Source organism: Argopecten irradians, chromosome 11 (assembly GCF_041381155.1).
Source record: "Argopecten irradians isolate NY chromosome 11, Ai_NY, whole genome shotgun sequence".
Classification (NCBI taxonomy): domain Eukaryota; kingdom Metazoa; phylum Mollusca; class Bivalvia; order Pectinida; family Pectinidae; genus Argopecten; species Argopecten irradians.
The window spans coordinates 32,198,646-32,447,518 of NC_091144.1; the positions used below are offsets into that span (position 1 = coordinate 32,198,646).

The window sequence follows — 248,873 nt, forward strand, 5'->3', positions numbered from 1 at the left end:
ACAAAGACAGAGGGTTTGCCTATAAAGGGTAATTCTGAAATACATGAATACAGTGGACTCGTGATAATCTGGATCTGATTTAATTTGGAAAACCCACAACCAGGCCAGAAATGTCAGGGAATGAATTTTATTACTGACTAATTAACAGAATCTGGCCCTCTAAAAAATATATGGACACCCCGTTTGGGGGGGGGGGGGGGGGGGGGGGGGGGGGGGGGGGGGGGGGGTGGGGGACCTAAGTGTTCAGATTATCAAAAGTCTACTGTTAGTATTCAATTGATAATTTATATTAGAATTTTAGTTAACTAGAAAGAGACTTTAATGATTTGGTAGAATTAAATACATGCACTTTAAACCAAGGACGTATATGAGAAGGATAAGTCACACTTGATTTTGGGCAAGTACAGCGCAGGAGGTTTGTGCTCTGACCGTGACGTTGGGCGACGACTTTCTGAAGCGTGCTATCATTTCATGAGCTGCCATTTTTTTTAACGAAAATTTAAGACATTTCTTCTAAATCTTCCGTCCTTAAAGCAAGTACTAAACGTTGTGAAATTTAATTTACTTTACATTTTTGATTTTTTTGACTGGATAAGACAAGTATTTGTACAGAAAAATGGTTTTTATTCCTGGTTCATAGGCGTCTCGCGTGATGTTTAGTAATGTAAAGAGACAGCGACGAATCCTTCTCACTTATAAATCCTTGTTTAAGCTAACTTAATTATTGTCATAGATAATTAGATTTCATTGCTGGGGAAAAAAACCTGGGTCATTGCTGTGGGAAAAATTCTGACTTCATATATAGAACATTAATACTACAATAGAGCTTTTACTTGTAAATCATGGTATAAAATCATTGGGGAAAAGTTGTTAGGCATGAAAAGGTTAATCAAGTTGTCAAAAAAACAGTTGGCAATTACCTTGAAAAATATGAAAAATTATAGTAAAATAAGAGATCTAAATATAAAAGAAGAAAGATTGAAACAGTTGGATGCCATCTTATATTAGGCATCTATCAAGAGATCTACCATGCATTGCATATTGTGAATGGCTGAGACTGATTAGTCCAATTTCTGTTACGTATATTTATAAGAGTACTCTTGGTTTTTATTATCGCTACGTAATGTCTTACATATTAATGCTGAACGACCATTATATAATCTTAGATTTGATTGACAGGAATGGAGAAAGGGCTGTTGTACAAGTAAATCAAATTGACAGAAGTGGGGAATTCCATTATAGGATGGAGAAGGGCTTGTTTAAGTTACAGGGAATAGATTTGACGGGGAATGGAGAAGGGCTTGTATCTTGAGATGGATTATGAAGTCATGGAAAGGCTTATTGTATACAGATTATCCAATAATTTTGTTGCTGCATTAATTGTAACGGTTAAGCTTCCAAATGATGAAATTCAGATTTCATATTTTGATTTTTTTTTACAGGGCTGATGTAGTACTCTTGGTTTTTAGCGTTGTAAAGCCAAACTCGCTACGTAAAGGGCTGTTGTACTCCGGGTCCAAATGGCATACTGAAATAAAAAATGAGTGTTCAACGACGCCAATTGTTGTAGCCGGTACACATGCAACAAGACATGCGCTTCTTGTACAAGGACCAAGCGATACAGGGGAAGGGTATGGAGAAGGGGCTGGAGAAGGGTGTTGTACAAGTAATGTATAACAGGGAATGGAGAATGGTCTTGTTGTACAAGTAAGTATACAGGGAATGGAGAAGGGACTTGTTTACAAGTACCACGGGAAGTAGTGTACAAGTATACAGGGATGGTTGTACCAAGAATGGGTTTTGTTGTACAAGTAAGTATACAGGGAATGGAGAAGGGCTTGTTGTACAAGTAAGTATACAGGGAATAGAGAAGGGTTTGTTGTAACAAAGTAAGTGTAACAGGGAATGGAGAAGGGCTTGTTGTACAAGTAAGTATACACGGGATGGAGAAGGGCTTGTTGTAACAAGTAAGTGTACAGGGGATGGAGAAGGGCTTAAATTGTACAAGTAAGTATACAGGGAATAGAGAAGGGCTTGTTGTACAAGTAAGTATACACATGGAGATAGAAGGGCTTGTTGTATGGAGAAGGGAAAGGGTTTGTTGTACAAGTAAGTATACAGGGGATGGAGAAGGGTTTGTTGTACAGTAAGTAAATGGAGGTTGTTGTACAATTACAGAATGGAGAAGGGCTTTTGTACAAGTAAGTATACACGGGAATGGAGAAGGGCTTGTTGTACAAGTAAGTATACAGGGAATGTAAAGTAGTATACACGGGAAGGGGCTTGTTGTACAAGTAAGTATACACGGGATGGAGAAGGGCTTGTTGTAAAGTAAGTATACAGGGATATGGAGAACGGGTCTTGTTGTACAAGTAAGTTGGAGCAAGGGCTACACGGGAAGGAGAAGGGGCTTGTTGTACAAGTAAGTATACACGGGATGGAGAAGGGCTTGTTGTACAAGTAAGTATACAGGGTTGTAATGGTATACAGATGGGGAAAGGGCTTTGTTGTACAGTAGTAAGTATACAGGGAATAGAGGGAAGGGTTTGTTGTACAAGGGATGGAGAAGGCTTGTTGTACAAGTAAGTATACAGGGAATGGAGAAGGGTCGTTGTTGTACAAGTAAGTATACAGGGATGGAGAGGGCTTGTTGTACAGGGGAATGTCTAGTAAGTATACACGGGATGTCGTGAGAAGGCTTGTTGTACAAGTAAGTATACAGGGAATGGAGAAGGGCTTGTTGTAAATTCCCAAATTCGATTTACGTCGCTTTCGTCGCTTACATCGAGCGGGCGCGCCGAGCCGTGACGGCCGAGCACACGGCCTACACAGGTAAACTTTACCTTGTGAAACGAGACTTACAGTACGTACAGCCGCCAGCCGATTGTACCTGTAAAATAATTATGTTTACAATTCTCTTTTCCCCTTTAAAAATACATATATCCTCATTATCCTATTCTCCTATCTTGTGTTGTTTTCTTTCCCGCGTCTCGTCATTTGAGCTATGCATTTTGCACTTTTTTTCGGAAGAGTTCCGATACGAGCGGTAACAAATGAATAACTGTCTAGGTTATGTGTAAAATATGTGTATATACACGGGGATTAACTATGACAAACAAATTATGTGTTTGATTATGTGCAATTACATGTATGTATATTCTTCTCACAAAATTTGAATTGTTGACGATATTAAAATAAGATCGTTTTCCATAAAATAAATAAATATTTGTTATTTACAGACGTTTTGAAAGATATTTTGCTGTTGCCTTTAATTGTAAAATGCTGATTAAGTGTTATACATAATGATCTGCTTTTCAGGTTTGCTGAATTGATTTGATATACATAAAACGACTGATATCATATTCTGGTAATATTTTATGTACTTTGTTGCATGTAATTCCAGTATTTATTTATTTCTGCGTTTATATTCAATGTTTCTCCGTTTATATTCGATGTTTCTGCGTTTATATTAACACATTTCGTCGCTTACATCGAGCGGGGCGCGCCGAGCCGTGACGCAAGGTAAGCCTAGTACTATACATGTATACAGCATATATACGTATACGTTAGATCTACAATTTGAGTTTTTAGAGTAAATGGTTATTCTAGCTTGATGATGTAGATATTTTCAGTTTCAAAACATTCCATTTACACCACTTCAAAAATTCAAACAAGCATATATTTAACTTTAGATTAGATAATCAGTCCAATTTGATAGCGATATCAAAATGATGTTCGGATCAGTCTGGACTGAGATTTAGATAGCATATGATGTAAATTTCAGTGTAATAAAAAAAGTATAATGTAACACTGTCTTTTTACGAGTAAAATCCCAAAATTTAGCATGAATATATCTAGAATCCGTGTTTTTTATTTCATTCAAACTTCTGCTATAACGATATGATGCAAACACGGCACCGTTTTTGAGTAAAAATAAAATGTGGACGGTTATCAGTTATGTGATATTGGAGTTACAGTACCGAACTTATACCGAAAATAATATGTATATCTATATTGTTGCCTTTGAAACTTTATCCATAACGTTTACTAAAAAGCAGAAAATACATCAATGGTATTTCTGATATTTGTTCCTATATTACAGTTTAAGTGTCGATTTAAATTCATTATTTCAAAATTATACTAAATCCTTAATAGTATATTCATTGTCGACCGTTTTGTATATCATCATACCGAGATTTAATAGTATGATATATGAACATTTATCGTATAATCCAAAAAGTAACCACATACAGTGTTCAAATGAAAATTGAAATTATTCGTATACAGGCATTAAGAATAGATATAATATCTTGTACCTTTTTAAAAATATACTAAGTGATATTTAAATATAAGTATATTTAGTGTGATAATGTTGTAACCCTTCTTGTATGACTATACATGTACATTAAGATTCGAAACGGTGAAAATACATGCTTAGAATTTTTACTAATACCTTAGAAATTACTGGAGATTGCTATATGCCACGATTTCGTAATTACAGTCTAGACTGGGATAATTTTTAGGTTAAACCTTTAGTTGAACTAGTTCTTAGAACCATTTTTGTGTTTCTGAATAAGTCACCTTCCATTTTTTTGTTTTACCTGCGTACGACATATATATATGTAATATGTATTCCTAGGTATGATCAGGTATATTTTATTTCCATTTGCTTTTACATCTTCATTCTAAAAATGGAGGTGACAATAAAAAAACCTAGAGCATAGATGTACGGGGTTTCCATAATTCAAATCACAATCCAATTAACGGATGTCCTAACCTGATTGACAGTAAGACAATAGCAAATACCCGATATAGTCCACCGAATAGCAAATCGCCCCGCGGCCAGGTAATTACAGGTGAGTTCGATGAATGGCGTTGTGTACAGGTAAATAACATCCTGGTCAAGGTATTACATAACCATCAAACCAAAGGCATGGCTAATTATATATCTATAATGTCGGTGTATCTACTAGTATATCGATTAAAAATTGAAAGCGACAGCACGGTCTGAAAAAATAGTTTGTTTTGCTTAATATCTCAATATTTAGATCTTTTATAATATCGAAAGTAAATTCTTTCTACCACATGTTGAAACGTTTTACGGTATTGTAATAAATTTCGATTTATTCGGTTAGCAACACACAACACAATGTTTGTAATGATAAATCATCGGTGTGTACGTATGTCAAGCATCATATCCTTGATGCTTTAATCAAGAATTTCTTCAATTGTTACGTAAAATTTCATTCTACAGTCACAAACTTTGCAATTCACAATGTATCAAAGATACAGACTACAGGAAAATATTATTTAATTAAAGCGTATTCGTTGCTGAACTCGACAAAAAATCGGAAACTTTTATTTCTGTGTGGATTTTCTTTCATAATTACACGAAGATACCTGCTATTAGAGCACAAATTAGAGTATTTGAAACATCGAATTTCACTCTTTTAGTTATTTATATTCGAGACAAAGTTATTGTACGATTAACTTCACTCAAAAGTAATCATAAAAAAAAATCTTTGATCGGCTTTTCCTGTGACCGTCGATGTAAGTGATAGCACATAAGTTAAAGTACAGCAATAAGCCACGGACTATTGTGACGTCACAAGGTTTAGGGCTAGAAAAATATGCATAATCGGTGCGGTCAGAAAATTTGACCTCGATATCGGCGGTTTACAGCGGCACGGAGAGGTTTCTACACGGTCTAATAAAGCGTTTTCCAGCATAAACTGAAATTATCATTTTTGACTGCACAAATCCTTTAAATATATCATGGAATTATAAATGCTTATAAATCCTTGTATATATGTAATCGTGTTCCGTATTTTATTAACACTTTTTGAACTTGATTTAGGCCTAATAGTTATCGGACTAACGCACCATTTTATCATAATAAAAATGTAAATGTGTACAGATTACCGAGTACCCGGATGTACTGTTACGTGAATCTCCTAAAATTGCTGACTTGCAATATGGCGTGTGTGTCAATGATTATATATATAAAGTCAAGTGATATATTTTATATGACAATTTATAAATACTTGGTACTGAAACCACCCCCATTTTGTATCCCAACATCGTCAAAAGTATCATCAAGGATTTATAAGTGAGAACTGTCTCTTTACCCTACTAAACACCACGCGTAACGCTAGACGAACCGGGAAATCGAGTCCAACGAAACACCAATGTAAAGTTAATAAAATTTCACAACGTTTAGTACTTGCTTTAAGGACGGAAGATTTAGAAGATATGTCTTAAATTTTTGTTAAAAAATACGACAACTCATGAAATGACGCTTCAGAAAGTAAGACGGTAACCCTCGCACCCACAAGCTACATCAAAGGCTGCGCCGGCGGATATCAAAGGAAAATGAGTCGTCGGCCAACGTCACGGTCAGTACACAAACGCAAAAGCTCCTACGTCGTACTTGCCCAAAACCCAGCGTGACATTATTCACCTCACAAACGTCCTTGGTATCATCAAGGACGTATTTTAGACAAAAATCCTTAGTATCATATTATCATCTTATTATAAGCGACCGCGGTGTGAAAAAGTGCTCACAGAAATTAGACATACACTACATATGAAACTATATATACTATGGTCTCATTAAATTATTAGGTAGCTGTATGACTGTGTTTCTGGTGTAAAAAATCATACACATATGATCGCATTGAAAAAGTGTATACAACTATCGTCGGCCATTTTTCTCACTTCGAGCTCCCCAAAATGCATACGCATCCAATTCGTAACCCCGCAGGGTACCGCTAGCTAGCTCCTACCCGTGGTGTCAGGATGGCCCCAATAGGGCAAGCAATATAGCTAAATTTGTTCACGGCGTCCATTATCTGTGGAGTTAATTAGTCGGATGACACGTGTGCGGTACACAGTACACCTGAGAGGTGTATCTATGGCGACAACATATAAGTAAATGTACAGGTAATATAATTCACCTGACAGAGAGAGAAGAACATATACTGGCAATAAGGTTTTTTTTTTTGTAAAGTTCATTCTTTGTAAACCCCCATTAAAGTGTACTGGGTTAAAAGGGGTCTTCCCGAACTTCACTGACAATCTAGTCTCTGTCTTTCGTTGATTAGCATTTTGAGTATATAATTTTTTGACAAATGTATAGCACAGTGATCGTTCATATGATATTTTATGTTTATCATAGTGACGTTGTGTATCGATTACGTCACGCACTAAATATAGCCTTGAAAAAATTGCTAGCCGTTGTTCGGTTAGTGTTGACACAATATTCCATGTTAATGTGTATTTTATGGTGTAATAAATAACATGCCAGCTATGATAACTCCCAGTAACTGGGTTTCGAAAGGTGTGCTCTTAAACTGAAAATTGTATGAAAATTCTGTTATTATGTGGCCTTCTTATTAGTGCTTTATTCGATTCGTGCCATGACGGTTCATCAGGATATTTATTCAAATCAATATTATTTTCAATTTTGTGTCTCTTTTTTTAGAAATAAGATATGATGATTAATACAGACATCGGTATATCCGATGTCATTTCCTATAATCAGCCAATCCTTTATAAAAAAGCCATTTTCATGGCTACCCAAATATCACAAAAAGACCCACTCGAAAATACGCATTTATATATTACGAATTATATATCTTTAGCATGAATAAAAACAACTGAAAATTGACACGTGTATACTATTTATTATTATAAATAATTGACGAATACTTCTTAAAACTAAACATGTATTTAATCAGAAACATATATGTATAATTGTTTCTGACAATATGAATTAAATTTTATCGTATTAGTTCACCAGATAAGTTTGGCCTCTATACTGGCATTACGTGCAACAAAGTACATCAAATAATTACCAGAATATGATATCGGTCGTTTAAATGTATATCAAATCAATTCAGCAAACCTGAAAAGCAGATCAATATGTATAACACTTAATCAGCATTTTACAATTAAAGGCAACAGCAAAACGTCTGTAAATAACAAACATTTATTCATTTTATGGAAAACGATCTTATTTTAATATCGTCAACAATTCAAATTTGTGAGAAGAATATACATACATGTAATTGCACATAATCAAACACATAATTTGTTTGTCATAGTTAATCCCCGTGTACATTTGTTACCGCTCATATCGGAACTCTTCCGAAAAAAGATGCAAAATGCATAGCTCAAATGACGAGACGCGGGAAAGAAAACAACAAAATATACATGTAGGAGAATAGGATAATTAGGGTAGATGTATTTTTAAAGGGGAAAAGAGAATTGTAAACATAATTATTTTTCAGGTACAATCGGCTGGCGGCTGTACGTACTGCAAGTCTCGTTTCACAAGGTAAAGTTTACCCGTGTAAGCCGTGTGCTCGGCCGTCACGGCTCGGCGGCGCGCCCGCTCGATGTAAGCGACGAAATGTGTTAATATTAGCGCAGAAACATTGAATATAAACGCAGAAACATTGAATATAAACGCAGAAAACATTGAATATAAACGCAGAAATAAATAAATACTGGAATTACGTGCCACAAAGTACATCAAATATTACCAGAATATGATATCGGTCGTTTATTGTATATCAAATCAATTCAGCAAACCTGAAAAGCAGATCATTATGTATAACACTTAATCAGCATTTTACAATTAAAGGCAACAGCAAAATATCTTTCAAAACGTCTGTAAATAACAAATATTTATTTATTTTATGGAAAACGATCTTATTTTAATATCGTCAACAATTCAAATTTGTGAGAAGAATATACATACATGTAATTGCACATAATCAAACACATAATTTGTTTTGTCATAGTTAATCCCCGTGTATATACACATATTTTACACATAACCTAGACAGTTATTCATTTGTTACCGCTCGTATCGGAAATCTTCCGAAAAAAAAGTGCAAAATGCATAGCTCAAATGACGAGACGCGGGAAAGAAAACAACAAAAGATAGGAGAATAGGATAATGAGGATATATTTATTTTTTAAAGGGGAAAAGAGAATTGTAAACATAATTATTTTACAGGTACAATCGGCTGGCGGCTGTACGTACTGTAAGTCTCGTTTCACAAGGTAAAGTTTACCTGTGTAGGCCGTGTGCTCGGCCGTCACGGCTCGGCGCGCCCGCTCGATGTAAGCGACGAAATGTGTTAATATTAGCGCAGAAACATTGAATATAAACGCAGAAACACTGAATATAAACGCAGAAACTCTTAATTCTATCGCCGAATCTGTTAATTTCACCGTCGCATCGGAAAAGTTTGGCGATTCCCAACCTCCGACAATGTAGCAATAAATAGCCGTGCACGTAACGAAGTTGGGTAATTGTGACTGATACCCTCTGTTATTCGGCCGTCAGCCGTCACGACCCACGGCGGACAGAAAAATACTTAATTTTACGGCAGAAATACTTAATTTTATTAATCGAATTGGAATTCTGAGGAAAAGTCTTAATATAAAGGGTTAATACTGAATAAAAAAGCACATATGCTAATCCTGCCGAAACTTGTTAAAAATTAAGTATTCTGCCGTTATTCTAACAAGTTTCGGCAAGATTAACACATTTTGGGTTACCAGTGCTTGAAACCATAGCTACTACAAATGTAGTTAAGATTAAGTAACAGTAGATTCTTAGTAACAGATATACTCCCGAAATGGTGGCGAGCTCTGGTCTGATCTGATGATTCATCCAGTAGTACATGAGTCAAATACCCAACAGGTGGATTTAAGCAGTCAGGTATTGGATCGATATCATGGACCCACTGACCCGTATTTGGACTAAGACAATCCCAATAACACAAATCATGTATTCATATCATTACATTGACGTTGACTTATACTCCTTATCATATTAGGTTATTCAATTAATTCCGATTTCTTCGAAATAAATCCCAACATTTAACCGGAAGTAAACATCTGGGAGTGACACCGACAAGAAAATGGGCGGGTTGGCGACAAACAAGCAGAAATCTCAGTTTTGCATGGATTTGGGCCGCGCTTGAAATTAATCAAGCTTATTTATCAGATTCAAAATGATCAGTCTCACCAGTCCGTTTCCGACTTTTCATCCACAACTGCCCGATATGCCTTGATAAGTGCATCTTGGTTTTTCCTCATATCAAGCGCCATCCTGCTTTCAGCATGTGCTTGTGTACTACGTCATCAATTCGAGTGTAGTGTCACAGTTTGCTCCCTCAGGCATAATCGAGTGCGATTAATATCCAGAAAGGAAAGTTGGCTTGTTATGACCGTCGGACATCCTTTGGTCAAGATCAAGACACGCTTGACTGACTGCGGCTTAACCTGGTAATTATCACATTGCGTCATATTGAATGGTCAATCGGTAGGTTGTTTATAACGGTATACTTGCACCTTGCTGTCAGTCAGCTGTCAGTCACGGCGGCCAGGGTTTGTTTACAAACATACTCAGTGAAATATGAATGGCGCTACATAAATAGGCTACGTAAAAGCCATTTCAGGGCAATATTACGAAACTCTTTGTTTCAACCTCTTTACTGTACTGTTAATATTTATGACTTTTATCGACTCTGTCCTTGTATTAGAATTAAAATAAGAAAAATAATGTATTATTGTATTAATAAATACGATTTTTTCAGTAAAGATCTATATATAAATTATAGGCTTATGCAGTAGACTTATATTTCCTAAAAATAGAATATATGAAACTTATATTATGATTGACGCATGCCATCGATGCTAAATGTAGGGAATTTTGTTGAGGTCCTCAGGAATTCAGGCCAATTTGTACATGCAAATACCTACATTTGTATATATATATATATGCAGTATTGCAGTACAGATTGTATATATATATAATATTGTTTTATTTGAAAATGCCAGGAAAACGGAAAATGCATGAAATAGGTAAGCCATAACAATGTACCATACATGTATTTTAATTGATAATATATTAATAAAGAATAGATAGTAAATTAATTAATTTATATGGAAAAAGTAACTCAATTCTAAACATATATACATGGCATGTATATTACGAGCAATTGAATCATAATAATACTATATTATAATCATCCTGAATCTATTGAATGTTAACCGACATTATATTTTTGATATCGAGAAAAGTAGCTCAATATGAATCTATATATATATAATGGCATATCAATAATACAATCTACCAGGTGAATCAAATATATTTAAAGATATACTCCACCGACGACAGAGCATATATGCTATTCATCATTTGCACAATAAATGCTGTTTAATCATGCATAAATATGTCTAGTTAGCACAAAAAATAACATAAAATAATTTATTTTGGCTTTGGTGCATGCGTAATCAGTAATTCAGCATTTCCATATAGGATATAGTGCCACAGATTTTTTCCAGGATTCAATAAATTATTTTTCATATTTCTAACTTGAAGTGAAATAAGAAGCTCAAACTTTTCAAAAGTGGTAATGGTGTAAAGTAAGTATAACTTTTGTAACTGAAGAAAAATTTTAAATCGTCTGCTTCTGTTTTTGATAGTGAAAAAATACCATTTGTCAGAGGTGGTGCATCTTTAATATAAAACTGGAGTTTATAATTAACTTGGTCAATAAATATACATACCTATACATATATATACCCATTCTAGTTTCTGGCTGGATTAGTTTCTCTTTTATTTGTGATATAGAAATACAACTTTCAAAAAATTATTTGTTATAATTAAATGCATTGAGGAAAAGCATGATATATAATAGGCATATACTACATATTTTGAAAATATATGCCTGCATGATGATTAGTACATATGACTTAATAATATGTATAAGTCATTGACAGTGCTCAGCTAAAGTAAACATTCCCTTATTAATTCAAAATTCTATCTGAATATACAGTACTGATTTAATGAATATTTCTTTTTATGAATTAAGTAGAAAAATAATATTAATGAAGTTAAATACTAGCTGATATAAGATATTTATTTGTAGTGGCTTAATAAATATTTTACTTTTTATTCAAATAACTTTTGATAAATTGTTTAAGCTAATCATATCGATGAAGCTGAGACAAAGAAAAAAAGTACAACCTGTGAAGTACCTATATTATTTAAGTTTAACTTCAATATATATACATATTCTTGTACACAGGTTCAAACATGTTTTGATGAATTTGGTTTACGAATGTGTCCTTGTTAATTTAAAGGCTATCTGAACAAATAGGTAGTGTATGTCACTATGACACCTTCCATTGTAGTTCAAGTGTTATGTTACTTTATTGACTTTTAGATCCCAAAATCAGTCAGCTATGCATGAATGAACAAGTTGTTTACATGTAAGATCCGAGTCTATGAGAGACTAAATTTGACCAAGAAAGATCTACAAGATTAATGTACCAATAAAGTTCTCATTACAAATGCATGGTTTGCAGATATAAATACAAGCAACAGGCCACCAATGGCAGATAATTTTAAATAATCTCTATATGGAAATACCTGAAATATGAGAGCTCAATCAGCTAACTTATATAGTTATTGTGATTGAGACAATCGCAATACAGTACAATATGCCATGGAAGCTTAACAAACAAGGGGAATTTAAGGGGAGACAATTACTGGGAGTTGATTGGAAAATCTAAGGGAAGACAACTATAGACTATACTTGTAAACTCATTGAAAAATCTGAGGGGAACATGCATTTGTACATAATCACTATACATGGAAATTTATTAAAAAAATCTAAAGGGAGACTATTGCTTTACATGGGAGCTAATTCAGAAATCTAAGGGGAGACAATTACTATACGAGGGAATTCATTAAAAATGTAAGGGGAAATAAATACTACACAAGTAATAAGGTTATTGAAAAATTGAAGGGGAACATGTACACAATTACCATATGTAGATTATGTACCATATATAAGTGAAGACAATAACCATGCATTTGAACTCATTAAAAAATATAAGGGGAGACAACTACCATACATTGGAGCCAGTTAAAAATCAAAGAGGAGACAATAAACTTACACAGGAGCTCAATGAAAAATCTAAGGGGAGACAATTACTGTACATGGGAGCTCATTGAAAAATCTAAGGGGAAACAATTACTATACATGGGAGCTCATTGAAAAATCTAAGGGGGAACAATTACTATACATGGAAGCTCATTGAAAAATCTCGGGGAGACAATTACTATGCATGGGAGCTCATTAAAAAATCTCAGGGAGACAATTACTATACAAGGGAGCTCATTGAAAAATCTAAGGGGGAATAATTACTATACATGGGAGCTCATTGAAAAATCTAAGGGGGAACAATTACTATACATGGGAGCTCATTGAAAAATCTAAGGGGGAACAATTACTATACATGAGAGCTCATTGAAAAATCTCGGGGAGACAATTACTATGCATGGGAGCTCATTGAAAAATCTCAGGGAGACAATTACTATACAAGGGAGCTCATTGAAAAATCTAAGGGGGAATAATTACTATACTTGGGAGCTCATTGAAAAATCTAAGGGGGAATAATTACTATACATGGGAGCTCATTGAAAAATCTTAGGGGGAACAATTACTATACATGGGAGCTCGTTAAGAAATCTACGAGGTTAGACAATTACTATTCCGTCTTTGCATATTGCAGAGTTAGCTCCCTTGCGGGTAGGTATCGATTGTGACGTCATTATTTTGTGAGCGCAATTCATGTCGTTTTCTCCGAGAAGTATGTTGTTACACTCGTAAACACATGACATAACAATCCATACCTACCCTTAAGGGCAGATAACTCTGTAATATGCAAATAAAGAATAGAGAGCTAGTTCATAAAAAAAAAATTAAGGGGAGGCAATTACCATACATAGAAGGAACTCATTAAAGGATTATAAGGGGAGACAATTTGTATTAACATAAGGAACTCATTAAGGAATCTAAGGGGAGACAATTACCATACATATAAGGAACTCATTAAGGAATCTAGGGGAGGCTACTACTATACATATAGAAACTCATTAATGTATCTAAGGGGAGACAATTACTATACAGATAAGGAACACAATAAGGAATCTGAGGGGAGACAATTACCTTATAATATAAGGAACTCATAAAGGAATCTATGAGAGGCAATTACCATTCATATAAGGAACTCATTAAGGAATATAAGGGAGAAAATTACCATACATTTAAGGAACTCATTAAGGAATCTGAGGGGAGACAATTACCATACATTTAAGGAACTCATTAAGAAATCTAGGGGAGACAATTACCATACATATAAGGAACTCATTAAGGAATCTAGGGGAGACAATTACCATACATGTAAGGAACTCATTAAGGAATCTGATAGGAGACAATTACCATTTATTTAAGGGACTAATTAAGGAATCTAGGGGATATTATTACCATATATAAAAGGAACTCATTAAGGAATATAATTGAGACAGTAACTATACTTGGGAGCTCATTAAGAAATCTACGGAGTTAGACAATTACTATAGAGAGGTAGCTCATTAAAAAAGTTAAAGGGAGGCAATAACCATACATTTAAGGAACTAAGGAATTAAGGAGACTTAGACATAGAAATCTAGGGAGACAATTACCATACATTTAAGGAACTCATTAAGAAATCTAGGGGAGACAATTATCATACATTTAAGGAACTCATTAAGGAATATAATAGGAAACAATTACCATACATTTCAGGAACTCATTAAGGAATCTAGGGGAGATCATTACCATACATAAAAGGAACTCATTAAGGAATATAATTGAGACAGTAACTATACATGGGAGCTCATTAAGAAATCTACGGAGTTAGACAATTACTATAGAGAGCTAGCTCATTAAAAAAGTTAAAGGGAGGCAATAACCATACATTTAAGGAACTCATTAAGAAATCTAGGGGAGACAATTATCATACATTTAAGGAACTATTTAAGGAGTATAATTGTGAGATTTCTGTACATAAAAGGAACTCCCTTAAGGAATCTAAGGGGAGACAATTATCATACATATAAGGAACTATAATTAGGGAATCTAAGGGGAAACAATTACCATACATGTGAGTTCATTAAATATCTAAAGGGAGAAAACTACCATACATTGTCTGTTTTCGATGTTGTTTATGTGTCCCCTGCAATGCAAGAGAAACACTTAGGTATCACTATGTCCGCGTCGGGGTCGGTGTCAGTGTCAGGGTCGACGTCCGGGAAACGGTTTCCGTGCGATAACTTAAGGTTTTATTGTCCAATTTCAACCAAATTTGGTATGAAGCTTTATATTAATGAGATCTAAAATATATTAATGAGATCTAAAATGTGTTTGATAATGGTCAAAATTCGTCAATATTTGCAAGAGTTACGGGACTTTAAAATTGTCAAAACAGATAAATTCATGGTTTCCGCTCGATCACTTAAATATTTATCGTCCAATGTCAACCTAATTTCATGAAATGTTTTATATCAATGAGATCTTAGATGACTTTAATAATGGTCAAAATCCGTCAATATTTGCAAGAGTTATGGGACTTTAAAATCGTCAAAACAGATAATCCATGGTTTCTGCTCAATAACTTTAGTATTTATTGTCTGATTTCAACCAAATTTGGTGTTTTGCTTTATATCAATGAGATCACAGATGGGTTCGATATATATGTATATATATATATACTGCATAGTCAAAATCCGTCAATATTTGCAAGATTTACGGGACTTTAAAATCGTCGAAACAAACCAAATTTGGAATATTGCTTTATATCAATGACATCTTCAAAATCCATGAATATTTGCAAGAGTCACAGGACTTGATTACTTCACCTAATTAATTTATTATTAACAATATTTACAACTGTAAATAACTATTTTTTGTGATGATTTTGGAATTATTGTTTATTTGTACATTTCTGCTGTCACTTTGTAGGGTAGAGTTCGATCCATACAAGATATATAACAATATGTATATATATATATGCCATATCTATACAATAACAAATACATTGTATATATGTATGATATTTTCACAGGATAGAATTAATTAACTGACATACATGTATATTTATGCTAAATATGTATTTTCAGTTTGGTTGTTGACTTTCCGTTGTATAATTTCTGTGATCTTGCATCATTATGAAGAATTATATATATACCTATATTGTGATGTTGTTAATTCATCATGTGTTAATTATGTAAATTTCTCTCACGTACATGCAGTTAGCCTAAATTCCTCCGACATGACTGTATATATATATAAGTTAATGTTATTTCTCTGTAGTGACATGTTAAATGTATGACTGACAGAAGACTTAAGTTATATATATATATATATAAAGATGTGTTCATTCTATAGATTTATCTATCCAATCCACCTGAAGGCTGTCTGACTGTTAATATGTTCGTTTACTCCTAATTTTCATATGATGATATTACTTATAACCCGGTCGAGTTTCTCCTAATGCTTCAGCCAATACTGCACCCATTATGCACATAAACACAATTAAACTTACAGGCAGTGATACAGACCATGTGTGATCCTGGAGTAGTCATACTCATCCAAAATCATATGCTGCATATGTTTATTATAGAGCTGTGCAGTTGCTATCGATTGTTGCGGTAACAGCGCAATCCCATGTATATACATGTATATCCACCATGCTTTAAATCATGCTGCATAAGTACATGTAAACTGTATGCTGTGCAGTTGCTATTGTCACAGATATGTGGTTGCAGTATGATCCCAGTATATAGCTACCATGCTGTAAATCATGCTGTATACGTACTGTACATGTAAAAAGTATGCTGTGCAGTTGCTATTGTCACAGATATATGGTTGCAGTATGATCCAAGTATATAGCTACCATGCTGTAAATCATGCTGTATACGTACTGTACATGTAAACCGTATGTTGTGCAGTTGCTATTGTCACAGATATATGGTTGCAGTATGATCCCAGTATAGCTACCATGCTGTAAATAATGCTGCAGACATAAACAATGCTGTGCATGCAGTTGCTATATTGTCACATTATTTTGCAGCATGATCCCTGTATAGAGCGATCACGTTGTAAATCATGCTTCGTATATCCATAAACTACTAAATATGTGCTGTGCAGTCTTTGCATATTGCAGAGTAATTAGCTGCCTTGTTGATTAAGGTATCAATTAATTTTTACGTCATTATTTTGTGGGCAAAATTCACAAATTTTTTCTATGGCTTTCCTCCACAAACAAATTTAGTAATGCAGAAGTCCTGTGTTCGATCCCTGGCAGTCAGGCAGTGAATCATTGTGACCCCTGGAAACTGTCACAAAGATGAGTTAGTTCCTGGAGGGGGAGTATGTAACCCTGTTCAATACTAGCCGCAATATACCACTCGGCTATAGAGAACTTCGATTCCCTTTATTTATTAATTTAGCTGGATCGTGATCTGTGGCAGTGATTAAGTTTATTATAAATCCTGCACCCTGTTACAGTATATTTTCACCATGAACAGCTAGGCATCATATTTTGCTGATCAAGCAATAAGATTATGGTTTTTTTTGGGTACTTGATTTAAAAATTCTAAATAAAGTATATTAAGGGTGATATAATGTTTTTAAATCAGTGATGTATATTATTAGTAGGGTTCAGCCATGGTAAAGTGATATACATTATATATCAAGGGTAGGCTTTGCATAAGGATCAAGCAGACATTATGAATTAAGCCTTACGCTTGATTAAATAAGCGCTATAAAAGTGCGTAATAAGATTTCATGAATGATCGAGTGAATTTAATAAATAATTTCAGTCACGTACAACTGGGATTTGTATCAGAGTTAAACCTGATGAACTTATCTAGATACAACCACAATGGTCAGCAACACTGGTGGTCTCGAAATACACACATACCACATTTATTTTCGTTGTAATAAACACTCAAATGCTCTCTTGGTAGCAGAATTTTGTATTGGACTGACATAAACAGCTGTATTTTAGAATTTCAGCTGTGCCTCGATTCAACTGACATACATCTGATGTGAAACTTTGTTTAAAAGATAGGCATATTTGCAACATTGTTTGTATCTTTCAACTAAATCATGTACATGTACCGTATTCGACCCAATAAGCGCCCAGAGCATTTAAAAAAATTTGAAAAATATGAGAAGGTGCTTTTAAGACGAAATTATTGCAAATCTATACAGTTTTGTGTAGTTTGCCTCTTTATTTATGCCTGGGCAATTGATATTGAGACTTCAAAAAAGGGGAGGGGCACTTATAGGGACATGGGCACTTATTGAGTCGAATATGGTATGTTAATTTTTATTTGGAATGATGGATGTTGCTGAATAAAAAGTATACATGATCAGCATGGTAGAGATAGCAATAATAGAATCAATGCCTTTTCATTTTATTTATGTATATATAAAACAAATGATATCTCAAAAGCAACGATATAACAATGTTAGAAATTATTATGAACTATATCCTGGTAGTCATTTTTTGACTGAAAATCTCAAAATAAAATAAAACATCTATTCTGCTAGCCCGTGATGCCGACTAGAAGCTCAACCTTTAGTCTCTCACCATGGCATAATTAGTTTTTGCCTCGGCTAATTTCACCTGTTCTCTCATAAATTATTACTGATGTAGTTTGGACTAAGAACAATAAAGATTGTAATTGTTAGTGTCAGGGGAGTTGTTAATTTAATTAGGTCAGCAGGGTTACCGCTCATTATCACTATACCTGTAGGTCGGCATCAGGAACAATTTATTGGTATTTATAACATATTTTGCTGTAAAAGTTGCAATTTATTACCTAAATACTGCTGCCCTTCTGGTCCTGCTGCAGCACCACCAACATCCTCAGCCGAAGCCATCCCTAATATTATGTGTTTCGACTTCGTATTCAGCACACTCTCAGGATGGGGGGTCCACAGTGGTGAGTGTCCAGCTACTGTTGTCTTTCTTCATCCACACTCTGCATAAAGATCGTTCTGCTGCCTTAGCCATGCATTCTCTGCACCAAGTCAGGCGCACTGCTGCCCTTCTGGTCCTGCCCGACAACCCTGACTGTTTATTATTTATTCTTCAATATTCACATAGAAAACGCACAAAAAATCAGAAAATGAAAAAATTATTAAGGAATAATATAAAATCATGATTATATTCATGAAAATAGAGAAATCTCTTCTGAAACATCTTTATAACACGTAAAGCCAGCATGGCATTTACAATTGTATAACTGAAATGCTAGAGGAGGAATAAAAATATTCGGGGGCCACGGTGGCCTAGTGGTTAAGATGTCTCGACATATAACCACAAGCCCTTCCACCTCTGGGTCATGAGTTTGAATCCCATGTGGGTCAGTTCCCTGAGGTATGGACCGTTGGCTGGTGGTTTTTCTCCAAGTACTTTGGCTTTCTTCTGCCAACAAACCTGTCACAGCCTTTATATGACCCTGTCTGTTAATAGGATATTAAAATAATTAATAAAACCCTAAAACCCACCGGGATAAATCACAATCAATACTTATACGCAAGGGCAGATAACTCTGTGATATAACAAATATAGAATAGTTTAAGAAAGGAAATTGATGTTTGAATCATATGTCAGAATGGAAATGCAGGTAATTGTGGATTAGACAAGGGCCAGACAAAATTCTACTGTACGTGTATACAATCCTTCAGCTACACATATACTTATCATTAATTAATAAGCTTGTACACATTTCTTTTGTTTATGAACATATGCATCCAAAGTGTCTATGCATGGTCTAAATCTATATAAGAAATGTCTAATACTGTAAGTAGCAGTGTATAATTAAATTGTTCAGAAATTGTTGTAGGTGCATGTATGATGAATCTGACAAGGTGTCACGTTGTGTTTGTTTACATAACAATTGTTTTGGAATCAAGGTGAAGGACGTTACTGCACTGTCCTGAAGCTGTGAATCACATGTTAAATTAATGTTGCGTGTCAGTAAAATATGCTGGCTATACGTTTAAAGAATTAAGTAATGAATGACTGCAATTAATTAAGATTGTATATAGCTGTTGGTGTTTATGCAACTGATGTCAAAATTCTCATGAAATCACATAATTACCATCTTCTTGAAATTACGATAAAAACTTAACAATTACCGATAATTAATCACATAGAATTCGGTAACAGCATACAGTAAGCATGCATATACAATGTAGGCAATTCGGTCATTGTACAGGAGATATGAAATATATAACAGAGTTTATTCTATAATTACAAAGGTTTTGAGATCCTAAAAAAAATGTGGGTAAAGTACATTTTACTGTCGATTAGTCCCACCTCCAGTGTTTATGATGTCATAAAAATCATGCCAAATAATGACATCATAATAATTGGATGGTAGTACTTTTTGAAGAATAAATACAGGCCTCTGGGACTCTTGCAATAGCATGGTGTTTTACTGGTAGCTCTATATATTGCATGTGTTAAATTTATTTTTGTCTTTGCAACTCATGTGCATTATTTGACATTTAAGGACTTGAAACATCATGTCTTTTTCCCCTACATTCCAGATATGCCTACACCCGAAGGAGATATTTTGAATTGCTATCCTGGTTGTGTCCCGTAATATGGTAAACAAAGCACCCGTCGACATTAGTACAGGAAGTAGTCAGTACGAATATGTCAAGTGCGTGGTCGTCGGGGACTCTGGAGTCGGAAAGACATGTCTGGTTCGTGCCTGGGCCTGCGATACAAAGTACAGACTAGAACAACTGGTGAAGACTCATGTGTCCACTGTATGGGCTACTGACCACTACAGAAACGACAAGGAGGTCAGTAATGGTCAGTTAGGGACAGTGGTCAGTTGGGGAAATCATGTGCCCAACATTTCAGTCCATTATGTTTGCAAACATAACATAAAATTTTTCAAAAAAATATAGAAAGTTGTCGCATAAAATAAAGATGTCTTGAAAGTCAAGTTAATCATTCACCTGCAAGGGCTGATAACTCTGTAATATTTATGGATGAAATACATATTCCGGCTTTGCATATTACATTGTTACCTCCCTTGCGGTTTGGTATCCATTGTGACGTCTTTGTTTTGTGAACAAAACTCATTCGTTTTCAGTGAAAAGTATATGACATTGCATTCATAATCATATAATGTCACAGATCACTCTGTAATATGCAAAGACGAAATACATGTACGGTGAATTATCAAAAAAAGCAGTGAAGGCAAGTAGGGATCTATCACTCCTTGAATTCAGATAATTATATTTATTATAAGATAACTGTTGCAAGCAAAATCAAACAATACTTTTTGTACCGTACCCAGTAATGTAAAATGTAACACATGATATTTTCTTAGTTTTTATTTTTTCTTAGATGTGTAAAATATTGTTAAATGTTTTCTAATATAGTTTATTATCAGGGGCTTAAGCTCAAAAACTATCTGTCTATGCATATTGCAGAGTATTCTCCCTTGCGAGTATTCATCCATTGTGACATCATAGGTCATTATATGTTTTCAATGAAACTCACATTATTTTCTCTGAAAATTTATAAATGAGGATATTTACATGATATCACAATCAATGCACTGATGCCTAACCGCAAGGGCAGATAACTCTGTAATAAGCTTTATCGATCCACAAGGGTAGATAACTCTGTAATAAGCTTTACCAATCCACAAGGGCAGTTAACTATGTGAAGCAAAAACTGTGTGTACTTTTTGTGATCAAAATCTTCACTATAATATGGATGCCCATGTGATTTTGTTAATAGTTATCATTTTGACTTACCTATATTTTATTTTTTTGCAGATTCTAGATAGATCATGGTGCCATGTTGATGGTTGCAAAGTCTCTTTACGATTATGGGATACGTTTGGTTACCATGACAAAGACAGAGGGTTTGCCTATAAAGGGTAATTCTGAAATACATGAATACAGTGGACTCGTGATAATCTGGATCTGATTTAATTTGGAAAACCCACAACCAGGCCAGAAATGTCAGGGAATGAATTTTATTACTGACTAATTAACAGAATCTGGCCCTCTAAAAAATATGGACAGTTTGGGCTGGGGACCTAAGTGTTCAGATTATCAAAAGTCTACTGTTAGTATTCAATTGATAATTTATATTAGAATTTTAGTTAACTAGAAAGAGACTTTAATGATTTGGTAGAATTAAATACATGCACTTTAAACCAAGGACGTATATGAGAAGGATAAGTCACACTTGATTTTGGGCAAGTACAGCGCAGGAGGTTTGTGCTCTGACCGTGACGTTGGGCGACGACTTTCTGAAGCGTGCTATCATTTCATGAGCTGCCATTTTTTTTAACGAAAATTTAAGACATTTCTTCTAAATCTTCCGTCCTTAAAGCAAGTACTAAACGTTGTGAAATTTAATTTACTTTACATTTTTGATTTTTTTGACTGGATAAGACAAGTATTTGTACAGAAAAATGGTTTTTATTCCTGGTTCATAGGCGTCTCGCGTGATGTTTAGTAATGTAAAGAGACAGCGACGAATCCTTCTCACTTATAAATCCTTGTTTAAGCTAACTTAATTATTGTCATAGATAATTAGATTTCATTGTCATAGATAATTAGATTTCATTGCTGGGGAAAAAAACCTGGGTCATTGCTGTGGGAAAAATTCTGACTTCATATATAGAACATTAATACTACAATAGAGCTTTTACTTGTAAATCATGGTATAAAATCATTGGGGAAAAGTTGTTAGGCATGAAAAGGTTAATCAAGTTGTCAAAAAAACAGTTGGCAATTACCCTATGAAAAATTATAGTAAAATACAAATATAAAGAAGAAAGATTGAACAGTTGATGCCAGCTTATATAGGCCTATCAAGAGATCTACCATGCATGCATATTGTGAATGGCTGAGACTTTAGTCCATTTCTGTTACGTAATTTATAAGACTGCTTATTTCTTACATATTAATGCTGAATCCATTATATAATCTTTAGATTTGATTGACAGATAAATCAAATTGACAGATGAATTCCATTATAGGTTTTTAGATTTGACGGATTATCTTGAAATTATGAAAAGTGATTATCAATAATTTTGTTGCTGCATTAATTGTATTGCTTCCAATGATGAAATTCAGATTTCATATTTTGATTTTTTTTCAGGGCTGATGTAGTACTCTTGGTTTTTAGCGTTGTAAAGCCAAACTCGCTACGTAATGTCCTCTCCAAATGGCATACTGAAATAAAAAATGAGTGTTCAACGACGCCAATTGTTGTAGCCGGTACACATGCAGACATGCGCTTCTTGTACAAGGACCAGCGATACAGGGGAATGGAGAAGGGCTTGTTGTACAAGTAAGTATACAGGGAATGGAGAAGGGCTTGTTGTACAAGTAAGTATACAGGGAATGGAGAAGGGCTTGTTGTACAAGTAAGTATACAGGGAATGGAGAAGGGTTTGTTGTACAAGTAAGTATACAGGGAATGGAGAAGGGCTTGTTGTACAAGTAAGTATACAGGGAATAGAGAAGGGTTTGTTGTACAAGTAAGTATACAGGGAATGGAGAAGGGCTTGTTGTACAAGTAAGTATACAGGGAATGGAGAAGGGTTTGTTGTACAAGTAAGTATACAGGGAATGGAGAAGGGCTTGTTGTACAAGTAAGTATACAGGGAATGGAGAAGGGCTTGTTGTACAAGTAAGTATACAGGGGATGGAGAAGGGCTTGTTGTACAAGTAAGTATACAGGGAATGGAGAAGGGTTTGTTGTACAAGTAAGTATACAGGGAATGGAGAAGGGCTTGTTGTACAAGTAAGTATACAGGGAATGGAGAAGGGCTTGTTGTACAAGTAAGTATACAGGGAATGGAGAAGGGCTTGTTGTACAAGTAAGTATACAGGGAATGGAGAAGGGCTTGTTGTACAAGTAAGTATACACGGGATGGAGAAGGGCTTGTTGTACAAGTAAGTATACACGGGATGGAGAAGGGCTTGTTGTACAAGTAAGTATACAGGGAATGGAGAAGGGCTTGTTGTACAAGTAAGTATACAGGGAATGGAGAAGGGCTTGTTGTACAAGTAAGTATACAGGGATTGTCCGAGAAGGGCTTGTTGTACAAGTAAGTATACAGGGGATGGAGAAGGGCTTGTTGTACAAGTAAGTATACAGGGGATGGAGAAGGGCTTGTTGTACAAGTAAGTATACACGGGATGGAGAAGGGCTTGTTGTACAAGTAAGTATACAGGGAATGGAGAAGGGCTTGTTGTACAAGTAAGTATACAGGGAATGGAGAAGGGTTTGTTGTACAAGTAAGTATACACGGGATGGAGAAGGGCTTGTTGTACAAGTAATACAGGATGGAGAAGGGTTTTGTACAGTAAGGAATGGAGAAGGGCTTGTTGTACAAGTAAGTATACAGGGAATGGAGAAGGGGCTTGTTGTACAAGTAAGTATACACGGGATGGAGAAGGGCTTGTTGTACAAGTAAGTATACACGGGAATGGAGAAGGGCTTGTTGTACAAGTAAGTATACAGGGGATGGAGAAGGGCTTGTTGTACAAGTAAGTATACAGGGAATGGAGAAGGGCTTGTTGTACAAGTAAGTATACAGGGAATGGAGAAGGGCTTGTTGTACAAGTAAGTATACAGGGAATGGAGAAGGGCTTATTGTACAAGTAAGTATACAGGGGATGGAGAAGGGCTTGTTGTACAAGTAAGTATACAGGGAATGGAGAAGGGCTTGTTGTACAGGAAAGTAACAAAATAAGTTATACAGGGGATGGATGAGAAGGGCTTGTTGTACAAGTAAGTATACAGGGAATGGAGAAGGGCTTGTTGTACAAGTAAGTATACAGGGAATGGAGAAGGGCTTGTTGTACAAGTAAGTATACAGGGGATGGAGAAGGGCTTGTTGTACAAGTAAGTATACAGGGGATGGAGAAGGGCTTGTTGTACAAGTAAGTATACAGGGAATGGAGAAGGGCTTGTTGTACAAGTAAGTATACAGGGAATGGAGAAGGGCTTGTTGTACAAGTAAGTATACAGGGAATGGAGAAGGGCTTGTTGTACAAGTAAGTATACAGGGAATGGAGAAGGGCTTGTTGTACAAGTAAGTATACAGGGAATGGAGAAGGGCTTGTTGTACAAGTAAGTATACAGGGAATGGGAGAAGGGCTTGTTGTACAAGTAAGTATACACGGGATGGAGAAGGGCTTGTTGTACAAGTAAGTATACACGTACAATAAGTATACATGGGATGGAGAGGGCTTGTTGTACAAGTAAGTATACAGGGAATGGAGAAGGGCTTGTTGTACAAGTAAGTATACACGGGATGGAGAAGGGCTTGTTGTACAAGTAAGTATACAGGGAATGGAGAAGGGCTTGTTGTACAAGTAAGTATACAGGGAATGGAGAAGGGCTTGTTGTACAAGTAAGTATACAGGGAATGGAGAAGGGCTTGTTGTACAAGTAAGTATACAGGGGATGGAGAAGGGCTTGTTGTACAAGTAAGTATACAGGGAATAGAGAAGGGTTTGTTGTACAAGTAAGTATACAGGGAATGGAGAAGGGCTTGTTGTACAAGTAAGTATACAGGGAATGGAGAAGGGTTTGTTGTACAAGTAAGTATACAGGGAATGGAGAAGGCTTGTTGTACAAGTAAGTATAATGGACAGGGGGATGGAGAAGGGCTTGTTGTACAAGTAAGTATACAGGGGATGGAGAAGGGCTTGTTGTACAAGTAAGTATACAGGGAATGGAGAAGGGCTTGTTGTACAAGTAAGTTTACAGGGGATGGAGAAGGGCTTGTTGTACAAGTAAGTATACAGGGGATGGAGAAGGGCTTGTTGTACAAGTAAGTATACAGGGAATGGAGAAGGGTTTGTTGTACAAGTAAGTATACACGGGATGGAGAAGGGTTTGTTGTACAAGTAAGTATACACGGGATGGAGAAGGGCTTTTTGTACAAGTAAGTGTACAGGGGATGGAGAAGGGCTTATTGTACAAGTAAGTATACACGGGATGGAGAAGGGCTTGTTGTACAAGTAAGTATACAGGGGATGGAGAAGGGCTTGTTGTACAAGTAAGTATACAGGGGATGGAGAAGGGCTTGTTGTACAAGTAAGTATACAGGGGATGGAGAAGGGCTTGTTGTACAAGTAAGTATACAGGGAATAGAGAAGGGTTTGTTGTACAAGTAAGTATACACAGGGAATAGAGAAGGGCTTGTTGTACAAGTAAGTATACAGGGAATGGAGAAGGGCTTGTTGTACAAGTAAGTATACAGGGGATGGAGAAGGGCTTGTTGTACAAGTAAGTGTACAGGGGATGGAGAAGGGCTTGTTGTACAAGTAAGTATACAGGGAATGGAGAAGGGTTTGTTGTACAAGTAAGTGTACAGGGATTGTCCGAGAAGGGCTTGTTGTACAAGTAAGTATACAGGGAATGGAGAAGGGTTTGTTGTACAAGTAAGTGTACAGGGGATGTCCGAGAAGGGCTTGTTGTACAAGTAAGTATACAGGGGATGGAGAAGGGCTTGTTGTACAAGTAAGTGTACAGGGGATGGAGAAGGGCTTGTTGTACAAGTAAGTATACAGGGAATGGAGAAGGGCTTGTTGTACAAGTAAGTATACAGGGGATGGAGAAGGGCTTTGTTGTACAAAGTAAGTATACAGGGGATGGAGAAGGGCTTGTTGTACAAGTAAGTATACAGGGGATGGAGAAGGGCTTGTTGTACAAGTAAGTATACAGGGGATGGAGAAGGGCTTGTTGTACAAGTAAGTATACAGGGGATGGAGAAGGCTTGTTGTACAAGTAAGTGTACAGGGGGATGGGAAAGGGCTTGTTGTACAAGTAAGTATACCAGGGAATGGAGAAGGGCTTGTTGTACAAGTAAGTATACACGGGATGGAGAAGGGCTTGTTGTACAAGTAAGTATACAGGGAATGGAGAAGGGCTTGTTGTACAAGTAAGTATACAGGGAATGGAGAAGGGCTTGTTGTACAAGTAAGTATTACACGGGATGGAGAAGGGCTTGTTGTACAAGTAAGTGTACAGGGGATGGAGAAGGGCTTGTTGTACAAGTAAGTGTACAGGGATGGAGAAGGGCTTGTTGTACAAGTAAGTATACAGGGAATGGAGAAGGGCTTGTTGTACAAGTAAGTGTACAGGGGATGTCGAGAAGGGCTTGTTGTACAAGTAAGTATACACGGGATGGAGAAGGGCTTGTTGTACAAGTAAGTGTACACGGGATGGAGAAGGGTCTTGTTGTACAAGTAAGTATACAGGGGATGGAGAAGGGCTTGTTGTACAAGTAAGTAGTACAGGGGATGGAGAAGGGCTTGTTGTACAAGTAAGTATACAGGGAATGGAGAAGGGCTTGTTGTACAAGTAAGTATACAGGGGATGGAGAAGGGCTTGTTGTACAAGTAAGTATACAGGTATGAGAAGGGGATGGTAAGAATAGGGGATTTGTTGTACAAGTAAGTATACAGGGGATGGAGAAGGGCTTGTTGTACAAGTAAGTATACAGGGGATGGAGAAGGGCTTGTTGTACAAGTAAGTATACAGGGAATGGAGAAGGGCTTGTTGTACAAGTAAGTATACAGGGGATGGAGAAGGGTTTGTTGTACAAGTAAGTATACAGGGAATGGAGAAGGGCTTGTTGTACAAGTAAGTATACAGGGAATGGAGAAGGGCTTGTTGTACAAGTAAGTATACAGGGGATGGAGAAGGGCTTGTTGTACAAGTAAGTATACAGGGAATGGAGAAGGGCTTGTTGTACAAGTAAGTGTACAGGGGATGTCCGAGAAGGGCTTGTTGTACAAGTAAGTATACAGGGGATGGAGAAGGGCTTGTTGTACAAGTAAGTATACAGGGGATGGAGAAGGGCTTGTTGTACAAGTAAGTGTACAGGGGATGAGAGAAGGGCTTGTTGTACAAGTAAGTATACAGGGGATGGAGAAGGGCTTGTTGTACAAGTAAGTATACAGGGGATGGAGAAGGGCTTGTTGTACAAGTAAGTATACAGGGAATGGAGAAGGGCTTGTTGTACAAGTAAGTATACAGGGAATGGAGAAGGGCTTGTTGTACAAGTATAAGTAATACAGGGGATGGAGAAGGGCTTGTTGTACAAGTAAGTATACAGGGGATGGAGAAGGGCTTGTTGTACAAGTAAGTATACAGGGGATGGAGAAGGGCTTGTTGTACAAGTAAGTATACAGGGAATGGAGAAGGGCTTGTTGTGTACAAGTAAGTTGTACAGGGAGGGATGGAGAAGGGCTTGTTGTACAAGTAAGTATACACGGGATGGAGAAGGGCTTGTTGTACAAGTAAGTATACAGGGGATGGAGAAGGGCTTGTTGTACAAGTAAGTATACAGGGATGGAGAAGGGCTTGTTGTACAAGTAAGTATACAGGGAATGGAGAAGGGCTTGTTGTACAAGTAAGTATACAGGGGATGGAGAAGGGCTTGTTGTACAAGTAAGTATACAGGGATGGAGAAGGGCTTGTTGTACAAGTAAGTATACAGGGATGTCGAGAAGGGCTTGTTGTACAAGTAAGTATACAGGGAATGGAGAAGGGCTTGTTGTACAAGTAAGTATACAGGGAGTAAGTTACAGGGGATGGAGAAGGGCTTGTTGTACAAGTAAGTATACAGGGAATGGAGAAGGGCTTGTTGTACAAGTAAGTATACAGGGAATGGAGAAGGGCTTGTTGTACAAGTAAGTATACAGGGAATGGAGAAGGGCTTGTTGTACAAGTAAGTATACAGGGGATGGAGAAGGGCTTGTTGTACAAGTAAGTATACAGGGGATGAGAAGGGCTTGTTGTACAAGTAAGTATACAGGGATGGAGAAGGGCTTGTTGTACAAGTAAGTATACAGGGGAATGGAGAAGGGCTTGTTGTTGTACAAGTAAGTATACAGGGAATGGAGAAGGGCTTGTTGTACAAGTAAGTATACAGGGGATGGAGAAGGGCTTGTTGTACAAGTAAGTATACAGGGGAATGGAGAAGGGCTTGTTGTACAAGTAAGTATACAGGGAATGGAGAAGGGCTTGTTGTACAAGTAAGTATACAGGGAATCGAGAAGGGCTTTTGTTGTACAGGAAAGTAAGTAACAAAAAAATGGTGGAAAATTTGTTCTCTTGTCAACTAGGAATATTTCATCATGTAGAATCTTTCGTTATTTTTATGCAGAAACATTTGTTTTCCTAGATATATCGCTCGCGAAACATGCAAAATATAATCACATGCGAAAATAACTTGAAATACATTTAATTTAGTCTTGTTATACAAAAACAGTTTTTGTTTCCAGGGCGATCAGTAAAGGAGACATCATAACACCTGAACAGGGACGTGACGTTGCACTAGCCATCGGAGCACCGTACTATGAGACCAGTATTCTTTTCAAATATGGAATTGAGGATGTTTTCTTCAATGTTGTGCGAGCAGCGATGGTCGAGAGACGTAAAATAAAGTTTTGGAACACACAACTGCGGAGAATACAGTACCCTCTTATCCAGCCCCCTTTACCGGTCCCTCAACCTTCATTTCCAGCAGTTACCGTGACAACGTCAACATTTGACCATGACCTTGCACAGCTGCTAAAGAATCAAAATGATGGAGATGTAATCTTCAATGTTCAAGGAGTGTGTTTCCGAACACACAAGATCTGTTTGGTAGTCGCTTCAGATCTTTTTCGTGAAGTCCTCTTGATGGACACAAACGAACAGGAAGGTAGTAGTGTAACACATACAAATGGAAGGACGGAGAGGAAAAATAACAAAGAAGATGAACAGGTGCTTTTGGATAATGAGGTTATTTTGGAGGAATCCCCTGTCATTGATGCCAATTCAAACTGCCCGGAGAGTCGGTCGTTAGATTATGACGGTTGTGATATTATGAATACAAGGTTTCTGAATCAAGCAGCATTTGAAAAAATAGAAACAGTGAACTACAAGAATCGTACCGGAGGTAATGAAGTACGCACCATTGTGACAACTGCACAGGAAATTACCCCCTACGCGTTCCAGTGTGTCCTTGAGTATTTGTACTCAGGACGAGTACGGGAAGAATACACGAAGTTACTGGAAGTTCAACAAGCCGCAGAGCTTTTCAAATTATTCCCAATGTTGGTGGCTCTGTCCAATATACAGACACAGGAGGCTTTCCTCAACCTAGGTCTGGAGAAACGTTTTCTTACTGATAGAGTTGACAAGCTTCAAGAGTTGATTCTAGGAAAGGGCCTTCTAAACGGTGAGTCATCAGTCATCAGACTCGCTTCCTCAACAAGTCTTTTTCTCAACAAGTCACTTTCTCAGCAAGTGACTTTCTAAGTGAGTCAATTACTCAGTTTGGGGCCATAAGCTGAGTCACTTTTTCCAGTGAGTCATTTTCTCAGTGAATCAGTTACTATTAAACGTACATGTGACACCATAATTTAGGCAAGTTACAATTACTCAATATTGGGCCACAAGACAAGTCACTTTCTGATGATAAAGTGGGATTCCATATACATACTAAGTATAAATATGTATCAATTAGTTGGGCTAAAACAGCGAAGAGCACTCTCCAAGTAGGGCTTCTTAAATGCAAATCTCCTTCTCAGTAGAACTTCATATTGGAGAATTTCAAATGTGAGTCACTTTTAAAAGTTTAAATATAAATTTCCTCATAAGGACGTACTTCATGATTCAAGCTCTAAATATAGGCGATTCATTTTCTAATGTTAAGATTGAATTCAAGTGTGATTCAATTTATCTTATTAGGGAGTGTTTTAGCCTGTAAAGTCATAAAGGGGACATACAGTCAAACCTGCCTATGTGTTACCCTGTATATTAAATCACCCTGTCTAATGCGTCACATCCAAAGTCCTCTTGTGAGATATGTTTCACCTGTTTAATGTGTCAACCTGTTTAAGGAGTCTACATCATACATGTCTTGTACATATTTCCTATAACTGACCTGTATATTGCATCACTTAAATTTGACGATCCTATTGTGTCTCATTCTCAGGTTTGACTATTAAGTAATATTTTCTGCTGATAGATAAAACTGTCCATGGTAAACTAATTAATAATCTATTAATTGTTTTCACAGATATCCACTTTGAGGTTGACGATGGAATCATAGCTGCCCATAAACCACTCCTAATTGCTCGCTGTGAGATGATGTGTGCTATGTTTACCGACAACTTCCGTGAAGCATCGGCTAATGTGGTTTGTTTAAATTTTAAATCTCATATCAAATAACCTTCAAAATCACAAAACTTCACAATTTAATATGATTAATCTTCACCCTCTAAAACTTGTCGTCCATCTGCAATGCGTAAACTTTTCATTTAAGTGATTTCTTGTCAACGACTGAACATAAGAACTAGGGACCAGATATTTGGCCTACTGCATGATAAGATGAATGCATATGGCTACCACGTTTGTTAAAATGATTGACCTTGACCTTCATTTAAGTCATTTTGTGTCACAGGTTAAACAAATCCTTGTCAAAATGAAATGAAAATCGGTCCAGGTCATATTACGCTAGTGACATATGCAAAAATATTACACGGACGAAATCACTGGATATCAGGCGGCCGGATTATGTGATAAAAGATTATTGATAAGTAGGGGTTTGTGTTTCCAGATTCCTTTACCAGAACTGACATCTGAAGTATTCATTGTTCTACAAGAATATTTATACACGGATAAGATTCGGAGTCTGGAATCGGTGGACCAGCTGGCTCTTATCGCTGTGGCGAATCGTTTCTGTCTTCCAAGACTTATCTCCCTTGTGGAGGAGTATGTGGTGATGGAACTGAGTCGTGCAGCACATCGTGATGAGGATATTCTCGAGGAAGTTCTCATGTTGATTGAACCTGCACAGGTGAACATGATATTAATTTGTATTGATGTTTTCTTAAATAATCCATATTATAATTGCAAATCAAGTTACTTTTTATTCAGAAAATTCTGATATGAGAAATTCTATTTCTGATATCAGTTATTGGAAATAGTTATTAATTTCTTGTATCAGAAATTTTGTATTTCGGATATCAAATATTGCAATTGTGATATAAGAATTAATTTGAGTATAATGCTAAGTTGAATAACGTGTTAATGTTGGGTTTTTTTTAAACGAAATTTTTAAAACTGCTAATCACTCCAGTAATTAATTTGTGGAATATTTCTTTCATTAATATATTGCATTATAATGATATGCGCCCTCTATACTCACTTAACCACAAATTTGGTTTTATTAATATTTTACCCACAGTTCCACAATGCCCTGCAGTTAGCAGAGTGGTGCCAGCACTATGTGTGTGTCCATTTCCGTGAGGCTAACAAGAGGTTTTTCCGGAGAGTTGAGAGGATCTCCAGAAGAAAATTTAATGTGGATTGAGGAGAACCAGTGGCCACCTATCTGGTATGTGATCTTATATAATCAAAGACTCAAGTTATTTTATTTTTCCATTAAATAATAATTTTTTATATTGTTTTCATACTATCCGACTTTCTGATATGGCAATTTTTTTTCTTTAAAAAAACCCCAATTGAATGACAGGTAAACCCATCAAAAAGATTATCATTGACTGGCACAATAGAGATGTCAATGTTTCTTATTGATTTAGAAGATTTTATCCATTCGGGGAAATCAATGGAATTGTACATTTAAACATATATTGTATGTTATCATAGTAGTCTGAAAAAATCAAATTTTATATGTATAAGCATGAGGTCAGGATTTTATAACTTCATCTAGGGTGTGAAATAAATTTTGTTTGCTAATCTTTTGTGAGAATCTGCAACTCAGTTTCACAGGTGCTAAAATTCTAAAAGTTTTTGACCCCCGTTATGACTATAATCAACTTTTATAAATAAATAATTTTTCTTTGTTTCTCTTTCTGACTTGTCCTTTTCTTTTCTTGCATGGACGATGAAAAATTTGGCCAAAACATCCAGGAATGGGGGGAAGGGAAAACATCAACAATAGAAATATTTTAATGTTGCTATGACCCCTTGGGGGCAAAATGGGTAGCCCAAAAATCAATGGGTACATAATATATTTCATTTTATAAATATTCTGAATTCCTTCAGAATAAAAACAATGAAGTCAATACTTATTTAGGCACCTGGCCCGAAGGGCCGGGGAAAGAACTTATGTCATGGCGCTGACCGTTACAGGTCCGTCTGGGGCCTCGTTTTTAAAACGTAAATTTTTCAACTCGCTACTATCATAGAGTTCTGCATGGATTTAACCAATTTGGCCAAAAATCCTTGGGGGAAGGGGAACAGAACTTGATAAATTTTGGCTCTGACTCGCCGGGGGCAGGAGGGGCGGGGCCCAATAGGGGAAATAGAGGTTTCCATAAATCGCTACTTGTCCACTAGAGATTCTGCATGGATTGTAGTGTACCAAATTTTGACCACAAACATCCTTGGGGGAGGGGCACACAGATCTTGTAGAAGAGGTTTGGCTATGAACCCTCGGGAGGGTCAGGAGGGGCGGGGGAGCCCATTAGGGGAAATAGAGGTAAATCCTTTAAATCGATTCTTGTCCTAGAGTTCTGCATGGATTTTGGTAACCAAAATTAGCCACAAACATCCTTGGGGGCAAGGGGAAACAAAACTTGAATAAATTTTGGCTCTGACCCCACGGGTGGGGCAGGAGGGGTGGGGGCCAATAGGGGTAATAGAGGTAAATCCTTTAAATCGCTCTAGTCATAGAGTTCTTCATGAATTGTAACCAAATTTGGCCACAAACATCCTTGGGGGAAGGGGGAACAGAACTTGTATAAATTTTGGCTCTGATCCCAAGGGCATAGGGGCAGGAGGGGCGGGGCCAATAGGGGCTTATAGAGGTAATTCCTTTAAAATAGCTACTAGTCATAGAGTTCTGAATGGAATGTAACCAATATTTGGCCACAAACATCACTTTTGGGAAGGGGAACAGAACTTTTTTTAAATAAATTGGCTCTTGACCCCCGGGGGCAGGAGGGCGGGGCCCAATAGGGGAAATAGAGGTTAAATCCTTTATAAATCGCTACTAGTCATAGAGTTCTTTCATGATTTAGTAACCAAATTTGGCCACAAACATCCTTGGGGGAGGGGGGAACAGAACTTGTATAAATTTTGGCTCTGACCCCCACAGGGGGCAGGAGGAGGCGCTGGGCAATCAGGGGAATTAGAGGTAAATCCTTTAAATCGCTACTAGTCATGAGAGAGTTCTGAATGGAATGTAACCAAATTTGGCCACAAACAATCCTTGGAGGAAGGGGAACAGACACTTGTATAATTTTGGCTCTGGTCCCCGGGGGCAGGAGGGGCGGGGCACAATAGGGGTAATCTAGAGGTAAATCCTTTAAATCGCTACTTAGTCTAGTGAGTTCTGAATGGAATGTAAGACCAATTTGGCCACAAAAAACATCCTTTGGGGAGGGGAATATCAAAACTTGTATAAATTTGGCTCTGACCCCACGGGGACAGGCAGGGGTGGGGCCCAATAGGGGAAATAGAGGTAATCCTTTAAATCGCTACTAGTCATAGAGTTCTACATGAATTGTAAACCAAATTTGGCAGGAACAAGCATCCTTGGGCTGATCAGGGGGAACAGAAACTTGTATAAATTTTAACTACTGGGTACCCGGGGGGCAAGGAGGGGCGGGGCCCAATAGGGGAAATAGAGGTAAATCCTTTAAATTGCTACTTGTCTAGAGTTCTTCAGGGATTGTAACAAAATTTGGCTAAAACATCCTTGGGTGAAGGGGAAACAGAACTGGTATAAATTTTGGCTCTGATCTAAGGGCGCAGGAGGGGCCCCAATAGGGGAACTGATATTGGGCCTTTAGGCTGCTATGATAGGGCTATCAAAATTTGTTCAAAAATGACCTTGGGGGAAGGGGACAGAATCTTATTACACCCGGGGGGGGCACAGGGGTCATAAAAAATGGTAAATCCTTAAAAACTACTTCTCAAGAGTTCCAAAAGGAATGGTACCAATATTTGGGCCATGTAGCAAACTGGTTTGGAAGGGCTACCAAGTTTGTTCAAATGAATACCTTTTGACTCTTCACCAACCATCACAGGTGGTCCAATAGGGGTCAAAAGGCTAAGAAAATCCTTTAAAACAACTTTTCCTAGAGTTTTACTAAGAGGGCCTAGAGACCAATTGGGCCATAAACATGACCTTGGGGGATGAGGGGCTACCAAGTTTGTATAATTAAAAATTTTGTTTGCAAACTTTTGTGAGAATCCGCTACGCGGATTATCACAGTTTGCAAACCAAATTTATTTATGCTTAAATAATCATTACAATCTTGCTTTGATCTTAAAATAAGGATATGTACTTGTCTTTCATAAAAAAATCAAGAATTTAATACTCCTCAAAATGGATGTCTGTCGGAATGGTAGTATCCTTACGGGATGGTGACTCAAAATTATTACAAATGGTTGGAGTGACACCCTAGGGACTTGAAAGATGGGGTCAAAGGTCAATCTTTTCATATAAACAACTTCTTCTGAAAATAAGTATTTGATAACCCTTGATAGCATCCTTATGGGGTAGGGATTCAAAATTGTACAAATCGTCATGTTGGTCCCAAGGGGGCCTGAGGGATGGGGCCATCAACATCCAACTCCCTCCCTCTGAACAGTGGAGAGAGGGGCGCAGGGCAAAAGGGTCATTATGGCTATTTACATATGAACATCATCTCCTAAAGCACCATTGTTATGGGATGGGTGATACATATTATTATGTAATTACAAAATAAAACTGGGTAATTTAAGCAATACAACAGGCCCTATGGTGTTGCCCTAGAATGCTGCATGGGGCCGCCGTGGCTGAGTGGTTATTAAGATGGTACCGACATATTACCAACAAGCCCTTCCTCTGGGTCCCGAGATTCGAATCCCATTGTAGGGCAGTGTTACCAGGTACTGACCGCTGACCCGGTGGTTTTTCTCCGGGTACTCCGGCTTTCCTCCATCAATAAACCTGGCAACGTCCTTACATGACCCTGGCTGTTAATAGGACATTAAACTAATCAAACCAAAAAAGGAATGCTGGAATTTGTCACATTATTGATTTTTGGTTATAGTTTTGCATTCTTTTATAAAAATAGATAATGTTAGGTTTCAAGAAATGAAATAACATGATGACCGCCTCTGCTGGATTTTTTTGCCCACCATCATCATAATTCTCGTTTACCCGCAATTTCCTCGGAAATAGCTAAAGGGATCTTTTTCAAATTTCATGTGCAGGTTCCCTAGGGCCCTAGTTGTGCATATTGCATTTTGGGGACCAATCGGTCAACAAGATGGCCGCCATCTTGGATTTTGTCATTTGAAGTTTGTGACCCTTTTCTCAGAAAGTTTTGAAGGGATCTTTCTCAAATTTCATATGTTGGTTGCCCTAAAGACTTAGTTGTGCATATATTGCATTTTTGGACCGATCGGTCAACAAAGATGGCCGCCAGACAGCCGTCTTGGATTTTGACAACTTTGAAACTTATTACCGCTATTTCTCAGAAAGTACTGAAGCGATCTGTCTCAAATTTCATGTGCAGGTTCCCCTGCGTCCCTTGTTCATCAGTGCATATTGCATTTTTGGATCGATCGGTCAACGAGATGGCCGACTGACGCCATCTTGGGATTTTGACAATTGAAGTTTGTTACTCTATTTTCTCATGAAAGAAGTGAAGGAATTTGTCTTGTTACCGCTATTTCTCAGAAAGTACGGAAGGGATCTTTCTCAAATTTCATATGTAGGTTCCCCTAGGACCCTAGTTGTGCATATTGCATTTTGGGACCGATCAGTCAACAAGATGGTTGACAGGTGGCCATCTTGGATTTTGATAGTTAAAGTTTGTTACCGCAATTTCTCAAAAAGTGAAGAAGGGATCTTTCTCAAATTTTATATACAGGTTCCCCTAGGACCCTGGTTGTGCATATTACATTTTGGGACCGATCGGTGAACAAGATGGCCGACAGGCGGCCATCTTGGATTTTGATAGTCAAAGTTTGTTACCGCTATTTCGCAAAAAGAACTGAAGGGATCTTTCTCAAATTTCATATACAGGTTCCCCTAGGACCCTAGTTGTGCATATTGCATTTTGGGACCGATTGGTGATCAAGATGGCCGACAGGTGGCCATCTTGGATTTTGATAGTTAAAGTTTGTTACCGCTATTTCTCAAAAAGTACTGAAGGGATCTTTCTCAAATTTCATATATAGGTTCCCCTAGGGCCCTTGTTGTTCATGTTGCATTTTGGGACCGATTGGTGAACAAGATGGCCAACAGGTGGCCATCTTGGATTTTGATAGTTAAAGTTTGTTACTGCTATTTCTCAAAAGGTCCTGAAGGGATCTTCTCAAATTTCATATGTAGGTTCCCCTAGGACCCTAGTTGTGCATATTGCATTTTGGGACCGATCGGTCAACAAGATGGCCGACAGGGGACATCTTGGATTTTGATAGTTAAAGTTTGTTACCGCTATTTCTCAAAAAGTGCTAAAGGGATCTTTCTCAAATTTCATACACAGGTTCCCCTAGGACCCTAGTTGTGCATATTGTATTTATGGACCGATCGGTATACAAGATGACCGACCGACGGCCATCTTGCATTTTGATAGTTAAAGTTTGTTATCGCTATTTCTCAGAAAGTACTGAAGGGATCTTTCTCAAATTCCATGCATAGTTTCCCCTTGTACCCTAGTTGTGCATAGTACCTTTAAGGACTGATCCAAAATGCCTTTCGGGACTGATCAATAAACAAGATGGCCAACCGGCTGCCATCTTAGATTTCATTGTTGTAGTTTGTTACCACTATTTCTTAGAAAGTACTATAGCGATCTGTCTCAAATTTTAGATGTAGTGTGTTTGAAAAAGTTTGAAAAGCAGGGAAAAGATCCATCTTTCCATTGTCAGACGTTGATCATTCTTTGGTGGGCGCCGAGATCCCTCTGGGATCTCTTGTTGCAACATGTTTTGATATTGAGATTCTTCAAAGCGTTACTTGTTGTAGTTATGTACCAATGAACACTCCTTTAAGATCCTATATTAATTATTCTTTTTTTATTTTTGCTGTTTTTTAACCAGGTATATTAAGGAGAAAGACCGGTATGACCAGCTAATCGGTCAGAAGACACCGAGTCTACACATCCAACAGAAAGCACAGTTCTCACGCTGGCAGCAATGTAAAGGCTCATGTTTCTGCTTCTGTCGGCGCAGTAAGACCTTGGTCGAAGAGGATAACTACCACTTCCCAATGTGAAAACTGCTGAAAGGGGAGATAATTGGTAGGAGTACCCAATCTCATCCTTCATTGCAAAATAGTTCAAGGTGATTGGGAAGTTTTGAAAAATATTGTTGCAGTGAATAGGTTAAGTCTATTTTGTTTTTGATATCCCTCCGCATTGTTTCTTAAAGTTGTAGTGTAACGGTCCTGGATTGGGTAAAACGTTTAGAGGGTCCCGGGTTTGAATCCTGGTCTTGCCATGTATTTTTCCGTTCCCACTATACGCATTGTGTGATTTTGCTTGTCCTGAGGTGTATCGTCCTACCTTTTGGTATTTCAAGTTAAACTGAGGGTAAAATATTACTCTAACTAAAATCGCGACATATGTTAATCTGCATACATAGTAACAATCCAAATCAATGGTCATTCTATGCAGAATTAGGAATCAGTGCTAGAAAAATGAGTATATATATACCTCCTGCAACGTTTCATTGTATAGGGGGGACTGGAACTGGGTTTTCCTTCTGTCCGTCTGTAGATCTAGACACAACTTTGTCAGGCGATCTCCTTCTAAATTACTTGGGAGATTTTGAAAGATTTGGTACACAACCCTGGCATAAAGGGGAGTTGAGTAATTATTACTTAACTTGTGCAGCAGGGTTATTGGTTATTTAATCTGGCAACAGTTCTAGTTGAATTTAGATCAGAGTTATAAAAAAGTACTTCTGATTATAACTGTTAGTCTAAGAGTACTGTATAGATATACATTAATTATGCAAGTGCCAGTATAGATATACATTAATTATGCAAGTGCCAGTGAGAATGAATCCTTGAATTCTGTTCAGTACTGGAGAAGTGTTGAATTCTATTTTTGCAAAGATGAATACATTTTCTGATTAGTGCTAAGAATACCTTTCTCAGTCTAATTAGGAAAATCTTGAACTTGGGCAAATGCCTAAAAGATCTGTTCAGTGCTAAATATTTCACTCTATATTTGTTCAGTGCTTAGGACAACAGCTTACATATTTTTAAATATGGCCAGTACCAGAAATATGCTAGCAATAGTTGAGTAGTGCTTTTTGGCAAGTGCTAAAAATTAGATTGTGCTTGTAAGTGCTAAAATTGTGCTGGAAATTTACCTTCTATTTTAGAAAATTATACATGTATAAATAAAATATTATATCAATATATAAATGTGGAAGTTGTTTAATTTTCGGTTTGAAAACTTTTATTTATTAATTAAAAAATCATACAAAAAATATAATGCTGTGAAGTCGTTCATTGTGTGTCTTATAATACCTTTGTGATAAAATTTGTGAAGTTCATCAAATGATCATGTGAGCGTATATGACTTGTGATGATGTTCATCGTTGCCTCTCCTGATGTATTCCGTCGCGCCTTTTTGTGTTACCATGACAACCGACGTTTGTTCTTGTCTGTACCTCGTGATAATATAAATGATTGTCAATACGCACAAATTTGATGTCTGGATCTGGTATTATAATGCATTGTAATATTCTCTCAACAGTTTGGTCATGAGTTTTGAGACACACATGAACCAGTTATAGTTTTTGGTAGATTTATTCTGTATTAGCATATTACACAGTTATCTGTCCTTGGGTGTAGGTAATGATTGTAAATTTATGTGTTTGTGAGCATAATGTCATACTTTTTGCAGAAAACGACGTGAATGCATTAAATAATGACATCACAATGAATACCTACCCGCAAGGGAGGTAACTCTGTTTTATGAAAAGAAGGAATATTCATTCTTCACTAATATTGGCATTAATAGGATTGTAAATAAAAACAAAAACATATAGTTATATGAATAATTGCTAAAGAAAAAAAAGGACCCTCAGTGTGTTATAAGATAATAGGGACACCACGTTACTTGTACAAGGGAGCTAACTCTGTAATATGGAAAGACAGAATAAATAGGACTGAAAATAAAAATATATACTCATATGAATGGTAGCCCAGAGACCAATTAAGGGACTTAACTGTTATCATCTGTTAATCAGTGAAGTTTTACACTAAGGAGCTACTTAAACTTACTTTTACACTCATTTGAAAATATATTGATCTGTTATTAGAATGCATTATGTTACTGGACCCAGGCCATGTTGTTATAAATAAATGTCAACCATGAAATTAATATGTATAACAATGTTTATTGATAGATTTTCGTACATGTATATATATCCACGTAATACATATTTTGAAATTAGTGAGATTGTTTAAGTACTTAATTAACACAAAATAGATTAATATGCATGTGATTAATGCGCATGGCTATACGGTTTTAGCCAAGTTGTGTGAAAATACAAATGTAATGATGTGTACATTAATTTTTTAATCCTGATCGAATACAAAAAATTTGATTTATCGCAGTCGATAATGAATTGAATGTGTGAAGCTTGGTATAACTCATGTAGCTTAAAGAAAAAATGTTTAATATACATATAAATATATATTTAACCCCTGAGCAGATATACTCAAATTATATATTAGAAAATAAAAATGGTGGACGAGTATTATATATTTGATTTGTCCTTGGGTAGAATTCCATCTCTTGTATATGGCAGAGTTATCTTCTCCTGTTTTGTATGTCAGAGTTACCTGCCCTTGTTAGCAGGTACACATATATTTGCTATGTTATTTGAATTGGTGGGGAGAAGTGATCAGATAATTCTGCCATTATAAATATATGGAATCACTGATGTAGATATTATATGCTTGCCTGTGATAAAGTGTGACCTAGTAATATATATGTCATAATTGTAATCATGTACTTAATGACTAGTTATGTATATCAACTTTTCGTGTGTGATTTACTTTCTCCAATTTCGCGATCAAAGTGAATTTACAAAAGTGTTTCTCTGCAAATTAATATCTTCATTATCTATATTGATAGGAATTATAATTCAATTGTTAAATCTGAATAATTATCTTTATGGACTTGTTTTTAAATGGAAATCATGAACTTTAATAGCCGTTAAAGAAAGTTGCTTTACGGTATCTATATATATATAGTTTGTGGCCCCCACAGCACAATATCTGTAAACAAACTGATATTCGTGTGTGATTGATTTTCGCATATTTCACATGTATTTAAAAAATATATTTGCAAAATATTTCTAAATGCAATGTTCAATTATTATTAAAGATTTTTAATTAAAATCATGAACCAGTCAGGAATCTAAATTGCTGTGAAAAAAGTTGTTAGACATTAGATCTCGATTAACAGCAAGTTCTCGTGAAAACATAGCATATAGTGTATATATTAAGCCCTCGTCCTTATGCAGAGTTGTCTGCCCTTTGTCGAATCAAAAGTCAATTAAACATTAGCTATAGGTGTTCCATACTGAACCAAACAAGATATATGTGGGCCACAGAATAAGGGGATAACATCTCTTTTGTTTTTTTTCTTTATTTTATTGTTATCTGACATACCGTAATACCAAAAATTTAGGTAGTGACAATGAATAACTGTGTTCAGCTGTTGATGTTTCCATTCATTAATTCATTATATGTTTACAGCATTATTTATCAATGTCAAATACTTTGTTTGCATGAAAAAATTAAAAAGTCAGAGTATTAAATTATTTAATGAGTACAGTATAGATATTTATAGTATTTAGAAGAGTGATGTTCTGTACACTGCTGTTGACTAAGTATTATACCCCTGTACCCCTCTATAGAAGCTATACAAGGTTGCTTGTAGCTGAAAGGCGTAAAACAATCTGTCTGATATCTTTGATTCATTTTGGTTTCTAAGACAATGCATCAAATCAGCTGAGGAATTGATACGTTTGGTCATTATCTTGTGTCTGACAGAATTGAAATCAAGAAGATTATTCAGGTGAGAGAGGTTGGATATTAGACACGACTAGCCTACAAGATGAATCTGACAGGTTTTGCATTAGACAGGTCAGTCTGGGTTCAGTCTGTCAGGTTTTGTATTAGACAGGTCAGTCTGGGTTCAGTCTGTCAGGTTTTGTATTAGACAGGTCAGTCTGGGTTCAGTCTGTCAGGTTTTGTATTAGACAGGTCAGTCTGGGTTCAGTCTGACAGGTTTTGTATTAGACAGGTCAGTCTGGGTTCAGTCTGACAGGTTTTGTATTAGACAGGTCAGTCTGGGTTCAGTCTGTCAGGTTTTGTATTAGACAGGTCAGTCTGGGTTCAGTCTGTCAGGTTTTGTATTAGACAGGTCAGTCTGGGTTCAGTCTGACAGGTTTTGTATTAGACAGGTCAGTCTGGGTTCAGTCTGACAGGTTTTGTATTAGACAGGTCAGTCTGGGTTCAGTCTGTCAGGTTTTGTATTAGACAGGTCAGTCTGGGTTCAGTCTGACAGGTTTTGTATTAGACAGGTCAGTCTGGGTTCAGTCTGACAGGTTTTGTATTAGACAGGTCAGCTGGGTTCAGTCTGTCAGGTTTTGTATTAGACAGGTCAGCTGGGTTCAGTCTGACAGGTTTTGTATTAGACAGGTCAGCTGGGTTCAGTCTGACAGGTTTTGTATTAGACAGGTCAGTCTGGGTTCAGTCTGTCAGGTTTTGTATTAGACAGGTCAGTCTGGGTTCAGTCTGTCAGGTTTTGTATTAGACAGGTCAGCTGGGTTCAGTCTGACAGGTTTTGTATTAGACAGGTCAGTCTGGGTTCAGTCTGACAGGTTTTGTATTAGACAGGTCAGTCTGGGTTCAGTCTGACAGGTTTTGTATTAGACAGGTCAGTCTGGGTTCAGTCTGTCAGGTTTTGTATTAGACAGGTCAGTCTGGGTTCAGTCTGTCAGGTTTTGTATTAGACAGGTCAGTCTGGGTTCAGTCTGTCAGGTTTTGTATTAGACAGGTCAGTCTGGGTTCAGTCTGTCAGGTTTTGTATTAGACAGGTCAGTCTGGGTTCAGTCTGACAGGTTTTGTATTAGACAGGTCAGTCTGGGTTCAGTGTGACAGGTTTTGTATTAGACAGGTCAGTCTGGGTTCAGTGTGAAAGGTTTTGTATTAGACAGGTCAGTCTGGGTTCAGTCTGACAGGTTTTGTATTAGACAGGTCAGTCTGGGTTCAGTCTGACAGGTTTTGTATTAGACAGGTCAGTCTGGGTTCAGTCTGACAGGTTTTGTATTAGACAGGTCAGTCTGGGTTCAGTCTGTCAGGTTTTGTATTAGACAGGTCAGCTGGGTTCAGTCTGACAGGTTTTGTATTAGACAGGTCAGTCTGGGTTCAGTCTGTCAGGTTTTGTATTAGACAGGTCAGTCTGGGTTCAGTCTGTCAGGTTTTGTATTAGACAGGTCAGTCTGGGTTCAGTCTGTCAGGTTTTGTATTAGACAGGTCAGTCTGGGTTCAATCTGTCAGGTTTTGTAATAGACAGGTCAGCTGGGTTCAGTCTGTCAGGTTTTGTGTTAGACAGTTCAGTCTGGGTTCAGTTTGACAGGTTTTGCATTAGACAGGTCAGTCTGGGTTCAGTCTGACAGGTTTTGTATTAGACAGGTCAGTCTGGGTTCAGTGTGACAGTTTTGTATTAGACAGGTCAGTCTGGGTTCAGTCTGTCAGGTTTTGTATTAGACAGGTCAGCTGGGTTCAGTCTGTCAGGTTTTGTATTAGACTGGTCAGCTGGGTTCAGTCTGACAGGTTTTGTATTAGACAGGTCAGTCTGGGTTCAGTCTGACAGGTTTTGTATTAGACAGGTCAGCTGGGTTCAGTCTGACAGGTTTTGTATTAGACTGGTCAGCTGGGTTCAGTCTGACAGGTTTTGTATTAGACAGGTCAGCTGGGTTCAGTGTGACAGGTTTTGTATTAGACAGGTCAGTCTGGGTTCAGTTTGACAGGTTTTGTATTAGACAGGTCAGTCTGGGTTCAGTCTGTCAGGTTTTGTATTAGACTGGTCAGCTGGGTTCAGTCTGTCAGGTTTTGTATTAGACTGGTCAGTCTGGGTTCAATCTGTCAGGTTTTGTATTAGACAGGTCAGTCTGGGTTCAGTCTGACAGGTTTTGTATTAGACAGGTCAGTCTGGGTTCAGTCTGTCAAGTTTTTTATCAGACAGGTCAGTCTGGGTTCAGTCTGTCAGGTTTTGTATTAGACAGGTCAGTCTGGGTTCAGTCTGTCAGGTTTTGTATTAGACAGGTCAGTCTGGGTTCAGTCTGACAGGTTTTGTATTAGACAGGTCAGTCTGGGTTCAGTTTGACAGGTTTTGTATTAGACAGGTCAGTCTGGGTTCAGTCTGTCAGGTTTTGTATTAGACAGGTCAGTCTGGGTTCAGTCTGTCAGGTTTTGTATTAGACAGGTCAGTCTGGGTTCAGTCTGACAGGTTTTGTATTAGACAGGTCAGTCTGGGTTCAGTGTGACAGGTTTTGTATTAGACAGGTCAGTCTGGGTTCAGTCTGTCAGGTTTTGTATTAGACAGGTCAGTCTTGGTTCAGTCTGTCAGGTTTTTTTATCAGACAGGTCAGTCTGGGTTCAGTCTGACAGGTTCTGTATTAGACAGGTCAGTCTGGGTTCAGTCTGTCAGGTTTTGTGTTAGACAGGTCAGTCAGGGTTCAGTCTGTCAGGTTTTGTATTAGACAGGTCAGTCTGGGTTCAGTCTGACAGGTTTTGTGTTAGACAGGTCAGTCTGGGTTCAGTCCTGACAGGTTTTGTATTAGACAGGTCAGTCTGGGTTCAGTCTGTCAGGTTTTGTATTAGACAGGTCAGCTGGGTTCAGTCTGTCAGGTTTTGTATTAGACAGGTCAGTCTGGGTTCAATCTGTCAGGTTTTGTATTAGACAGGTCAGTCTGGGTTCAGTCTGTCAGGTTTTGTATTAGACAGGTCAGTCAGGGTTCAGTCTGACAGGTTTTGTATTAGACAGGTCAGTCTGGGTTCAGTCTGTCAGGTTTTGTATTAGACAGGTCAGTCTGGGTTCAGTCTGTCAGGTTTTGTATTAGACAGGTCAGTCTGGGTTCAGTCTGTCAGGTTTTGTATTAGACAGGTCAGTCTGGGTTCAGTCTGTCAGGTTTTGCATTAGACAGGTCAGTCTGGGTTCAGTCTGTCAGGTTTTGTATTAGACAGGTCAGTCTGGGTTCAGTCTGTCAGGTTTTGTATTAGACAGGTCAGTCTGGGTTCAGTCTGACAGGTTTTGTATTAGACAGGTCAGTCTGGGTTCAGTTTGACAGGTTTTGTATTAGACAGGTCAGCTGGGTTCAGTCTGACAGGTTTTGTATTAGACAGGTCAGCTGGGTTCAGTCTGACAGGTTTTGTATTAGACAGGTCAGCTGGGTTCAGTCTGTCAAGTTTTTTATCAGACAGGTCAGTCTGGGTTCAGTCTGTCAGGTTTTGTATTAGACAGGTCAGTCTGGGGTCAGTCTGTCAGGTTTTGTATTAGACAGGTCAGTCTGGGTTCAGTCTGTCAGGTTTTGTGTTAGACAGGTCAGTCTGGGTTCAGTTTGACAGGTTTTGTATTAGACAGGTCAGTCTGGGTTCAGTCTGTCAGGTTTTGTATTAGACAGGTCAGTCTGGGTTCAGTGTGACAGGTTTTGTATTAGACAGGTCAGTCTGGGTTCAGTCTGTCAGGTTTTGTATTAGACAGGTCAGTCTTGGTTCAGTCTGTCAGGTTTTTTTCAGACAGGTCAGTCTGGGTTCAGTCTGACAGGTTCTGTATTAGACAGGTCAGTCTGGGTTCAGTCTGTCAGGTTTTGTGTTAGACAGGTCAGTCAGGGTTCAGTCTGTCAGGTTTTGTATTAGACAGGTCAGTCTGGGTTCAGTCTGACAGGTTTTGTGTTAGACAGGTCAGTCTGGGTTCAGTCCTGACAGGTTTTGTATTAGACAGGTCAGTCTGGGTTCAGTCTGTCAAGTTTTTTATCAGACAGGTCAGTCTGGGTTCAGTCTGACAGGTTTTGTATTAGACAGGTCAGTCTGGGTTCAGTTTGTCAGGTTTTGTATTAGACAGGTCAGCTGGGTTCAATCTGACAGGTTTTGTATTAGACAGGTCAGTCTGGGTTCAATCTGTCAGGTTTTGTGTTAGACAAGTCAGTCTGGGTTCAGTCTGACAGGTTTTGTATTAGACAGGTCAGTCTGGGTTCAGTTTGACAGGTTTTGTATTAGACAGGTCAGTCTGGGTTCAGTCTGTCAGGTTTTGTATTAGACAGGTCAGTCTGGGTTCAGTCTGTCAGGTTTTGTATTAGACAGGTCAGTCTGGGTTCAGTCTGTCAGGTTTTGTATTAGACAGGTCAGTCAGGGTTCAGTCTGACAGGTTTTGTATTAGACAGGTCAGTCTGGGTTCAGTCTGTCAGGTTTTGTATTAGACAGGTCAGTCAGGGTTCAGTCTGACAGGTTTTGTATTAGACAGGTCAGTCAGGGTTCAGTCTGTCAAGTTTTGTATTAGACAGGTCAGTCTGGGTTCAGTCTGTCAGGTTTTGCATTAGACAGGTCAGTCTGGGTTCAGTCTGTCAGGTTTTGTATTAGACAGGTCAGTCTGGGTTCAGTCTGTCAGGTTTTGTATTAGACAGGTCAGTCTGGGTTCAGTCTGTCAGGTTTTGTATTAGACAGGTCAACTGGGTTCAGTGTGACAGGTTTTGTATTAGACAGGTCAGTCTGGGTTCAGTCTGTCAGGTTTTGTATTAGACAGGTCAGCTGGGTTCAGTCTGTCAGGTTTTGTATTAGACAGGTCAGTCTGGGTTCAGTCTGTCAGGTTTTGTATTAGACAGGTCAGCTGGGTTCAGTCTGTCAGGTTTTGTATTAGACAGGTCAGTCTGGGTTCAGTCTGTCAGGTTTTGTATTAGACAGGTCAGTCTGGGTTCAGTCTGTCAGGTTTTGTATTAGACAGGTCAGCTGGGTTCAGTCTGACAGGTTTTGTATTAGACAGGTCAGTCTGGGTTCAGTCTGACAGGTTTTGTATTAGACAGGTCAGTCTGGGTTCAGTGTGACAGGTTTTGTATTAGACAGGTCAGTCTGGGTTCAGTCTGTCAGGTTTTGCATTAGACAGGTCAGTCTGGGTTCAATCTGTCAGGTTTTGTATTAGACAGGTCAGCTGGGTTCAGTCTGACAGGTTTTGTATTAGACAGGTCAGTCTGGGTTCAGTCTGTCAGGTTTTGTATTAGACAGGTCAGTCTGGGTTCAGTCTGTCAGGTTTTGTATTAGACAGGTCAGCTGGGTTCAGTCTGACAGGTTTTGTATTAGACAGGTCAGCTGGGTTCAGTCTGTCAGGTTTTGTATTAGACAGGTCAGTCTGGGTTCAATCTGTCAGGTTTTGTATTAGACAGGTCAGTCTGGGTTCAGTCTGTCAGGTTTTGTATTAGACAGGTCAGTCTGGGTTCAGTCTGTCAGGTTTTGCATTAGACAGGTCAGTCTGGGTTCAGTCTGTCAGGTTTTGTATTAGACAGGTCAGTCTGGGTTCAGTCTGTCAGGTTTTGTATTAGACAGGTCAGTCTGGGTTCAGTCTGACAGGTTTTGTATTAGACAGGTCAGTCTGGGTTCAGTCTGTCAGGTTTTGTATTAGACAGGTCAGTCTGGGTTCAGTCTGACAGGTTTTGTATTAGACAGGTCAGTCTGGGTTCAGTCTGTCAGGTTTTGTATTAGACAGGTCAGTCTGGGTTCAGTCTGACAGGTTTTGTGCTGGACTGAGTACAGTCTGCATGTTGGAAACATTCAGGTTATTATAATAGTCGACATGAATATAATAATTGGACAGGTTTTCAAATAAAATAGGCTAATTTTATCAAACCGTTGTTAATGTTTCTTTGAATGATTAAATAATTAACATTGCTTTGCCTAGCTACAATATGTAAATGTTATAATGATAATTATGTAAACTGTATAAAGGGTATATTGTACAAATAAAATATATTGTTGTTGCCTGAATTTTGTTTTATAATTTATCGTGAGTAACAGAAACTATTGTTAACTAAAATCCTGTGTTCTATTGGTCGTAATGGTGCATCTTAAATTATCAGTTGCCTCACCTTAGCCGTATAAAAGACATTATGAAGAAATATGTGTCATTAGCATAACTCCCTAGAAACCAAGTAGTAATGTTTCAAAAGGAGTAAAGCTATTAATATATAACTGCGCATTATTTAAGAATACTAGTATGATAAGACAAAAAAAAAAAAAAAAAAAAACATGTCTGTTTAGGGTTACATTGGCAAAAAAAATAGGGTCGATAGGTCACAATTTTTTTTTTATCTCTTTCACTCTAAAGTAATGGCCAGAACCGGTGTCTGAGATCAAAATCCTGACTTTAATTTTTTAGCTCACCTGGCCCAAAGGGCCAGTGAGCTTATGTCATGGCGCGGCGTCCGTCGTCCGTCGTCCGTCTGTCCGTCAACATTTCCTTTAAATCGCTACTAGTCATAGAGTTCTGCATGGATTGTAACCAAATTTGGCCACAAGCATCCTTGGGGGAGGGGGAACAGAACTTGTATAAATTTTGGCTCTGGTCCCCCAGGGGCAGGAGGGACGGGGCCCAATAGGGGAAAGAGAGGTAAATCCTATAAATCGCTACTTGTCCTAGAGTTCTGCATGGATTGTAACCAAATTTGGCCACAAACATCCTTGGGGGAGGGGGAAACAGAACTTGTATAAATTTTGGCTCTGATCCCCCAGGGGCAGGAGGGGCGGGGCCCAATAGGGGAAATAGAGGTAAATCCTTTAAATCGCTACTAGTCATACAGTTCTGAATGGAAGGTAACCAAATTTGGCCACAAATATCCTTGGGGGAGGGGGAACAGAACTTGTATAAATTTTGGCTCTGATCCCCCAGGGGCAGGAGGGTCGAGGCCCAATAGGGGAAATAGAGGTAAATCCTTTAAATCGCTACTAGTCATAGAGTTCAACATGAATTGTAACCAAATTTGGCTACAAACATCCTTGGAGGAAGGGGAACACAACTTGTATAAAATTTTGGCTCTGGCCCCTGGGGGGTGGAGGGGTGGGGCCAAAAAGGGGAAATAGAGGTAAATCCTTTAAATCGCTACTAGTCATAGAGTTCTGCATGGAATGTAACCAAATTTGGCCAGAAATATTCTTGGGAGAATAAGAACTGAGTTTGTATAAATTATGACTCTGGTCCCAGGGGGCTGGAGGGGCGGGGCCCTATAGGGGAATTATAGGTAAATCCTATAAATCGGTACTTGTCCTAGAGTTCTACATGGATTGTAACCAAATTTGGCCATAAACATCCTTGGGGGTAGGAGAACAGAACTTGTACAAATTTTGGCTCTGACCCTCCGGGGGCAGGAGAGGGGGGGGGGGCACCCAATAGGGGAAATAGAGGTAAATGCTTTAAATCGCTACTAGTCATAGAGTTCTGCATGGAATGTAACCAAATTTGGCCAGAAACATCCTTGGGGGAAGGGGAACAGAACTTGTATAAATTTTGGCTCTGACCCCCCGGGGGCAGGAGGGGCGGGGCCCAATAGGGGAAATAGAGGTAAATCCCATAAATCACTACTTGTCCTAGAGTTCTACATAGTTTGTAACCAAATTTGTCCACAAACAGCCCTGGGGGAATGGGAACAGAACTGGTATAAATTTTGGCTCTGACCCCCCGGGGGCAGGAGGAGCGTGGCCCAATAGGGGTAATAGAGGTAAATCCTATAAATCATTACTTGTCCTAGAGTTCTACATGGATTGTAACCAAATTTGGCCACAAACACCCTTGGAGGAAGGGAAACAGAACTGTATAGATTTCGGCTCTGTATTCAGAACATGACTTGACATTACAAACCAGGTGAGCGATACAGGCCCTCTGGGCCTCTTGTTTAAGAATACTAGTATGATCAGACAAAAAAAAAAAAAAAAATGTCTGTTTAGGGTTACATTGGCAAAAAAAATAGGGTCGATAGGTCACAATTTTTTTTTATCTCTTTCACTCTAAAGTAATGTCCAGAACCGGAGTCTGAGATCAAAATCCTGACTTTAATTTTTTAGCTCACCTGGCCCGAAGGGCCGGTGAGCTTATGTCATGGCGCGGCGTCCGTCTGTCCGTCTGTCCGTCAACATTTCCTTAAAATCGCTACTTGTCCTAGAGTTCTGCATGGATTGTAACCAAATTTGGCCACAAACATCCTTGGGGGAGGGGGAACAGAACTTGTATAAATTTAGGCTCTGATCCCCCAGGGGCAGGAGGGGCGGGGCCCAATAGGGGTAATAGAGGTAAATCCTTTAAATCGCTACTAGTCATACAGTTCTGAATGGAAGGTAACCAAATTTGGCCACAAACATCCTTGGGGGAGGGGGAACAGAACTTGTATAAATTTTGGCTCTGATCCCCCAGGGGCAGGAGGGTCGAGGCCCAATAGGGGAAATAGAGGTAAATCCTTTAAATCGCTACTTGTCTTAGAGTTCAACATGAATTGTAACCAAATTTGGCTACAAACATCCTTGGAGGAAGGGGAACACAACTTGTATAAATTTTGGCTCTGGCCTTTGGGGGGTGGAGGGGTGGGGCCAAAAAGGGGAAATAGAGGTAAATCCTTTAAATCGCTACTAGTCATAGAGTTCTACATGGAATGTCACCAAATTTGGCCAGAAATATTCTTGGGAGAATAAGAACTGAGTTTGTATAAATTATGACTCTGGTCCCGGGGGGCTGGAGGGGCGGGGCCCTATAGGGGAATTATAGGTAAATCCTATAAATCGGTACTTGTCCTAGAGTTCTACATGGATTGTAACCAAATTTGGCCATAAACATCCTTGGGGGTAGGAGAACAGAACTTGTACAAATTTTGGCTCTGACCCTCCGGGGGCAGGAGAGGGGGGGGGGGCACCCAATAGGGGAAATAGAGGTAAATGCTTTAAATCGCTACTAGTCATAGAGTTCTGCATGGAATGTAACCAAATTTGGCCACAAACATTCTTAGGGGAAGAGGAACAGAACTTGTATAAATTTTGGCTCTGACCCCCCCCCCCCCCCCCCCCCAGAGCAGGAGGGGCGGGGCCCAATAGGGGAAATAGAGGTAAATCCTATAAATTGCTACTTGTCTTAGAGTTCTGCATGGATTGTAACCAAATTTGGCCACAAACATCCTTGGGGGAGGGGGAACAGAACTTGTATAAATTTTGGCTCTGACCCCCCGGGGGCAGGAGGGGCGGGGTCCAATAGGGGAAATAGAGGTTAATCCCATAAATCACTACTTGTCCTAGAGAACAGAACTGGTATAAACTTTGGCTTTGGCCCCCCGGGGCAGAACGGGTGGGGCCCAATAGGGGAAATAGAGGTAAATCCTATAAATTGCTACTTGTCCTAGTGTTTTGCTTGGATTTTGACCAAATTTGGCTATAAACATCCTTGGGGGAAGGGGAACAGAACTTGGATAAATTTTGGCTCTGACCCCCTGGGGGCAGGAGGGGTGGGGCCCAATAGGGGATTTAGATTAAAATTCCTTCAGGAAAGAAACAATGAAGCTGTATTCAGAACATTATTTGGCATTACAAACCAGGTGAGCGATACAGGCCCTCTGGGCCTCATGGGTTTTTTTTTGTAGAAAAGTTGGAAAAAAATGGGGATCGGGGGTAAAAAATTATGGTCAGTTGGGTAACCCTAAACAGACACATTATTTTTAGCTGACACCTTGCCCGAAGGGCCGGTGAGCTTATGTCATGGCGCGTCGTCCGTCCGTCCGTCCGTCATCATTTAATTTAAATCGCTACTAGTCATAGAGTTCCACATGGATTGTGACCAAATTTGGCAACAAACATCCTTGGGTGAAGGGGAACAGAACTTGTATAAATTTTGGCTCTGACCCCCCCAGGGGCAGGGCCCGATAGGGGTAATAGAGGTAAATCCTATAAATCGCTACTTGTCCTAGAGTTCTACATGGATTGTAACCAAATTTGGCCACAAACATCCTTGGGAGAAGGAGAACAGAACTGTATAAATTTTGGCTCTGACCTCCCGGGGGCAGGAGGGGCGGGGCCCAATAGGGGAAATAGAGGTAAATCCTATAAATCGCTACTTGTCTTAGAGTTCTGCATGGATTGTAACCAAATTTGGCCACAAACATTCTTAGGGGAAGAGGAACAGAACTTGTATAAATTTTGGCTCTAACCCCCCCCCCCCCCCCCCCCCCCCCCCCCAGAGCAGGAGGGGCGGGGCCCAATAGGGGAAATAGAGGTAAATCCTATAAATTGCTACTTGTCTTAGAGTTCTGCATGGATTGTAACCAAATTTGGCCACAAACATCCTTGGGGGAAGGGGAACAGAACTTGTATAAATTTTGGCTCTGACCCCCCGGGGGCAGGAGGGGCGGGGTCCAATAGGGGAAATAGAGGTTAATCCCATAAATCACTACTTGTCCTAGAGAACAGAACTGGTATAAACTTTGGCTTTGGCCCCCCGGGGGCAGGAGGGGCGGGGTCCAATAGGGGAAATAGAGGTTAATCCCATAAATCACTACTTGTCCTAGAGTTCTACATAGTTTGTAACCAAATTTGTCCACAAACAGCCCTGGGGGAATGGGAACAGAACTGGTATAAATTTTGGCTCTGACCCCCCGGGGGCAGGAGGGGCAGGGCCCAATAGGGGTAATAGAGGTAAATCCTATAAATCGCTACTTGTCCTAGAGTTCTATATGGATTGTAACCAAATTTGGCCACAAACATCTTTTGGGGAAGGGGAACAGAACTTGTATAAATTTTGGCTCTGACCCCCCAGGGGCAGGAGGAGCGTGGCCCAATAGGGGTAATAGAGGTAAATCCTATAAATCATTACTTGTCCTAGAGTTCTACATGGATTGTAACCAAATTTGGCCACAAACACCCTTGGAGGAAGGGAAACAGAACTGTATAGATTTCGGCTCTGTATTCAGAACATGACTTGACATTACAAACCAGGTGAGCGATACAGGCCCTCTGGGCCTCTTGTTTAAGAATACTAGTATGATCAGACAAAAAAAAAAAAAAATGTCTGTTTAGGGTTACATTGGCAAAAAAAATAGGGTCGATAGGTCACAATTTTTTTTTATCTCTTTCACTCTAAAGTAATGTCCAGAACCGGAGTCTGAGATCAAAATCCTGACTTTAATTTTTTAGCTCACCTGGCCCAAAGGGCCGGTGAGCTTATGTCATGGCGCGGCGTCCGTCTGTCCGTCTGTCCGTCAACATTTCCTTAAAATCGCTACTTGTCCTAGAGTTCTGCATGGATTGCAACCAAATTTGGCCACAAACATCCTTGGGGGAGGGGGAACAGAACTTGTATAAGGCCCAATAGGGGTAATAGAGGTAAATCCTATAAATCGTTACTTGTCCTAGAGTTCTGCATGGATTGTAACCAAATTTGGCCACAAACACCCTTGGGGGAAGGGAAACAGAACTGTATAGATTTCGGCTCTGACCCCCCGGGGGCAGGAGGGGCGGGGCCCTATAGGGGTAATAGAGGTAAATCCTATAAATCGGTACTTGTCCTAGAGTTCTACATGGATTGTAACCAAATTTGGCCACAAACATCCTTGGGAGAAGGGGAACAGAACTGTATAAATTTTGGCTCTGACCTCCCGGGGGCGGGAGGGACGGGGCCCAAATAGGGGAAATAGAGGTAAATCCTATAAAAAATCGCTACTTGTCCCAGAGTTCTGCATGGATTGTAACCAAATTTGGCCACAAATATCCTTGGGGGAAGGGGAACAGAACTCGTATAAATTTTGGCTCTGACCCCCCGGGGCAGGAGGGGCGGGGTCCAATAGGGAAAATAAAAGGTAAATATTAAAATTCCTTCAGAAAAGAAACAGTGAACCTGTATTCAGAACATGACTTGACATTACAATCCAGGTGAGCGATACAGGCCCTCTGGGCCTCTTGTTTTTGGCCTAATATAAAAAATCTTCAGCGAATAAATTGTCTGGTTCACTAAATTTTAATGAACACTTTTAAAATGGTACAAAGAAAATGAAACCAGGTGCTTCAGAAGGATAAGCACTCCATGCTTTATGGATGCCATGTCAAATATAGGTCAGGGTGGCACAGTATTTAACCTCATACATAAATCAAGCTGACATTGACACACGATATGTATAATCTCGTTCACAGTGACACACATTATGTATGATCTAGGTCACAGTGACACATGTATTATCTAGGTCACAGTGACACACATGTATTATCTAGGTCACAATGACACACATGTATAATCTAGGTCACAGTGACACACATGTATTATCTAGGTCACAATGACACATGTTATTTCAATCAATTGGTGGTTAAGATGTGCCATCATATCATCAGCCCTCTATCTCTTATTGTTAATTCTGAATCCCATGTGAGGAAGTTACCATGTACTGAATGGCCGGTGAGTTTTTTCTCCGGGTACTTCAGCTTTCCGCCACCAACTAACAAACCTGACACGTCCTTAAGTGACCTTGACTGTTTAAAAGGTGTTAAACTAATAAAACTGAATCATGTCTATCAAGGTCACAGTGTAACCCGTCATACCAATCTAGGTCACAGTGACACCGGTCATACTAATCTAGGTCACAGTGACACTGAATGATACCTATCAAGGTCACAGTGTTATCCGTCATACCAATCTAGGTCACAGTGTAACCCGTCATACCAATCTAGGTCACAGTGACACTCTTCATACCAATCTAGGTCACAGTAACACTCATCATACCAATCTAGGTCACAGTGTAACCCGTAATACAAATGTAGGTCACACTCACAGTCAATATACAAATCTAGGTGACCGTGTAACCCGTAATACAAATGTAGGTCACACTCACAGTCAATATACAAATCTAGGTGACCGTGTCATCCATCATACAATTACAGGTCACACCAATATAACGACTGCAAAAGCAAAATCACAATGAAAGATACAGTAAGTTATTTGGCAAATAAACTCATCCCTGATGTGAAGAATTGCCCGTAGAATTGACAATTATCAATAAATACTTATTATGAAAACGAAAAATAAACCCTAAAAAATTAGTAGAGGAGTCGTTTGTTATCATAAATATTGGATTTAAAACTACTTGGTTAATGTGTAAATTAATCCCATAAGATCTTCTAAAATCTCATTAATAACACATTATTTAGGTTACCATATCTGTCATTATTTAATCATTAAGTAAATTATCAATTTTATTTGACAGTATTCTTTTGAAAAAAAGCGTTTTAATAAAGAAATTGTAAATTATATTCGTATTACAAAAAAAAGGCTTACCTTTGACATTATCAACAAAATTGATATATATATATATATATATATATATATATGTGTGTGTGTATGTAAGAGACAGGCCGACCAGAATAAAGCGCACGTGCGATGCACTCTTCGACTTTAGTTTTCTAGCTGACACCACAGGGATCGGAGAATTAGTTACAGCTTATATCATTATGACCCATAGACCATTTTTAGACGTTTCATGGGTCAAGATAAAAAAAATAGGTAAAATTCACTGAATTTTTTATTCAGACCCCTAAAACGTCTACATAAATGTTATGTGGGCACTCTGGTTGGTCCATATTGATATAACTGTATCTCATTCTCAGATCCCTGTGTCTGACACGTGCACGTGTAAGTTATACCTAAGCGGACACTATATATAGACCATCTCCGACCGTCGGACGACTTGTGTAGAATTGACTGTAGGGACAGAAATTTCACACGAACATTTTGTACAAGTCCAGAAGGAGGATACCACTTCCAGCCAACATTAAAACGAAGAAATATGACAGACTCGAATATGGAGATCACTGCTTTATAAAGGATACAGGTAAGAATACATTATCAACATTTTAATAGCATTGCAATCAAAGTGCACATCATGGATTCATTTGATTTTAGTTTTGTTTTTATTTATGAAAACGAAAGGAATCGCTTCTAATGTTTGACTTTTCATAGATGCATTTTAATATTGCACTAGACAATACGCGTATTAATATATACGTAGTATACGATGTTTTATCCCCCACCCCCCGTGGGACCACGTGCACCCAATATACACAATACCACGTGCACCCAATACCACGTGCACCCAATACTACCCAATATACCCAATACCACCCAATTCTACCCAATTATACCCATGCTACCCAGTAGTACCCACTACATGTAGTACCCAATACTGCCAAAAAAAAAACACTCACCATTCCCCATACCACCCACTAGTGCCCAATACTACCTATAAAAATCTATTAATATACCACTTTCTGATTGATTTTTGATTCTTTTAGATTATGTTAAATTTAAATATACTTTACCTTATGCAATTAATTTTATGTGAAATTGTTTGTTTTGAGGCCAAATATTGCCCTAAATTGACCACACAACGAGTAAATGCCGAAAACTACCTATAAATAGCTAATCAACCATTGTTTTGCGACATAATCAATATAATTTATTTTGTAAACATATGTGTTTTGAAGATATCGCCCGGATATTATCCAATACTGGCCAGCACACCGAGTAAATGTTAAATACTCCCCCAACCTATAAAATTGTTTTAATATACCGATACATGCAAAAGCTGTGGTTATCCTGAACATTGTATTCGTCTGTCCTGCTAATTCCATAGAGCAAAGTCATTAGATAATGTAAAAAACAGTCTTTTACATTTTAATATATTATCTTATATTCAACATTTCAAATAATTCAGCAATTATAATTGTGATTCTACATGTATGTCCGTTATGTTTTACTTCTATTCAAACCGCGTGTTCATGTTTGATCTGAGTATCATTTTTCAATAATTCAACATTTCTACCACTAAGTTAGGCATACATTGTACATGGATTGACGCAATGTCAAGAACGTACATGTGCATTGTACGTATACTTGTAACATATGCTATGATTTTACATTTTTCACAAATCTCTCACTCACAAGATAGACCAGGGGCGTAGAAACCGGGGGGAGGGGGTGCAATTGCCCCTTCCCCATTTTCGCCGACTGAAATATTCAAAAAATGCACATTTGAAAGAAAAAGGGGTCCTCCTTCGCATTTTTCGTACTTCATTTTAGAAATTTTTCCGCTGCTCGGCTCATTTCCTAAAACGTTCAAGCACATAATGTTTAAACCTTTAATAATAAAAAAACAATACACATGAAGTAGACTAAAACTGCCCATCAATGGATTTTACTACATTTGTATTTCAAAAAATGTCTCTTAAAAGATTAATTTGTTTATATGTCTTAGCAAAACAATTAATTCATTATTATATTGAGTTACACAACAATGTGTCGATGGTGTGAAACCGGTATGTTCAGATCGGGTTGCATAATGATATGACGACATTCACAATTTTCATTTCTAACTGCAGGTAACTTTAAATGGAAAAAAATCCATGTTAAGAACGTTAAAAAATCATTAAAATACATCTTAAAACTCATCTCAGCCATTCTAAGTCGTAAATGAATTTTCAATTTGTTGTACAAAACTTTGGTACGATCACAACTAGATTACGCTAGCTCTGTGCGGGCTCCAGGCAAAAGACGTCGATAGATTGGAGGCAGTGCAATGGTTTACCAGGAATGAGTGGTCTATCACAGGCGTTTGGATCTATAGACATTTTCAAGGTCTATACAATGTAACTCGGCCGGCCATATAACACTACCAAATTTCAGAAAAAAAGTATGATTTTAACAAAATGTATAAGATATAACAATCGGAATACATTCAATCGACAGCCAGATAATTTATCTTTAATTTGGTTTATGATGCACTAGGTATCCAGAAACATCGGAAAACAGACAGATTTCAACTGGTCGGATACTCTGGTGTCCTCCGATAAACACACAAGGGCTCTAATGGGTAGCTCAAAAACCACTGCACGTCAAACACCAGCGTCATAAGATGAAAGTTAGGCAGAAAAGAAACTTACAGGTATGTTTGTGTACATCTGTATATACAATCCATTTGCTCAATAGAGCCCTTTGAAATTCCTACTTGAAAAAAATTGTTTTTCTAGCTGCCGTGTTAGTATCAACTTCGCTAGCCAAGGGTCGATCATCGGTGACCAGGTAGCTCAGTCGGTAGAGCACTCGGCTAGTATTCTGAGGGTCCCGGGTTCGAATCCCGGTCTGGCCGCTACATTTTCTCCTCTCCTGTTACAGAATTGGCGCCCAACTAAATAACCCACGGTGGTGGTGTTTGGAAGGGTCTCGTGTGTCTTCGAGGGCGAAGACTTCGAGAAAGGAGGGAGGAGTGTAGCGGGATTGGACTGGGTCGATCATCGGTGACCAGGTAGCTCAGTCGGTAGAAAAATTGTTTTTCTAGCTGCCGTGTTAGTATCAACTTCGCTAGCCAAGGGTATTAAGTCCGATTCTCTTCCTACTACGAGAAGCGGACTAATACCCTTGGCTAGCGAAGTTGTGTTAGTATGTGTGTAGTGCATTTGTTTTCTCGGCGTTGAAATGTCCCAATACAATCTTGCCATTCTTACTCCCATTGTAATGGTATGTAGGATGAAATAAAAAAAATATGGTGGATTGATAGTTAATTTAAAATGAACTTCAACGTGTCGCTTTTGGTTTACATAGGAGTATTATTAAAAAGGTATGAATAACTCTTTACTTCACAAAAGTTACAGTTGTATTAATTTAAAGTTTATAAAGTTATTAAAAAGTTATTAAAGTAAGTACAAATTATATGAACATTATTTTTTGTATCACTGCTGTCTTTATTTGAGTAATATTTTCAATATTTATGTGCCTGCGAAAGCTATCCATAGTTGCTATATATACAAGACGAATGACAACTCGCCCGGTTTGCGTAGGATTGCAACTAATATAATATAAATTGTTTTTATTTCGAATACATAATCATTATACGAATTAAAGAACATCGCCTTTAGGTCATTAATCACGTCAAATTATATCAATAGTACCTTCTTGTCAGAATAAGTAGCTTGTTAACAACAAAATCAGATTACTCGACACTATCCACGAAGCCTCGAAACACACAAACTTCAAAATCTTTATTTCGACGAATACTGAAAATCAGCAGTGCAAAGATAATTATCGCATTTTATAACGTTTCATGCAATATGGAAATGATTAAAAGTAAAGGAACTGCTAATGTTTAACAACTCTCGGAAGTCCAACAACAATGTCAGATTTTATTTAACCTTCTCTATGATGACAATAAAAGTTCTATTCTCTCTCGGGCATTGTTTTGATATTGTAATATATGCTTTACAGTAAGAGATTCTCTGTATGCCCTGATTGCTCTCTCAGTGTCTCCTACCATTTCATAACACACACCCAACATGTTGTGGACTATCCAGTTCTCACCACCTCCCTGTTTCTCATTGTACTTTACGGCTCTGAGATCTGTTAATGCTGCGTTGCGTCTCCTCATGTCGTCAAGTTCATGGTAACACAAGAAATTCAGGAACATGGCATATGGAAGTGGGGGTATATAGTGCGGATCATTTAGTTTTGTGAGCTTATATAATTGAGACGGAAAGAAGTCTGAAATTTCCTTCGAAATCCATATTGGTCTCATATATGAAGCCTGAAGTTTTTTGAGTAGGGTGTAGCCACGTCCGCAGTAGAGATGTTCATAGTTTTCTTGTTCATGTTCAGTTAGATAAAAATATATTTTATTTGAAGAGGTGATGTTCTCACATATGTCTAATGCTTTTGTGTAATTCCCGGTCTGATAGTAATATGTAGCTAGGACCAATGGTCCAGGACTTGAACATACTGATGCATCAGGTAACATCATTTCCTTGCATTTCCTTAAAGATTTGTATTTTTCTTTATTTCCTCTCAAACAATGAATGTCTCGGAATGTATTTTTCGCTACTGTTGAAAGGCCAGCAGATGTTCTGGTGTACGATAATAATTCATCACTATCCGACTTAGATTTAACCAGGAGTGTTATTGACATCTGTAATGATTCCTGAGTGTCTCCCGACTTTGACGTTTCCTGGAATAATTCAATATCACGTTCCCTCTCTGTTACTGAGGGTGGTCGTAGAAACAAAGGCCACAACCCCTTGCTATATATATCGACCAACTCGCCTATAGACGGCTTGATGAATGTTCCAACAGAAAGGCACCCCCATTTCATATCACGAAGACCAACGAGGAAATGAAGAAGTTTTCTTTGGTTTTCTCCGTGAACTTTTCCTAGAAACATATTGTTATTTTGAATGAAATAATTTGGGCAACGTCCCAACTTTATCCATGTTATCAAAATATTCAGACAAAGCATAAAACAGAAAAATATGTGTTTTTCTTGCCAAAAGGTGCCAGGTGTCATCTCCACAGCATGGAAAACAACCGTCTTCATTATATAAGATGAGAGTATATCCGTATCTCCCAGTAACCTGTTTAACTCCTCTGATATCTGCTTTAGGAAATACTTGAGAAGACCATACACTAAAAATTGAACGTGAGTAAGAGAATGAACGAGCTTCCTTTCAGCAGTGGCGAACGAAATTCTCCATTGTAGGAAGGTGTCGGCGGACGTTTTGTCTCCCACAGGGACCAGATAACAGCCACTACGTACGATCTCGTCCCTCAGTGCTTCATCTGGCCACCCATTGAGGCGTGGTCTAATCGTCCATTCCTTTGCCTCATGTGGCCAATTAGGACACTTGAATGAATAAACACAATCATAGTCAATACATTGATGACCATGTTCACCAAAAACATTTGCTGCAGGTCCGTGTGTTTGAAAGTTTAAATTTAAACGCTTACCGAACCCATCAATAATGAAATGTCGAAATACTTCACTAGATACGAAGAATTGTTCGCCTACTGGTACAATGGCTTTGGCCAATATTCTGGGACATTGTTGACCCAGACAAGCAAGCTTCAATGTTACATAACCAGGTCGACTATCAGCCGGTCTCATCCACAAAACTGATTTACCATTCCGGGTTGATGGCATACTGTTCATCTGTCCCGGACACAACACTACAACGGATTTGAAAATAAACATTATGTCATCGTCGGAGCCTTTCATTTTGAATCCTTCACTTATGCTTCCTGTCTTAAACCGGTGACATGATTTTTTATCTGCATTCCTTACAATACCCTGTCTTTGTTTTTCTGCGTTTCGTACTAACTCATCTATAACTATCGTTCTCCTTCTGATGTTCACCAATTCTTCGCTGCCTATAAAGCTGTCTAAGACATGGTACAGGTACCAAGACATCTGGTACTGCTCACCTTCGTCTGCCATCTGTGTTGTATCTAATTAATCCTGTAAAATTAGTGTTAGAGTGTTATACGAAACAGGTAATTAAGTATGGCCTGATTTACATGTATAATGTAAACTTTAATAATAAAAATGTGATTCCGATAGACATACGAGATTTGATTGATTTTTTTAGTAATTTCCTAAACATGTTATATACACATAACTTCAATATAGTTTATCATTGTTTGTATCTAAAATGATTTAGAAGTTTCAGATAGGATTGAAAATTTTCCACAACTGTGCTTTACTTTCATTATGTATTTGTTCTCTATTTTTTTCGGGTAATTCTATAAACTACATCCATAATTGTATAATTGCAAGGACACACTCACATATTCCGTCTTTGTATATTACAGAATTAGTTCCCTTGTGGGAAGGTATCGATTAAAATGTCATTTTTGAGCGAAACTCACTGGCGTTACACATGAGAAAATATGCCGTCAAAAGCAGTACGTTTGTTGTGCCTTTCCACAAGGAAAGTACCTTTGTAAAATGCGAATACATAATTGGTATACTTCATTAATATAACAATGGCAAACTATGGAAAACGTGGTCATTCATAGACGAATCTTCAAATTTTGTTAAGCAGCGAAACTTACCACAATGGTTTCTTTAGTACCAGGCGATCCATTTCTAGATGGTAAGATTTACCTTTACTTACAAAGACATTCATCACTGTGTCATTTAGCATTATGTTCCTTATCTTAATGTCAATTCAAGTTATTACTCCATGAACAATCCCTTTCCATACACCAACTACACAAGAATGGAAAATTCAGAAATGATACTTAAGACGTACTGCACATCATCGAAATGAATCGTGTGTTACATGATTAATGTAAGTACTTCATACTTCCGTTTCGCATAATGTGGCTCTCCATGCAGTTTTATTTCCTCGATGAAAGTGTTTACTTTAGAAGTAATCGTCGTGCATCAATAGCAGATACACAAATCAGGAAATAGGCCTCTTGACAGATATTCCTTACGTAATATTTCTCAACCTATTTGAATATTTTGCCTTCATTTGAGAATGAGCAGACGACCCAAAAATGCAAATTACAAAATCTGACGATCGTAAATCTAAACAATACCTTTTAAAATATTGAAAACGTTTTTGAATGTTCACGTCTTATAATGACAAGGTTCCTCGTTTTAATTAAAAACATTGACACATTTAAAATGATTTTTCCTGCATAACAAACAAATGTGAATGTCCTATTTTGGTTCGCATACCACCCTATTAAAACACGTACTAGTTCATGCATTTTGTGGCTATTTGTATAAACAGGCTCTGAATTTGGAAAGTAAATTTAAGTATTTTTTTTTATTTTCTTTTGAAGAAGTAGATATCTAAATGTATCAGTTTATTTTTTTAAATCTCCAAAATACTAATAATGAGTTTAGTGATAAGAGTTTTTGAAGGACTCGTCATTTGCTTCACAAAACCTGGCAAAAGGATGCCTAAACAGATTGAAAATACTTTAGTATGCTTTAACTGATTACTGAAGTGAAATCAGGAGACCGCAATGAACTCTGGGAAAATTGGTGTTATCTTCTTTGATGTTTTCTTTTACGGCAATATTTAGCTTTAGTATCAATGTATGCCAATTGGATATTCAGCCCCTCACGAAACATAACCGAGATAAAATTGAGTTTCTGAAAATAAGGTTAATAAAGAATGAACATTTAGCCCTCAGTATTGCTTGAGTTACTACATGTATTAGCACTGTCGCTATATCGACCCCTGGACTATGCAATAGGAAACATGATTAATAGATTAGACAGGAAGTTTTGTCCTTTGATTTAAATCAAAAGAATCTAATAACGGTAAACGGTATGGCATTGAAGTTTGGTTTCGTTCTTTGTAATCTTTAAATGAACATTACTGCAGGCCTGTGATTGGTCATTTTTTTTTTGGAATTGTCTTCAGTTTTTCCATGACATTGTCCAGAGGTGGATATAGTGGCAGTGATAGTAACCGCTGGAGTATCGAGGATGGTCCAGGGTTGGATATAAAGTCAGTAATAATAACCCCTGGAATATCGAGAATGGTCCAATGGGAAATATAAAGTCAGTGATAGTAACTCCGGGAGTATCGGGGATGGTCCAGTGGGGGATATAACGTCAGTCATAGTAACCCCTGGAGTATCGAGGATGGTCCAATGGGGATGTAAGGTCCGTGATAGTAACCCCTGGAGTATCGACGATGGTCCAGTGGGGTATATTACGTCAGTGATTGTCACTCCAGGAGTATTGGGGATGGTCTAGGGGTTGATATAACTTCAGTGACATCGAGCATGATATTAGTCATGAGGGTACTATTTATAAATGCATATTAAAAAAACTTATAATGTTAATATTTTTGTAGAAAACAGAAGTGAAAAGGGGTTAACGAATCAATATTCCTTGGATTACTATTAGCACTGTCGCTAGATCGACCCCTGAACTATATCATAGAAAACCTGATGATTCTATATATATGCGCTGTGTATGCGACACTATATTATACATGCAGTTTTGTCATTTGATGTACATGAAAAGAATTTAATAACGGTACACGTTATGGCTTTCAAGTTATGCTTTATTATTTGTAATCTTCAAATGAAAGTCACTGCAGCCTGTAGATGGTCAGTTTTTTTCTGCGTTGCCTTCAGTCTTACCATGGCATAGTCCATTAGTGGACATAACGTCAGTGATAGTAACTCCTGGAGTATGGAGGATGGTCTAGGCGTAGGTACAACGTCAGTGACCATAGTAACTCTTTTAATGATTCAGAGGTGGATATAATGACAGTGATAGTAACCCCTGGAGTATTAAGGGTGGTCCAGGGGTGGATATTACGACAGTGATAGTAACCCCAGGAGTATCGAGGGTGGTCCAGGGGTGGATATAACGACAGTGATAGTAACCCCGGATACAGTGATAGTAACCCCAGGAGTATCGAGGGTGGTCCAGGGGTGGATATAATGACAGTGATAGTAACCCCAGGAGTATCGAGGGTGGTCCAGGGTGGATATAATGACAATGATAGTATCCCCTGTAGTATCGAGGATGGTTCAAGGGTAGATATAATGAAAGTGACAGTGATATCAAGCATGACAACAGTAGTACGGGTACTATTAAATGTTTAATAAAAAAGAAACGTTCAAAAATTAATATTTTTTGCAGAAATCAAAGGAGAAAGGGGAGAAATTTCTCGAACCTATATCAATAAATAAGAACCCGTGACAATTTGGACGGCATCATCCATTTAATGTAGGACAATATAAAGTATACATGAAGTCAAAGTCTCTTAAATTTATAAAATCATTTTCATATGAAATCAAAGTAATTCATAGATTTGAACATTTTTTTCAAAATTGTGTGCATATTTATAATGTGTTTTTCACAGATAAAATGAAGACCTTTACCAAATCGGCCTACCAAGGTCTTTACGCCCATTAGACTCTCAGACTCTCAAATATGTACATTGTATTTATTGCTGTCTTTTAAAAATCAAGATCACGCTTCACTTGAAACACATAACAAGACTCAGTTCAGTTTAAATAATATTAAGATATACTGTTCTACAAGATTGGAAACAAGCAATATGCTTATACATTGATGTCAATATTAATGAAAACGCTTAAGTACGCTTGTGTAAAAAAGCACAAATCTAAAAATCTAATCTGAACGAGTAAATAAAGAAATAACCCAATCTGAAAGAGTTATATACAATGCATTTATTTTTCTGAGAGAATTATAATCTATATTGAAAGAATAATAAAAACTAAAAAATCTATTCTGAAAGAGTGATAAACAACAATATCTTCTGAAAATAAACAAAGCCAATACAGGCGTTGTGACTTCATTAACGTCATTAAGATAATGATAAGAATGTACATCAATTGTCTGCTGTGACCTTGAACTGCTATATACATGGTGTTAATAAGATTTAAAAAAACAATTTTGATAGCTACTGAAAACTGACCCTTTTTTAAATCAATTCTGAAAGAAAGCTACTTTAAGTTGTACAGTTTTTGTATGTGCCATAACAGGGTGAAGATTGATTCTTATCTAAATCTATTGAAAACCATAAGTTGTGATGAATGAAGCTGTGAAAATGATTAAAAGTCACTGACAAACATGTATTGAGCTTTATAAACATCGTACTAGCTCTTCATTTTAAAACATATCTTAAGAAGTAACGTTATAATTACTAATATAACCGTCAAAATGTCAAATAAAATGCTAGATGACAACTTGAGTTCTTGGTTTGACTGTGTGTAGTCATTTTACTGCACAGCAGATGTATACAACCAGGGAATTATAATGGAATACTGAGAAGTGATGAATGATAGTTTGTATAGAGAGGGTTTGATTTTGTGTGATCAACCAATAATGGCGGGTCGCCTCCATCTATTTCAATGTACTGATGTATCAATAGTTAACATTCTATCTCTGATGATGTTACATTCATATTTAATTTTATTGGCCTATTCATCAATGGTAAATAACAATTTTCTCCGTTAAAGTGACGTGGAAGTTTTATTTTTACTTTCGACAAAAAAGCAAAATCACAGTCTAAGCTCATAATCGGTGCGCGGATTTGTACGAGGACGTCAGGAGATGTGTCAGGTTTTAGATCCAGGCATTCCAGTATAGATAGAATTCTCTACTCCAATGACGATATACAACATTTCGTGTCTGATTGTGAGATTATCATCAGTGCTACATACTACACCGAGTATATTACTGAATACTGATAAGTACATCTATGATATCATCCCTCTATGATAATAGATAACATAATAATAAACAGGTATGGCGTCCAAATTGCAATTATTTGACTTATAAACTCCTTCCCAAGGTGTCTAACACGTAAAAGTGGCAAATATTATAAGACTCTTTCATATGTGGATATGAAGGATAGGGATATTCTACCCGAGGGTCACAAAATGTAGTAAAACCCGAGTCTTGCCGAGGGTTTTGCAACATTTTGTGACCCCGAGGGTAGAATATCCCTATCCTTCATATCCACTAATGAAAGAGTATTTTTCTTTCATACCTCGACGTTTTATTGAAATTTTACAACTAAAATATCCCACCATTTTGAAATAAATTCGATGAAATCCACGACTGGAAGTCGTTTTCCCATACAAGAAAAATTACATGATACTTTCAACACGAATTCCGTTGTTTGCATCTTTTAGAGTAAAATCAGTCATATTTGTGAAAAAAATGTTAAAATTTTACCGAGGAAATAGAGATTTTGTTGACGCCGTGACGTCACGAGGCTTTATTGCATGGGTAGCCATGCAATACAGCCTCAGGCGACATGAGTGTATTGCCCTGGACCAGCCAGTATTACACGTGTAGGTATGAAAGAATAATAAACATTTAAAATAATTTATCATCAACACAAACATCCTCAGAATGACATAGAAACTACAGAAGGAGTGTCAATTTGGGCCCTCTGGCGGCCATGACCGATAAGCAATATTTTTTGTTTACAGATATCCTGATATGAATGACATTCATAATGGTAATGGGGGGTTAAACAGGAGGGTCAATTTTTTTATTTTGTCCCGTTTTGTTGGAACCAATTGATATTTTTGAATGATTTTTCATGAATTATGATGCATTTATAAGTTGAAAGCAAAATATTTTGGAAAATATAACTTAATGATAAAGAATAGGTCACGGTGACCTAATTTTGTTAAATGTCAATTATTCAAGAATAAAGTTCATCTGGTGCCATAATATACCAGGGAAAATGTTATATACATTATATTAGATTGCATTGAACAATAAATTTGCATATTATAAACTTAGGCAAAAATATTTTGAATGAGATCGGATGGGGGAGGGGGGAGAAGGATTTTTATCTTTTAAACTTTAAAACAACACTATATGTATTTTCTTGTGTTCAGAGGGTGATATATTTGCTCAAATACTTTGCTATAAAATTTTGAAATGCAATAATGATTTTGTAAATGTTTTAGATAGGCATTGTATTATATATAATTACATTCTCTCAAATGCCATTCATTAGAGAAAAATAGTAATATTTGAGCCAGTTAACCTTTATTCTGAACATAACAATACATTTATAGGTGTTTTAAAGTTTAAAAAAAAATCCTCCCCCCCCACCTGCTCCCCCTCCCCAATCCCATCGCATCCACAATATTCTTTGCCTAAATCTATAATATGCAAATATATTGTTCAATGCGATCTAATATGATATATAACATTTTGTTTTTGGTATATTATGGCACCAGATGAACTTTATTCATTGACTTTTAACAAAACTAGGTCAATGTGACCTATATTTTGACACTAAGAATATGGAGGCCCCAAAAAGGGATACGAGAAAAATATAGATTTTTTTCTTAAAACATCTATGTCGCAGCATAAAATAAGCTATGCATGTAGCTTGCATTTATGATTCAATTAGTGTAATATGTTCGCATTCTTTTAAATTAATAGTAAAAATCTAATGCCATTTAAAGCCTAACAAGAGGCCCATGGGCCTTAACGGTCACCCGAGTTCAGATACAGAATGAAACAAAGACATGCATATAAACACTATATATTGGCCCATCAGGCCCTTGAAGTCAGTCAGTGATTTTATAAATTTGAATTTTTAATCTATGAAGATTATTTGGTTCCATCAAATCTGTGAATTCAGAAGAAAGATTTTTAAAATGTTATCCATTTTGAGTTTTTGACCCCTTTTGGCCCTACCCCTCTGGCCCCTGGGGGTCGGCCAGGACCAATATGGATATGATGTTAAAATGCTATCTCAGGCTAATAATTCTAACCAAGATTGACTAATTTCCTATGAAAACTAATCAAATAATGGTCCTATATGTGTTTTATCTTTATAAAATTTAGTAAATTTGACCCCCTCCCCAGGGTAAAATTGGAGATCCCGGGGTCATGAAATTCAATTTTTTTTGTAAAGGGCCTTATGTCATTCCAATCTATCAATCTATCTGGTTCCATCAAATCTGTGAATTCAAAAAGAAGATTTTTAGGTCACCTGAGACGAAGTCTCAAGTGACCTATTCTAATCGCCTTTTGTCCGTCGTCGTCCGTCGTCCGTCGTCCGTCGTGCGTCGTGCGTCGTGCGTCGTGCGTCGTATGTCCGTAAACAATTTACATTTTCGACTTCTTCTCCAGAACTGCTGAAGCAATTTCAATGAAATTTTGCACAAACCTTCTAAGGCATAAGGCCAATCAAAATTGTGAATTATATGGTCCCCACCCCCCAGGGGGCTGTGGGAGGGGCCAAAAGGGGTAAAATTGAGTAAAATTTCAAAAAATCTTCTTCTCTACTCACAGATGTGGTAGAATCAAATACTTTTCATAAATAGAAAGGTCTTAAGGTCCTTTACAAAAATTGTGAATTATATGACCCTGGGGTCTCACGTTTCCCCCTGGGGAGGGGGTCAAGTTTACTATAGTTTATATAGGGAAAACACATTTATGAGCATTTTTTGCTCAATTTTCATTGGAAACGAGTCAAACTTGGTTAAAATTTATGAGCCTGAGATAGTATTTTAATATCATATCCACTTTGGTTCTGGCCGACCCCCTGGGGGCAGAGGGGCGGGGCTAAAAAAGGGTCAAATAGGCTAAAACTTCAAAAATCTTCTTCTGAAATTCTGGAAATGGTAGAAACAAATACTTTTCATAAATAGAAAGGTCTTAAGGTCCTTTACAAAAATTGTGAATTATATGACCCTGGGGTCTCACATTTCCCCCTGGGGAGGGGGTCAAGTTTACTATAGTTTATATAGGGAAAACACATTTATGAGCTTTTTTTGTTCAATTTTCATTTGAAACGAGTCAAACTTGGTTAGAATTATTAGTCTGAGATAGCATTTTAATATCATATCCATATTGGTCCAGGCCGACCCCCTGGGGGCAGAGGGGCGGGGCCAAAAAAGGTCAAATAGGCTAAAACTTCAAAAATATTCTTTTTAAATTCTGAAAATGGTATAATCAAATACACTTTATAGATAAAAAGGTCTTAAAGTTTGTTTATAAAAATTGTAAATTATATGACCCTGGGATCTCCTGTTTCCCCTTGGGGAGGGGGTCAAGTTTACTATAGTTTATATAGGAAAAACACATTAATGGGCATTTTTTTGCTGAATTTTCATAGGAAATGAGTCAAACTTGGTTAGAATTATTAGTCTGAGATAGCATTTTAATATCATATCCACATTGGTCCTGGCCGACCCCCTGGGGGTAGAGGGGCGGGGCTAAAAAAGGGTCAAATAGGCTAAAACTTCAAAAATCTTCTAAAATTCTGGATATAGCAGAATCAAATAATTATAGATGGAAAGGTCTTCAGGTGTTTTATAAAAAATGTGAATTATATGACCTTGGGGTCTTACTTTACCCCCTGGGGAGGGGGTCAAGTTTACTTTAGTTTATATAGGAAAAAAATATTTGTGAACATTATTTGCCCAATTTTCGTAGGAAATTAGTCAAACTTGATTAGAATTATTAGCCTAAGATATAGCATTTTAACATCAATATCCGTCCTCGATGACCCCCTGGGGGACCAGAGGGGCAGGACCAAACAGGGTCAAATTGATTAAAATTTCAAAAAATACCTCTAAGTTCACAGGTTTGATGGAAGCAAATACTCTTCATAGTCTAAAAAGGTCAAATTTATAAATCACTGACCAACTTCAAGGCCCAGCAATAGAGCATATAGTGTTTTTATGTCTTTCATTTGTTTTATTATTTGTTTCATTATATATTCTAACTCAGGTGACCGTTAAGGCCCATGGGCCTCTTGTTGAAATTACCATTTTGACCCCTTTTGGCTCCGCCCCTCTGGCCCCTGGTGGGGGGGGGGTCGGCCATGACCAATATAGATATGATGTTAAAATGCTATTTCCGGCTAATAATTCTAACCCAGTTTGACTAATTTCCTATGAAAAATAGACAAATAATGTTCATAAATGTGTTTTTCCCATTTAAACTAAAGTAAACCTGACCCCCTCCCCAGGGGGAAACATGAGACCCCAGGGTCATATAATTCACAATTTTTGTAAAGGACTTTAAGATCTTTCCATCTATGTAGAGTATTTGATTCTACCAGTTCCAGAATTTCAGAAGAAGATTTTTGAAGTTTAAGCCTATTTGACCCGTTTTGGCCCCGCCCCTAAGGCCCCTGGGGATCAGCCATGGAAAATTTGTTAATAAGATTCAATGGCTAATTCTGACTACAATTGACCAGTTTCCTATTATAATGACTAAATAATGCTCAAAAATGTGTTTTCCCTATATAAACTATAGTAAACTTGACCACCTCCCCAGGGGGAAACTTGAGACCCCAGGGTCATATAATTCACAATTTTTGTAAAGGACCTCAAGACCTTTCCATCTATGAAGAGTATGTGATTCTACCATTTCCAGAATTTCAGAAGAAGATTTTTGTTATAGCCTATTTGACCATTTTTGACCCCGCCCCCAAGGCCCCTGGGGGTCAGTCATGGAAAATTGGTTAATAGGATTCAATGGCCATCTCATCCTGATAATTCTGACAATATTTGACTCATTTCCTATTACAAATGATCAAATAATACTCAAATATGTGTTTTCCCTATATAAACTATAGTAAACTTAACCCCCTCCCCAGGGGGAAACCTGAGACTCCAGGGTCATATAATTCACAATTTTTGTAAAGGACCTTAGGACCTTTCTATCTATGAAGAGTATTTAAATCCATCACATCTGTGAGTGGAGAAGACGATTTTTGAAATTTTAGTTAATTTTACCCCTTTTGGCCCCTTCCATAGCTCCCTGGGGGGACCATATAATTCACAATTTTGATTGGCCTGATGCCTTAGAAGGTTTGTGCAAAATTTCATTGAAATTGCTTCAGCAGTTTTGGAGAAGAAGTCGAAAATGTAAATTGTTTACGGACATACGACGGACGACGCACGACGCACGACGGACAAAAGGCGATTAGAAAAGGTCACTTGAGGTGACCTAAAAAAAAACTTCAAAGTAATTGAAGTGATCATGAAAACCTGTATTCGTTAGTATTAAATAAATGTTTTCATGTAATCATTATTTTATATCATTTCGTTGACAAATATATATGGTTTAATGTTCGATCCTAATGGTGGTATCTATAACACTGTCTACTTCTTATCACTGAATCTGTACACCTCGAGTGAAGTAGATTCCCTGTTAGAAGTAACCACGAACTCCTGTTTGGTTGGATGGACCACTATACACCACGGATTGGTGATACTGGACAGTTTGGGCAGTATTATCCTCCCACGTGACCCGTCAGGTGATATAAGGTAAACATTTCCGGACCTGTGACCACACACATACACATTATGGTCCTGGTCCAGTCCGATACCACAAGGATCTTTCAGACCAGGATCCCTGTATCTGTGGACTACTGCCTCGTTGTCTAGTCTTCTACACACCAGGTCATCCTTATCTCTGTGGTATATACTAGTGTTGGATGTAGATATGGCAAGGTATGTGATACCTATTGCCTTCTTTATAGAATTGATGACTTTCCCATCGACAGACAGGACCTTCAAACAATCCGTATTACTGACCAGGATGTTCTCTCCGTGAAATGCTATACCATATGTACCAAGTGGACCACTGATCTTGGTGATTACGAACAGCTGACCATTCCGTAGTATACATCTCATTATCGAGTTACGGTTTACACCTACAAATATCTCATCAGCTGAATGTCCACGTGCTATGTCTGTAGGTCTACCGTCTATTTTGTATTCCCTCAGGTAGGAATAATTACCATCAAACAGTAGGAGTCTGTCGTTACTGTAATCTGTGATAAGTAACTCATAGTTGTCAGTAAAGATACCTCCCGTCAACCAAGGGGTATCCTTTCATCCAAGTGTCCGGACGTTAACCGTATGAACACAGGGTACCGAGCCGGTCCATGCATCCACCACTGTCGTTACTGGTGCTGTCTGGAATGCCAGATGCTGAAGAGAACCCGTTAAGTCAGAAGTCGATGTCGTGTCCACAAAGTTAGTAGCTGAAGGTGTGGAACGTAAACTTTCGATCAAAGAACTTATTCGACCATTAGCTTTTTGTGTCACGGGTGAAAGCGACGAGGTGATTTCAATTTCTCCAACGGTTGTCATGTTTAGAATTGTATCAATTGTTTTATCTAGCTTCAATGTGACGTCGAACCTGTTTGGTTCAATCTTTGTGTGTTGATTCTTTCGACGATAATGTCTCCATATTTGATTTTTTGTATGTTCTCTCATGACAAACCGGTGATGGTCTGATAACTGTAGATTTGAATCCGACATCAACTGGTGTGAATTTTCCGCGTTGGTGCGAAATGCAATATTACAATTTTGTCGAGACAATAACGGTTCCCTAAGCTTTTTGAACTGATAAGCAACGTTAGATTGAAATGTTGCCTTTATGTTATCAAGTTTCTCTTTAGCTTCATCTATCTTTCCCGTCATCTTAGTCAAAACCTCGTTTTCTTTTGCGTTTAGCGCTACTATCCCCAAATCGTCTTCGCTTATCATCTTCTTGGTTTCCTCTGTCACCTCTTTCCATTCAGATTCAACGATATTCAGTTTATCCTTAGTCTTCTTGATAACATCCTTCATAGGTTTTACATTATTACATTGTCTGTGTGACACCGACACACAGATATTACAACACAAGGTGCTATGGTCTATACAGTAGAGTTCCAATGGTTTCACATCATGTTGATGGCAGATTTCATAAACTCTTACACCTGCAAGCTGTCCAAGATTCTCGAAGATGGAGGTGAGTTGATGTGAAGCTGATACCTTGCTCCTTTCATGGTGAGTCTTGCAGAGTTTACAGAGCAGTTCATTGCATTCAAGACATGAGACATCGGCAGGGTTGGATTCTTTTCCCTCGTAGACATGGATCACAATACTGGACACCAGACATCTGTGCTGTAGAAGAAGAAAGCAAATCATTTTTCGGTAGGTATGTCGCCCAGGTACTTACGTCCGCATTGACGTCATCGTTATACGTTGGTGTCTCGCATACTGGACACGGGAAATAGAGTTTGTCGTCTGCTGTGACGTATTCCGCGTTGATGTATGATGACAAACATCGACAACAGAATGTATGACCACAGAGCAGGAGTCTTGGATCAGTGTATGGCTCTATGCAGATCAAACATCTGTATTCATACATCGGTACAGCTTCTGCCATGGTTGTAAACAAAAGGAGATAGCCAGGTTTACCTGGAATATACAAATGAGTTTCTTGAACAGGAATGTGTATACATTTTTTAAAAAGAAAAACAATTCACTATATTTATAAATAATTACATTTCCGTTTATTCTTTGCTATATAACCTTACTACCTCGGAAATAGTTCACATTGGTGTAAACACAGTCGGTTGTCGTGCGGATATACATACACCGGAACACTGACTTCTGCAAGTCGTGTTAATGCACATCAGATTTGACCTTATTGTTTCTGTATATTTAATTATTCAAATAAACAGTTTGAATATAAAGGGTATCTTAAATTATGTATTCAGAAAATAAAATATTTGAGAAATATTGCATTAATGGAATGAAAAAGATAGCGTTATTGTGGAACAATATAGTTTTTAACGTTGAAAATTCGAATTTTTATTTTTATCAGAACATTGAACTTAAAAAGAAATAGTCGGTTGAAATATAAACATAACGAATGGTTTTTAAAAAAATGTTTGTTTTCTGGTGTGTAAAATGCATTTATTGGACAGATATTTCAACATCTCCTTAAGAGAATTATTTTAACATATACAACAGTACAGACCAAATTCCACCACTCCGCCGTGCATATGGCCCGTTGATGTTAAGCCCACAGTGGTCAGGGAAATAGTTTCATAATACATATTGGTATCTTATTTTCTATAGATCAACTCCATGAGATTGTTACGCTCATTCTTTTGATGGTAAAACGCAGAAATATATTTTGACTTATTCGCGATGCGTGCATTATATATAAAGTAAAACCCCTATAACTCGAACAACAGGGGACCATATCAATAGTTTGAGGAATACAGGGTACTCATCCGAGGTTGGTCACGATCGATCATCAAAAGTTAAAATGTCAAATCTCGAACTATGACAAACAATGCATGTCAATGCATTTTAAATACCGGGATTTTCAGCTTTTTTGTTCTTTTATGAAAGTGGTTTATGATAGCAATATGAATTTTTAAAAAATGATATTTAAAGCAGTAAAAAAGAATATCACAGATTTGCTTTTGCTCCTTGAAATTGAAAAAGCTATCGATTCTAGAATTTTATTTTATTTTCAAAACTGTCTTCTTTTATGGCTTTGGTTCCTCTTTTTTTTAATTGGATAAAAACGTTTAATAATGAAAGCTTATGTTTTGTGATAAATAATGGTCATTGTTCTGATATTAAAAAAAATAACTCGTGGAGTTATGCAGGGTGACCCCATAAGCCATTTTTTTCTATTCTTTGTGTTGAAAATTATGTGCAAGAATTAAGTTCCATCCTGATACACAAGGTATTACAACGAATCATTCTGAATAACGAATCAATCTGAATATCTAATTAATCAATTTGCTTATGACACTTCCTCCACATTATCAGACGATCCACACTCTATGAATATTGTTCTTGATATTTTACAGGATTTTGGTAATATATCAGGTCTTAAGATAAACATTAAAACCCAGGCAATATAGAGTGAGGCAAAAGCGGGTTGTGGTGAGGAATTACTTCCAGAAAGAAATTTAAGCTGAAATTATCTTGGGAAATTTGAATTGTTTGGCATTTCATACAATTTCCAATCTGAAAATGTATTTTGTGATAATTTCGTTAAAAAATTTAACCTAATTTCTAATAAAAGACTGGTCCGTTCGAAATCTTACATACATTGGTAAAGTGACTGTAATTAAAAAAAAATTAGCTCTGCCCAATTTTATCCAATTAATGACACTTTTACCTGAACAGCCTCCTGAAATTGTGCACGGAAGAAAAATAAAAGAAATAAAAACAATAACGACTGACTAGTTACGTTCAAGGACATATACATGTATATATATACAACTGTTTGAAATGGTAAACGGAAACCGGTCTCTTTGTGAACTGGTTACTATTATGCTCTTTGCTTTTTAAAACTTTGCTTTTCTATGTACATATACTTCGTTACGTCTGAATAACTCCGTGACATTATGAATAGTGGACAGCCAACTGAGGAAATATCATTTCCTAGTGTCCATTACTTAGCATTTAAATAGGTGAATGGGTTAGCTACCCGGACCAACAAACTACATGTATATTTATATTTAATTCATCTACATCAATCAGAGCGCGTTGAAATATCACAAAGGATATACATTTCTGATACACAACTATAAAATAATGATAAATATAAGAATTAAAAGGTATATATAAAAATTGATATTTATGTATAAGAAATATAGAAAAAAAGTGATACTACCATATAGCTATTACATAATAGCCTTGTAGTTGTGTCATTTCCATATAAACTGTAAATCAAGGTTAATATATAAGGTCGCATGATGTAACTGTTATAGTTAAAAATTCGAATTTGTCCAAATAAGTAGAACACAAATTTAAAATGAACGAGGTGATTATATAATTTACTATCTCGTGGTTGTTGGTAAATCCTTTGCTGTTCAGATTTAAATTTGTTCCTGTATGTACACATCTGTTATACCTCTACTTATTGTGCTTGTATTATATAAAACACAAGACCTGTCACACAAATGCTCTAGTCGAAGTATGACGTCACATATTGAGATAAATGTACATGCATAACATATATTCATTTTAAATTCATTTTTAAAATTATTATTTATAATGGAAATACTTAACTTGCTATCTAAATATGATTATCACTTTAATATATGATTTATATCACCTGAGAGTAACTGTGTCCCTGTAAGTGTTTAACACAACTGTCCTAATATTGAGAATTCATTAATGAGATCTCCAAGAACATAAAATTATTTAATTATTAACGGTGGTTGACTTATATAACTACTTCATTTGGAGTTGAAATGTCTGGTAATGGTGTCATGCATTAATTTGAATGGTAGTTGTAATAGGAACATGAATAGTACCATTCTTATAAAATGTGAGACAGTGATTTAATTTTAAAACTATTAATTCTTTACCTGAAGAATTATGTTCCTTGAAACAGCAGATATCAATATAAACTACGAATTCAATGACTACATATATTTAATATGTATAATTATATATCATACCTATATATATAAATATCATACAATTAATACAAATTTCTTCCTTCGTTTTAACTATATATGAATAAAGTACTACATTTTTAAATAAACGTATACAATAACAATTACAATCCACCATTATTTAAGTGATTATCTAGGGAAACTGACAACCAGCAAGGAATACATGCATACATGTACCGGTACGTCCACTTCAACTATAGTTTGAATCTGGTAGAACAAGTGAATCGAATTGGTCAAAATTAATCTCAGCTGAAAATTGGAGAATGTTGTACAAAGTGGTTTCAGGTTATAAGTTGATACTTATGTAATTACTTATATGCATGTTTTGGTAGTCATTTATGAGACTAAGTGTACTTGAAAGCATAAAATATTGGCAAATTTAGGCATAAAAAGATAAATGCATAATAATTGTAATATAAAGTAAAGGTATAATTAATACAAATTGTCCCCATGCTGCCTGTCACTGTCATCAAACCTTACCCATAAGTTTGCGCCAGTTTTCTATTTTTTTTTCAAATTTGTTGTTGCTAGTCTATATACTGCTATTGGTATATATGTACTTAAACAATTTTAATTCCTTCCTGTTCTGGAACATCGGAATACAGTTCTAGTGTATGTATAAATATAAAAGTAGGCTCGGCACTACATTTAGTAATTATTATCACCTAATTGCCAGCATATATAGCACTCCCAATGCTTACAATTTTCATACATGTAATATATATATATATATTATATATTATTAAGAAAGAACTAAATTGTTCCTAGTTATCGGACATGGGTATCTTAAGTTTCTATATGCCATATATACATAACTGCCTTAACAGATTTTTTTACACGGGAACCTTGTTTGTTATATTTAATTAGTGTATGGCTGACCTAGTATAATAACAGCTGTGTATGAGGTGACAAACGGGTGTACTGTAATATGTTTTATGTATATATAGCAGCTGCCCAAAAAGAGCGTGTTCCTCTGAAATCACTTTAATAGAAGCATATAGATAATAGATATAGCAACGTATTCCCGAACATTTGATGTACATGTAGACTCAATGGTAAAATTAGCATCCTAGAGTTACCTCCCTTCTTTTGAATGTTGTTACTTGTTAAATATTTTTACCCGTTATTTGCATCGATTTAAAGGTTGTTGGAATATTCCATGATAGTAATTCAATTACATTCCTATATAAGCATTATTTATAAAATATCATTGTATTGTTTATGTAAGATACTTCGCCCGGACCAGCGACAGCGTGATCCTTATTACATTTAAATCTCTGGCGTGATCAATCAAAATCACGATATTAAAGTGACTAGTCGGGCAAAGAAAACCAGTCCAAAAAGCGTTCATTGACCTTCCAAAAGTCCTCACATATCAAAACGACAGTCAAGTTCTGCTTACGTTGCCCAGTTCTGACCATTGAAATAATGGAAAAGTTCTAAAAATAACTCTTTGAAAGCGAGGCTCCGTGGAAATGTAACCACGGACATAGCTAGCCGGGAGGACGTTTTAGGATTCCCACAATTAAAATTCATTTCTTCGCATGCAGAGAGATGTTAACGAGATATTTTATTTTTCTATTTCATAAGAAATTATACTGGATACATTCACACCATTTTTACCAACTTTAGCCTTCCTTGCCCGACTATTCACTTTAAAGGATTTGTGCAGTCAAAAATGATAATTTCTGTATATGCTGGAAATGGCTTTATTAGCTCGTGAAGAAACCTCTCCGTGTCACGCGCGACCGGAATAACCTGTAAGCCATCGATATCTAGGTCAAATTTTCTGACCGCCCGATTATGCATATTTTCTAGCCATAAACCGGAAGTGACGTTATAATAGTCCGTGGCTTATAGCTGTACTATAACTGATGTGCTATCACTTATATCGACGGTCACAGAAAAAGCCGATTACCTTTTTTATGATTACTTTTGAGTGAAGTTAATCGTGCAATTACTTTTGCTCGCATGTAAATAACTAAAAGTGTGAAATTCGATGTTTCAAATACTCGAATTTATGTTCTAATTGCAATTATCTTCGTGTAATTAGGAAAGAAAATCCACACAAAAAGTTTCGGATTTTTTGTTGAGGAGTTCAGAAACGAATAATTTTAATAAGATAATATTTTCCTGTAGTCTGTATCTTTGATACGTTGTGAATTGCAATGTTTGTGACTGTAAAATAAAATTTTACGTAACAATTAAAGAAATCCTTGATTAAAGCATCAAGCACATGATGCTTGACGTACGCACACAACGATTGATCATTAAAAACATTGTGTTGTGTGTGATTATGATACCGTTATACGTTTCAACACGTGGTAGAAAGAATTTATTTTTGAAATTATAAACGATCAAAATATTGAGATATTAAACAAAGCAAATTAAGCAAACAAACTATTTTCAGAGACTTAGATATATACAGTATCTAATTATAAGTCTCCGCTATTTTGCAGACCGTGCGGTCGCTTTCAAATTTTTAATCGATATACGAGTAGATAAGAGTAATACCCTGGACCAGGATGCTGTTTACTTGTACCCAACGCCATTCATCGAACTCACCTGTGATTACCTGGCCGCGGGCGATTTGCTATTCGGTGGAATATATATATATAGATATTATTGAAGTCTGTAAGTCTATATTTTGGTCACATTATCAATTAACCAATTAACATTACCTATTGAATCGACTACCAACGATCATTGAGAAGTTGTATGTGGTGTATTTGCCACAGTAACTCACCGGACATCAATAACACAGCTAACAAGTATGGACGTCATGATAGAACTACTTTTATTGAGTCTTAGTATCATTGCGCAGGGCGCGTATATATTATATAATAGGGGTCCGGATGGGACTATTTCCGGAATATAAGATATTACAATTAGTTAGTAAATACACTACATCTCCTCCCTGTAACTATAAGAACAATTATCTTCACAGTATTTTTCATAAGACTAGATAGCAATAGCACCTAATGTATCGATTTTGATACATCTACTAAACCATGTCTCTGTTTAAATTGTCCTTCACAACTAAATAAACCTCTGAAGTTCTATATATACTTGTTTCATCTGATGACTAGCTTAATAACTGTTCAGAACAAAGCATCTATCTGATGTCTATAAAAATACAAAATTAACAATTGTCACAAATTGACACACGGGGATTATTATGCCCCTTTTCACAGTGTGTTCATATCAAAATAACTATAACTCATTTCACAGAACGCTTATGTTGTAACATAGTCTCTGAGTTTCTTCGGAGGATTGATGTTACGCCGTGGTCTTTGGGACATCATTGGCGTACTCACAGGTATCGGACACGACTCAATGACTGGGGATGGTGAACTGATGTCACTCGACGACTCTAGACGTACCTCAGATGGAACTGGTACCTTGTCATGGATTGGTCCCAATGCGTTACTGACTGCATTCTCCACGATAACTGATGCTGATATCTCTCCCCTAAGAGGAATATAAGATTCGGCTGGTTGCTCGACCTTAGTGTCACTGATTTGGTCAACATGCCTCCTCCAAAATACACCTGGAGCAATTTCAACTTTGTACGATACTGGTCCGGTCTTCTCCGCGATTTTTCCGTAGACCCATTTTCGTGAACCGCGATAATCACGTATCGATACTTGGTCTCCCAAAGTGAATGATCTACAAAAGGACCTGTCTTTGCGACTCCTGTTTCCAGCGTCGTTCGTCTACTCGGCGTCGTAGATCAGGTTTGATCAGATCTAGCCTTGATGGTAAGTTTCTCCCCATGAAGAGTTTAGCTGGACTCTCATTGGTTGTGGCATGTTTACTGTTTCGGTATGCCAACAGAAAATTTGCAAGCTTTTTTCTGTATAGTACCAGAGTCTTTCTTGCTTGTCTTCATTGCACTCTTGAAAGACTGAACGAAGCGTTCCGCAAGACCATTGGTACGGAGCCGATGTTGTGTGCTTGATTCCGTTTGATTTCACGAAATTTGCAAAATGACCAGACGTGAATTGGGGGCCATTATCGCTCACTACCTGAGCTGGAACTCCATTTCTGCAGAATATTTCGCGCATTACTTCTACGGTCTTCTCTGCTGTAGTTGTTTTTATTTCAACAACCTCAGGCCACTTTGAATGAGCATCTACTGCTACAAAGTACATCCTATCTTGGAAAGGTCCTGCAAAGTCCACATGTATTCGTTGCAAGGGAATGGATGGCCATTCCCATGGGTGAATGGATGCAGCAGGTGACGCATGTTTAATATCTTGACAGCCGACACAAGACTTACAGATGTTTTCAATATCGCTGTCAATACCTGACCACCATACGTAGCTTCTGGCTAGACCTTTCATGTAATTCTTTCAACACTCTTTCTCTGAGCGAGCTGGGAACAATAACATGTATTCCCCAAAACAGACAGTTCTGATGGATGGTTATCTCTGCACGTTTGTTGTAGAAAACACCGAGACTTTTGTCTTCTCCTTCTGTCCATCCTTGCTGTACTGTTGTGTACACTTTTGACATAGTTGTATCTCTCATAGTTTCCCGTGCAATTTCCTTGCTTGAAACTGGTAGAATGTCCATATGAGACACCAGAAAGGTTTCTACTGTGTCTCCTTCCGTTTCCCGCTTGGTGTCCAGAGGCAGTCTTGACAAACAATCCGCGTTAGCGTGTCTTACAATACTTTTGTATTTAATCTCATATTGCTATCGTGCCAAAAATAGAGCATAGCGTTGTAGTCTCGCGGCCGTTGTGATTTGTATATCCTTTTCTGGATGAAATATAGATGTCAGCGGCTGATGATCTGTCAATAATATGAATGAGCGTCCGTATATGTATTGGTAGAATTTCTTCACTCCCCACACTATTCCGAGAACCTCTTTATCTATCTGGGCGTAATTACGCTCGGATTTCGAGAGTGAACGTGACGCAAAGGCTATGGGCCTTTCAGATCCATCTTCCATCACGTGCGAAAGAACTGCTCCTAACCCATATGGTGAGGCATCGGTTGCTAGTTGTCCCTTTTCGAAGGGTCAAAATGTGTTAAGACTTGCTCTGATGCTACTGCTTCCTTGATACGTCGAAATGCGTCATCACACAGCTCGGTCCAAGCCCACTTCCGGTCAGCGTCTAGTAGTTTGTTCAGAGGGTATACTATGTATGATTGGTTCTATGAACTAGGCATAGTAGTTTACTAGTCCTAGAAATGACTTCAATCAACAAACATTTTGGACAAGGAAACTTAACCACAGCTTCTATCTTGCTCTGTGTTTTGTGTAGACCGTCCTTGTCAATCCTATGGCCACAAAACTCAATGGAATCTTTGAAGAACTCGCATTTCTCTTTGTTTACTCGTAAGCCGTATCTGTCCAAGCGCTGAAGAACAGTCTCCAAATTTTCCATGCGTTCTTCATCCGTTGCCCCCATGACAATCATGTCATCTAGGATACATTGTACTCGAGGCACGCCTTGTAGGACCTGGTCGATCGATCTCTGCCAGACTGCTGGAGCAGATGCTATACCAAACACTAGCCTATTATACTGGAATAAGCCCTGATGTGTATTGATGGTCAAATATGCTCGATCTTCTTCGCGCACTGTCATCTGCAGGTATGCATTTTTAGGTCTATTTTGGTGAAATTTCGGCCTCCTGCTAGCGTAGCAAAGATTGGGAAGCGGATACTGGTCCACATCAAGGACCGGATTTATGGTCACTTTAAAGTCACCACAGATACGAATACTACCGTCACACTTTGGAATAGGTACGATGGGCGCTGCATCAACCCTCTCCTTCATTGCAAAAGGAACTGTACGTGCTTTACAGAATTTTGGGTTTGCTCCTTCCTTGACCTTCATCCGTGCTGTAATGTCCTTGAGAGTACCTAACTCATCTCTGAAGACTTCTGGATATTTCTGGGTCAGTTGTGCTGTACTGAGACTTGGTTTCGAACCTCCTGAAACTTTAACGGCGTTTACCTCATGTCAATTAAGTTTAATTTCACGGAGCCAGTCTCTGCCAAACAATGGTGGACCTGCATGCTTCACCACGAGCAAATCTAAGTGCTTCAGTTGATTGTTAAGCTCTACCTGTACACTGAACACTCCTAGAGGACTCGACTTTTCCCCTGAATATGTTTTCGGAGTTACTGAAGTTTCTCTGAGATCTCTTTTCCTCTTTGAGAAATGTTTGTTGAAAGTAGCCTCACTGATAAAAGACACTGCTGATCCTGTGTCGAGCTCCATGCTTAACTCCATACTGTCTTATTTGGGGTGTAACCAAATAACATACGCGTTTCCCGACTTACTCAGTATGTTAAAAATCTCAAGTGAGCTGATCATTTCCGACTCTGATTCATTTTTATATTGGATTCGATGAGATGGAGCTCCTTGCTCCGTGGCTTTCCCGACAACCATGCCTTCTTTATATGGCCTTTTTTCCACACTTATGACAAATGGCATCTTTGAAATGGCAATCTTGGGGTCTGTGTGTCCCTGTACACCTATAACTACCCTTAATCCTCTCAAATTTCTTGGTAACTGGGATTTTCTTAGGAACTGGTTGTTTCTCTTTCCGTATTTTGTTTACAGGTGCCTTTACATGTTGCCTCTGCAATTCTACAGCATCCTTAGTTGCTGTTTTGATAGCTATCGCGACCTCTAACGCCTTCTGATATGTCAAATCAGGTTCCCTCAATAGTTTCTTCTGTATGTGTTCTGCTTTCAGTTCACAAACGAGTCGATCTCCTAATGTATCGTTGAGAAATTCTCCGAACGAACAATTTTCGCTGAGCTTTCTGAGAGCTGCGTTATAATCTCTAATAGATTCTCCCTCCCGCTGATCCCGCTTTTGGAAGCGGAAGCGTTCCGCTATCACCAATGGCTGCGGCGAGTAATGTTCCTGCAAAATCTTCTTCAAAACTGGGTATGTTTTGGTTGCGGGGAGGTCAGGTGCGGTCAAATCACGCAACAGCCCGTATGTCCTTCCACCAATCAGACTCAGGAGCGCTGGGACTTGTTTTTCCTCTTTTATCGTATTGACAATAAAATATTGATCTTAACGTTCTTTATAGGCGTCCCACCTTTCTATGCTTTCATCGAACGTATCGATTCTTCCCACTTTACCCGTCATACTGGCGTATTGAAGTTAGGCGATTCACAAAAATCCGGCACCGACACACGTGGTGCGAAAAACGAAATCTGCCCAGAACAGCAAATACCTCGTCGCCAATATGTGGTGTATTTGCCACAGTAACTCACCGGACTTCAATAACACAGCTAACAAGCATGGCCGTCATGATGGGACTACTTATATTGAGTCTTAGTATCATTGCGCAGGGCGCGTATAATAGGGTCCGGATGGGACTATTTCCGGAATGTATGATGTTACAATTATTTAGTACATACACTACATTGTAGACCTCATGGCCGAGGCTATTTCGAGGGTTTGGTGCTTTCACTCTGGCATCCAATTCTCGCCGTAAAAAGTGGTATGTGTCGTGGCTTGGCAGTCCTGTTGATGCTATGTTTTGCTGTGATATTCTTGGCATGATGAAACATCAACGACACGGATGTTTCGCCTTCGATGGAGACAGATTACATAGAAAAAATTTGCAGTGCCATAGACTATACAGATGGGCTCAAAAAGTGACGCTTAAGATAACCGTAATCTTATTAATAAAAGCTGTAACAATCAGAGTCAGTGAGATGCTTAAGTATATAAAATCTTAAAGGGAATTGATCTGTGGATATTAAGGACGCACCCCCGCTAATCTGGGACAGCTAATCGGCGATCAGCTGTCCCAGAGAATTGTTTATTTTAACTGGCATTTATCATTTATGATGGGATAAATGCATTTTTTCATCATTACCTCTCAGTCATTTATATCCATTCAAAAAAATTGATATTTTTATCTCAAATACGTCATTATTATAAAGAAATCCACCGTTAAGTCCTTAAACACGTCTAATTATATCAACATTACCTTGTGTTTGACTGCTGTCCTGATCTGTGTAATATTTTCAATATTTCTGTGCTTCAGAGTGATCACACTTGTTGGTATTATCTGCAGGCTACTATATACAAACGGCAACTTCTTTGATCTAATATACACAACTATATCGTCACTGAAGTGCAAGTATGAAAATGTATATCCGTACACCAACGGGTCTCTTAGGCCATGGGCTAGGAGGGTCCAACATGCACCCCCCCCCCCAAACCTCCGAACCAATATTTTTCTTAACCCTTATGACCCACTGATCACAAATCAAAATGTTAACATTGCATAAGTTGGGATGAACTTCCGGTTATGACGTCATCAAGATGGCCGCCATATCGAATTTCACTAAAAAATGAAAATTAGCCATAACATTGCCATTTTTCAACTGAAAAAGACAAATAAGATATCAAAATGATCACAATAGAACAAAAATATATATCAGGACCCAATAATCCAAATAAATTTAGCGATTTGTACGTAGGAAATGAAAAAAAAAAAATTTTAATCCCAAAAATGATAATTTTTCAGCAAATATTTCATATTTGTCTTCACGCAGCAAAAATGTTTCCCAACAATTTTCATTGATCGTAATCTCTTTTCAATTAGTAAAAACAACAACAAGAATATATAGGAATGCAAAAGACAATTATTGTTATACCCTCATTAGGTTTACAAAACATCACCAGGTGCGTATAATGGGCATATGCTATTTTTCGAACTCCAAACCAGCGTCTCAAAATAATTTTTACAGCACAACACCTACTGATACAGTAACAAATGTAACCTATGCATGTGATTCCGTTTATATCATTAACAGTTTCCAGAACGTTTGTGTCTTTGAAAATGAGAACCTTCATTGTTTATTTGCTATGCATAGCATAAGCAAAATAAAAAATGGTTACTACAGTGTCAGATAACCATTATCATTGTGCGTGCTTTCTCGCCTCGCTGCTCCATCCACTGAAGAGACTCAGCATGTTTGGTAGCTGGTAGATATCAGTATCAAATTCGTCGAAAGCCAGAGTGTCGTCTTCAATGTCGATGAGCTGATGTGACACTACATTACCAGTGCTGTTCTAGCCTGTCATCTTTCATGACCCATCCATGGTCAAAGTTCATATCAGGAACAACAGGAGATGTGGGATCTCCCTCAGATTCTAACATATCGTATATGCTGTTTCTGACTTCTCCGGCATAATGGAAACTACACCAGATCCACATTATTCGAATGGTGGAATTGGTTCTCCTTAGAACCATTCATCAATCTTGTTGACCCTGTGCGACCATAAATGGCACAGGTGATACCATCGAGGTCATTAATGAGGCCATAAATGTAAATGTTTTTCATTGATTTGACTTTTCCCACTCCTTTGAAGGTGCTGGTTGTGTCACATATGGTGTATGCGTAAAGAGACCTTTGAAGACTCTCCAGAAAAAAAGTTCTCTACAGTGCTTTCCAGACTTGGCAAATAGTGGAACTTCACTGCAGACCTCATTTATGACCTCAAAGAATCCACCTGTGTCATCTATGGTCACTGAAGGTTCATAAGAATGAGGAATTGTGCTTCATACGAATCCAGGAGAGCCAGCTCAACCCTTTGCAGAATGTGGATCTGGTGATCTGCAGGGGAAGTCTGGAACATCATATACGATATATGAATCACAAGGTTGGAAACAGAAAGAGCTCCCACATCCTGAAACCGATGTTTTTTATGTTAACTCTGGCCATGGACGGTTGACATGTTACAACCACGATGGCAACCCGGTAATGTAATATCACATCAGCTCATCAGCTCATCGCCATCGAAGACAAAGAACCAGTGAAAGAAATATTTGACACTGTTAAGTAGCCATCGGACATTTCCTTACGTTATACACAGGAAATAACACTGGATGTGCTCATTCTAAAAAGCACAAAACGTTTCGGAAAGTGTCATGGTATTTACGGAATGACAGAATTACCTCAGTTTTAATTTGATACCATATAGCTATTAGTTGGCGTTTTGCTGTAATAATTCAGTTTGAGACGCTATTAGTCTACAATATTTAAAACATAAAAATGAATTATTTTGAAGTCCCACTTAAATATTCAGCCAACTTTAAATTCAAATTTGTTAAGATATACATTTTCAATAGCCGATGTTATATTCAGGAAATTCTAAGACACCAGGAAACTGTAGTGTCGGCGGTTTGGAAAAAAATAACATTGATATGCCCATTATACGCACCTGGTGATGTTTTGTAAACCAAATGAGGTTATAACAATAATTGTCTTTTGCATTTCTATATATTCTTGTTGTTGTTTTTACTGATTGAAAAGAGATCAAATAACTGATTACGATCAATGAAAATTGTTGGGAATCATTTTTGCTGCGTGAAGACAAATATGAAAAAATTGTTGAAAAGTTATCATTTTTGAGCTTAAAATCTTAATTCTTTCATTTCCTACGTACAAATCGCTACATGTATTGGATTATTTGGTCCTGATGTGTATTTGTTGTTCTATAATGGTCATTTGATACCTCATTTGTCTACTTCAGTTGAAAAATGGCATGTTATGACTATTTTTCATTTTTTAGTGAAATTCGAGATGACGGCCATCTTGATGACGTCATAACGACACTTATACAATGTTAACTTTGTTTTTTTTGCTGTTGTTGTTTAAACTGATTCATAAGTAACAAAAAACTGTTTAGCAATAATAGTTTGCCGTTGGAAAACATTTTTGCTGCGTCAAGCAAAATATGAAAAATTTGCTGAAAAATCACTATTTTTGAGCTTATAATCCTATTTTTTCATTTCTTGCGTAAAAATCACTACATATATTGGATTATTTGGTCCTGATATGTATTTGTTGTTCTATTGTGGTCATTTTGATACCTCATTTGTCTACTTCGGTTGAAAAATGTCAATGTTATGACTATTTTTCATTTTTTAGTAAAATTCGAGATGGCGGCCATCTTGATGACGTCATAACCGGAAGTTCATCCCAACTTATGCAATGTTAACATTTTGATTTGTGATCAGTGGGTCATAAGGGTTAAGAAAAATATTGGTTCGGAGGTTTGGGGGGGGGGGGGTGCATGTGGGACCCTCCTAGCCCATGGCCTATCTGTAAAGTCACGACATTTCTGCTTCTTACGTTTTAAAAACGATGCCATCTTGTGGGTTGTTTTTTTTTTGAATTTGTATTAGCAGTATTAAAATACTCCTAACAAAAAACTATACTTCTGACTAAAGTCTCCCGTCTGAATAACGTTGTGACATTACGAATAATGGGATGCTATTAAAGGGAATATTATCTACTTATACAACATTGGTTACATTTAAACTCGATAATTATTAAATGAATTTCATATGCTTTGATGACCTACATAAACTATCGAAACAACAAAAGCAGCTTAATAACCACCAGAGTATTTAATACATTAAAATAACAGAAACATAACGAAGGAAGGGAGGCAGCTTATACAAAGACATTTTTTTATACTAATTGATATGATAAGAAACCCATTCTACTGAAACAATCATGCGATGTCATATTTATATTGTGACGCCAAAACTACATGTGACGTCATAACAGTGTTACTACACATGTGGCTTACGATATATATGACAGGGTCGTATGAAATGGATTGACGGGCCAGTTAAATGTATGTGAAAAAGTAACTTATGTCAACATACGCTTTTATAAATATTTTGGTTGATAATAATAAACAAAGTAGTTTTACTATCAATATTGGTATATATCTACATTTTGCCACTGCGACTTCCATTACTCTAATGATAATCTTGGTCTGCATTTTGAGCCAATAAATGCAGCCTAGACTTTGTGTAGTAATATCTACATAAATGGATGTGAGTCTTGTTTATTGACACCATGTTAGTCCGCGCGGGAAAATTGACATTGTAGTTGAATGAACCAGTTTGCTTATAAAACTCATAAAAATCTTTTAAATGTCTAGATAATTGAAAGTAAAATGAAAAACTATTGAAAAACATTGAAATTTTTTTATCTTCTCAATTTTTTGTAGTGACTATTTTTGATAACATTGAACTTGGCTGTTGAGGAAATTCAAATGTTTACTCGCATCTAAATTATGTTTTACTTTGAACTAGAAAGTAAAATGTAAATATAACAATTAAAGGATTGTTAGATTGCATTTATTGGAAATGTAAATGCAATCTGGGTGGCAGATATATGTATTCATAGCGCCGCGCTATTCTATTATATTATTATATTATATTATATTATTTATATCTATATATTTATAGAACGAAAACTATTCCTAAATGTTGCTTTTGTGAGTCACATACTACCTTCACGTTATAATATTGTTGCTTTTGTGAGTCACATACTACCTTCACGTTAGGCGGAGCTAGATTCCGATCACGCCATCCCCGTTGACGTAATCAAACGACGTTAGTATAGATCGGAAACTGTTGCCGAACACGTCGTCAAGTTTGTCTTGTAAGTGAGAGGTTTGTGAAAAATGTAATGGAGTCAGAGGACAATATCTTTAATATGTACATGTACGTACAGTTGTTATGTACATTGTAAAGCTACCTGTAAGTGGTTAACGTCTCGGAATTTCAATACATGTATATACAATTAGTATTATGCCTAGTGGTATGTTAAATGTTGAAATATTGAGAAATCACAGCGGAATCAAATTATAACCTGCGGTTTAAATAGAAGCAAAACAAAACCAAGATAATCTAGATCTATTACAATGTGAAATTCTCTCAATCCCTTATCACATTTTGAGTCTAAGCATAGCTTTTGTATGTGTCGGTTTATGAAAATAGTTAAAGTATGGGGTTGAGGGACATAGCAAGTTTCTGGTTTCCCTTCGAACTTGCCTATTTCTTTCGGCTCCGCCACGGTCTCGGGAAACCAGAAACTTGTTATATCCCTCATTCCAATACTTTAACTGTATATTGATGCTGACATCGTCTGTATACCACGGAGACAGCGAACACTAAAAGGTCTCTAAGACTTATATCTTCCTTGTCTGGTTTAAAGTTGCATAATATTTTTTTTCAGTTAGGACAAACGTAAAATCCACAATTTTTCAATATCTGTATTTAACTCGTATCCAGCGTACTCTTCCAATCCATACATTACAGGGACAATATATCCTACTGGCGGGGTGTAATATCCATGTACATTTTAAAAAGATAAACACTACATAATCTACTTCCAATTTATTATACATGCTCTAGCTGAACTACTCAAAACATAACGCCACCAATTAGTCAGTGTCTGACAATGAACATGCACGATCCCTTCACATAAACTTACGTTAAGATTATAGATTAAACGCTGGTTAAAATGTGACATGTTTGCAATGAGACAGCTCATTTTTTCATGCGTGCTGTAGAATGGTTAACCGACCTTAATACTAGGAAATGGAACTATTGATGTGGCGCGAAATTGACGTTAAATCTTTTGTGACGTCACAATTGCATGACGTCATTATGACGTTGCGTTAAGATCAAGACGTCAAGGAGGACAGGCTGATAACAGACTTCTGCGACAATTTTTATGTTGTACTTTTAATGTAAAAGAATGGTGTGGAAATGAAGAGCGTTGCGAGGTACACATGTCCCTTGACATGCTTCTGTTGCGATGATATAAAACGGGTCTGAAGTGAGGGTGATGTACTAAACCCATTTCGGCCTGATTGTCAGGGCACAAGTCCATACATCATCAATACTATGAGGCAATCGTGCCCTCTCAACCAGGCCATAATAGATAAACATCACTCGTTTATATAAACACTCATACACCACCATGACCATGGTTAACATATAGAGGAGCTTACGTGAGTGGCTATGTAATATGTTAAATTTATCAAACGAGTTCAATAATTTGGACGAGCCTGTAGGCGAGTGGCATATCAAATTGTTTAACGAGTTTTATAAATTTCATATTACATAGTCACTGGTGTAAGATTCTATTCATCACACAACTTTTATTAATAGAAAATAAGTGAAACTTTTTTTTTATTTTATCTCTATATAAAACAGTAGAAATCCGGCTCGGATGTGACTTTTCCGTCTTCTGAGACAATCATGCAACGTCATATTTAGATTTTGACGTTAAAACTACCCGTGAAGTCACAATAGTGTTATTACACATGCGTAGACAGCCAGTTATGTGATAAACCAAAATATCAAAATTGCCACACATGGAATGGACATTTTTAGATTAGTGAACTTTGGAAATACCAGTGAAATCTGCTGAAGCTTCTACTTTAATGAAAGACTTGAATGTAGATATAACTTTCTCAAAAGGAAAATCATCACAGAATTCATCAGAGTGTTATTATCAATAAGTTCCTACCGAATAACTTTCATTTGATCTGAAGCTTTACTAGGTATGCCTTGCAAATCAGTATTGGAAAGCAATAAAAACTATAAATTATTTATCGTAAGTAATATATGATTACGTACAGATTTCTTAGCTCAGCGCTGGAAGTTATCAGATATATACCCACGTATCCACTGGCGGGGTCACGTACGAGAAACACACATCTGTACTTTCTAAAGTCACGTGGTAGCTAACGTAGAGCTAACGTAGCAATGTTTGGCCAATCATAATATTTAACCTCAAGTCCGATCAAACGGGATTCTTCAGTATAATGTTTAAAATTTCAAAGTGGACCCATTTCATACCGTAACCGGGATCTGGATTTTATTCTCCAAATGTAGATTGGGATTTCAGATATCTTTGCATGATTTTCGTTCAACGTTGTAAAATGAAGATGTCGCATCTGAAGACCAGTATACCAGGAGGAGTAGTGTTGACTTTGCTGTTATTTGCAGCCATAAGAGGTTAGCAGGGCACCAATTAATCAAATATTTCTCTAGATGTCGCTTTTGTTGCTTTTGACAGACTTGTATTGTTGTGTTTGAATTGTCTTAATCAAAGATCTTTTGTGTTTTCTACATTCATGATATCATTAATAAATATATGTGTATTGTACTGTTTTCTTGTTATAAGAGGTGCTAAGAAGCTCCCAGAAGTCACACATATGTGTAGATTTCGCATTTTTGTTGTTTTTATCATTACTTGTATTGGAATTATATTAATCAAGGATATTTGCATTTGTGTTATTCCTACTCATTGGTATCATAAATATATCTGTATTTAACTTTCTTCTTGTTGTATACATTGCTAATAAGAACCCAGATAACCGAATACATACAAAATTAATATGTATAATTGAGAATTGAGAATAATTCGTACAACTGGAAAGTGGTACATATACATATAGGATCTTACATGAGTGTTCATTCCATATGAGATTTTATGAAACGAGTCTATGAAGTTTTTATTTTGCAAGCCTTGGCGAGCAAAAATTAATACTTCGAGACGAGTTTCATAAAATATCATATGAAAAAAAACACACAAAAAATACTTTTTATCACATAACTACAAATACCTACAAAATAAAGAATTTCACGTCAACATATATTCCGACAATCCAGCAAAGGCCGCCATTTTGTCCCTCGTAATCCTGACGTCACGTAATTTTTATTGGCGTCATTTTACTGTTTCTGTCTGACGTCACAATGAATTTCTAACGAATAAAAATCGCTCAAGGTCATTTTACACTAGTGATATACGCAAAAATATTACACGGGCGAAATCACTGGATATCAGGCGGATTATGTGATAAATAGTATTATTTTTTATTATATAATACAAATGTATGTATGCATATTTTCAGTAATTCAATCATGCGTTAACAATGTGATATTTTTTAATATGTGCTGTCCATTACAATGACATTGGGTTTAGATTGTCAAATGATTCACGAGTGAGAAAAATGTGTAAACATACAACAAAATACCAGCACCAAAAAGAACATAGACACATAAAAAGAACACACTAATATAAAAAAAGAACACACACAAAATAAAAAAAAAGAATATAAAAAAGAACACATACTCATGAAAAAGAAAACGATAATATAAAAGAGAACACACACAAATAAGAACACAAGAATATAAAAAAGAACATATACACATGAAAAAGAACACAAGAATATATAAAGAACACTCACATATAATAAAGAACAAACACATATGAAAAAAGGACACACGAACATATAAAACAATATATACATACAAATAAGATCGCATACATACTAAATACGTTAGCATACACACATGCTTTTACAGGCAGTTAAAGACTTATATTTTCTGAACGGTTTCAATAAATGTTAAATAGTCTCTTTCTAATACGTCCATACATCAAATTTCTCAATAAGTCATATTTGGTACATCTTAATCGAACTTTAAAAACGCATGTTTTTCCCCCGAATAAAGAAAAGAACTTCATAAAAAATGATAACATTGAAAGTGTTGCTGTTTCACAAAAGAGTATTATTTTAAATTCAAATTCAACACTACCAGGTATTAGTTTGCTTCATACTTTCTTCTTTCCATTTTTGAAAAATTAAAAAAAAAATATGTTCCTTGGTTTTCATTTCCGCATTACAGATATCACATATTTTATTTGCAGAAATAGTAATAATATTTAGGTAAAAGTTTATAGGAGGTATACGATGTTGTTGTCGGTGCATTGCTGTTTGAAAATATTTTTCAAGTCTATGTTTCTAAGGACATTTTGCAAATTTTATTTTCTGCTCTAATGTTAGCAAACGCATTTGTTGTTTCTCAATCGAACACGTCTTGACATCAGTTATAAATTTCCTGACATATTTCTTCCAGTGGTTGCTTACTCTTTTTAAGTTTTTAGGTTTTTTTGGTCCTTGTATGAGTCATTGGAGTACATATAGATCACTGTTGACAATGTCTATGTGGTTTATGATTTTGTAGTTCAACCATGTCCGCCCTTTATCTTCTGTTTTCTAGCCCCTTAATACCTTTCTTAAATCAGGGTCTTCAAACAACTTAGTAATATTCAAGGTGTGGCCTAAGTAAGGTCTTGTACAAGGTTGTAAATGTATCATTATCCAGGTAGGTAAATGTTCGAAATACGATGCCCACAATACTATATCTCTTTGTCATTGCTTTTTTAATATATTCTGTAAACTAAAGGGTATTGCCCACAGTGACTCCTGTAGGTCTTTCTTAGTTTAAATATTTTCTAATATAAATTCTTTTTTCCATCTTTAATGTTTTAATGACCATTTACTGGTTTGTTACCTATTTCCATGTGTTTTCATTTGTCTTTGTACAATTTCATAAGCATTAGATCTGTCCAATCTGATAAGAGCGAAGTGCTTTCGACGCGCTTATCGAAGCTCTGTTCAGGTAACATGTACGTAAGCAAAAGTACAAAAAATGTACATATTGAGATCAATGACCTGCATACATGGATGGCTAAATTTTGTTCGCACTTCCTGTTTAACCTGTTCCGGTTGTGCGTTGCTCCGGTACTGCTCTCCCCAGAAAATATATATTTAACTAATGCAAATGCAAAACAGGAATTTTTATTATTCTTTAAATAATAATATTAACATTTTGAAGATTAAAAGCTATGGAACGCAGTCAAAATATCCATCAAGCGAAGATGAGAACAAGGAATCATGACATCACATCAGGTCAACAAATGGCGCGAAATCATACGATTCGACAGAGAAATCCGAATCTTTGAGTTCATTTTCTTTGAATTTATGCTAGACAATTATTTTATCATATATTTCTGTAGTTTAAAGTACGTCCTTTTATTTCTAAATTATGTCTTCTACATGAAATAGAAAATAAAATATACAAGTAGAGCTTCGCTCTTCCCATGCCTTGCATGATTCATATTATTTTTCAATGCTATTTTGGAGTCTTCTGGAGATGTTATCGAATGTAATGTCTTTAGCGTATAGTTTTCGGAATACCGTTCACATAAATCAAAAATAGAATTAGTCCTTAGACACTCCCTTGTTGTACTCCACTCTTAATTTTTCTTGTTGTTGACTTGGCTCCATTTATGACTACTTTTTGGTTTAAAGCTAAAATTCTCGGATCCAGATTAATAGTTTACCTCTGGTTTCATAGGATTCCAATATGTATATGAGTAGCCTTTTCTGTGGGAACGCTTTGCAGAAGTCGAAGTAGTTACATCATTTTTTCTTCAATATCGCGAGTCTGGGTCCAATGTGCCATTTCTTCTAACAATTATGTAGTACATGATTTACCGAATATGAATCCCTGTAGGTCTGGAGAAAAAAAAGTTGGTTGGTATTCATGTGCTTTTCTGTGGGTTTTTCTCTCGGATTAATCTTTGCAATATTGTACACGAAACTGATAATAAGCCGATGGGATGAGAGTTGTTTCGATCTTTTGTGGAATATTTTTGTGTATGGGGCATAGTTTGCAATCGTCCATTGAATTTGAATACGTTCTGCATCCAATGACTTATTCAAGTCTTGATAAGGACTTGACAATGTTTATGCTTATGTTTGTTTTATCAGTTTTGGGTAAATCCCGTCCGGTCCAGGTGATTTCTTTGAATCTTGTTTTGACTTTCTTCAATGAGTTTCTGCTGTTTTCTAGTGGATTAACGACATCTCGTCTTGTCAGTGGGAATGTATTGGTATCGTTTTCCTCTACATACACATTTACAAAAAGTTGTTCATTACCTCAGCTCTATCTCCATTAGTTTCAGTTACACTATCACATGGTTCTGTGACTCTGTTTTGGGTTTTTGATCTGACGTAGTTCCAGAAAAGTGTTGGATTTTGTTTGGTGTTCTCTGCGACATATTATTAATATGATCATTGTGATCTAGGAGTAATTTGGTAGCACTGTTCCTGGTAATTCTGTATTGTTGAAAATTGTTTACGGTTTTACATTGAAGGGCCAAGTTTATGGATATTTTTCCGGACTGCATCATTAAATGAAGTTGTTCTCCCGATCGTATAAATCACAAATCTTTTCGAAACGTTTATCAAACTAACAGGGCATCGTTGACTCGACCCTTATTTTCTTAATATTGTATTGAATTCAGCGTTCTCGGTTTACGCTTTTCGTAAAAAGGTTAGCATACGTTTACTAAAAAGTCAATATATAAGAAACACGTGTGACGCTAGACTGACTATCGACTATCGCTATATAATTATGAATATGATTGTTTAAATACTGACATGATAACCAAATTCAGCAAGTAATTGGAGAAAAAGTTCTGTAAAATTTGTGAAAATTCGTAATATGAGAAATTATTTTCATCACGATTTGAAACTGTCGTTAAACTGTGAAGAACCTCATCACCTTTTTTAACAGCTGGGCCCTGAAGATTTGTGTTTATGCTGGTACAATAATCAGTATTCATGTTTTATTGCTAAATCGTTTTGGTATGACAGAACAATGGTGACAAGGCATTTTCTGTACATATTACAGAAATACCTTGCGGGTAGGTATCGATTTTGACGTCATTGTATCTAAGTGAAATTCATGTTGTTTTCTCTGCAAAGTATTACAGTACACTCGCAAACACTTAAATCAATACCTACCAGGAAGGGTAGATAACTATTTAATATGCAAATAAAGAATAAGAGAGATTAAAAAAACTTCTTCATTATTTTGCTGACGGCAGAGGGAACTCCAGTTAATAAATTTTTCCTTGTTTAACTATCTTTAAATATGACAATGCATGTTTACCAGCATGTATTTGAGATCGAGTGAAAGGAAGAATCTTATTTCAGAAATCATTTCTGAGACATTCTCCCTGGTTATAACGGTCCAAGAAAACATGTAGACATTTTTAATTACTGTTCTTGGGGACCAATACTCTGATCAATCCCTGTATAAACTGTCTAAATTTAACGTCCCATTATGCTTTCGTAATATTTTTAATCGTAAAAAAATACAAAATTTTGCCAAATGATAAAGTTGATAATTTTATGGCGATATTTCTTAATTAAAAATGCCGTTGTTAGTCAGGATTGTAGCAATTATGGGGGATACCAGGGGATTCCGTTATTTACGCTCTGTTGGTGCCACATCCCACACATGATGAACCGCTTTGTATAACCTTTGACCCCAGTTATTTTGTCAACAGTAGATATTGACAGATGTTGCTAATGCATTGTCATCTTATTTTTATCAATTTTATAAGTGAGAATCTATAAACATTAATTAAAATCTTCACATCATTTAAAAACTATTATCAGAGATTGTTTATATGAAAACAGTAAGGAAGTTAACCATGAAAAGTCAATTACTTGGAAATAAGCAAGTAATACCCGAACAAACAGTTTTGCACAAGACCATACAATGCACTATTCACAGGCAAGAGCGAAACGAGTACACGCGCTCGATTAAGAGGCAACTGGGGATAGTCTATACTTACACATTTACAAAAAGAAATACTTCGCCCTCTTGTAGTTTTTGCGTACAAGTGCGTGTTTAAAGTCGTCAGAATGGAGTATATAGTTTTACTGAAGTCGCGTGTTTTTATTTTTGAAAGAATAACCAGGTTGATGTAAAACATTGAATAAATCTAAACATGTTCTAAATTTCCCATTGGTGTCGCTGAGATTTACTTGCTGATCATCCGGGTTCGTATAGACACATAGGCTATTTTCAGATAACACATTTACATGTTATATTTATTTTTTATATGATTTTTTTGTCGAAACTGTACATATTTGAACAAAATTAAGTATAGATGAATTCATCGATGTGTAATTTGTAGAACATTCATAAAAACATAATGGGACTTTAACTGGCCTACACCTATATCTATTATATTTTGATAAAGATATCATACATATTCTCTCCTATAATGTATATCATAAGATGATCATTTACCATATAATAGCTCAGTAAAAAGGACCCCTGTTGACGTTCATGAGAAATTCGTCAGATATATCTATCATAACGTTTTTATTTCTTAACCCGAATGAAACATCTTACTTTTCAATATTTTTTCATTGGCCAGTTTATATCTGAAGATCTTCGGACAACATCACTGCATTTCCGTCTTAGCATAAGAACTTGAATAATAATAACTGTTATACTTATGCACTCTCCGGTCGGGAAAAAACAACCTTTTCAACCAATTTGTAATGTTTATATTTTCGCCATCCCTGGCATTAAACATCATACGATCCCTTTTTGTTTATACGATCTTCTATCTCCAGGGTTCCTATCACTGTTGTAATATCCACCCCTCACCTATGTCATAGTCATAGCATAAACAATATAGCAGATGTATTTACTAATGACCTTTTATTCTGTTAAGAAACGAAGCAAGAAGACATTGTTTCACGGAAATTCGGACTGGTCAGTGACGTAGAGATAGCCAGCAACATGGACAAATTGACGGTAGAGAAAACTTCCCGTACGAAGATGAGGTGTGCGTCACTCTGTGTAGAACTCGGATGTAATTGTACGTCATACGTCTATGACAGCTCCACTAAAACATGTTACATGTTTAACAAGGCTCTTATCTCCGGCAATGGGGACAAAGTAGCTTACAACAAACTTACAGGTAAGTAACGATTAATTAGGTTATATAATGGAAGGAGAGGGAGATGAAGGGTTGGGGGGCTTTACTGTAGGCGTCTTGAACATATGTTGTAAATATATGTATACTTTATGTAATTTACCATTGTTTCGTGGCCTCCGACCTATCCCAGGTGGCTGGGTTGGATCATATGATAATAATACGAAAAAAGTAATTCTCCATGTTAGACAGCATGACTTATCTCTTGCCGACGCTTGCCGACGGTTGATGGTCTAAATCTTTCATGAGATATCCCTGTCCACCTGAGAGGCCCATGTTTGATTCTTTTTCTCCCCTACTTTAACGAGAAATGGTGAAAATTCAGTTGATAATAACGTCGTTGTGCGTAAAAATGCACTCCGCATGTATTGATGACGCCACTGTTTTATGTGTGTGAACTGTCCTTTTCCTACCCTGGTAACAGACAGAGTTATCGTTTCGCTAGCAACCGCGGGAGAACCCTGTCAATTGTGGGAGAATTTGATACACAACCTCTGAATATTTCCTGTGGTACGTACGGTTTATACACTGTCGGACAAAGTGAAGGTGACAGTGAACACATCATACAAATAAAAGAAATGTAAACTATGAAATATTCATTGGCTGTGAAATCAATACCATTGCTTACAATATAGTTCATGTTATTTTAAAACAAGGGACCAAAGGCTACGAGGTAATCGGCAAGTATAACACTTCCCATTCATTCTCCATCGACTTTGCTTTGTTAAAAATGGATTACTGATTGATTTATTTGCCATACAAACCAAAAAATTGGAAACGTACTTATAATGTAACAGGCCTACAGGCCTAAGCGCCAATGATCCATAGATGAGATATTATTGCTACATTTATATGTGTTTTTATTAGTGTATGTTTCATGTTGATGTAAAAGTTCATTGAAATAACAGGATATACTATATTAAAAATATTTATTCTCCCCCGTTTTTGTTTTGTACATATTTTATTACTGATTTATTTATTTGCTATACAAACCAAATATTGGAAATGAACTTATAGGCCTTAACCCTCATAGATTCCCATACAATCCAAAGTTTTGTCAACTAGGTATCTTTGAGTGACAACAGCTAAAAAACAAGCACACGACCATATCTTTTTTTCTACCGTTTTCTTTCACGGTATGAACTCCTATTTTCGAAAATCTAGCGACCTCCAACTGGGTCAGCTGCAGATAACTAGCATTTATATAGATATGTTCAATCAGTTAATTTGGGCTAGAAATACAAAGTGCATTCTCCAAAAGTTGATGTGCACTAAGTCACACGTATTACTTGCAAAATGCACAAAATTTTACGCTTTATACTTTAACCAGAAAATCTGCCACAAAACACGACTTTTGATACCCAGTATATATGGCTATAGGTCCTGGGCTATCGCCGAGAGCAAATTACGAAATCAACATTATTTTATGTTATTTTGTAAGAGAATGTGCTACACCTAGACATATATCGAACGCCACATTGCAACAGTATACTGGCTGTAACGCTGAGTACCAATGTGACTTCGGTTACAAGACCTCCCCGCTGGATGCAACCAACGAGATCACGTGTCAAGCAGACGAGACTTGGGCACCGAGCATTTACACATGCGTCCTCATACGTAAGCAAATTCAAAATTATTTGATAATCAGAAGTGTGAATGAGTTATTGTGAGCAATATATTTTCTATTGCGCAGATTTCTAACAAATAAGAATCATGATCATCTTATAACAACTTAAGTCCTGTACACGATGTGTTATTGATTAACAGCCGAATTTAATTTGTTTCTGGGTTAGGTTACAACTCTAGATATAAAACAAATATAAATAAATATATCAAAAAAGAACGTGTCATCGATTGTTGAATATACCATGTACCATGTACTATGTACCATTTGTAGCCTGTACCTCCCCTCCTCCGCTCTCAAATGGAATCTCCCATGTGACGTCTCGATCTGTCGGAGGAACCACGACGTATGCATGCGACACCAACTACATCAATACTGGGGGAGGCTTAAACATGCGCACCTGTGTCCTAGGCGGCACATGGACAGGAGAAATCAACATGGACTGTAAGTACACATTTTTGTAAGTAAACGAACCAAACATGTGCAACATTGGTGCAGTTGTACGGACTATATTTCACACAAAACAATCAATTACATTTCGGGATTATCAAATCGAAATTACGTAAAGGTTCCATCCACAAATTTTGACAGGCTAGAATTAGGAAAAACAGAAATATATGTACAAACGAAAGCGAAAAAAATATATTCATCTTCGGTAGCCAAAGATTGCGATCTGCACGATCCGCAGGTGAGCTTTAGTGAAGATATAACAGATGACAAAGAATAGAGTGAATATGGATGTTTTGTATAAATATTTTATGTTTTTTTAATAAAATTAAAAAGTTTAAGTAAACAATTTTTCTTAACTGTGGAAAGGTACGCCTAAACCATGTAACCCACCGAACGCCATTGCTGATGGAAATGTTGAAGCGCCATTACTCTCCGTCGGAAGTGACGCAACTCACTCGTGTGATGTCAACTACATCAACACTGGTGGAACCGGGAATACTCAAATCTGTGTACTTGGAGGTATATGGTCGGGAAATCTCGAGATGGTCTGTAAGTAACAGCAACAAGAAAATGCATTTCATAAGATAGCATCATGTTCAAAAGCTGGAAATATTATAACAGGCTATTTTTATAGCACATAATCAACACTTTATTGTGGTTTTGGTCTGCTTGGCGTCTGTTCCTTGATCGAATTATGACGTCATTAATAGAGCGTTTTTGACATAGGAAAGTTTACACGCATAAATTCATTTAATATCAAATATTGTCACTTATATTTCAATGTTGTTTCTTTTTGCCACAATAAATTTGTGTACAAACGAAAGTTAAAACAGTATACTGTATACAAACATTTGTTGCGATTTATTTCCGAGAATTTCGCAATCAAGGTAAATTCGCGAAAGCTTATCGTTTATCTCCGCGAATTGACAACTTTCACTTCAATTCACATGAATTCTATGCTATTTTAAAACCCACGAAATTAATTCCGCAAACATGATTTGATATAGAAATCGCGAAATTTAGTCGTCGCGAAAAAAAAAGGTTCACAGTAACAGATGCCTTGAATATGAATGTTTTGTATTCGTGTTTTACATCTGTTGATAAAGGTACCCTCAAGCCATGCGAATCGCCGATCGCCATTACTAATGGAAATGTTGATGCACCATCTCTCTCCGTTGGGAGTGTAGCAACGTACGCGTGTGATTCCAGTTCGATCAACACAGGAGGAGACAGCAGTACCCTTACTTGTATACTTGGGGGCACGTGGTCGGGAAACATCGATATAAAGTATGTAATAAGTATTGTAAAACGAACGCACTGATAGTTTCATTGAGTTGTACATTAGAGTGATCTCCCTTGAAAACCATGCTTTCCGCCCAGCCATCTTGGTGGGCTGCTGTACGTTACTATGTTTGAAATAAACAACACATGAACCCACAGAGGCAATCATCGTTTATTACAATTGGCGACGAGGAAGTGGACGAGGTACACACTACACAGAACAGGATGGCGACTTTTGGGAAAATCGACGAGTTTAAAAGTGAAACGGAGGTTTGGAGCCAATACGTTGAACGGTTGGAACATTACTTCGCAGCCAACGAGATTACCGATGCAGGAAAACAAAGGTCAGTTTTGTTATCGGTATGTGGCGGCAAAACGTATAAACTGATTAGCAGTTTGGTAGCACCGGCTAAACCGGGCGATAAGACATTTGATGAACTGAAAACTCTCGTACAAAACCATCAACATCCGAAACCTTCAGAAATCGTACAAAGGTACAAATTCCATAATAGATTCCGACAAAATGGCGAATCAGTTGCTAACTATGTAGCAGAATTACGTCGCTTAACAGAAGACTGTAATTTTGGGGACACTCTTGAAAGTATGCTCAGAGATCGATTGGTATGTGGTGTAAACGATGACAGGATTCAGAGGCGTCTGTTATCAATGGGCCAATTGACATTCAAAATGGCACTGGACACAGCCACGGCAATGGAAATGGCTAGTAAGAATGTCGCAGATCTACAGCAAACCAAATCAGCGACCACCCAAATACATAAGATTAGTAACAGGTCTAAAGGCCAGCATGAACATGGTGCTAAAGTTGTCAAAAACATGGATCATAAATATGATTGCTCAGGGTGTGGGGGTAAACACCCAAGGGCTGAATGCAAATTCAAGGATGCGGAATGTTTTTCTTGTGGAAAGAAAGGACACATTGCCAAGAAATGTCGATCAGGGAAGCAAAAGACACAAAAGCATGTGAAACACAAAATGACACCGAACAGTTTCGGGGATAAGAAACGCTCAACTGGAACACACTACCTAAATGATAGTGATGATGACAACGAGGTTTATTCCATGTTTCGTCTATCCGAGGGTAAGAAAGACCCATACCTAGTGAACATGAACATTGAAGGTCGCTCAGTTCAAATGGAGGTCGATACAGGTGCATCTGCTACTATTTTAAGTCGTGCTACAGTGAGACAGCAGGGAATTCGCGTAGCATTTAGGAAGTCAGAGAAACGGCTTAAGACTTATACAGGTGAGGAAATTCCTATTTTGGGAGTTGGCAAAGTGAATGTATCATACAAAGGCCAAGCAGAACGACTACCACTAGTCGTAGTGGAAGGGAATGGCCCAAGCCTATTGGGTCGAGACTGGCTTAACAAAATAAAGCTGGATTGGACAGAGATAGTTCACACTATCAAATCAGAGCCTGAAGTGCCAGACAGCGTTGAAAATATCGTTCACGAGTTTAAAGAGGTTTTCACAGAGGAACTTGGTACAGTGAAAGGTGTGAAAGCACACATCTATATTGAGCCTGATGTCAGACCACGTTATTTCAAACCGAGACCAGTACCATACGCTCTACGAGAGAAGATAGAGTCAGAACTTGATCGGTTGGTCAAGGAGGGTACTATCAAGCCTGTTGAGTTTTCGGAATGGGCCGCACCTATTGTTCCTATTGTTAAGGAGGATAAGTCGGTACGAATTTGTGGCGATTACAAAATAACGGTCAACGAGGTGTCGAAGTTAGACAATTATCCGATTCCGAAAATCGATGACTTATACGCAACCTTAAGTGGTGGAAAGGAATTCACCAAACTTGATCTCAGCAATGCTTACCAGCAATTAGAGCTTGAAGAGGAATCGAAACCTTATGTGACGATAAACACTCACAAGGGGTTATATAGTTATAACCGCCTTCCATACAGAGTTGCTTCTGCTCCAGGGATCTTCCAAAGGACGATGGAGAACATCCTTCAAGGAATTCAAAGAGTCATCGTGCGTATCGATGACATCCTGGTTACAGGTGCAACCAGATCGGAGCATTTGTCAAATGTACGTGAAGTACTTAAAAGGTTGGCATCCAGAGGTTAAAACGGAAGAAATGTATTTTCCTAGCTAAAGAGGTTATTTATCTAGGACACAGGGTGTCGGAGGAGGGCATACATCCTATACCTGACAAGGTGAAGGCCATTCAGAGTATGCCTCCACCGAACAATGTAAAGGAACTACAGGCTTTCCTGGGAATGCTGAATTTTTACAACAGATTCCTACCTAACCTGTCGACAGTGTTGTCTCCCCTGCATGAATTATTATCACAGAACTGCAAATGGAAGTGGGAGAAACAGCAAGATAAGGCATTTAAAGCGGCTAAGGAGCTGTTGATGTCAGCAGAAGTGCTGGTGCACTACGACCCTGAAAAACCCATCATACTCTGTTGTGATGCGTCTCCTTATGGAATAGGAGCAGTGTTAGCGTTGAAGATGGAAGATGGTTCGGAACGACCTGTCGGTTATGCCTCTCGTACTCTTTCACCAGCTGAGAGGAACTACTCACACTTGGAAAAGGAAGGTCTAGCATTGGTGTTTGGAGTGAAGAAATTTCATCAATACCTGTACGGACAACCTTTCACACTTTATACAGACCACAAACCGCTGTTAGGTCTACTGAAAGAGGATAAGAGAGTGCCAGAACTTTCTGCAGCACGTATCCAACGTTGGGCATTAACGCTGGCAGCTTATGAGTATACCCTTGTCTATCGTGAAGGACAAAGGAATTATGCGGATGGATTGAGTCGCTTACCTATGTTAGAACTATCCAAAGAACCTCCAGTACCAGGGGAGGTAATCCTTGCTATGGAACAGATCGAGGACTCGCCCATTAACGCAACCCAGATTAGGCAGTGGACAGATCAAGACCCAGTCTTGTCCAGAGTGCGAAACTTGGTGCAATCAGGTTGGCCAGCTAAGAGTCCCGACCAATTAATCACACCCTATTTTAAGGTCAGGTCAGAGCTCAGTATTCAAGACGGATGTATACTCAGGGGGAGTAGAGTAATCATACCCCTGAAGGGTCAACCAACCATGCTCCAGAGTCTGCATGAGGGTCATCCTGGAGAGAACAGGATAAAAAATCTCGCCCGAGGATATGTGTGGTGGCCAGGACTAGATTCAGATTTAGAAGAGACAGTAAGGAGTTGTTCTGTTTGCCAATTACACAGGAAACCCCCGCCTGAGGCCCCATTACATCCCTGGGAATGGCCTAGTCGTCCATGGTCCAGACTACATATAGACTATGCGGGACCATTCATGAACAAGATGATCTTGGTGATCATAGACGCTCACTCGAAATGGATTGAGGCTCATGTTATGAACAGCTCTACGTCATCAGCGACAATAGAGAAACTCAGGGTGACATTCAGCACACATGGACTACCTGAGATGATCGTATCAGATAATGGCCCTAGCTTCACTAGTGATGAGTTCAAACACTTCATGAAGCAAAATGGTATTCAGCATGTCAGGAGTGCTCCTTATCATCCAGCATCAAATGGACTTGCTGAGCGAGCCGTGCAAACAATCAAGGATGGAATTCGCAAACAGTCCGAGGGGAATGTAGAACAGAAATTAGCTCGATTTCTGTTGACTTACAGAGTAACACCACAGACAACCACTGGAGTGGCTCCCTGTGAGTTACTGATGGGACGTCGGATTCGAACGAAACTCGATTTAGTACGGCCAGACTTAAAACTAATGGTTACAGAACGGCAGAGTAAACAAAAGATGTATCACGACAAGTCGTCGAAAGATCGAACATCTAGACTGCAACCTGGGGACAAGGTTTATGTTAAGAATTTCGCAAAAGGTCCTAAGTGGTTACCAGGGAAGATTGAGGCTAAAACAGGTCCAGTTTCTTATACAGTGACCATAAATGAAGGACACACGATCAGACGTCACATCGATCATGTGCGAAAACGAACAGACTACGGAGAGTGGAACACAAGCTCAGCCGAGACTCCAGAAGTGGATCATGAGTTCGAACCACCCATGGTTTCGAATGAACCTGAGGTCACACCGAGTATCGTAACACCTGCGACACCGGTCAAACAGAGTCAGACTCCACCTACTCCGGAGAAAGTGTCCAAACGGATAGACAGTCCCATATTAAACCGTCCAACCAGGGAACGCAAGTTGCCTAACCGGTTCAAAGACTTTGTTTGTAAATAGGCTAGCTAGCAGTATATGTAGTTAGAAGATTGTTGTGTTAAAGGGCAGAATAATCCCTAGCAATCTTCAGATTTCAAGGCAGTCTACCTTGATTTCTAGTAGTTTAGTTTAGTTCAATAGTTGAGTTATCCAGTTGAATTGAGTGTTTACTTTATGAACTATTCATGTGGACAATCATTATAATGATAATGTTCTAGTCAGTGAGAAATCTAGTCATCATTAATACTTAACTGTGGTGCTGAAAAGTGAATAGTGAAAATTACAAACATTGAATTCATTGGACTTGGTTGAAAGTAAGATTTAATTTGATTAAATTGGACATGGTAAAGAATAATCAGTTCATATAACTCATATAACAGATTATTGTGATATTGTATGAGATCTTAACCAAGGGGGAGAATTGTAATAAGTATTGTAAAACGAACGCACTGATAGTTTCATTGAGTTGTACATTAGAGTGATCTCCCTTGAAAACCATGCTTTCCGCCCAGCCATCTTGGTGGGCTGCTGTACGTTACTATGTTTGAAATAAACAACACATGAACCCACAGAGGCAATCATCGTTTATTACAATAGTCTGTAAGTAAAAGCTATGTAAAGTTTGGCTACCGACAAAATAATGATAATGGTATTCGTTGTATATAGTAATACAAAGTCACCATGCCCTGTCCATCATTATTCGACAGTGAAAATTTTTTGTCTATTTACCAGAAAGGCGCAAGTGTGAAATATTTGACCAACGAACACTTGATATGAAGCTTCTTGTTTTTCTTGAGAAACGCATTATCTTACTTTAATGTACGATTTGGATGTCAACGGCTGCAAATAAAATATCAATATCATACATTATTTATTTCCATTAGAATCACAATGCAAACAATGTAGTTTTTGTAAAAGGTGTAAACATTACCTCTGATCCTGTTGACATATTATTTTTTATCATTGAAACATGACTGGATAGCAATGATCACGTGACATTCGTATATGTTTACAAATGAAATTCCAATGACGGTGATCAGGTTTATTCACTTTGAAATAAACTTTAAAAATGAATTTCTGTCACTTTGTACCATATTTTAGTACTTTGTACCATATTTTATTTTATTTTCTTTGATGTCCACAAGAAAAGCGCATGGTATTAAATTTTCTGCGTTTATGTTTGAAAAAAGTCACTTATATCAGTGGAAATCTATCTTAAGCAAATCATAGGTCATCTGTATTTTTCGTTCAATAACTGGTTGTTTTCTTATAGCATGTAATATGTATTTCAATCTCTTTTACGCTAAATGTATGATGTGCTAATTCAAACAGCTGTACTTTTTCCTTGTTTGACCTGAATACCGTCTGGAACCAGTTGTACAAAATGTGATTAGAGTAATCACTTTTTAGTGATATTTTTATTTCATTATTTTTGTAGAACATGTTTTTTTAAAGAACAATGTAATATTTTCAATTTCGCATATTTTTGTGAAATTTGTGTTACAATAAATTATCTAAATATAATAAATATATCTATGTGGTTTTCTTTGCAGGTTCACCTACAAGATTGTACAAGTTTGAAATAGCAGTTACTATTGATCCGGCATCCGAGGTTTACATGGTTGTAAATGGTAACGACGGTTTTTTCGAATTTATTTTTCCATCTTCTGTGCTTCTACATATACCTGGTACAGTAGTTGTCTATGAGGTAATATGCAAAATATGCACAATGGTATATACTATTATCTCAAAATTAATATTATCTTATCTTTTGTACGAAAGCCGATTTGGCTCATTTTGGTAGAAGGAAAAAATGTTTTTTCGCGTAATTGCGTGACCGTACACATTAAAGGCCCACTACCTTTCTGAAACGGCTTTTAATTTTTAAAATGGGAATGTAAAACAAAATCGATATTTTTGTAGAGTCTTAAAAATTATTAACTTACCGTTAATACTACATTTGTCATTACCTTGTGAATGATTTGATTTAAATAAAATGTTTATTTTCATAACGCGGGTCGTATTATGTTTCCCGCCGTCGTCCTAAATACCGCGCGGAAGTTGACTATCCCTGCGCCAGACGGCAAAACAGCGAATTGACTCTCCACTGTTTTCATATATTACGCAGGAAATCTTTCATATGTTTGGTAACCTTATTTTAGGTCATCGGTATGTATTTTCTGATGTTATTAATGTTTTTTAAGAAACCTTTATATTCTGCTCCGGAAAAGTAATGGGCCTTTAACGTTAATCTAATAACGTTTGGGCTCAACAATATTATTGCGTTAATGCGATAAGTAATGCTTACAATTCAAGTCACATGTGTGAATGGCCTTGACAATTTAGGATATATTTTGTCCTTTAGTTTAACTGCAATATTATTTCCATCAATTGCATTACATTTCAGTGGTCACATTTGACAAGAAAATGAGTCATAAATCATCTTTCGAATACAACACATTCCATCACAATGCAACGGATTGTATACGGGGTAGGCCGTCCTGAAATGGCCCTATCTGTTAATATGACACTTAACAACACTGGTAAATGTATGAGCCTGGGCTGTCGCATCAAAACCGGGCAAATATATCAAGAAAACAATAATACGAACCTGCTATGGGGCTTGAAAACAAACAAACATACCCAGAAAACAATAATAAGAACCTACTATGGGGCTTGAAAACAAACAAATATACCCAGAAAACAATAATACGAACCTGCTATGGGGCTTGAAAACAAGCAAATATACCCAGAAAACAATAATACGAACCTGCTATGGGGCTTGAAAACAAAAGAATATAACCAGAAAACAATCATACGAACCTGCTATGGGGCTTGAAAACAAACAAATATACCCAGAAAACAATAATATAACCTGCTATGGGGCTTGAGACCAAACAAATATACCCAGAAAACAATAATACGAACCTGCTATGGGGCTTCGAAATCATCGATTCTTGCTTCCTAGAGACTCTACCAGTCATGTTCATAGTTTGGGTCGGGTTTACAAAAAAAAAACAACAATACGTATCAACGTCAGGACCCTCCTAGCCCATGGCCTATATACCACATACTAAAGTTTTCGCGTGATATTAAGCTCGCTTTTTGCCAAAACGCGGGCGCTTGCTTCATTGATTTTCCTTATTTGTTGCGTGAACAAACGTATCCACCAACACAAAATCAGGTTTTGACATTCTTTTAGTAGTTTTCGTTAGCTTCTTATCATTATCGAGATATGTTGTGATTGTGAATTCTATTATATGATTTAGTATTTTTCAATCTTCGATTTTTGTCAATTTTACATACATCTTATATTTCAAAACAAAGTCCATGATTATTACCATTCACTTTCGATGACCCGACTTTTACACCTTCACATTGTACATACACATGTACTACATATGTACATGTACGGGACAGGACAAACAAGCTTAATACTGAACACATCTATTTTCAGCTCATGTGAGGAAGGCTCTGGGTGACTTTATATATATTGTCTTTTTTAAATTTTTTACATTGTTCACGCATTTATCTGTTACATTGTTTCACGCAAAACAAAATAAGGGAAAAAATCAATCAAGCGAGCGCCCGTGGTTGGGCATGTACACCTACGCAAGATCTATGGACACGAATATTTGCATTGACACGTCGGACACTCCGTTACTCATCATTACTTTCGCCGCCTTTTTTGTGTACAGCCCCGATTTTGAAAAACGAGCGCCCGGCACATTTACCAGTGTGTTAACTTAATCAAACAATTAGCTAATAAAATACTGGATTCTTATCATTGCAGGAAACATTTCTCGGAGTTGGAGCTTTGACAAGATTCACCATTGGTATAACCGGTGGTTCCCCATTCGTTTTTCAGGTATGTTGTGTGTTTAATAGGACCAAATGTCCAGTTGTATGACGAATTATTCAGAAACATCTAGTAGTGCCCTTAAAATATGTTCCGTAATTTGTAATGATCTTTTTTTATCAAATGCAATTCTGTTCTGTTTAATTAGTTGTCTTTTTACACCGCCAGTTATCATTTCAAACACCTAAAACTTTGTCTTTCTCACTTAATGTTGCTTACTTTCTTACAGTTAAGTTGTTTTTGCCCCCATCCACCCCGAGCCCATCAAACTTACATTTAAAGATCTTATGGTATGGCGTTTCAAATATAACGTACATCTCTGACTCAAAACGGTCACAAACCATTATATTCTTGTTGTTTACCAGACGATAACCTGAGAATGGGCATAGTCGAGCATGTTCAGACTTGATATGGTCGTAATATATGGTGTAACGAATATTGGTATTGAAAATAGTGACTAAAAGATTCTAGATAATATACGAAAGGCCAATTAACTTTCCGAAACGGCTTTTCGTTTTTAAAATCGAAGATTGATAATTGTTAACAGTCGCAAACATCATAGATCTTCACTGTAACATAGATAACACAGAAAATCTTATATTTACATTAGACCATCGATTATTATTTCCTTATGTTGTTATTGTTTGTAAGTTTGTTTTTTTCGGATACATAGTGGCCACTGTTATGCGGGGACATTACTACTTTAGCGATATTTAGAGAATTCGTTTTTAATGCAAAAATATCCTATTTTTTGTATAATTTTAGGTTATGATCGTATCTATCACGGTTGACAGCGATAGATATATAATTAGCGATCTAGGAGATCATAAGTATGAGAACCTTCTGGATCGTAATGGAATGACATCAGATTTAATGTGAGTTCATGCATATTGTACACCTTCCCTTCCTGTCCTTTTCTGATATTGAATAAATCGTATTTGCTCTTACTGCAGTTTACTGGATTTCTCTGATAAACATCGAAACACTAATGTGGTTGCAAAAACGTATAATGTGTGGTCATCGGTTCATTCTTCCTTAGTTTGTATGTTTTAACGTATTTCGGAGACAAACACAACAATGCTAAGAGTATGACAGTCAAATTTATTTTGTTATATTCAACATTTCGTTTCAACTTCAAGAACTTATATCGGGCAACTATTTTTTTTTAATTAAATAGTGTTTTTTTCGTTTTTGCTTTGGTTATGATAGTTATTTTTAAAAGCGCATTTAAAGCACTCGCATGTAAAGATAAAACGCATGTATTATATATTGCATTATTAAGGTATACGTTTTGTGAATTGGATAATTATAACATTAATATCATAAATCATATGAATTACCAAAACAACATCAGCAACATAGTGTAGTAGACTGCGAATTGTTGCTTTATCATTGTTTATTATTACATGAATATCCTTTGAATTGTTTTTTTCAGACTCGTAAATTAAACAAACATCAACCCTTGATTAGACATTTCAAATGTACAGTTACATGGAATCTACTCATTCATGAAGGAAAGATCAACATATCACCAAAGAGATAAAATGTTAGAGATAATAATAACTAACTTAACGCGTACATCAAAAACAAATGACACTTTCATTTGTGACTAAGATTTTGTAACATCTCGATCACTTACAGGTAACAGATTTTATTAATCTACAAAGCCTAATTATCTTAATACAATTTTTTGTACATTTTTGAGATATATAAACTAATGCATTATTCGACAAAATGGTTGAAGCGGGATTTCTCAAATGTTAACTCGCATTTCAAATATGTTTAACTGTGAAATAGGAAATATAACAATATAAATATAAAAATTAAAGAATTGATAGATTGCATTGTTGGATATTTAACGATGACGGTGACAGTGACGTACTCGCCGCGCAACTTACGCAATACCTACTGTATTGCATACTGGGTTACATTACGATGCTAGACGCGAGTTGATTGGTTGGTGGGCGTGGTTTATATCTTTTGATATGTGTGACCCAATTCTAACCCTTATAACATTCATATTTTTATATTACATTATGTATAAACCCATTTTCTCCAATCTAATAATTAATTTATATGCATATGTTTTAATATACTCCCTCAGTATGGCTCTTTCTCTGAACATTCCTGACTAGGACCAGTACTCAGTGGTAACACTATGAACTTTATAGCACTGCCCTGTCACTAGGAATGGCTTGTGTGGGAGTGATATTGAGGGATCCAAATTCAAATTAAATTCAAATCAAAATCAACTTATTTAAATCAAGGAACTGTATATATTGAACTGATATGAATCCATTATAAATTTCAACTTATCATTATCTGGCTATACAGTATCCACATTTTAACTATAAACAAAAGCATAGGTATGCATATATACATGTATTTATATATACTTAACATGCTTTTTATACTTGCTAATTATTGGAGTGTTATCATAGTATTACTTACAAGTGTATCCTAAATATATATTTGATTTCAATATTGTCTGTAAAATTACATATATATATATGATTTTGAGATGTCCATGTAGGTATCCACAGGGAGAGGGCTTATATAGGCATAGTCTGCTGCCCAATTCCTATTAAATCTAACGATTTAATAAAAATATTTTGAAATGAAACCCACTTGTGATAGATTTATCCTGAACTCATTGGGTATTACAGTATTCATAGAACTGCAGGATGTGTCCATACTTTCTATTACCTGCAGTTTTTACAACAGACGTTTCTTCAAAGAAGTGCAATTGTTGTGACAAGTTCATACATTTAGTTCTGGCAATAAATGCGATAACGCGGTTTTCGTGAGCTGCTGTCCGTGTTTCAGCCCAGATAGACTGAAACGCTAGCATAATTCACGGTAGGGAATGTACGTCACAAACGTTACTGAGAGAACTACGTTAATTATTTTATGGCTGCCGTGAGGCCCGTCTGGCGGTAAGTTTACCTCTGTTTGTATCTTTATCAATCAACTTATTATATATCAATACCGTCTAAAGTACTTTTAATTCACTCCAGATTTATCAACTGTTAATCAAACGTACATCGTTCGCTCGTAGATCTAACGTTGTTATCGTTAGGAATTCTACGTGGAAATGCAGCCAATTCCCTTTAAATACCCTAATGGGCTATGGAACCGTTTGCGCCGTACGAACATTCCTCTCCAATAAACGGGTCATTATCTCATGACTGTTAATTGAAGGTTGCTTAACTTTCTCATATTCAATAAACTGAAAGACTTCGTCGGTAAATTGGCTTGGTTTCCGATGAACATGTGATTTGGTTAAATGTCCGCTTTTCAGTCACATTCTCAATTATCTTGTAACAACCTCCTCTCGTAACATCAGTTTTTTTACCAATATCATGAAAAGATAATCCTCTGTAATGAAGATCCTGTATTTCACGGCGAAGTTTACCGTCCGTCAGTACCCCGTTATTGAAAGATCTTCCACACGTCTTTCTTATCAGGCGCAACCATAATGCCTACCGAACTCTAGAACATTGTCAGAAAAAAACTTTTGTTATCGCCTGACGTCGAAAAAGCTATTTAAACTCCGCCCCTTACATTATTTATTTTGTTATGCATGACACTAAATACATGCATATATTTACACTTGTTAGGCTTGGTCACTATACGCTAATACTAGCCGATTTTGTTTATCATAACTGCATGGTAACATTGAACTTTGAGCTTGCGTATGAAAATGTTCTATGCAAAGTTAAAGGACTTCTTCTTTTAAAACAGAAACACATGGCTTTGTTTACATTTTGACGCAACATTACGTGTATATTGTTATTTTTCATAGAATTTTGGAAAAATGTAAACAATATATACATGTTTTATATTTATATTTGATTCAAACAATTTTTAAATAAACAATTGTATAAAGAAACGGAAAAATATCCCGACCGGGGCGACGTGCTTTCATTTTTGTTAAAAATGATGGGTGTCAAATGTAAACATTACCTCTGTGCCTATGTTCGTCCTACGATCGAGTCTTTGGGGTGGACGGCCGTGAGACCCTCTGATAGAGGTCAGTTATAAACATATCCTCTTGTCTTTGTTCTTTGAGAATTTAATCATGTGTATTATAAAACATGCACCGCTAGTAATCCACGTGTTGACAGTTACGCGTCACCACAAATACATTGTATCCATCGAACACAAGTGAATTTGTTTCATCTATCGATGGCGATGGATCTAAGCGTAGATTATATAATCACATGGCTCCCAAGGATGTAATATCGTCAAGTCAGACGACATCTCAAACACATTGAGCTACTTGAAAATCGGTGTTTTGACAACTTCGGCAAACTAAAGTGTGTAAGCGTGCGTCAGCTTCGCCTCGCTGCACAATAACGGTCACCGAGTTCACACATGTGGCCGTGTACAAATTCTTTATGATATTACGCTATATATTAACTTTTAGCAAAATTGAATATATATTCAATGATCTGATCTGATGAAATAAAATTTTCTCTGAAATTTAATGTGTTTGTCATGTTAATTTTAAAAATAAAATATTGAACTTTTTTTGTCGTCGCGGATGAATAATTCTACCTTACGTGAAGAGTCATCATTCGCTGTTCAATTGAGTAAGCTCCTCCCACTTTTGACCGACTTTTATTGAATAATTACGTCACATTCAAATGACGATTTTATTGCATAAAATATAAATAAAAAAAGTCGTTTGAGTGTAAATATAGGGATTGGATTGCGCTTTTATGTTAACCATGCTTGTATGGAGCAATTCCTCTAAGAATATATTCAATATGGGCGCGTTAGCGCCCCATAGAATATATTCTTAGAGGAATTAGCGCCCCATATTGAATATATTCTTAGAGGAATTGCTCCATACAAGCATGGTTAACATAAAAGCGCAATCCAATCCCTATGTTGTTATTAGATAAGGAAGATAACTCCTATGGCTATATTATCAATACATCCTATAAAGTTCATATCAATAATTTAGGTTGTAGAACTTTCTAAAATATTATCATGTGTAAACATACATGTTTGTAAACATGTTGATTATAAGTAGAGATCTAGAATGGTCTATTTCCAGAAAGTTCTGTGTGTTTATTTGTTTACTGTGTTTAGTTAGATATTTCTAGAAATGGAAGGTCCTCCAATATTCTTGAAATTAGGGTTTAGCTATATATAATCCAGCTGCCCAAGGAACTCAGAACTGTAATGAGACCTGTAATTAGAAATATCAAGAATTCTACAGCGCCATGTTATATTTTTGGGAGAGCTATTGTGACTTTATCTGTGGATTGTTACAATGCATTGTGTGGATTTATTCATGTTGCCTGGAACTTTACAATTTATCTGTGGACATAGATTTTCCTCATAGATTTTTGAACATTGTTAATTCGGAACCTGAACGGATTAAGGATTATACCAGGACATTAACATACAGATAAGCAACACTTTAAATTATTGTATTACTCTTGTACCACCACCAATTACTTTAGATATTCTAAACCATCTCTGTATAATATTCTAAATATAAATAAATTGTGTTTAGAATTTAGCTGCTGGTTTCTTATTTCTGTTATTCTTGCTTCTACCATAATGGGAAAAATTAAATTAATCAAGAAATTTTCAAAATTTGTGTACAAATTTTTAGTTAACATTTGAAACCAACAGCTAGAGAAATATGACTACTATGCATGTAGAACAGTTTGTTAAAGTGCCATCCCTGGCAAATTTGACTCTAGTGCATTAGATAGTATAGAGGAAACAGTCACTTCAGAAATCCTAATTAGACAAATGGAACTTGAACATGAAATGAAAATGAAACAAATAGAGAAAGAAAACCATCTCTAAATAATATTGTATATATAAATAAATTGTGTTTAGAATTTAGCTGCTGGTTTCTCATTTCTGTTATTCTTGCTTGTAACAATTTTGTCAACGGTTAGACCGACCTGACAGTAATTGTTAAATAAGGTGATAATAAAAAAAACGGAGTAAGAGAATATATTTATTATCAGAATATTGTGATGTATGCGTTTCATCAGATTTTATAAAATGCAAAATTGTAAGCAACCGGTTCTGTCGTTGTTATTGTTAAGGGCTATTGGACGACACTATCGCCATTTTGGAGGTTGTGAAACGTATTTTGTCAAACAAGCTATTAACTGCACGGAATATTCTGACGTTTTCCTCACTTTGTTTGAAATACATACATAAACGTTGAAACTCGACATTTATGAAAAAAATAACTTTGTAACAACAAAATTCTAACTTTTGTCGGCGTTAAGAACTGTTTGAAATTCATCATAATAATGCATATTTGTAAACAAAAACCCTTCCATACATGTTCAGTGCTATTGTGGTTACATGTATTTACCGAGTTTTGTTTACTTTTTCGATTGTGCAAGCTACACGTTAGTTTGATTTTTGGACACATTTGCCGTACACACAAGCAATGTGGGACGGAACACGTGGCTGGAAGTAAAAACCTAATACAACAGAAACTATGCCAATCTCGAACAAATCCTTTGCCAAATCAAAGGATGACGTTTTCCCGATAACAAATAACGTAAATACCTTGCAATCAACACATGCCGGCATCCACAATTACGTTTCTGTCGTCGGCATGCTTTTTACTTTCACTTTCTTCTCGCCATTTTGCCGTTTATGTCATTAAAAATACTAAGCCACGGCAAAGTCTTCGAAGGGAAATATCCAGTGAAACGACTAGTCACAGCAATATGTGTATTTGCTATGTTTTATCTATTTATACTTAACATTATTTTAGCATCAAATGTCAACCCGATATGAGTTTACCAATAAAACATAATCTTTTTTTTGCGATGACATATTGAGCAACCATTTCCGGTTTACGTACTTTCGGTTTTAAAATTTTATTCATTTGTATTTTTCGGTCTTACAGATTTAAATGGCGAGACATAATGTAACATGACAATTGACTTATAAGTATATGCTTGTCATGCATAGATTAAGCAAACAATCGCAAGCCATATTTCCCAACATTCAGCAGAAAATGTTAAGCTCGTCGTCAAAATGACAGAATTGTGACAGGTGCGTTGTTGACATTTCCAAGGGTGTACCACAGGTTATGATTGTGTGTTGAAGATGTAGGGAGCGGTATATTCGTGTTTTGCAATATATTAACCCAATAAATATATCAATACCATCATCGTTACTAGTTCAGAAAGTAGGATTATTGTTATTTGTTATAATTTCTTCACGCAATTTACCCTAAATGGCCTCATACGAACTATTCTTATGGAAACAACATGTCTGCCTCGTGAAGCCATTTTTGACAGATATTCGGCTCAAGTTTAGGTCTGTTATTTTAGTATATGGTGTTATCATTAAATTCTAAAAGTAAATACGCATAGATTGAAGATATGATAGGATAATTATTGATATTTTAGACCATAACATATAGTGGTGTCTTAGAATTTCATACACTTCTGGAATTTGATTTTAATTAAGTTAAATATTAAATTGGAATATATATTTATTTTTTGACAACACCATTGTGTTCTTTACTTGATTTTAGACATATGGTGTGCTAATAATTTGAATTCTTAAGTTAAAAGTCGTCTTTCAGATATTCTGCATATACCCGTATACAACTGACATAGTCAAGTCCAATAGCCCTTAAAGTCCCATTGTGTTTTCGTAATATTTTCAATTGTAAAAAATACCAAATTTTGCCAAATGATAGAGTTGATAACCTTACGGAGATATTTCTTAATAAAAAATTCCGTAGATAATAAGGATATATAGCAATGATTGGGGAATACCAGGAGATTCCGTTATTTACGCTCTGTTGGTGCCACAGTCCACGCGTGGGTTAAGCCACACGTGGGGGGCCGCTTTGTATAACGTTTGACCCCAGGTATGTTTTTCAACTGATAGATGTTGACAGACGACGCTAATGCATTGTCATCTTATTTTCGTCATTTTTATAAATGAGTCTCAATAAACATTAATAAAAAAACTAAAACTAAAATCTTCAAATCCTTTGAAAACTATTATCAGAGATTGGTCAAATGAAAACAGTAAGGGAGTTAACCATGGAAAGTCAATTACTTAGAAATAAGCAAGTATTAGCAAACAATTGAGTTTTACACGAGACCATACAATGTATTCTACACAGGTAAGAGCGAAGCGAGTACACGCGCTCTATTAAGACGCAACTGAGGGGTAATCTCTACATAGTAATACGAGCTCGTACTTGGCTCTTTTGTAGTTTTTGCGTACAACTGTTTGTTTAAAGTCTTCAAAATGGAGTATATAGTTCTACTGAAATAGTGTATTTTTATTTTGGAAAGAAGAACCAGTTTTATAAGGATGAACATTGTAAAACATTGAATATATATAAATATATTCTAAATAACCCCGTGGTGTTGCTGATATTTAATTGGTGATCATCCGGGTACGTAGAGGCACATGGGCTATTTTCAGAGAAAACAAATTACGTGTTCTATTTATATGTATTTTCAATATGTTTTTGTCGAAACTGTACATATTTGAACGAAAATAAGTAAAGATAAATTCATAAGGATAATCGATGTTTAGTTTTTATAACATTCATAAAAAAGACGTAGTGAGGGGAGGTCAAGGTCACGCGGACCTGTGCGGACACACACATTTTTGCTCTGACGAAGTTCGATTACATCCGAGTTTTTAGCAAATGACCACTCTCAATTTTTTGTCTGTGTGTGGACTACATACATGTGCTTCAAACCATTGCAAATTTTCGATGGTTCTACGTCTAAAAGTGTGTTTTATAGACATTGAAAATCTAACAATGGGCTACATGTAGCTCCTATACCGCGTGGCTCGTCCGCCTTTTATTTGCACGGACTTAGCCTGTGCATACGTGTTTACGTGTACGTGGAATCATTATATTATAAACTGTTGTGACTCTTTCACAATCATGCCACCACCCATTGGAAAACATTCGAAATCTTCTATTTCCATTGGAACCAGATCAACTGATGATCGGGTTGTGGAAATTAGTGCTCAGGTGGGGAATCTTATAACAAATCCAGAGATGGACAAGAGAATGACCAGATTTACAGAGAGATTGGATGAAAAGCTAAAAAATGACTTAAAGAGAGAAAACAGAGAGCTCATTGAGGTTTTAGAGTGACGGATTTTCGATCTTGAAACGGATAATATTTCTCTCCGGAAAACCGTGACATAGTTACAGGATCGCTTCACCGAACTACAGAAATCCCAACAGTGGTCTGAAGAGAAATATAACGACATAGAGCAGAATGGAAGGAAGAATTTTTGGCCTAGATGATACATCGCAGAAAGAGGCTGTTCAGGAATGCAAGGGAGAAAGTAGTATCTTGACTCCAAATTGAAGGTTGCATTACGAGGTGATGAAATAGACATAACGCATAGACTGGGGAAATTTGTGCACGGGGAAAAAACGAAATGTGATTGTAAAGTTTACCCATAGGACTAAAGAGCACGAAATCTTGAAAGCAAGGAAGATCGTGATGGGGACGCGAATTTCTGTATTTGAGGACCTCACCAAATATAACCAGGACAGACTGAAGGAAGCGTACCATGTCAACTGTGTACAAAACTCGTTCAGTATCGATGGGAAACTTTTCGTTATTCTCAAGGATGGTAGAAAACGTAGATTCTATATGACATGCCACTAACTGAGGAATTCTTACTCAGAGATGAAAACTTCACGCGAACGCGAGTTGGTTGAGTTATCCATTTCCGATATCGGTAGAGGACATTTCGGGGATCATTCCTGGACTACCGATCATATGTTAACTTTCATCTTTGTGGGGTTTTTTGTGTTAATAATTTGAAATCTTTTCATTTGTAATTTTATACGTAACTCTTATAATCAACTATATTGTTTTTAATGCAGATATAAAGATGTTACTGAAATAACAATTTCCCATATTTTTTTATATTAATGATATTTCAACCGACCTAATTTCACTATGTCGTCTCTTTGCTGACGACACCTCGTTATCATATTCTTCTATAGTGGCTGAATATATATTCCATAGAAATGATTTTGATTTTACTTTGAATTTATTTTGGCCTTTTATTTCGGATTATTAATATACTAGCTTTATACCGTTTTTCCTCATTATCATATTCTTCTAAACACTTAGAAGATAATACACGTGTTGTAAATACTGATTTTAAAACACTAGAAAAATGGTCAAATGATTAGTTTATGTCCTTCAACCACAAAAAGACAGAACTTATATTAGTATCTCTTTCAAATCTCCCTTACCAGCCACTTTTTACATTCAACAATACAGTAATAGAAATCACACACACAAACACAGACACTTAGGAGTAATTTTAAGTAGCGATGCTAAATGGTCTGAACACATAGATGAAATTATTAAGAAGGTTTTGAAATATATAGCAACACTTCGTAAATTGAAATTTCTACTAAACAGAAAAAATGTATCTAACGTATATAAGACCAATTTTAGAGTATGCATGTGAAGTTTGGGATAATTGTGGTGTCGCAAATTCTTATAATCTTGAAAATTTACAACTTGATGCCGTCCGTATTATTACAGGACTACCAATATATACCAAAACAGAGTTTATTTGTAAAGAAATTGGATGGCTTCCATTATCTAAACGGAGAGAGAGAGATAAGAAAATTAACCCTCTTTTATGATATTAAACACAACATAGCTCCCTCATATTTATGTGATATATTACCAGAAAACATCGGTGTCCTGACAAACTATGACCTAAGAAATTTCCAGGACGTGAGGCAACATCGTTATAGACTCCAACGCACATTAAACTCCTTTTTTCCTTCACTTTCTTCTCTTTGGAATAATTTAGATTTTTAGAAATTCCTTAAATACCTTCAAATCAAATTTAAGCAAATTTTTCCTTCCAGAAACCGTCTAAATTTTGGTACTAGACAGTTTAATGTTCTTCATTGTAGATTAAGAAATAGAGCAAGTACTTTAAATTACGATCTTTTCAGATCCAATCTTTTGCCTTCAGCACCTGTGAATGTGGATTCACATGCGAAGACTCTTATCAATTTTTCCTTACATGCCCAAAATATCACGTTATACGACAAACATTATTAAACTATCTTCATTGGTACCCTGGTGACATCACATTAGATACATTACTAAGAGGAGATGCAGATTTAGAAAATGATGCTAACCTTAATATTGCAAAGGCAGTCCAAATTTATATTGATAGTACTGGCAGGTTTTGACATTATGAGCATCCTACCCCATTTCCTATATCTACACCCCGTATCTTAGTTAATTACTAGATTACATATTATACATATTTCAACAGTATAAATCAGTTGTATCTGCTTGCTGGTGGAGTTGAAAGATTTTCAAGGAAAGGAATGGCTTCGAGTGGATCTCCAGTGCAATGTTTTCTATGGAATGTGTTTAATGGACAACGTTTTAAGGAAGTAACCGATCGGTGTTTCCCAGCCAGTCGGATAACTATGTAAACAATTATTACGTTTACAAATAATTATAAGTTAATAAATAACTATTCTCTCCTATACTCCTCTATCTTTCTCTTTTCTCCTTCATTCTTAAAATAGAAATTTTGATTTAAATTATATATATGTATTTTCTCCATTGCTGTCCATTATGTATATATTCATATTATGTATTCGGGAGAGGACGTTACTAACTTGTGTCCAATCCCTTTTGTCAATAATTTACGACAATAAAAATATGTTTAAAATCCAAATGGGAATATGAACTCTCAGGTAGGGTCCTCAATCACTTTACGTAAACATACACCATTATCTGTGCGAGTTCTGCGTTCTTTTTTGAAAACACGTTTATAGTTATTGGATTATTAATCACTGCTATTCAATATAACCATTTTAAAGGGTTGTCTTAGGGTTTCATTGCTAAGGGATATATACGTAAAGACAAAGGGCTACTGCGTTATACGATACAATTAAATCTTCTTTCGAACTTTCGTTCAGTTCAGTGATATGCGCGAAAAGTTTACAGAGCACGAGAAAAAAATAAACGCACTAAAATGTACAGCCCAAACAAAAGAAGAACTGTTTCTTCATAGTTTCCCGGCTCAGTGACGGTAGGCTATGCAAGCAATCTATAGAAGAACAGATAGACCTGAAAATGAAAATAAAATATTCAACCGATACTAATTTGTATACAACTTCAAGATAATTGCATCCATTAATATTCTATATCACTCATTCTTATATTTATACACTCACCATGGCCTTGATCAGCATACACATATTAACTCGACACCTGTTAGAATAGTGAACTGTTTTAATTACCAGTGAAGTCTATTGAAGCTTCTTCTTCAAGGTAAAGCTTCAAAGTACAAATAAAATTATCCGAAAGAAAGTATTACAAAAGCAAATCAAAATCCTCTGTCTAGGCGATTTCCCTTAACTTCGAAAATGCTTTCATATGGCGAGTTTTAAGTTACCGACTTCCCTTAAAGTTAAGGAACTTTGGTAGAACCGGAGCCTGAATCCCAGTCTGCCACAGATCCACAACTTATTTTTTATGAATCTTGCCCAATATTCCTTAGAGATTTATTATCAGTTAGTCCCTACTGGGGAACGTTAAAAGGTCTGCCTTGTAAATCAATATTGGAAAGCTATAAAAACTATAAATTATTCCTTAAATAATATATGATGAAGTTCTGTTTTACTAATTTATCGCTATAAATTATCGGATATATTCACGTTTCCAGATAGTACACATCCACTTGTAGTGCCACGTACGTCAAACATACATCTATACTTTCTAAAGTCACCCTATTAGCTAAAGTAGCATCGCGTTTAACTAATCAATATATTTAACTTCACATCAGATCAAACGGAAACCTTCAATATAATGTTTGATTTTTAAAGTCGACGCATTTCTTTTTATAACCGGGATCGGGATTTTATTCTCCAAATACAAATCGGGATTTCAGACATTTTTGAATGACTTTCGTTCTACATTGAAAAATGAAGATGTCGTACCTGAAGACCAGTATGCCAGGGGGTTTATTGTTGTTTCTGCTGTTATTTGGAGGCATAACAGGTTAGTAGGGCACTGATTACAACAAATCTATCTGTAGATGTAAAAATTCGTACTATGAGAAATTATTTTATCTTAATTTAAAAGCCGTTATTAAACGGTGATGAACTTCCATTACCTTTTGAACAACTGGGTCCTTAAGATTTGCGTCTACGTTGGAACCATAATCATTGGCAGTTCATGTTTTAGAGCTAAATCGTCTAGGTATGACAGAACAATGATGGCAGGGCTCTTATCTTCTTGTTATTGATCAATAGCGTTCACTACCTCATAAACTTCACTCCGTGGACTTGATTTTTCGTAAAAACAATGGAATTAATAACTCATAAAGAAAGGAATAATAAAACAGATCAATAGTCACAGCACCAACTCGCAATTATGAATGTTAAAAGCAGAGCCACATATTGAATCATGAGATCAGAAGCACACTTGTCATGTTCCGTCTTCGCATTTAACGTTTTGACCTCATTGTTTCTGAGTGAAATTCATGTCGTTTTCTCTGAAAAGTATTACAGTACACTCGCAAACCAATGACGTCGCAATCAATAACTATCCGGAAGGGTAGATTACTCTTTAATATGCAAATAAAGACTGTTTACCAGCATGCATTTGAGATCGAGTGAAATGAAGAATCATATTTCAGTAATCATTTATGAGCCATTTCCTAGCTATATCGTGTCCAAGGAAATGTGTAAATATTTTAATATGCTTTTCTTGGGTACCAATACCCTATCCCTGTGTACAGATCTCGTATGCTCATTCAAGATTCTTTTAGTCATAACTTTGTTTGATTCCTTAACCCGAATGAAGCATCGTACATCTAAATATTTTTCAATTGGCCAGTTTATGTCTGAAGTTCTTCGCAAAGAAGAATTACATGACTGCATTTTAGTCTTAGGATAAAAACTAAATAAAAATAACTGCATTATAATTATGCATCGTCCAGTCGAAAGATAATGACTTTTCAACTACTATGCTATGATTATGGTTTACCATCCCTGACAATATACATCATACGGATCATCTTCATTTATACTATATTCTATCTCGAGGGGTTACTATCACTGTCGTAATATCCACTCCTCGACAATGTTATAGCCTAACATGAACATCAATATAGCAGATATATTTACATTGAGCTTTTTCTTCTGTTTAGAAACAAAACAAGAAGACATTGTTTCACGGAAATTCGGAGCGGTCAGCGATGTAGAGATAGCAAGCAACATGGACAAGTTGACGGTAGAGAACATAACCCATAAGAAGATGAGGTGTGCGTCCCTCTGTGTAGAACTCGGATGTAGTTGTACGTCATACGTCTATAGCAGCTCCACTAAAACATGTTACATGTTTAACAAGGCTCTTACCTCCGGGAATGGGGACAAAGTAGCTTACAACAAACTTACAGGTAAGTAACGATAATAAGATTATATAATGAATGTGGAGGAGGTGGAAAGGTGAGACGGTGTTCGGGGCTTTACTGTAAGCGTCTTGAATACTTGTTCTAAATTTATGTATGTTTTTGAAATTTGCAATTGTTTCGTGCCCTCTAACCTATCCCAGGTGGCTGGGATGGACCATGTTATAACAAATGCGAAAAGAGTAATTCTTCAGGTTAGAAAATATGGTTTATGTAGTGAATATTTCGTACGACGTACGATGTGTACCCTTCCTTCGACAAGGTGAAGGTGACAGTGAACATTTCATACTAAGGCCACACCAAATAAATCAGTTGTTCTTTGAAAAATAATAACTAAACAACAATGTTATTAAAAAATAAAAACAAACAAACAAAGTTTAATGATTCAACTGAGCCCCTGTTCATATCAAATTTTAATCAAAATGGAAAAAAACCAGACGAGCTTAAATTACTGGTCTTAAATTATGACGATCCATGATTCGCAGGGCAGATCTAATTTCATCGATGAAGATGCCTGTATTTCAATTCCGTTATATCCTTATTCTTTTCAATATATCTGTTATTGGAAAAAAGATACTAGGCTTTACATTGAATTAAATTTCAACAGTTTAACATTTTTCACAATTATGTATAATGAAGCAATTTACTTAATTTTCATTTCATCATAGGTACTAATTTTAGAAAATATCATACCTGTTACATTATTAATAAATATGTAACTAATCTGAGAGAGAAAAAAAGTAAGAAGAAAAAGAAATTAAAATTTGATTGGTTTATATTTATTTACTATTATTAATTTTATCATTTTATCACCATTTAGTCTAAAACCTACATCAAAATTCCGGAAAAATAATCCCCTTTGAAAACACATGAACCGGATTCATTATTACAATTACCCAAAATGGCGGACATTACGATTACAAAGTTTGTGACGTTCATGGATAGATAGGCCTATTAAACATTAAAAACCTGAGTAAATTATTTACAGTTGTAAACAGTGTTTGTTTTTGAAGTAATACTCACTATAAGACTCAGTTGTAATACACCTAACGTTACACACGTGAATGTGGACTGACTGATAATATTAGGATTGCTGATGTTGTTCAGAGGGTGTTCACACCTCTTTGTTTACTTCATTATCAAACCATGGCCAGTGCTTCACGGCCTGGTTTGTAGATATGGCTAGGATTGGCGGATTTAACCGTATGGAAACATCTGAAAAAGATCTGGATTCGCCGATTTTTTTTAAGGTGCGCTGCAATTTTTTTTTTTTTTTTTTTCTCAACTTAGACATTTTAGGAGCGGTTTTCCCGACGAACAACTGATTAATTTGGTGTGGCCTAATGACTGAAATGTCACAAAAGAAAGATTTATTGGCTGTGAAACAAATATAATTGCTTAAAATATATTTCATGTTGATTAAAAAAAACCGAAATCAACATTATTCAAGTTATTTTGTAACAGAATGTGCTACACCTAGACACATATCGAACGCCACATTGCAACAGTATACTGGCTGTAACGCTGAGTACGAATGTGACTTCGGATACAAGACCTCCCCGCCGGATGCATCCAACGTGATCACGTGTCAAGCAGACGAGACTTGGGCACCGAGCATTTACGCATGCGTTCTCATACGTAAGCAAAATCAAAATTGTTTGATAATCATAAGACAACTAGTGTAAATATGCCATTATTGTGAACAATATGTTCTTGTGCAGATTTTTAAAGTGAAGGAATAATAACCATCTTATAACAACTTAAATCTTGTACACAATGTCCTTTGAATCGATGACTGATATCAAAGAAAACATTTGCAAATCTATGTTTTTATCAGATCGTTTAAGAAACCGTTTTAAAGGCCCATTACCGTTCCGAAACGGCTATCAATTTTAGATGGGAATGTAAAACGAGATGATAATTTTGTAGAGTCGCAAAAGTGATCAGCTTACCGTTAATACTACACGTATCATCACCTTCTGAACAATTTAATTAAAATAAATAAAATGGTAGTTTTCATAGTGCGGGTCGTCCTAAATACCGCGCGGTAGTTAACTATTACTGTGCTAGACGGTAAAACAGCGAAATTACTCTCCACTGTTATCATATATTACGCGGGAAATCTTGCATATGTTTTGTGTTGTAACCTCATCGAAGGCCATCAGAATATATTTTCTGATGTATTTAATATTTTTAAGAAACCTTTATTTTTTGCTCCGGAAAGGTAGTGGGCCTTTAAGAGGAAGGTTTTAAAATCTAATTAATTACAATTTCTTTCTCATTGTAACAGTTAATAGTGCCTACCTATAAATCTTTTATTAAATTCAAATCAATAAAGTATACTTCAAGTTTGAATTTTTTAACAGGTTTTAATCAGTTTCTTTTTACCAAAAATACATATTTATGTTATTGGACTAAATGTATTTTTATGATCATATTTGAACGTTTATGCAGCGGCAAATAAAAAAGTACAACAGAAATGTTATTATTTGTTATTGAGGAACAACCTAATTTATTTTTTGTCTTGCTAAGGTAAAACATGATTTCTTAAAATATTGAAAAAATATGTCATCGGATGTTGAATATACTCGCAAGTTAGGTAACATCTTCGTATTAATTGGATATATGTATCTCGTTGATCATGTTCGCCTGGTTTGACAGCAACAAATACAAATTACGACAGAATTGTTATTTTCCATTTTTTGTGGGTTAGGTAAAAACTTCTCACAAAATTTAAAAACAAAAATTACGAAACGAACATATTACCTATGGGTAAGGTAGCATTTTTTTTACATATACATGTATTTGATTAATTTGGTTGATAAGGTTTTCTGATACCATTTATAGCCTGTAACTCCCCTCCTCCACTCTCGAATGGAATCCCCCATGTGACGACACTATCTGTCGGAGGAACCACGACGTATGCGTGCGACACCCACTACATCAATACTGGGGGAGGCTTAAACACGCGCACCTGTGTCCTAGGCGGCACATGGGCAGGAGAAATCAACATGGACTGTAAGTACACATTTTTTTCAGTTAACAAACAAAAAAGGTACATCATTGGACGAATTCACCTAATGATAGATGAATTCATAAAGGATGCATTGTCATATATTTTTAAATGTTGTCCTTCCGAATATAAAGTCTTTCCTTGTAGTATTTTTGTATTTTCTTGTAGAATTATTAAGAGAAAGTTTCTAGAGTTAACCTAATTTTTGCTGGTCCTGAATTTCACGATTGATGTCTAATGGCTTTTTGACAGCAATCTTACATGTATTACGCAATTTCTGATCGCTTATAAAATACGCAAAAATAAATGGCATGCTAAAACGATTAGTTTATATAAGTAAGTTTTCTTTACTCTATTAACTGTTGAAAGGTTAATAGGGTAAAGAAAACTTAACTGTTGAAAGTTAACAATAATGTATATTCTTCAATTAATCAAGGGGGGGATTTATCGGAACGTATCAGTATAGAAAGAGGTTGTCGAGAAGGAGATCCAATAGCTCTTTACATTTTTATTATATGTGCAGAAGTGCTAGCTGCAATATTTAGAAATAATAATCATATTAAAGGCATTGATGTAGATAATGTACCAATTTTGAACGTGCAATATGCAGATGACACTGGTTTGATACTAGATGGGTCAGAGAGGTCTCTTAATGAGTCTATATCGGAGTTGAATAACTATGCAAAAATTTCAGGTTTAAATATCAATACTAGTAAAACATAAGTTAAATGGTTAGGGAGCTATAAATACAGTAATGTAACATATAGGCCAGATTTGAATTTACAGTGGGGGAAAACCAGATTTACATTTTTGGGGGTTGAATTTTCATTTGATTTAGATCAGATACCAAAAATGAATTTTGGCACCAAAAAAATTGTAAAAATCAAATCACTTCTTACTGCTTGGAAGAGGCGGAGCTTGACTCCAATTGGGAAAATCAATGTTATTAAATCTTTATTGATCTCGCAACTTATCTATCTTTATAACCTTACCAAACCCACCAGAAAAATATTTAGCTACAATAAATTCTTTATTATTCGATTTTTTGTGGAATGGTAAATGCCATAAGATCAAATCAGATGTTAAGATTCAAAATTATGCAAATGTTGGGCTTACGATGATTGACTGGTATGCTTTCATCCATTCATTAAAGTTAGGATGGGTTAGAAGATTATTCTCGTCTACAGGCAAATGGTATCTGATCCTCAAGTCAACTCTAGATTTAAATAAGATATATAATTGTGGGAAGGATTATGTAAAATTGTGTATATCCAGATGTCGTAATCAATTTTGGAAAGATGTCTTTAAAGCATGGGATAAATTAAATTATTCTGAAGATATGAGGCTAAAAGAGTGTAATCCTCAAAACACCTCTCTGGTACAACAATGATATTAAAGTTGATAATAAATTTGTTTTTTACCCCAATTGGTCTAGGTCAGGTATTTTAATTTTAAATGATCTGATGAAAAATTCTGACAATTTTACTTTTCTTTCTTTTGACGAATTTATACAAAAATTTGGAATTGATACTAATTTTTTACAATACCATGGACTTATATTGTCAATAAAGCGCTATTTAAGAAATCTCGAAATAAAACCAGAGAAACTTTCATACCCTTTTATACCACAACTATTAGAAATTTTCTTTAAAAGCAAAAAGGGTGTGAAAGACTTCTATAGGTTTATCATAACTCCATCAACAACTCCAACAGGTACTAAAAATGGTATTTGAGCTTTAGCTTTGATACAGAAATGTGGTTAAAAATATATACTCCTCCATTTAAGATAACAAAAAAAATTCAAATTGATATGGTTTCAAGTCTGAATTATTCATCATATATTAGTTACTAATACCTTCCTTCATAAGATAGGAATAAATCCTAGTGTACTTTATGTAATACAGAAAGGGAGAGAATTATACATTGCCTTTGGGAATGCAAAGAGGTGCAAACTCTGCTTCAAAATTTTGAAACTTTATTAGATTTATTGTTTATTCCCTTTGCATATAACAAAGATTCATTTCTTTTTGGAATAGTTTTACAAAATTGTATCTCTATTGACAATGAAATTTTGATAATTATGAAACATTACATTTATAAAACCAGATGTCTTAGCAACTCTTTAAATATCAATGCTCTTATTAATGTAATTAAGGATAATTTTTAGTTCAAAAATATATGTTTTTTAGTCAAAGTGACCATGTTAAAAGGCAATTTGAAATAGGCTGGAGGAAATGGAAACCTTTATTGGACCTTTAAGTATATACATGTACCTTTACCCTAGTCTTTCACTTAGTCTTTTACTACTGCTAACTTACTTTAATTTTCTTTTCTTTTTTATCTTTTGTTGGGGTTTATATAGCTGATCAGCACAACGATTCTTCAGAACAATTTTTTAATTATTTTTTTATTTAATATAATATATTTAAACTATAATATAGTGTATGTGTAACGGTATCTCCTCCCTCTTCTTTCTTCTTCCTTCTTATCTTTCTTCTTTAGTCTGTCTGTCTGTCTGTATGTATGTATGTGAATGTGTCTGTGTGTCTGTCTGACTGTCTGTCAGTCTGCACTGTCTGTCTGTATGTATGTGAGTGTGTGTGTGTGTGTGTGTGTGTGTGTGTGTGTGTGTGTGTGTGTGTGTGTGTGTGTTGTGTGTATGTGTGTGTGAGAGAGAAAGAGAGAGTGAGAGCATGCATATATGTGCGTTATGGTTTGCTATTAATGGCTAATATATGTTTTTATTGATGTTTCATAACGTACAACGTTTGATGTTTTTAAGTATTGTGAATGAGTGCATATGCAAGTGTTTGTGTGTTAGTGTCCATTTATATATACTGTGTAAAATGTTCGAAAATCAAAAATTAAAAAAAAAAACTGTTGAAAGGTACGCCAATACCATGTGACCCGCCTGTCGCCATTGCTAATGGATATGTTGATGCGCCATTACTCTCCGTCGGAAGTGTCGCAACTCATTCGTGTGATGTCAACTACGTCAACACAGGTGGAACCGGAAATACTCAAATCTGTGTACTTGGAGGTATATGGTCTGGGAACGTCGAGATGGTCTGTAAGTAACAGCAAAATGAAAATGCATGTCATAATATAGCATCGTGTTCAAAAACCGGAAATATTACAACTTGTTTAAATTATTACCACTTTAAAGTTTTCAGAATTGAGTCAGAAATATTCTCATTTTAAGTAAATTAGTTATTTTTTATGTTTGTTGACAATTGACGGAATGGAAAATGAACAAGAAAACAAACCATGAAGTAGTATTCACATTATAATATATTTTATAGCAAATAAACATCACTTTATGGGGGTTTGTTCTGCTTGACGGCTGTTCCTTGACATGACGTCTAGCGTTTTTGACGTAGGGAAATTCAAACGCACCAATTCATTTAATATCATATACTGTCACTTATATTTCAATTCTGTTTCTTTTTGTCACTATAAATATGTATACAAACAAATGTTAAAACAGTATTATGTATACCAACGTTTGTGGCGACTTATTTTCGCGAATTTTTCAATCAAGGTAAATTCGCGAAAGTTTATCTCCGCGAATTGATAACTTTCACAATTCGTGTGCAATTAAATTCACATGTATTCCGTGCTTTTTTTAATAAAGTCACGAAAGTTAATTTTTGCACACAAATTTTGAAACTGAAATCGTGAAATTTATTAGCCGCGAAAGATTATTGGTTGACAGTACAGTAACAGATGCCTGACACAATACTTGAGTATGAATGATTTGTATTCGTATTTTACATCTGTTGATAAAGGTACCCTTAAGCCATGCGAATTGCCGATCGCCATTACTAATGGAAATGTTGATGCACCATCTCTCTCCGTTGGGAGTGTAGCAACGTACGCGTGTGATTCCAGTTCGATCAACACAGGAGGAGACAGCAGTACTCGAATTTGTGTACTTGGGGGCACGTGGTCTGGAATCATCGATATGGTCTGTAAGTAAAAGCTATTTGATGATTAGCCGCCGACAAAATAATGTTATTCGTTTTATATAGTAATATAAAGTCTTCATGCCCTGTCCATGGTCAATCGTCATTGAAATGATTTCTTCTAATTACCTGAAAGTCCAAAGGGTCAAATATTTGACCAATGGACATCGGAGATGTTTTAAAATTCATCAAAAATGTAGAATAATACATTGATACTTAATATTTATTGCAGAATCAGGCTAAAAATGTCCCTTTAATGTACAGACTAATGCATCAATTGCCTCTATATCCGTTAACACAGGTGAATTATAAAGTATGAGTTAGTTAGTTTAACGTCTACATAACTGTCTTTAATGCTAGGTTTTGTATTTGAGCAGACACGTACATTGCATATCCATATATACAGTGTACTGGTACATTATTCAGATCTACTGTCTGAAATACATTTTTTAAGTATTTGATTTCCTAAATTACTAACAGAGTATGATTTTCTATGTTCTTTTTTTTCAAATAACATCCTGTGTCCTTTCACATTACTAGTGTAATTGGTGTATTTTTTATTACCCCTGTTGGCCTCTATACCAAGTAAAACATTTACATGATCATGGAATAGCCTTATAATTTGACCGGATTGTATTTACCTCAAATTAACACATTACGGTAAAATACGTAAGATATCCCGGTGAAATGTACAATTTATTTTCATTAGAATCACAATACCAATAATATATTACTTTTGTAAAATGTGTAAACATTACCTCTGACCCTTTTGATAGTATTTTCTCTCATTGAAATATACTTGGATAGCAATGATCACGTGATATTCGTAAATGTTTAAAAATGGAAGGCCAGTTGTTTTGATCCGATTTATTCGCTTTGAGATGCGCTTGAAGTAAATGAATGTCTATCCTGTAGTATTTTGTACCATTTTTATTTATTTTCGTTTGATATGTCCACAAGAAAATCACATGGTATTAAATTTTCCGCTTTCATGTTTGAAAAAAGCCACTTATGTCAGTGGGAATCTATCTTAAGCAAATCATAGATCATCTGAATTTTTCGATCAATAACCGGTTGTTTTCTTATAGCATGAAATATGTATTCCAATTACATATACGCTACATATATGATGTACTTCTTCAAACCACTGTATGTTTTTTTTTCTATTTTGAACTTATGCCATATTTATCCAATGGGAAACACTACCTAATCTATTTGAATATCGTCTGGGAGCAGTTGTACAAAATGTGGTCATAATAATAACTCTTTAGTGATATTCCTATTTCACAATTATTGCAGACCATATTATTTTCAAAAACAAGAACAATTCAATATTTTCAATTTTACATATTTTTGTTCAATTTGTGTAACAATAAACTATTTTGTAAATTGTCGTCAAACTTTAATTAGCTAATTATCATTTGAACAACTCGGCCCCGAATGGCTATGTCAGAATATATCTATGTGGTTTTTATTGCAGGTTCACCTACAAGATTGTACAAGTTTGAAATAACAGTTACCATTGATACTGCATCCGAGTTTTACATGGTTGTATATGGTGAAGACGGTTCTTTTGAATTTATTTTCCCATCTTCTGTGCCTCTACATACATCTGGTACAATTGTTGTCTATGAGGTAATCTGCAAAATATGTACAATGGTATGGACTATTATTTCAAAATTAATATTATCTTATCTTTTGTACATGATAGAAAATATGTTTTGGATTTTTGTTATCAATTACGTCTTTTGTCAACTTAATTTTTGCAGCACCGTATCTTTTGGCTCTTTGAGGGGATGTTGTTGTTTTTTTGTAATCCTACATTCATTTAAAGTATTCCGGATTTTGTCATCTCCAGTTCTAATACTGGTCAGTCCGTACACAACAAGATTAGAGGCCAATATTAGGCATTTCTGAAAAAAAATCTAACATTGCAACTTTTCAAAGATAAGAAATTAAGTATTTCAGGAACCGTTAATTACATCAAATTTTTAAAAATTTATACAATTGTTAACAAGGTGATGGTAAGTGTAGTATTAACGTTGTTCTAATAACTTTTGGGTTCAACAAAATTATAAATCTTGTTTTACCTATTAAAAATCAAGAAACCGTTTCGGAAAGTTAGTAGGCCTTTAAGGTATCTATGCATTAATGCTATAAGTTATGGTAACAGTCCAAGTCACATGAGTGAATGACCCCGACAATTTAGGAAATTGTTGCCTTTTCTTTTAACTGCAATATTATTTCCATCAATACCATTCCATTTCACTGGACACATTTGACAAGAAAATGAGTCATAAATCATCTTTCGAATACAAAACATTGCATCACAATTTAGCGCATTGCATACGGGGAAGGCCGTCCTGAAATGACCCTAGCTGTTAATATGACATTTACCCTAATCATTGCACTAATAAAGTACTGTTTCTTATCATTGCAGGAAACATTTCTCGGAGTTAGAGCTTTGACAAGATCCACCATTGGTATTACAGGTGGTTCCCCATTCGTTTTTGAGGCATGTAGTGTGTTTATTACAACCAAATGTCCAATTGTATGACGTAATGTTCAGATCTCTAGTAGTCTTCTTTAGTTTTGTTCTGTTTTATGTATTGATTTTTTTTATCAAATGTTATCCTGGTCTGTTAATTGACTGTCTTTTTACACCGCCAGTTCTCATTTCAAACACATGGGACGTATTTCTTTCTGACTTAATGATGCTTACTTTCTAACGGTTAAGGTCGAGTGCTTTTGCCCCAACCCACTCCGAGCCCATCAAACTTACATGCTAAATTATTATGGTATTTTGTTTGAAATATAAAAGTACAAGTACATCTTTGATTCAAAACGGTCACAAACCATAATATTCCTTTTGTTTTCCAGACTACAATAACTTGAGAATGGGATGGTCGATCATGTTCAGACTTGATATGGTCGTAATATATGGTGTAACACATGTTGGGATTGAAATTAGGGGCCAAAATATCCTAATTTAGACAATATATAAATGGACCATTACCTTTCCGTTTTTAATGTCTAACATCGAAGATTAATCATTGTAAACAGTCGTAAACATTATGGCTCTTCACTGTAACATAGATAACACAGGAAATCTTATAATTGTTATAATTTGTTTACAATATTCAAGATTATTATACCCCTACACAATCGTTTCTATATAAACTCTATTGACAAAAATGCCAATAAATGAACTGTTCCATCGCGCGGTCCAAAAAACTGTTAAAATCGATTGTTAAAATGTGCTGATGGACCGAAGTGACGTCATACCTACAATTCGTGACGTCAATGCATTGTTTTGAGTCAATGGGTATAACAAAACAGTTATCAACTGGGTTTTCGGGCAACAGATGGTTTGCTGGATCCTTCTGGTCCAACAAAGTTTGTCTTCTGGTCCAACAAATCATCTGTTGCCCCCAATCCAAGTCAATAGCTGTATACTGTTATGCAGGGACATTACTACTTTAGCGATACTTAGAGAATGTGTTTTAACCTATTTTTGTATATTGTTTAGGTGATGCTCGTCTCTATCACGGTTGACGGCGTTAGATACATAATTAACGATCAAGGAGATTCTAGGTATGAGAACCTTCCAGATCGTAATGGAATAACAACAGAGTTAAAGTGAGTTCATGCATATTGTACCCTTCAGTTCAATCTCTCTCCTCTGATATTGTGTAAATCGTATTTGCTCTAACAGCACCTTACTAGATACTCCGATAAATATCAAAATACTAATGTGGCTGCAAAAAAAATATAATATGTTGTCATCGGTTCATTCTTACTTAGTTTGGTGTTTTAACGTATTTCGGCAATAAAACACATAGTGGGGGAGGAGAAGTAGGTTCCCATGTACGAAAATGAGAAGACGTAACGTTATTATTATGATTTAATCGTATTCAGCATGATTCAATCACATTTAAAAATATGTTTATTTGCCTCTGTTGTTGTCTGGTTCTCTATCTATGCGCATATATGCGAATGTGTCATTTTGGCCATTTTTTGTGAATTTTTTAAAGGGGGATGGCGTCTCTCTCTTTTTCCGACCTCATTGATGCGATTTATGTTTTTATAGTACACATATGTTTACACAAGGGTTGGTTCAATTCGAAATGACTGTTACAAGGTGATTTGTCCATCATTTTTTTTACTTGTGATAAAAATTATGACATTTATCGATTTTTTAGGGAAAAAAAGCTAAAAATTTCATTGTTTTCCCGTCATTTCACAAAAATAAGAAGACGTAACGTCATTATTATGATTTAATCGTATTCAGCATGTTTCAATCATAGAAAAAAATGTGTTTATTTGTCTTTGAATGTTGTCTGGTTCTCTATCTATGCGCATATATGCGAATGTGTCATTTTGGTCATTTTTGATACCTGAAATCCAAGATGGCCGCCATATGACCCCCATGGGACATTAGTTGTCAATGGCAACAAGCATAAAATGAAACTAGACATCATAACGGTCCTAAAAAACCATGTTTCGAAAAACTGCCAGAGGGGTACATGGGAACCTACTTCTCCTCCCCCACTAACAAATGAATTTTGTTATATTCAACATTTCTTTTCAACTTCAAGAATTTCTATCGGGCAACTATTTTTTTATAAATTAAATAGGGCTTTTTCTGTTTCCGCTTTTGTTATGATAGTTATTATTAAAGGTGTTTTTTATATAAGTTTTGTGAATTTCATCATTGGATAATTATAACATTAATATATCATGAATATTATAAATTACCAAAACAACATCAGCAACAATGTGTATTAGACTGCAAATGGTTGCTTTACCATTGTTTACTATAACATGAATATCCTATGAATTATTTTTTGTAGACCCGAAAATTAAACAATCATCAACGCATGATCAGACATTGGAAACATACAGTTACATGGAATCTACTGATCCATGAAGAAGAGATCAACACAACCTAAAATTGATAGCGTGTGAGAGAAAACAGCTGACGAATTATAACTTAACACATCAAAACGAAGTGGCGATTTGACAAGTAACCGAATTAAAAATCAAATGAACGATTTCATTGATTCTAATGAATAGTATTTTTTTAGCGAAATCTTACCAAGCAACGGATAAAGAACAGGGTAGGATAGTGTATGTATTCTAAAGACAGGAAGTATTTAACGGGGGTATATGTTAATGACAAAGAACATTCTATCCTATCAGAGGTACTTTCGTCTATTTTACGTCCTCAGTAGTGACGGAGGGAATCAAAGGGAAGTAACTCTGGTACATCAGAATGATAACAATGATGGAATGTTATGGTATGATCTATTTTAGAAATATATTCTTAAAGAGAATGTCGTTTTTCATGAGGAAGGAGAAGACCCATTGTTACAAATGACATGCATTATTTTAGGACACAGATGTATGGTTTATTAAAAAAATGGACATATGAAGGAGAGACGGTATTATAAGGAATGCACATATATAATAAAGCATAAGGAAAAATGGACTTATTCGAAAGAAACAAATGATATATAGAAAAATGTACTGTAATACCAGAAATGTACTGAAGTAAATAACTAATTCTAAGCATCTGATCGACTTTGGAAACTTCCAGAACAATACAATGCAATTCAGGTTTATACAGTCAATAAAAGAAAGTGATGAAACGGATAACTTTTAGTACCGGCGTTCAAGCATGACACAGGTAAGTCACCACGTGCACAGAGACTGCACGGTGTTCTAGCGGACGACTATTTTGAACAACGACACAAGTTTATCGTATCAATATCAATATGATAAAAACACACTTTTATGTAACAAAGAACTTCAAAGTAATTTCACATTTAAAGTTCTGATGAAGTAAAGGAAAGTATTTATTACAATGCACAAAGGGCGTAAACCATCTCCTTGCAATAGTCCCAAGGATAATGAGCGAAAGTGCTACGTACACCTGTTGCAGAGGATGATTTCATAGCGGAAAAAACGTTTTGATTTAAACATAGTTTATTTGTAAATTCAGACACAAAAAGGATTGGGCACAAGTTCACAAACTTATATTAAGCCCGCTCCAATTATTATCTTTTGCCAATACAACCCCAAGTGGGGGCCGCGGTGGCCGAGTGGTTAAGATGTCCCGACATATTACCACAAGCCCTCCACCTCTGGGAAGCGGGTTCGAATCCCATGTGGGGCAGTTGCCAGGTACTGACCGTTGGCCTGTGGTTTTTCTCCGGGTACTCCGGCTTTCCTCCACCAACAAACCTGGCACGTCCTTACATGACCCTGGCTGTTAATAGGACGTAAAAATAAACAAACCAAAAAAGTATATAGAATCGACCAAGCGGATGACCTTAACTATATACAAATATATATACAGAGAGAGAGAGAGAGAGAGAGAGAGAGAGAGAGAGAGAGAGAGAGAGAGAGAGAGAGACTTATTAGCATATATATAACATATATATATATATTTAATAAAGTAGATGGTCGATCCCGGCTCAGGTGACAATCACCGGTGTTAAAACTATCTAGTGTCTATCACATACCGTGCCTTCGATGTCTTTCTCCTTTCCGTTCGCTGATCCTTCTATAAAATCTTATCACAAACATATTTGTCACCCGAGCCGGTAAAGACCAGAATGATGTAATATATTAAAACAAACAAAGCAATATTCTACTTAAATCTATTAGTATCTTTAATAAACTGCTGGGTGGATTGGCAAATAGTTTCGTTATCTTGCTTGGATAAAATAGAATTGCCGAATAGAAGTAGGTGCAGGTCTAACGGGATGAAATCATTTAGCTCACGAAATAACTTTAGGCGTTAATTAGTATAATTGTTGCATACGAAAAAGAAATGATGTGCATCTTCGATAGGATGTCCGCATTGACAGTGTTTGTAATTTAATTAAATTAGCTTGAAATAAGTCATTATTAAGAGTGCTGGATTTGTTTCTTAATCTGGCATGCAAAATGTTAGGTTTTCTATCACCAATGAGAAAGTAAATGGGTATTTGAGTATCTCTAAAACTACGAAGAGAATGTTGAAATGCCGAATATGATACACTTTGTCGAATTCCAAGGTCTAACTGGTTCCAAAGTTGGATTGTAGAGGGGGAAAAAGATGAATTTGTTTATTGTAAACGATAATTTGGTATAGAGAAATTATTGGCATTACGAAGGTTATATTGAGAATTTTCTGAGACTAAAGCTGGAAGAAAAAACGTTATGGTGACTCTCCATTTTGAATCGAAGTGGGAGACGACCGTATCACACAGTCTAGAAATTATCCTTCCGCAGCCATTCGGCGGACCATTTTTGCAATCATTTCTAAATCTATTGTAAATGTTTTATGTTTCATCTAGATAACATTGATAATAAATTTGTTTCTTTATAAATGTATGACAAATTGTAATATTTGCGCTATTTGTTTTTAATTAGTTGTATTCTAATGATGCACTATTTTCTTACGTCTTTCGTTGCAGACTTGCACAAGCCCAGAAACCCGCAATTTAAAAAAAAAAAAATCTACAAAAATCTAATACGATTGAATTGAAATATAAGGATGGAATCTTGCTTTGGTTTGGTCGATTTCATGGGGTGATGAATTGAGTCGCTCTTGAAACAAATTCAACATGAACTGCTTCGCAGTTCATTCAATTTGTTTCAAGAGCAACTCAATTCCTCACCCCATGAAAACGACCAAAGCAAGATTCAATCCTTAAATATATACTTAAAAATTAAAAAAAAAAATTTTATGTTATATCCATGTATATTATTATATTTTTAAGTTAGTTGAATGTATTTTGTGTTGTGTGGGTGTTTTTATCGTGGTATGTCGTTGTGTGGGTGTTTTTATCGTGGTATGTCGTTATGTACCCATGTCTATTTGTAAATGTGTGAACATCTAATGAAAATAATATATTTACATTTTGCTACAGAGATTCCATTACTCTAATGATAATCATCATCTGCATTATGAGTCAATAAATGCAGCTTAGTTTTGGTGTAGTAATACGTATGTACATAAATAGGAGTCCTGTTTATCGACACCAAGTTAGTCCGCGTAAGAAAATTGGCAATATCGTCAGATGAACCAGTTTAGCTATGAATTTATAGAAACAATCTTTCAGACGTCTAGATTATAAATGTGAAACCGAAAATTTAATAAAAAATGTTGAGTTTTAGTCGTCTGTTTAAATTCATTTTATGAACTATTTTCTAAGTCTAAGTTGTATAGTCTGTGACCTGCTACATCTTTGGCGCAGCAAAAGTATTACATGTATAAAGTGTTTTACATAGTTTTCCCCGCCTCTCTAAGCTTTCCATATTTGCCGACTTCTGTAAAGTTCGTATTCGCAAAGTTATTAAACAATTCGGTTTAAATATTTACTTTTAACGTGTACACGATTAAAATAGCTCAGAAATCTCCGAACCGTTGCTATCTACTCCCATCTGTATGGGTATTACCGGTGTTGGCCATGGGAGGTTCCTATATCTATACGGGTATCCAGGATGTCGGTTACATGATGCGCATCTCGGTTTTCGAACATTACTCAAAAGTTTGAAACGTGGCGTTGACTGTGGCGGTTCTTTCAAAACGTGTGATATTTCATGCGACATTAACCAATATGTCAATATTATATAAGTGATTTTATGGATCTCACTAATACTCACACATTGTATGTTTTATGACAATTTGTGTGAAAAACACAACTTTAATCTTGGCTGTTCAGGTAAAATGGTTTAAGCGGGATTTTCAAATAAATGGTCACTCGCATCTAGAATATATTTAACGATGAAATAAAAAAAAATATATAAATATAACAATTAAAGGATTATTAGATTGTAATTATTGGATATATAACGGGCTCTATTATATCAATCTGTCACAGAGATTGTATTTTTTGTATTTTTATTATCAGGATATCGTGATGTATGCGTTTCGTCATATTTTATTTAATACAACATTTTGTGCTTCTGGTTCGGTTATTGTTAACATTCACTCTTAATATCAGATATAAGTGCCTGGTTTTTCATTGACTTGGTAGGTGGTTCCGCTGCCATGGTAGAATTTAGAACGTGTGTTGTAGCAGCCATATTTAGTTATTTTCCTTTGTTTCACAGTTTGTATTTTCACCTGAAAAAATCTTGACCTGAAATTCACCTGAATTTACTTTATCGCACCTCGGACAGAAATTTGCCCAAATGATTGGCGGAGAGCCGTCACGTGGTGATGCATGACCCCCTAACACTTTATAGGGCGTCAGTAAATGTTGTTATGGTACAATATGGCGGATGTCGCCATCGCTTCAAAATTTAAACACATTCTCTTCAACTAGACATGTCATTTCATTGCCGTAAAAATGCACATTACTTAATTTTTTTGTGTAAAATTATTTTAAAATCGTTTTGATACTTGAAATTAAATTAGATGCATTTTCTAAAAATACGAGTTGCTTTCCCTACGCCAGTTTAAAAGTGACGTGTTAAAAGTAAAACATAACATTTCAAGCATGTTCTTGAGTGTGATTGTAAACAAAAGGATGGGTTCGTATCAAGGCCTATTGATCTATAAATCTTCACTCTACAATCAATATATCGGCATAATTTTAAATGATTTTATCAGCGAGAATGCAGAAATGATCATGGAGATTGCGTTTAAAATGTCGGATGGATGTTTGTGTCTACAGCGCTATTGTTGATTTATGAGTTATTCAGTAAAGAAATACATAAATAAGTATGTAGCCCTAGGCCAAATGTATTAAAAGCGGCAATTGTTTGTATCCTTCGCAAACATAATTCAGGTTTAATTTCAGATTCTTGACAAAACAATTAGGAAATAAAGACCTAATGGAACAAATCAATGGTCCTCGATACGATACATTTGTAATATAGTCAGTTACTGACCCCCTATAAAGACACAGAGTGTCAGTAACAAGTATAGGAGGCTCAGACTACTGTACACCCTCTATGCCTTATAGGGGGCCAGTTACTAACTTTATATTACTACAATGTAATAATATTAGTATGACTTCTTTAGAAATAACATTGTGTTTTAGCATTCCTTGTCTTTTGTAATGTAGGACCTGTTAAGTGATGGTAACCGGTCTCTGGACTGGTGTTTAGTATATACTAGTACATTATTAGTTATATAGTCAGTTACTGACCCCCTATAAAGGCATAGAGGGTCAGTAAGATTTATAGGGGGCGAGAGCGTAGCCCGAGCCTCCTATACTTCTTACTGACCCTCTATGCCTTTATAGGGGGTCAGTAACTGACTATATAACGAATTTATCGCATCGAGGACCATTTATTTGTTTTATTTATTCTTGTTTCCTATTTGTTTGGTCAAGAATCTGAAATCAAACTTAAATCATACTTGTGCGAATGATAACAAACAATCGACACTTTTAAAATAATTGGTCTAGGCTACATATTTATCTATGTATTTCTTTCAAGAATTTTCAAATATACTATATAAGGAACCTGCAGAATAATAATGAATAATTCATAAATGAACAATAATTTCGACATTCCTATGTGCACAGTAACAGTTATGCCTACCTCAATACGACACCAGACCGTCTGTATATTGAAAGCATCACAAACAAGAGTGACACAAACATCCATCTAACATTTTAAGCACAATCTCCTTGATCATCTGTGCATTCTCGCTGAGATAATCACTTAAAAGTTATGCCGATAAATTGATTGTAGAGTGAAGATTGATCTGTAGGTACGAACACCTCCATTTGTTTATAATCACAGTCTAGAAAACGCTTGAATTGTTACGTTTGACTTTCGCCGCGTCATCAACTTTCAAACTGGCGTAGGGGAAGCAACTCGTATTTAAAAAAATGCATTTCATGTAATTTGAAGAATTAAAACGATTAAAGTTATTTTTACACAAAAATTAACAATAAATATATAGTTTTACGGTAATGAAGTGGTATATTTATTTGAAGATAATGTGATTAAATTTTGAAGCGAGGGCGAGAGCCGCCATATTGCACCATAATAAAATTTACTGACCCCCTATAAAGTGATAGGGGGTCACCACGTGACGGCTCTCCGCCAATCATTCGGGGACATTTCTGTCCGAGGTGCGATAATTGTACCTGTTAAGTGATGGTAACCGGTCTCTGGACTGGTGACTTTGCTGTTATTTACAGGTATAAAGGTAAGAAGGACTAACCTAATCAAGTATTCTGATGATAATGCTCCACCCCCCACCCCACCCCCTCTTTATGTTGTTGCGTTTGACCGATTATTGTATTATCTTAATTTTATAAACATTTATGTTACATCCTTTGAATTCCATCGTATTATGAAAATGTTTGCAAAGTTACGAGATATGTGTATTTACACAGTTTTGTAAACAATTTTTATATGGATTGAACATGAATTGGGCAGCACTCTCCAATTGATTACATGTATGCATTTCTAATTCATATCTGTAAAAATATACAATTTAGATATATATGTAAGAAACATCAAATGCATAACTCTTCATGCAATACAGGCATCAGTTTATGCATTTGTTTTACATTAATGGACTGGAATACAAGCAGTTTTGTACTGGTGTTTGGGGTCCAGTGTCCCATACGCCAAATGAGTTATTTATATTTTTTATTTATATTGTTTCATTAACTTAAACATCATGGTTGATTGTTGTATAATAAAGTAATTTCGTGCTCTATAAAACTTCTGATTTTGGCATATTTGTTCCGTTTAAAAGAATTCTATAACTGGAACTTATGGTCAATGTACACGTGTGGCTCATTGCTCATATGTACCGTAAATTAAGATATTTTGGAACTGTTCATATGTTGGCTTATTTGACGTTTGCCACGAAGGCACCAATATATGACACACCAGAATATGACTTCGTATTTATTTTTGCTTGTATATTGAGGTCAAAGCATCCACACGCTATTGACTTCTAATGTGAATTTAAACGCTAATAGATGTTACTCAATCACGTTACGTAAATAAAAAGGTATATTCTGTCAGCAGAAAAAAACACCGTTACCTGTGCGAGTTTTTTTCTTTCTTTTGTGAAGACACGTTTATAAATCTTGGATTATTAATCGTATAACTAAAGATCAATATTTTAAAAAGTTATCTTCGATGTTCATTTTTAGTGATATATGCATATTCACTTAAAAATGATAATGAAAAAGAACTGTGTGGTAGGGGTTTGGAGTTAAGGGAGGAGGGGGAGGGAGCGGAAGAATTGGGAGATTACTTTGCGATATACAGTATCATTATCAGTATTAATAATTGAGCAAATCTCAAAGCAGAGATACGCCAAGATCTGGAAAATTTAAAACAAATAATTCTATAATAGTGTCTTTCTAATATAGCAAATAATTATACATGTGCATCATATTACAAATTAGAGTTATGTCAGAAAAAACAGTGACATCACAATACAGCAGTGTTATAACACGTGCGCCATACAAATATTTATGACATGGCCGTATGACCTGGCTTGACTAGCCTGTTATGTGGTGAAAGTGTTTTACCCACAGTCAGGAAGGCACTTACAACATTTTTACTAGATACGCCTTTGCGATTGAACGTCGCTTATTCCGCCTTTGCATAGTAGAATTAACGTCCTTGAGGATAGGTATTGATTGTAATATGATTTATTTTGCAAAATTCACGTCGTTTTCTCTGAAAATTATGACTTTATGCTCGCAAACACATGCCACATATCACAATCAATACCTACCTGCAAGGGCAGATAATTCTGGAATATGCAAATACGGAACGTACGAGTACATTATGTATGTGCAATTAAGTCTGGCGCAACACTCCAGGGGCTACTATCACTGGCGTTATGTTCAACCCTGCACTATCTAATAGTAAAAATGAAGGCAGTTTGTAGAAAAGTGATTTATTATAAGTCTTCCTTTAAAGATAACAAAGTGAGCGACGTCCAACTTCAAAGCAGCACAGTCAAACACAGTGTACCAGTATTCGATTATAATGATGAACATCAAATCACCAAATTGCCTTTGTCTTCTGTTGCCTTCAATTTTGCAATGGCATATTCCAGGAGCGGATATAACGGCAGTGGGAGTATCCCCTGAATTATCGAAGATGCCCTAATTTATACCCATATCCGAATTTTGGCCAAATATCATGATGTAATGATCGATGGACCAACAACAGAAGCAGGTGTCCAGCATTAACTACGGTACTGGTAGAGTACATGATATAGGTTGACAAAGCTTGTCATTTTGTCGATGCATGGTCACCTAATCTCGGAAACAGTTTGGAAATACTGCCGGTTCATAATTGAGAATCGTATAGCAGTCGGAAACATAGGTTCGACATTTCAGCTCTGTATTTACCTGTAATTTTATACACTCCTCACATATGTATACCTGACATCAGTCGACAACAGAAGGGCCGAACTGCAGTGATTGAATTCCGGAAATAGCGACCGCCGAAGCGAGAATTTCTGTTGAAGACATTGTATCCTAAGACCAATTTATGATAAAGATTGAAAAAAATGCCAGCAACAACGCTTATTAAGATATCAAAGTACATCGGCCCAGTGTAGTCATCTTGCTTTGATATTGGCTATGCTGCTCATTATAAACAATGGTGTTCTATCTCATGTATTTTCCATTTATTAAATTATTTCTTCATTCAAAACAAGTGTTAAAAGATAATAATGTTAGTCATGTATAGGTAGGGTTGGTCGTGATTTAAACAGCAGCCATGGACGTGCTACTGTATTGTTTATAGTTAATTCACTGTATGTTGATTTTGGATTTTTTTTCTTGTTGTTGTTGTTGATTTTTTAGAAGAAACTGATGGTGTGGCCAGAGTTCAATATACCTTTAAACCGTATGTTTCATTTTAGTTTGAAAAAGTAATACATTCAAATCTCACTATAATCTACCGGTTATTTAAATAAATAGAGAATACACGGTTAGTATCTGACAATACTAGGTTTATTTTGATGAGAGACTTAGGAAAGCCGAGATGACGAGGCTGTGCCGAGTCATCGCGGCTTTCCGTGTCGAGCACTAAAATAAACCTTATATTGATATTATCCTGCTAAAGATTAAAGTTACATACATGTTTACATTCAAATCAGTAAGGCTTCTTGGTCCATACCCCGAGCTTTGTTTGCTCAAAATTTTCATGAAATAAAGACTAAACAATAGGATGGCTCTTAAATCATGGCATACCCCTGATAAAAAGGGGAAGCCGTTTATTTTATTAGATTTATATTATAAGGAAATATGATTTTAAATTTCTTGAAAATTTTTAGCGAAGGTGAGCGAAAATAACGCCAAACTGGCCTTATAAGCATAAGGCCAGGCGCCACCCGAGAGGATATTAACCGTGTATTTTGTTTATCCTGCAACCATTATGACATTTAAAACGAAGCAAATCGCTAGTTATTTACTTGGTTTCGCTCGAAGCGCATGCGCAGGAAAAGATTCATTTACTGAACCGTAAGAGAGTGTACTCCTTTTTACTAACGTGGGAAATATATAAGCGCATTCGCAAACAGTACTAGTAATTCTTTTTCAGGGTGTAATATTACTAAAACAATGTGAAAATACTGAAAAACAATAATTACTCATCAAAGAGTTACTTTACATTACATACCTTTACCATGAGCCAAGAAAACGACGACATCGCCATACGAGATTTTCGGTATCGTAAAAATGACGTCAATCTGGTGAATGTGACGTCACCTTTTAGCGGGACTGAATTACTTTCACTCACAACAAGGTTAAAGTTCGGGGTAGGGTAAGAAAATGTTCCGTCAGATGTGGAACAAATTTACGGAATCGTTTCGACGGATAAAGCATTTCGTATTGACGGATAAAGCACAAGTTTATCCGGCAGTAGTTATCCCTCAGTATGTAGGGCAGTTGCAGGATAAAAGATATTTCAGCGCACATTTCAATCATCTTTTCATCTTTATGAGCCTGTAATACCTGCATTTCTACATATGATGTATAGCATGACTATATCCTGGAGTAAAAGAAGTTTGCATTTGCATCCAAACAACTTCTCTTTTTATTCACAAAAATTGTTAATGACACTCGAAATACACTTATAACTACTGTGTTCTGTTGTTTTATATCAGTAAAATGGTGGCAGATTCAACATCCATGAGGGAGGGGAGGGAGGGGATGGGAAGGAGGGGAGGGGTGTTGTATGGGAGAATGAGGGTAGTAGTTGGCAGGTACTGATCATTGGTCGGTGTGGTTTTTTTCTGCGGGTACTATAATAATGATAACAAGAGGCCCAAGAGGCCTTGACGGTCACCTGAGTGCTGCTACAGAAAGAGCATTGCAAAGTTGGTTCAAATCTGTAAAAAGTATTTACGAATCAGAATAAACTTTAAAGTTGAACCTTCGTATTAGAATTTTTATTTTTTGTTTTTCATTTTGATAGTTAGTGTATTATGTTACCAAACCTTATTGCTTAAAATTCCAATTTGCTTTGCCAACGTTAAACAACAAAACCAAACTAGAAGCCAGTCAGTATCAGTAATTTTATAAATTTCACTTTTTAATCTATGAAGATTACTTGGTTCCATCAAACCTGTGAATTCAGAAGCAGATTTTTGAAATTTTAGCCATTTTGACCCAATTTGGCCCCGCCCCTCTGGTCCCTGGGGGTCAGCCAGGACGAATATGGATGTGGTGTTAAAATGCTATTTCAGGCTAATACTTCTTACCCAGTTTGACTCATTTCCTATAAAAAATAAGCAAATAACATTCATAAATGTGTTTTTCCTATATAAACTTTAGTAAACTTGACCCCCTCCCCAGGGGGAAACATGAAACCCCAGGGTCCACATAATTCCCCATTTTCGTAAAGGACCTTAAGACCTCTCCATCTATGAAGAGTATTTGATTCTACCAGTTCCAGAATTTCGAAAAAAGATTTTTGAAGTTTTAATCTATTTGACCCCTTTTGGCCCCGCCCCTATGGCCCCTGGGAGACAGTTATGGAAAATTTGTTAATAGGATTCAATGGCCATTTCGTAGGGATAATTCTGACAATATTTAACAAATTCTACAATAAATGACCAAATAATGCTCCAAAATGTGTTTTCGCTATATAAACTATAATAAACTTAACCCCCTCCCCAGGGGGAAACCTGATACCCCAGGGTCATATAATTCACAACTTTGTAGAGGGCCTTGAGACCTTTCAATCTATGAAGACTATTTGATTATGCCATTTCTGGAATTTCAGAAGAAGATTTTTGAAGTTTTAGCCTATTTGATTTTATTTGATATTTGTTTTCTTCTTTATTTGAGGCATCTCCAAAATATCGTATTTATAAAAATGTTGTAAATAATATTACTTAGCATTTTTTTCACGAAATATATTCCAAAACAATAATCTTTGTCTTACAGCTCTTTAAATTTGTTTCAAGAGGAAGTGAATTCATCGCCGCATAAAATTGACCAGAGCAATATTCAAACCTTAATACATTTAGAAAAGAATATATATACAAGGATTCAAAATATAATTTTAACTATTTTACAATTAGAACAGAATATATATACATTATAAAAGGGTAACAAATACAATTTCAACTACTATACTATTAAATAAGAATATTTGTAGCAGAAAAAAACCCATTACAATTTTAATTATTATCTGATTAGAAAAAAAATATATATATAAGGATATAAAATATAATTTTAATTATTTTACTATTAAAAAGAATATATTTTTAAAGAATAATTTTTATTGTTTGTTGTTTACTGGTGTGTAAACCAGCGCGTCATGTTGAAATATCTTTACAAAAAAATGCAGTTAACACACCAGTAAACAACAAACAATAACAATCATTTCTTATATTTACATTTCGACCGACCATTTCATTAAGAATTAAGAGTTCAAATAAAATACAACTCAATGTTTTTTCAATGTTATACATTTGTTGGACAGCCGGTCAATTGATGAAATCCCGGAACAGTTGGCTTCAATTTGGCGGGAAATGTTGTCAAACTCAGAAAGTACACAAAATATAGTTCCACATTAACTTGTTCTTTTTTTCATCCTATTTATACAATATTTAACTTGCTGATATATACATAAGGTATTTGCTGATATATAATTTAAGATTTACATAACATTCATACATGCAGTATATTGAAGATTTGTCATACAGATACAATAGACCTAATCGGATGCGCATTCACACTTCTTGCGGAAGTCAGTGTTCCGGAGTGTATTCTTGCGCTGTAACCACTGCGTAAGGTTATATTGCAAAATAGCAAAGAGAAAACGGGAATGTAAATATTCAAGGATACCCTACTATTTAAAAATATATAAACAAGGATAAAAAAATAATCTGAACTATTATACTATTTGAAAAGAAGATATATAAACAAGGATAAAAAATACAAATTGTGGCTAATTCACAATTAGAACGATTCATAATGAATTAGGAAAACAGACATCAGTGGTATTGTCTTGATTTTAATTGTAATTAGTTTATAATTACTAACTGCAATATTAAATTACCTGGGTTAGATGTTAATCCATTCGTCGTTATAATGGTTTAACTTTTTATTAAAACCAAAACAATTTCCTTTCTTCAATCCAGTTGTTTGTAAAATAATATGTTATTTCTGTCTCCGTGTTTAGCCTATGCTTGATTAAAATCCAAATTATTTATAGTTGTTTTCGTTCACATATTTTGAACTGAGTGATGAGGTGTTCTCTAAAAAAGTTAATAAGATGTAACTCTCCATTTCTAATGGCTTGTAGATATGATGTAACTCTCCATTTGCAATGACTAGTAGATATGATGTAACTGTTCATTTCCAATGACTAGTAGATGTTTCTAACTGTCCATTCCAGTTATAAGTAGATGTGACGTTACTAATAATTTCAAAGATAAGAAGATATGATGTAACTGTCCATTTCAACGTAAGTAGATAAGATGTAACTGTCCATTTCAAAAATAAGTTGATAAGATGTAACTGTCCATTTCCAATGATTAGTAAAAATGATATTACTGTCAATTTCAAATGAATAGTAGATATGATGTAACAGTCCATTTCCAATAAGTAAATATGACGTAACTACTATTTCAGTGATTAGTAGATGTGATATAACTCTCCATTTCAAAGATAAGTAGATATGATGTAACTATCCATATCAACGATTTGTAGATTTGATGTAACTGTCCATTTCAACGTAAGTAGATATGATGTAACAGTACATTTTAAAGATAAGTTGATAAGATGTAACTGTCCATTTCCAATGATTAGTAAAAATGATGTAATCATCCATGTTAAATGAATAGTAGATTTGATGTAACTGTCCATTCCCAATTATTAGTAGATTCATGTATGACGTAACTGTCCATTTTATGTGACTAGTAGATATAATGAAAATGTCCATTTCCAATTTCTAGTAGATATGATGTAACTATCCATTCCCAATTATTAGTAGATTCATGTATGACGTAACTGTCCATTTCATGTGACTAGTAGATATGATGTAACTCTCCATTTCAAAGATAAGTAGATATGATGTAACTGTCCATTCCCAATTATTAGTAGATTCATGTATGACGTAACTGTCCATTTTCAATAAGTAAATATGACGTAACTAACTACTATTTCAGTGATAAGTAGATATGATATAACTCTCCATTTCAAAGAGTAGATACATGATATGATGTAACTGTCCATTTATCAACAATTGTAGATTTGATGTAACTGTGCATTTCAAAGTAAGTAGATATGATGTAACAGTACATTTTAAAGATAAGTTGATAAGATGTAACTGTCCATTTCCAATGATTAGTAAAAATGATATTACTGTCAATTTCAAATGATAGTAGATATGATGTAACAGTCCATTTCCAATAAGTAGATATGACGTAACAACTTTCAGTGATTAGTAGATGTGATATAACCTACTATATCAAAGATAAGTAGATATGATGTAACTATCCATATCAACAATTTGTAGATTTGACGTAACTGTCCATTTTCAATGTGACTAGTAAAATATAATGAAAATGTCCATTTCCAATTTCTAGTAGATATGATGTAACTATCCATTTCCCAATTATTAGTAGTTTCATGTATGACGTAACTGTCCATTTTATGTGACTAGTAGATATGATGTAACTCTCCATTTCAAAGATAAGTAGATATGATGTAACTGTCCATATCCCAATTATTAGTAGATTCGTGTATGACGTAACTGTCCATTTCAATAAGTAGATATGACGTAACTACTATTTCAGTAAAAAATGATGTGATATAACTCTCCATTTCAAAGATAAGTAGATATGATGTAACTATCCATTCCCAATTATTAGTAGATACATGTATGACGTAACTGTCCATTTTCATGTGACTAGTAGATATGATGAAAACTGTCCATTTCAAATTTAAGTAGATATGATGTAACTATCCATATCCAACGATTAGTAGATACATGTATGTAACTGTCCATTTCCAATAATTAGTAAAATGATGTAACTCTCCATTTCAAAGAAATAGTAGATTGATGTAACTGTCCATTCCCAATTATTAGTAGATACATGTATGACGTAACTGTCCATTTTCATGTGACTAGTAGATATGATGAAAATGTACTTCCATTTCAAGATAAGTAGAAAGATTGTAACTATCCATTCCCAATTATTAGCAGATACATGTATGACGTAACTGTCCATTTTATGTGACTAGTAGATATGATGTAACCTGTCCATGTTAAATGAATAGTAGATTTGATGTAACTGTCCATTCCCAATTATTAGTAGATTCATGTATGACGTAACTGTCCATTTCATGTGACTAGTAGATATGATGTAACTCTCCATTTCAAAGATAAGTAGATATGATGTAACTGTCCATTCCCAATTATTAGTTGATACATGTATGACGTAACTGTCCATTTCATGTGACTAGTAAATATGATGAAAATGTCCATTTCCAATTTCTTGTAGATATGATGTAACTGTCAGTTTTGCTGAGTTGAATGTTTAATTTATTTGTCTACAAAGAAATCAATAAAAGGTTATTTACGTTATATATAACAATCATAAAAAGCATTCATTCAACCTATCAAAAACACTTGTTTCTTATCTTTTTAAATCATATTACAACAGAAACCAAATATTAAGAAAATAAAAATGCAAAAAAGGACACACACAAAATCAAGTCGGGTGCGTTTTCTCTCTATGATAGATGTTGTGTTGTCTTATCACGTGATCAACTTCGGTAATTCATGTACAGATTGGAATAGATCGGAACAGCTTGGTATACTCCGAGCTATTTTAAAGGTGCACACGGGAAAGTAAATATCTAAATTTAATTATCTAATATACGTTGAGAATACGAAAATTAAAAAGTCGGTAAATTTCAAAGTTTAAAAAAGGGGCAGAGAAAAATCTGTAGAACACTTGAAAAGTTTTTTTTGTCTATTACCATAAGAGATCAAGTCATAGACTATATAACTTTAAACAGAATTTTTATCATGATAAATGAATAAGACTAACGGGAGATAAAATTACTTATGAAGTTACTTATATATCATCGACATGTATATACAAAATGTACATCGAAGCTTATGAAAGTAGTTCGGTATTCAAAATACGAATATTTTTACCTTTGAAAGATTTTAATGATAATGTAATTACACAATGAGACATAAATTGGTGTGATATTTTGTACTCACAATAAACGACTAGTAAACTCTTCACGTTGGCGATCACTTTTGTGGCTCAGAAGCTCGCCGAGGGCATAGGTTAACCCTTCTACGCTGATCATCATCTACAAATTATAAAAAAAAAACCAGACCCTTCATTTTATCATTGTCTTTGTTAAAGAAGAATGATAGTGTTTATGTATTAATCAGAGGAACAGATAAATTAATATTATTCCTTGCTATTCCCACGTTGAAATATCGTATTTTACTTCAATTTCAAAGTATTTCAAATATTTAATGACATCCCGAATGAGGTACCGATTGCAGAGACAACGAAAGTAAAACAAATGATTTGATATGATTTTTTGTGTTTATTAGACAATTAAGCAAAAAAAACACCGATCCTATGATGATACACCGTCGACGAAAGGTAATATACAGATATATATCATATATGCAAGATTAACTGCAATTATTGTCCAAATGAAAAATATTAATTATGTCCTGTCGGCGGTGGAGCATTTTAATGTAAGTCCAGACTGCTATATAATGGAATTTGAACATAATCCCTTTGTGCTATGTTAAGGTTGTGGCAATCATAGAGGGCGTTTAAAAGTTGTGCCATAGACAGTTAACAAAACAAATCACTAGAAGATGTTCCACCGCCGACGGATCATAAACGATACCCACCATTTGATCAATAAATAATAGTGTTTACATGTGTCTTATTAGCACAAAAATGCATATACAAATTAATCCATTCAATCAAGTCTTAAAGATGTTCCACCGCCGACAGAGCATAATAAACCGTGGCTCGTCATTGGAACAACATTTGGTATTAACTCATAACTAACTAACATAGAAACAATATGGAAATAACCTGTACTGATTTTGGTTGATGCTACATTTCATATAGGGCATAGTGTTATGGACATTTTCGAGACGCAATTTATTGTTTTTGATATTTTTACCTGAAAGTTAAATGAAGATCAATTTTTGCAATGGTCGTAGCGGTATAAATTAGTAACTTTTGTTAACTAACTAACTGCACCTGTTTTTGACAGTGAAATTGACATTCGTCAGCGATGTAGCATCTTTAAAATATTTAAAAGTTATATATTCAATAATACATATTACATAATATATCATAATACATATAAAGAGGAATCCATTCAACTATTCGGTAGATCGGAACACGATTTCAAATGATGAAATCCAATTGGTCAACACTGATATATATATTGTATTCTGTACTTGCATATTACAGAGTTATCTGCGGGTAGGTATTGATTGTCATGTGTGACGTCATGTGTTTGCAAGCGTTACGTCATATTTTTCAAGGAAAGCGACTTGAATTTCGCTCACAAAATAATGACGTCACAATGGATACCTACCCGCAAAGGAGACAACTCTGTAATCTGCAAAGACGGCATTGAACAGGAATCGTTGAAAACAAAAGGACACCGGGACAAATATATCAAGATAATACTCATACCGAATTTAATATGAACATGTCATATATTTCCTCTTTTATAAAACCAATGGTCAGTTTTGTCAAATCTCCAACATCGAGAAATGTTTCCTGAAATGATAAGAATCCGTTATAGATAATATTCCAATATATTCCGCCATATGAGGTGGATCTTACAATTCCCTAATGGATCGAATTTCTTCAGTCATATATCTGCATGGATATCCGCTTTTATGTCCGTTCTACTTATAGTGTTGTGCATTCAATGTACACCGGATAAGAGTATATTAGGCTATGAACGCCCATGTGACCAGATGGGCGTTCATAGTCTATCCCCATCTGGGGATACACATTTTATGTAAGTTTTCCTGTTACAATATAGCCTAAATGTTAATATTCTAGTTTTAAAATGAATAACAATGTTAAACCAATATATATTTAACTTAAAGTTATATGTGCCGTAACTGGACGAAAATTTTGACTTGTTGTTTTTTCTTCATTAATCTATTGAAAACCGTAAGGTTTGATGAATTAAGTCGTGAAAATCATTCAAATGGTTCCAGATGTCTGACTAACGTTAGTTGCAACACATAATTTAAGTAATTTAAAATCGTTGGTTTTTATGCCTTATATATGTTTTAATGGAAACATACCTGCAGATATCACTTTACAATGACTAATAACATTATAAAAATGCTAAATGAAATTGTAGACCACGATTTGGCTTTATGGTCCGACCGTATGTACTCATTTCACTTCACTATAGATGTACATATAATGATTTTTGGCAGTACTGCCAAAAATCATTTTCATCTCTTATATGTATTCGTAAAATTAAAACGTAAGATTTGAAAATACTGTAATTCTCAAAATGTTGGTAACGTTTGGTAATAAATAACATATAAAAAGCTCATCTTGATTCGTGAGTATGAAAAATACGGCACATATAACTTTAAAATAGCAACATAAGAGTGGTGGGATTATTCATATTGTTATTTTTAAAACTAACGAAATAATTTATTCATAATTTCAAACTTCAGAAAAAGATATTAATCAAATCACAGTGATTCAAATGCTTGAAGAGCTTGGGGCACGCTCATAACTATAGATGTAAATATCTATGAGAAAAATCCATAAGTGTCTCCCTTACCATGAGATTACATTCTTAAGGATGTATTCTTCTGAGGTTTCAGTCCCGTTGAAGTCTCGTTTCGACAAAAAACAAAGACGTTATGAGATTTTCAAATACAATTTATCAATATCTGTAGCAAGTTGCCAGTTGCAAATTTTGTCAAGAAATTATATTTCTATTCTCAGTAGATTTTTTTATACAGGGATTTAAAGAAATGGCCAATTTGGCGGCCATTTTGAAATTGTGTCTTTTTTCGCTTTGAGTAGAGCCACAGTTTTACCATTTTTTACTGAAATTGTTTTTACTTAAATCATCACTGCGCCAGCATTTTTTGGCTGTATCTAGCTAATTTTTGCTGTAAATCTTTACTAGGTTCGTGGTAATTAAAATAATGAGCATTAATGCGTGAAATAATACACTTTTGTCATTTTATTTTTACATTTAATGGTATTTTGAGTACTTTTATTTTTTACTCTAAAATATTGAAAAACAACAAATATTCAAATGGGGCAAAAAAGTAAGCACACGGACCCCCATTTTTTTTGCCTGGTTTTAGAAAGAACAACCCTTTCCCTATTGATATGCAAAATAATAACAAAACTTTAATACAAGAACTTTTTCTAATAAACGGTTAAATTTGGCAAAAATGCCTGAAAATGGTGCATTTTGTAGCTCAAAATTAAGGGGTAGGGGTAGCATATGTTGTTATTCTGTGAAAAAATATGAGTCTAATTAATCAAAACTGGTATAGTTTTAAAGAAGACAACTGTGAAATAAATTTTACAAACATCCATACATATCAAACACCTCATGAGGGAATTATGGCTTTAATCTCTTGTGTATGTGGTCAAAACGCCAAAATTCCCATAAAATCCAGTATTTTGTCAACAAGGTATCTTTGAGTGACAATAGCTCAAAAACGACCACACGGACATATGTTATTTCTTCCATTTTCTTTTATGGTATGAACTCATTTTTCCAAAACTCTATATGAGAAAAAAAGTTTAATACAAGAAAATTTTGACTTCTCAGAGGAGTACATCCTTAAGACGATTTTCCAATGTCTTCAAGTTTAATATTAAAACAAAAACAGAAAATTGGTATCAATTAATCATGGAATGAGTACACAAACCTTACAAATTACCTCATAAACAGTCTCACCAACCATATGTAGAGGCACAGAAGATGGGAATGTGAATTCAAAAAATCCCTCTTGTCCATAGACAATCATGTAAACCTGATCAGAAGCGATAGTATGTTTGACACTCATAACAAAATGGTACGTTCTTGTAGGTGAACCTGCGCGAACAAATATATACTATAATATAACAGCATCAAGAGTTACCATTCATATACTTATAAATCCAAATTAAAGTGACGTTTGTTCTATCAGGCTCGAAAATATTCTATTATTTCGTAATTGAATTGGGAAAACGATTGGCAGAGTATGTCCTATTTATATACAATCAATGATCATTCTTTTAGGTCAATGTCATTTATTTAAAAAAACAACTTGTAGATCTTCTGTCTTAGTACAATGTATAGCCATTAATCAAATGTCAAATCCTTGGAACTTTCGGATGAATAGAATAAACCATTTCAATGAAAGAAGACGAAGAAGAGGGCGAAGTGACTACAAAAGAAGTTTTTTACAATAAACATTTTGTTGGCCAAACTTCAAGTATCTTTTACTTACAGACCATAGCGATGGTTCCCGACCACGTGCCCCCCAGTATACAAGTTAGAGTACTGCTGTCTCCTCCAGTATTGATGAAGGTGGAATCACACGTGAAGGTTGCGACACTCCCCACGGAGAGAGATGATGCATCAACATTTCCATTAGTAATGGCGATCGGCGATTCGCATGGCTTAAGGGTACCTTTATCCACAAATACAAAATCATTTAGCAAACAAATTTTTCATAAGAATCAAAAACAAAATAGAAAGTTATATATAAATGACTATGTATGAATTTGACAATTTAAATTTCCCTATATCACAAATGCTATATGATCATGATGATGTCAACATTGGGACAATGACAAGCCGTCAAGCAGACCAAAATCGCCACCAATCACAATTCGCATTTGAAATTCATTAAAATACTGTTTAGTTCAGTTGTACTAAAGCTATTTTATAAGTGTGAATACACAGCTTAATTGTTTAATTGTTTGTGTTCTTGGTTTCTAAAATGAGAACATATCTTACTCATTTCTGATAACTTAACAGTGAAATTAATTCAAACAAGTTGTAATATTTCTGATCAGTTATAGGCTTTTTTAAGGCAGCAAATGATTCGAATAACGAATAACTGTCTAACTTTACTTTTGGCCGGTTTATGTAAATTAAGACGTTTATTCGTTATTCAAACATCACCTTGTTTTGACGGATGCAGCGAAATTAAATTAAGGTGGTTTTTTTAATTCTTTGGAATAACTATAATTTTTCGGAGTTTTCAAGTAAATAATCTGAGAGTTTAATTGTCTATAATAATTTGTTTTACTTATGCCAAATCTTCAGTTGCGCTCTAATTTATAAACTTTTATCTCCGATGCATAAGAAGTAAAAAATAAGAATTTGACACTTTTATAATTCATCTGAAGCATTATACTAACTAGGGGAACGAGCCCTGAGCTCCAGGTCAGAAATTGGATCCCCGGGTCAAATAACACATCTTATACACATTATCAGCCGTATATACGGTCACAGGCAGTGGGAAGACGTGCTCGTGCACGACTATTGAAGTTGGTGCCCATACAACATTCCCATGGGGCCAACAAACAAACATGCTATCGGCTGTAAAAAAAATTGAGGCATATATACGAAACGTTTTGGTAATTGTTGGTTTGCAATGACGACTGTTTCAAGATGGCAGGTATGTTTACAAGGCAATATTTGACCGTTCGATATCATAGGTGTATCTGCATGCAATAATGTCGTAATACACGTCTTTTATCTTTATTCTGGGACATTGGTTCAATGTTCGATCATTGTATGTTTGTGATTACAAAACAAATAACTGAAACGTATATTGGGCCTTTAAGACGATGTCATGTGTTTTCTTTTTGCTGAACTGTCAATAACTGCTCATTATTTTCGCGCGCAATTTGAGCTTGCGTACATCTCAGGCGATCAGAAATTGCGTAATACGTGTAAGATAACGTGTAAAGCCGTTAGATAAAAAACGGGAATTAATTCGAGAAAATTAGTTGGATTATAGAAACGTTCTCTTAACAAATATCACAAAGTACTAGTAGGAAAACTTATATCTGAGAGGACAACGTTTAAATAGTTTCGCTATTCTTACTTTTTTTATCTTCATCATTTTAATCACGTTCAAATATATTTAAAGAATATTTTTCATTTTTTGTTGTTGTTTACTGGTGTGTAAACTGCATTTGTTGGACAGATATTTTAAATGTCTGTCCAACAAATGCGGTTTACACACCAGTAAATAACAGAAAATAATAATCATTCCTTACATTTACATTTCAACCAACTATTTCTTTTAAATTTAATTTTCCGATTAAATAACACTGTGTATTTTCAACGATATACGATTGATGTACCAGCCGGTTAATTGATCGAATCAAATTCAAATTCTTTATCTGTTTTTCAACTTATTTGCTTTTTACAAAGAATAATATAAAAATTCAATTAGCATACATACAGGATATGTTTAGAATGGACAAAGCATTACATTAATGAATTTCTCAAAATAGTTGCATTATAAATATACTTACTAAGTAGATTTAATTCTTTTATATTTGCAGTACTCAAAAGTTTGGTTAATTTAAATACAGATGGTTTTTCTCAATAATGTCTTTTTCATAAATTTCTTTCTAATATCTTGGTAAATTGGACAAATTAGAATAAAATGATATTCGTCCTCAATATCACGATGAGGGTAACAAAACTTACAAACACGCTCGCTTCTATCTAAATTTGAAAAGACGTCCAGATTCAATACACAAGTTATGTGCCGATAACCTTATTTTTGTCAATACAATGCGATTTTTTGTTTGGGATATACTTTTTCAAATAAGTTTGTAAAACAACTTGATTCTCCAGGTGACGATATAAATAGCATTTAGAAGAGTTTTCTAATATAAATTACAACTCTTGAAAAGCTATATCATTAATTCTTTGTTTGATTATTGGTAAAATATTTGAAGGAACAACTTTATGCTGGTTTACCCAAAAATCACCAAAACCATGACTGTACAATATATCTTTAACAAATTCTACCCAATTAAATACATTGTTCGTTTTTGGTAAATTCAATGAAACATTATAGGCAGTTTTTCAAATACAGTTATTAGAATTTATAATTTTCAACCAGTATCTTATCATTCGATACTTTCTGCAATCCTCTTTATGTAACTTGCCACTTTTTTCTAAAAACCATTATTTTTGTTTTTTCTACAATCACAGTTAGATTCCACGTTTCACAATAATTATGTAGGTTGTCCAGCATGAATCCAGGAACAGCTGGCTCCAATTTGGTACAAAAAGTACACAAAATATAGTTCCACAATAAAACAATTATTTATTCCATTGTTGCAATATTTCTCAAATATTTTAGTTTCTGAAATATAATTTAAGATATTTATTACATTGAACTTGTTTAATTGAAGAATCAAAAATACAGAAACAGTATGGGCCAAATCTGATGCGCATTAACACTACTTGAGGAAGTCAGTGTTCCAGTGTATGTATTCTTGCGCGAAAGCCGACTGAGTTTACACAAGTGTAAACGATTTCACATTTCGAAAGTTATAAAATATGTATTATTAATTAATATTATTGAATACCTTTGTTTTTAAATTCTAATCGTATTAACGCAAAGTAAGTTGTTGACAGTACCAGATAAATCGATAGTAAAACGTCTTTTGTGACATTGGTAATTTTAAATTCATAGATATGTACTACTGCTAATTCCCTATTTATTACCTGTCAAAATTTGTGGATGGAACCTTTACGTTATATTCCGATTGTCCCGAAATATAGTTGATTTTTAGGTCGTTACAATTGCACCTCTGATATATATTTTCATGTTTATTAACTGAGAAAAATGTATACTTACATTCCATGTTGATTTCTCCTGCCCACGTGCCGCCTAGGACACAGGTGCGCGTGTTTAAGCCTCCCCCAGTATTGATGTAGTGGGTGTCGAACGCATACGTCGTGGTTCCTCCGACAGATAGTGACGTCACATGGGGGATTCCATTCGAGAGTGGAGGAGGGGAGGTACAGGCTACAAATGGTACCAGAAAACCTTATCAACTAAATTAATTAAATAGATCATCAAAGAATACCACAGAGGTATATTCGACAATGGATGACACGTTCTTTTCTGACATATTTTTTTGGATATTTTGAGAACAAGTTTTACCCTAACCCAGAAAAAATGAGAATAGGCTGTTGATCAATAACAAATAAAAACATGTCTGAAATTTTAGTTGTTAAGTTTTGTTTGCCGCTGCAAAAATAATCAAATATGATTACAAATAGATATTATATGTGTATTTTCGAAAAAAAAAGAAACTGACAGAATCTTAGTTAAAAACTAAATTCAAACTCAAACAGATACTTAATTGATTAAAACTAAATACAACATTGATTTATTATCGACAGGTACAATGAGAATAAAACCCAATTAAAAACCTGGGTTTTAAAACAGTTCTCTACTTATATAATTAAGCATAGATAGTTTTCTTTCAAAAGATTTACAAATGGCCTCTTTGATTTCGGTCATTGCTTCAAAAGGCAATGTGTACAAGACTTAAGTTGTTATCAGATGATTATAATTCATACACTGTAGAGATTTGTTCTTTTGAAAAAGACATATTGCTTACAATAATGGCATATTCACATTTCTCATTATCAAGCAATTTTGGTTTTGCTTACGTATGAGAACGCATGCGTAATTGATCGGTGCCCAAGTCTCGTCTGATTGACACGTGATCTCGTTTGGTGCATCCGGCGGGGAGGTCTTGTAGCCGAAGTCACATTCGTACTCAGCGTTACAGCCAGTATACTGTTGTAATGTGGCGTTCGATATGTGTCTAGGTGTAGCACATTCTGTTACAAAATAACTTACAAAAATGTTCATTTATCATAAAGAAAACAACATAAATTATCTTAAAATCTTTGTTTACAACCCGTTATTATTTCGATAACTAGTACGATGAGTGTGTACACTTTCATCTTCACCTTTTCTTACGAAGGTATCTGTGTACACATCAAAATTTACACATATTACATTATATCGTTAAGCAACTTTCTTACGCCTGCGATTTCTTTCGAGAATCTTGCTATTTAGTAGGTTAATAAGTGAAAGATTATCTCAGCGAGTTGGTCTTTCACATTTTTTGCACAAATAAATTCAAAGATACATGTATTTCCATTAAATTTGAAATCGCCGAAACCTAATTTCCTCAAAAAAAATCGCCAAAATTTAGTAATCATTACATAAAACATGTTTTCAAACATGAAGAATTGAGTTTCTGTTTCTACAATAGTTTGATGTTCATGGAAAAATAGTAATTCACAAAATTGTAAGAAATGGTTTCTAAATGTATTTATCTTCGTATCAGTTGAATTCACTAAGTTTTAACATTAACTTTTAATTGTATATTGAAAAAACTTGTGTCAGATCTATTAGGAACATTTATCGGTAATGTAAACCTTTTTTACATTTTTATAATTCAAACATGTTATTGCGTTTCTTTCATTTTTAATCTGATGTATTTAGATAAGTGTTCATCCATTTTTAAATTTAGTGAATTAAGCTATTTGTTGAGCAGATATAAATTAGATTAAAAAAATTGTTCACTACTTCATACAGTAAACAATTTGAAAAATATAATAATTACAGCCTTATAAAGATATATTTCATTTGTAATGACAAGTAGAATTTTTTTTAGAAATAAAACATGAAACATTCCACTGTAATGTAATTATGGGTCTTTATCCGGTTACACCAAATTTCAATTTGTAATTTTTCAATTCGATTCAGGGTTAATCACAATGAAACGAAAAATTTTCAAAAATTTCCTCCGTTAATAATTTTGATAATTTTACAGCATAAATCTTGAATTTCATAAATACATTACTTTGTTTAAATTTACTAAGTTGAAAAACAACTTTGCAGAAAATTAGTACTTAAAAGGTTTGGATTAAAATGAAACTTTGTCGGTCGATAGCTAAATAATGTCATGTATTAGGGCCCTAAACACATGATATTGACAAAATTAGGTATGAATGACATTTAAAGGTAATTCAGTCAAGAGGGTAATTAAAATATACACGGCAAAAAAGCGATGTATTCCCAGTTATGTTATCAAAATAAAGGAGACGTTCATTTTTTTTGTGAATGTGCGAAAAGCCTTTCATGTGTCAAAATGCAATGTATCATTTCGCTTTGTTTGGGAATTTTAAACGTTTGTGTTTTAAAACAACTTGTATGCACAATGTCCTTGAAATATTTAGTAATATAAAGATTGTCTAAATAGCTTGTGGTTTATCCCACAATTCTGACAAAACCAATTCCTAATTACAGTGGTTTTTATGTCCATCAAATTGAATTGCTAAAAAAATTTTATCTTTGGTTTACATCCGAAAGGTTAATTTAGTTCTTTGTTTACCCGGGAACATCACCAAAAAATGGGTACAATTTACATATTGTAACCTGCTTAACTCGTAATTGATCAACGATTTGTAATTACAACTGATAACATTAAAATACCAAATAATGACGTGGAATATGTCAATATTATGTCATATGTTTCAAAGAAATGTAGAACAATACTATTAATGTCAAATTATTATTTTGGCTTAGCTTTACAGAACATAAAAGATTTAGAGTCAATTGTCAACAATTACTTAAAAATGCTCCTTTAGGCCGACAGAGCAATATCAATGAATTACATTTTGGCAACACAATTGTGTTTAATCGTGTTTTATATATACACTGTATCTTCTTATGTAACACCCAAAATTCGTGAAAATCCATTTATTTTGCCTTTTGGTCTACATGCACAATTAGTAATGACCATTCCGATTAATGATGATTACCATCCTGAAACAATGTCATTCTTGTTTTGTTTAAAAAAATCAAAGAAAAGGATTTGTAGGTTAATTAGTGAAAGATTATCTCAGAAGTAAACATTTCCTGGAGATTTAGTTTAATGGTAACGTCAAAGAATGTAACAATTTCGTAACTGAAAAATAATTAAAGTAAAAGTCGTTTGCCTGATGTTTCTAACAAGTGAAACAATTCAATAATTGGAGAAAAAAAGCAAAGAAAAAAAAATGATATTCTGATCAAATTGTATGATTAATTAATATATTGGTTTTAATTTGTAAATTTCAATATTTCAAGGTTTTGAGTAATTCCACTAATTATTCGACTAACAAATCTTTTGTGGTAATTTAACATTTCGATTAACTTTTGCTTATTTCCCAATTTATCTTGTCAAAATTTGTGGAACCGTTTAATATTCCATTCAAATCATTTTAGGTCTATATCAAAGTTCAAGTTTGATTTTGTTTTTATTGAAAGTAAACATTCCATGTTGATTTCTCCTGCCCAACGTTAGGAATGCGCGTATTTAAGCCTCCCCCATTAGTACGCATATCTGGTTCCTCCGACAATAAGGGCCCTATTAGGAGGGGAGGTACAGGCATCAAATGTACTTATGCCAAGTTAATTAAATAGAACATCAAACAATAGCTAGGTATAATTGGATGAAATAAAATTTTCATATTGCTTGAGAACATGAAATAGGCTTTGGGGTCAATACACTGAATATTGATTTATGTTGAAATTTTTAGTCCATGCAATCAAATACACCAGACTAAAATCTTCATTATGTATTATTTAGGAAAAGAAAAGGTTAATATTTTATTGTTTCAACAATTATATGACAATTGAACGAAAAAAATTTTAAAATAATTGTTAAAGCATCTGATTATTCGTTTTTTACAAAATGGCTAGATTCTCAAATTTCAATGGGTATCTTCATAGGTTTTAAAGGCAATGTAATTTACTTACAGTTGTTTAATTTATAAAACGGTGTAACTGAGGTAAATTGAAAAAGAATATTGCTTAAAAACATATATCACATTTCCAAATAAGCAAAATATGTAAACGCAAAGTAAATTTCTTGGTTAATAAGTGAAAGATTATCTCAGCGAGTTGGTCTTTCACATTTTTTGCACAAATAAATTCAAAGATACATGTATTTCCATTAAATTTGAAATCGCCGAAACCTAATTTCCTCAAAAAAATCGCAAAATTTAGTAATCATTACATAAAACATGTTTTCAAACATGAAGAATTGAGTTTCTAATTCTACAATAGTTTGATGTTCATGGAAAAATAGTAATTCACAAAATCATGCATATTCACAACACGCGTACAGGACGTTTTCAGTAAAGACAATCAAACGAAACTAAACGAAACGTACCTGTAAGTTTGTTGTATGCTACTTTGTCACCATTCCCGGAGATAAGAGCCTTGTTAAACATGTAACATGTTTTAGCGGAGCTGTCATAGACGTATGACGTACAATTACATCCGAGTTCTACACAGAGTGACGCACACCTCATCTTCGTACGGGAAGTTTTCTCTTCTGTCAATGTGTCCATGTTGCTGGCTATCGATACGTCGCTGACCACTCCGAATTTCCGTGAAACAATGTCTTCTTGTTTTGTTTCTAAACAGAAGAAAAGGATTTGTAGTAGTATGATACAGTCCAGGGATGGATATCGTGGCTGTGATAGTAACCCCTGGAGAGTAAGGTAACGTCAGAGAATTTCGCTCAACAATAATTACGTTAAAATCGATACCTGCCCACAAAGAAGGAAACTCTCCAATAAGAAAAAAAGGAAGAAATGCTTCTGATCTCATGATTGAAAACATGGTTCTAATTTAATCATTCATCAAGGTGAGTAATTCCACTAATTATTGTTTTGTTCTAACATTTCGTTCTTTATGAGTAATGGGTTCCGCCTTCTTTAAGAAGGTTCAAGAAAGTTCATGGCGTGTGAAATGAGATTATCCTGTAATGAATGCTATTATAATAGTACGATAATAGGAAGATAAGGGCCCTGTCATCATTGTCCTATGACAAGTAGACGATTTAGCAATAAAACATGAACTTACACTGAATATTAATTATGGGTCCAGCATAAACACAAATCTTCAGGGCCCAGTTGTTCATAAGGTGATAGGGTTAATCACAATTGAACGAAAAATTTTCAAAAATTAAATAATTTCTGATTATTCGAATTTTACAAAATCTTAGATATTTCAGAATTCTGTTCTTTACTTACTTGTTGAATTTAGTAAAGATAGAAAAACAACATTTGCAGAAAATAAGAAATATGGGAAATAATTCTATGATGTCGGTCGATAGCTAACATGATGTAACATGCTTGTGTTAGGGCCCTATCACATATTGACGTTTTAGTAAGCGTATGATAACATTTAAAGATGCTCCACCGCCGACAGAGCATAAATGATATTCATCATTTGAACAATAATTAGTGTTTAATCGTGTATATATACACTGTATATGTCTTATTAACACAAAAAAATATTATAAAATCATTTATTTTGCCTTTGGTGCATGTGCAATTAGTACTTCATTCCATATAGGATATATAGTGCCACGCAATTTTTTGGGATGCAATTAATTATTTTTTATATTTTTAATTTGAAGTAAAATTAGAAGCTCAAACTTTCCAATGGTGGTAATGGTGAAAAGCAAGTAACTTTTGTAACTGAAAAAATACTAAATCGTTTGCTCCTGTTTTTAAAAGTGAAAAAATACCCTTTGTCCACGATGGAGCATCTTTAAAGAAAAGCATTTAGAGAGATTGCTGAACTACACTATTTTCGCATAGGCAATTCAATATTTCAATTTTGACCAGATAAATATATAAAAAAAAACCACTACAAATGTGGAATTTAAATTAGAATTAACATTTCTTAGTTATAGAGCAGCATTTTCCGTTCAATTGTATCATCATTTATATCAAGTTCAATATGTTTTCTGTATTGAAGTTGAAGTATATTTGTGTAATGGTGTTCATATTCTTATAGTTCTTAGTCCAAAGCAAATCAAACAAAAGGTGTTTTGTATCCCTAAATCAATGAAGTTTTTTACTCTGCGAATGATAAACTTTGCTAGCTTGTTTTGAAATGAAATCGCGAAAATAAATTTGCCGCAAAAGAGAGTTGATTTACAGTATGAAATAGGCCATGGGCTAGGAGGGTCCCACATGCACCTCCCCCCTCCCCCAAACCTCCGAACCAATATTTTTCTTAACCCTTATGACCCACTGATCACAAATCAAAATGTTAACATTGCATAAGTTGGGATGAACTTCCGGTTATGACGTCATCAAGATGGCCGCCATCTCAAATTTCACTAAAAATGACAAATATTCATAACATTGACATTTTACAACTGAAGTAGACAAACGAGGTATCAAAATGACCACAATAGAACACTAAAAACATATCAGGACCAAATAAGCAAATATATGTAGTGATTTTTACGCAGGAAGTGAAAAAATAGGATTTTAAGCTCAAAAATGGTAATTATTTAGTAAATTTTTCATATTTTGCTTGACGCATCAAAAACGTTTTCCAACCGCAAACTAGTATTTCTAATTAGTTTTTTGTCCACTTATAAATCTGTTTAAACAAAAACAAGCAAAAAAAACAATATTAACATTGTATAAGTTCCGGTTATGACATTATCAAGATGGCCGCCATCACGAATTTCATTAAAAATGAAAAATATTCATAACATTGACATTTTTCAACTGAAGTAGACAAATTAGGTATCAAAATGACCACAATAGAACAACAAATACATATCAGGACCAAATCATCCAATATCTTTAGCGATTTGTACGTAGGAAATGAAAAAATAAGATTTTAAGCTCAAAAATGATAATTTTTCAGCAAATTTTTCATATTTTGTCTTAATGCAGCAAAAATGTTTCCCAACAATTATTATTGATCGTAATCAGTTATTTGATCTATTGTCATTCAGTAAAAACAACAACAAAATATATAGAAATGCAAAAGAGAATTATTGTTATACCATCATTTGGTTTACAAAGCATCACCGTTTGCGCCGAGACGACAGTTTCCTGGTGTCTTAGAATTTCCTGAATATAATAGTGGCTATTGAAAATTTAAATCTTAACAAAGAATTTTAGGTTGGCTGAATATCTAAGTGGGACTTCAAAATAATTCACTTTCATGTTCGAAATGTTGTACACTAGTAGCGTCTCAAACTGAATTATTACAGCAAAATGCCAACTAATAGCTATATGGTATCAAATTAAAACTGAGGTAATTCTGTCATACCGTAAATACCATGACACTTTCTGAAACGTTTTGTGCCTTTTAGAATGAGCACATCAGTGTTATTTCCTGTGTATAACGTCAGGAAATATCAGATGGTTACTTAACAGTGTCACATATTTCTTTCACTAGTTCTTTGTCTTCGATAGCGATGAGCTGATGAGCTGATGTGACATGACATTACCAGGTTGCCATCGTGGTTATAGCTTGTCAATCGTCCATGGCCAGAGTTAACATAAGAAACATCAGTGTCAGGGTTGTAGGAGCTCTTCCTGTTTCCAACCTAGTGATTCAAATATCGTATATGATGTTCCAGACTATCAGATCCACATTCTGCGAAGGTTTGAGCTGGTTCTCCTTATTTCGTATGAAGCACAATTCCTCATTCTTGTGAACCTTCAGTGACAATAGATGGCACAGGTTGATTCTTTGAGGTCATAAATGAGGTCTGCAGTGAAGTTCCACTATTTGCCAAGTCTGAAAAGCACTGTAGAAAATTTTATTTCTGGAGAGTCTTCAGTGGTCTCTTTACGCATACACCAGATGTGACACAACCAGCACATTCAAGGGAGTGAGAAAAGTCAGACCAATGAAAAACATTTAACATTAATGGCCTCATTAATGACCTCGATGATATCACCTGTGCCATTTATGGGCGCACGAGGGTCCACTAGATTAATGAATGGTACTTCATACAAATTATGGAGCTATGTGCTAAGGAGAACCAATTCCACCATTCGAATAAGGTGGATCTGGTGTAAATTCCATTATGCCGAAGAAGTCTGGAACAGTATATACGATATGTTAGAATCTGAGGGAGATCCCACATCTCTGAACCTATTGTTCCTGATATGATCTCTGGCCAAGGATGGGTTATGAAAGATGATAGGCTAGAACAACACTGGTAATGCACTGTCACATCAGCTCATCGACATTGAAGACAACGCAATGGCTTTCGACGAATTTGATACTGATATCTCGATTATTCTGATAATTTGGACTACCAGCTACCAGACATGCCGAGTCTCTTCAGTGGATGGAGCAGTAAGGCGAGAAAGCACGTACAATGATAATGGTTATCATTAAGAACCAGTGAAAGAAATATGTGACACTGTAGTAACCATCTAACATTTTGCCTATGCTATACATAGGAAATAAACAATGAATGTTCTCATTTTCAAAGACACAAACGTTCTGGAAAATGATATAAACAAAAACACAGGCTTAGATTACATTTGTTACTCTATCAGTAGGTATTGTGCTGTAATAATTATTTTTGAGACGCTGGTCAGCGTCAGCGATATCGAGTTCGAAAAATAGCATATGCCCATTATACGCACCTGGTGATGTTTGTAAACCTTATGAGGGTATAACAATAATTATCTTTTGCATTTCTATAGATTTTAATTTTTGTTGGTGTTTTCATTGATTTATTGATTGATAAGAAATCAAATAACTGAATACGAATAATGATTTGTTTTTGGCGGCCATCTTGATGACGTCATAACCGGAACTTATACAATGTTAACATTGTTTTTTTTTCTTGTTTTTGTTTAAACTGATTTATGAGTGGACAAAAAACTAATTAGAAATAATAATTTGCGGTTGGAAAATGTTTTTGTTGGGTCAAGCGAAATATGAAAATTTTTCTAAAAAATTACCATTTTTGAGCTTAAAATCCTATTTTTTCACTTCCTGCGTAAAAATCACTACATATATTTGGTTATTTGGTCCTGATATGTTTTTAGTGTTCTATTGTGGTCATTTTGATACCTCATTTGTCTACTTCGGTTGAAAAATGTCAATGTTATGACCATTTGTCATTTTTTAGTGAAATTTGAGATGGCGGCCATATTGATGTCGTCATAACCGGAAGTTCATCCCAACTTATGCAATGTTAACATTTTGATTTGTGATCAGTGGGTCATAAGGGTTAAAAAAATGTTGGTTTGGAGGTTTGGGGGGGTGCATGTGGGACCCTTCTAGCCCATGGCCTATTTGTTCCCTGCACTTACAAACACTTACAAAATGTATATAAAGCTATGAACAGTTAATTTTAATCACAAAAGTACAATTTCCTTCGCAAGGATAACACACATTTAAAACAATCAGTATTTACTTAACGTATATAAGTCAAAGAAATAATATCAATAGGATTTTCCAGATGACACGGGATCCTATCAAACATAAGTCTGTAGAATACGAATTATTTCAAATGGTATATATGGGACAAAGAAGTATTTCCAACCGTTTGGACAACAAATGTCAAATTTTCGAGGCGATCTGCCCCTTATCGTATATATTCGTCCTTCTTGGATCTTGTTAGAAACAAGAAAACAAGTCAGTGAACATTTATATTTATATGATACCAAATCATATGGATGTTCCCTTGATTAAGATCATTCAAATACAACAATACAAATATGCTAAAAACAACAACAAAAATGACATCTACAGATATATTTGAATATTTGGTGCCCTGCTAACCTGTTATTGCTGCGAATAACAACAAAGTCAACACTACTCCCCCTGATATACTGATCTGCAGGTGCAATATCTTCATTTTACAACGTTGAACGAAAGTCCTTCAAAAATGTATGAAATCTCAACATGCCTTCGAAGAGTAAAAAATCCTTATCCTGATTTCGATTCTTCGACTTTGAAAGGCAACACATGACATTGATGATTACCGTCTGTTACGATGTTAGGTAAATATCTTGATTGGCGAAACACACTGCTACGTTTGCTACCAAGGTGACTTTAGACAGGTTTATTTTCCGTACATGCGCAGGTGGACGTGAACTAGCTGAATGCGTGGGTTGATCTGCTAACGTCTAATGAGGATTAAATAAAACAGAACAAGATCACAGATTACTTATGATAAATAATTTATAGTTTCCATCGCCAATGCTGATTTACAAGACAGCCCTCAGCTGGTTGTAACTAATTGACAATAACAATCGATGGATGAGGTAAAAACAAATAATGTATTGCATCCCGAAAACAATCCGTGGCACTATACCCTATTGTTATTGCGCATGCACCAAAGGCAAAATAAATTATTTTATATCATAATATTTGTGTTAATAAGACATAGATATACGCGATTACACACCAATTATTGTTCAAATGAAGAATATCATTTATGCTCCGTCGGCGGTGGGGCGTCTTATAATGTTAGCATACGCTTACTAAAACGTCAATATGTGAGAGGGCCCTAACACATGCATGTTACGTCATGTTGGCTATTGACCGACATCATAGAATTATTTCCCATTATTTCTTATTTTCTGCAAAACCTGTTTTTGCATCTTTACTTTTTAACAACGAGTAAGTCAAAAAAGAGTTCTGAAATATCTTACAAGATTTTGTTAAATTCGAATAATCAGAAATTATTTAATTTTTGAAAATTTTTCGTTCAACTGTGATTAACCCTATCACCTTATGAACAACTGGGCCCAAAGATTTGTGTTTATGCTATAACAATAATTAATATTCAGTGTAAGTTCATATTTTATTGCTAAATTGTCTAAGCATCAAAGGACAATGATGACAGGGCCCTTATTTTCTTATTATCGTACTATTATAATAGCATTCATTACAGGATAATCTAATTTCACACGCCATGAACTTTCTTTAGGAAGGCGGAACCAATAACTCATAAAGATGGAAATGTTAGAACAAAACAATAATTAATGGAATTACTCACCTCGATGAAAGATAAAATCAGAACCATGTGTTCAATTATGAGATCAGAAGCATATCTTCCTTCTTTACTTACTGAAGGGTTCCCTCCTATGTGGGCAGGTATCGATTGTAACGTAATTATTGTTGAGCGAAATTCTCTGACGTTACCTTACTCTCCAGGGGTTACTATCACTGCCATAAAATCCATCCCTGGAATGTATCATCATACTACTACAAATCCTTTTCTTCTGTAAAGAAACAAAACAGAAAGACATTGTTTCACGGAAATTCGGAGTGGTCAGCGACGTGTCGATAGCCAGCAACATGGACAAGTTGACGGTAGAGAACATAACCCATAAGAAGATGAGGTGTGCGTCACTCTGTGTAGAACTCGGATGTAGTTGTACGTCATACGTCTATGACAGCTCCACTAAAACATGTTACATGTTTAACAAGGCTCTTACCTCCGGGAATGGGGACAAACTAGCATACAACAAACTTACCGGTACGTTTCGTTTAGTTTTCGTTTGATGATCTTCACTGAAATCGCCCTGTACGTGAGTTGTGAATATGCATGACTTTGTGAATTGTGTTTTCCCATGAACTCCAAACTATTTGTTTACCTACTACATAGTAAGATACTCGAAAAAAATAAATCGCGGGCGTAAGAAAGTTGCTTAAAGGTATAATGTAATATGTAAAAAAAAATCATGTGTACACAGATACTTTCGCAAGACAATTAAGCAAAATCAAAATTGCTTTGCTTGATATGATGAGAAATGTGAATATGCCATTATTGTAAGCAATATTTTTATTTCCAATAGAAAAAATCTCTACATTTTGATTCGGAATAATCAGAAATTAATTTAATTTTTGAAAAAAGAAAATTTCGTTCAACTGTGCATTAACCCTATCACCTTATGGAACAACTGGGCCCTAAGATTTGTGTTTATGCTTTAACAATAATTAACAATAATTATGTTTTATATCTAAGCACCAGGACAAGGATGTCAAGTTCACTAAATATTTTGACTCATACTATTCATCACTCATACATACGCATTCAAATTTCAGGATAAATCTAATTTACACACCTTCGATGCACTACATGTCTTATCAGAGGATGGCGGACTCTCCGGAAAAACCAACCAAATATGGATATACTCAACCGAGGGGTGAAGTCCAATACCTCCTTTTAAGACGGCCGTAACTATAATGTAATCCTAAATAGCAAACAATTCCTATCTCTACGATCCCAATATATTAATGGAATATTACTTTTTACCTTGACTGACAGATTTATATTCAGAACCATGTGTTCTAATCCAAGAGATAAGAGCACATATATATTCCTGTGTCTCTTTTTTTTTATACAAGCACTATGCTTCAACTTCTATTTCTTGAATTGAAAGAATTTCCTCCTTTTTCACTCGTGGGCGCAGAGCCGAGGCCAGGCAGGCATGGCCCGGCATCGCAGGCAGTTCGATTTCCATTATGTTTGCTAAACCGTACATTACACATTATTGTTGAGCCGACGATAAAAAATGATCTGACGTTACCTTACTCTAAAGGAGCTCCTTTGTTGTACAATCACTGCCTATTCAATATCCATCCCCTGGTAGTTGTCGAGTTCTTCATATACTCTCCTTACAAAATCCTTTTATCCTCTGGTAAAGATGTACATAAGCTTAAGGGCAAATACGATTTGTTTTCAAACTGATGCAAATTCGGCAGTGAATTGTTATCGATTCACTTCCTTCCGGCACTAAGCCGTTCGTAGCTCAGTGTGTGGCGACGTTGTCGGATAGCAGCCAGGCAACATGGACAAGTGTTGACGTGTTAAGACGTTTAGGGGAGAACCCTAATACGAAGATCGAATGGTTGTGGCGTCATCTGTTGTTAGCTAGAGATATCGTGGATATTTTAAATTGTAGGACAAAACGTCTATAGCAGCTCCCACTTACAACATGTTACCATTTTTAACAAGGCTTCTTTACTCTTCCGGGTGACGAAAATGGGGACACAGTTCTTTATAACAAAACTCTACAGGTACGATTTCCGTTTATACTTTCTCGTTTGATGGTCCTTTACTAGATAATCGACCTGGTAAGCGAGTTGTGAATACACATAATTTTTGTGAATTGCTATTTTCCCAATGAACTCCAAACTATTTGTTTTACTACTAGATAGTAAGATACCTTAAAAAAATAAATCGCAGGTGTAAGAAAGTTGCTGAACGGTATAATGTAATAATATGTGTAAAATTTAATGTGTACACAGATACCTTCGCAAGACATCGCGAAGGTGAAAGTGTACACATTCAACGTACTAGTTTATAGAACGTCACACAATATATAATCACTGGCTGTAGACAAATATCTTTAGATAAATTATGTTTTATATGTTAAATGAACATTATTGTAATTTGTTTTGTAACAGAATGTGCTACACCTAGACACATATCGAACGCCACATTACAAGAGTATACTGGCTGTAACGCAGAGTACCAATGTGACTTCGGTTACAAGACCTCCCCGCCTGATGCATCCAACGTGATCGCGTGTCAAGTAGACGTGACTTGGGCACCATGCAACTACGCATGCGTCCTCATACGTAAGCAAAATCAAAATTGCTTGATGATGAGAAATGTGAATATGCCATTATTGTAAGCAATATTTTTTTCCAATAGAAAAAATCTCTACAGACGCCAAATTGCCCATAGTGGTACCGACTGCGGACCATATGGGCACAAGTCATGTCACAACCATCGAAATTCGAACATATAATGTACTTTTAAATACTTCCCCAGAATCAATCAGTTATTAGAAACCCCATTTATTTTGTATTCTTTTAATTTCTGAGAATGAGGCACACTATTTTATTTCATAGCGCTTCTGTAGTAAGTTAGTTTATGGCTGCAGAGATTCATTCAGAAATTAGACATTCTATGAAGAAATGAGGGATCGGTGTGTAACATCTGTGCCGCTTTATCATACTATGAAGAAATAGGGATCTGGTGTGTAATTTCTCATACCTACAGGTATAATGGAAAAAATACTGGCAGGTCTATTGCAATACACTCATGTCACCCGAGGCTGTATTACATGGCTACCCAAGCAATACAGTCTCGTGACGTCATCGGTAAAATTTCAACATTAATCCTCATAAACAAGGCAGCTTTTACTACAAAGGACTTGTGTTGAAAATATCACATATTTTTATGTATGGAGAATTGACTTGCAGTCGCGGTTTTCTTATTTCGAAATGCAGCATATCACAGTTGTAAAATTGCATTAAAACCTCGAAATATGAAAGAAAAATACTCTTTCATATATGGACATGGTGGCAAGCCTCGGGTTTAGAATACCCCTATCCTTCATATCCACATATTGAAGAGTTTTATAGTATATATTATATAAAACATATACTTCTACAGTCCCGTAAGGTGTATACGGTAGTGCTGAAATGGTTGTTGATGTAGCGGTCGACTTATTGTAGCTATTCGTTTTTTATGGTTAACTAACGACATTTTTATTACGCTCCACCGGAGAACTGGAGCGGAAAGAAGAAGGTCAAATTCTGGAGCTTCGTTAGGCATCTCGTGATATAGGGGTCGGAACAACTGAATCACATATACTGGGTGAGGTCATGTTTTTCTTTTAAATATCTGTGCATATATAACAATAATTAGTAAACAATAAACTATATTTATGTAATTTGAAAGTGAACAGAACGCTGAGTAAAAACTGCCTTTTTACAAAAGATGTAGCAAATATAGCCTTCGATCGTTGTATGCAATGCACACCCAGTGAAGTGTACGTCTTGTGTTGTGTGAGGAATTGTGTTTGTTGGTGCCTATTTCTTTGATCTTTGAATATACTCTGGTCATAGGGAGCCTAGAGATATAGATTTACTCTAAGTGTATTTAAAGTCATATAGACATAATGACCTGTGATTAAGGCACTATCAGATAACCACTGTTTTGATGTTCCATTCGCACACTGTGGGTTACCTCCCTTTGACGAGGTTATACTTTATAGGTTATACTTATACTTATAGAGAATTACAGTAGGAGATTTCAGAAAAGATGGCGATGACGTCACACAAAGGTACATCCGGGCGCTCAAAGGTACAACTCCGTATATCCACACATAAACATAGAGGGAAAACAGCCGCTTGCGATGATTGTTTACATTTTATTGTAATAAATAGTACGACAATCCGAGAACTATTGCGTTAATTTAATTATAAAAAGGGTAAATAAATATATTTAACAATAATATTTAGATATAAACATCTGGTATATTTATATATTTTACTCCGTTTATACTCCATTTTCTACCGCCACGAGAAAAAAAACACGGTCGCCATTAGACCTACGTATAAACATTGACAGAAGTTACAAAATTGACAACTGCAAATTAAATTCCAAGTTTCCCCAAAAAATATACTGATATTTTAATAAGCAATTACTGTTTTCTAAGTCTTACTTGGTAAAACACCTTACGATGTGTGATTACAAGGACGTATATTAGTAATGTAAAGAGACAGACACGAATCCTTCTCACTTATAAATCCTTGGTGATTATGACCAAATTAAATTTTGCCTTCGTAGAAACCCCAAGCGCACTGCAGCCATTACATACAGTACTGCCGAGATCCCGAAATTCGTCATTTTTTATAGTCACAAAATTATGTATTCTGGCAAGGACGTATATGAGACTCACTTATAAATCCTTGATTCTGGTGAACTTTTTCGTCAGAAATTTTGGAATTTAGTTTTATAACATTCAAATGAGTCATTGTATAGTTACTTTTTATCATATTTTTAAACAAAACTTCGAGTATTTTAGGATTCTCGAAGCCGTGCGCAATGTGTCCTGGTCGGCATTTATAGTAATTACGATCTACATTGTAGCTATATTCATAAATCTAAATGTAGTCTATCTAACATGTATTCAAATTATTTAAAAGTAATATCACCTCAATTTGGGACTTCACATAACGGCACATGGAATAAAAGTGATTAAAAATTAAAAAATAAATAAACTCATGAAATTGAACGATTTCACTATTTTTATTTTTCGAGATATCGGCAGCCATACTGATCTTCATTTATGTGTAACGGTGGTTTATACCATTCATTTAAAATAATATATACGTGGGAAATAACGAAATATATATCTTTTAAAAGTACTTATTGAGATATGTGTTGGTAATTACATATAAATATTATTAATTTCCCAACTATCGGCTGTTACCCGAGGTGATCTACCAGCGAAGCCATGCACGAGCGGCCGTGGTCTGGCCAGGTGGTTCACATTTCGTTATATTTATATTAATAGTGTTATGAACAGATTTTTCGTGTATAACAAAAATATGATACATTGAAATCATTTATCTATTCATAACTTTTTCACAACATGGATTTCTACGTGTGAACAAAAAGCGGGTACGTGTGACGGCCCGGCACCGCTTCGCAAGCTGGCTTCAACACTAAATCTAAACAAATATATTTAGCAATAAACAATTGTAAATATAAATGTCTGTAACCTCTGAAACAATAAGAAACTATTTTGAAATCAAAATTTGCAAGTATGAAAGTGTATACTTTTGTCAAAGTATCGATTGTGTAGCAGGGATGTACGTATCTGTTATTGTTTTTGTTAGTCGCCATACCGTGTTTGTACCTTTGAGGACCCGGATGTAAACTTTCTGTGACGTCACGCCATCTTTTCTGAAATCTCCTGTTGAGAACACACTATATACTTGCTGGGTTAAATTTCAACTGGCAAAAAAACTGATATAATTAATTTATGAATTTAATTGTTTGTTTAATGTAACTATCATCAGATTATCGTCAGCAGAAATAAGTACATGACTAGTAGTAGTACGAAAGGGCTACATTATTTGCATTAAAGGGAAAATTCAGCCTAAGAGTACTGTACATTAAAATTTGTGTAAATATCGGAAACAAACCAACTGTAATGAAAGTGAGATAAAAGTTTTCATGTATCGCGTTGTACGTCATTTGTCCCTTTGTTTGTTCACTATTTGATCGTAAAAGGCAACTAAATTTAGGACCTTATCTTTTCTCTTCTTCCTAACTGACTTTGTTCTTCCTAACGTCTCCCTTGACATCGCCTCACTTTTGACCTTTTGTTGAGCGTTCGCCCCTGTGACGTAGGCTCTGGGTTCTTTCCCCTGGCGGAGACACATCCAAGTGTATAAAAGTGGTAGTTTCTGCTCCCGCTTAGTGATCAGCATACAGGAAATAGGACGACTGGTTCGCCCGTTGTCAGTATAATGTGACCGGGTGGGGTGTGTTGCTTGGTGTCTTCGGCGGCATGCTTCAGTGATATAGCACTATAAAAAGGGCAACAGTTCCACTACAGCTGTAAGAGCGTTTTGAATTATAGTTCTAGACAAAAAATTCTGTACAACACAGGCAAGGGTCAGGGTTCGGCATACAAGGCTATGTATAATGGCGATTGAATATTTCACATACATTTGACTACAGTGTGTTTTTCTGACATATCACAGTAAAACCAACGAAACTAATTTCCATTAGAACTGGTTTGTTTTCGAAATATGTGTAAGTTTTAATCTCATAGACTGAATTGTCCCTTTAATGGGAAGTTACAATAATAAAAACAATAAAAAAATGTTCATTATTTATTAGTTCCATGTATTTGTATTTGTCAGAGTATACTGAAAGTACCGGAAATGGATTCCGAGGAATTGAAAGGTTGGCTGGATATGTGGGAAGGAAACTACTTACCATGGCAACTGAGCTTCGTACACCAAGCCATAGAGCAGCAAGCGGAGATACTGATGACGTCACCGGAAGCGAACAGCAAAATCTTCGTACCACTCTGCGGGAAGACTCTCGATATAAAATTTCTAGCAGACCTCGGGAACGACGTTGTCGGAGTGGAAGCATCAGAAATAGCAGTGAAGGATTTTTTCACGGAACATAACATTGAATACACCACCGAGGATGTCCCCTCTGTGAAAGGAAAACTTTTTCAATCAAATGATCACAAAATCAAAATTTACTGTTGTGATTTGTTTTTATTCTCCGCCGATATTGAATCCGGGTTTAGTGGAATATGGGATCGAGGCGCATATGACGCCATGTTGCCAGAAGATCGGGAACGATATACCAGGGTCATTAAAACGCTTGTTCATCCTGGGATTGGTTACCTCCTTGAAATGCCAGATCGAGATTTAGACAAAGGACCGCCATTTTGTGTTCCTGTCGATGTCGTCGAGAAAGATTTCGGGCCAGGATGTAGTGTGGTTAAACTGTTAGAAGTGACGAAAAATCCGCCAGACTTCAAAACCGTATCGGATTTGAAAGGAGTCAATGTGTTTAGACTCAGTTTTCAACAACGTCAAAGTCTTAATCAAACAAAAGTCTGAACTGTGTTAAAGTCTTCCAAGCTATCACCCTTTTCAGCGCCATTTTCTGACATTTTTCTTAAATGAATCAGTTTAGACTGAATTGCCCGCCGTAGATTTCAACAATCCGCTAGGCTTCGCTTATTATGTATGAGAGCAACCTAGCGGAGAAAATTGGCACTGAGGCAAGTAATTCAGTCTAGAATCAATTTCGTACTTTTTAGTACGTCATTTCCTGTGTATCAATATACGACAAAACATTTTAATGTTATCTTTAAAGAAAGTTAGTGATAATAATTACCGACGATATGACATTTTATTTTCATAACAGAACGTAAGAATTCCTGTAATTAGTGCAAAAGAATAATGCTAAGAATAGGGCGGCTATCGGCAATTTCTACATGCGCATACATCATAATCATTCGAGTTCTCGCACAAAATTGCATGTAATTTTTGATGAATCCCATGAGCTTCCATACTCGGTCCCAGGTGTTATTCGCACTATCGCTTACTAACCCCTGGGGACATAGGCCGCATATACCGTACATTCATGACTAATTCATTACCCAAATTCTGGTCATTTGATTGGTTCTACTCAAATCAGGCCTATGCAATCAAATTGCGTGTCTCAAAAAAAATCGTGTATAATTTGGTACACTTTCATCATATATTTCAAGGACGTAGATGATATAAGCAAAACATATACGTTCTTTATACTTTGTAATAAATCTAATACTGTTCGCAACTTCTGCATATTCAATTTTAAATGTGTGATTACTTTCAATTTTGTTAATTGTATTCATTGTTTAAGTTTGTTTATTATACATGTTTGATATGATATATTTGTTTCTCAGCTCAAAATAGTACAAATTGTAACAAACCTTATGGCTAATCCATGTATAAAAAGAAAGAAATTTGTTTGTCTTGTGTTCTTACTGGGTTAAAACCATTTAGAAATGAAATGATTTACGGATGGGGGAGGAACGAAGCAGTACGTAAATAGTTTTCCATTTGATACACAGGCTTTTGACTATTGAAATATGGAAGACCTCTATAGTTGTACCCAGTATTACACATATATCAACAGTGACAGTGTATGGCCGGTAACAATTACAGATATATCTTATTATTTATTTGATTAAAATACATAAATTCCCATAGGTGAATTGATTATAATTATACAAAGTTATATTTATTATTCGAAGTATCAATTAATTTAATTATTTAATGACTTGCGGGTTCGAATCCCATGTGGGGCAGTTGCCAGAACTGACCTACCGCCCCTAATTGTTTTGCCAATGTAACCTTTAACAGACATACTTTTTGGCCTTGTGAACGGTTATTTCAGCAATGCAAACTTCATTCTAGTCCTACAGTGTACATATACACATCCACGTTCAAACACTAATATATTGACTCTGTTTCATATAAATATTCGCAGCTTCAGAAATAAAATAACTCACCTCCAAACTATTACAGATGAATTCCACGTAGTATGCATCAACGAATCTCATTTAGACAACACTATTACAGATGACGATATATCAATCCCTGGTATTCTCGTGAAGCGGGTGTTGTCGTCTATGTGGTTGTATTTATTTCTGCCAAATGTCCGCTTGACGTAGAATTTCCATAAGTTGAAGCCGTATGGATTGAAAGTTTCTTTCATAATTCCTCATACCTCCTTTGCACAGTTTATACAGACCCAATGATAGTATAAATCCTTTTTGGGAACAATTTGAAAACTCCATAGAATCTACACTTGATGAAAATCGGTATGTAATAACAGTTGGAAACTTGAACGTTGATTTACTCTCAGAACCCGCCACAAACGTTCATATTCCCTTTTTAATGCCATTCACCAAACTACACGTGTCGCTTCGTTGCTACATGTAGATCTCGTGCTGGTCAGCGATGCGTGCAAAATAGAGCTTTCAGATATTATTGAGGTCACAGGGATCAGAGAATTAGTTACAGATTATATAATCATGGATCCACCAGACAAATGTACAAATTTCCACGTTTTCGATGCGTCTCTGGTGTGTAGTTGACGCTAAAGATAAACTACGATATATATACAACTGTAGGAATTATAAATACTTACTGGGTGACAATTAGAGATAGATGTAACCACAGGGACTTGTAACGTATGTTGTGAGAGTATACATGTGTATATAAAAGGACAAGGGTTCCGACCCCTGGAGAATCGAGGATGGGGAACCAACGGATCGCGTTGAAGAGGTTCACCTGCCCAGGGGCGTAGGAAGCGGGGTGGCGGGGAGGCAATTGTCCCCCGTTCCCGGGACGGAACCATATCTTTTTGCCCCCCCCCCCCCCACCCCCCCCGTTCAAGCAAGTAATATTCAAGCCTTTAATAATCATCAAAGTGCCAAGGCCACTCATAGATGCTGTGAATGAATGACTCAAACTAAGGAATAAAAAAAATGGTTTAATATATGTTAAATTTAGTTAACATGTTGTAGATCATTGTACTTATATAATGTACAATGTTGACTTTTGGAGTTAAACAAAAGATAGTTATTATTTTATTATAATTAAAGTTGATTAAACCACCATAACTTAATACATATGTAGGTTAATGACTGAAATATATTTTTATATATTAAAATTTCTTATTTCTGAAATAGGTAGATTTATTAAACCAATAAGTCTGGTAAAAATCTGAGTGCCACTTTCGTTTAATACATGTGAGTAATCTATATACACATATTATTTACTAAAATTATCAATTTCATCAATGTCTCTTTAAAAGAAAAGAAAATGAGTTAATTAATATTAATTTAATAACAACAGAAAATATTGCGATTTCCGGATTATATAGCGATTTCCTTGCAAGTGTATCACTTTGCTTTGCTGACTTTTGACTTATAAATCATGGCCAGACACTTCTGTCAAATAGAAAGTCATAATTTGGTTACCAATTACAACAATTCTTTATTGTTATGAAATATTGTTGCAAATATGTTGTGTACGTTTGTTTAAACATGGCTTGGACAAGTCGAACAGCAATAGCTATGCATTGCACTTTCACTACGGTAATACAGTATAGTAATGAAGTTTAAATGAGGCAACTCGAGCTTTCACATCTTCAACAGATATAGTTCGGTTTACTACGTAGCAGTGTTACGGCCATACATGTTTTCAGAAAAAAAGGAAGATGGAATTATTGTTGACTAGAGATTGACACCTCATGTATAATCCGTTAATGTATTTGTTTGATTTGATCTTAGTTAAATAATAAAAAGGTTGCTATAAATAATAAATCATGCAATGAAAGGCCAAAAAGCAATGACGTTGAAGGAAGGCAACTCGAGATTTCACATCTATATATGGAAGAGAGCGTAGTAATTTCAACAGATATAGTTCGCAACGTCAATCAAATAAAAGACTTTTGCAAACGCATTTAAACATAATTTGTTGTATAAATCATTAAAACAATTATAATTAATCATCATTAATAACGTCAATATTGTACCATTCAACTTGATAGATAAACTAATAAAATCTACTGCGGAGATTGTGTGTGATTTTCGGGAATACACAATCTCTGAACTAACATCAAAACGAAATAGTTCTAAGTAAACATCGGAAAACATCACTGATTGCGTAATTGTACACATCGATTATCGTTGTGACAATTATTGTACATGTGTGTTTTATTATTTTATACCTTCAATTAGGGTGTGAAAGTAACAACAGTATTCAATTTTCATCGCGGATTCTTATTGTTGTTTTGATGTGCTCAGGCTCGCTTAGCGAGCCTATGATTGTTGTTTCACAGCATCAAAAATTCAATACACACAAAATAGACTAAAAATGTCCGTAAAGGATTTATACAATTTCACAAAATGTCTCTCAAAAGATTAATTTGTTTATATGTCTTAGCAAAACAATTAATTCATCTAATTTATCTAATTTATCAAAATACATCGTAAAACTCATCTCAGTCATTCTAAATCGTAATATTTTTTTTCCAGAGGGAGACCCGAGGACCCCCGACATCCAAAATCGAGAGACTTCGGCGTTGTTGCGCTAATTTGTGTATTCATTAATTTCCAGTTAGATGTGTACAAGGATTATATGTTGATATATGAAAAAAAAGTTTCTTGGAGGGGATGGTGTGTTACAAAATATTGAGGACCATTGCCCCCCATTACGTTTCATCTTCCTACGCCACTGCCTGCCTCTACAAAAGTCAAACATGGATAAATATGTACCTACATGTATTTAATACCTATATATATATATAGAAAATCTCGCGGGAAGACTTTGGATGTGACGCAGACAGGGTGACTTAATATACAGGGTGACGCATAGGCAGGTTTGACTGTATTCTTAAATTTTCGACACGGATTTGTTTGTTTGTTTGTTTGATTAATTAACGTCCTGTTAACAGCTATGGTCATGTAAGGACGGGTCCCCAGTATGTTGCGTGTATGTCGTGCGAGGTGCGTGTTTTGGGAGACTGAGGTATATTCATGTTGTGTCTCCTTGTATAGTGAAACTGTCCTTTTCAAAGGAATAAACAAATTGGGTTTTCATCTAAATATTGAATTTAGTGTGCAGTGTTGAATTTTGGAGTTAAACAAAAAAAATTTACGGTATACTGTATTTATTTCATGATATTTAAAGTTGATTCAAGAACAATAAGTTGAATAATTCATTTTCCTGAAATAAATTTGATACTAGAAATATTTCTGAAATAACGATTTCAACACCAATAAAACCGGTCAGAATCCAAGTTTCATTTTTTATAATTCTTTATTAATTACTAAAATTATCAATTCATCATCTCTTCAAAGACAAAAAAAATCATAAGTTAACATAGCCGTATCATCATATCCATTTAACATTTAAGAATATTTTCGGAAAAATATAACATTAGAAATATTACGCTTTCCGGATATATTTTGGTTTCCTTTTCAGAAAATGACATGGGTTGCTTTGACGACTTTTGACTAATAAATCATGGCCAGATACTTTTGCAAAATAAAAGGTACATTATTTCGTTACGTATAAAATTCAGATTTATTTTAAATTCACAAGAACGTTAGTCGGTAACATTAAAAATGCTTCATGTAATGCATCGGACTTTAGCAAGTCTTCGTAAGAACTGTACTGGTTGGCGACATATTATCGTGATTTTTGCTTTCCAGGCTTTTGAATAATAATAAAACATGGCCAGATATTTTTGCCAAATAAAAGGTACATTATTTGGTTACTTATAACACTCAAATTTCTTTTGAATTTATAAGAACGATAACGTCAAGAAAACTTCATGCAATGCATCGGACTTTAGCAAGTCTTCGTAAGGCTACCGTACATTACACGCCAATATAAGTTCATTTGTCACTCTTAGTAGCTCGTATATATATAGATCTAAATTATCATTATATTTTGTAAGCTTATGTTGATAAACTTTGTACTTTTCCCTTTCAATATAACGCAGTTGTCGATAAACAAAAGGCACAACTAGCTCCAAGTGACAGAACAAAGGAGGAACCTCATAACCATTAACTTTTACTGCGCAATAATATCATCAGATATAGTTCGTCAATGCAACTGAAACAAAAACATCTATAACCGTTTTAAGAACTTTCTTTTGCAATTATCTTCCTAACATTTCATTACATTAATCGATCAGTAGCATGAGTTACGTAAAATTGAAATAAAAAACATACACAATCCAAAATCCACCGAAAGTCTGCCACGGAGGAAGACATCGAAGAAGGCGTTGTTCGTGATTTTTGGGTCCATACATGACGCGTAAGTTTACATAAATCATAGAGTCCCTACTGAACCCTTAAAACATACCGTCTATGGTGCATATGTATGTACAAATTCAATGTTTGTGTTTTTGAATACTGAGTTTCGATTTATTCATACTATCAAGTAATATGTAAAATGAACAAAACAACTTTTAATTTTCATTGCGGAGTGCTTTTATTGCTTACATGTGCACAGGCTCTCCGAGCGTACCTAAGAATGCTGTTTCACAGCATCAAAAACCGCGTTTCCATTGGTCTATTGAACCTAGTTACATCCAATCAGAATTTGAAAGCAAGAATTTCAATTCTGACACGAGATCCGCTAATTATATAAGGGTTTTCAGGGAGAGTATCCTACAGAATACCATAGGTTAGCGTAATAGACTCGTGTAAGTATTTTTTAACTCCTGTCTTTAGTATCATTTCTAAAATCTCACTCATGTATATTAAATTTCATATCAAACAACCATTCGTTGTATAACCTCTATGTATTACAAATGTAACAGGAGCGAGACAGGCCCAGTTTGTTAATAACAACAAACTACACCCGGCTCCCTACCTGTGTGTTTCAACCCAGGTTCGTAGGGTTTTGCTTGATTTTTGCCGGTGAAGGAAAACGAGACAAATACTTTTAACACGTAACAATATTTATTTATAATGACATTTTACATATTAAACGATGTTTTACACAAGACGTAGGGCCCAACAACGATGAGACTAACACATATATTTACAATATATCCCCCGTCAACCCCTCCATACCCCACCTACAACCCTACCACCCTATACCTATAAACATGCCCCCTTCCTGCTTCCTATTACCCACCTCTATCTAAAACCTATTAGGTTCAGGAACTCAATCCTTCAGTACACCGCAATGAAATGGATAGAACACCCCTTATATATACCCGACTATAACAATACATGCACGATCGACCAATACGAAGACGGAACACAACACAGGCGCTCGATACAATGACATATTGTGCACGACAGCTACACGTGTACAAGATACACACGCACTCTTACAACTAGCACAGGACCACGACACCATATATAACAATGAAAACAATGAAATGTTATAAATCTTATCAAAAATATAGTACAATGTAACATCATTAGGCAATAGCCAATGCTAATACATATATATATGGATATACTTATGGATATATATATATTCACAAGAGTACAAAAACAGTTCAACACGCCCAAACTTAACAGAGTTCATAGTTCATACCACAGTATTGTCCGTATTGGTTGCTCTCGCCACAATTATACACTATCGTTCACGTCCCGCGTCTCGCGTCAGTCTTCCATAAGGTCAAGGTAATCTTCATCTCCTGTATAGATTATTTCCTCCCCTCCGGTGGCTCCCCGTCCCCTGGCTGTTGTCGTGGCAATATACCTTCCCTCCCTCACTCGAAACCTCACCAACTCATCCCTGCACTGGTGTACGGGGGAAAGGTTGACCTCTGCAAGGCCAGCCACAGCAGCTTCTCGCCTCCTGCGAGCAACTCCCTCCCTATACGCTGCCAATCTCCCAGTAACTGGCCTTACAGGTATCAACATATCCCCCGAGGAAATGAACCTGGTGTTCGGTAGCCACTTCCCCTCAATCCTCTGAACCACCTCCTTCGCCTCCTCTGGCCTAAGTCTATGCCTCAACATATAATGTCTCGTCAGTTGATGGCGATAAATATGTATAGCACTGCAACTACCACACTGGTATTTCACCAGTTCCGGTGTATGTAGTTCAAACCAGTGGGACTTCATCTGCTTATACGTAGTATATACTCTGGCCCCACACTCCCGGACAGGACACGCCATGCCGCCCTCCTTCCATTTCACTCGTATATCACAATCGATATCCTCTCGCTCCTCCCTTCCAATGGTGGTGTCCAAAATATCCATCATAACCTGCAAATATAAAATAGGGTCGGAACAACATTATGCAATCATTGTGAAAAGTTCATTGTGGAGAAAATATCTTCTTTGGTTTTATCACCCTCCCTGCCCTCGTTCTCACGGGTGTCATTATCTCTTCTTCCTCCTGTAAAGCTTCCCTACTTATCTCTTTTCTCACATCCCCCTCCTCTCCCTCATCGGAAATCCCTGTGTCCTCGCCTAATGGGCCAGCTGTTATATCAGCTTCCGCCCAATCCCCTGGTATCTCCCTTCCCAAATAGGGTTTTATATGGTCCACATGAACTGTTACTGACCTATGCTGGGGGGTCTTCTGAATTTCATAGGTAACACTTGATAACTTCCCTATTACTTTAAAAGGTCCTGACCACCCCATACCAAGTTTGTTATTTAGTGCTGGCGGGTACCATCTCCAGACAAAGGTCCCTATCTCATATTTCCTAGCTTTCAGTCCCCTATCATAGTAATTCTTTTGCCGAGATGCGGACACTCCTAATTTTTCCCTAGCTAAACCAAATGCTTCTCTCAAGGCGTGTTGTAGCCAGTCCACGTACATATTGTAGCAACAGACTTCCGCTTCATTCTCCGGACCCCCCTACCATAATATCTAATGGCAAATTGATTTCCCTGCCTAGCATAAGAAGATTGGGGCTACAACCAGTGCTTACATGGGGACTGGCTCTATAGGCAGTAAATACATACGGGAGCTGTTCATCCCACAGGGGGCCAACTCAATGAAAATGGATATTGTCATACATTTTTTGTGTTTGGTGGATGGACTGATGAGTATATATGACAGTCATGTGAATTTTTTTTCGGAAAATATGGGATTTGAAAAATTATTAAAAAATCGGGATATTTACTATAAAACAGAGAAAGGGACGACAGTCGCCATATTGGATTTTTTACCCCCACCTCGATTAAAGTTAATTTTTTCACAACAGTATACCTTTTTTCCCAGAGTCATAGTCACGCATCAGTCCTCCGATAATACATGATCACACACAAACCATGCAAATGCATATAAACGATGTCTATATAGTCAAACGCAATATTTTAATCCAAAATTACCGGCGCTTTCTGACTTGTGACATCGAAAGCAACGTTCTAGTGAAGAGCGATTAGAGTGACTTCCCTTGCAATGTCATTCAATGGGTTTAGTCAGAGGCATTCCGATACGTTTTAATATTCAAATTTTCCGCGAAAACAAACGTATCGGAATATCTCTGATTAAACCGATTGAATTACACTGCAGGGGAAGTCACTCTATAATCGCTCTTCACTAGAACGTTGCTTTCGATGTCACAAGTCAGAAAGCGCCGGTAATTTTGGATTAAAATATTGCGTTTGACTATATAGACATCGTTTATATGCATTTGCATGGTTTGTGTGTGATCATGGATTATCGGAGGACTGATGCGTGACTATGACACTGGGAAAAAAAGGTATACTATTGCGAAAAAATTAACTTTAATCGGGGTGGGGGTAAAAATCCAATATGGCGACTGTCGTCCCTTTCTCTGTTTTATAGTAAATATGCCGATTTTTTGATAATTTTCCAAATCTCGTATTTTTTGAAAAAAATCACATGACTGTCATATATACTCCTCAGTCCATCCACCAAATACAAAAAAAAAAATGTATGACAACAATCCATTTTCATTGAGTTGGCCCCCTGTGGTTCATCCCAATCGTTAAGATGGTCGTTAACATACATGGACAACATTTGTAGCAGGGTTCTATTCAGCCTTTCTACTAATCCATCTGACTGGGCTCGGTATGTCGTTGTTCTAGTCTTTTCTACCCCTAATCTTTCACAAACTAACCTAAACAGTTCGCTCTCGAATTCTCGACCCCTATCCGAATGTAACTGTTTTGGAACACCAAACCTACCAAAAAACTCAGTGCATAGTTTATCGGCTACTGTGAGCGCAGTATGATCTTTTGCTGCATATGCCTCAGCCCATTTGGTGAAATAGTCACTGACTACGATAATGCAAACATTTCCATTATCCGTTTCCTGTAAACCTCCTAAAATGTCTACTGCTATCCGATCTAAGGGTTGACCGACTTGGGCTATAGAAGGCCTCAATGGAGATCGACCTAAACCTGGACCTGGCTTACGTTTAGCACACTGATTACAGGTTCGACACCACCTACGGACATCTTCAGAAAGTCCCGGCCAATAAAACCGTTTTCTAACTAGTTCTGTGGTTCTGTCCCTTCCCAGATGACCGGAAGTTTTGGAATCATGTAGTTGTAATAGGATTTCTCTTCTGATCTTATCAGGGGCCACAATCCTGTATATCACCCGATTGGTTTCATTGCTATCCTTTACACACAACACCCCTTCCCGAATTAACAGTCTGTCCCAGAGTTGGCAATAAACTCTGACCTCATATGGATATGCACTCATACCCTTCCTACTCGGTGCCTGTGAAAGGTGAGCTTTAAGGTTCCTAACTTGATGTATATACTCGTCCTGATCTTGCCATTCTCTAATTTTATCCCAGCCCCATGTATCTATCCAATTACTGGTTATACCCTGAGAATCACCTACTACGTTCACTCCGACAGGTGGCAAGCCATCTTCGTGGAGATCACTGACCCCAACATCTTCATCCCCATCACTTTGACCACTGTCCGACCCCAGACCTATTTCCTTGTTATCTTGAGCTCTAGCTGAACAGTCAGGACACCCATCCCTTTTACAAGGCCTATTGGGTCTACGCGAAAGACTGTCAGCATTCTGATGTAGACTCCCTTGTCTATGTCTAATTTCACAATCGTACATATCTATCACGCTGATCCACCGAGCCAAACATACCCTCTGGTTCCTTAAACTTTTTCAACCAAACCAATGCTGCATGATCTGTACGTATCAGAAACCTTTTCCCTAATAAAAAGTGTTTTAAAATGTCGCAGGAAAGTGACTACAGACAATAACTCTTTGTGAGTGGTACAAAAGTTTCTCTGAGCTCTGTTTAGTGTTTTACTAGCGTATGCTATCACCACTTCCTCCCCGTTCTGAACCTGAGACAAACCTGCCCCCAAACCGGTATTACTGGCATCTGTATCCAGAATAAAGGCACCATGGGTGTTGGGGTGTGCTAAGATAGGGGCGCTGGTCAGTAGCTCCTTTAAATTCTCGAAAGCAAGCTGACATTGACTATCCCATTCAAATTTGTTTGATTTACTGGTTAAGGCTGTCAAGGGGAAGACAACTGTTGAAAAATGGGGAATAAAGCGACGGTAGTATCCAGCCAGACCCAAAAAGCTTCGAACCTCTGTAACGTTCATAGGCTGAGGCCACTCAGCGACGGCCTTTATTTTTTCAGGGTTGCAGCTTATGCCGGCTTCTGACACTAAGTGGCCCAAATATTCTACTTCCGTCTGAAACAGGGTACATTTTTTTCCTTTCAAGGATAAGTTAGCCTGCCTCAAACAATAAAAAAATTCCCTGAGGTTTGACAGTGCAGTCTGAAAGGTGGTTCCAAATACTATAACATCATCTAGGTAGCAAAGACATTTGGTCCACTGAAACCCCCCTAAAACTAACTGCATCATTCGTGAAAATGTTGCAGGGGCGTTACAGAGGCCAAATGGCATGACCTTGAATTGATAAAGACCCTTGTGGGTTGCCGAACGCGGTTTTTGGTTTGTCCGCCTCGTTCATACTGCACTGCCAATACCCACTGGCTAAATCTAGTGTACTGAACCATTTGGAGGGCTGAAGTTGGTTGCGAGTTCCTAGTTCCTAGTTCCGTTTAATAAACGGAACTAGGAACCAGACCCGAGTTCCGTTTAACTTAAACGGAACTAGGAACCAGACCCGAGTTCCGTTTAAGCTTATACGGAACTAGGAACCAGACCCGAGTTCCGTTTAACAAACATACTGGCCAACGAGCCGAGTTCCGTTTATTAGGATTTCTATCTCTAACTGCATGTTCAATTACCTATTATATACAGGAATCGAACTTAGAGCTTCCATGAATAATACAGCACAGAATTAATCTCCTTAACACAAGTTTCCTTAAACGGATCTGACACCTAGACTCCAGTTCCGTTTAACTTAAACGGAACTAGGAACCAGACCCGAGTTCCGTTTAACATACATACTGGCCAACGAGCGGAGTTCCGTTTATTAGGATTCCTATCTCTAACTGCATGTTCAATTACCTATTATATAGAGGAATCGAACTTAGAGCTTCCATGAATAATACAGCACAGAATTAATCTCCTTAACACAAGTTTCCTTAAACGGATCTGACACCTAGACTCCAGTTCTGTTTAACTTAAACGGAACTAGGAACCAGACCCGAGTTCCGTTTAACAAACATACTGGCCAACGAGCGGAGTTCCGTTTATTAGGATTCCTATCTCTAACTGCATGTTCAATTACATATTATATACAGGAATCGAACTTAGAGCTTCCATGAATTATACAGCACAGAATTAATCTCCTTAACACAGATTTTCTTAAACGGATCTGACACCTAGACCTCAGTTCCGTTTAACTTAAACGGAACTAGGAACCAGACCCGAGTTCCGTTTAAGCTTATACGGAACTAGGAACCAGACCCGAGTTCCGTTTAACAAACATACTGGCCAACGAGCGGAGTTCCGTTTATTAGGATTCCTATCTCTAACTGCATGTTCAATTGCCTATTATATACAGGAATCGAACTTAGAGCTTCCATGAATATACAGCACAGAATTAATCTCCTTAACACAAGTTTCCTTAAACGGATCTGACACCTAGACTCCAGTTCCGTTTAATAAACGGAACTAGAACCAACCCGAGTTCCGTTTACTTAAACGGAACTAGGAACCAGACCCGAGTTCCGTTTAACTTAAACGGAATAGGAACCAGACCCGAGTTCCGTTTAACATACATACTGGCCAACGAGCGGAGTTCCGTTTATTAGGATTTCTATCTCTAACTGCATGTTCAATTACCTATTATATACAGGAATCGAACTTAGAGCTTCCATGAATAATACAGCACAGAATTAATCTCCTTAACACAAGTTTCCTTAAACGGATCTGACACCTAGACTCCAGTTCCGTTTAACTTAAACGGAACTAGGAACCAGACCCGAGTTCCGTTTAACTTAAACGGAACTAGGAACCAGACCCGAGTTCCGTTTAACTTAAACGGAACTAGGAACCAGACCCGAGTTCCGTTTAACATACATACTGGCCAACGAGCGGAGTTCCGTTTATTAGGATTTCTATCTCTAACTGCATGTTCAATTACCTATTATATACAGGAATCGAACTTAGAGCTTCCATGAATAATACAGCACAGAATTAATCTCCTTAACACAAGTTTCCTTAAACGGATCTGACACCTAGACTCCAGTTCCGTTTAACTTAAACGGAACTAGGAACCAGACCCGAGTTCCGTTTAACTTAAACGGAACTAGGAACCAGACCCGAGTTCCGTTTAACATACATACTGGCCAACGAGCGGAGTTCCGTTTATTAGGATTCCTATCTCTAACTGCATGTTCAATTACCTATTATATACAGGAATCGAACTTAGAGCTTCCATGAATAATACAGCACAGAATTAATCTCCTTAACACAAGTTTCCTTAAACGGATCTGACACCTAGACTCCAGTTCCGTTTAACTTAAACGGAACTAGGAACCAGACCCTAGCTCCGTTTAACACAAATACTGGTCAACCAGCCGGATTCCGTTTATTAAAATTTCTACCTGTAATAAGATGTTTAATTACCATTATAATTCTGAAATCGAACGTAAAGCTTCCATGAATAATACAACACTTAATTATTCTATATAACAGAATTTCTTCAGCGGGTTTGACACCTAGACCCCAGTTCCGTTTAACTAAATCGGAACTAGGAACCAGACCCGAGTTCCGTTTAACACAAATACTGGTCAACCAGCCGAGTTCCATTTATTAGAATTTCTACCTCTAATAAGATGTTTAATTACCATTGTAATACAGGAAGCGAACTTAAAGCTTCCATGAATAATACAACATAGAATTTCTTCAACGGGTTTGACACCTAGACCCTGGTTCCGTTTAACTTAAACGGAACTAGGACCCAGACCCGGGTTCTGTTTAAGCTCAAACAGAACTAGGAACCATATTCGAGTTCCGTTTATTTGATCGGAACTAGGAACCAGACTCGAGGTCAGTTTAGAGCCGACGCTTGCATAGATGTGACTTTTTTTTAGATATATTTTTACAGGAATTGTCTTTGAAATTTCAGGACCATGTAATCAAAGTAAAAATCATTTCAGTGTAGATTTCTTTACACGAAGTCGACAACGAGACCTGTTCTGTTCTGTTTAATATTATGCGGATCTAGGAACCAGTTCCTAGTTCTGTTTAAGCCGATGTTGGCCTATACATTGCCTTTAAAGACTTTAATGAATATCCTGATGCTTAATAGTGCCCCGTATCGCAATACGGGTGCCTTATAGTAATCAGGTTGTCGGTCTATCTGTCCGTCCGTCTGTACGTCCGTCCGTCCGTCCGTCCGCCTGTCCTTTTTTAGTTCTGTTCTTTTTTGTTACCAAGAAGTCTTAAATTGCAGATGTAGGTTACCTTAGTGCCCTTGTTCTGCATATTACATTTTTGGGCCAATCGGTCAATATGATGGCCGACAGAGAAACAATTTTGATTTTGGTAGTTGAAGATATTTATCTCTATTAAGCACCAAAGGGATCTGTCTGAAATTTCAGAGGTTGGTTTCCCCTAGGTTCCTAGTTGCGTATAAGGCATTTTTGAACCGATCTATCAACAAGATAGCCCCAAATGGGCCCATACAACTCAATCAAACAAAATCAACAAGATGGCCAAGAGGCAGTCATCTTGGATTTTAATATTTATTGTTTAAAAAGCAGAGAAAATATTCCTCTTTCGTCAGACATACATCATTCTTTGGTACGCGCCAAGAATCCTCTAAGATATCTTGTAATATATATACTGTCATCATTCATTTCGAAATCAGAGCTTCAATTGTACATTTCATTGTCAAGATATTACTTTTCCTAATCGCAAAGCACCTTGAGCGGGGCCTATTTTGACGTGTCAGTGTTCTAGTATTTAACAGTAATCGTCTTCGGAACCTTTAGGAACATATAATCACAGAAAAACTCAATATAGCGTAGAAACGGAGTCGAAAAACCATGCCCGAGTTCCGTTTAAGATCATACGAATCTAGGAATTAGACCCGAGTTCCTTTTAACCCAACGCAATCAAATTCCATATTCAGTTCACGTGCTTTTACTGACCAATGAGTTCGTTTATTATGATTCCCACGTGTAATAAGATGTTTAACTGGACATTTTCATTGGACAATATGACGGGTGTTTATCTAACAAGGAAAAGTGGTCAATGGCATTCATATCTTAACTCGAGTTATGAAGAAGAATTTTTCCTCATCTCGCACGCTTAAGTTAGCCCTGTTGCACCTCAGTTTTGGTCAAAGGTTCAAGCCCCTGGTTATGCAATACACGATAGACTGCCGTCCTCTTTGCCTGCTAAGCTTGAGTGTTGAACTCTGGAAACTTGGTCAATGAACCAGGTAGTGTTCGGCTCCAAGGAGCACCACACGATGGAGAGGCTGTTGCGTCTCTCCATCCAGAATGTCATATATAAACTTGAAAACTTCTGCCCTGAACAGGACATTGAGAGGATTGGCTTCTTTGAAGGTGTCATTACTCGTCAATGTCAGACGTGGTCCCTTCTGCCTTTTTTGAAGAGAATTCAGACGTTGAAGGCCATTACCTCACAGAGGTCAGTACCACCAAAAAAGAAAGCTAGAAATTCTGCTCCCACTGTTATATGCGACCGAAGTCAAAGCCTTATTTCAATGGTAACATTGGGAAGGGTAGGAAGAGTACAAATCATTGGGACAAGACGAAAAGTTCCTGATTCGTCTCTCCGTCCTTGCTCGTTCCATACGAAAGGTCTGTTCTTGAGAATTCAGCCAGTCTCAGATTTAAGTCCTCCTCTCGTAAATTAGGGTTTGGGTAAGGCAACAATTCTCCATCTGTGAAGGTCTCGATATTCCTCGTTTTCATCTTCCTGTAGGAGATCGTCAGTCCACCTTCTTTCTAGAGTCAATGGAAGGATATCACCCAGGACCCTTGAGCCTTTTCTGTAGTGAAGGAGCGGTTTGGCATTCCATACTTGCGGCATCCGCACTTTGTGTCAAAGTATGTATTTTTTTCCCTCCTTCGGGGGATCCGGAGATGGCAGTTTCCATCCGGGAGGAACTAAGGACCATGCTTTTAAAGGGCGCGGTCGAGGAGGTGCCTATTATGGACTACACACTCGGCTTCTATTCCAGAATAATTCTGATCCGCAAGAGGTTTGGAGCTTGGTGTCCCATCAACTGCTGCTGGTTGTAGTGTGATTTCTGCACTCTAGGGAAGACATGTTCACAACTATGTCGACGAATTCCTAATGATCCATCTAGTTCGGGAATCTTTGGATCGGAACACCCGTCTGGTCATGAAACTTTTGCTTAGAGTTGGCTTAGTTCCTTAAAGAGTATGAGGTTCCCCTTCTTAAAACATTGTCTTCTTGGGAAACCGTTTCCACGCGGTTCATGGTATTGTCATTCCAACTTTGAAGAAATTCGAGAAGGCCAGAGATATTCCTCTGACCTTCAACGGCTGGCCCCTCGTTGGTATCTAAATATTCTGTGTTATCTCAACTCATGGGGTTTGCTCGGTGGTGTACTCTGAAAGGCAATTACAAATGTATTTCAGGGGGTTTCGTTGTCGTCCATGCCAGCTCCCACCGTTAACATGTTCACGGATGCGTTCATGGAAGTGTTAGGGGCTTACCTCGACATCCATTGCCAGTCGATGGAGTGGTCTGGGGAACATGCAGAAGATGATGGACTCTTCTGTTTTCTCTGCAGACATTTTAGAAGATTCTGCATTCCAATGCAGTTTGAATGGCTACGGACAACTCTACAGTGGTCGCTTATCTGGAGAGAAAGGGACACCAGCTCACGTCCTTTGTGCCCTCGCTATCAGTATTTCCGTATTATTCCTATCTATAAGGAAATGCAGTTAACAATTTTAGTCAAGCATCTTCCAGGAAGCGCAAATGTTCTGGCGGGGGCGCCAGCTGGTTATGACAGAACGGCATCTATATCCCTCGACCTTTTTGCCTCTTTTCTCAATAATCAGTTGTCAACCTTTGTCTCTCCGTGGCAAACCAAATGGCTTGGGCCATAGACGCAGGGTTCTACAGAAGTTTCCGGAGCATTATTGCTCCTTCTTTCCGATAGCGCCACTGTTGCCGCGTCAACCCTGGTTTTCGGAGCTCTTGTCGTTTCTGGTGGCTCGTCCTCGTTCTCTCACCAAAAACAAATGTCTTTCGTTAGCATCGGCCCCAGACGTTACCTTCACGCTTGGACGTGATTTCAGGAGTCCTAGCTCAGACAGGCTTTTCTTCGGATATGTCAGCTCGCATCGCCCGATCAATTAGGTCTTTTCTCCTCTGCCGCCTTCCAGTCACGCTGGAAAATCTTCTTTGATTGGCGTCAGGAAGATTGATCCGGTCATGGCCTCTGCCCAGCTGATTGCGAGTTTCCTTCTCTGTCTTGTTTAGGGAGCACAATCATGTACTATTGCAGGCTATCACACAGCTATTGCCAGTGTACTTTCTTTCCGTGGTAAACCAGAGGTAGGATCTTCATTTCTTTGTTTTTCATTATTCGGGGGTTCAATCTGGACAGGCCTAACGTACAGTAGTTAGCTCCACAGTGGAACCTAGAACTCGTTTTAGAGTCATAAATGGGGGCTTCGGCTTCTAATGGGCCTTTAGGATCGGACTTCATAAAGTTTTTAACTTTTAAGACTGTCTTTCTGCTTGCTGTTGCCTCAGGCCACATGAGAAGTGATATTTATGCATTGTCTTTTCGCTCTTCGCGTATTTCATGGGCAAGAGCTAGCTCTGCCGTTACCCTTCTCACTGATCCTGAAATTTGGGCAAAGAATTGGGAACCAGGTTTTTCGCCCCATTCCATTAGAATCCCTTTCCTGTCAGTCTCTATTGAGTCTGGGGAGAATTATCAGATGCTTTGTTCCTGTCGGGACCTTAAAACAGGGTCAGCAGGATATCTCCTTCCAGTCCATCTCCACATTGATATGTCAGGTGATCAAGATTGCTTATGAGCCGTCTAATGATCAATCTCATGCGGAATGCAAGGTGAGGGCTCATGAGGTTAGAGCCCTTGCGACTTCTTTGGCTCTCCGCAATAGGTCCTTGTACCAGGACATCAATGTCTTCTGCCGTTTGGCGTGGTCAGTCTACTTTCACCTCCGGTCTCTGTCCTTCCACTCTGATGGACTGTTTTCCTTGGGCCCAGTTTCGATGACTCAGTCTGTGACTGTTCCTCCTCAGTATACATTAAATGCATTTATGGTCTTTTAACCTTATGCGAGCAGGTTTCACAATGGTGCACCTCTTTCCACGGAGAGGTATATCCGTTTTTACCTTTGTTCATTCAACCCTGTTTTATATTCTCTGCCTGGGGCCTGTCCCCTACATTTACCATTTGACTGGGCTGCCTGGCTTCGGACTCGCCATTACGGTAAGAAAGACAAATTCGCATACTAAAGTTATAGTAGCGTATTACTGTAAAGAAATTGAGGTTTTTCAATGTAAAACCAATTTACATGATGTAAAACTAACAATGACTTTATGGGGTTCCACTCTTCTGTCCTCCCTCCCTTTCATCCTCAGTCATTTGGCCTCGTGGCTACATAGAGGTGTTTAGGAAGGGACATCATTCTATATACTCTCGTCGAGTACGAAATAAGGTACGGTAGGGAGACGGGATTCTCAAATATAATGTTTTCAGGGCTATAAAAATTGGTGTATGTAGTGAATTTGAATTATAAAGTTATAGTAAGTATTATATCATGAAAGTGGCTTAACATTGAAAAAAAACCTCTAATTTCCTTATAAAAGACTTCTTCTCTAAAACTAAGCACGATATATAACAACTCATATTGCAAAGGTAGTATCTGTATGGGGCGAGGATACAAAATTATAAAAAGGGTGTGGCTTATCCCCTTGGGCCTGAGGGGCGGGGCCAAAAGGGGTCAATTTGTTTATTTCCATATAAACGACTTTTTCTCTGAAATTAAGTATGGGATAGTACTCATATTGCGATGGTAGCATCCTTAAAGGAATTCAAAATTGTAAAAATGCTGGGACTGACTCTCTACCACTATTGATTTGCACTCATAATCATATGATATTGAAAGCATCATTATATGATGGAGATTTAAATTAAGCAAATCGTGGAGCCTGTTTTGCTATTTCCAACTGTAAGAGTTTTTGTGACAATTACTTCATAAAACAGGTGATTCTTCGTGATCTATTTTGTTGACTCACGGAAGGATATTCTTAACCAAGATCAATAGGTACAATATACATGTATATTTCGAAGGCAGTTTTGGTTTATGCTTGCAGTTCGATAAAATGCACATCAATTTAACAAGATATTAAAATATCAGAAAAATATTAATTTGAAATACTCCTTCACATAAAAATAAAAATAAATGGAGAAAAATAATCTGGAAATCTAAATATTTCGATGAAACATTGTTAGATTTAAAATTAAAAATAAAATCCTTTTACCATGGGGATTAGATAAAGATATCTGTAAATATGGCAAGCCAATTTAAAATTTATTGAAGAAGCAAGGTCCATCCAGAATTTGATCGAATTATATAAGATATCATATATTATTATATTCGATATCAGGCCCTTCAGGTCAGATGAGCTTTACAAATGTTTATACAAGCGTGGGGTTATACGGAACTCAGGTCTGGTTCCTAGTTCAGTTAAAGCTTAAACGGAACTCGGGTCTGGTTCCTAGTTCAGTTCCGTATAAGCTTAAACGGAACTCGGGTCTGGTTCCTGGTTCCGTTTAAGTTAAACGGAACTGAGGTCTAGGTGTCAGATCCGTTTAAGAAAATCTGTGTTAAGGAGATTAATTCTGTGCTGTATAATTAATGGAAGCTCTAAGTTCGATTCCTGTATATAATAGGTAATTGAACATGCAGTTAGAGATAGGAATCCTAATAAACGGAACTCCACTCGTTGGCCAGTATGTTTGTTAAACGGAACTCGGGTCTGGTTCCTAGTTCCGTATAAGCTTAAACGGAACTCGGGTCTGGTTCCTGGTTCCGTTTAAGTTAAACGGAACTGAGGTCTAGGTGTCAGATCCGTTTAAGGAAATCTGTGTTATAGAGATTAATTCTGTGTCGTATCGCTGCTGAAAGCTCAGAGTTCGATTCCGATATATAATATGTAATTGAACATTCAATTAGAGGTAGAAATCCTAATAAACGGAACTCGGCTCGTTGGCCAGTACTTTTGTTAAACGGAACTCGGGTCTGGTTCCTAGTTCCGTATAAGCTTAAACGGAACTCGGGTCTGGTTCCTGGTTCCGTTTAAGTTAAACGGAACTGAGGTCTAGGTGTCAGATCCGTTTAAGAAAATCTGTGTTATAGAGATTAATTCTGTGTCGTATCGCTGCTGAAAGCTCAGAGTTCGATTCCGATATATAATATGTAATTGAACATTCAATTAGAGGTAGAAATCCTAATAAACGGAACTCGGCTCGTTGGCCAGTACTTTTGTTAAACGGAACTCGGGTCTGGTTCCTAGTTCCGTATAAGCTTAAACGGAACTCGGGTCTGGTTCCTGGTTCCGTTTAAGTTAAACGGAACTGAGGTCTAGGTGTCAGATCCGTTTAAGAAAATCTGTGTTATAGAGATTAATTCTGTGTCGTATCGCTGCTGAAAGCTCAGAGTTCGATTCCGATATATAATATGTAATTGAACATTCAATTAGAGGTAGAAATCCTAATAAACGGAACTCGGCTCGTTGGCCAGTACTTTTGTTAAACGGAACTCGGGTCTGGTTCCTAGTTCCGTATAAGCTTAAACGGAACTCGGGTCTGGTTCCTGGTTCCGTTTAAGTTAAACGGAACTGAGGTCTAGGTGTCAGATCCGTTTAAGAAAATCTGTGTTATAGAGATTAATTCTGTGTCGTATCGCTGCTGAAAGCTCAGAGTTCGATTCCGATATATAATATGTAATTGAACATTCAATTAGAGGTAGAAATCCTAATAAACGGAACTCGGCTCGTTGGCCAGTACTTTTGTTAAACGGAACTCGGGTCTGTTCCTAGTTCCGTATAAGCTTAAACGGAACTCCGGTCTGGTTCCTGGTTCCGTTTAAGTTAAACGGAACTGAGGTCTAGGTGTCAGATCCGTTTAAGAAAATCTGTGTTATAGAGATTAATTCTGTGTCGTAACTGCTGAAAGCTCAGAGTTCGATTCCGATATATAATATGTAATTGAACATTCAATTAGAGGTAGAAATCCTAATAAACGGAACGTTGGCCAGTACTTTGTTAAACGAACTCGGGTCTGGTTCCTAGTTCCGTATAAGCTTAAACGGAACTCGGGTCTGGTTCCTAAACACGGAACTCGGGTCTGGTTCCTAGTTCCGTTTATTAAACTAGGAACTAGGAACAGCCCTCTTTCTGTAATAGCGCGTCCCGACTCCCGGGACCAGCGTCGAGGGGACGTCAGTTCCCAAAAGGTGTGATCGTATAGTTTTGATTTACAATCCCCACGACACCGGTCAGCAGACGAATCCCGAGAGTAGAGACACGCACACACGCTGAGCTGATTACAGACAGCTCAATCCCAAGTTCATAAGGATGTGGCGGAGCAATTTAATTACATGTCAACTAACACTTTACATAAAGTTAAATGGAGATTTATTATACTAAGTAATAGATAATATACAGGTAAACAATAACAAAGTAATAATAGAGAACAGAAGTATTTACAGAGAGTACCTAACGATAACACTAGCCCCCACAAGTTCCTACCGAGAGCTTTGCTAATGACCAACACCCCTTCCTATTCCCTCCCTCCCAGCTAACTCCACAACAGCCCCACTCCCAAATCTACGTTTAACACCAATGTACGTGTGCTGTTGTCAGCACTGTGTGGTAGCTGTTATCAGCTCCTGAGGTGGGAAAGGTATCTCTCCCTGGGTGTTGGCCGGTTATCCGGCCATGCAAGTCGTCCATTTTAGCTGTGCAGCCCCTTTTATAACCCCCTTCCCATGGTCCTATTTGCGATGTCGCACACCCATTCTGATTGGTCTAATCTATGGCATATGCGCAGTGAGCGCGGAACCTCATCCGGCAACTCACCGATATCCTGTAGTCTTGAGGGTAAACACCAAGTTAACCTAGATTGCTCAAGGATACAAATCATAGCCGCTATTATAATACTCAACCGGAAACGCACGCGGAATGTTTATATACATAGCCCTACCCTACCGGTGTCATATCAAACAGATGAAAGGGACCACATCAACTATGGCACACACACTAAAATAATCAACATCATATATAAGGCGAGTGACCTATATTCCCACAGTACCTATTGATCTTGGTTAAGAATATCCTTCCATGAGTCAACTAAATAGATCACAAAGAATCACCTGTTTTATGAAGTAATTGTCACAAAAACAATTGGAAATAGTAAAACAGGCTCCACGATTTCCTTAATTTTAAATCTCCATCATATAATGATGCTTTCAATATCATATGATTATGAGTGCTATGCAATAGCGGTAGAGAGTCAGTCCCAGTATTTTTACAATTTTGAATTCCCACTAAGGATGCTACCATCGCAATATGAGTACTATCCCATACTTAATTTCAGAGAAAAAGTCGTTTATATGGAAATAAACAAATTGACCCCCTCAGGCCCAAGGGGATAAGCCACACCCTTTGTATAATTTTGTATCCTCACCCCATACAGATACTACCTTTGCAATATTTTTGTTATATATCGTGCTAAGTTTTAGAGAAGAATTATTTTATAAGGAAATTAAAATTTTTAATGTTAAGCCACTTTTCATGATATAATACTTACCATAACTTTAGAATTCAAATACACTACATACACCAATTTGTATAGCCCTGAAAACATTATATTTGAGAATCCCGTCTCCCTACCGTACCTTATTTCGTACTCGACGAGAGTACTGTATATATAATGGTGTCCCTTCGTAAAAACCTCTATGTAGCCACGAGGCCAAATGACAGAGGAGGAAAGGGAGGGAGGACAGAAGGGTGGAACCCCATAAAGTTATTGTTTGTTTTACATCATGTAAATTGGTTTTACATTGAAAAACCTCAATTTCTTTTCAGTAATACGCTACCATAACTTTAGTACGCGAATTTGTCTTACCGTAATGGAGAGTCCGAAGCCAGGCAGCCCAGTCAAATGGCTAATGTAGGGGACATGCTCCAGGCAGAGAATATAAAACAGGGTTGAGTGAACAAAGGAAAAAACGGATATACCTCCCCGTGGAAAGAGGTGTACCATTGTCAAACCTGCTCGCATAAGGTTAAAAGACCATATATGTATATAATGTATACTGAGGAGGAACAGTCACAGACTGAGTCATCGAAACTGGGCCCAAGGAAAACAGTCCATCAGAGTGGAAGGACAGAGACCGGAGGTGAAAGTAGACTGACCACGCCAAACGGCAGAAGACATGATGTCCTGGTACAAGGACATATTGCGGAGAGCCAAAGAAGTCGCAAGGGCTCTAACCTCATGAGCCCTCACCTTTCATTTCGCATGATATTGGTCATTAGACGGCTCATAAGCAATCTTGATCACCTGACATATCAATATGGAGATGGACTGGGAGGAGATATCCTGCTGACCCTGTTTTTAGGTCCCGACAGGAACAAAGCATCCGATAATTCTCCCCAGACTCAATAGAGACTGACAGGAAAGGCATTCTAATGGAATGGGGCGAAAAACTTGGTTCCCAATTTTTTGTCCAAATTGCAGGATCAGTGAGAAGGGTAACGGCAGAGCTAGCTCTTGCCCAAGAAATACGCGAAGTACGAAAAGACAATGCATAAATATCACTTATCCTGTGGCCTGAGGCAACAGCAAGCAGGAAGACAGTCTTAAAAGTTAAAAACTTTATGGCGACTGATCCTAAAGGCACATTAGAAGCCGAAGCCCCCATTTGTGACTCTAACACGAGTTCTAGGTTCCACTGTGGAGCTGACGTTAGGCCTGTCCAGATTGAACCCCAGAATCAAGACAGACAAAGAAATGAAGATCCTACCTCTGGTCTACCACGGAAAGAAAATACACTGGCAATCACAAGCTGTGCGACAGCCTGCAATAGTACATGATTGCGCTCCCTAAACAACAAGGAGAAGGAAACTCGCAATCAGCTGGGCAGAGGCCATACCGGATCAATTTTCCTGACGATACACCAATCAAAGAAGATCTTCTACGTGACTAGTAGACGGCAGAGGAGAAAGAGCTTATTGATCGTGCGATCTAGGACTCCTGAAATCATGTCAAAGCATGAAGGTAGCGTCTGGGGCCGATTCTCTTCAAAGAGGGGATAATTGATTGAATCAAAGGGGGTAATGGACAAAGGGAGATAATTATTCATAATGATAATTATACCATAATATACCATTTGATTCAGTCATGTGTTAGCTGCACTATATCAATAATATAATTCTGGGCACCATTTCATGTAATATATGAGTCAACTGCTGCGTTAAATAAATATATCATATTTATATACAAAACTTCACATTAGAAACAATTTCTTGATAAGAGTTCTTTTTCAATTACGAAACACTCTTTCAGCAGAAGCGATATACACATTATTATACCTCAGTCATAAATACACTTTATAGCACAATTTTCTGTCCAACCTACACATTTACATCACAATTACAGAATGTCTACATGGGAGAAACTCTCCCATAAATGGAAATGACTATCTCGAGGGTCCTGCGATCGGTGTGCGCATCATGTTTCCCAGACTTGGACACTTAAAGCTATTGCTCGCTTGTAGGTTTACCAGGTGTAGGGTTTCTCTCCGGGTCGTGCGTGCGATGTGAGACTTCGCTGAATGTCTATCGTAGTTGTCGGACGGAAGTACTATGGAAACAACGTGCTACAGGTGTGCCGGGACGCTCGTCGGCAGGTGTGGATCCTAACGTGAGGTTTCGAGGGTTTGGACAAGAGCTGGTTGCACGCCGAAGTTGTAGCCAATCCGCACTTGAAGGGGTTTCATCCGCGCCGTGCGTCGGTACGCATGTGGTGCGTCTGAGGTGTTGTGAGGCTTGGACGGTAGTAGACCTTTGGTGGCAGTTTTCAACGTTGGATATTGGAGGCGTTAGAACATATCTGTGTGGAAAATTAGTGGCGACCTAGGTGGTGCTAAATCGCAAGTTTCGGCAGGCGGTTGGGTTGATGGGCTCATGGTTTGATAGGGCATAACAAGCTAAGAGATGATGTGTCTGACTTTGGTTCGGTGTGTCGGATGACTGGATAGAAGAGGGTTGGTTCCATAGATGAGGTAAGCGAGGTCACTCGGGACTATAGTCACAATCACTTGGTCGATGTGATGGTGTGTGGTAAGGGAGCGACAGTTCCCTGGCAAGGAGACAGTGATGGGACGTGGACTTAACAGGAGCTCAGATTCGAGTATACCAAGCTGCTTCGGCTCATCAGGGGACAGAGTCCGGCTAGGTATATGCAAGCGCGGGGACAACGGTTCTCTTGGCGAGGGATGGTTGTGCACTAATCGGACATGCTCTGGGAAGTTCTCTGCGCAGCCTTGACAAATTCGGTTTGCCCTGCTTACATGGGCTCAACACTCTTCTGTAGTGTTGGGGTATCGTGCCGTGGGGACCTTTCTCGACAGAGGGCCGTCTGCTCAGTTCATTCTTGGTGTTTACGAGTTGCAAGAAAAGAAATGTCGCCATGTGTCATGAAGGGGAGAAGTACGTAGTCCTGTCAAACTTGTGAGGCTTGTACATCATTTGGTAGGTCACTCTCCTGGGTCGGGGACGCGGCGGGTCCAAAACATCGGCGGACTGCTAGGTTCGGGAAGGCGGGAAACCCATGGCGTGGGCAGGCATATGCTGGAATCTGTGGCAGGGAATTGGTCCAACCAATACCGCGCGTCTGGTCCCGGGGATGGGACGGACTATGAAGGGTCGAGCAATCGTAGGAATGTGGTGAAGTTGTTGCTGTTAATGGCCTTTAGACATGAATTAATTATTGGATTAAACGTAATTTGTTTTCTGTGCGAGTAAATAAAAATAATAAATTAACTTGATTGAAGGGTTTTAATTCTGTTAACTTGTTAATGTTTTGTAATTATATAATATCGTTACCGATATTTCCGCTGTTTTTCCTGAATCATTGGAATTGTGTTGAAAGCTCTTAATGTTACTCTCATATACAATTTTAAGGAATCAAAGCTATGTTGTTAAACCAGTATCACAGCATTAATCAACAACGGATACGAAAATTCATGGCATACAATTGCTATCAAATCTCGTAGCGCTCTGAACTAGTTGCACAGGGTATTACAATTATTAACTACACGATACGTGAGCTACTGAACTAAATTACCACTAGTATTAACGTATTATCAGCTAACACATTACGAGATTCTGATACTAAATTCAACGATATATCAACTACACGATACGAAGATTTTAACCTAATATACAGCTACAATTGCCTACTAATCGATAGAAGCTCTGAACTATATACAGAGTATTACATATTATCAACTAACACGATACGAAGCTCCTGAACTAATTGTTCTAAAGTACACAGTATACATTTATGCAACTAACAGTGATACGAAGATATGAATTTACACAGTATAGCAATTATCAAACTAACAACGACTACGAAACTCTGAATTTACACAGTATCACAATTATCAACTAACACGATACGAAAGCTCTTGATTTACACAGTATTATAATTATCAACTAACACGATACCGAAGCTCTGAATTTACACAGTATATACTTATCAACTGAACACGATACGAAGCTCTGAAACTAATTTTATAAGTACACAGGATACAAATTATCAACTATAACTTGATTACGAAGCTCTGATTTTCCAGTATATAATTATTAACTAACACGATACGACAGATACTGAACTAAATTTTATAAGTACACAGGATACAATTGTATAAACTAACATGATACAGAAAAAAAACGTTTATAAGTACACAGTAATACAATCATCAACTAGCTTGATACGAAGCTCTGAATTTACACGGTATACAATTATCAACTAATACGATACGAAGCTCTGAACTAAATACACAGTATACTATTATCAACTTACACGATACGAAGCTTTGAATTTATACGGTATTCATTATCAACTAACACGATACGACACTCTGAATTTATACGGTATACAATAATCAACTAACACGATACGAAGCTCCTGAATTAACACAGTATACAATCATCAACTAACATAATCTGAAAACCCTGATTTTAGGGACGCTATAACGATTATCAACATGATACGCAAATCTGATTTTCGTCAATTAACTTAAACAAACATTTTTGAAGCTTGTCACATGGTAAGTTCAATATTCATTCTAAGTTAAAAACATTCTAGATGATACCTTATCGACAAAATAATGCTTTACAATTATGATAAAATTTATTGTAGAAGATAATCTGTTAAATTAGACCCGAAAATCAATAGTGATAACACGCTTATTTTTTACACTATAAATTATAAAACTGGATAACAATTTATCATTTCAAGTTTGTTATCTACTAAAATTTAGCGGATAGTACTTCACACTACATGTGATACTGGTCATTCAGAACAAAGGATAGAACTTTAATGAATCAATCATAATATTAAGCGCTTAAACATTAGAAACAGGATTCATACGCGTCAATTAAACACAAAAAAATATGATGATACTATATGAAATACAATAACATAAGTTAGTAAGAATATCCATAAAATATACTCCAAACTTATTAACTACCAATGCGATGTTACAAAACAGAAACACTTGAGGTTTGGAAACTCTATGCCCCATTATTTCATGGAACTGTCAGCTTTCCTAAAATTGTTCATATGGTATGTATCTGTTCGTTTAGGCTTTTTAGATAAGTAAGTAAGTTACTCATCGAAAATATGCAATAAGTTTTTAAGATGATGTAGGCAGTTTTTGGAAGATTGTTTGACTTATGTTATTTAATATAAAATGATTTTCGAAAAATAAAACACAAGTAAAAATGTTTATTTTCAAAAAAAAAATAATACAAAATGATTTATTTCGCCTTTGATGCATGGGCAATCAGTACTTCATTCCCTATAGGATAAAGTGCCATGGAATTTTTTCTGGATGTAATTAATTATTTTTACATATTTTAAACTTAAAGTCAAATTAAAAGCTCCACCTTTTCAGTGGTGGTAATGGTGTAAAGTAACTTTTGGGTGTCCTCTCACTTAGCCAACATTCTGAATTTTGAGGTATACAGGTAAGGTATTTTGTTGGCCTGGTGAGACTAGGTGTGAAAGATAGAACAATAGCAGATAATTACAGTAAGGTTATAAACTGTTTCATAAAACTTCGAACTTTTACGGGTTTGTACTGTATGTTAAGAGAAAAAACGCTGGATATTTAAGTATTACATGTTAAAATTATAAATACACATTGTATATCATAATTCAAACATTTAGTAGTAGATTTTGAACATAGCTACTACTTTCAAGTAATTTCATTTTTAATGAATATATATCAGAATAGGCACAAAAAGTAATTACATTTTGAACATAGCTACTACTACTTTTAAAAACATTAGTTAAATACATTTCATTTTTAATAAATATATATCAGAATGGACAAAAAAGTAACGACATTTTGAACATAGCTACTATTTTTTTAGTTATTTAATTTACAAATAAATATAATCCAGATGGATATTAAAAGTAACTATATAGTGAGAATATAGCTACTATTTTTAAATTATTTCCACCTAAGTTCATCAGTAAGCAGCACTAAAATTGTTTTCACAGTGCATATTTTAATACATGTATAACGAAATGGAATTCATCTTTAACTTAAGAAAAATACTAAATCGTTTGCTCCTGTTTTTGATAGTAAAAAAATACCATTTGTCAGCGGCGGAGCATCTTTATATTAATGCAAAAATATGATGTTCAAACTTATAATGTCCCTTGACAATGAATGCGTTTTTAATTCCTTTCTATGATGTTTATTATCCTATCTGAGGGGTAGGAATTATATAATTATGTATAGACCAATATGGTATTAATGAAAAGATAATTTTCAAATTTATATATTACTTTTAATGCGAATTACATATTTCATATTAGGTAAAACAACATTAATTGATAAATAGTAGTTTATTTTGGTTGAAATGAACTGGATGCTTCATTTCTGCACCAAAGAGAGTTGTTCAAGACCTGATGAAATTAGGTAATCAATAATGTAGATATAAAAATTATTATTAGTATTTCCTTTTTGATTTTACATCGCTAAAAATAGCGTTAGACCTTACGTCAGAATTTGAACAACTCATTCAATTATCGTTTCTCTCATTTGTTCTAATTAAGTCCCTACCTGATGTCAGGTGCCTGTGTCGCGGGGTACGGAGCGTGCGGGATCATGGGATGACCAAGTACATGCTTCGAAGCTGCTCAGAGTTGAGGTAGCCATCTAAAAAAAGGATGAGATATTATAATGATTATCTTATTTAATGTTAATCATTACATTCAATTTTAGTCACATTAGCCTTGCATAATATACAAAATGGTTTTTGGCGGGGATTTAATTCTGAACTAGTGTTTCTAGTCAATTGGTTGAGTTCTATTTAATATATTAAATGCATATTGAATTTTCTCATGCAACATAATGTAGACTTAATACACGACCGCATTTTTATAATAAAATAAGCAATAGGACAATTTACTTTTCTGAAATGTTATTCTTTTTGGTATATTTTAAATTAAATTTGTAAAGAATTCCATGGATACGTGAATTTTAAAATAATTTTGATAAGAATTCATAATAATATGCTAAACTAAAATAATTTTGAAAAGGAATTCATTAAATGATGTAAACTAAAATAATTTTTTGAAAAAAGAATCATAAAATGTAGCTAAATATCTAGTTTTATAAATCAGAACATTACCTTTTCAAATAATTGTCTCTTTTCTTTTGTGTAGTTGAAGTCTTTGAGTCTTTGAATAGAGAAGCTATGGTTGCCGATAGGAGATCGATAAGGTTTATGTCTTCACATGGAGATAAATTCAACTTTTTAAAACATTTCTTTGCGAAATTTTTAAATTGGTATCTTCTGATTCGTTGAGAAGTTGGCACGAACTCCGCCCACATCCAAGGTTAAGCTATTCGGATACGTTTTCTGTTCATATAACTCCGATCCACGGGTGGGTTCCGAGTGTGTTTTGAAGCCATGTGATTGGTCGGGGTGGGCGGAGGTTTGATCGACTCCACGCGTAACGTGACGCGTTGAGTAGATTTATGGCTTATTGAGCCGTGATCGATTGTTTTTTCTGCAGATCGATTATCCTCTATTGTTTTTAATGACTTTGATCTCCGATCGTGAGTAGATCTCGGAAAAAACTACTTCACGGCGGTTGTGAGAATCTACCGAACATGGCTTCTGATTTGTTTACTCAATGAAGACTGAGCAGTCAACGAAGTCGTAAGATTGTTTTGATAACTATAAATTTTTTACTATTCAATGAGATTAGACTTTTAGTTTCACAACAGATCGCGTTAACGTTCAACTTGTAAAGTTAATCCGTTCGTCCATAAATAATAACACTCTCATTATTTCTGTGAAATTTTTTGCAAAATAATAATAATAAATGTGTAGTCTATTTACATGCATATATTGTTTTCACGAATATATATTAATTATAAAATCAGGTTATTTAGTTTATTTCAAATATAATAAAGCATTGTTTTGATTCATTTTCTTTTAATTAATTTCACAATTCCTATAACACAATCAACTGCATAAATCGATAAATATGGGGAAAAAATTAATTTATGATTTTATCTCTGTTGCAATGCTTGTTGTTTTTAAATGTGACAGAAAATTTAATCTTGGCTTAACTACATGGACTTTAATATAAGTTTGTGTTATTGAATATCAATTCAACACATATGTTTACATATCTTATCAAAGGTAATCTTAAAGTAAGAATACAGTTAATAAGAAAAGTTTTATTTTGGCTCGCATAGCTGCATTTAGCAATCAATGACATAATATTAAAATATATGCATGTATTGATATATTTAAGGCCAGTATGAGAGGGTGTGTGTGGATGTGGGATGTGATATGTATAAATTAATTTACGTTCTATAAAAGAGATTGCCTATTTATTACCTATTCATTTAAGAATATATTTACTTATTTGCCTATCTGTTGTAAATAGTTATTTTCTTTTCTATGGCCCGCTTGGGTATGCTCCTAATATTATACTATTTTCTTTTCATTTCTATTATATTTATATACTGAGACAACAATACCTATATTTATTTATCAATAATTAATTAGTTAAGTAAAACCGGATTTCTGGAGAGGACCTATATAGGCTTTGCCTGTTGTCCAATCCATTTAGCAATACAATAATATATTTATCTTTCTCTGTAATTCCTGCATAACTTGTATTGTTCAATAAAATATTTTGAAATGAAATGACATAATTACGTAGTACCAATTTCATAGTAAATAAGATGGAAGCCATCAGTCTACCCGATGATGTTGTTTCAGCATTCAAAATAAACTGATTTTAAAGATAGACTGTATGTACAATATAAGGAAAATCAGAAAATACTTATTTAACTATAAAGCTATACCATAACCGGAATATGAATTTAACCATTTTTTAAAACTATATGTTAGCAAACACAATTTATAAAATGTATAGTAGAAGAATGAATTTTTAAGTACAAATGTGACACTTTAATAAAATAAATTGTATTATATTGTATTGTACTATAAATGTAGGAGTCCGTTGTAGAAGAACTAAAAAGTTCCTGTTCTGGAATTGTTCTGAATCTATTATATAAGAAAAAAAAATACATCAATAATTTCTGAGAAACACGACACAAAATAATAGTTTTCTACGATATCATTAATGCTTTATAATTGAAAAAGTTCCCGATATTTCCAATGATTATCCAACTATTTATAAACGAGTTTTCATTTATTGCTCATACTATATATTCTGGTAGTTTATTCCACAGGCGCTTGCAAACCATATATAAAAGTATATATAAAATTGCTGTACAACGTTTAAGGGAATAGGACTTCAGCCTGTGGAAAGCGGGAACCTTTGGAACTTTTTGTAAACGAGAAAATACCAATCGCAACATTTCGGAGCAATTTAAGACAATCTTCGGAAATTTGTTATATTTTTTCTCGTTTACGGAAAGTGCCGAAGGTTTCGGATTGCAGCCTGTGGTTCATTTCAGAAGGATACAGATCTGGTAGAGAAATGTCTTTTTTCTAGGTTAAGTTGACAACCGGTTAGGGAATATTTTTTCGTGTGTCATCTACTGCTACGATGTCCTAATGTATAAAATAACATATTAGTTTTATTTTATTTTTAGTAGATTAGCGTCCTTTTAAAAGCCAGTTTCATGTAAGGACGTGACAGTTTTGTTGGTGGAGGAAAGCCAGAGTCCCAGAGAAAAAAAAAACACCGATCAGTACTGTACCTGTCAACTGCCCCTATAAAACCTATACGATCACAGATCGTAAGTGATCGGAACCCCTGGAGTATCGAGGATTCCATTACAATGTGCATGTACAATGTAACTGTTCGAAACTTGCACACATTTCACCACCTCAAGCTACATGTATGTGGTATACACATTCCATGCATACTATTTATATTTATTGGGTAATTATAACATCAAAATCAGGAAATTATATCAGCAATATTAGTTAGGCCGTTCTTTAGATGGCGTTTCGAGAGTAGCTATATCCTGTGTACTACATGTACATTGACCTATATATATATTTACACAACAAAAACATAGCACTGTCCATGAAATTTACTCAAAAGTTCAGAACGTATGGTTCTCCCAATAATACTTGAATTTGGCATGATGTGATTTTTTTTATAATTCTGAACAGCTAGCGGCAATCGATATGGCTCTTGTTTGTTATATATACATTGTGCCTGTGCGTTGTTTACGAAAGCGATTCCTGTTGAACTCATTCAGAACGCATGGACCGGTCACAACTTGGGGTGAATTTATGGGACGTTATATAAACCTGGTGGGATATAGGACGGAACGGAAGATATCAGGGTGAGTTCACGTTATTAGTGGAAGGAATATGCGTTCACATTAGGATACTGAGCAAGATACGAGATACAAATACATACATGCAATATACATGTACATGTATGCATTTCATGCTACTTTTGAAAATTCGATGTGGTATATATGCTTCATTGCTTACATATGATATAACTCAAGTCCTATATGTATAGAGACATTCTTATGTCAACAGTATACAAGTTTATAATGTATAAGATGGCATCATGCAGGTAAAACATACGACACTGATCAAAGAGGAAGTAAATTACATTTGAATACATATCACAGGGACTTGACACGACGTACACACTGTCATATATATATATATATATATATACATGTACAGTGCTGAAGGTTTCGAAATGTAGCCTGTGGTTCATTCCGATATTTGATATGTGTTTTTGTCATATATTTATATATATATATACATGTACAGTGTAGACCAACAGAAGATTGACGGAGAGTCGTCACGTGGCGTTCTGCATCTATCAGAGTTACTTCCCTTCGTTACTCTCCGTTTATAAAAGTATCACTCAAGACTATTCCCTTTCTATGAAATTAGTTCTTAAATATCGATACAATATGTACTTTCCGAAAATTTCTTCTTGATCTCGCGATTGTGTAAGTATCTATCAAAATTAGGAGTTACTTCTCTTCTATCAGTACTTATGGCAAGCCAACATGACATTTATTCAAAGAGCAAAGTCGATCCTTAATTTCACTGCATATATATTGTATATAAGATATCTTGATTGAAATATAAGATATCTCATATATATAGTATATGAGATATCTTATATACTATATAAGATATCTTATATACGATATCAGATATCTTATATGAGATATCTCATATGTTTTTTAATTAATCCTATATAAGATATCTTATATCGTGTATAAGATATATCATTTAAGTTATCTATATAATTGAAATCTCGTTGATTATAAGATATATTATAAAGGAACGAGATTTCAACAAAGGCCCAGAAATGAAGTCTCCCTACCCGGAAGTGATAGAGAGCTGTAAAGTATACTACTACTCGTTCAGCAAGACTCTTATTGGCTTCGCATGCTACGCCAGTATCAAGCGTTTGGTTGAACGAGACAAAACTATGCATGTATAGATAGGTCACCATTATAGCCAATATATTTATTGCCGCCATGTTCGAATTGACAACTAGAGTAATGGGAATTAACTACTTCTGTGTTTTCAATACATCGTTGAATGCAACCAAACTGCGATTGATTATTCATTTCAGTGCTATCTCTGTCATTACGAACGATTCTTAGATGTGTTCCGAAGTGCTCCGAATGATGTTCGAGGGAGAACTTAGTTTCTGGTTTTAAATGCTACGAAATATCATTCTATATAAGATATCTGATATAGCAACGATATTTCAATTATATTAGATATCTAATATATTATTCAAGATATCCTATATAAGATATCTTATAAAGAAAATTAAATAAGATATCTTAAATTCTATATGAGATTTTATTTAATTTTTATATGAGATATATCTTATATAATTATATAAGATATCTTATATAATATATGAGATATCTTATATACTTTATGAGATATTTTATATGTTATATGAGATATATTATATACTTTATAAGATATCTTATATACTTTATAAGATATCTTATATACTTTATAAGATATCTTATATAACATATAAGATATCTTATATACTATCTGAGATTTCTTATAATATGCTATATAAGATATCTTATTAGAAATCTCAGATATATATAAAATATCCTATATAATTATATTAGATATCTTATATAATTCGATTAAATACGGGATATACCTTGCTCCTTCAATAAATGTTAAGTTGGCTTGCCATAAGTACTGTCAATCGCAACACCTCAAGGGAATTCTGGAAATTTTCGGAAATATAACAGCTATATTTCCGAAGATTACCGGAAATTTCTCCAAGATGTTGATATTGTCAACACTTGCTGAGTGAAACGAAGGGAAGTAACTATAGCTAGATCTGATAGAATAGAATGATGGGGCAATAAGTGAAAGTAATTCAGTAATTCGTTATCAAAATACACCAGAAAGGGAAATATAATTCAACATGATGAATCGCGACATTTCTGAGAAATTTCCGGCAATCTTCGGAAAGTTTCGATAATCTTCGAAGATTGACAGAAACTTCGCCGAGATGTTGCGTTTGTATAAAACAAGGATTGATATGCGAGTCTCATCTAACATCATTGTGTAAATCAACACATCTTAAATCACGTGCATGCGTTTTTGTTAACCAGGCCAAAAAATACAAACTGAGACGAGATGGATTCCGAAAACTTGAACGAGTGGCTAGACTTGTGGGAAAAGAAAAAGGCACCATGGCACCTGGATTTTGTGCACGAAGCTATTGAGAAACATGCGGAGATACTGATGACGTCACCGAAAGCGAAGAACAAAATCTTTGTACCTCTTTGCGGGAAGACTGTCGATATGAAATATCTGGCAGACCTCGGGAACGAGATTGTCGGACTGGAAGCATCGGAAACAGCTGTGAAGGATTTTTTTACGGAGCATGACATTGAATACACCACCGAGGATGTCCCCTCTGTGAAAGGAAAACTTTTCCGATCAAATGATCAAAAAATCAAAATTTACTGTTGTGATTTGTTTTTATTCTCCGCCGATATTGAATCCGGGTTTAGTGGAATATGGGATCGAGGCTCATATGAAGCAATGGAACCAAAACATCGGGACGAATGCGCCAGGGTCATGAAAACGCTTGTTTATCCAGGAATTGGTTACTTGCTGGAGATGCCAGATCGTGAATTAGACAAAGGACCACCATTTTGTGTTCCAGTTGATGTCGTAGAGAGTAATTTTGGTCCGGGATGTAAGGTTGTTAAACTACTAGAAGTGACGAAAACACCACCAGATTTTCTGGCCATAGTGAAAGCTGTAAATGTGTTTCGACTTCACTTTCAATAATTGCAAGGTCCTGTAGTGAAAAGAAGAACAATTTTTAAAAAGAAGTTGACAAATGACAATAACACCGAATGACTGAGAGGTACCAAACAGCTTCGACTGAATGAGTTGATATAACTTGTGTCCAATTCTTTTATTATTCAACAATAAAATTGTATTAATTAAAAAAAAATCTCCTTTTAGTGGTACACAATTTGCAGATCTTTGCTAACGCTAAATTTTGTCAATCGACATATTTTGTTGACAGTTATCTAATTGTTCTAATTCATTCTTTTGGTTTTTAATTTTTTTAGTATAAAACTGAAGTGTTATTGTTAACTATTAAAGTATGAGTATCCTGTCATAGTCTCCATTTCTTACCTTTTCACTTTAAAGGGACAATTCAGTCTAAGAGAACATTAAAATTTGTACATATATCGGAAAAACCCAGTTCTAATGGAAAGTATATAAATCGGTTTTACTGTGATATGCCTGAAAAGCCCATGGTTGTGACATGTGTGTAGATGTTCAAACTCGCTCGCTGTCCGCCATTACACATTGTGGTCGAACTTCTCGTATGCCGAACCCTGTCCCTTGTTCATATGCTCATAGAGTAATGCAACTTTTGTCTAGAACTGCTCAAATCGTCCTGTGTTTACCTTATTAGGTGAATTGTCTTACCTAAAAATCATTTTACCACCTTCTCAGTGGTTATGTAGTTTATTTGTTTAACGTGCCTGACTTTTGCTCGGGTATGGGTACAGCGTCCATATTGTACCTGCTTAATCGTATTGATCAACGATTTGATATTTAAACGATATTAATTAAAATACTTAACAATGTTGTGGAATTTGTCAATGTTTTACGTTATATATTTCATAAGAAATGTAGAACAATACATTTATGCCATATTTTGCTTCTTAGTTATGTAAAAGAATTGGCCTGACTGAATTGTCCCTTTAAGAGTTGAAACTCAGACTTTCAAGTTACAACCAAGACGAATACATTTTAGAGTATGCTGGTTGTATCCCATTAGTTCTCTTTGCTCACTTCAAGTCTGTGCTAGGCTGGGACAGAAACTATCACTTTTAAAGATTATGAAGTACCTCGGTTATGGGACAGAACAAGAGAACCGTCCACACAGGGGCGTGCGATTAACACAAGGCCAAAACAGGAAATAGTCGCCCTTTACGATCATGGATGTAGGCAACAGTTACGATTTAATTCTAACGTCCTATTGGCAGGACAGGGTTGTGCCATCATCTTCTTCTTGTAATGAACTTGGAACGGAGTGAGGATGTTCTTAAAAAACAAAGAAATCATATCAAATACATAAAAAAAACATTCGATTTGGTTAAAATAATGTTAAACCATCCTCATATGATTTAAAATAATGGCCTCTGGCTTCGCACTCTGTCGTTATGTGATTCTACCAGGGTAGTACAACATCATATTAACACTAACAAAGTTTTATGATTGATACATATATATGTACTAGAGAAATCTGTAAATTATATCCATCTAAAATCTCAAATTCACTAAAATAGATGCATGTATTTTGAGTCCATAGATATTTGCATAGTTACATTCAGGATTGGTATTTTTAGTCCATTGAAACAGTGGAAAACGAAAGGTCATCTGGGTTCAGTAAATCAAAACGGGATTCGACTAATTACAGGTTATTTACAACAATTATACTGTATTCTGTACCTACTTACTGATTTCAGTTAAGATGTGATCACAGGTGTTTACAACAAATAAGAAATTCAATTTATTTTAGTGGCAAATTAATTTCGTGATTCCATGCATGACGTCTGTTTTCACGGCTGTTTATTATTCTGCGAAGTAGGCTCGCATAATTTCCTAACCCTACATGCTTGAAAAATACTCAAGGGCGATATTTTCGCGAATTTAAGCGCCCGCTAAATCCATGATTTAATTTTACGCGGAAATCAGTTCGTTTATCACATAACTGACTTGATCAGCCATGTCATAAATATCGTAAGAAACACGAGTAATAACACGATTATGACGTCACATGTAGGTTTGACGTTGTAATCTATATACATTGTACATTGAATGACGTCGCATCATTGCCTCAGAAGCCGGTAACGTCACATCCGAGCCGGATTTGTACTATTTTATATAGATACGAAATTAAAGTTTTACTTGTATTTCTATTAATAAAAGCTATGTGATAAATACCAAATTTATCAAAGTCGCTAAATAATTTGACATGCCTAAAGGCTCGTGGCCACTCGCCTAAAGGCTCGTGGCGTATCAAATCATTGAAATCGTTTGATAAATTTCATGTTACATAGCCACTCACGTAAGATCCTATATATACAATATTTATAATATTTTTAATTAATCATTTTGTTTGTTATCGACGTCTGTTTATTTCATTTAGGTATTTGTTAAAAATGGCATCTGATCAGATCCAAGGATGGCTGAATAACTGGGAGAGTGACTGCACCCCGTGGCACATGTCAGATGTTCACGAAGGACTTGCTAACCACTACGACATACTCGTCAACAAACCTGCAGCCAAGAACAAGATATTCGTTCCCTTGTGTGGCAAATCCGTGGACATTAAATGGTTGGCCGATCGAGGAAACGAAGTTGTTGGAGTGGAAGCAGCAGAAATGGGTTTGGTGGAATTCTTCACAGAACAAAATATTGAATATTCCGTTGAAGAAGTTCCGTCTGTGAAAGGCAAACTATTCCGGTCACGTGACAACAAAATACGACTTTATTTTTGTGATATATTTGACTTCTCAGCTGATATTGAATCTGGATTTAGTGGTGTGTGGGATCGAGGGTCAATGGAGGCTCTTGAATTCGATGATAGAAAAAGATATTTTAAGTTGATGAAATCTTTAATAAGTCCCGACACGGGATATTTGTCAGAGATAGTGGAACGTGACCTCGGCAAAGGTCCGCCATATTGTGTTACTGCAGACGAAATCGAGGCTAGCTTTGGGTCCGGATGTAAAGTTACGAAATTAATGACCGTTACTAAGCTTCCAGAATATGCATTTCATATTTCGGATTTTATTGGCCTTAATGTTTTCTCCATTACATTCCACTAATGGAATAAATCTCGACTTATTTATGAGCGTTTTGATGACATTGATTATTATGCTTACTGCTAAGAGAGGGATTTTATTTCTCTTTCAAATACGTAGAATAAACATATTTTGATATGTCTGCACCAACAATCTATACCCGGGGTTCATTGCGCCCCTCATTCTGTAGACTGGTTCCCTCCCCTTATTAGTTCTCGTGTCTCCGCCAGGTTGCGCTTCGCTCAGTGAATCGTACGCAAGGGAGGTAACTGAGGCGGAAACCAACCTACATGTAGTGGCGGGGCACAGCCTGGCGGAAAAGAGAACTAAGGGAAGAGAACAAATCTAGGAACCAGTCTACATCATTCAGAGAGCCGCAATGAACCCTGGGATATATTGTTGTAACAAAAGCATTCCTTTTGTATGCATGGTTTCTACAGTTGGAGTCCGACGTTTTTCGTAAATTAAATTATAACGTATTGAGCCTCTGATGTCAAATAGAGATTCCCGACATTGTCCAAAGGTGAAAGTGACCAATGGGGGCACTGTAGGTATTTACACTCTCTAGTGTATAAACTCTAATCAGCTGCTATGGAGGTTAACACATGATTTTTTCACTGTGAAACATGGATATATACATAGAGGTTATACAACGAATGGTTGTTTGATATGAAATTTAATATACATGAGTGAGATTTTAGAAATGATACAAAAGACAGGAGTTAAAAAATACTTACACGAGTCTATTACGCTAACCTATGGTATTCTGTAGGATACTCTCCCTGAAACCCTTATATAATTAGCGGATCTCGCGTCAGAATTGAAATTCTTGCTTTCAAATTCTGATTGGATGTGACTAGGTTCAATAGACCAATGGAAACGCGGTTTTTGATGCTGTGAAACAGCATTCTTAGGTACGCTCGGAGAGCTTGTGCACATTTAAGCAATAAAACCACTCCGCAATGAAAATTAAAAGTTGTTTTGTTCATTTTACATATTACTTGATAGTATGAATAAATCGAAACTCAGTATTCAAAAACACAAACATTGAATTTGTACATACATATGCACCATAGACGGTATGTTTTAAGGGTTCAGTAGGGACTCTATGATTTATGTAAACCTACGCGTCATGTATGGACCCAAAAATCACGAACAACGCCTTCTTCGATGTCTTCTTCCGTGGCAGACTTTCGGTGGATTTTGGATTGTGTATGTTTTTTTTCTTTCAATTTTACGTAATTCATGCTACTGATCGATTAATGTAATGAAATGTTAGGAAGATAATTGCAAAAGAAAGTTCTTATAACGGTTATAGATGTTTTTGTTTCGGTTGCATTGACGAACTATATCTGATGATATTATTGCGCAGTAAAAGTTAATGGTTATGAGGTTCCTCCTTTGTTCTGTCACTGGGAGCTAGTTGTGCCTTTTGTTTATCGACAACTGCGTTATATTGAACGGGAAAAGTACAAAGTTTATCAACATAAGCTTACAAAACATAATGATAATTTAGATCTATATATATACGAGCTACTAAGAGTGACAAATGAACTTATATTGGCGTGTAATGTACGGTTGCCTTACGAAGACTTGCTAAAGTCCGATGCATTGCATGAAGTTTTCTTGACGTTATCGTTCTTATAAATTCAAAAGAAATTTGAGTGTTATAAGTAACCAAATAATGTACCTTTTATTTGGCAAAAATATCTGGCCATGTTTTATTATTATTCAAAAGCCTGGAAAGCAAAAATCACGATAATATGTCGCCAACCAGTACAGTTCTTACGAAGACTTGCTAAAGTCCGATGCATTACATGAAGCTTTTTTAATGTTACCGACTAACGTTCTTGTGAATTTAAAATAAATCTGAATTTTATACGTAACGAAATAATGTACCTTTTATTTTAAAAAAGTATCTGGCCATGATTTATTAGTCAAAAGTCGTCAAAGCAATCCATGTCATTTTCTGAAAAGGAAACCAAAATATATCCGGAAAGCGTAATATTTCTAATGTTATATTTTTCCGAAAATATTCTTAAATGTTAAATGGATATGATGATACGGCTATGTTAACTTATGATTTTTTTTTTTGTCTTTGAAGAGATGATGAATTGATAATTTTAGTAATTAATAAAGAATTATAAAAATGAAACTTGGATTCTGACCGGTTTTATTGGTGTTGAAATCGTTATTTCAGAAATATTTCTCGTATGAAATTTATTTCAGGAAAATGAATTATTCAACTTATTGTTCTTGAATCAACTTTAAATATCATGAAATAAATACAGTATACCGTAAATATATTTTGTTTAACTCCAAAATTCAACACTGCACACTAAATTCAATATTTAGATGAAAACCCAATTTGTTTATTCCTTTGAAAAGGACAGTTCCACTATACAAGGAGACACAACATGAATATACCTCAGTCTCCCAAAACACGCACCTCGCACGACATACACGCAACATACTGGGGACCCGTCCTTACATGACCATAGCTGTTAACAGGACGTTAATTAATCAAACAAACAAACAAACAAATCCGTGTCGAAAATTTAAGAATACAGTCAAACCTGCTTATGCGTCACCCTGTATATTAAGTCACCCTGTCTGCGTCACATCCAAAGTCTTCCCGCGAGATTTCCTATATATATATAGGTATTAAATACATGTAGGTACATATTTATCCATGTTTGACTTTTGTAGAGGCAGGCAGTGGCGTAGGAAAATGAAACGTAATGGGGGGCAATGGTCCTCAATATTTTGTAACACACCCTCCCCTCCAAGAAACTTTTTTTCATATATCAACATATAATCCTTGTACACATCTAACTGGAAATTAATGAATACACAAATTAGCGCAACAACGCCGAAGTCTCTCGATTTTGGATGTCGGGGGTCCTCGGGTCTCCCTCTGGAAAAAAATATTACGATTTAGAATGACTGAGATGAGTTTTACGATGTATTTTGATAAATTAGATAAATTAGATGAATTAATTGTTTTGCTAAGACATATAAACAAATTAATCTTTTGAGAGACATTTTGTGAAATTGTATAAACCCTTTACGGACATTTTTAGTCTATTTTGTGTGTATTGAATTTTTGATGCTGTGAAACAACAATCATAGGCTCGCTAAGCGAGCCCGAGCACATCAAAACAACAATAAGAATCCGCGATGAAAATTGAATACTGTTGTTACTTTCACACCCTAATTGAAGGTATAAAATAATAAAACACACATGTACAATAATTGTCACAACGATAATCGATGTGTACAATTACGCAATCAGTGATGTTTTCCGATGTTTACTTAGAACTATTTCGTTTTGATGTTAGTTCAGAGATTGTGTATTCCCGAAAATCACACACAATCTCCGCAGTAGATATTATTAGTTTATCTATCAAGTTAAATGGTACAAAATTGATGTTATTAATGATGATTAATTATAATTGTTTTAATGATTTATAATTAATTTTTTCTTTGTTTTCATACCAAATCTGGCTTTCTGATTGGCCAATATTTTTTTTGCATACCACTATGAAAAAAAAATCCGAGAATGGCGCGAAACCCCGACGTTAACGTGACGTCACAATAGAGACATTGACTTTGCGTATTGATTCGGAAAAAAAGAATCCCTTGAAAAACCACTATAATGTTACATTTAAACATACTTCATTTTATCAAATAGAGTATAAAATTAATTATAAGTATTGATGTCACTATTTTTTAATTTTATCGGGGTATGAAAAAAAAATTGTTTGCAAACTTTTGTGAGAATCCGCTACGCGGATTCACACAGTTTGCAAACAATTTTTTTTTCATATACCCCGATAAAATTAAAAAATAGTGACATCAATGCTTAAATGAAAAAAAAATTGTTTGCAAACTGTGTGAATCCGCGTAGCGGATTCTCACAAAAGTTTGCAAACATTTTTTTTTCATAACCCGATAAAATTAAAAAATAGTGACATCAATACTTATAATTAATTTTATACTCTATTTGATAAAATGAAGTATGTTTAAATGTAACATTATAGTGGTTTTTTCAAGGGATTCTTTTTTTCGAATCAATACGCAACGTCAATGTCTCTATTGTGACGTCGCGATAACATCGGGGTTTCGCGCCATTCTCGGATTTTTTTTTCATAGTGGTATGCAAAAAAATATATTGGCCAATCAGAAAGCCAGATTTGGTATGAAAACATAAGAAAAAGAAAAAATTATACCACTATGAAAAAAAAATCCGAGAATGGCGCGAAACCCCGACGTTAACGTGACGTCACAATTGAGACATTGACGTTGCGTATTGATTCGGAAAAAAGAATCCCTTGAAAAACCACTATAATGTTACATTAACATACTTCATTTTATCAAATAGAGTGTAAAATCAATTATAAGTATTGATGTCACTATTTTTTAATTTTATCGGGGTATGAAAAAAAAATTGTTTGCAAACTTTCACACAGTTTGCAAACAATTTTTTTTCATACCCCGATAAAATTAAAAAATAGTGACATCAATGCTTAAATACAACAAATTATGTTTAAATGTGTTTGCAAAAGTCTTTTATTTGGTTGACATTGCGAACTATATCTGTTGAAATTACTACGCTCTCTTCCATATAGAGATGTGAAATCTCGAGTTGCCTTCCTTCAACGTCATTGCTATTTGGCCTTTCATTGCATGATTTATTTTTTATAGCTACCTTTTTATTATTTAACTAAGATCAAATCAAGCAAATAAATATAGAAAATATACATGAGGTGTCAATCTCTAGTCAACAATAATTCCATCTTCCTTTTTTTCTGAAAACATGTACGGTCGTAACACTGCTACGTAGCAAACCGAACTATATCTGTTGAAGATATGAAAGCTCGAGTTGCCTCCCTTTAAACTTCATTACTATATTACCGTAGTGAAAGTGCAATGCATAGCACTTGCTGTTCGACTTGTCCAAGCCATGTTTAAACAAACGTACACAAAATATTTGCAACAATATTTCATAACAATAAAGAATTGTTGTAATTGGTAACCAAATTATGACTTTCTATTTGACAGAAGTGTCTGGCCATGATTTATAAGTCAAAAGTCAGCAAAGCAAAGTGATACACTTGCAAGGAAATCGCTATATAATCCGGAAATCGCAATATTTCTGTTGTTATTAAATTAATATTAATTCACTCATTTTCTTTTCTTTTAAAGAGACATTGATGAAATTGATAATTTTAGTAAATAATATGTGTATATAGGTTACTCACATGTATTAAACGAAAATGGCACTCAGATTTTTACCAGATTTATTGGTTTAATAAATCTACTTATTTCAGAAATAAGAAATTCTAGAATCAACTTTAATTATAATAAAATGTTTAACTCCAAAACTCAACATTGTACATTATATAAATACAATGTTCCACAACATGTTAAAAATTTAACATATATTAAACCATTTCTTTTATTCCTTTGTTTGAGTCCTTCATTCATAGCATCTATGAGTGGCCTTGGCACTTTGATGATTATTAAAGGTTTTAATATTACTTGCTTGAACGGGGGGGGGGGGGGGGGGCAAAAAAGATATGCAATTGTCTCCCTGCCACCCAGCTTTCTACGCCCCTGGGCAGGTGAACCTTTTCAAGGCGATCCGTTGGTTCCCAATCCTCGATACTCCAGGAGTCGGAACCCTTGTCCTTTTATATACACATGTATACACAGCAGACTTTCTCACAACATAGGTTGCAAGTCCCTGTGATTACCTCCATCTCTAATTGTCACCCAGTAAGTATTTATAATTCCTACAGTTGTATATCGCAGTTTATCTTTGGCGTCAACTACACACCACAGACGCATCGAAAACGTGGAAATTTGTACATCTACATATAGATTTCGCCGTTAGTATTCAAACACATACATACTGTAGAAGGGCACTCTGGTGGGTCCATGATTATATAATCTGTAACTAATTCTCTGATCCCTGTGACCTCAATAATATCTGAAAGCTCTATTTTGCACGCATCGCTGACCAGCACGAGATCTAGTAACGCAGCGCGTGTTTGACCAACACGTGTAGTTTGGTGAATGGCATTAAAAAGGGAATATGAACGTTTGTGGCGGGTTCAGAGAGTAAATCAACGTTCAAGTTTCCGACTGTTATTACATACCGATTTTCATCAAGTGCAGGTTCTATGGAGTTTTCAAATTGTTCCCAAAAAAGGATTTATACTATCATTGGGTCTGTATAAACTGTGCAAAGGAGGTATGAGGAATTATGAAAGAAACTTTCAATCCATACGGCTTCAACTTATGGAAATTCTACGTCAAGCGGACGTTTGGCATAAATAAATACAACCACATAGACGACAACACCCGCTTCATGAGAATACCAGGGATTAATATATCGTCATCAGTAAAAAGTGTTGTCTAAATGAGATTCGTTGATGCATACTACGTGGAATTCATCTGTAATAGTTTGGAGGTGAGTTATTTTATTTCTGAAGCTGCGAATATTTATATGAAACAGAGTCAATATATTAGTGTTTGAACGTGGCCCGGGATTTTCATGTATATGTACACTGTAGGACTAGAATGAAGTTTTCATTGCTGAAATAACCGTTCATAAGGCCAAAAAATATGTCTGCCAGAGTAAAGGTTACATTGACAAAACAATTAGGGGCGGTAGGTCAGTTCTGGCAACTGCCCCACATGGGATTCGAACCCGCAAGTCATTAAGTAATTAAATTAATTGATACTTCGAATAATAAATATAACTTTGTATAATTATAATCAATTCACCTATGGGAATTTATGTATTTTAATCAAATAAATAATAAGATATATCTGTAATTGTTACCGGCCATACACTGTCACTGTTGATATATGTGTAAAACTGGGTACAACTATAGAGGTCTTCTGTATATCAATAGTCAAAAGCCTGTGTATCAAATGAAAAACTATTTACGTACTGCTTCGTTCCTCACCCATCCGTAAACCATTGCATTTCTAAATATTTTAACCCAGTAAGAACACAAGACAAACAAATTTCTTTCTTTTTATACATGTATTAGCCATAAGGTTTGTTACAATTTGTACTATTTTGAGCTGAGAAACAAATATATCATATCAAACATGTATACTAAACAAACTTAAACATTGAATACAATTAACAAAATTGAAAGTAATCACACATTTAAAATTGAATATGCAGAAGTTGCGAACAGTATTAGATTTATTACAAAGTATAAAGAACATATATGTTTTGCTTATATCATCTACGTCCTTGAAATATATGATCGAAGTGTACCAAATTATACACGATTTTTTTTGAGACACGCAATTTGATTGCATAGGCCTGATTTGAGTAGAACCAATCAAATGACCAGAATTTGGGTAATTAATTATTCATGCATGTACGGTATATGCGGCCTATGTCCCCAGGGGTTAGTAAGCGATAGTGCGAATAACACCTGGGACCGAGTATGGAAGCTCATGGGATTCATCAAAAATTACATGCAATTTTGTGCGAGAACTCGAATGATTATGATGTATGCGCATGTAGAAATTGCCGATAGCCGCCCTATTCTTAGCATTATTCTTTTGCACTAATTACAGGAATTCTTGCGTTCTGTTATGAAAATAAAATGTCATATCGTCGGTAATTATTATCACTAACTTTCTTTAAAGATAACATTAAAATGTTTTGTCGTATATTGATACACAGGAAATGACGTACTAAAAAGTACGAAATTGATTCTAGACTGAATTACTTGCCTCAGTGCCAATTTTCTCCGCTAGGTTGCTCTCATACATAATAAGCGAAGCCTAGCGGATTGTTGAAATCTACGGCGGGCAATTCAGTCTAAACTGATTCATTTAAGAAAAATGTCAGAAAATGGCGCTGAAAAGGGTGATAGCTTGGAAGACTTTAACACAGTTCAGACTTTTGTTTGATTAAGACTTTGACGTTGTTGAAAACTGAGTCTAAACACATTGACTCCTTTCAAATCCGATACGGTTTTGAAGTCTGGCGGATTTTTCGTCACTTCTAACAGTTTAACCACACTACATCCTGGCCCGAAATCTTTCTCGACGACATCGACAGGAACACAAAATGGCGGTCCTTTGTCTAAATCTCGATCTGGCATTTCAAGGAGGTAACCAATCCCAGGATGAACAAGCGTTTTAATGACCCTGGTATATCGTTCCCGATCTTCTGGCAACATGGCGTCATATGCGCCTCGATCCCATATTCCACTAAACCCGGATTCAATATCGGCGGAGAATAAAAACAAATCACAACAGTAAATTTTGATTTTGTGATCATTTGATTGAAAAAGTTTTCCTTTCACAGAGGGGACATCCTTGGTGGTGTATTCAATGTTATGTTCCGTGAAAAAATCCTTCACTGCTATTTCTGATGCTTCCACTCCGACAACGTCGTTCCCGAGGTCTGCTAGAAATTTTATATCGAGAGTCTTCCCGCAGAGTGGTACGAAGATTTTGCTGTTCGCTTCCGGTGACGTCATCAGTATCTCCGCTTGCTGCTCTATGGCTTGGTGTACGAAGCTCAGTTGCCATGGTAAGTAGTTTCCTTCCCACATATCCAGCCAACCTTTCAATTCCTCGGAATCCATTTCAGGTACTTTCAGTATACTCTGACAAATACAAATACATGCAACTAATAAATAGTGTACACGTTTTATTGTTTTTATTATTGTAACTTCCCATTATTAAAGGGACAATTCAGTCTAAGAGATTAAAACTTACACATATTTCGAAAACAAACCAGTTCTAATGGAAATAAGATTCGTTGATTTTACTGTGATATGTCAGAAAAACCCACTGTAGTCAATTGTATGTGAAATGTTCAATCGCCATTTCACATAGCCTTGTATGCCGAACCCTGACCCTTGCCTATGTAGTAAAGAATTTTTTGTCTAGAACTACTCAAATCGCTCTTACAGTTGTGTTAACTTTATTAGATGTATTGTTCATGTCTAAAAATAATTTCATCAACTCCTCAGCGGTTATGTATTGTATTTGTTTCACGTGTGTGACTTTGACTCGGGTAAGGGTACAGCATACATATTGTACCTGCTTAATCGTATTGATCAACGGTTTTCAATGGTATTAATTAAAATACTTAACAATATTGTGGAATTTGTCACAATTTTTTGTCATATGTTTCATAAGGAATGTAGAACAATACATTTATATCACGTTTTGCTTCGTGGTTATGTAACGAATTAGCCTGACTGAATTGTCTCTTTAACAGCCATTGCCATGTAAGGACGGCCTCCCATGCATGCATGAGAGATGCGTGTTTTGGGAGACTGCGGTGTGTTCGTGTAGTGTCTTCTTGTATAGTGGAACTGTTGCTTTTTTAATAGCGGTGTATCACTGGAGCATGCCGAAGAAGACACCAAGCAACACACCCCACCCGGTCACATTATACTGACAACGGGCGAACCAGTCGTCCTATTTCCTGAATGCTGAGCGCTAAGCAGGGACAGAAACTACCACTTTTATACACTTAGATGTGTCTCCGCCATGGGAAAGAACCCAGAGCCTACGTCACAGGGGCGAACGCTCAACAAAAGGTCAAAATTGAGGCGATGTCAAGGGAGACGTTAGGAAGAACAAAGTCAGTTAGGAAGAAGAGAAAAGATAAGGTCCTAAATTTAGTTGCCTTTTACGATCAAATAGTGAACAAACAAAGGGACAAATGACGTACAACGCGATACATGAAAACTTTTATCTCACTTTCATTACAGTTGGTTTGTTTCCGATATTTACACAAATTTTAATGTACAGTACTCTTAGGCTGAATTTTCCCTTTAATGCAAATAATGTAGCCCTTTCGTACTACTACTAGTCATGTACTTATTTCTGCTCACGATAATCTGATGATAGTTACAATAAAACAAACAATTAAATTCATAATTATATCAGTTTTTTTTGGCAGTTGAAATTTAACCCAGCAAGTATATAGTGTGTTCTCAACTGTAATTCTCTATAAGTTTTTGCCAATCAAAAATATAACCTCGTCAAAGGGAGGTAACCCACAGTGTGCGAATGGAACATCAAAACAGTGGTTATCTGATAGTGCCTTAATCACAGGTCATTATGTCTATATGACTCTAAATACACTTAGAGTAAATCTATATCTCTAGGCTCCCTATGACCAGAGTATATTCAAAGATCAAAGAAATAGGCACCAACAAACACAATTCCTCACACAACACAAGACGTACACTTCACTGGGTGTGTCATTGCATACAACGATCAAAGGCTATATTTGCTACATCTTTTGTAAAAAGGCAGTTTTTACTCAGCGTTCTGTTTACCTTCAAATTACATAAATATAGTATATTGTTTACTATCTATTGTTATATATGCACAGATATTTAAAAAGAAAAACATGACCTCACCCAGTATATGTGATTCACTTGTTCCGACCCCTATATCACGCGATGCCTAACCAAGCTCCAGAATTTGACCTTCTTCTTTCCGCTCCAGTTCTCCGGTGGAGCGTAATAAAAATGTCGTTAGTTAACCATAAAAACGAATAGCTACAATAAGTCGACCGCTACATCAACAGGCATTCAAACACTACCGTATACATCCTACGGGACTGTAGAAGTATATGTTTTATATAATATATACTATAAAACTCTTCAATATGTGGATATGAAGGATAGGGGTATACGTTCGTATTCTACCCTAGGGTCACAAAATGTTGTAAAAACCGAGGCTTACCACATTTGAAAGAGTGTTTTTTCTTTCATACTTCGACGTTTTAATGCAATTTTACAACTGTCATTGACCACATTTCGGAATAAAAAAAACGCGACTGCAAGTCAATTCTCCATACATAAAAATACGTGACATTTTCAACACAAGTCCTATTGTTTGCATCTTTTATAGTAAAAGCTGCCTAGTTTACGAGGATTAATGTTAAAATTTTAATTATGTGACGTCACGAGGCTGTATTGCTTGGGTAGCCATGCAATACAGCCTAGGGCGACATGAGTGTATTGCAATAGACCTGCCAGTATTTTTCCATTATACCTGTAGGTATGAAAGATGTTACACACCAGATCCCTCATTTCTTCATAGAATGTCCCATCGATACAAGCCCTTTAAGAGAGAAGTCATTTACAGAGACATGAAAAGTAGTTTCATTTTACAAAATAGGATGGTGGTCATCGAGTGTAGATTAAACGTAACCAATCTTTTAATTAAAGGCTCACTAGTATTTACTTTGATATAACTTACGTGTCACATATTCAAGAGCTATAGAGGATATTACCATGGTTTGTTTAGTTTTTACGTCCTATTAACAGCCAGGGTTATGTAAGGACGTGCCATGTTGTTGGAGGAAAGCCGGAGTACCCAGAGAAAAACCACCGGCCAGCGGTCAGTACCTGGTAACTGACCCACATGGGATTCGAACCCGCATCCCAGAGGTGGAGGGTTTGTGGTAATATGTCGGGGTATCTTAACCACTCGGCCACCGCGGCCCCATTACCATGGAACTATATTGCTGTATTAATTTTTACTCTACAAAATTACGTTCGCACATGAAGAAGTATCAACGGTTACAGAATAATTTTTAAAACCATGATATTAAGATAAAGTGAACTCTCAAGAAAGACAAAAATTCACGAGGCTTTAAATGATTCTGGGAAACATATTTAAAGCGAATAGTCGGGCAAAGTGACTGTAAAATCGGTAAAAATGGTATTAATATGTCCGGTATAATTTCTTATGAATTAGAAAAATAAAACTTTCCGTCAAAATCGCTGTACATGCGAAGAAAATAATAATATCTATGGGAATCCTAAAAGTCCTCCCGACCGGCTATGAGTGCAGTTCAACCTTAAACGCATGCGCAACATCCACCACTCTCCGTAGTAAACAAAACATGGCTACCGTAGTTTTGAACCAAAAGGTTTCCGCCAGAACAACCAACTGACTCACCTAAAATGCGAAAGGCAAGGCAATGGAGCAGCGACAATCCCAACAAATGACTCGGGAAACATTACGACGCATGGAGAGTGTTAATACAACTTGTTATAGTGAAGAGAACAGTTCAAACGAGCACGCGGCTCCGGACCGCTACTGTACGTACCTAGGCCTATAATCCCTATTGAGATTCCTCCTCTAGACTCTTTTATATCCGGACGTTTGATAGATGTCTCTCGTCGGAATCCCCTACTCGAGCCTTCTAAACTTTATTCTGGAAAATCAAGTCAGGTTGACCTACCTCTTGTAAGGGTCTATTACAGAAATAATCCAACTGCAGTGGTTCCAATACTGGCACACAATCGCTAGTGGAGATATTTTTCTCTCCATACGCACATATATTATTTAGTGACACATATAAAAAAACAAAGAACCATCCCATATTGTAAACAATGTTATGTTCCATCGCTACTTTGAGCAGCCATTTTGAAAGTCCCTCTCTGTCATGTGACCGCTATAGTCTGTTTCAATAGAATTCATTACCTGTATAACCTTATTCCATTCAGTGTTATAGGCATTATCTGAAACGCCCTTTAGTGGTCATGTGACAGCGAGGGGACTTTTCAAAATGGTCTGCTCATAAGTAGCGATCGAACAAGACATTGTTATGCAAAATGAGATGGTTCTTTGTTTTCAAAACATGGACACTCATTAATATATGTGTGTTTTGAGAGAAAAATATCTCCACTATCGATCGTGTGCCAGTTTGGGAACCATCTTGCCGTTGAGATTATTTCTGTAATACGACCCTTTTACAAGGGGTATGGTCAAAACCATGGACTTGATTTTTCACCAGAATAAAGTAATATTAGAAGCTCGAGTAGGATTCCGACGAGCAAGACCCATCTATCAAACAACGTTCCGAAATATAAAAGAGTCTAGAGGAGGAATCTCATATAGGGATTACTAGGCCATACTACCCGGTACTCCCTGGCTCTCAGCTTGATAGTGAGTGACGTCTTCGTAATTTTGATCCATTATCGTAAACTAGTCCCTAGCACAGCTATTTTTTCATAAATGAAGTGGTCACATATGGTCACATGGTTTCATACCTGTTCCCCAATCGCGTAAAACGTAACCTTGGGGTAAATAGCGGTTCTTTCGTGGGGCCTCTTTAGGGGTAATGAATGCCCTGTATATTTATAAAATGTACCGTTGTAATGCATGTACAGTTAGAATGTAACCGCTAGTGCATTATCAAGCTAAGATTTGTTTCAATTATCTATAATATTATGCTACCGGTCAATTCATACAGTTCTGATGTATATATTTATAGATTTTTTAATTTGTAAATTTTTGTTCTGTACATGTTCTGGTAGTGTTATACACATACATTGTATATAGGATTTACATTGTAGGTTAATTGGTAAAATTGTATTGTATATGTTCTGATATAAACATATACATATGTACATGTAGGTTTTAGCTTGTTCTTTAGATATATTTGGAGGACACATACAGTATTATTTCTGGTCATAATAATAAATAGTGTTTGTATATTTATTACAACTGTACCTGGTTCATGTGTATATGACAAACTTTACAGAGTTGAAATGTACTGCAGCCATGTATCATTATAATTATTCTGAATTTTTTGTTGGAACTATAGATAATGAATTTTGTATCTTTTTTTAAACAATATTTGATTCTATCAAATGCATCAGTGTGACACATTCACAACTTATAAAATGTTTTCTCTAAAATAAAAAAAACACTGTAGAATGAACCTACATTTATTTTCATTTATATATATTTGAAATTGATCATTTCAATTTTTGTCATATTCAACAGATATAAAAAATTGTTGGTTCTTTTTTTTCAGGCACCATGCATGCATAGTGACATGAATATAGAAAGTTCATCCCTTGGACCTGTATACAAGATGTATGTATACATATACATACAATTAGCATCATATATGAAGACTGAAAGTAGTAAACTTTTCCAATATGGACCTAGAAGATCATGAACAGAACATATAAACAGTATTCAATTTATTAAATGTTCCTTTCAACTGTAATCATTAAATAAAATTATGATGCAATACTTTTTCATTGTTTAACTTTGTAGAAATATTTGTTTATATTAGTCCTCTAGATCCAGTGATTATAATTCTTGCATCCATATGCCGGCCCATTTGTTTGTCAGGGCTTGTGAGATAGCTTTTCAATTACTTTTAAAATATAAGGATTTTTTTTTTACATATAGCAATATAAGTATACCATTGTCTTAGGATTTCTAAATTCTACTTTACAAGAGAGTAGACTCAACATATAAATAAAAACCATAAAACTAACAAGTTATCTGAAATGTTAAAAATCTTTTTGTCTGAACCAAATTTCACATTTATTGTCTATGTGTAACTTGTACATAGACCATTTATGTATTAATACTGTAGTAACAGTGATTACAAACACATAGACTAAAAATGTAGTATGTAGTACTATGTACATCTGTCTTTGATTTGAGTTCTAAACAAAAAAAAAGTGGTACCTATTGGAAGTTGTGACTTGGGCGGAGGGTGAAATACAGAAGAAATAGCTACACATGGAAAAAAAAAAGATCTACAGTACCATATGGATTCAAAGTTGCTCCAAAAATCAATGAGACTAAATAACCAAAAAAAAGCCGTGTAAACCCCAAATATGCAAATGACCAGATCAATGATAAAGCACCCTTCCACTTCCAGTTATCTGTAGCTATTTCTTCTATATTATCAACCCCCACTCAAGTTACAACCTATTCCCATCCTCATGATTCTTCTGTCTTTTAGCCCCCCCCCCCCCCCCCCCACCCCCACCCCCAACACACACATACCTGATTGATTGTCATGTTATTTTCAGGTTCCTATTCAGGTATTATTCCTAAAAACCAAAAAGGGTATACACACTGTGTACTCTCAAAGGAGGGGAACCCACTTCATTCAAAAATGGAATTTACAATTTCATCTTAATTTTGAAATTTTCAATTTAATTATTAATTACTGGACTATTAAAACAGTATAGAACCCCCTCGGCTACAGACAAAGTACTGTGGTACACATTTCTCTTAATTAATTACTTTTTCTTCAACTCAATCATCTTTTTTCTCCAGAGCACAAAAAAGAACAGGAAACAACAGAAAAGGAAAGTAACATACATGTAGGCCTATATGTTTTCTGGAAATATATATGATGTGTTAATTCTCACAGCATAGGCCTACATGAATGTGAAGAATTAAATATTATCAATGTTTGAGAGAATTTCCTAGTTGTAATTCTATAGCAGCTACATGGAATGTACGTTTACATATATATACATTGTACGATACATATACACATACATCATAAAAGTTTCTTTCCTTCCAGCTGGACATTCATGTCATCTCTCTCCAGAACTCAAATTTTGTTTTACAAAAAAAAAAAAAAAAAAAAAAAAAACCAGAGACATAGATAATTTAATTAAATCTCTGCAAAAAAAACTACACGAATAATTTGAAACACATATATTGTACTTGTAAAATATCTATGTATGAGCTAATTTATTTTCACATCTTTGACAGCTACATGCATGGACGTTCTATGGAACGTTTTCGTGTGGTTTTAAATGGGAAATTAATGTGACGATTATTTGTATTTAACCTTCATGATTCAGTTCATTGTAAAATACGACGAATGCACGATGCTGCAATAATTGCCCCCTTGCCGGGGGGCCCCATCTCTGCATCGGCCGAATATTTTGTGTCGATTTTCCATGTACAAGATGCTTTTATCGAAAACATGATTACAAAAAGCATTGTCATTAATGTAAGAATACTTCATTTGCATCAAATGTATCATCTCAAAACAAACAATTTGCATACCGCATTTAGTGGTTTATCACACGAAACGAAACCGACACGACTGAGAAACACATGTCCATGTTGACATTTCCACGCAGCCTCGTTTTCTAAAGAGTTTGGCGAATTTATATTTAGTAACTGTGCTAAATTTACATGTTTTACGCGGCTTCACCCAAAATTTCACATGGTCAAAAAACTGGACACCGTAGCAGAACTTGACACATCATTATGGTATTACAGATGACTTTTGGAAGGCCCAAAGAAACGCATTTAGACTGGTTTCCTTTGCCCGAATATTCACTTTAACTTCGAAAAAAAGTGATAAAAAAAAAAAACCATTATATACCATATAAACATTACCATCAGGAAAGTCCTTAGATTCACCACAGGACCGCTAAGACCCACTGGACTCTTGTTTAAGAAATGAAGCAATTAACATAATATTAGTTTCATAGTCAGGTTTACTGACCCCCTATAAAGGCATAGAGGGTCAGTAAGATGGGCGAGGGCGTTAGCCCGAAGCCGCCTATTGTTCTTACTGACCCTTCTATTGCCTTTTATTAGGGGATTCAGCGGAAACTGAACTATATAACGATATTTATCGCATCGAGGACCATTTAATTGTTTTGATTAATTCAATTGTTTCCTATTTTTTGGTTTCAAGGAATCTTGAAATCAAACTTAAAGTTGTAGGTCTATCACTTTTCGCTTCTTTTTGTCATTAGTTAAAAAAATGTATAAGTGCTATACTCACATTTCTCCGTCTTTCCGAGGGTTTAAACTTCTAATTTTACACTTATTATTATAGAGTTGCAGCAATTTGGAGTATTTAAAATAACAAATGTTAAAAAAATATTGTTTCTAACGGTACAACGTAAAAAAATATAGGGACATCGAAAAAGTTTACCGAATTCATTATTTCCGTAATCTTCAGAACATAGTCGCGACAATCTCGTTGTATTACAGAGTTGTGGAACAAGGAGAAATGGTCTACATTTTTCGTTTAATCATAAATATACACGGTGGTCGTTCACTCAGGCAGTACTTTGGATGTTACAAAAGGAAATTAATGCTAAAATATCCAATTTCGATTTTGGATACCACACAATATTGAATTTACTCGGCAGAAGTGTGATATTGAGATGTTTTCAAATTTTTCGCTCACTGTCTGACATAATACAGCACACGAGAATTTTTTGTTCTTTTTTAGCCAGAAGGGAAAACGTAGGACATACACAAATGTGGGATGACTCACGCTTGTTACACTGATTTCTACCACGGGCAGGGTCCATGTTTACGCCAGTAACTTGAAACGAATAGGATTTCCGACAAAACAAATCGAAGGTACTGTATATTGCGTGAGGGAATAGAGGGGTGTTTTTTTTCAATACCAGGAATATTTTTTTACCCTAGTTTTCGGCTCTCTTATAGGCCGGACATATGCTTTTGGGGAGCTAAATCATCAAAGTTACATTGTCCATGTTCAATATATCAAATGTTAAAACGACATTATCGTTTACAAGTGAAAATTACCAGAAATACAACTTTAAATCATATCTGGCGCGAATGATAACAAATAATCGCCCATATTTTAAAATAATTGGCCTATGGCTACATATTTATCTATGTATTTCTTTCAAGAATTTTCAAATATACAGGTAATAAGGAACATGGCTGGAATAATAATGGAATATATTCATAAATCAACAATAATTTCGACATTTCCCTATGTGCACAGTAGGCCTAACTTCAATACACCAGGACCGTCTGTATATTGAAAAAAGCATCACATAACAAGAGTGACAACAACTTTATCAATCTAACATTTTAAGCACAATATCCCTTGATCATCTATCATTCTAGGCAAGAGATATTTTATTATATAATATATGAATGTCTATGCTGACGATATTTTCTAAAGATGATTATGGCGAATAATTCTGATTGTAGAGTGAAGATGGAACTGTAGGTTACGTATAAAACTCCATTCTGGTTATAAGTCAATTCCAATTCACAATTAAACTTTATTTTGCATTTTTTCTTTAACATACTAAATTACAATGTTCGATAGCATATTACAAAGATACATCAGTTACATGTATTAGAGCACATTAAACATTAAACAAGGGGCATCTAACTTTTTGCATTTCAGACAATTGGACCGCTTTCCTCAGTTTTCAGAACGGAACTTTTTATATGAAGGAAGCCCAATATACTGCAGAAGTTTGTGGTTCAATAGGACGACAAATTAACTTTATTACACTGTCCAAAGTATTGTGAAAATAAGAAATTAATTTTGTATTGAGATAAGAACACTTTGTCTTTCTGATGGAATTTTACTTGAACAATGGAGGATGAAGTTGGAGCTTAATGCATTCACAAATAGTGCAAAATTTTGCTAGAACCGGTTGCCAGGCGAGGTTATCCCTTTTTTTCCTTACCCTGCTTCCTATTTCTAGGGGTTTGTGATTTGCTGATCCGAGAGTTTTGTTTTCAACAATTTTCGATTAATTCACACAATATTTTGCTAAAGAGAGATATAATAATTCACTCTTATATTTTATTTTAAGTTTACTTATAGTGGGAATTTGCATATAATTACTACAATCTATATAGCTGATATTTTTGCTTGACGTAAAATAAATTCAACAATTTCATGGCACATGTATATAATTATTAATTAACGGACTTTTTTAATTCTGACCGTTTTAAGCACCTTCCATCCAATCAATGTCCCCTTTGTATTGTCATAATGTTGATGTTATTTTCCGTTGGATCAATACTTGCATAAGTATTGAATACCAAGTAGATGGATTCCACTTTTCATGAAAATTTTGGAACTGACCTTACAATCCTCTTTTTACATGATATATTAAATGTCATATTGTTATAGTCTAGGCCAAATAAACACAATGCTTGATTTTTAATGAACAAAACTGTCCTAGTGTATATTGGTCTAAATATCAGCCCTGGACCTGCCAGCATTTTACTGCATATTTGCTCCACCCAAAGGCCACATTTTGCAATAATTTTTAATATTTATTTGTTCCAAATGGGGTTATTTTATTATATTTATAGGAAAAAATTTGTCAAATGTTGGGAAATTATGTCAACTTGCCGCTTTTTTACTTGGCATTGGCAATTTAACTGCCAAAATGTCAGCAATACCTTATTTCAGAGGATTATATGTTAAGATTGGTCTGACTAAAGAATATACAACTTGTTTTCCAGAGCCAATATGGGGCATATCATGCGTATTTTTATTTTAATTATTGCTTAATTGAAAACAAGACTTTTACTATTTTTACACTATGGTTCCTTAGCAGCTAGTCATGAATTTATACCGTTGTTAAACATAAAGTTGTAACCTAAATATTTTCATACTCAGAGACTTGTTCAATTTCCTGATTTTTTAAACATAAACGGTTTCACCATTATGTTTGGGTTTTTATTATTCTCTGTCTAGTTTTGGAAAATCATCGTTTTTTTGTTTTTTTAGCATTTTATTGAAAGCTGCCATTTTTTCACAGTAGTTTTCCAAATTCAATTAATGATTGCTGCAGTACCCTCGGGATTTTCTGATAAAATCAATATTTTCATCCGCAAATGACAAAAACTACCTACTGCTAAATCCCCTAATTGTAGTGGATTATTATTTAGAATGACTGGTAAATCATTGATGTACATGTTGAAAGCGGTATAGGACTTAAAAAACTATCTCCTTGTTTACCCCCCGAATAATGTTAAAATATTCTGTCGGTGGAATGTTTAATAATTTTTTATTGAGGATTGCGTTTTTCCATACATGTCACTAAACAATTTTGAAAATATTTTTTCCGACACCATGTCTGTGCAAGCTTAAATAATAATCCATTTCTCCATACACTATCAAAGGCTTTATTGAAGTCCACAAAACATGCGTAGATTTTTCTCTTAGACTGTGAGTATTTAGTTAACAATGTTTCTTAGTGAACGAACATAAGCATCCAGTTGTTCAACTATTTTTTTTGAAACCCAAATTGATTATGGGCATATTATATTATGCATAAACATGGGAATCCTTTTTGTTAATAATTGAATTGAATTAACTTATTGCCCTATACTTAACCTTTGGAGAGGAGATTGCCTCTGTTATGTCGTTCGTAGACCATGCAATAACCCAAGATTGAACTAAACGGTAATTAGAAAGGTATTTAGTTCCCAAAACTTCGGAATAACATGGGCCAACGACTAAAAATAGCATTAAAATTATTTTGCTAAATAGGAGGCATTCATGGATATTTTATGGATTATTTGACTTAATGTTCCTATCTTAATTGAATCTCAGGAACCCATCGTATGTTTTATGTCTTTTAATAGCATAATTTATGCTCTTTTATATTTTTTTTGGTAATGGCAAATCTGTGAATATCATTATGTTGCAACTGGGATTTTTAGTTGGTTTCAAGTTGCAATTCAATATTCCCTCTTAAATTTAGTATCTGGGTACAAGTTTTGAATTCCCAAGTTTTTTGAAATGTGCAATAAACTCTTGCCAATTAGGGGGGTCTTCACAGTTATGCCATTGCTTTTGGCTTAAGAGTTTTAAGCACTTGCCACAATTGTTTAGAATCTTTTATTTGATATACTATTTATCTTGCCCAGTATTGTTTGTTTGAAAGCTCTCTTTTTGTTTTTTTTCATCCTTTTAAGTTGTTTTGTATAATAGAGAAATTTTAATCTAAGCTGCAAGTCATATCTTGACTTTTTAAGTTTACTACCAAGTCTATTTACAGTTTTTCGAAGGCTGAAAAATTCATTTTCTGTCCAAAGCGCCCCTTTTATTCGCTTGCATTTTACGTTTCTTTATATATTTTAACTGTCCTACCAATCGTTTTTGTAGCATTTCATACATGTTAATAATTAATGAAGTTCGCGTTCTCAAATTACTTCCTCAGTATAAGGATTATTCTTAGTTTTTGGAGTTTCTACTTATAATAGTCTTATAATGGTTACATACTGCAAAAATTTGTCAATGAAGTTTCTATTTGAATATTTTCCCCCAATTGATACGAATTTTTTTACAGTGTTTTTGTAAACGGTATATTTTGCAGGGTTTATTTGATATTTTACAATACAAAAAAACGTCAATTGTTTGAACAATGATAACGTACATGTAAGTTGGGGTCTTCTATCGTCTAAATTAAATTTCCTGAGGAAATGCAGGCACTCTGCAATAGTTATAAAACAAAGTTCAAACAAACAGCTTACAAAACCCATTGTTTGCTTATATTCAAGTATTATTACCCAATTAAATCACCCCAAAAATTCTTCCCATTGTTAATTTTTTCCAGTAGCCTTGAAGGGAGATAAATAATATCCGATTATTCCACAAGTCTTGAATACGATTGTAAATGTTACGTTAGAATTTCGCAGTGTCCATCAACTTTTCAAAACTGGGCGTAGGGGTAAAAAACAAACCGTATTTAATAAATGCATATTCATGTGATGTTGAAGTATTATAATGACTAACGATTTATTGAAATATATCTATAACATAGAATTTATCTTCAGATTCATTTTCACTTTGCATTTACAGACGAACGATATGGGGTTGGGTCAGTTTGCTAAGCTTTGACCAGGAAATATTTACTACACTCTCAATAATAGTGCACCGAGCAAGGGCTTTTACATAGGAACTTGACGTTTTTTTTTCCAAATAATCAAGGGGCCGCACTAATCAAAACGGATGCAGTGCAACAAAAATGTCAAATAGAAGTGAACAGCCTTGCGCCACGGCAATTTATAGTTAAAAAAACACAACAAAAAAAATAACACTATATCACGGACAGTGAGGAGGTACTGTTATCTTCTGCTTATCATATATATCATAAAAAACACTTCATTTCTACTTTTCATACGCTCCGCTAACCTTTGTACCCACCAAATAATACAATGAAAGTTTAGTCCTGCGGTTTGTTTGTGCGACTGGACAAATGTGTTGAAAATTTAAACATCACCCACGGGCAAATGCGTTTACACCAATCCCAAACAGGATTCCGGCAAAGATCCCGCATGAGAATGTGGCATCTGTTTTCTTCTTTTGATACATTGACACAATCTCTGAAATTTCAATTCCCTATAGAATTATCCCATGGGAGCTCATCCGTAATCATCTTTAATTTCTCCATTTGTGCCCGATTCAGATATATTTTTTAATCTTCTCAACAACTTTCGTTCAGCCATTTTGTTTACATTTAGTGCGTGGAAATATCAAAATGTCAAAATAGAAGTGGCAGGTCTTGGGCCAACGCCAGTTAGTTAAAAAAACAACCAACAACAATACGAAGTGCGAGGGGGAATGTTTATTTTTACATCATTGCATAGTTGTATCTAATAATCCACTTATAGATGCTTACTTCGTCATCTAACGCTCCGCTAAAACTTTTGTACACCAAATTATACAATGTAGTTAGTCTGCAGTGCTGTTTGTTGCTGCGCTCGGACATCATGTGTATGAAAAATTTAACTCACCACGTGCAATTTTGCCGCTTACTCTCGAGTACCCAAATTCAGATCCCCGGGGCACATGGTTCCGCCTTGAGATGTTGGCTTCTGTTTCTTCTATTGCTACATGTCATCCTCTGAATTCAATGTTCCACGTATAAGATATCCAAGGGTGCGATCCGAATCCATTATAATTTTCCTCCACTTTGTTGCCGATTCAGATATATTTTTTTCATCTCACACACTTTCGTTCAGCCATTTTTGTTTACTTTTAGTGCGTTGACAATGCGCATGCGCCAAACTTCGACAAAACACAATCCATCGCAGCTTCATTTGCATATTATTTTTGTCTGACGGACACCCATAATAAATCAAAGATTTCCTTCAATGTTTGGATTCAAAGACACATTTGTTCAATCTCAAACACATAAAGAAATTAAATTGAGATATTTTAATATGTTTTTTATCTTTTCTTCCGACTTATCGAAATTTCACAAAAAATATTTATGTGGTTTGGCGAAACCTACATTTAAAAACGATTCAACTTGTTTTTACACAAAAAAATAAACAATTAATATAATAGTTTTACGGTAATGAAGTGGTATATTTAGTTGAAAGATAATTTGTTTAAATTTTTGAAGCACGGGTGGCGAGACGGCCGCCATATTTGCACCATAATCAATTTTACTGACCCCCTATTTAAAGTGATAGGGGGTCACCACGGGACGGCTCTCCGCCAATCATTTTGGGGACATTTCTGTCCGAGGGGCGATAAGTATTATTGTAACATTCTTGAGAAAATAAATCTATATTTTGGAAAATGTGGATGGAAAATGTAAGAAAAAAACGGAAGTGTTATTGCCTTGTACGAGTGCTGTGCTGTCAAAATACTACGGCGTTTGGAATTTCATCACTATCTGTAAACAAATGCTCTCTCCATCACCAAACAAGTATATATATCTATAAATACAACAAATAATATCTCCATCCTCAAACTTTTATAAATATATTAAATACAAATAATTACTACAAAATTTACTCTCTCCATCCAAAGGCTGTAATATATTATAAATAAAACAATTTACTCTGTCCCCTTCCAAACATGAAATATATATAACTAAATACAACATATGCCTCTCTACATGCCAAACATGTATAATATATATTTCATTACAACAAATGCTCTCTCCATCCAAACATGAATATATATTTATACAACAAATGCCCCTCTCCATCCAAACATGAATATATATTTATACAACAAATGACCTCTCTCCATCAAAACATGAATTTTTATATTTATACAACAAATACTCTCTCCAATTCCAAACATGAATATATACTAAATACAAACAATTACTCTATCCATCCAAACATGGAATATATATATTTATACAACAAAATATCTCTCCATCCAAACAATAATTATGTATAATTCAATTTTGCTTGCTACGGGAGCAATTTTCATTGGCTTAAAAATTTACTTATCAGCCCATAAAGGGATAAAAAATGGCTTCGCCGTTTATAACGTTGCCTTCTGATTGGGGCTGAGATGACGGCGTAATGATTTCATAGGACAAAAGAGTCCCAAAATGAATCTTAAATATTGAAAGAGATTATTCGCGGTTTATTTAGAGTACTCACTCAGATTTTTGTGTTATATTCTCCGATAACATCAGAAAATCTATTCAAGTTAATCCTTAAATAAATACAAAATATATATTCTGCTTGTGTCCTCAACGCTTACAATTCAAAGAAAATGAGAGTTGAAAAATTGTAACAAGATGACCACACTAATTATATAATTTTATAAAGTTATTGCGCATAACGTTCTATTTTTACTCAAAAAGGTATTCCTGTTGTTAAAATAATGTTTTTCCAAAACAAATAGGTTAATGCATCCTATCGGAAATAGTTTCGGATCGCATCGATTTAACAGTATTTAGCGTTGTTGATCTGTTAGTGAAGATTATGTGTTATTTATTGTAGCACTGACAGGGCCAGATAAGTTCATATCTTAAGAGATATAAATAAACCATGGTTATTTAAATATCTCGTACCTCTTAGTCATTACATAATGTATTTACATAAATAAGTCTATTTTTACAATCGATCGTTAATCAAATTTAAAGGGCCACTTTACCTTTTCCGAAACGGATTTTATTTTTTCAAAATGGGAATATCAAAACAAGTTCACGGTTAAATTTTGTAGGAGTACGCAAAAATTGTTTACACTTACCGTTTATTACTACTTTTATTATCCACCCTTCGGAAACGAATTTGATTGAAATAAAATACTATAATGTTTTCTTTCTCATGACGGCGTGGTAGTAGTAGGTTTTCCCTAGCCGTTTCATCCTTAAAATACCACAGCTCGGTAGTTGACTATGTCACTGCGCCATCAGACGGCAGTTACAACAGCGAATTGTCTCCTCCTCTGTTTTTACATATGATTACGCAAGCGGAAATCTATGCATATGGGTTGGTTGTAGTAAACCTTATTTATAGTGTCATCGGTACGACAATTTTCTGATGTTATTAATGTTTTTTTTAGAATAACTCCTTAATATTTTTGCTCCGGAAAAAGGTAATATGGGCATTTTAATATGCACGAGGTTTGTGGTGCTTAAAGCTGGGTAACTTCGGTAGTTAGGTTGCACCGATGAGGTTATAGCTGGCATGTTAGGTGTTGGAATTTAAAAAAACTTGACAATTTTCAATTATTTATTTAAATCTAGTTTCTTTTATAGGTAATTCTGTCAGCAATGGGTAAGGATGAAATATTGTCATCATTTGAACCGTCCGTCGTCGTGCGGCCGTGCGATCAGTGCGCTGTCATGCGTCCGCCGTGCGACGTCGCGTAATTCTTTTTATTTCAAAACGACTACTTATCAAGATCCAGGAAGGCACCTGGGTATACTCCATATTTGAGCGTGGTAGGTTAGCTGGGATGGAGGGGCTAACAAGATGTGTTGTTCTATTGTATGACCTTGACTGTCATGCATGGGTCACAAGGGGTCAATAAGGCTAAAAAATTTAATACAACTTTGTTCTCAAGAACCAGAAGGCCCTGGGTACTGATTTTCTCATAATTCTAATTGCACCTGTTAGGATGGATTGTTGGATGATAGGGCTACATAAGTTGTTGATCGAATAATTGGACCTTGCACCACTCATTCAAGGTCACGAGGAGTGTCTAATATTTTTGGGCTATAAATCCTGTTTAAATACCAAACTTCTTGGTGGAATAAGAACTATAATAGGCCTATAGAGACACTGCATATTAGGCCTAGTGGCATGCTAGGGATGAAGGGCTACCCAAGTTTGTTCAAATAAATGACCTATGACCTTCATTTCAATGGCACACGAGGGTCAAATAGGCTAACATTATCTTAAAACATACTTCTTCTATCAAGACCAGAAGGCACAGGGTACTGATATTTGCCCTGTAGGAATGCCTGGGTATGAAGGGCTTTACCCAAGTTTGTTCAAATAAATGACCTGGATCTTCATTCAAGGTCAAAGGTGGTACAAAATAGGCTACATTACTTTACAATAACTACTGTGTGAATAACAGAACGAGGAGGTGGGGGGCCCTAGAAGACCAGAGATGATTAAGGCCCTGTGGCATGCTGGGAATGAAGCGGCTTTAACTAAGTTTGTTCAAATAATTGGACCTTGACATTCATTCAAGGTCTCGAGTGTCATAATAGGATAAAATCACTTTTGAATACATAATATCTTCTCAAGAACACTAGATGGCCCAGGGTACTGATATTGGGCCTAGTGACATGCTTGGATGAAGGGCATACTAAGTTTTGTTCAAAATGAATGTCTCATTCGACCTTCATATCAAGGTCAACAGGGGTCAAAAAAGGCATATAAATCTTTAAAACAACTTACTTCTCAAGAACCAGTGTAGGGCACAGGGTACATGTGATATTTGCTCTATGTGTAGGATGCTGGGATGAAGGGCTATACCAAGCCTTTGTTCAAATAAATGACCTTGACATTCATTCAAGGTCCACACTGGTCAAATAGGCTAAAATCCTTTATAATTAACTTATTGTGAATAAATAAGAGGCCTAGAGCACCTGTTATTAGAGCCTGATGGGCATGCTGGGATGAAGGGGCTAACCAAAGTTTGTTCTAAATTAACTGGGACTGTTTGACCTTCATGATCAAGGTTCACAGTAGGGTCAATTAGGCTAAAATCTTTCCAACATCTTATTATCTCTAAAAACCAGAAAGGCCACAGGGATACTGATATTTGAACCTGTATGATGCTGGGATGAAGGGGCTACCAAGTTTGGTTCATGAATATAATGGCACCTTGACCTTCATTCAAGGTCACGAGGTTCATATAGGCTAAAAATCTTTTAAACGACTTATTATCTAGAACCAGACTGGGCACCAGGGTACTGATATTGTGACTGTGACTGTGCTTGGATACGAAGGGCTACCAAGTTTGTTCGGAATAAATGACATTGACCTTTATTCAAGGTCAAAGGGGTCTAAATAGGCTAAAAATAGCCATATTTAAACAACTGCTTGTGAATAACTAAGAGGCCTAGAGACCTGATATTAGGCACTGTGGCATGCTGGGTTGAAGGGCTACCAAGTTTGTTCAAAATAAATGACCTTGTCCTTCATTCAAGGTCACGAGGGTCCAAAAAAGGCAAATCTTTATATCAACTTCTTCTCAAGAACCAGAAGGCCAGGGTACTGTTATTTGCCCTGTAGGCATTGCTGGGATGAAGGGGCTACCAAGTTTCGGTCAAATAAATGGACATTGAACACTTCATTCAGGTCACGAGGGTCAAATAGGCTAAAATCTTTAAACGACTTCTTCTCAAGAACCAGGAAGGCCCAGGGTACTGATATTGGGACTGTGACATGCTTGGATGAAGGGCTACCAAGTTTGTTCAAATGAATGACCTTAACCTTCATTCAAGGTCACGGGGGTCAAAAAGGCTAAAATCTTTAAACGACTTCTTCTCAAGAACCAGAAGGCCCAGGGTACTGATATTTGGCCTGTAGGATGCTGGGATGAAGGGCTACCAAGTTAGTTCAAATAAATGACCTTGACCTTCATTCAAGGTCACAGGGGTCAAATAGGCTAAAATCATTTAAACAAATTCTTGTGAATAACTATGAGGCCTAGAGACCTGATATTAGGCCTGTGGCATGCTGGGATGAAGGGCTACCAAGTTTGTCCAAATGAATGACCTTGATCTTCATTCAAGGTCACAGGGGTCAAATAGGCTAAAATCTTTAAATGAATTCTTCTTAAGAACCAGAAGGCCCAGGGTACTGATATTGGGCATGTAGCATGATGGGATGATAAGGACTACCAAGTTTGTTCAAATGAATTACCTTGACCTTCATTCAAAGGTCACAGTGGTCAATAGGCTAAAATCTTTATAACGATTATGTTGTATTGTACTTAATGATCAGATGACCGTTACGGCCCATGGGCCTCGTGTTTCAGTTTTTGATATATCAATGATGTCTTTGTCAAATAAAAATTGAGATATAACCTGAGGCGGAACGACTACCGGATGTATTGTTGCCCAGGGTTGTGATGCGGTCCGAAGTGGAGCGAGCCGCCATATTGATTTTTTACCGCGGAAAGTTTACTGTGTTATGGCCTCAGTTGCCTGGTATGAACGCGGAACTGCTGAATGCTTTGTCATGTTATGTATCGGTATCCGAACAGCGTTATAGACTGAATTTATAGTTCTTCATAGTCTTGATTTTATAGTTAGGTGGATAGACAACGATGTTTGCCTGTAGTCTTGGGATGTAGAACTATGTTGCAAGTAAAGACGGGGGTTAATGCTGATGATACGGTTTTCGGATAGGGTTACAATTCTTGGACGATGTTACTACTTTATCGTTCGCTTCGACGCCTCCAACGTTTTGTTCTACGACCAATCAGTTGTTCTGTTTATACTAACTAGGCGAGATGTGTGACACGTTCACACTTTACTGACGTAACTTTGTAAATTTCCGATATCATTCCTGAGGGATTGTCTTGCGAAAAATACCTTACCTGTATACCTCAAAACTTTCAGAATGTTGGCTAAGTGAGAGGACACCCAAAAGTTACTTTACACCATTACCAACACTGAAAAGTTGGAGCTTTTAATTTGACTTAAAGTTTAAAATATGTAAAATAATTAATTACATTCAGAAAAAATTCCATGGCACTTTATCCTATAGGGAATGAAGTACTGATTGCCCATGCATCAAAGGCGAAATAAATCATTTTGTATATTTTTTTTTTTTTGAAAATAAACATTTTTACTTGTGTTTTTATTTTTCGAAAATCATTTTATATTAAATACATAAGTCAAACAATCTTCCAAAAACTGCCTACATCATCTTAAAACTTATTGCATATTTTCGATGAGTAACTTACTTACTTATCTAAAAAGCCTAAAAACAGGAATACAATATGTACATTATGTACATCTTTCGTTCATAAAAAAAATGGCTAAGTCATATATGTGTTTCTGTTTTGTACAACGCATTGGTAGTATATAAGTTTGATAATTTATATTCTTAGTAAATATTGTAATTTTATTTCATATTTTTTTTTTAAATATTTTAGGGATTGATTAGCGATGAATCTTTTAATATTTAGCGTCAATATATTATGTATAATGATAAGCTATCTTGTTCAGTGACACACCATGTAGTGTAAGTAATGCTAATTTTATACACAAATTATGAAATTTTTCCCGTTTTAATTTATAGTGTTAATATAGCGTGTTATCACTTTGATTTTCGGGCAAATTTTACAGATATTTCTACAATAAATTTTCATAATTGTATACAGTATTATGTCATAATATCATCTAGAATGTTTTAACTTAGAATGAATATTGAACTTACCATGTGACAAGCTTCAAAAATGTTTGTTTAAGTTAATTGACGAAAATCAGATTTGCGTATCATGTTGATAATCGTATAGCGTCTAAAATCAGGGTTTTCAGATTATGTTAGTTGATGATTGTATACTGTGTTAATTCAGAGCTTCGTATCGTGTTAGTTGATGATTGTATACCGTATAAATTCAGAGTTTCGTATCGTGTTAGTTGATAATTGTATACCGTATAAATTCAAAGCTTCGTATCGTGTTAGTTGATAATAGTATACTGTGTATTTAGTTCAGAGCTTCGTATCGTATTAGTTGATAATTGTATACTGTGTAAATTCAGAGCTTCGTATCAAGCTAGTTGATGATTGTATACTGTGTACTTATAAAATTATTTTCGTATCATGTTAGTTGATAATTGTATCCTGTGTACTTATAAAATTGGTTCAGAGCTTCGTATCGTGTTAGTTGATATAATTATATACTGTGTAAATTCAGAGCTTCGTATCGTGTTAGTTGATAATTATATACTGTGTAAATTCAGAGCTTCGCATCGTGTGTTAGTTGATAATTGTATACTGTGTAAATTCAGAGCTTCGTATCGTGTTAGTTAATAATTGTATACTGTGTAAATTCAGAGCTTCGTATCATGTTAGTTGATATTTGTATACTGTGTACTTATAAAATTAGTTCAGAGCTTCGTATCGTGTTAGTTGATAATTTTAGCTGTATATTTAGTTAAGAGCTTCGTATCGTGTTAGTTGTATACCGTGTATTTAGTTCAGAGTCTCGTATTGTGTTAGCTGATAATCGTATACTGTGTATTTAGTTCAGAGCTACGTATCGTGGTAGTTAATAATTGTATACTGTGCAAGAAATCAGAGCTTCGTGTTGTAGAATTGTATGCCATGTATTTCGTATCGTGTTGATAATAATATACTGTGTAAATCAGAGCTTTGTATATTGATAATTGTATACAAGTAAAGTCAGAGCTTCAAACTATTCAATGATTCAGGAAAAACAACGGATATATCGGTATGATATGTTTTTACAATAATATAAAATTAACGTAGATATCCTTCATTGATGTTAATTATTTTTTTTATTTACTGCAAATAACTAATTAAGTTTATTCATTATTTAATTCAGGTCTAAAGGCCAGGACAGCTCACCACCATTCCCTAAGATGGCTCACCCGGCATATCCGTCCCATCCCGGACCAGACGCGCGTATGTTTGGCCAGTTCCCGCCACAGATTCCAGGCATGCCTGCCATCCCATGGTTTCCCGCCTTCCCGTACCAGCAGTCCGCCATGTTTGGGACTCAGCTCCCCGACCAGAGAGTACCACCTATGATGTACATGCCTCACATGATGCCAGGACAGGGTTTCCCCTTCATGAACAAGGACAGTTTCTTGCATCGGAACACCAAGAATGAACTGAGAGCCGCCATCTTCGAGAAAGTCCTCGGCACATTCCCCAAACTACAGAAGATGTTGGCCCAGAGCAGCAAACCGAATTTGTCAGCTCCAGAGAACTTCCCAGACTGCCGATTCGCACAACAGCCTCGCCAAGAGACCGTTTCCCCGCCTGGCTTATACTTGCCGAGTCTGTCCCTTGATGACGAAGAGCTTGGTTACCGACTCAGTCCTAGATGTCACGTCCCAGCACATCTCCTGCTATGGAACTGTCTCCGTACCTCACACAGCTCATCGACCAAGTGATGGACAACGCTCCAGAACTCGCTGACCTCATCATGGACACCTCTTCTTCCAGTAGCGACACACCGAACAAGTCAGACTCTTCCGACTTCAGCTTTGCTCCAATCAAACCTGAGCCCATCACCCCGCCGAAGACTTGCGATATTTCACCACCTGCCGCCACGAATTCCCACAGTGTGCCTACCGCCTCAAAGATCATCTGTGAGATCTGCCACAAGGTCTTCTCGTCCAAGGCTAACCTCAGAGTCCACATGCGTCGACACAGCGGAGAGAAACCCTTCAAGTGCGAGTGGTGCAACAAAGCGTTCAACCAGCGTTCTACTCTGAGGACTCACGTGAGGATCCACACCGGCGAGCGTCCCTACACCTGTAGCACGTGTTCCAAGTCCTTCGCCGACTACTCGACATTCACCAAGCACCAGCGTACGCACACCGGAGAGAAACCCTACACATGTAACCTCTGCGGCAAGAGCTTCGCCCAGTCTGGTAACATGATCCGCCACCGACAGACCCACGAGAGAGTTTCCAGTGAGGGGGAAGTTTCTCCAATGTAGACATTTTGTACTGTGATGTAAATGTGTTGGTTGGACAGAAAATTGTGCTAAAAGTGTATTTAATGACTGAGGTATAATAATGTGTGTATCACTTCTGCTGAAAGAGTGTTCGTAACTGAAGAACTCTTATCATGAAATTGTTACTATTGTGTAGTTTTGTATATAACTATGATATATTTATTGAAGCAGTCGACTCATTTATTACATGAAATGGTGCCCAGTACAATATTATTGATATAGTGCAGCTAACATGACTGAATCAAACGGTATTATGAGATAATTATCATTATGAATAATTACCTCCCTTTGTCCATTACCCCCTTTGATTCAATCAATTATCCCCTCTTTGAAGATATCGATTATCTCCCTTGTTTTGCATTATCCCCATTTGACTGGATAGATGATCTCCATTGTTTTGTATTATCTCCCTTGGAATGAATCGATTTTCTTGTTTCATATCAGTGCTCTGTACAGTACAATGTCATATGACTATAATACTGAATTAAGTGCCATGTATTGTACATAAAAATTAAATTCAGCAAACATATCTTTGTTTCTGTGTTGTCTTTTACGCAATTTTAGTGCATAAATATTGAAAACAAGTCATGATGATCCTTAAAATTACACAAACAATTAAGAAATACCAGATAAATTTTGAATTAACTATTTAAAATTGAAATAGTTTGAACTATGTTTGACTTTTATAAGGATCATCATGTACTTGTGAAAATCAGGAATTTACCATATCAGACC

The 248,873-nt window shown here is 36.0% G+C and overlaps 8 protein-coding genes, 1 long non-coding RNA gene and 2 pseudogenes across 12 annotated transcripts; 6 read left to right on the forward strand and 5 right to left on the reverse strand.

Annotated features, from left to right (window-relative positions):
* The first annotated feature begins 10,146 nt into the window (after nucleotides 1-10,146).
* On the forward strand, nucleotides 10,147-38,918 carry LOC138335329 (rho-related BTB domain-containing protein 1-like). The gene is given in 10 exon segments (XM_069284367.1): nucleotides 10,147-10,305; nucleotides 20,484-20,744; nucleotides 21,735-21,838; nucleotides 23,074-23,265; nucleotides 29,226-30,166; nucleotides 31,010-31,128; nucleotides 31,550-31,789; nucleotides 32,180-32,263; nucleotides 32,265-32,329; nucleotides 37,999-38,918. Coding segments are annotated over 9 exon segments (2,124 nt in total). The 5' UTR covers nucleotides 10,147-10,305; nucleotides 20,484-20,540; the 3' UTR covers nucleotides 38,174-38,918.
* Nucleotides 38,919-38,928: 10 nt separating this feature from the next.
* LOC138335330 (uncharacterized) lies at nucleotides 38,929-47,965 on the forward strand. 2 transcript variants are annotated; one of them, XR_011210260.1, is made up of 5 exons: nucleotides 38,929-43,329; nucleotides 43,688-43,844; nucleotides 44,122-45,282; nucleotides 45,480-46,558; nucleotides 46,678-47,965. It is a non-coding gene; the product is annotated as an uncharacterized lncRNA (long non-coding RNA). The 2 variants fall into 2 exon arrangements; XR_011210261.1 differs by lacking the exon at nucleotides 43,688-43,844 and having other exon boundaries at nucleotides 38,929-43,090; nucleotides 43,923-45,282; nucleotides 45,480-45,919.
* A 7,705-nt stretch (nucleotides 47,966-55,670) lies between these two features.
* Nucleotides 55,671-130,886, forward strand: LOC138334573 (CUB and sushi domain-containing protein 3-like). Its single transcript, XM_069283225.1, has 7 exons — nucleotides 55,671-55,818; nucleotides 97,728-97,976; nucleotides 123,634-123,882; nucleotides 125,359-125,532; nucleotides 126,742-126,912; nucleotides 129,795-129,977; nucleotides 130,696-130,886. Exons 2-7 carry the CDS (start codon nucleotides 97,796-97,798, stop codon nucleotides 130,884-130,886), a joined length of 1,149 nt encoding a protein of 382 aa, XP_069139326.1. The 5' UTR covers nucleotides 55,671-55,818; nucleotides 97,728-97,795.
* On the reverse strand, nucleotides 58,547-62,020 carry LOC138335331 (uncharacterized). The gene is made up of 2 exons (XM_069284368.1): nucleotides 61,857-62,020; nucleotides 58,547-61,260 (listed from the first exon to the last, which is right to left on the reverse strand). The coding sequence occupies exon 2, from the start codon at nucleotides 61,237-61,239 to the stop codon at nucleotides 59,176-59,178; it is 2,064 nt and encodes a 687-aa protein (XP_069140469.1). The 5' UTR covers nucleotides 61,240-61,260; nucleotides 61,857-62,020; the 3' UTR covers nucleotides 58,547-59,175.
* LOC138335332 (uncharacterized) lies at nucleotides 69,672-79,378 on the reverse strand (annotated as a pseudogene).
* On the reverse strand, nucleotides 82,936-83,643 carry LOC138334572 (uncharacterized). Its single transcript, XM_069283224.1, has 2 exons — nucleotides 83,637-83,643; nucleotides 82,936-83,537 (listed from the first exon to the last, which is right to left on the reverse strand). The coding sequence occupies exons 1-2, from the start codon at nucleotides 83,641-83,643 to the stop codon at nucleotides 82,936-82,938; spliced, it is 609 nt and encodes a 202-aa protein (XP_069139325.1).
* Nucleotides 130,887-150,599: 19,713 nt separating the features above from the next.
* On the reverse strand, nucleotides 150,600-170,379 carry LOC138335333 (protein lev-9-like). Its single transcript, XM_069284369.1, has 10 exons — nucleotides 170,240-170,379; nucleotides 169,221-169,364; nucleotides 163,613-163,861; nucleotides 160,050-160,223; nucleotides 159,226-159,396; nucleotides 155,836-156,018; nucleotides 155,284-155,438; nucleotides 153,032-153,118; nucleotides 151,567-151,661; nucleotides 150,600-150,884 (listed from the first exon to the last, which is right to left on the reverse strand). Exons 3-10 carry the CDS (start codon nucleotides 163,791-163,793, stop codon nucleotides 150,872-150,874), a joined length of 1,059 nt encoding a protein of 352 aa, XP_069140470.1. The 5' UTR covers nucleotides 163,794-163,861; nucleotides 169,221-169,364; nucleotides 170,240-170,379; the 3' UTR covers nucleotides 150,600-150,871.
* Nucleotides 170,380-170,605: 226 nt separating this feature from the next.
* On the forward strand, nucleotides 170,606-178,536 carry LOC138335334 (probable thiopurine S-methyltransferase). 2 transcript variants are annotated; one of them, XM_069284372.1, is made up of 2 exons: nucleotides 170,606-170,722; nucleotides 176,923-178,536. In XM_069284372.1, exon 2 carries the CDS (start codon nucleotides 176,944-176,946, stop codon nucleotides 177,640-177,642), a length of 699 nt encoding a protein of 232 aa, XP_069140473.1. In that variant the 5' UTR covers nucleotides 170,606-170,722; nucleotides 176,923-176,943; the 3' UTR covers nucleotides 177,643-178,536. The 2 variants fall into 2 exon arrangements, with proteins under 2 accessions (XP_069140473.1, XP_069140472.1); XM_069284371.1 differs by lacking the exon at nucleotides 170,606-170,722 and adding an exon at nucleotides 173,730-173,857 and having other exon boundaries at nucleotides 176,923-178,534.
* A 31,786-nt stretch (nucleotides 178,537-210,322) lies between these two features.
* Nucleotides 210,323-217,600, forward strand: LOC138335335 (probable thiopurine S-methyltransferase). Of its 2 annotated transcripts, none has more exons than XM_069284373.1 (2): nucleotides 210,323-210,604; nucleotides 215,974-217,600. In XM_069284373.1, the coding sequence occupies exons 1-2, from the start codon at nucleotides 210,444-210,446 to the stop codon at nucleotides 216,653-216,655; spliced, it is 843 nt and encodes a 280-aa protein (XP_069140474.1). In that variant the 5' UTR covers nucleotides 210,323-210,443; the 3' UTR covers nucleotides 216,656-217,600. The 2 variants fall into 2 exon arrangements, with proteins under 2 accessions (XP_069140474.1, XP_069140475.1); XM_069284374.1 differs by lacking the exon at nucleotides 215,974-217,600 and adding an exon at nucleotides 212,900-213,924 and having other exon boundaries at nucleotides 210,353-210,604.
* A 6,197-nt stretch (nucleotides 217,601-223,797) lies between these two features.
* Nucleotides 223,798-227,148, reverse strand: LOC138335336 (probable thiopurine S-methyltransferase). Its single transcript, XM_069284375.1, has 2 exons — nucleotides 227,062-227,148; nucleotides 223,798-225,285 (listed from the first exon to the last, which is right to left on the reverse strand). Exon 2 carries the CDS (start codon nucleotides 225,262-225,264, stop codon nucleotides 224,566-224,568), a length of 699 nt encoding a protein of 232 aa, XP_069140476.1. The 5' UTR covers nucleotides 225,265-225,285; nucleotides 227,062-227,148; the 3' UTR covers nucleotides 223,798-224,565.
* Nucleotides 227,149-245,041: 17,893 nt separating this feature from the next.
* LOC138334574 (uncharacterized) lies at nucleotides 245,042-248,120 on the forward strand (annotated as a pseudogene).
* Nucleotides 248,121-248,873: the final 753 nt, after the last annotated feature.

Bases quoted from the DNA above. Each gene is read 5' to 3' on its own strand.
- LOC138335331 (XM_069284368.1), bottom strand. From the start codon at position 61,239: ATGGCAGACGAAGGTGAGCAGTACCAGATGTCTTGGTACCTGTACCAT.
- LOC138335333 (XM_069284369.1), bottom strand. From the start codon at position 163,793: ATGGACACATTGACAGAAGAGAAAACTTCCCGTACGAAGATGAGGTGT. The intron at 156,019-159,225 runs GTAAGTATACAT...TTGTGGATAAAG, and splicing joins AGGAGAAATCAACATGGAAT to GTACCCTTAAGCCATGCGAA. The intron at 151,662-153,031 runs GTATGAGTATTA...TATAATTTGTAG, and splicing joins ACATGTTCATATTAAATTCG to ATGATGATCAGCGTAGAAGG.
- LOC138334573 (XM_069283225.1), top strand. From the start codon at position 97,796: ATGGACAAATTGACGGTAGAGAAAACTTCCCGTACGAAGATGAGGTGT. The intron at 97,977-123,633 runs GTAAGTAACGAT...TCTTCTGTTTAG, and splicing joins AGCTTACAACAAACTTACAG to AAACAAAACAAGAAGACATT. The intron at 125,533-126,741 runs GTAAGCAAAATC...TACCATTTATAG, and splicing joins TTACGCATGCGTTCTCATAC to CCTGTAACTCCCCTCCTCCA.
- LOC138335334 (XM_069284372.1), top strand. From the start codon at position 176,944: ATGGATTCCGAGGAATTGAAAGGTTGGCTGGATATGTGGGAAGGAAAC.
- LOC138335335 (XM_069284373.1), top strand. From the start codon at position 210,444: ATGGCTCTTGTTTGTTATATATACATTGTGCCTGTGCGTTGTTTACGA. The intron at 210,605-215,973 runs GTGAGTTCACGT...TATTTCATTTAG, and splicing joins ACGGAACGGAAGATATCAGG to GTATTTGTTAAAAATGGCAT.
- LOC138335336 (XM_069284375.1), bottom strand. From the start codon at position 225,264: ATGGATTCCGAGGAATTGAAAGGTTGGCTGGATATGTGGGAAGGAAAC.